Raw genomic sequence first — 265,562 nt, 5'->3', positions numbered from 1 at the left:
GCTCTGACCTCCCCTTTATCATAGAAACAGCAGCAGTGGAGGAAAAGGGAGATCTAGATCCTGCTCCATCTGCTTAGTGGAGCACTCATGGAGATGAACTGTTAGGGATGAGGGGTATTTGTAGGAAAAGGTGGGAGGGAAGGGCAGGAGGGCTTAGATGGCTCCACTTCCTCTCCCCCAGCCAGTATGTCACTGCAAAGGAAGATGCCCAACTTTCCCTCTGCTGTCACCACTTCTGAGCTTCCATAACATAAAAGGGCCCTTTGATAATGATCTGAAAAAATGACATTTTTGAAAACCCAGCTCTTCATTAAAGCTCTAGTTATCAAACAGGGTTTCTGAAATTCCTTATATTATTGAGGGGCATTATCTGAAGGTGTGCTGCCCTCTCAGAACTCAGCATCTGTGCCAGCACACAGCACGGAGGGGCAAAAGTTGACAAAGGGGCAGCAGTACCCCCCTATATCCTTCCAAATCCCCTTTCCTGTTCCAGTGCCCCCCCATACTTCCTTCAGTGCTAATTCCTCTGCCATGCCCATTGCTTTTGACCACTCCACATCCACTGCTACTGAGAGCCCATTCACCCCAATACCAGTCACCTACCCGGTCCCCCCTCCTCCTTGCCTGGTAAAGTTGGAGGGATGAGGGGGAGGAGGGAATTTGGTGGTGCTGTGAGGAGTTCATGTATCAGCTAGACCAGGGGTGGGCAAACTTTTTGGCTCAAGGGCCACATCGGGGTTGTGAAACTGTATGGAGGGCCAGGTAGGTAAGGCTGTGCCTCCGCAAACAGGTTGGCCCCTGCCCCATCCACCCCCTGACTGCCCCCCTCAGGACTCCCAACCCATCCAACTCCCCCTTCTCCCCTGACCACCCCCTCCCGGGACCCCCTAACCAACTCCCTGGAACCTCACCCCCATCTAACCCCCCCGGCCCCTGACTGCCCCTACCTCTATCCACACCCTCACCCCCTGACAGGCCCCCCAGGACTCCCACACCTATTAAACTGCCCCCTGCTCCCCGTCCCCTGACCGCCCCCCGGGACCTCCTGCCCCTTATCTCATCACCTCTCCCTGCCCCCTTACCATGCCACTCAGAGCAGCAGGATTGGCTTATTGGAAAGCCTGTGAGGTGGGCGGGCGCAAGCCATGCTACCAGCGTGGGAGGGGGAACAGCAGGGGCGCTAGCCTTCCCGGCCAGGAGCTCAAGGCCGGGTAGGATGGTCCTGCGGGCCGGATGTGGCCCACGGGCTGTAGTTTGCCTACCTCTGAGCTAAACGCAGGACAGTTTGGCTAATATGTGGAGAAGAGGCTATGCACTTCACTTTCAGCACAGGAAGCTCAGAGTTATGAAGTAGACCATTAATTTCAGAGAGAGATTCTCAGCTGAATCAGAAAAATGCAACTAGAAGTACTAAAGCTTTTGTAATGCAACAACTCTTTAAATACTTCTAAACTGGTCCTTGTTACTGTTCAATATTTGATCTTGGGACAGTCCATGCTATAAATTTCACACTTAAAAATTATATTGAGCTAGCTGCATCTATACTAGGGGTTAGGTCAAACCAACTACAGAGCTCAAGGTGTGGACTTTTTCACGGCCCTTGGCAATGTAGCTAGGTCAATCTAATTTTTAAGTGTAGAACAGTTGATAGGGTTTTTCCCCCCTATCTCTGCACCAAAAAAGTTATTAGAATCTGAAAATGTTATGAGAGCATCTTATTTAAGGGGTGATTGAACAAATGACCCTAACTCTTCAGCACACACCTCTCCTTAGGAATACTGCTTTTCAGGAGCAGTTTGATTATTAAAATCAACTCCTTAGGGTGAGACTATATCTGAGGAACCCCGTAATCAACAGACCCCCCCCCCACCAACTTTTGTACCGCTACCACCACCCCCATGACAATTTTTTATGGTGTTTGCCATTTCCTTCAGACCCCTTTTCACAGAAACTACAGTGCTGTGAGGGAAGAAACTGATGTTTGACCCGTTTTGTTTTGTGTATAGAATGAATTCTGGAAACTGAAATTTGTTTTATTTTCCATGATAAACTTAAGTTACTGCTTTGACTGAAGACAGTATGCTAGCTCAGTATTAGTCAATGTTGCTGGCTCCTATAGTCTTCCATCTTCCTCCTATTTGATGGTTTCAGAGTAGCAGCCATGTTAGTTTGTATTCGCAAAAAGAAAAGGAGTCCTTGTGGCACCTTAGAGACTAACAAATGTGTCTGAGCATAAGCTTTCATGAGCTACAGCATGCATCCAATGAAGTGAGCTGTAGCTCACAAAAGCTTATGCTCAGATAAATTTGTTAGTCTCTAAGGTGCCACAAGTACTCCTTTTCTTCTATTTAATGTTATTTTCTTTGACAGTACTTCTAAAGTAAAATTGTTGTATGCATGTCATGCCTGACCAACCTGATTGCCTTCTATGATGAGATAACTGGCTCTGTGGATATGGGGAAAGTGGTGGACGTGATATATCTTGACTTTAGCAAAGCTTTTGATACGGTCTCCACAGTATTCTTGCCAGCTAGTTAAAAAAGTATGGATTAGATGAATGGCCTCTAAGGTGAATAGAAAGCTGGCTAGATTGTCAGGCTCAACAGGTAGTGATCAACAGCTCGATGTCTAGTTGGCAGCTGGTATCAAGCGGAGTGCCCCAGGGATCGGTCCTGGGGCCGGTTTTGTTCAACATATTTATTAATGATCTGGATGATGGGATGGATTGCACCCTCAGCAAGTTCACAGATGACACTAAGCTGGGGGGAGAGGTAGATACACTAGTGGGTAGGGATAGGGTCTAGAGTGACCTAGACAAATTGGAGGATTGGACCAAAAGAAATCTGATGAGGTTCAACAAGAAAAAGTGCCAAGTTCTGCACTTAGGCCGGAAGAATCCCATGCACCGTTACAGGCTGGGGACTGACTGGCTAAGCAGCAGTTCTGCAGAAAAGGACCTGGGGATTACAGTGGATGAGAAGCTGGATATGAGTCAGCAGTGTGCCCTTGTTGCCAGGCAGGCTAACGGCATATTGGGCTGCATTACTAGGAGCATTGCCAGCAGATCGAGGGAAGTGATTATTCCCCTCTATTCAGCACTGGTGAGGCCACACCTGGAGTATTGTGTCCAGTTTTGGTCCCCCCACTACCAAAGAGTAGTCCAACAGAGGGCAACGAAAATGATCAGGGGGCTGGGGCACATGACTTATGAGGAGAAGCTGAGGGAACTGGGCTTGTTTAGTCTGCAGAAAAGAAGAGTGAGGAGGGATTTGATAGCAGCCTTCAACTACCTGAAGGGTGGTTCCAAAGAGGATGGAGCTTGGCTGTTCTCAGGGGTGGCAGATGACAGAACAAGGAGTAATGATCTCAAGTTGCAGTGGGGGAGGTCTAGGTTGGATATTAGGAAACACTATTTCACTAGGAGGGTGGTGAAGCACTGGAATGGGTTACCTCAGGAGGTGGTGGAATCTCCATCCTTAAAAACCATTAAGGCCTGGCTTGACAAAGCCCTGGCTGGGATGATTTAGTTGGGGATTGGTCCTGCTTTGAGCAGGGGGTTGGACTAGATGACCTCCTGAGGACTTTTCCAACCCTAATATTCTATAATTCTATGTGGATTTTAGAGCACTTTGAAGTATCATCTCTTAAACCAGAAAAAGCTTTGCTCTCTCAGGGCAAAACTTGTAAAAGGTGCCCTGGGGGAATAGCACGCAGACAGCAAATAATGTTAATTCATAAAGCAATTAACTGTTACTTGTAAAAATTAACTTTGTGCTCAAAGAGCATGTTTGCTGTAGTTTGGGGGGAGGATGTGCTTTATTTTTCATATATAGCAAAGAATTTGTATCTTTGCTACCTTCAACATGCAGGGCTGTAACATACACATTTACATGTGTGGTGTAAGGAGGTGGGAAGCATGAGATTGTAATTAAAGTTATGTGTAAAGAAGATGGTGCTACAGTAGGGCCAGTCTTCAAGGCAGCTCTACCTTCACCTCACCCAAACTGCGAGCTAAGGCCTGGTCTAGGCTACACAGGGTGACCTCAGGTAGCTTACATGGACCTAATTGTACCAATATACACACTACAGCCTTGCTTCTGAAGATGTAAGTGTCCTACTACACCAACAATAACTCCACCTCCACCAGAGGCTTGCAGGAGTAATCAATTATTTTTTGTCAAGATATAGTCAAGGTCTAGACTCCAGAGTAGATGATAAAGAAACAACGATAAGTAAATAAAAAGATTTGGGGGTCCATTCAAAGACAGCTGGCGGTCTGGCTTTGGCCTGTGGTCTGTCTCTTGACCACCCCTGCGGCATAGGACTTATGTCGGTGTAGTTAGGATGACCCAGTGTCTCTGTAGATACTCCCTTCCTTACATCAGCTGTTGGCTGTCTTGTCAATTTCACAGCTCCAGCAGAGCCCTGAAAGTGATAGGAAAGCCAGGCTCAGGGCTCCCGCAGCCAGGCTGCTGCTGGGTCTCCACTCCAAGCCAGGCTGCCACCCCAGCTCACAGCTTGGGCTGCCGGCCCATCTGGGCTCACTGCTAGGAGCCCTACTGCCCGCAGGGGCCCTGGCTTCATGCTGGGAGCCTGGCTGCTGACTGGACTCTGGGTGGGAATCTTCCTGCGGGAGGCAAGAAGCCCCAGGCTGGGATGTGAAGGCGCGAATCCAGGGGGCAGCTGGGGTCCCCGGGGAGCTGAGAGTCCTGGCGGTTCCTTGCAGCAGGAGAAGGCCGGGAGGGAGCCCGCCAGCCAGCCACAGAGCATGGCGGCCCCTGCCAGGGCTCCACGGGCGCCCTTCCGCGCCCGACAGACCCTCTCGCCGAGGGCGTCGCCGTGTCCAGGGCCCGGACGAGCGCAGCCCGGGCTGGAGCCCTGTGCCTGCTACGCCGCGCCGCGGCCTGCGGAGAGAAACTGGGGAGCGGGAAGGGAGACGGCGCGGGGCCCGGCTCTCCTTGCCCGCGCGCCAAAGGGGAGCGCGGCTCGCGCGGCTGGGCGCTCACGGTCACTGCGCCCCCGCCCCGAACCTCCCCGGGCCGGGCCGCAGGGTGTGTGTGTGTGGCGGGTCACTCCAGAAGCCCCGCCCCCTCCCCCTGCTGCCATCCAATCAGAAGCAGAAGGGGGCGAGCCGAGCCGGCCTGGATAGAACCCGGCTCGCGCACGCTGCCCCCGCCCCGCTGGCCGCGGTGAGCCCCTCTCCGCGCCGTCTGGGCCGGGCGCAGGGTGGGAGCCGCCCCCGGCAGACGAGGGGGGGCGTGTTTGGCCGTAACCTTGGAAACCAGCCGCCGCCGCCGCCGCCGCTTCTTTGGCAAGGGGCACTTCGGCTGCGGGTGGGGGTGAGTGCGGGGCTGGGTCGGGGGCGGTTCGGCGGAGGGGAGCTGGGGGTGTGGCCGGGTTAGCTGGCGTGGGGCGTGCCGCTGGGTGGGAAGCAGGGCAGTGGGAGTGGGCTGACATCTTCTCCGCAAACTCAAAACAGAGGTATCATTTTCTAGTCAATGATGCCCCAGTTCAGTTGTTTCTGGTAGGGTACGTGGAACAGACGTTAGGCCAAGGGTTACCAGTAAAATCTCCTTTGGACCGATCAGTTTTCGACAGCGCACAGAGCTCCGTAGACTTGGTTTGCTAAAATATGTAGACTGTTGCTACAGCCACCTGTCTGTTTCAGGGTCTCCATCATTCTGTATAAATTCTCAGATTTAATAGGCATGTCGGACACAGCTAAGGATAAGGCAGCGCGCCTGTTAAAGAAACGAGGCAGCGTATCCTCTCTAAGCAGCCATGAAGTCAGAGCAAAAGAAATCCTTGGAAAAAACAAAGAGTAAGTAATTTTTCTAATTTGGATTATAAAATAATGTAAGGAAAATGTTGCCTTGAGAAATAAAAAGGGTAATGGATGAGGGGATGCTTTGAATCTAGTGCTTTGAATACTAGATTCTAGCCTCTAGTGCTTCTGAAGCACTATGAGAAAGCTTCTTTACATGGTAATTACAAAGGAAAAATGTTCTGTCATTCAAGCATCACTGTAAGAGTGCTTTTTCTCCTCATGATTACTTCACTAAATCTGAGGAACCCATAAATGTTCGGGACCCCTTTAGTCTAAACCAACAGTCATAAGCAACAAATTTAATGTTGGTTGATGTGATTGTTTTGGGGATTACTTGAAGAGGAACTAGTTCTTGGTCATGGTAAAGGTCCATCCTTAGTCCCATGTCTCATCTTGAGAGGCCCAACAAGCTGCTTAATGATCTGGCTCCAATCCAGCAAAACACTTTAAGGATACGAGTAGTCCCACTGAAGTCAGTAGGATTACTCACATTCTAAAGTTAAGCAAGTGCTTAAATGTTTGGATCAGGGCCTGCATGCTGAGATCAAGCCCATGGAGAGTACCCATTTTAAAATGTTCATTGTAACTGGGTGACTTCTTGTTTTTGCCTGGGTGAGGGAGGAACTTCTTAGAGGCTTAAATTCTTTATTTTAAAGATATTCATGTTTATAGCTCCCTCTTAAAAACCTTTCCCTCTACCACCTTTAAAGGGAAGGGAAAAGTTCATATTTGGGATATCACTCTTCTAATTAATCCTTTGGATGTGCATTCTGAGCACAGCTTCTGTTTTCAAAACTAATGTGCATTTAGGAAAAAAACAATTTGAATTTGCTATCTGTGACAGGTTGAGTAAAGCAAAACAATCGCTTTTAAACATTAATTTGGTTTTACTATAGCAAACACACTAATGAAGCCCAGAATTTAGAATGGATTTAGAATTTAGAATGCAGTGTTTCTCCAGTCACTTTCATAAATGCATCTGATGGCTGCTAGATTACATCTGATGGCATCTGTCGGAGATTGAACCAGGAACCTCCAGAGCAAAAATCATGAACTCAAGGGTGGAGGCTATAACAACTCATATCCCCCATGGATTGGCACAGAGGGGAAGCAATAACACATTTGCTAGTGGGTTCCATTTGGAACCAGAAGGTAGATTTCATCGGACTCCTTGTGAAATATTCTAGAGTATTCCTTTTTTAGGGGACATCTCAGTCCACAGACTTGTTTGGCAGTAGTTTGGATACAAAGAAGAATGACAAACTATTTACCAAAATTATATTTTGTAAAGCTGTAGTTTAAGGTGAATTTTGCCTGTTTCTTATACTGCACCCAATTCTGTGGTATCAGAGTTCTTATCAGATTGATTTTTACTTATCTCCATCCCACTCCCCCACCATCCTACTTAAAATTGAGTAGTTGGCCACCGAGCTGCTTCTAAATTCTGGGCTTCATTACTGTATTTCTGTTATAGTAAAACCAAATTAAAGTTTAAAAGTTATCATTTTGCTTTACTCTGCTCAACCCCATGCAGCTAGAAAATTCATTTTTTTTCTTAAATGCACATTACTTTCCAAAACAGAAGCTCTGTTTTGAATGCAGTTTGGCAAATTAATGCATTATGTTCTTTGAAAACAGTTAACTTTACAAGAAAGAGCAGATATTTTGCTTCCACTACTCTTTAGTGTTTAACTGGGTGTGATGATGTGTCCCACTGAATGGCAGCATATTTCTTGAGTGCCTAATGTCCTGAGAAAAGGCATTCTTAACTGGTCCCATTTTGACATAAATAAGTCCAAAAATTATTTTAACATTTTCTGAGAGAAAAAGCTGTGTGTCTGTACCATCTAAAATTTTGCAATTTATTTTTATCAACATAGTTTTCAATATACACTCATTTATACAGTCACTTTTTGAATTATTTTTAGCTCCATGAGTACAGTGTCTTATATGGATGAACCTGGCCATGATATTCCTCGTCTTGCCATTCAATTGGAGAACACTTATCAGCTGGGTATGGAAACTTCCTCCTCCATCTCACACTAAAAAAAATAAGCTCAATACAGGTGATTGGGTGAAATTTAATAGTCTGTGATATATTTGTTAAATTAATTGCTCTGATGATCCCTTCTGGTCTTAAACGCTATGAATCCAAAATGTAAACTGTATAACTCAGATATTGCCTAAATGGGGAAACAGTCAAAATGTAGTCAGTTTTGAAAAGAATTCAAACTACTGTCATTTCTATTAATACATTTGCCCCTGAGTCCTCTTTACCAGTTTTTGTGGTTTTACAATCACCTCTCCCTGTTCTTAAAAAACAAAAACCACCACATCACACCTTCCCTTGCTGTGTAAAAAACCTACAGGGGAAAAACACTGAAATAGACTAGATGCCAAAATGCAGTTAAATGCATCAAGTTATCAAATTAACAATCTAAAATTCAGAGAAAAATGTTTTTCTCTAAACTTTCAGTTATTATAATATTAGGTGCAATCTGGAACAATTGTAAGTTGGAAATTTTCAGGGAGAAGTGGGATTTTGAAGTTGATAGTTTCTCTTTAAGATAACTTTCTTTCATCAAGAGTGCTTCTCTTAATTTGTACACTGGGAGGCATAGTAATTTATCTGTTTAATTTATTTATATTGAGGTAATACTAAGGTCTCCAGATCAGGGCCACTCTGTGGTAGGTACTGTACAAACTCATAACAAAAAGACTGTCCCTGCCCAAAATTGTTATGGTCATAATGGCTCCCAATAAAATAGCTTTATCATAATAGAGTCTCAGCACGAGAGAATATTGGGGATCAACATTTGTCTTAGTTTAGAATCGACAACCGCATGATGTATATTTTGACTGAAAACAAAATTTATTTGTCTAAAGTTTGGCGTGTGTAAGGTACTACTAATCCAGATAATAGCAAGAAAAGGAGTTTATCCTTTTTGGCCAAAGGTATAGGAGCAATCAGTTTACAGCATGGTAGATGGATAAAGCTTGTCCACTTCATGTCCTTAGAGCTGGGTGGAAAACAGTTTTCCCATCCCAGTAAGATATTTGAGATTTTAAAAAAAAATCCCATTTTGAATTGGGACAAAAAATTGCAACCTTGAAAGCTTTCATGAATTGATAAACCAAAAAAGATTTCAGTTTAGGTCAAAATTTTGTTTTGATAATTTCAAATTGTTTGTTAAATTTCAACACCTTTTCATTTTTAATCTTTTACTTCTTTTTTGATTCCCATCCATCAGCTCAACAGCAATGATGCACTAAATGAAGTCTTTTCTCCACTTTCTATCTTGAACAAAGCTATGAAGCTGGTACATCTTTAAACATTTTTGTTCTGTCATTCTTCATTGCATTTATCCAATGCATCCTCGGTCTTCCTCTTTCTAGTTCCATGCACGCTGGTATTTATTGCCATGTATGGTATCCTTTCTGAGTCCATTCTTGATGTGTGCAGACCATCACAGTTGTTTTTCTTGAGTCTTCTGTACTTGTTATATCATGCCCTAGCTGTTTTCTTCTCCATTTTTCATTTTCTGCCGTTTTGAAGCTCAATATTCCTCTCAGCCAGTTCATTTCTAAGTGTAAAATCTTTTGTCCTTCAGATTTCCTCATATACCAGCATTCCAATCTGTATAGCAAGTGTCAGCATGACCATTGTCTCATATACGTTGAGTTTTGTTTTTATCAAAAAATCTTTAGCCTTCCAGATCTTTCAGTTTTTCAAATGCAGTAGTGGCTAGTCCAATTCTTGTTTTTATGTCATCTTCACAATTCCCATTCTCTGATACTCTTTCCCATTCTACCTTGTCAGTTATTCTCTGTAAATCCTCCTTAGTCAATTCTGGGAGGTCCATGTCATCTGTGAATCTAAGACTCCTCCCTTTTCGTCTTTCAGTGCTACAGCCATTACTGCTTCCAGTACCAAGTAAAACAAATCTGGTGATAGCATGCACTCCTGTTCTCGTTCTGAACCATTCCATCAATTTCTTGTCTCTTCTCACTGCACTCATTGATTTTCTGTAGATGTTTTCTATCTGCTTGATCAATTTTGGGGGGCTGCTATACGTTGTCATAACTTGCCATAACCCTTTCTGCTAAATGAAAAGCCTCTTTGAAGTCTATACAGTTGTAGTAACAGGTTCGGTTGTGTTCTGTGTATTTCTTTAATATTTGTTTTATCACAAATAACTGATCTGTTGCACTTCGATCTGGTCTAAATCCAGCCTGTTCCTCCGCAAGTGCCATTTCCTCCTCTTTCTCTTCTCTAACCTCTTGGGTGAATGCTTTCCCTGGTGCTATTTTATTGTAACTAACTTAAATGTTTCAAAACGGGAAACTGCAAATTTTCGTTTCTAACATTTGAAACAGAACATTTGATTAATTTTGAAACTTCTTGTTCGAGTCAAGAAACTTACTGAAACTGACCTTTTCCTGCAAACGGTTTCAGTGAGGACTAATCAAAATATTTCAGTGGGAAGATGGTTTGCTGAAAAATTCCTGACTAGCTGTACATGGCCCACTTGTAGATCTTGCAAATTATCTTCCTGTAAGGCAATCTTTTCTACTGAGACTTATGCATAAGAATGTACTTAGAACACTTTATAGGACCAAACAAGTGTACGTTTCTGCCACACAACTGCGTGATCCACAACCACATTTTCCCAAGGAGATGATAGAGTACGATTGAACTTCGAGGCAAATGAGCTATTCTGCTGCCTATAGTACTTCCAATACTTTGAAGGGTATTACATCCCCATTCAACAGATTTCAGCATGCAAGAGGTATAACAACCTGTAGGTATTTTTTGTGTGCCTTAGTTGGTTAACATCAAAAAACACTCAGAGACTATGGAAAAGAGGTTAAAAAAACCTTAGATCAAAATAAACCCAAAAAGGAATTGTGGGGAAGGGGTCACAAGGTTATTGTAGGGACAGTTGGGGTACTGCTGCCCTTACTTCTGGGCTGCTGCTGGCGACGGCGCTGCCTTCAGAGCTGGACAGCTGGCCAGGAGCCCAGCTCTGAAGGCAGAACCACAGCCAGCAGCAGCGCAGAGGTAAGGAAGGCATGGTATGGTATTGCCACCTTTACTTCTGCACTGCTGCCTGTAGAGCTGGGCCCTTAATCAGCAGCTGCCACTCTCCAGCTGCCCAGCTTTGAAGGCAGAAGTGCAAAACTAAGGGTGGCATGGTACGGTATTGCCACCCCTTACTTCTGCACTGCTGCTGGCAGGACGCTGCCTTCAGAGATGGGCGTCTGGCTAACAGGTGCCGCTCTCCAGCTGCCCACCTCTGAAGGCAGCACAGAAGTAAGGATGGCAATACCATGACCCTCCTAAAATAACCTTCTGACCCCCATCCCCCACAACTCCCTTTTGAGTCAGGACCCCCAGTTTGAGAAACGCTGGTCTCCCCTGTGAAATCTGTATAGTACAGGGTAAAAGCACACACAAGACCAAATTTTATTGTGGGAGACCAAATAGCATGGTCCGTGATGCATTTTTCATGGCTGTGAATTTGGTAGGGCCCTAGTCTTAGCATTTGTTTCAAGTGATTGTTAGCAGATCACAACTAGCCATATATTTGCTCTCCAATTAGAGAGATCCATTGATATCTTACATTGTCATTCTTGTTTTACATGTCAGTTTAATATTTTGGTAAAAATTCTGGAGGGGAATGAGAACAAACAAGGAATCTCATTAAAAATTCCCAAAGTGCTACAAACCTTAACTTGTTTATACTTAATTTCCTGGTAAATCTATTACAAACTTGTAGTTAAAGAGAAAAAATATGATTTTGAAGGTGCTTTATTTTAATTTGTCGGTGAATTGATATTCTTGAAATGCAATATTGTAATAGCACTGGCTAGAACCAGAGATGTTGTGCAAAGTTAAACAAAGCACCTCAGTCTTGATCTTTAGCATCCCTCCTGTTTCAATTCTGGGTCTCTTTTAAATAGATTTAACCCCATACTGAATTGTGTGGTAGCTTTATAATATGAGATCATAAAAATATTTTTAGTTTCCACCTGATCCAGGGTTTGAATTCAGGTCTCCAGAGAGACATCTAACTAGTGTACTAGTTCACTGTTCTAGTTAACCCCCTTTCTTTGGTCATTTTGATTAGTCGGGTTAAAAAAGCAGTTTACAATGTGTGTTCAGTTATTCTCAACATGGACTTATAAATTAAAGCACTATAAAATATCTACATATACCAGGTCCTGCAAAACGTTTTCCTGTGGTCACAGTAAATAATATTTTGAAGGATGTGCTGACTAATTATCTTCAAGAAGAAAAATATGAAGCAGAGCTATGCAGACAAATGACAAAGACCATCTCTGAGGTATAAAAAATAAATTATTAGTACAATTAGGCTTTTTAAGTAAACTATGGATCAGATTCACCCCCTTCTCAAATCCATGCATTGAGGGGTCTTTCATGCACAGTCTCCCCAGTTTCTCTGGTAGACCTTTTTCTGTATGTCTGGGGTATGCACTGGGGAGGGGAAGATGATTTGTCAGGCTTGTGACAAGTGGGTGGGCCAGAGACTGCATATCATCCTTCTTCTGGTCCTCAAAATTTACCCAGAAAATGGAACAGTCCCAGGCTGTTGTAACTTTTGTGCATAGCCCCCTGGATGGTCACAGGGACTCCTGTGGCCAATGGGGAGTGGTTCCATTTAACTTGTCCTCCCAAGGAACCATGTGAGTGGGCATTAGGTGTACCAGAGGCAATGTGGGAGAATTTTGCTAGCTCTCCTTCTGTGGATCCCCAGCCAGATTTTGGGATAGGCAAACCCTGTACCCCTGACAGAAAAATGCCTCCAATCTTTTTCCTTTTAAAATCTCCTTTCCTTGGCTTTTCATGTCAGAAGAGACAATATTAGTAAGTAGAAAATAGGGCTTAGGAAAATTTAAACGAGTGAACTAAAGGTTTGAAGTTAAAATCTATTAAATCCCTGTGTGGATGCTCTCATTTACAAGTTAAGTGGCCTCAGTTCACTGTAGCTTAATCCTCCAGAAACAACCAAAATAGCCCCTTAGTGATACTTCTGCATTTGTGCTGTTGCAAATTCTGCTTGGTAACACATGTGCAAGTCTTCAGTGAGTTTGTTTAGGTGTACTAGAGTGGAACTTGGGTATCATCAACAGATTTGTTTGAGAGAGAATAGCATGTGCAACTTATTCTTTTAGCAAAGATGGATCTGTAAAGCTAACAGAAGTAAAAGGCAGTAAAAACTTGTGTGTTTGGGTATTTTTGTTTGGTTGGTGTTATACATTTTAGTCAACATAACAGATCATCTCCATATGTATATTCAGTTAAGAGTGAAGGTGCCATCTTTTTCATAGACAGTTTTCATATTTGAACTGTGCTTTGCTCTCTCTAACTAATCAAGAAGATGCCACCACTTTTTAGAATGCAACTCCTGAAGTTAATCCTTTGGGGATATGGCATTTCCAAGAACTGATATCACTATCATCAGTGTTGAAAATACTGATTCATTGCTGCTGTAACCTCAGTCTGACATATTCCACCCTCTAATGGTACTGGAATACTTACAGGATGATGTTGCAGGTCTATAGTTAGGTGATTACCAACAAGATTCTTGAAAATGTTTAGTAATACTATACATAACATGTTTATACTTATTGTATCAATGCAGTGATTTTTACCTGTGAACCTACTGTAGAAAGAATAATTTATCTGAACATGTTTCTCTGTTATAGGTTATTAAGGCTCGGGTAAAAGACCTTATGATACCAAGGTACAAAATTATTGTGATTGTACATATTGGACAACTAAATGAACAGAGCATGCGAATTGGAAGCAGATGCGTTTGGGATCCTGCAAGTGATACATTTTCATCGTATGTTTTCAAAAATACCTCACTATTTGCTCTTGCAAATGTCTATGCTGTTTATTTTGAATAATGAAAAGCTCTAGTTTATTAGTGGAAGAAAAATATCTAACTTATCGTGTTTATATTGTAGAAAAACTGTTAGAAGACAGGTTTCAGTGGTAGCCGTGTTAGTCTGTATCAGCAAAAAAAATGAGGCATCCTTGTGACACCTTAGAGACTAACAAATTTATTTGGGCATAAGCTTTCTTGGGCTAGAACCCACTTCATCAGATGTATGAAGTAAAAGATACAGGAGCAGGTATAAATACATGAAAGGATGTGGGTTGCTTTACCAAGTGTTAGGTCAGTCTAATGAGATAAATCAATTAACAGCAGGATACCAAGGGAGGAGAAATAACTTTTGAAGTGGTAAGAGAGTGGCCCATTACAGACAGTTGACAAGAAGGTGTGACTAACAGTACGGGAAAAATTAGTGTTGGGGAAATTAAGTTTAGGTTTTGTAATGACCCAGCCACTCCCAGTCTTTATTCAGGCCTAATCTGATGGTATCTAGTTTGCAAATTAATTCCAGTTCTGCAGCTTCACATTGGAGTCTGTTTTAGAAGGTTTTTTTGTTGAAGAATTGCCACTTTGAGGTCTGTTATTGAGTGACCAGAGAGATTGAAGTGTTCTCCTACTGGTTTTTGAATGTTATGATTCCTGATGTCAGATTTGTGTCCATTTATTCTTTTGCGTAGAGACTGTCTGGTTTGGCCAATGTACATGGCAGAGGGGCATTGCTGGCACATGATGGCATATATCACATTGGTAGATGTGCAGGTGAACGAGCCCTGGATGGTGTGGCTGATGTCGTTAGGTCCTCTGATGGTGTCCCCTGAATAGATATGTGGACAGAGTTGGCACCAGGGTTTGTAGCATGGTTTGTTCCCTGGGTTGGTGTTTTTGTTGTATGGTATGTAGTTGCTGGTGAGTATTTGCTTCACGTTGGGGGCTGTCTGTAAGCGAGGACTGGCTTGTCTCCCAAGGTCTGTGAGAGTGAGGGGTTGTCCTTCAGGATAGGTTGTAGATCTTTGATGATGCACTGGAGAGGTTTTAGTTGGGGGCTGTAGGTGATAGCTAGTGGCGTTCTGTTACTTTCTTTGTTGGGCCTGTCTTGTAGTAGGTGACTTCTGGGTACTCTTCTGGCTCTGTCAGTCTGTTTCTTTGCTTCACCAATGAAGTCTGTAATGGGCCACTCTCTTACCACTTCAAAAGTTATTTCTCCTCCCTTGGTATCCTGCTGTTAATTGATTTATCTCATTAGACTGACCTAACACTTGGTTAAGCAACCCACATCCTTTCATGTACTTATACCTGCTCCTGTATCTTTTACTTCATACATCTGATGAAGTGGGTTCTAGCCCATAAAAGCTTATGCCCCAAAAAATTTGTTCCTCTCTAAGGTGCCACAAGGACTCCTCGTTTGTTTTTTTTCTTTTGTTAGAAGACAGTCAGCTTACATTTGTTTTAAAAAGGGTGAAATAAGCCTTTCAGTGGTAAATGTAATAATCATGCACACTTAAACCATTTTCTACTCTTGCTACTTTCCACAGGAAATGATTCATACTAAAATGACATTTTGCAGTTGATTCTAATTGTTCTTTAGAACCACATATCACTGTATTAGCTTGTATCATTATTTGTTTTTGTTTTTCAATGAGAGGATTTTGGCTCTTAACTAGTAAGCTCTGAGGAAAATCTAGATAAATATCATGACAGATAATAACAGTTCATTATGTTTAGAAATGTTTTATTGGACTGTAAGCAGCAATGTGTCTAATCTGTGGTATGTATATGAAATTCCATTTCTATTTTACTTATAATAAAATCAATTAGTTAAAACTGCACTGTGCAAGAGTTGGAATTAATGTTTTTAATTAAGGTGGTTTTATTTCTTTATAGTTTCTGGATTAATACAGAAATCCTGTTAAATCCTTGTCTACTCACCTTTATCTTTTAGGCTGTGTTTACACTACAGACCTTACAGTGGCACAGCTACAGCCATACCAGCCATGCCACTGTTAGGTCTCCTCTGTGTAGCCATTCTATGCCGGCAGGAGAGAGCTCTCCTAGTGGCGTAATTAAGCCACCCACAACAAGCAACGTTCACTATGTGGGCAGGAGAGCCTTTCCTGCCGACATAGCGCTGTCCACACCAGCACTCTTGCCGGTGAAACTTACGTCAGTCAGGGGTGTTTGTTTTTTTTCACACCCCTGACCAAGAAAAGGTTTACCAACAAAAGTGGTAGTGTCGACAAAGCCTTAGTTTCATAAAAGGCTTAAACTGTGCTATCTGTTTTGCTCCTTGTCATTTGTATACCTACAAATACACACCTTGAAAACAGTTGATAAATTACCCAGAAAAATTGAGATGACAACTTCAGAATAGAAGAGGAAACACTTTTGTTTAAATTGCATAAGAAATTTGACATATTGCCAGATACCATTTTCTGCTCAGATGTACCAAGTGATTTTTAATTGTTACATCAGGGTACCACTAAGGCAGAGCATGAGGTCATTTTAAATGCTGAAACCAGAATATATAGATATTAGGGATATGTGCTGCTTGGATTCACTTATGGAATCCCCATTGATACAAAAAGAGTTGTGGACAAAGATGGAATTTATACCTCATACAAAACCCTTCATATTACATTTCTTTGGGCTAGGTTCCAAACTTCTGGTATAGGGAGATACAGCCTCCTTGCACCATAAAACCCTTTTCTTTTGGCTCTTGGGGACTCTTCCTGAAGGGTAGCAGGAGATGCTTCCACCTCAGGGTAACTTTACCTCACAGAGAATATTGAATTGGCACACTCCCCAAAGTCATCACAATACCTTCTTCCCAGTGAGCACTGCCTATTCTCCTTCCTCTTCTCTGACAAGTCCTTATAAACTGGCATACGTTCTGGGTGAAGCTATCTTTGTCCTCAAATATTTGTGTCCTCCTTTCTCCCCCGCCCTCCAACCAAATAAATCGTATGAGAGTACTCTTGTATTACAGATGAGTCTGAACTCTCTTATATACTTCTCTGAATCTAACATAGCGTGGTACAATAAATCCCCTTTTTATTTATTATTGGATGCATGTGCTGTCAGGGAGGTGCTCTTAGAATGTTCTTTGTGTAGTATTTGGAAGCCAGAATGTTGCAGTTTAGAACCTCTAGCTATTCTTGCTAAGTCCTGTAATATTTGGTTTTGTATTACTTTAAACTCTTTCTTTTCTATTTGAAGAAATGTGGAGGAGGGGGGAGAAAAGTAGGAAATGAAGTTATAGGAATTAACACTGTCTGATCCCTGATAATGCTATCCAGATCTATGTCATAAGAGCTCTGATAAACTAGCTCTTAGGCACAGGGAGTTGTGGAGCACAGAATCCAGTGGAGGTCATTTGGATGCATGTTTTCACACCCCTAACCCCCAAGTAGCTGGGTAAGGCCCAATTACTTTGTTTGATTTTGCAGGGGTGGGGTTGTGACTGGTTCGGTCACAGAGATCCCCTTGGGACTATCACCTGATGTGCTGAGATTACCTCTGAGCCCGTTTTCCCTGCCAGCTTGGGACTCCAGAACCTGCCTTGTTGAGCCACATATGCTAGCCTGCTGCAACACAGACGCAGGTCTGGTCCACGCCCCCAAAGCTGCAGACTTTACAGAAAACTAGCTTAGCAGGTTACTTGCCGCCAGCACCCAGACACCCAGCTCCCAATGGGATCCAAACCCCAAATAAATCCGTTTTACTCTGTATAAAGCTTATACAGGGTAAATTCATAAATTGTCTGCCCTCTATAATACTGATAGAGAGAGATGCGCAGCTGTTTGCTCCCCCAGGTATTAATCACTTACTCTGGGTTCATAAATAAAATCACTTTTGTTTGTTAAGTATAAAAAGTAGGATTTAAGTGGTTTCAAGTAATAACAGACAGAACAAAGTAAGTCACCAAGCATGACAAATTGGTTGGTCATGCTCAAATAAATTGGTTAGTCTCTAAGGTGCCACAAGTACTCCTTTTCTTTAAGCAAAAACACAGAAGTCTAAGCCTAATACATTAAGAAACTGATTACAGGTAATATCTCACCCTCAGAGATATTCTAATAAGCTTCTTTCACAGACTAGACTCCTTCCTAGTCTGGGCCCAATCCTTTCCCCTTGTACAGTCCTTGTTAGTTCCAGCAGACATCTAAGGTGTTAAGCAGAGGCTTTCTCATGACTGGCTGCCCCCTCTGTTCTGCACCACCCCTTTTTATAGCTTTGGCACAAGGCAGGAATCTTTTGTCTCTCTGGGTCCCCACCCCTCCTCTTAAATGGAAAAGTACCGGATTTAAGATGGATTTCATTAGCAGGTGACATGGTCACATGTCACTGTAAGACCCCAGCCTCCATTCTTCCTGGGCAAGTAAACAGAGCCATTTACAGTTAATTAATTCTGAAGCACCCTTAATGGCTTCTACTTAATATGTTTACATCAGTAACACAAGTTTATATCTTATTATATCTTCAGACATAGAAATAATACCTGCAAACAAATAGGATGAACACACTCAGTAGATTATAAGCTTTGTAATGATAACTTACAAGAGACCTTTTGCATAAAGCATATTCCAGTTACATCATATTCACATTCATAAGCATATTTTCATAAAGCATATGGAGTGCAACCTCACAGGGTTGTGGGAGGAGGAGGGGAGAAATGGCCTTATATGGTATGCAGGTCAATTTCACTTGATTAAGTCCACCTTCCACACAGCTTGCATTTTAGATCTGTGCACTTCAGAGACCTGTGGATATATTGAATGGATTAGATCATATTCATGCACATATCACTCCCATAATAAGCTTACCCAAGAATTTTCATGGAAGATCACAATATATCATGATTCCAAGCAGGTCTGTTTGGGTTTTAATTTTATAGTAGAAAGAAAATATGTAGAACATAGGTTTTAAATTAAGTGACTTTCTAAAGCATCAAAAATAAATCTCTCTTGGCATTTGAGAAAAATTGAGCTGGTTTCTATTTGTTTTTATACATAGAGCCATGTGGGTTTATAGTTAATGTTCTATCAGAAGTAGCTATGGTTTAGCAAAAGTGAAAATAGCACAGCCGCATCTATAATATGAACCAACCGGTTTTAATGTTAAATAAATATAGCTTTACAACATAAAAAAAATCATATACTGCAGTTATATTTAACTGTGTGTGTGTGTGTGTGTATATATATATATATATCTCCCACTACCCAGATATGGCAGGGGATTCAGTTTTATCTTGTAGTAGAGTGTCCAGGCCCTAACTTTTACAGCACTGAAATGTCTTGTTGCTTAACTAGCTGATGTACCTTACTCCATGGATCATTTGCTTTTTTTGAGGCTTTCATCTCCTTTTTCTATAAGATGAAGCAGAGGTGTTTCCAAAAGATGGTAAATATCTGGTAAAAAAAAAAAGCCTCTAAGACTTCTGTAGAACTAGGGTTCTCAACCAGGGGTATACATACCCCTGGGGATACACAGAGGTCTTTCAGGGGTACTCAACTAATCTAGGTCAGTGTTTCTCAACCTGGGGTGTCCAGACCCCCTGGGGGGGGTCATTGGATGGGTTTAGGGGGATTGCAAGTGCAGGGCTTGCCTTAGGGGGTGGCAAGCAGGGTAATCACCTGGGGCCCAATGCCACAAAGGGCCCCGCAAAGCCAAGTTACATGCTTCAGCCCCGCTGCCTTGGAGCTCAGGCTTCAGACAAGGCTCACAAGTAGTAAAAGGAAAAGGACCTAGGGGTGACAGTGGACGAGAAGCTGGATATGAGTTAGCAGTGTGCCCTTGTTGCCAAGAAGGCCAATGGCATTTTGGGATGTATAAGTAGGGGCATAGCGAGCAGATCGAGGGACGTGATCGTTCCCCTCTATTCGACATTGGTGAGGCCTCATCTGGAGTACTGTGTCCAGTTTTGGGCCCCACACTTCAAGAAGGATGTGGATAAATTGGAGAGAGTCCAGCGAAGGGCAACAAAAATGATTAGGGGACTGGAACACATGAGTTATGAGGAGAGGCTGAGGGAGCTGGGATTGTTTAGCCTGCAGAAGAGAAGAATGAGGGGGGATTTGATAGCTGCTTTCAACTACCTGAAAGGGGGTTCCAAAGAGGATGGCTCTAGACTGTTCTCAATGGTAGCAGATGACAGAACGAGGAGTAATGGTCTCAAGTTGCAGTGGGGGAGGTTTAGATTGGATATTAGGAAAAACTTTTTCACTAAGAGGGTGGTGAAACACTGGAATGCGTTACCTAGGGAGGTGGTAGAATCTCCTTCCTTGGAGGTTTTTAAGGTCAGGCTTGACAAAGCCCTGGCTGGGATGATTTAACTGGGAATTGGTCCTGCTTTGAGCAGGGGGTTGGACTAGATGACCTTCTGGGGTCCCTTCCAACCCTGATATTCTATGATTCTATGATTCTAAGTGAAAAACAGGCTCAAATATCGCACTGAAATGTAAGTAAAATATTGATATTCCCATCGACTTAGTTTATAATTTATATGGTGAAAATGAGAAAGTAAGCAATTTTTAAGTAATAGTGTGCTGCAACTTTGGTATTTTGATGTCTGATTTTGTAAGTAGTCTTTAAGTGAGGTGAAACTTGGGGGTATGCAAGACCAATCAGACGTCTTAAAGGGGTACAGTAGTCTGGAAAGGTTGAGAACCATTGCTGTAGAAGATCTAAGGTAAGTACTAATTTTCTTACATATATGAATATTTAATCTTGGGCCGATCACTGCTAATACTGTAAAGGAAAAATATCTAATATTTGATTATTATAAATGTATACTTCTAGATCTCTTCTGCATTGCAGCATTAGGTTTACTACTTAATCTTTAATACAAGTTTTTTATGTTCTGAACTTCTCCTTGGCACTATCTATTTAAAATGTGTTGTTCAATGTGTTTTGTTTTTGAAAACACTAGATAGAAAAGCAGATGAGGTTTAATAAACCTCACCTCATTCTTATCCCTTTGCAGAACTTGTTCCAAGTGAAAGCCGTTTGGCCTCAGTGGAGCCCTGCAATTTGGCTCAATTCCTCTTTCTGTGCTCAGGAGAGTTTTGCTGCAAGAATAGCACAGATGTTACAGATCAAGGGCAGTGACTGAATCAACCATTGTGCCATATTGTCACAATTTAACGTCAGGATTGTCTGCTTGTCAACACTCCCCTGGTCCAACTACAACACAATTTAAAAATTGAAGGTGGCTGGAACCCCTCCTGGTTTCCTTATAACTGGGCAAAAGCTTTGAACAGTCTTAAGGCTTTGGCCTGGTTATGGGGGCATGAGGAGGTACCATCCATGCTACAAAATTTAATTGTGTTACAACCAGGTCTTCTGACTGGGTTATATTTCTAGCACCAATGGTGCCTATCTAGCTCCCCAGACAAGCACTGTTTTTTCTTCTATGTTGGAGCTATCCTGAGAGCCCAGCTGGTCCAGGGAGTTAGAGCTGTCTGTACCTTATCTCCAATAGCCCAGTCAGAGCACAGAAGTTAAGGCTGCCCCCACAGCTTATAAACTAGTTCTCCTACCATAATCTTAAATCAAAATGTCCTCAGAGTAAAATTTCAACAGCACAAGTATCTTAGGAGCCTGAGTCTAATTTTCAAAAGCGACTTAAGCACTTCAAAGCTTAAGTCTCTTTGAAAGTCAATGGGAATTGGGTTATGTCCACACTTCAAACAGTCCAAACAGCTGGGTCAACCTAACATTTTAGTGTAGACCTGGCCATAGGTTCTTAAATGCCTAAGTCACTTTTGAAAATTAGATTCAGGCTCCTAAGCCACTTGAGTACTTTTGAAAAACTTTACGCCAGATCTAATGATCTTCAGGGCAAACTGCCAGCCACCTTTTGTTTATTCAAGGAATTTGAAAGTGGGAGAGACTTGGGAAGCTGGTGAATTGCTGGAGAGGGAGGGTAATTCTTGCTTTTTGTTTGCTTGGCCTGCTGGTTTGGGTCATACTGGAGGATATAGCTGTGGTCTCATTGCAGTGGAGGGGTTTTGATACGTATTTTTAAGTAATATCCAAAATGCTTAGAGCTTTTGGATAAATGTCCTTTTTTAAGGTGCATAAAGGTAAAAAAAATATTTTGACTCTGGGATCTTGGTTGAAGTCTGCCTCTATTTACAAGAGGAAATGTACCTCCTTGAGCTCGGAACTGTATCTTCAAGCTCGCTGTATGAGGGCAAAGTTGACCTTGTATCCAGAATTGACCTTGTGTAGACTTTATTTGGAGAACTATTGACACACCAACAGCTCACAATAAGATACAAGTATAAGGGCTACAAACCCTTATGCACAGGGCAAAAGCCAGCTATGAATTGATGGGGTTTTGAGGAAGTAACTTTGCTGATGGGCAGGTTATTCCATAATCATCCGTTATGAGAATTCTAGCAACTTTCTCTGAAGTTTCTGGTACTGGCCATTTCTGGAGACTGAACAATGGACTAGATGGATCACTGGTCTGATCTGATATTTCAAGTCTGATGTTGCACGTGGGTGCTTGAATCCAAGTTTCGTTCTGATACCCATATTGTAAAGGCATTATGGATATGTCTACACTACGAAATTAGGTCGAATTTATAGAAGTCGGTTTTTTAGAAATTTTTTTTATATAGTCGATTGTGTGTGTCCCCACACAAAATGCTCTAAGTGCATTAACTCGGCGGAGTGCTTCCGAGGCTAGCATCAACTTCCGGAGTGTTGCACTGTGGGTAGCTATCCCACAGTTCCCGCAGTCTCCGCTGCCCATTGGGATTCTGGGTTGAGATCCCAATGCCCGATGGGGCAAAAAACATTGTCGCAAGTGGTTCTGGGTACATGTTAGCAGGCCCTTCCTCCCTCCCTCCCTCTGTGAAAACAATGGCAGACAATCGTTTTGCGCCTTTTTTCCTGAGTTACCTGTGCAGACGCCATACCACGACAAGCATGGAGCCCGCTCAGCTCACTGTCACCGTATGTCTCCTGGGTGCTGGCAGACGTGGTACTGCATTGCTACACAGCAGCAGCAACCCCTTGCCTTGTGGCAGCAGATGGTGCAATAGGCCTGAAAACCATCCTCATTGTGTCCAAGGTGTTCCTGGCCGCCTCGGTAAGGTCGGTCAGGAGCACCTGAGCAGACATGGGTGCAGGGACTAAATCAGGTCATTCTCTTTAGTCCTGCAGGCAGTCCTATTGTACCTCTTTTGGAGAGCAGGCAGGAGATGAGGATGGCTTGCAGTCCTACTGTACCATCTGCTGCCAGCCAAAGATGTAAAAGATAGATGGAGTGGATCAAAACAAGAAATAGACCAGATTTGTTTTGTATTCATTTGCTCCTCCCTCCTTCCTTCCCTCCCTCTGTGAAATCAATGGCTGACAATCGTTTTGGTGAGGTCTGTCAGGGGCACCTTGAAAACTTTAATGGAGATTCAGTCCTGTGTGAAATACCAGAGGGAGGGATAGCTTAGTGGGTTGAGCATTGGCCTGCTAAACCCAGGGTTTTGAGTTCAATCCTTGAGGGGGCCATTCTGTGTGACAGTTGTTTTTGTTTCTCCTTGATGTAAAGCCACCCCCTTTGTTGATTTTAATTCCCTGTAAGTCAACCCTGTAAGCCATGTCGTCAGTCGCCCCTCCCTCCGTCAGAGCAACGGCAGACTATCATTCCGTGCCTTTTTTCTGTGCAGATGCCATACCATGGCAAGCATGGAGCCTGCTCGGATCACTTTGGCAATTAGGAGCACATTAAATACCACGCGCATTATCCAGCAGTATATGCAGCACCAGAACCTGCAAAGCGAAACTAGGCGAGTAGGCGACATCAGCGCGGTGACAAGAGTGGTGAGGACATGGACAAAGACTTCTCTCAAAGCATGGGCCCTGGCAATGCGGGCATCATGGTGCTAATGGGGCAGGTTCATGCGGCGGGAAACAAGCACAGACTGGTAGGACCTCATAGTGTTGCAGGTCTGGGACAGTTCCCAGTGGCTGCGAAACTTTCGCATGCGTAAGGGCACTTTCATGGAACTTTGTGACTTGCTTTCCCCTGCCCTGGAGCGCATGAATACCAAGATGAGAGCAGCCCTCACAGTTGAGAAGTGAGTGGCGATAGCCCTGTGGAAGCTTGCAATGCCAGACAGCTACCGGTCAGTCGGGAATCAATTTGGAATGGGCAAATCTACTGTGGGGGCTGCTGTGATGCAAGTAGCCAATGCAATCAAAGATCTGCTGATATCAAGGGTAGTGACCCTGGGAAATTTGCAGGTCATAATGGATGGCTTTGCTGCAATGGGATTCCCTAACTGTGGTGGGGCCATAGACGGAACCCATATCCCTATCTTGGCACCGGAGCACCAACCCGGTGAATACATAAACCGCAAGGGGTACTTTTCAATAGTCCTGCAAGCACTGGTGGATCACAAGGGACATTTCACCAACATCAACGTGGGATGGCCGGGAAAGGTACATGACGCTCGCATCTTCAGGAACTCTGGTCTGTTTCAAAAGCTGCAGGAAGGGACTTTATTCCCAGACCAGAAAATAACTGTTGGGGATGTTGAAATGCCTATAGTTATCTTTGGGGACCCAGCCTACCCCTTAATGCCCTGGCTCATGAAGCCGTACCCAGGCAGCCTGGACAGTAGTCAGGAGCTGTTCAACTACAGGCTGAGCAAGTGCAGAATGGTGGTAGAATGTCATGACAGGGTCAGGCCAGATGGCTATAGGAGAGTAATAGAAGGCAGATATATTAGCCCCAGGCTCAATAGGTCCCTTTTCCCTGGGTAAGGTAACAGGGAAGATTCCAGGACAATCAGGAACCTTCTGGAGACAATTAAGACAGGCTGATGAGAACACCTGCAGCCAATCAAGAAGCTGCTAGAATCAATTAAGGAAGGCTAATCGGGGCACCTGGGTTTTAAACAGGAGCTCACTTCAGTTTATGGTGTGTGTGTGAGGAGCTGAGAGTGAGAACGCGGACTGTTGGAGGACTGAGGTGTACAAGCATTATCAGACAGGATGAGGTGAGGATAAAGAAGGTGTTGGGAGGAGGCCATGGGGAAGTAGCCCAGGGAGTTGTAGCTGTCGCACAGCTGTTCCAGGAGGCACTCTAGACAGCTGCATTCCACAGGCTGGGCTGGAACCCGGAGTAGAGGGCGGGCCCGGGTTTCCCCCAAATCCTCCCAACTCCTGGTCAGACACAGGAGGAGTCAACCTGGACTGTGGGTTTAGAAAAATGGCCAGGCTGAGGGCTTCCGTGAAGCTCCAAGGCGAGCAAATCCGCCAATAAGCGCAAGACCTACCAAGGTAGAGCAGGAACTTTGTCACAATGTGCATTTGGATGTTTAAAAGTGCGCTGGCGCAGTTTACTGACTCAGTTAGACCTTAGCGAAACCAATATTCCCACTGTTATTACTGCTTGCTGTGCGCTCCACAATATCTGTGAGAGTAAGGGGGAGACGTTTATGGCGGGGTGGGAGGTTGAGGCAAATCATCTGGCTGCTGGTTACGCGCAGCCAGACACCAGGGCGGTTAGAAGAGCACAGGAGGGTGCGGTGCACATCAGAGAAGCTTTGAAAACCAGTTTCATGACTGGCCAGGCTACAGTGTGAAAGTTCTGTTTGTTTCTCCTTGATGATACCCCCCACCCCTTGGTTCACTCTACTTCCCTGTAAGTAACCATCCTCCCCTCCTCCCTTCGATCACCACTTGCAGAGGTAATAAAGTCATTGTTGCTTCACATTCTTGCATTCTTTATTAATTCATCACACAAATAGGGGGATAACTGCCAAGGTAGCCTGGGAGGGCTGGTGGAGGAGAGAAGCACAGGGAGGGCTGGTGGAGGAGGGAAGGACAAGGCCACAAGGACTTTAAAAGTTTAAAACTTTAATACTTATTGAATGCCAGCCTTCTGTTGCTTGGGCAATCCTCTGGGGTGGAGTGGCTATGTGGCCGGAGGCCCCCCCACTGCGTTCTTGGGCATCTGGGTGAGCAGGCTATGGAACTTGGGGAGGAGAGCGGTTGGTTACACAGGGGCTGTAGCAGCGGTCTGTGCTCCAGGCTGCTTTTCCTGCAGCTCAACCATATGCCGGAGCATATTAGTTTGATCCTCCAGCAGCCTCAGCATTGAATCCTGCCTCCTCTCGTCATGCTGCCGCCACCTTTCAGCTTCAGCCCTCTCTTCAGCCCACCACTTACTCTCTTCAGCCCACTATCTCTCCTCCTGGTCATTTTGTGCTTTCCTGCACTCTGACATTGTCTGCTTGCATGCATTCGTCTGTGTCTTGTCAGTGTGGGAGAACAACGTGAGCTCAGAGAACATTTCATCGTAAGTGCATTTTTTTTGCCTTCTAATCTTCACTAGCCTCTGGGAAGGAGAAGATCCTGTGATCCTTGAAACACGTGGAGAAAAAAAAGGGACAGTGGTATTTTAAAAAGATACATTTTATAGAACAATGGGTACACTCTTTCACAGTAAACCTTGCTGTTAACATTACATACATAGCACATGTGCTTTCGTTTCAAGGTCGCATTTTGCCTCCCCCCACCATGTGGCTAGCCCCTCACCCCTCCCCGTGGCTAACAGCGGGGAACATTTCTGTTCAGCCACAGGCAAGCAGCCCAGCAGGAACGGCACCTCTGAATGTCCCCTTAAGAAAAGCACCCTATTTCAACGAGGTGACCATGAATGATATCAATCTCCTGAGGATAACACAGAGAGATAAAGAACGGTTCCAGGTCCAGGGTGAGAAACAGTTCCTGTCTGTTGGGAAAACCGGTTTCTCCGCTTGCTTGCTATGAGCTATCTACAACTTCATCATCATCATCTTCCTTATCCCCAAAACCTGCTTCCGTGTTGCCTGCATCTCCATTGAAGGAGTCAAACAACACGGTAGTGGTGGCTGAAGCCCCTAAAATGGCATGCAGCTCATCATAGAAGCGGCATGTTTGGGGCTCTGACCCAGAGCAGCTGTTTGCCTCTCTGGTTTTCTGGTAGGCTTGCCTCAGCTCCCTAAGTTTCACGCGGCACTGCTTTGGGTCCCTGTTATGGTCTCTGTCCTTCATGCCCTGAGAGATTTTGACAAAGGTTTTGGCATTTCGAAAACTGGAACGGAGTTCTGATAGCACGGTTTCCTCTCCCCATACAGCGATCAGATCCCGTACCTCCCGTTCAGTCCATGCCGGAGCTCTTTTGCGATTCTGGGACTCCATCATGGTCACCTCTGCTGATGAGCTCTGCACTCATCTGCAGCTTGCCACGCTGGCCAAACAGGAAATTGAAATTCAAAAGTTTGCGGGCTTTTTCCTGTCTACCTGGCCAGTGCATCTGAGTTGAGAGTGTTGTCCAGAGCGGTCACAATGAAGCACTCTGGGATAGCTCCCGGAGGCCAATACCATCTAATTGCATCCACAGTACCCCAAATTCGACCCGGCAAGGCCGATTTCAGCGCTAATCCCCTTGTCGGGGGTGGAGTAAGGAAATCGATTTTAAGAGTCCTTTAAGTTGAAAAAATGGGCTTCGTCGTGTGGACGGGCGCAGGGTTAAATTGATTAATGCTGCTAAATTCGACATCAACTCCTAGTGTAGACCAGGGCTAAGATTTTGATCTCCGAGTGATGCTATTAGCTATGTATACCCCCACCTTTGTAATCCTGCTGGGGGTGTTCATAAGTGAGAAAGCACAATGAGAAACATACATGGTACATTGCACACTTTATTAAAATTTAGCCACAAAAACTGAAACTAGTACAATAATTGGACAGGGGAAAATATTAGCCCATGTGGTTTGAAATTTAACTATTTAAAATATGTTAAATGCCTTGTACAAAGAGCTGAGCAATTATCACAAAAAGGCATTTCAAAGCTGCTTTGCATTATACTCTTTAAAATTTAACCTTTAATTCTCGGTGTGATACAGAAAATAAAGCTAATATTCAAGAAACACAATTGTAATAGTCTAGTTTCAGACAGCTACATGTTGTGATTATTTTAATGTATTAAAGCTATTGGATATAATCCGTCCAGCATCTGATACATTTTAGCACAGTGAACTTATATCTCTTTCGCTGCAGCCGATGCTGCAGCAGGATGTAGAAAGTAGCGAAACCACTTCCCGCCTTTTTTGTATAGACTTTTGCCTGGTTCCTCTTAAGTCTCTCTCAGGCTGGGGTTTGATGTTAAGGGTTTCTTCCCTCATGGGTTCTGGATTCTGAATGCCATATTCCAAGGGTTCTGTTGAATCACTGTTTCCATGTGGCAAATGCAGGTGCCTCTCTCTGTCTTCTGATAAAAATTAGAAACAAACTAAAATTAGAGGGCATAGAATCCTTAGTGTAGACTTTCAGCTCTAATAGAAAAGATAAATTAGCCTTCACCAAAGAAACCAAAAGGTCAAAGGTATTCTCACCTCATTCTGGTTCATTGGGCATGTCTATTGTGGTCTGAATGATTAGGATTTACCTGATCATTAACATTTATTTCACCAGAATTGTACTGAAACAGATGTCTGAGAATTAAAGAACCTATTAATATTCCATTAAAGAATCTGTAATTCTTTTACAGCTTGTCTGTGCAACTGTTTAAGTGAGGACAACAAATCTGTTATCTGTTGGTGCAGTTGTTTTGGTGGCTGAAACTAACTGTACATTTGTTTTGAAGTACTAACAGTGCCGCTTCATTCTGACAATTACTTTTAAAATCAACATCCTGTACTATGACAGGGCAGTGGTTCTCAGACTAGGGCCGCCGCTTATTCAGGGAAAGCCCCTGGCGGGCCGGGCCGGTTTGTTTACCTGCTGCTTTCCGCAGGTTTGGCTGATTGCAGCTCCCACTGGCCGCGGTTCTCTGCTCCAGGCCAATGGGGACAGCGGGGAGCAGCACAGGCCAAGGGACATGCTGGCCGCCCTTCCTGAAGCCCCCATTTGCCTGGAGCGGCGAACCGTGGCCAGTATCTGCGATTGGCCGAACGTGTGGACGCAGCAGGTAAACAAACCGGCCTGGCCCGCCAGGGACTTTCCCTGAACAAGTGGCAGCCCTAGTCTGAGAATCACTGTGGTAAGGTACATTCCTTCCTGCAGTTCAAGTGCCATTGCTTTGTGTATCAGATATGAATAGTTCCAAGATTTTCAAAAAATTATACCCTAGTATTGCAAATTGTTTCTCAGCTGTTTGTAATTCAGGTGCATTTTAAGGAATATTTTGAAGCTCTCAATACAATGTGGTGCGCTCTTGAAAAAAGAGAATAAGGATCATAAAGTACAGCAACATCCACTCCTTGCCTAATACAGAGTTAAGTGATTTCCCCATTTGGCCAGTTCTCTAAAATATTTTGCAGAAGTATTTCTAGCCAAACTTTTTTCTCTGCATGCAGCCATGAGCTTCAAGCTTTCACTAGTGTAAGAGTTTCAATGAAAATAGATGCTTGACTGGAAAACATTAAATACATAGAATGGTTTCCTAAAACTAAACTCACTTATTTAATCCTTTATAATTAAGGTCCCAAATTTTGAGTCCAAATCACTAGCAATGCATATTACATGGGTATGACTTTAATGTATATTGCTGAATTTTCTGAAACTTCCCAGTAATTTGCAAATTAGTTTGTACTGTAAAACATCTTGGGAGAAAGCCATGCCTCTTGAAGACAATGGCAAAACTTCTATTCACTTCAAAGGTGGCAGGATTTTCCCCCCTTGACATAAAAACTAGGGTTGAGAATTTCAAAACTAAGTGTTTAGCACATAGTTGGCTTGAAAATCTCAAGCTAGATCCTTTTTTATTTAAAAAAACAAACCTAAGCTAGGTAAGTTTCAGAGAAACATAGTGCAAAGTTGTACAATTTCACTTCCTTGTCTGAAAGAAAGCTCCCACAATACCGACTCAAGAAATACATTTCATGGAGATAAAAGAAACTAAGCATCCAATTGTGCCCTTATAGGCATCCAGGTGACACCACCCCCTGTGAATTCAGTTAGATTTGTGAATGCATATGAGGGAAGAAGTGAGCCAACTGCACATAACCCAGCACTTACCAAATAGATCTTTTGGATCATCAGTCAGATGCCTTCTCCATCGGGATCCCCCACACGTGAAGACAACAGCTCTTATGAAGTCTCTCCCACAAAGCTTCATATAATTCCCTTCACCTTTTACGTCAGAGACTGCTATCAGGAGAGAGATTAAAACCAAACCCAGGATTGCACCCTTCATTTTGCAGAACTAACACCTGTTGGATCAGAATTCAGTGGAGAAGAAAGAGGGCCAGCAAAGCCAAATCTGAGGATTCTGCTGAATCCAGCCTATTTATATACAATATCCATTGACTCTATAGGGCAAGGGCAATTTTCATGAGGCTTTAATGTTTGTCAAGCATGTGAGTTAATCAGCTGTTTCTGGTAACATTTTAAGTGCTTTAGGATTTCCACTTGGATTCTGAGCAAACAATTATTAAAGGGTATATTTAGGTAGCACTATTGCTTAACAATGGAAGCATATCCAGTAGTGCGGCATATTTATAGAGCACTAGCTTAGATCAACACTACTAATGAGTATTTTCTGCAAAAATGAATGGAAGTTTTATTGCATGTTTCACACATTTAACTGTGTATGTTGTTTTTGATTGTAGAAAAGCTCAGTCTACAGCAGCCAATTTCACAACTGTGCTAATTATGACCATTTAAATAGAGATCTGGTCATTTCTGTTACTGAAAATCTCAAGCTACAGAGCGATTTAACTTTTTTCAGTTATTTAGTTCTCATTTATTTAATCATATGCCTATTCATCATTTTTGCTCTTGCTAAGTGTTCCTTCATGTAATTTGGCAATTGTGTTTAAAAATATGGGCCAGATTTTCAAAGTTAGGCACACTGATCCATTTCACATACTGAATTTATTCATGTGGATACTTTTTGTGCACCAGTAAATCAGGTATTTGCACATGCACATGGCAAAATAGGCACCAAATTTGCTTCTGCACACAAGATGTCTTTATGCAATCAACTAGATGGTGCACATGTGTATATGTGCAGTTGTATGTGGCTAGTTTTGAAAATCTGACCCTGTAGATGTATGGTGTTAAAAGGCAATTTAAATTTAAAACAACAGGGAATATGGTAGAAAATGAATTATTTCCACATGCTCAAAACAAACTGCAAAATAGCTATAATTATTCTATCAATTTTTTTCGAACATAATGTAAGAATGGCCTTATTGGGTCAGACCAAAGGTCCATCTAGACCAGTATCCTGTCTTCCGACAGTGGCCAGTGCCAGGTTCCCCAGAGGGAATGAACAGAGCAGGTAATCAAGTGATCCATCCCCTGTCGCTCATTCCCAGCTTCTGGCAAACAGAGGCTAGGGTAGTGGTTCTCAGACTAGGGCTGCCGCTTGTTCAGGGAAAGCCCCGGCGGGCCGGACTGATTTGTTTACCTGCCGTGTCCGCAGGTTCGGCCAATCGCGGCTCCCACAGGCCGCGGTTCGCTGCTTCAGGCCAATGGGGGCTGCAGGAAGGGCAGCCAGCACATCCCTTGGCCCACACTGTTTCCTGCAGCCCCATTGGCCTGGAGCAGCGAATCATGGCCAGTGGGAACCGCGATTGGTCGAACTTGCAGACACAGCAGGTAAACAAACCGTTCCGGCCCACCAGGGGCTTTCTCTGAACAAGCGGCAGCCCTAGTTTGAGAACCACTGGGCTAGGGACACCATTCCTGCCCATCCTGGCTAATAGCTATTGATGGACCTATCCCTCCATGAATTTATCTAGTTCTTTTTTGAACCCTGTTATGGTCTTGGCCTTCACAACATCCTCTGGCAAGGAGTTCCACAGGTTGACTATGCGCTGTGTGAAGAAATACTTCCTTTTATTTGTTTTAAACTGGCTGCCTATTAATTTCATTTGGTGACCCCAAGTTCTTGTGTTATAAGAAGTAGTAAATAACACTTTCTTATCTACTTTCTTTACACCAGTCATGATTTTATAGACCTCAATCATATCTCTTCTTAGCCATCTCTTTTTCAAGCTGAAAAGTCCCAGTCTTATTAATCTCTCCTCATATAGAAGCCATCCCATACCCCTAATAATTTTTCTTGCCCTTTTCTGAACCTTTTCCAATTCCAAATATATCTTTTTTTAAGATGGGGTGACCACATCTGCACACAGTATTAAGATGTGAGGGTATCATGGATTTATATAGAGACAACATGATATTTTCTGTCCTATTATCTATCCCTTTCTTAATTATTCCCAGCATTCTGTTTGCTTTTTTGACTGCTGCTGCACATTGAGTGGATGTTTTCAGAGAACTATCCACAATGACTCCAAGATCTTTCTTGAGTGGTAACAGCTAATTTAGACCCCATCAGTTTATATGTATAGTTGGGATTATGCTTTGCAATGTCGCATTACTTTGCATTTATCAACATTAAATTTCTTCTGCCATTTCATTGCCCAGTCAACCAGTTTGCCTGGGTCTTAACTATCTTTAGTAATTTTGTATCATCTGCAAATTTTGCTACCTCACTATTTACCCCTTTTTCCAGATCATTTATGAATATGTTGAATAAGACTGGTCCCAGAACAGATCCCTGGGGGACACCACTATTTACCTTGCTCCATTCTGAAAACTGACCATTCATACCTACTCTTTGTTTCCTATCTTTTAACCAGTTACCAGTCCATGAGAGCACCATCCCTCTTATCCCGTGGCAGCTTACTTTGTGTAAGAGCCTTTGGTGAGGGACCTTGTCAAAGGCTTTCTGAAAAATCTAAGTACACTATATCCACTGGATCCCCTTGGTCCACTTGCTTGTTGACCCCTTCAAAGAATTTTAGTAGATTGGTGAGGCATGATTTCTCTTTACAAAAACCATGTTGACTCTTCCTCAAGAAATTATAAAAAAAGAAAAGAAGTACTTGTGGCACCATAGAGACTAACAAATTTATTTGAGCATAAGCTTTTGTGAGCTACAGCTCACTTCATCGGGTGCATTCCGATGAATTATGATCATCTATATGTCTAACAATATTGTTCTCTATTACAGTTTCAACCAATTTGCCTGGTACTGAAGTCAGGCTTACAGACCTGTAATTGCCAGGATCACCTCTGGAGCCCTTTTTAAAAATTGCCGTCATATTAGCTATCCTCCAGTCATCTGGTACAGAAGATGATTTAAATGATAGGTTACAGACTACAGTTAGTAGTTCTGCAATTTCACATTTGAGTTCCTTCAGAACTCTTGGGTGAATACATCTGCGAATACAGACTAACACGGCTGTTACTCTGAAACCCATCTGGTCCTGGTGACTTATTGCTGTTTAATTTATCAATTTTTTCCAAAACCTCCTCTAATGACACCTCAATCTGGGACAGTTCCTCAGATCTGTCACCTAAAAAGAATGGCTCAGGATTGGGAATCTCCCTCACATCCACAGCCATGAAGACCGATGCAAAGAATTCATTTAGTTTCTCCGCAATGGCCTTATCGTCCTTGAGTGCTCCTTTAGCACTTCGATCGTCCAGCGGCCCCACTGGTTGTTTAGCAGGCTTCCTGCTTCTGATGTACTTAAAAAAAAATTGCTATTACTTTTTGAGTCTTTGGCTAACTGTTCCTCAAATTCTTTTTTGGCCTTCCTCATTGTATTTTTACATTTCATTTGCCAGTGTTTATTCTCCTTTCTATTTTCCTCTCTAGGATTTAACTTCCACTTTTTAAAGGATGCCTTTTTGCCTCTCACTGCTTCTTTTACTTTGGCTCTTTTTTGGTTCTCTTACCATGTTTTTTAATTTGGGGTATACATTTAAGTTGAGCCTCTATTATGGTGTCTTTGAAAAGTTTCCACGCAGCTTGCAGAGATTTCACTTTTGGCACTGTACCCTTTAATTTCTGTTTAACGAAACTCATTTTTGTGTAGGTCCCTTTTCTGAAATTAAATGCTACAGCGTTGGGCCACTGTGGTGTTTTTCCTGTCACAGGGATATTAAATTTAATTATATTATGGTCACCATTTCCAAGCGGTCCTGTTGTAGTTACCTCTTGGACCAGATCCTGTGCTCCACTTGGGGCTAAATCAAGAATTGTCTCTCCTCTGGTGGGTTCCAGGACCAGCTGCTCCAAGCAGCAGTCATTTAAGGTGTCAAGAAACTTTATCTCTGCATCCCGTTCTGAGGTGACATGTACCCAGTCAATATGGGGATAACTGAAATCCCCCATTATTATTATTGAGCATTTCACAGTCTCCCTGAGCATTTCACAGTCACTATCACCATCCTGGTCAGGTGGTCAGTAATATATATATATATATAATAGTAACCCTATATTCTTATTATTAGAGCATGGAATTTCTATCCATAGACATTCTATGGTACAGTTTGATTCATTTATGATTTTTACTTCATTTGATTCTACGCTTTCTTTCACATATAATACCATTCCCCCACCAGCACGACCTGTTCTGTTGTTCCGGTATATTTTGTACCCCGGTATTACTGTATCCCATTGTTTATCCTCATTCCACCAAGTTTCTGTGATGCCTATTATATCAATATCCTCATTTAATATGAGGCACTCTAGTTCACCCATTGTCTTATTTAGACTTCTAGCATTGGTATATAAGCACGTTAAAAACTTGTCTCCTTTTAGCTGTCTGCCATTACACAGTATAATTGAATGGGACTCTTTTTTTATTTGACTGTTTTTGATCAGACACTGCCTGTATTTTATTTTGGTAACATCTGAAAGAGCATGGTTGAGAAGCTTTATGACTATGCTGCATAGGCCCTGTAAAGAGAGATTTTGAAATCTGTGACACTGCTCTGTGATCTATCTGTATTATTTTGTTGGTATGGTATTGCTATGCCTGTCATGTCTGTAGGTCCCTAAAGCATTATTTTGCAATAACACATGCTTAAGAAAATTGCTATGGTTTGGACAATTGAGGTCAGAAATTCACTATTTAGAAACAAACTACATGAGCAACCTCGATGATCTTTATCACTTCCTAGCATCAAAAGTGTTTCCCAGCACCATGGTATTAAACTTTAATTGTTTTGCGTAGGGCGAATTACTGCGTGTTATGGGTGTGATGGAAAGGGCATTTCACAAAGGTAGTGAAAATGCCCTTTCCATCACACCCATAACACGCAGTAATTCACGGTAAGTAAACAACTATCTTCACTGATGAAAAGAAATGGTGTATTTTTTTGTCAGATTTTTAATAATGATTAACACATGATTCACCTCAATGGTTCTTGTCTCAGAAACATATGTGAATTTGTTCTCTGTCAAGGGTCAAGCTTGCAGTTTTGTCATAAAGTGTGTAATGTCAAAGGAAATGAATGGTAATGGGTCTCTAAACGATGTACAATTTTGAGGTTGTCTTTAAACATTGAGCATTCACTGTAAAACAAATGAGACAGACTAAATGTTCTGTACATTTCAAAAATAAGGCCCTTTGCATAACAACACTCAAGGACAGAACAGATATTGCATTCATCAATTGACGGGCAAGCATTTCACTTCAAAGCATTGATTTTATTTTTCCTGTGTTTAGAGATGAATCTCTCCCTAACTGCAGATAACGGGCTAGAACTTGGAATAATATTGTTAATTGGTCACATGGGAAGATGACCCATTTTTATGGACAACCAATACCCCAAATCCTCTAGGATAATATAGTTGTCCTCATGTAAGGATGCCCAGGTCCAGTATCATTATTCAATAGAACTAGCAGTGTGGTCCACAGAGAGTGTAAAGTGCCTCTGTGCAAGGAATCCATGTTCAAATCTGGCCAGTCATTCATCACTGTGGAATGATTTGTGGGGGTACTGTGTTATCTGCCTTAGTAGCTTTTACTGGCTACTTGCTGAAGTTTAGTTGTACCTGCTTGAGGAGCTCTGCCTTTATCGTTAGCTGTGGTTTGAATGCAGATCGCATGGGATCTGAAAAATATCTTGCTCACTCACTATATGATAAAAAGAAAAGGAGGACTTGTGGCACCTTAGAGACTAACGATTCCTCCTTTTCTTTTTGCGGATACAGACTAACACGGTTGCTACTCTGAAACCTGTCACTATATGATGTATTCCCAGGCAAGAGAATGCCAGGTTGAGAGCAAGAGACGGTAAATTGACTGCTTCTAATGCAGATTTGAGGCAATGTCTTGATTCCCACTGTGGTGGCCTAAATAGGAGTTCTCTTCCAGATTTTTTCTTCTTCTTCCTCTAATAAGTTAGGGCCTGACCAAGAGGCCAGTGACTCTAGTGGGTATCTTTCTCTTGCCTTCACTAGGTTTTGGCTCAGGCCCTTGATGTGCCATGTGATGTTGTCAGGAAGGCAAGGCTGAGGGAGTATGTGTGATGTTTGGACCTGAACCCTGTGAGGTTCATTGTGGTTCCTTCAGGGGGACAGTTTCACAGTCTCAGGTCAGTCCCAAAGAAAGCCCTGTCTCTTGGATAAATAAACTTTGTCTTTCAGGTCTGTTGTCTCTGAGCAGAGCTGTTGAGGTACTGAAGGATGAAGCACTACACTAGGTGTCCTGGACATAGGCTGTTTAGTGCTTTGAAAATAAAGACTGGGATGAAATCCTAGACTGAGGGTGAAATCTTGGCACTGGTGAAGTCTATGGGCTTTTTGCCAATGACTTCAGTGGGGCCAAGATTTCACCCCACAACCACAAGTATAATGCAATGGCTAATGTACAGGAATGATCTCTTGGACTGCAATAGCACCTCTACATATGCTTGGAGAAATTCTTAGTGTTTCAAATTGTCTGTTATGAACTTAGTTTTCTGCCATTGTGACTCAAGTTTCCAGCCCTCTCTTTACTTGGAACTTTACTGATCCATATGCGTAATAAGGAAGGACAGGATGTTCTGTTTGATTGATGCAATTGACTTGGGCATTGATACAGGATAATATACTGGAAGCTTAATTTATACTTAATTTGTGTGCAATGATGGGCATTTCCAGCGGAAAATTCAGGGCATTCGGTTTGATTCCACAAATACATTTGATGATGGAAAAATTGTTACCCTTTATTTAATACAATATTGCATTTTATGGTGATGGATTTTTTTTCTGCATAATTAAATGACAGGCTTCAGGATATACAGACACATAGGACATAATTATTTGTTGTCTTTTCCTTTGTTTACTGACTGAGAAGTATTATCAGTAAACTAGTGTTAACTGGCTAGAGCAGAGCCAATTATGTCATGTAAAGCATCCACCTGGAAAAGAAGAAAAAAGATACTGTATTGCATTGTAATTGTGCTTAAGAAAAGAAGTGATCTAAAAAGCCCCACTTAGTCCTAGATTAATGATATCCACATAACGGGTATCAAGAAGAAGGGAGAAGTAAATGGCAAAGTTAATTGCATGATGCTAGTTGCTTCCTTTTACAGGCTTACTGTTTCCTAAATAGCACCTTTAGAAATAACTGGTGTGGTAGTTTAAAGAGATTTCATGGCAGGTGGGACTGTGAAGCATGGATTTTCAGCATCATACTTGACGGCATAAACTTATTCAACCATAGAACCTTCTTTCTAAAAAAATGCTGGCCTGCAAGGCGGTACCTGTTCAGTAGGGCAACGTACACCATGCTGTAGTCCATTCACTTTATTAGTGGGAGTATTAGAGTGATCTGAGTCCACTGTGCTAGGCACTGTATATAACCCTAGAAAGACACTCTTGTCCAAAGAGCTAACACAAGAAATAGGCAAAACAGACAAAGGCCATGTCTACACTACAAAAGTACTCCGATTTTACAGAAGTCTATTTTTGGGAACAGCTTGTATAAAATCGAGTGCATGTGTCCACACTAAGCACATTAATTCGGCAGTGTGTGACTACAGTTCTGTGGCAAGCCTCGACATTCCGAGCGGTGCACTGTGGGTAGCTATCCCACAGTTCCCGCAGTCCCCGCTGCCCATTGGAATTCTGGGTTGAGCTCCCAATGCCTGATGGGGCCAAAAATTTGTCACGGGTGGTTATGGGTAAATGCCGTCAGTCAACCCTCCCTCCATCCCTCCGTGAAAGCAACAGCAGACAATCATTTCACGCTCTTTTCCCTGGATTGCCCAAGCAGACGCCACAGCACAGGAAGCATGGAGCCCGTTCAGCTCACCGCAGCAGTTATGACCATTGTAAACACCTCGCGCATTATCATGCAGTTTATGCAGAACCAGCACCTGAAAACCAGGCAAGGAGGCGACGGCAGCGCAGTGATGAGGACATGAACACAGATTTCTCTAAAACCGTGGTCCCAGCAATTTGGAGATCATGGTGTTACTGGGGCAGGCTCATGCCATGGTACGCCGATTCTGGGCACGGGAAACAAGCACAGAGTGGTGGGACCGCATAGTGTTGCAGGTTTGGGATGATTCTCAATGTCTCCAAAACTTTCGCATGTGTAAGGGCACTTTCATGGAACTTTGTGACTTGCTTTCCCCTGCCCTGAAGCGCATGAATACCAAGAGGAGAGCAGCCCTCACAGTTCACAAGCGAATGGCAATAGCCCTGTGGAAGCTTGCAATGCCAGACAGCTACCGGTCAGTCGGTAATCAATTTGGAGTAGGCAAATCTACTGTGGGGGTTGCTGTGATGCAAGTAGCCAACGCAATCATTGAGCTGCTGCTATCAAAGGTAGTGACTCTGGGAAATGTGCAGGTCACAGTGGATGGCTTTGCTGCAATGGGATTCCCTAACTGTGGTGGGGCTATAGACGGAACCCATATCCCTATCTTGGGACCGAACTACCAGGGCAGCCAGTACATAAACCACAAGGGGTACTTTTCAACGGTGCTGCAAGCACTGGTGGATCACAAGGGACGTTTCACCAACATCAACGTGGGATGGCCGGGAAAGGTTCGTGATGCTCGCATCTTCAGGAACTCTGGTCTGTTTAAATGGCTGCAGGAAGGGATTTACTTCCCAGACCAGAAAATAACTTTTGGGGATGTTGAAATGTCTATAGTTATCCTTGGGGACCCAGCCTACCCCTTAATGCCCTGGCTCATGAAGCTGTACACAGATATCCTGGACAGTAGTAAGGAGCTGTTCAACTATAGGCTGAGCAAGTGCAGAATGGTGGTAGAGTGTGCATTTGGATGTTTAAAGGGTTGCTGGCGCAGTTTACTGGCTCGCTCAGACCTCAGCGAAACCAATATTCCCATTGTTATTGCTGCTTGCTGTTTGCTCCACAATCTCTGTGAGAGTAAAAGGGAAATGTTTATGGTGGGGTGGGAGGTTGAGGCAAATCGCCTGGCCACTGAATATGCGCAGCCAGACACCAGGGCGGTTAGAAGAGCACAGGAGGGCGCGGTGCGCATCAGGAAAGCTTTGAAAACCAGTTTCATGACTGGCCAGGGTACTGTGCGATGCTTCTGTTTCTCCTTGATGGAAACCCGCCCCCTTGGTTGCCTCTAAAATCCCTGTAAGCCACCCGCCCTCCCCCCCTTCGATCACAGCTTGCTTGCAAAGGAAATAAAGTCGCTATCATTTAAAAAAACATGTATTCTTTATTAATTGATTATAAAAATAGGGAGATAACTCAAAAGGTAGCCCGGGTGGGGTGTGGGAGGAGGGAAGGAAAAGGCCACTTTAAAACTTCTTGAATGACAGCCTTCTGTTGCTTGGGCTGTCCACTGGGGTGGAGTGGTTGGGTGCCCAGAGCCTCCCCCACGCGTTCTTGGGCATCTGGGTGAGGAGGCTATGGAACTTGGCGAGGAGGGAAGGCAGTTAAACAGGGGCTGCAGCGGCAGTCTGTGATCCTGCTGCCATTCTGAACCTCCACCAGATGGCGGAGCATGTCCGTTTGATCCCGCAGTAGCCCCCAGCGTTGCCTCATGCCTCCTCTGATCTTCCTGCTGCCACCTCTCCTCACGTTCATCGGCCACTTTCCTGTACTCTGCTATTTTGTCCCTCCACACATTCTGCTGGGCTCTGCAGTGCCGGACGACTGCATGAGCTCAGAGAACATTTCATCGTGCGTGCATTTTTTTTCACCACCTTATCTGAGATAGCCTTTGGGACGGAGGAGGGAGGCTTGAAACATTTGCAGCTGCTGGAGGAAAAAAAGGAAGTGAAGTATTTAAAAAGATACACTTTACAGAACAATGGCTATACTCTTTCACGGTGAACAACACTATTCACATTACATAGCACATGTGATTTTGGTACAAGGTTGCATTTTACATCTTATATTGAGTGCCTGCGGCTTTGGTGTTAGAGATCACACATGCAGTGCCGGGCAGCAGAATTCAGCTTGCAGGCAGCCATGGTAAGCCATAGTCTTTTGGCTTCTGCAAACTTCAGCGCCCTCCTCTCCCATACCAAGCAAAGCAAGTTGAGTTGGCCATTTAGTGCTGCGGTTTTCCTGTTAACATGCAGTAGCAGAAACCAAACTAACTCCCTCGCCCATCCAATTCTCTGGGATGATTGCTTTACCCCTCACCCCACCATGTGGCTGGTATCAGGGAAGATCCCTGCTAGCCAAACGCGAACAGCTCAGTGCCAATGGCCCCCACTCCCACCGCGTGGCTAACTGCAGGGAGGATTTCTTTTCAGCCACAGGAAAACAGCCCAGTAGGAACGGCCACCTCTGTATGTCCCCTTAATTAAATTCCCCTATTTCAACCAGGTTACCATGAATGATATCACTCTCCTGAGGATAACACAGAGAGATAAAGAACGGATGTTGCTTGAATGCCAGCAAACACAGGGACCATACACTGCCAGGCTTTGTCATGCAATGATACCAGATTACTTGCTACTAGCATGGCGTGGTAAATGGATGACAGAATAAGGCTGCTCTCTCCAGAAACCTTCTGGAAAGGCTTTTAGAGTACCTCCAGGAGAGCTTCATGGAGATGTCCCTGGAGGATTTCTGCTCCATCCCCAGACACATTAACAGACTTTACCAGCAGCTGTACTGGCCACGAATACATCCCAAGTCCTCAGGGCTACTTAATCATTAAAAAACACTTGCTTTTATAACATGTATTATATTTAAAAAGATACACTCACCAGAGGTCCCTTCTCCGGCTGCGTTGGATTGGGAATTTCAGTCAGGGTGATAAAAAGATCCTGGCTGTCAGGGAGAATGGTGTGCTGTGTGCTCTCCTCAAGCTCGTCCTCCTTCTCCTCATCTTCCCCGTCCGCAAAATCCTCAGGCATGGGGGAGAGTACCCCATCATTGGAGTCCACGGACAGAGGTGGGGTAGTGGTGGTGGCTCCCCCTAGAATTGCATGCAGCTCAGCATAGAAGTGGCATGTCTGGGGCTCTGTCCCGGAGCGTCCGTTTGATTCTTTGGTTTTCTGGTACACTTGTCTGAGCTCCTTAAGTTTCACGCGGCACTGTGTTGCGTCCCTGCTGTAGCCTCTGTCCCTCATGGCCTCGGAGATTTTTTTGAAATGTTTTGGCATTTTGTCTTTTGGAACATAGTTCCGATAGCACGGATTCCTCTCCCCATACAGCGATCAGATCCAGTACCTCCCGTTCGGTCCATGCTGGAGCTCTTTTTCGATTCTGGGACTGCATGGTCACCTGTGCTGATGAGCTCGTCTGGCCAAACAGGAAATGAGATTCAAAAGTTCCCGGGGCTTTTCTTGTACACCTGGCCAGTGCATCCGCGTTCAGAGTGCTGTCCAGAGCAGTCATAATGGTGCACTGTGGGATAGCTCCCGAAGGCCAATACCTTTGAATTGCGTCCACACTAACCCTAATTCGAAATGTCGATGTCGATTTCAGTGCTAATCCCCTCACTGGGGAGGAGTACAGAAATCAGTTTTAAGAGCCCTTTATGTCGAAAAAAATGGCTTTGTTATTGGACGGGTGCAGGGTTAATTCGATTTAACGCTGCTAAATCCAACATAAATTCGTAGTGTAGACCAGGCCAAAGAGAAATAGTATCCACATTTTACAAAAAGGGATCTGAAGCACACAGCCTAAATAAGTGACGCATCCAAGGTCACACAGGACATCTGTGTCAGAGATGGTAACTTAACACAGATCGCGTGTCCCAGTCCAATGCCTTAACCACAAGACTATCTTTTCACCTGAATTTACTGCAGAATTTTCTGTGCTTAAAAAATTTAGAGAAGTTTTGTAACTTACAGTGGTAATTGTGCAATAATTTTTTTTGTAAGTGTCACAGTTATTACTTAAATTCTAAGCTCTTTGGGGCAGGAACATCTTTTTGTTTTGTTTGCACAGTGCCTAGTACAAGAAGGTCCGGGTCCATGACTAGGGCTCCTAGGCACTATGGTAACACAGATAATAATAGCTATTGTTTAATTCACCAAGTGCGGCTCTCATTAAGGTTAGCATTTTCTCTTCCCAAATAGATGGAGGGGATGGACAGCTCAGTGGTTTGAGCATTGGTCTGCTAAACCCAGGGTTGTGAGTTCAAAACTTGAGGAGGCCATTTAGGGATCTGGGGCAAAAATTGGGAGTTGGTCCAGCTTTGAGCAGGGGGTTAGACTAGATGACCTCCAGAGGTCCCTGATATTCTATGAATATTACTTTTACATACTGTTTTACACTGAAATCAGTGTGCTTTACAAAGGTGGGTAATAACCCCATTTTACTAATTGGGAAACTGAAGCACAGAGCAATTAAGTTACTTGCCCAGTGGTGCACAGACAGTGGTAGAGCCATGAATGGATTTAAGCAGTATAGTTCAGGGATCCAGATAATGAGTCTGCCAGACCCCACTGTAACATGGACGCACCAGTTATTAGAATGCCCAAGACCTTTGCAGACTGCTCTAGGAAGGACGACGGAGCCAGGGTTGTTTGATTTAATCAGCACATTCTCTGCCCACAGGAGAGCTTCAGGATAAATTGGCACAGATATGGCTGTTAAAAGAAAGGGGCGAGGTGAGCAGCAGGGATTCACCGCTTTAACATTGCTGCCTGTGTTAGCATGAAGTCCACAACAGCTGTACTCTAGGGAGATTCACTCAGTACTAGTCCAAGGAAACTGGAGAGACCTGGATTTTGGGACAGGAAAGTCCTTGCAGGAGCAAGGCAATTATTTTTCTGCCAGAGTAAAGATAAGGTGGAGAAAAGAGGCTAGTGAGTTTGCCAAGGAGAGGACAGCATTAATGTGACCCTCTATTCTGGATGGCTGGGAATGTGCATGCAGAATCAGCTGGACATGGAGATTACTCAGGCTAGGGATAAAATTTGTGTGTGTGTGTGTGTGTGTGTGTGTGTGTGTGTGTAGATGATCAAGAGGGTATGTTATAAGAGGGTATGTGATAAAACGTGCAGACCACACCGCTGACTCCTTCCTCTACCCTGAAAAAAAACAACAGACTCCTTTGACTGGCCTTAGAGAATTAGTGGAATATGTGTGAACTCTGCAGCTTTTGGGAGAAAATCCAAAAACTGTACCCAGTGGTTCCCCTCCTGGCTGCAGCTTTTCAATCAAGTGGAGTCTAAGTCCTGAATTGGACCTCATGTATCCCTCTAGTTCAGAAATCCTATTTTTATGCACGTATAAGAGCAGGAGCCAGCTGTGCTTTGAATCCATTCTTGCATTCCAAGTGTTGTTACACATTTATTATTAGCTAAACCTTTATTAGCTAAACCTTTTTCAACCTAGTTCTTTAAAATAAATGCTTAATGAAGGAAGAGGAACCCAGATAAGTATATGGGCATCTTAGGATCAACCCTCTTATCCAGTTAGTCGTACCTTATTACTATCTGAAGCAGTCATGTTCCTCAGCTCATACACACCTACAATTCCATTACTGTCCCCTATAAGAATGCAGTCTGTGTTTCTAGCAAAAAGCACAGTTGTGAATTTCACTCCCGGGTTGGCAAAAGTCACAATCAGGGGGTCCAAACTGAAACCAAAAAAGAGATGATGTTAGTATCTACTAGAAATGAGACCAATGGGGCATTTGTCTAGATGACTGTTACAGGAATCGGCTAATCCTAGTATTGCTGAATCTTTACTTTTCACTTTTATTATCTGGGCAAACTAAAATCTAAAGCCTTAAGTAATGGTGAAAGTGCATTTTGCGAGTTCTCTGATAAATACAACTCAAATCCCAACCCTCGCTAACCAGGGTATCCTGGCTATCTGAAAATCATCTGGTCTACTGCCTAATAGCTGGAGATTTTTCATTTTTTAGAATACAAACCATTTGCTTTTTAGTGACTGATACACTGGACCTAGTTCTCTGCTGCATTGCACTTGGTACAGTCATTTATGCTGGGCAAAGTGGGTGTGCAGTGCTATCATCAGTGTAAGCGAGTAGATAATTCTGATCTGACACCCTTTTATACTCACTTTTCATCAAAAACTGAAGAGGAGGAGAAGGGGCAGGTGTCTCAACCCCCACTGGTATCTGTTGCTCATGTGCAAAAGTCCCAAAAAGTTAAAGCTCAAGGATGTTTTTTAAAAACACATGGAAGTGGTAGAATCAGGACTCCTGTGGCAAAAGAGCAGCCCCCAGTTCCCTGAGCCATCCAGCGCCCAGCCCTGGATTTTCTTTAGTACATGCTACCTGTTGCCTGTACGGTGAATGCAATACATTGTTATTACATCTAAATGCTTTGTAATTATAATGGTCAGGCACCATTACCAACTGGGGCCTTTGGACACTACCATAATTAAATGTTTTATAAGAGTTAGTGTGTCTTTGTATTATTTCAGAATCCTATGCAAGAAAAGGTATCACTTACGTGCTGACACTCAGGTCCCAAATTTCCACTCTGCCTTCATTCACTGCTGCAAATACAAAGGCTGATTTTGGAGACCACATAATGTCATGAACAACATCAGTGGTGGAACTGAAAGTTAAAATGGGCCTTAGTGAATCTTGGCGCCATAAAATAATACTCCAGTCCGCAGAGCAGCTTAAAAACATGTCAGTACTGAATGGATTCCATGCTATCTTGTACACAGGACCCTTAACATGGGGGGGAAAAGGAATTGCATGTTACTCCAAAGCTAGCAGGCTGGGATTTTCAAAAGATCTTACGCGAACTAGGCGCCCAACTCCCAATTATTTTAAATGGGAGCTGGGTGCCCTTTGTGTCTTTGACAATCTGTCATTATATATTGCATTATATATATATATATATATATATATATATATATATAGACAATACTGACAATACTATTATTTCACTGTCATAGGCAGCGTATTCGGACAGCAAAGATCACAGGATGTGCTGTTTGTTCTAAGACCAAAAATATTTTGTTGGTGCTGTTGATGATTCAGTAGGGGTTTTGTTTTTCCCTCTGAGTCACTGCTGATTCAATGCCCTGTCAGGACGTTAGGAAAAACTACTCTTGGGAATGCAATCTGCTGGACGAGACAAAACTGAGGTGCAGAGCAATTGGGGTTGTTAAAACTCGTGTGGACATTTTACCATATTAACCCATGAGTTCCAGGTCAATGAGATCACTGATCTGATTATTAATTTTAAATAAAGCCAGGACTAAATTTAAATTAGTAGCAGTCAAAGCTTTAAGAAAGGATTAGTAATTCTTAAAGAATCTATATACTGAAGAGCATAATTTCAAAAGAGTTTTGAATCCTTTATATCTTGTAGCCTTCTTACTAAGCTACTTTGGCTTTGGTTTTAAAATCTGTGTTGCAAGTGTGTCGTCTTCTGAATATAACAAATTAAATAAACTTATTCCATATAATCAAACATTTTTTCTGAGATCTAACTGATCCAATCACTTTTTCTGTTATTTAATTTTACCTACCTTATGACCTCGGTAGGTCTCTAGGAACTGCTCATTATATGAACAAGAACATTTGTGAATATGTCCTTCTTCTGTTCCAGCCAGATATATATTAGTATTCTGAAACAAAAATCCAGATCTAGAATCATAGACTTTACGGTCAGAAGGGACCATTATGATTGTCTAGTCTGACTCCCTGCACAACGCAGATATTCCAAACTGGGATTCACCCTGTAGGATATTTATCCTGACATATTTAAAGAGCTGTGTGGAGTTTAGGCTGTGAAATTGCTGGGAGATGCGGAGCACTCAGATTCCCACGGACTTCAATAAGAGTTGTGTTTGTTCACCTGCCCTTGGGATCAGGCCCAAAGTCAATCAAAGCAACATAATTAAAACAGTAAAACTCACAAAATATAGGGGTTAGCTTGTTTGGTTTTCTCTCTGATCAGTTTTAGGTAATATTGTTCGCGCTTATGTAAATCAGAACCATTCTATAGCTACTGCTGGAGAAACATGGGCAACTGCAGTGCAAGCTTCCTCTATACCTGAATCCTGATCTCCATTTTTGAACTGTTTGGGGGCTTTCATTAGAGAGTAGCTACAATGCAGACATGCATGCAGTGATCTCGTGAGACAGGAAAAAATCACTTGGGAAAAGAAAGATTTCCAAATGTGTTTCATTGGTGACTTAAACCAACCTTGAATAAAATCAGCTAAAAGTAAAAGGCAAGTGTATTAATCTTCTGGCACCATACAGCTTTTCTTTTGAAATTTTCATTCATTCTTATCTGAATATTCACAGTTAGAGCAGCAGTTAGTGCTTGTCTAGCTTATGTCTCCAGAATCCAGGAGACTACTACAACTTAGTGTTTGTTTAAACACATAAGGTGAAATCTTCAGCTGTGATGGTCTAGCTCCATCAGTGTACACCAGCTGAGGATCTGACCTATAATGTTTTGTTCTGATAGATAAAACTTCAGCCAACTGAATTTGAAACATTAATAATCACAATGGATTTCCTGAGCCTACCCTTGGATGAAAGTCAAAGCACATTCCAGGTGCCTGTCGAGATATCAGAGCTTCACTTTTCTTTTCTTTTTCACCGGTTAGTTTTTTCCTTTCACTTGCGGTTCGCTTCAGTTTCATCAGATCTATGCAAATAGACAGTACATGAAATATGAATTTTATATGAAAGAGATAGTGACGTATTAGAACATTCTGAATAACTCATAAGTACTTCAGATATTTAACAATTCTGAAATGTTTTATCTACGGGCTGTTTACACAGGGAAATTGCCTGGAATAAGGTATTGTGCAATAGCCCAGTGTAGAAAGTCCTGAGAGAATATGCTCACCAGTGCAGCCTAGTCCTTTGCGTATAAGCCACTTAGTTATTCTGCCATCTGCTGAGATAGAGATTAATATCTCTCCTTTGTCATCTCCCGTTGTGCCCCTGTCCTGTTCGATCCACTTCAGCTGCCACACAGGACCTATATGCTTATCAAAAGATTCACTGAAATAAAGGAATGCACAAACAGAGCTATAAGTTAACAGAAATAAGGGAGAATGCATTTTGAAAACGTTATTACATAAGCAAAAAAAATGGTGTGTACATAACTTAGGAACAAACACTCTGGAGTGTGGGCATGTGTTAATTCGTTATTTTAATTTTCATGGGAGGTGGGGGAGGACTAGGTTGGATACGAGGAAAAACTTTTTCACTAGAAGGGTGGTGAGGCACTGGAATGGGTTACCTGTGGAGGTGGTGGAATCTCCATCCTTAAAAACCTCTAAGGCCTGGCTTGACAAAGCCCTGGCTGGGATGATTTAGTTGGGGTTGGTCCTGCTTTGAGCAGGGGATTGGACTAGATGACTTCCTGAGGTCCCTTCCAACCCTAATCTTCTATGATTCTATGAAAAGTCAGTGTTAAGACCTGTATCTATTGTTTTAAAAGTACATTTTAGAAAATATTTTTACATATTTAATTATAGAATAATGTTTAAAGGACTCAAGCACTTTTCTTTAGGTATCCGAATCGTTGTACTGGCGCTACTTCATGGTTGGCCTAATCTAGACTTTCATGGACATTTATACATATCAAAGTCTTCATGCCTGACAGTTTCTTTTCAAGTAAGTCCCAGGATTGTAGGGTACAGTGTAAATGTTTCAAATCAGAATTGAGAGACGTTAGCAAAGCTGGGAAGGGGGGAATTATCCAGCACTTCCCTGCATTCACTGAATCCATTTTTTCAAGAGCACTACTGTTCACTCATTTATTTAAATTTTAGCAATGGAATGGAATGTCCACAACTAACAAGACATGAAAGAAGTACAACAAGGTGGGGAATTTGTAATCTTACCTGCTGTCCAAAAGTGCTGTGGTATTATGGGTCTGTACATTATAGATGGCTACTGTGCCACTGTACATTCCAACTGCTAAAAGGTTTGGGTTTGCCAGAGAGAAATCCAATGCAGTAACACCATGATCACATTGATAAATACGCTCTGGCCACTGAACAGAAGAAAATAGCACATTTATTTCATTCTTCTGAGCGTTAGTTAATTGCTAGATTACCCACTATTTTTCTAAACCTACAAATGCTTTACCAGGTTCAACTTTAAGACTAGATTCTAAATAACTGAGACTACTATCTCCTGCTACAGTTGTCAAATTTGAAAGGAGCGCTGTGCAGAAATGTGACTTTTGTATTGTAAATTGAATTAGAGGTGGGTTTAAACTGAACCATGTAAATGACAACAATTTCCCTGAACTTTGGAGGGTTGGATAAAGTGGGATGGGATCCAGATCCCCACTACAACCTAAACCTGACATTTGAAAAAAAGCAAACCACCACTTCTAATTTTTGTACATCTCACAATTTAAAATCTAATCTTCTCTGCTTTTTATTCATGTGTTTTTCTAATCAGCAGAAGTTTAGTTGGAGGTAAACTGTAATGTAAGGTAATTTAGGTAGTCTAAGCTGGAGTGCTATGTTCATGCAATGTACCGTTTATAGACTGCAAATAAAGAATTGCATTGCCTACATGGACCAAATTTAGCCCTTGTAAGAAGATGCAACTCTACGGAAGCCATTGAATTTAACCATTGTCATCAGGGTACTCGTCTGAAAATAAGTATGTTTCAATACATGTCAGCTCTTAATTCTGATGCTTATGCACTCAGCTAATGCAGAGATGGAAATAACTTGATTATTGTTGATCTGTATTGTGTTAATTTCATGGTACCATAAATACTGATGTGATAGAACATCTAAACTGTTAGAGGGAAGGAGGGCACCAGTTAGAGGCTTATTCTGTACTCCTTAACTCAGGAATAACACCTTGGCTTTACCCTGAGTAATGTTTATAGAAGCACCACCATTGTTTAAATTTGATTGTGAGTATTCATTTTTACTGTGTGTTTAAAAAATTAGATTTTCAAGAATCAAAAATGTAAAACAAATATTGAGCCAAATCATTTTAGACCTTTACAGAACCATTTAGTGTGATGCAATTATCTCAACAGTTTGGGTGACTTCAAATTTGTCTGTATAATCAGAGTCAGTTGTAAAGGAGCTAACAGTCACAGACACATAGGGGCAGGTCATTATATAGTGCAATTTGGATCTTGGGGTTTCAGATAATTGGGATCCTACTGCATTTGAAGTGAAAATTAAATGTTATAGGAATAGTAAATGAATGTAACAATTCATTTCAATACAAATTTTATTGCATTCTCTCAGATAGATCTGATTTTTACAGGCATTTCACCTTTTTTAGTTCCACTGCCCAGCTTACTACACTTAGGGTCATATCTTACTCATCTCACTCAAAGGTAGTCTCACTTAAGTCAATAATATTTGTGTGCAAGCAAGATTTGGCCCTAAAGATGTAAGTATAAAAGCTTACTAGATCTTAGACGCTCTCTTCGAGGAACTGTCTAGCAATTACATACTGAAATGAGAATAAGACCCTGAGGTCCCGATCCTGCAAACTTTTAGTCATATAAAAGCTTGCAGAAATGGATGAGTGTATAAGAAATAGCATAGCTTTTAAACAAAATAATACAATAATAATAAAAATACAGTGCTCTTATACAACACTTTCCAACCCTAGATCTCAAATGACATTAAAAAGGGAAGTTTGGCTATATCTATACTGACTTGCAGTCTGGACTATGGGGTGTGAGTGTACACCAAAATGCTGCACTATAGTTCCCCAGCGTGGACACTCCAGGTGCAAACTAAAAAGTTCCTAATTTGCATTAGTGTAGACCTGTTAACATAGTCCTCTTCAAGCACAAACTAGGAACGTTTTGGTTCACACCCACAGTGTCCACACAAGGGCATTACAGTGCAGCACTTTGGTGCGCTCTGCTCTTCACACCCCCATAATCCGAAGTGTGGGGCAATGTAGACAAGCCCTACATCCTGATTTAACACATGGGGAAATTCAGATACAGAGAGATGAAGTTACTTGTCCAAGGTCATACAGCAGATGCGCACAAGTGGCAGTGCTGAGAAGAACCCAGACACATCTAAGCACATCTCTTTTACTTATTGAAAAGGGAACGCATCAGATTGGAGCAAAATTGAAAGAAGAGAGAGTTACAGAAATGTCCAGTTGCCTACCCAGTTATTCTCTGTTTTTTACTCTCATCCCAGATGTATCTGAATAAGAGCATTTTCCCTGATAGGTTATCGTCTTTTTTACTTGATTTGGTAATGAACTCAAATTTGAGTTGGTGACATTACAAAGTGTTTCCATGGAAATCTGCATCATGGCTAGGGCTGTGTGAAATATTTACAGTGAAGCTGGAAAACTTCAGAATGAGGTTTCTGCATTTTGTTTTGATTTCAGAAAATTTGATTTTGTGAAAAATTGAGTTTTCACATTTTTGAGTGAAAATTATTCTATATTAAAAGAAAACCCTCATTTTCATTTTTTTTAATTCAAAAATTTATTTTGGCAAGGATCACTATTCTCATAGAAACATCAACTTTTTAAATGTTATCTTTGAAATCTGCTGTTTATTGAAAATATCAGGACAAGTTACATTCTGCAGATGTTGAAATTAAATTTAAAATATCTACTTTTTTTCATGCAGCGCAAAATTTATTGCAGACGAGAAGATGGACTGGGAAGGGGAAACCCTAAATTTAAAATACAAATATCCTCAATTTGCAACTGTAGGAAGATTATGGGAAAACAAATGCACGGTAAATAAATTTGTTTTTATATTTGAAATGCTTAAAAGAGCTTTCCCTACTGTATAAAAATCTTTATAGGAGGAACTGCACGCCTGGATCTAATCCAGGTAATAGCTGAACTGATTAATTCATAATCTTGGCTAGGGGATTGGAAACGGAATACAGAGCTTTTCATTCTTAGGTTGCCCAGTCTAAGGCTATGTCTACACTGCGCAGCTTACAGAAGCACAGAAGCACGTGCTGCTAAAGCCTTGTCACTGTAAGGCACAAAGAGTAGCCTCTCTTTGTCACCAGGAAAGAGCTCTTCTTATGACAAAATAAACCTATCCCAATGAGGGTGGTAGCTTCGTCGGTGGGAGAGTGTCTCCTATCAACAAAGCGCTGTTCACACTGGCGGTTTGTCGTTAAAACGTATGTCCTTTGTCAATTAATGACGAAAGTGCAGTGTAGACATAGCCTAAGTTGGTTTAAACTGACTGTTCTAACCAGCTGTTTTATAGTCTTTGTGACATGAGTTCAGTTCCCTGTGGACAGATGTCCATATTACAAAACCACAGTACAGAGGGTGAATGGGCACAGAGACTACTTTCTATAGATACTTCCTCCAGGTCAAATCTGAGGCACATTGGCAGGCTATTGTGGAGCAAGTGTGCAGTACCCTTGTTCCCTTTGCTGTAACTGTCCTGCGAATAAGAGGAGATCTTTAGTCTCCAGTGTTTTCTAGCATTTTTCACGAGCAGTAAGGTAGTTTAGACATTTTAAAAATAAGAATTGTTAATTATTATCCATTTTCCAGAAGGGGTTCAGTCTGGGCTAACAAAATAACATTACTGCTATATGTCTTGCTTTCTCAAGCAAAGGGAAACTCAATGATCTGCTATTAAACCATAAAAAATTATTACAGCAAAAAAAGTCTTAAAGTAACAAGAACTAAAATAAATTGTGCTTTAGCTCTACTTGTGTTACCATAGGGTTCTTGAGTGACCAGCAGCAAGCCAAGCCTTTCTTCTGTTCTTGAAAACCAAATTGCCCATAACCAACAGCCAAAAGATCCTAAAACCCAAAAGTACAGATTGGTGGATATACTTCAATTAAATCAGAAATTTAAAGCTAGAATTTTAAGTGGCAGCTTTCTGCCAGCAGTTAAGTGTGCAAATCCTTCTACTTAGATAACTTAGTACCCAGTACAAAGTACACAGCCTCAGTAATGTAGTCATATAAGCAAAGTAAGGTAATTACAGTAAATAAGATTTAGAGTCAGATTCTAATGCAGTAAGTGTAAGGCACTACTCACTATGCATGAGTGAAAATTAATTGCAAGTGCAATTTTAGTGAGCACAAATTGTGCCCAAAAAAAGGGAGGCCCCTATAAAAATCTGTCCATTTTATATAGGTGTATACAAAGTGTTTTATAAACATATTTTAATGTGCAGTATTTGATACAATATGGTAAATGTTTCCAGGGTTTAATATTTTGAGGAGGGAAGACAAATAATATTTTTATGATTGCCACCGCTCTTTACACCTTGTGGTTTATAAGTAACAAGCAAGGCCCTTACTCTTCAACTCCTTTAAATTGTATTTTTCTACATAAAACAACCATTTGTTTGTGAAATAAGCATTTTGAAAATAAGCATCTTAATGGTCTTATAATTCTTAGTTTGTGGCTAGTCAGTATGAACATATGGATCAGTATCCAACAGGCCAACGGATTTATACCAATTTACATCTGAAGATCTGGCCCAAAGACCTTATATGTGGCCATATTTCCTCCCTTTTTCCCCTTAGGTAGTCTGATTGTCTTTATATTCCTCCTCCCCCATTTTTACCTTCTTCCCCTACATGGTTATTTTTGTTGTCACCTTGGGAAAGCTAAATCAAGAAATGAGATGTATACTGCTCTGACACTAAAGAGCTCTGAGGTCATTCTGAGCTCCACAGGAAGTGAGTTCTACAATCTTGTATGAACTGCTGTGAAAGCTGTGCCTGCCATTCTCATGAGTCTTACTCTCAAGGTTGTTGGTGTCCTCATTCCTGAGAAATGCAGCGGTCTAGGGAGATCATTGTCACAGAGTAAGAGGTGGTCTCTACACTATCTTGGATCAATGCCATGAATAGTCTTAAAGATTAGTGCTGAGATTTTGAATTTGACCCAGAATTCTATAAGCGTGTAGTTATCTGAACTGTAGTTCAGAACTGTAGTTATCTGAACCTGGTCAAGTGCTCTTTGAGACCAGTGCTGCTGAGAAGGTAAACTGCTGCATACTGAACCATCTGAAGATCTCTCAAGGTAGATTTGCTCATTCTTAGAAATGGTGAGGTGCAATTATCTATCCTGAAGGTCATGAAAGAGTGGATCAATGCGGCTAAGTCAGCAAAGGCAAAGGAAGATACAGACTGCAGGAAGCAACTACCACCTGTCTGACCTCAGGGATGAATCCCTCCTCGTCACACATCTACCCAGCATCTGAAACCCTGCTCCAGCAGGGTGTATCAAACCCGAGCTAGTATTTTACCTTGACAATTACCCACCCAATTCTAGAAAAAAGTTTAGAAGAATAAATTTGGTAACTCACTGGGTTTAGCTTGTTCCAAGCCATGCTGCTCACACTGTGGCCATTAGTCGATTCACATGTATAGGACCACAGTCGTTCCAGACTGGGCGGTAAGATTTCTTCTGGTGCTTCGCTCAGATCTAACAAAATTGATGAACTAACTACTGTTTCCTTTTGCTCTTCCTCCTCTTCCTCCCCCGCTCCTTCCTCCTCCTCCTGCTCCTCCTCTTCTGCTTCCTCTGTTTCTGCTTCCTCTTTGCCAGCATCAGATGTAAGAACTGGTTCTAAAGTGCAACAAATACAGTAGAATCATAGTAGTACTCCACTAATCTGCAATCCTGCTAATTCTGACCAGAAACACAATGATCTCATCCCACTTCTCAGCAAAGTTTTCATAGCAGAGCACTGCAATGAAGATTCAGAGAACTAAGATTTCATGACTTTTTCAAAATTTGGCCAACATTTTTGTAGGAACTAGCAATGGGAACTAGCATTCTGGATCCAGACAGTCCAATGTCCCATCACTAACAGTGTCCAGTACTGGATGTTTCATAGGAGGGTTCAAGAACCCGGCAGGAGGTAGTTATAGCATAACCTATCCCCCAAGGAAAATTTCCTCCTATTTAGTGATTAATCTAAGTAGTAAATTTTTCAACTTTGATGCCAAATTTTATGGATCCAGGTTTGAAAATTGTCGCCATAGCACATTTAATGGTTACTCTGAAATGTTATAATTACAGTGAAATTGCATTGGTCAATATAAATGTGCAAAGTATATTTATATTTAATTTGTTAGGGTTTTTTTCCTTAGTTGCCAGTTAACAAAATTTGCGAATCTGGAAGGGATGTCAAGTCATTCTTGTGAAGTAATATGGCTCCACTGTAGACTTTCAAATAGGAACTGGGCACCTAACTCCCATCTGAGCTTTTGAAAATCTTTCCCTTATCTACTTCCCTGATTTTTAAAGCATCAAACAAGAGCAAATACCACTCCGGGATTTACGCCATTAGAGGATGCAAGATTTGAAATTTCTGACGTGGGGATAAGTGGGGCAAAAGCTAAGTCCGCAAGCTCTTCTGGGCCCTTTAAAATGCAGGGTGTGTGTAGCGGTGGGTTTTCCCCCTCTCCTCCTTAAAAATTTGAATGAATTGCTTGTGGTCAGTGTTGGATTGACAGCCTGGGAAGCTTGAAGCACTCTGTCTGGTGAACAGGTATAATATAGGCCATGGCCATGTGAACTTCCTCACTTCATATGTTTTTAATCCCGTTTTTAACTGGATTTCCCCTAAGGGGTAAAATGGTAGTTCAGTCTCTCCCACCAGTCAGTTGTTGGCTTCTTTATTGAGATTGCCAACAATAGTCCAATAAGTGCCACTTATGATCTGCAGTGAATCCATCTTCTCATTTTTCAAAGGAACTGAATAGCCATCAGTTGATTAAACTTTTACTACCAGTCTGGCCTGAATTTTACTCAGAGCTGAGCTGAAAGACTGTGTATTCTAGTGAACAGCTGTACTACCAAGAAAACATACTAAACAATCATATCTAGCACTTTTCAGCAGTAGATCTCAAAGTGCTTTACAGAGGAGGTCAGTATCATTGTTCCCATCTATCAAATGGGGATAAGCCAAGGCACAGGCTGGGGAAGTGATTTGCCTGTGGTCACCCAGCAGGTTAGTGGGAGAGCCAGGAACAAATCCCAAGTCTTTTGAGTCCCAGTCCAGTGCTCTGTCCATGAAACCATATTGTTTCTGGAAGCTCAAGATACAATGTAAAAACTAGTTTGACAAACACTGTGGAAACCAGTCTCAGTTTACTGCTGTTAATAGTGGAGATGAGCCAGCTCAAGAACCATTTATCCAAACCTTCCACAAAACTCCATGTATATTTTTCGGGGGTGTTGGTAAAATGGAGCATAGTACTGAACAACCCCAGTGTGGGTTTTGCAAATCCTTCCCCGACCTTTGTCTTTATTTAACAGAACTGATTCCTCTGTCAAGACTTCAGAGTAGGGGCATTTTTACTTGGTATATTTCTTAGAATGCAAAACAGGCTCCTTCATATTGAGAATGACTTAACTGATGAGAAGTATACCTATAAGAACAGGAAGTTGCCGATAAGCTGCAAGTTTGGGCTGAAAAACATTCTCCATTAGAACCCTTTCCATAAAAAATAAATCCTGCTGAAATTTTTCTGATTTTAATATAGCTTCAGAATGGTCTTCCTCTTCTTTGTGGATTCTGGCAAGAATAACACTTTCCAAATCGATTATAGAACTTGAGGTTATGCTCTCTGGAAAACCAACATAATGTTAAAAAAGGCAGGTTTAGTAGGATAATCCAATACATTTGGCAAAAGCCAGAAAAAAACCCAACAGAAAATCTTGTAATGATCAATAAATACCTCCACTATTAGCTTTTTTTAAGTTCTTTAGTTTTGTTTTCTTTGTATTGCCAAAACTGTCAAGTAATAGTGTATTATAAAGTGTCTATACTACAATCTCTTAGGGCTAAATTCTGCCCTAGTATCTGTGTGCATCCCAGGTAATGGGATGTATCCAAAGGGCAGAACTTAGTTCTTATTTAGGATATATAAGTTAAACAAATGATGGGATAGACTAGCAGCCTCTGTCAGGCTAGGTTCCCATTCCTAGTTTGGGTGGATAGGGTGGGCTTCTGGAATGGAGCCAAAAGATGCTCCACATGGCTCCTGCACCGGGCTAACTCCTGGGAGCTGGGGAATGCTGGCCAATCAGCCCCCTTCCCCCCACCCCCCCGGCCAATGGGTGCTAGAGAGTCCCAAAGGGAAGGAACTACCTATTATCCCTTGGCGAATCTCTCCCTCTCTTGCTACTGGGGCCATCCCCCTTGCCTCGCTGGCCCCGTCAGTTTCCCCCACCCGTTGATGTGGGTGGGTGTCATTTTTGTTAAAAGAGAAAAACAAACTAACTTTAAGATTTTTTCCCACATTTTAAAAAGAAACTGGTTTTTTTTGTTTAGATTTAACTATTCCCCCTCAGTGTTTGCAACTCAAATATTGCAACATGGAGGACGTAAAACCAATTATGATATGACCATAAATACAAGTGAAGGTGACTCTCCATTTCCATTGTCCATGCTGAGTGATGAGCAAAAAGTAAACTGCATACATGGTGGAAAGTACATTAGATTTTTTTTTTTTAGTTTGTTTTCCAGTTTTAATATTCTAAGGTAATACTAATACCCTAATAAAGGAAATTTGATTTGACAGCTATTGTTTTTATTCTGAGACGTGTCCCTTTAAATAATGTGACAGTCTTATGATTCAGCCTGCAAAGCCACAGCCGGCCATGAAGGGGAAATGGGCTCAGAGTGCTTTGGAGGCAGCATACTGAGCAAACCCCACAGAGGAGAGTGTTTCACATCATTCAGTAGCAACATCTCTGGTTGATTAAAGGAACAGCGGTGACAGGCTTCTAAGAGAGTCCTATCTGGGTCTCAGCTGGAGGGAAAAATGGTTAGAAGGCTTTGATGAATGTCCAAGACTCAAGGGAAGGACAAATGCTGTCCAGTCTGGTTGGGTTTGTTTTGTTAACTGAGGACCTGGCTGAGCTGCAAGACTGCAGCCTATTTCTTGTAATATACATTATAGCCTTTGTCTGGTAAAAACGAGCATAGAGGTTGATGGTCAATAATTACCGAGGGTTATAAAAATTGTACAGTATTATCTGAGAAATAGTATGTGACCCTGTTTGCCCATGCCCACGTGTACCATCTTGAAGTATATGATTCTACAACGCGTAACTAAGGTTGCAGAGAAAAGTGTAATATAATATTGTATTTTTTAGGTGTGGTGGTGACCATGTAATAAAACACTATCATAGTACTTACACACAAGGGGACAGAGTGAAGGTTCTGCATGCCACCTTAACCCTGTTATTTTTTACTTTAATTTTGAATGCTAAATTGTGCAGTTTGAACATGTTCTCAGTATAATTTTTATGAAAATACAGATAATCACAACTTTATCAGGAGAAAAACACTGTAGAAATTTAAACCTAGAACGAAAAGTTACCTCTATCTGTAGAAGTTGTAGACATGGTTCGTTCACGGTCTTTGGTCACGTTAGATTTACTGCTAGTCAAACTTGTTGGTCTGCTACTTCTTTCAGTTACTGAAGGTGTAAGCGTTGTTTCCAAGGCATTAAAGGAATCATACAAGTCCCAAGAAGTGGCCATTATCCCTAAAAATGAATTACACAATATCATAGCACAGCAGAATCTCAGTTACAAACTGACCAGTCAAACACACACCTCATTTGGAACCAGAAATACGCAGTCAGGCAGCAGCAGAGACAAAAAAAAAAAAAAAAGCAAATATAGTACAGTACTGTGTTAAACATAAACTACTAAAAAATAAAGGGAAAGCAGCATTTTTCTTCTGCATAGTAAACTTTCAAAGCTGTATTAAGTCAGTGTTCAGCTGTAAACTTTTGAAAGAACAACCATAACGTTTTGTTCAGAGTTACGAACATTTCAGAGTTATGAACAACCTCCATTCCTGAGGTGCTCATAACTCTGAGTTTCTACTGTATTGTGCTTCTAAACATTTACTGTAAAGGACTAAAACTGAGGGAAATGTTAGACTTTTTATAGGAAATGCCAAATCTCTTCAGTAAACTGGTACAGAAACAGTGTCAGACATAAAAAAGGAGTACTTGTATGCTCAAATAAATTTGTTAGTCTCTAAGGTGCTTTTCTTTTTGCAGATACAGACTAACATGGCTGCTACTCTGAAAAGTGTCAGACAAGTTTGCAACAATATCAACTGTGGGGCTGTCATGGGTGTATTAACGTTGTCTGTGTGTAGGTCTCCCATCAGTGTTTGTGTCCATCTCTTATTAAAAAACACTAATAATACTTAGTATGTATATACCCATAAGTCTTTATGTATTCAATTTTGCAAAACATCAACTAATTGGAATGTAGAATAATCAGAATTACAGACGCATATAATGTGGAAAATATACTCCCAGTTCATTTCTGTATCTAATCTATACACATATATGTGAACATTTATATGTCCTCTCTACTTTTTCTACAATACTATCCTTTTATATTTAGTTTATATACATTAAATAAATCAAAGAAATCAGATTTAGAGCACCATTCTCCACAGCCTTTCTTTTGCCTTCTTCATAAAGAAAATGTCAAAAGTAGGTGCTGAAATTTGGATAAACATCTAAGAGCCTGCATACTTGTCCAAATTTGTCTAGAAAACTGAGGCAGAAGTCTTGTAAGACAGTCTTCTCCTGTGTTTGCCAGGACTTCCTGGTTTGACGGAGATTTGAAATCCCAGGAAAGAGCTTCTTCCATGCTACTATGCTGTGCTATCTTCACCTAGAGCTGAAACCAGAGCCACTGGAAAAGTTAAGGACAAAAAAGGAACAGCATTTTCAAATCTCAGAAAGATGTTTAGTTTGAGTTTTGGATAAAGTTTTGCCTTTCCAGAGGTACTCTGCCTCTGTGGTGCTGAGACGGACAGATTACAAAGGGGGATAGCTCTTTGAAGGATCAACTACTATATCCTTTCAATGGATGCAGAATGTGCTGCTCCCTGGACCAGTTTCTACATGGTAGGAGTAGGAGGTGCAGAAGTGAGGCAGGGGCTCTGCTGATGCCGCCATCCCATCTCCTGCTGCCACATCTCTGTTGGGATGCAGACTACTTCAGGCCACTCTACCATACCTGCATCTTATGCTCAAGAAATGCAAACACTGACATTCTGGCTGCCTGCTGCGTGGGTGTACAAGCAAGAAAAGGAATCCCTCATAGAATTGCTCAGGAATTTTTTGACAAAACATTTTTATGGAAAAAATGCTTATTTGTCTGAAGTGAAACTTTCTGCAGGGGAGAGAAATTGAGAAATTTCTCATTTGCAAAGAATATTTGTGAGGTTTAGGAAGTATCAAAACATTCCATTTTGACATTTTCTAAACAAAAAATTCCAGCTTTCCAGTTTGAAACATTTTGATGGTCCCAAACCAAATTTTCTTTTCAGATTTTCAAAATGCAAAAATTTGAGACTTTAACTTTTCATCCCAATTTGGGGCAGGAAAAATTATTGAAATCACAAAAATTTTGGCAGGACAGGAAAACCCAGGTCTACTTCCTGAACTCTTTGTTAGCCTGCTTATACACCTACACAAAAGTAGCCTCAACAAAGTCGCATGGTCTTTCTTTAATTTTAGTGTTGTCCTGAATAAGTTTAAAAAATAATGAATAACCTAAGTTTAATCACTAATAAGCCACTATAACAATTAGCAAGGTACAAAATGTTTAATGGGAAAGGGCTCTTAAGCATCAACATTTGCTATATTTATCACTTTTTTGAATGATAATTTACCTTTATCCTCCATGAGGATTTTGTCACATTGTACTTCTTTATTCTTTGGTGCTCCATTAAGAGTTTGCATCATCCTTTCCACAAAGCGATCATTACCAACTCTATTTTTACAAAGCTCAATATAATCCTTGTTCTGTTCCCTTTGAAAAATTATATACATGTTAAAAAAACCAAATCTATCGATATTAAAAATAACACATTGAACAGGACATAGTGTTTTCAACTAAGGTCTACTGCTTTTGTCTCTTTCAATGAAAAAGGTTTTGTTTGGCTCCAAATACTCCCTTGCAGTGGTTGCTACCCCAACTTTGCCACATTGTTTAGGTCAGAAAAGTATTATAGAGATGGGCCTGAGCCAAAACATTAGATCCAAACATCCTTGAACTTTGGGGAAATTCAGATACAGTTCTGAAATTTGTAATTCTGACCCATCTCTACTACAGAGTGAAACTAACTAGATGCTCCTAAATACAAAAGTGAAAGTGATTAATCTATATTGTCTAGTCTCTAATAACTGCAGAAATAGTGAAGAGGAAATGTCTTTTTTTAGTTCTTTCAGTTTTAATACTGAAAAGGCAGAAGTGGATTATACTAAGCCTGAATCTACCAACAGTTTGGTCACCCTCTACCCCCAATCAACCTACAATGTATGCTGTGCATACATACTAAATCAGAGTCATATTATTCGCTGCTGCTTCCCGTCCTTCTTTCCTTGGATCACACTGTGGTGTGATCTTATGTTGTGGGATGGAGACCCACTAGGGACCCAGGATGTATTACCTCCTCCCTGTATCCTGTACCAGAAGCAGATGGCCACCAGCAATAAGCTGTTCAATATGCCAACTGCTGCTCACAGGCTAAGTCGTGTGGGAGCCTGGATCCCAGCCCTTATGGCTTAATTCTGCAAACACATTGTGACAAGCTTTCAGAGCTCAAAGAGGGAGCCCTGGCACACTCCATCCCAGTGGAGTTCCAATGAAGAGCCCAGGAATCTCTGGTTTTGGGGGTTAACTCCTAGCCAAGGTTCAGAGAGACATGCCAGGGAGGAAGGGCTAGACTCACAAGGGACTTTTAGGCACCTTGTGAATCACAGTGTTGTTCCTGTGATTTTCTGAGCCTGAGTTAGGCACTTAGGTTCCTTATTAAATGATTGGGGAGAGATAGGTGTCTTAGATTGTGATTCACAAAAAACAACATACTACAAGGGGAACCGCCAAGAGGTGTGCCTGCTGAACCTCTACCTCTCAGAGAGGTAGGTGCCTGGTGTTAGACGCCTAGCTCTGCTAGTGATTCACAACTAGGAACCCCTCTCCTGGAGTCAGGAGGCTTAGGCACCTAAGGTATTTCTTGTGAGAATGACTCAGGCAGGCACCCAACTCCACACACAATGGTGGCAGCAGGAGGAGGAGAAGGTGATAGAGCTGCCACCACCCATGTTGTAACTTTTAGCCCAGTGGTTAGAGCACTCATCTGGGCTGTGGGAGAGCTGGGTTCAACTCTTGTGATTATTTATCCACAGTGGATTGGCTTCAACTGGAGAGATTGAGGGAGCCCCCACATTAGAATATCCCATAGTTCAGAGGGTAAAGCACTCTCCTGAGGGTGGGAGATCCCTCTTCAAATTCTTTCTCCCCCATCAGGCAGAGAGGGAGTTGAACCCAGGTCTCCCACATCAGAGGTGCATGCTCTAATCATTGGGTTGCTAAAACATATAAGATGGGTAGCACTATCACCACCTGCTTCTCCTCTGACCAGACTTTGAATGGGACCCAATCTAGCAGGCAGTGTCTGAGCATGCCTACCAGGTAGGGTCCTGCAGGCAATAGAGGTAAGCCTATCTTCCCTGGTTTGTGAATCACTCTGGGGCTGAGGTGGGAGATAAGCACCTGGACACCTACACTGAGACAACAGTGCACATACTCAGAGGCAGACATTTAGGCAGAGGAAATGTTTACTCTGAAAATGTAGGTGCCAAGTTTGTTTAGGCACCTACAGGGAACGGCTGGTGTTTGTAAATCACAGGGGAGACTAAAACTGGGACTTAGGTGCCTATATTTGGATTTAGGCACTTAAGTCTGGTACCTTTGTGAATTTAGCCTAAAATGCCAAAGTAGGAGCTAAATAGGTGCAGCTGAGCCTATTTAGGCTCTACACTTTAAAAAGGGTTTGGGTTACTTTAGTGGGAGACAGAGACAGCAGCTCCAGGAAAACGTAAGGACTATCTAGTTTGTTGGTTTATACATTTGTTTAGGAATTACTGACTGAAAAGCTACATGGAAAGCATACATCCGGAGTCTTTTGCCAAACTTGGGGGAGAGGGAGGTGTTTTTTTTTAGTAAACCTGAACTGCCGTAAATAAACCAGAAATCCCAGAACAGTTTTTCTGTATCAAAACCTAACTCCTGTAGGCTCTCTAGCTATCTAGAACCTGATCCTCCACAAACGTACTACCAAGCACAGCATTTACTACAGTGAATAATTGCCTTAAATGCAAGTATTTGCAGGATGGGGCTCTAAATCCTCCTCTTTCTACAGGTGTGGGTTTTTTTTCCTTTGAAAACAAACATCGTTTCCTGTGTTACTAATACCATATAATGTTTATCTGAGTGTGTCCCTTTAATGGTTGAATTAAAAGTCTGCTTTTCCTATATTTACATAGCACTGCTACATAATAAATGCATTTTAAGCAATAAAAACTGCCCATATTCTTCCATTCCTCGCATGATAATGGGGCTCTAACTGATGGTAAATAATTAAAGATTGACATTTGTTTTTGAAAGCCTTTTTACTTGGGTAAAGGGAAATGATTTTTTTAAAATAAAACATTCATTTTAGTAATGGGTTTTGTTGTCACTAGGATACTACTCACCCCTACTTTTCACTAACTGCTTTACCTGCGTGAGTAGGTGAAAGGTCTAAATTCAGTCAGCAAGACAGCCTAAAGGAGACTAGCTTGTCATGTTTAGAGATGGAAGTGAGTACGGTATGGCATTTAGACAAAAGTCATGTTGTGAAATATAGGTAGTAAAGACCTTGATCCTGTAAGTCAATGAGCCCTTTCAACTCTCTGAAGTCAATGGAAATTGAGTGCATTATGGCTCGGGATACCGAAGTGTGTGTGAAATTGTAAATATACATACTGCACTTTTTCAGCATCTTCAGATTCAGTGGACACCATGACAGTTGGCATGTCCAATAGCCAGATAGTTTCTGTCTCCATGAGGTAAATATCCACTCTCTTATCAATGTCTTCTTTTGTCAGTTGTTCTTTTATCTCATCTCGCCTCACCTGTACATCTGTCAAATTATATAATGTGAAAATGGATATTTTTTTTGTTCTAAGATCAAAAGAGAAAAACTTAATTGTAAAAAATAATATTGTTGACTTGGAGTCACATACTGTGGTGCACTGAGCTCCTCAAGGGGTGCTCAGCACCCCTCAACTTCTACCTTCTAATTTCAGTGTCTCCCAGAATCATGCTTCAAAGCCAACAGTATGAATCTCTGTAATTACAGAAACACATTTTCTTTACCAGATAAGCTAGTAGCTGTGTCTCGTCTGGAACCAGGCTCTACTATTTCATCTGCCATAGACTCAGTTGTAGATGTGGTTGATTTAGAAATACTGCTGCTTCCATATGTCCTTTAATAACAAAGAAATATACAGAAACAAAATGTGAGAGTCCAGATATGGCAATATTCAAAATAATACAAAAATAACAAAGTACTGGTAGTAGGATAGCCAAGTCACACTACATGGTGGTTGTGCATACAGCAAATGCTTGTGTTGCAAAAGAAATCCTAGAAAGACACTGGAAAGACAATAATGAATTTGTTTAAAAGAGTTAATAAATTAAGACTTCATCTGAGAGAGTATCCTATGGTACTGAAAAGATGATGGGGAAGAATTTAATAACATCTGGGATCCATTCACCACAGCACACATCAGGCAGTGATCTCAAAGCCTGGTGTGTTGTTGCCATTTCACAGCTGGGGATGCTGAAACTCAGAGAAGCCAAGGAACTCACCTACGGTGACACAGAAGGGCAGTGGGACTAGATTCCTGACCTCTTGAACCCCAGCCTCATCCTCTCTCCAGGCCACACAGCTGATCGTGCTGTTAGAGCAGCCAGGCTGGCTGGGAAGTGTGGAGCAGGGGTGCCGGAACAGGAGGGGGCCAGGGAGCCATGCCCCTCCCCCTTTTTAAGAAAAGGCATAAAGGCGAGCAATGGTGCTGGATACCTGCTGTGTGTTGCTATGATCCCACCACTGTCAGGTGAGTCTTCAGCACCTTTCACTATCAATCCTTTGACATTTCTTTTGAAATATATAAGAAAACATCTTGAAAATCATATACACTGGTCGCATTGTGTTAAGTCAAAATGAAAAAACAATGAATCTATGTGTAAGGAGTGGTTGTGATGAAGGTTTTTTTTAAAACATACTTGTGTATAACAGTTTTCTTAGTATACTTCCTTTTCCTCAAAAGGTGTGTGTCTCAAAATATACAAGAGCATAATGCAGCGTAGGAAAATAGGCTAAGGAAGGTGTGACTTAGAAATTATAGACGGATTCCATTATATTGGTTATTAGTCCCAAAATTTAAAATGACAAAAATGACAGTGCAAACACTTAAGTTCATGCAATACTGCAATTGCAACTGAGGGCTAGATACACAAAGCGGACTGAGCCTCAGCATTGCAACACCTAACTTTAGGTCGCCTCCTGCTTAGTGGAACCCACAGCCCTGAATTAAGCACGTAGGCTCCCTATACAATATATAGGGAGAGTTAGGTGCCTAAGACTGGGATCCACAAAAGCCAGCATGCTGAGCAGGGAGCCACCTAAGTTACCTGACAGAAAATGCCAAGCAGATGGAAAAGAAAAGGAGTACTTGTGGCACCTTAGAGACTAACAAATTTATTTGAGCATAAACTTTCGTGAGCTACAGCTCACTTCATCGGATGCATTCAGTGGAAAATACAGTGGGGAGATTTATATACATAGAAAACATGAAACATAGAGTGTGTATGGTAACACCCATTGTTTCATGTTCTCAATGTATATAAATCTCCCCACTGTATTTTCCACTGAATGCATCCGATGAAGTGACCTGTAGCTCACAAAAGCTTATGCTCAAATAAATTTGTTAGTCTCTAAGGTGCCACAAGTACTCCTTTCTTTTGTGAATACAGACTAACACGGCTGCTACTCTGAAAGGAGATGGAAGGGGCCTTAAAATAATTTGAGCAGGGACTGGAACCCAGGGCTCCAATTATTCCTGGTATTAGCACTTCTGAAGCTTACATAATCGCCATTCTGGAATCCTGTATAGAATGGGCCAGGATTTGACCCAAGGAATGCAACAACATACCTTGAGAATGGACCTACTAAACTAGCATTAACTCCAGATGTCTGATGCATGGATAAGGAAGACAGAAAATCAGATCCAGTAGCCCCAGAGAAATCCTGGGTTGATAAGATTTTGCTTTGTCTGTGTAGCGAAGCACTTGGTTCTGGACGATAGAGTGGACGGGGTGTTACATCCTTCCCTTGCTCATCAAAAACCTGAATATTTAAATAACAATAATAAAAATTATCTTGTGTTCTCTCAAAAAATGAAAATGATATGTAGCTATGCAAGGTGTGTGACGTAATATCTCTTATTGGAACAACTTCTGTTGGTGAAAAAGACAAACGTTTGAGCTACAAATGCAGCTATGCAACATTTAACTTTATTAGTGTTAGAAGGTACAGGCACATTCACCGTAGTAGTTAACATAGGGAGGGGCAACAGAACCTCTCTATGCCAGCATACATTGCAAACAACATCTACCCTCTCACTGCCACTCTCCCTCAAGGGGTTCAACCACGAGAGGACATCTTTAGTTTCTCCCAAGAGCTTCTTAGGAACTCTGCCAGTGGAGGCTGTTTCAGGAATATGCTGAGAAACTACATCTACCAGCTACTTGGGGCACACCTCCTCCCTGATCACCACTGCTGACTTTTCATGCTGTGCTGCTTTATAATAACCCTCATGATGAAGAAATCTAGGGAACCTAAATTCTGGCAAAATCTGGTATAAATCAGAGGCTAGCTGGTTCACAGCGCTAATATTATGAAATTATTATGCAGCTTTACTAAATTGTATTAGTCCCTCCCCCCAAAAAAATCTTTTTTCTGCAAGAAAATATACTGTAAGTCGATTGTAAAGTTTCTAAACAGAATTTTCTTGAAACTTTATATTGTAATTTCTTCTCTATGTCAGGTAAACCAATACAAATGTTCCTGTCAACATGTCTCATGGATTTAAACACAGGTTATTTTCAACTTAAGAAGAAGACTGTTGATCTAAATGGCCGATTTTTCAAATCAACACAAGCAAGTAACGGAAAAAGTACATTTCACTGCTCGATAAATATATGTATTCCTTAGCTATTTAAGGAGTTATTGTGTACCCCTGTAAGTCACTTAAATCTCCCTACCCTAGTATCCCATTTATAAAATGGAGATAATACCTCCCCACGTTGAGAGCTGTGAGGCAATTACAATTTGTAAAGTGCCTTGACAATACTGAATAAAAGCTCTATAGTAATTCAAAGCATTATTATTACAAAATCGAAAAAAAAAAAGTTCTCTCAAAAGAAAGTTTTCTCCACTTTTTGTTTGTTTAAGTAGGAGAACAATTCTTAAATGTTTGTGAAAGATGGCATATTAACACAACTGGAACCTGACATTCTCTAAGGGTAAAAGTCATTCCAGTGCACAGTGTCCTATGCACAGCCTTAATCACACATTCAGGGGTAATGAAATGGATCGGGCCTATGGAAGACCCCTGCACTAACAGAGAAATGCATGTATGTAATATGCTTTAGCCTAGATTCACAATTTTTCCCGGTTTGCATGCAAAACCTTAGTTGGATATAAATACAACATACTGAATTTATAAAAGTTATCATTCATCTATTTTATCTGGAATCAAGCTTTCCTTGAGCATGTAGCTGTTTGTATACAGCCTACAACCAAATCAAGGCAAGCAAGTATAGATATGCTAGATGTAGCCAATATTTGCTATATAAGAGGTGGCAGAAGAAATATTTCCCTTTTTCTTTATGATGGATGAATGCCTAAGATTAAGGGGGGGAAATCCTGCTTGTATTTTAGCAAAAATGGCGGTGTCATCTACCCTGTTTTTCCCCAAGATTCCATGGGCAAGGAGAACTAGGTATCTTATGACATAAAAAGTACCCAGGGCCAAGAGAGTGAAACCTGTGAACCTGCGAAAGAAATTCATTTTAAATTAATTTTTTTTAAATAGTGATTAACACATATGACTGATTGTCCTTTGGGGATAAAAGATCTTTTGTAAAAGATTAAACAACCCTGATCCTTAAGAGCAAGGGAATCTCCTACACTAGTTCTCCGGACTTCCAAGAAACCCTCCAAAGAGTCACCTAGAAAAAAACAGGGAAGACAAGGCAGAAACTCTATTTGTAAGTTAGAAAAGAAAGGAGGGGGGAAATTTCAGCCTTCCTCAGTATATCATAAAGAAGCAAAAAGGGCACAGATACTTTGTTCCTTTGAGGGTCACTTTTTAAACATTGATCATCATCCTTTCCAGATGGTTTTCTCACTTTCTGGAATATCTGCACTGGCTTCCCCTTTTCCTAGAAAGCTTAGCCTTGTCACATTCAGAGTCAGAGTTACCCTGTCACACTGCCTTCTTTTCCCCTTGCACTCCACCCAAACCTTTTTCCAGACAACTTTTAAGATTAACAATCAAACATAATTAGAAATATTTGATATTTCAAAATTAATTACCTGAATGGTATGCTTACTCCCTATGAGAGACCCCTTATCCATAGTTTTGCCATCAGAAGCTATCAGTATGCTTCTTCGACTCAATGATCCAACTCTGCTTGGGCTGAAACCACTAACATAGCTCATTTGTTTTTGGCTGCTAGTTCCTGAAATAGATGCCCTCTTCATATTTAACTCCAGCTTTGATGTCCTATTTCAACCCAAACAAAATATGATTAAGAAATTTATATAGACTATTTAGCAGATAATGAACAGTATAAAGCTCACTACAAAATATCAACTTCACAAACAGAAGCAAATGTTAACTGTAAAATAACAGAAGAAATGCTAGTCTATTTATGGGACTAAGTGTGGTGAAAGGCAACTGGTATGGAAATGAAGGACCAAGAAGCACTGTCTTTGGATTAAAATGTAGGACTGGGATTCAGACCACATAGGTACAGTTCTCAACTCCATCAAAGATTTTCTGCTGGAGTTTGGTGAATCATATCTCTGTGCTTTTGTTTCTCTATCTGTAAAATTAGGATACTACCATTTCCCTCCTTCACAAGGCAACAGTGAGGCTTAGTCCATTCATTGCTCTAAAATGCCCTGGGCTCCTTGTGTGGAAGATGCTAAGTGCAAAGAAAGCTTACTGGTAGCTAGGGACTCCTGGGATGGGTGCACTTGAAACGTGCCACATCGATCAGATAGGAGAGAGATCTTGTAAACTAAGGCGATGGTAACCAAGAGTAACCAACAAAACCCCACATGCTCAGTGCAGATGGAAAGCACTGGGATGGAGCCTAGCCTGGCAGGATTAGCAGAGACAACCGCTAGCCCGAGCGCTGCCTGAGCAGCCAGGGCTTGCGGAGAGGGCAGGCCCCCAGCCCGCCCCGTGTCCTCTTGAGCCCACTGCGGCGGGGCACTCACAAGCTGACGACGACGCTATGCTTCTTGCCCTTGCCGGCCCGGGTGGAGGAGGACATGGTGTTGGCGGGAGGGGGCGGCTCTCAGTACAGCTCCGGTCCCAAGCGGCCCAGCGCACTCCTCCGCATAGCCCAGAGGGAGCGTGTTTACACGGTAACCATGGCAACCGCCTGCCAACCTGCACCCAGGCGATTGGCCGGCGGAGAGGGGCGGAAACCGGGGGTAGGCGCTGAGGTGAGGTCGGCTGTGCATGGCGGGAGGCCTCTGCTGCCGGTGGCCCGCAGCCCGCGGCTCCCCCACACCAGTCAGAGAGAGGCGCCCCGCACACTCACACAGCGGGGGCCAGGCGCTCCCCCCCCCAACACCGGTCAGGGTCCGGACACCCGCACAGCAAGAGCCAGGAGCTCCCCCCCAAACAATACAGTCAAGGTCCGGACCCCCACATACCAGGGACCAGGAGGAGCTTCACCCCCCAAGACCAGTGAGGATCAGGACCCCCACACACCAGGGACTAGGAGGAGCTTCACCCCCCAAAAACCAGTGAGGATCAGGACCCCCACACACCAGGGACTAGGAGGAGCTTCACCCCCCAAAAACCAGTGAGGATCAGGACCCCCACACACCAGGGACTAGGAGGAGCTTCACCCCCCAAAAACCAGTGAGGATCAGGACCCCCACACACCAGGGGACATCGTTACACCTGAGCTTCCAACAAGCCTTCGGGGTTGGGAGCTCCTACCTGTTCTTTCTCAGGGTCTTGCGGTCTGCCTTCAGCCGACCTAAACGCATGCTAGGAGCCCTCCCCTGACCGTTCAGGGACCTGTCACCCCCTTTTCTCATTACAACACCAAAATTCTTGAGAGAGAGATGTTAAACACTGCCTTCAAATTAACGGGGACGTGGGGCAAGTCTGTGTTCTTCTCTCCCTTTGTCAGGAAAGCAACATTGCATCCATGTGGTTAAACAGTCCAGGAGAGTAACAGAACTTCTTAAAGTATTTAAAATGTGAGTATTGAAAAACTGGTGGCATTGGTGTTTGAGTGTAATAATCATAGGCTATAAATATTGTATAACACATTTTTTCTCTTAAAAAGTAAACAAAACCTAAACCACAGACTAAAAAAGTCTCAGCTAGGGACAGGGTGGATGCAGGTTTCCCCCAAAAATTTTGGTGCAATCTCAATGTGCCTTTGACACACACACACACACACACAATGTGTGTGTATGTGAGCCATGGCGAGATTGGAAATTTACAAAATTTAAAAGCTTACACTGTTTAGCTATTTTTGATATTAATTTGGATTGTTACAGGTAGTGGAGAGACTTTTAGATAACGGGATACAATGTATAGTCAAGTTTCAGAGTAACAGCCCTGTTAGTCTGTATTCGCAAAAAGAAAAGGAGGACTTCTGGCACCTTAGAGACTAACCAATTTATCTGAGCATAAGCTTTGGTGAGCTACAGCTCACTTCATCGGATGCATACTGTGGAAAATACAGAAGATGTTTTTATACATACAAACCATGAAAAAATGGGTGTTTACCACTACAAAAGGTTTTCTCTCCCCGCACCCCACTCTCCTGCTGGTAATAGCTTATCTAAAGTGATCACTCTCCTTACAATGTGTATGATAATCAAGGTGAGCCATTTCCAGCACAAATCCAGGGTTTAACAAGAACGTCTGAGGAAGGGGGGGGAGGGGGGTTGGAAAAAACAAGGGGAAATAGGTTATCTTGCATAATGGCTTAGCCACTACCAGTCTCTATTCAAGCCTAAGTTAATTGTATCCAATTTGCAAATGAATTCCAATTCAACAGTCTCTCCCTGGAGCCTGGTTTTGAAGTTTTTCTGTTGTAATATCACAACTTTCATGTCTGTAATCGTGTGACCAGAGAGATTGAAGTGTTCTCCAACTGGTTTATGAATGTTATAATTCTTGACATCTGATTTGTGTCCATTTATTCTTTTACGTAGAGACTGTCCAGTTTGACCAATGTACATGGCAGAGGGGCATTGCTGGCACATGATGGCATATATCACATTGGTAGATGTGTAGGTGAACGAGCCTCTGATAGTGTGGCTGATGTTATTAGGCCCTGTGATGGTGTTCCCTGAATAGATATGTGGGTACAGTTGGCAACGGGCTTTGTTGCAAGGATAGGTTCCTGGGTTAGTAGTTCTGTTCTGTGGTATGTGGTTGCTGGTGAGTATTCGCTTCAGGTTGGGGGGCTGTCTGTAGGCAAGGACTGGCCTGTCTCCCAAGATTTGTGAGAGTGTTGGGTCATCCTTCAGGATAGGTTGTAGATCCTTAATAATGCGTTGAAGGGGTTTTAGTTGGGGGCTGAAGGTGACGGCTAGTGGCGTTCTGTTATTTTCTTTGTTAGGCCTGTCCTGTATTAGGTGACTTCTGGGAACTCTTCTGGCTCTATCAATCTGTTCCTTCACTTCACAGGTGGGTATTGTAGTTGTAAGAATGCTTGAAAGAGATCTTGTAGGTTTTTGTCTCTGTCTGAGGGGTTGGAGCAAATGCAGTTGTATCGCAGAGCTTGGCTGTAGACAATGGATCGTGTGGTGTGGTCAGGGTGAAAGCTGGAGGCATGTAGGTAGGAATAGCGGTCAGTAGGTTTCTGGTATAGGGTGGTGTTTATGTGACCATTGTTTATTTGCACTGTAGTGTCCAGGAAGAGGATCTCTTGTGTGGACTGGACCATTCTTGTATAGTCAAGAATGCTCTTGTGGTTAAAGCACTAGACCTGTGTTTAATTCCTGGCTGTCGCAAATTTCCCATGTCACTTAAGCTCTATGCACCATCCGTAAATAGGGCTAATAACATTTCCTTTCTCCAACACTTTGCCAGTCTTTAGGCTGGTAAGCTCCTTGGGAGGAGGGACTGTCACTTGCTATCTCTTACAGTGCCTACCACAATGGGGCCCTGGTCTTGGTCAGAGCCTCTAGGTACTGTTGATAATCAAAATGCCTTGGTTTGGCTTTGTGGTTAATACAAATTTATTTGCTTTTGTAGAAAACATGGTGTCCTTTGACCATAGATAAATTCAGGGGGAAACAGGCTGTATGATCTACCTATTACCTGTTTATAAGGGCTGTAGACAGCAACAGCAAATTAGAATGACAGACTTTTCCAAAGTACTGTACATAATACAGTGTCCCCCTTTCTAAGATTATTCCTAATGCCAGCCTTTTGGACCCGTGGCACATATGCTCTAACTTAGAAAGTTTGTGTGACAGCCCACCATTACTTCTGGTGGTGACATTATACCCACTATTGAACAGTGCTGAAGCCTGCCTAGGTGGACCTGAATGGAAGATATGACTATTACTTAGACCTCAGCTACACTTAACAATTAGATCAACCTAGCTATGTCACTCAGGGCTGTGACAAATTCCGCACTCTGAGCATTGTAATTAGGTTGACCTAGCCCTTGGTGTAGACTCTGCTAGGTCAATGGAAGAATTTTTCTGTCAACCAAGCTACTGCTTCTCAGGTCTTGTCTATACATAAATCCCTACAGTGCACTGCTGCAGCTGCGCTGTGTTAGAGCTTCAGGGAAGATACTACCTACACTAACCGGAGAGGTTCTTCCATTGGGGTGGGTACTTCACTCCCCGAAAGGTGGTAGCTAGATTGACAGGAGAATTCTCCCGTCAACCTAGCACTGTCTACACCAGGGATTAGGTTGGTTTAACTGTGTCACTCAGGAGTATAGATTTTTCACACCCCAAGTGACATACCAACCTAATTTCCTCATATAACCAGGCCTAAGAGAGACGGATTAATTAAATCCACAGAAAACCCCTTCTGTTGATGTAGGAAGTGTCTACAGTATGGTGCTACAGTGGCACAGCTGCATCACCATAGCTGTGCCACTGTAGCAGCTGCAATGTAGCCATATTCTCAGAAACTTCAGGGCAAACAGGCCGTATTGGGATTGGACAAATGTGGGATCTAGAGGTTTCCTCTGCTAGTTATATCCCATCCAACACTGTTACATAGAGCAGGAGATGGTGAACACAGGTTGTTAGAGGACCTCTTTGCTTCATCTTCGATGAGACTACTCACCTAGGTAAAGTTAACCTGTGAGTAGGGGCATGTCTACATTACAAACTTTTGTAAACAAGTTACGTCAGTCTAAAGCTGTCGCAGTTAGTATATTGCTTATGCTCATGCGTACTTGCTTCTTTGTGTCAGTGGTGCACATACTCACCAGGAGTGCGATGTAAAGTGTAGTGGTATCTCAGTGTGCAACTTGCCACCGCCAGAACACTGCTTTGGCAACACATGGCAGGGTAGAAATGAATAGTGCAGTGGTGACTGGGAATGCAGGGTCCAGTTCCCATCATGCAATTTTCTCCAGCCCATACATAATACCATCTCCATCCCATAATTTTTGCACCTGTTTTGAAAATCCCACAAACCAGCACAGGAAGTTTCACTGTCCACCATCTCTAACCAAAGCATGGAGCCCGCACAGCTCTGCTGCACTGGTGTCATGAGCACTGCAAGCACAGGATGCACGATCCTTGCAGAACCACAACAAGAACTGATTCAAGATTGTTGGTGGTGCTCACAGAGCAGCTGCAAAAGGTGGAGCACCACTTCTGGGCCCAAGAAACAAATGCAGGCTCGGGATGATGAGCAGTAGCTGCAGAACTTTCGGATGTTCAAAGCCACATTCCCGGGTCTATGTTCCAAGCTCACCCCAGCCTTGCAGCGCAGGGACACCAAAAATAAGAGCTGCCCTGATAGTGGAGAAGCAAGTGGCAATCGTACTGTGGAAACTTCCCATGTTGGATTGCTACTAGTCAGTGGGAAATCAGTTTGGAATTGGAAAATCTACTGTGGGGGCTGTTGTCATGCAAGTCTGCAGGGCCATTAATTGTCTCCTGCTACACAGCACTGAGACTCTCGGCAATGTGCAGGACATAATGGAGGGTTCCCAAAATGAGATGGAGCGAAAGACGGTGCACATATCTCTGTTTTTGCATCAGATCACCCACAGAGTATATCAACAGAGAGAGCTATTTTTCTATGGTTATGCGTGGGGGTCGCTTCACCAACAATGCTGGCTGGTCAGGGAACATGTATGACACAAGAATGCAGGACTGTTCAGAAAGCTACAAGCAGATTTCCCAACTGGCAGATTATCACTGCGAGGTTGAAATGCCAATAGTCATACTGGGGGACTTGGCCTACTCCTTACTTCCCTGGTTCATGAAGACATACACCGGCCACCTCGACAGCATCAAAGAAAGTTCACCTACTGACTCAGCAGGTGCAGAATGACAGTTGCTTTTGGTAGACTGAAGGGGCGCTGGTGTTAGTTTTTTTCACTGCGATCCATTCTTGTGAATAAACATCTCAATGGTTATAGCTGCTTGCTGTGTCCTGCATATTATCTGTGAAGCACAGGGGGAAAAGTTGCTGCTGAGTTGGAGAGAGAATGGCTGTCTGCTCAGTCTGAACAGCCAGACACAGGAGCTCTCTGACGAGCTCAACATGCAGCTATACAGCTCAGGGAGGCTTTGAGAGAGCACTTTAGCAGTGAGGCACAGTAATACGTTGTGGTTTACTGTGCTCTACCTGACCCTGCAGTTTGGGGGCCTGTCTGGAACTGTATGTTCTCGCTGTACATCTATGAATGTAACACTGACAATGCACCTATTAATGTTGTGGTGCTTGCTGTAAATTTAAGATTATTATACTGTGTTTGTCACTGGTCCTATGGGTTGTGTCACAGTGTACGATACCACTGCTTTCACTGCCACCAGGCATTATACAGACCTGTTGGAAAGTAATAAAGATTAATTATTTTCCAAACAAAAGAGTTAGAAGTAAGTACATTGAAACCTTAATAAATTTAGGAGAGAGCATAAAAAAGAGGAAGGAACATTCGTGTCCATTTTAGCTACACATACACCAACTGTGGCTCCCACAGGTCAGTTTGTGTGAAGCTGTGATTGTCCTTACTGTCTCACAGGATGGAATGGCAGGGTTAGGGATGCGGTCCCTGATGCCACATGGAATGCGGAGGGGGGGGGGCATATAAGGAGCTTCTTTGCTACAATTCTTCATGGACTGCAAAGGGAGGCGAGCCTGGCATTGTTGAACCTATAGGTCTACAAAGGTTGCAGCATCTGTGTTTGCTGACAGAGAAGCCCGATTATGTCCTAGTGCATCTCCCTCTGCTTTTCCTGATAGGCCTCCTGGACCTTTCTGCTGTCAGCTCTTTCCCGCTCTCTACAATCTGCAATATTCATCTTCCAAGCCCTCTGTTCATGGTCTGATGCAGCAGTGGCTTGCAGGATTTCGCAGAACATGTCATAGAATCCTCTTTTTTTCTCCTCCTTATCTAGCTCAAGCATTACATGGGTTCAGAGGGGGAACTGCTCAAGGCTAAAATGGCCATACCTACAAATAAAACATAGCATTACCATTGTCAGTATTGTCATAACAGAAATCAAAAATTAAAATTCATAACTGTCTTCCCTTGTTCCTCATAAGTTTTAAACAAGACTTGCTCATGACACTTCTGCTTCGCAGTGACTGTGCATAGTGCCACTCACAGCACCACCTATAGTGAGTAAAGCCTGTCAGGGGTGAGGGAAATGAGGAGGGAATTGTTCGGTTGCATGAAACTATATGGGAGTGTCAGGCAATGGCACTGAATACTGGCACCATTTTCCACAGTTGGTGGTGATTTTAGCTGATATCTCCTGACTCGGGGAATAAAGGCACAGAGAGAACGGTTGCTGTTGGTGACCAGAAGCTACCTGGGGCCCGTATGTTGCTAGCCTGTTTACTGCAATGGTACCTGATGACGTTATCTCTGACTGGCATGGGTAAGTATCCTACCACGGAGAAAGAAATAAGGCTACTATCCCTAGAAACCTTTGGGAGAGGATTGCAGAGTACCTCCATGGAAGTTTCATCAAAATCTCTCAGACGGATTGAAGGGACATTCTTGTGCACATAAACAAACTACTCCGCAAGGGCCCCTGACTAACTCCTGAGAGGAATGAAAAGCAGTTAACAACTTTAACTCTCTTTATTGTACCTTTTCTAGTACGAGTAAATTAATGAAAAGTTGATAGCTGTATCCTGCTAAGTTGGGGGTACCAGCACTGTAATGGGAATGAATTTACACACATATCCAAGGTTCCTTCCCCTGCATCAGGCTCACCGATGCTCAAATGATCGGACTGTGATGGAGTCTCAAACATGTCCTGGCTTGCGGCACAGCTGGACACAGCCCTTCGCCCCACCCCGGTCACATGTCTCCCATCCTCCTTCTCTTCCTCCACCTCCACCTTGTTGTTCACTTGGAAGTATTCATAGTGGTGTGCTGGGGTGTGGGATCTCCCTCAAGTATGGCGTGCAGCTCTTTGCGAAAACCGCAGATGTGCAGCTTGGCACCAGACCGATTATGATTTTCCCTAGCTTTATGATATGCTTAATGTAGTTTCTTTGCTTTCACACAGCACTGGGCTGATCCCTGTCATACCCATTCTCCTGCATTCTCCATACAATCTCTCATAGATGTCCATGTTTCTATGGCTGGTCCATAGCTGTGCTTACACAGTCTCTTCTTTCCGCAGGCAGAGGAGATCTAATATCTCTTGCCTGTTTCAGCCCAGAGTGTGTCTGATGCATGTAGCCGGCATGGTCAGCTGGGCAGTTGCGCATAATAGTGGAGAGCTGCTAGAGGTGTGCTCACCAAGATGCACAATCAGGAAAAGGCATTTCAAAAATTCACAGGGTTTTAAGGCAGGGCGGGGCTTGCAGTTTCCATGATCCCTGGGCAGGGGAGTTAAAAATTGTGACCAGGGAAGTCAGTGTCAGGCATTGTGAGACAGTTGCTGGAGGACTGTTAGAGTCGACATAGGTAACACAGTGTCTACACTTGTGCTGCATTGATCTGACTATATCGACCAGTGCTGCTCTGGGAGGTGGTGTAACTGTGTCGGCATAATGAAACACTCATGTTTGTACATAGAATATCAGGGTTGGAAGGGACCTCAGGAGGTCATCTAGTCCAACCCCCTGCTCAAAGCAGGATCAATCCCCAATTTTTGCCCCAGATCCCTAAATGGCCCCCTCAAAGATTGAGCTTACAACCCTGGGTTTAGCAGACTAATGCTCAAACCACTGAGCTATCCCTCCCACCAAGTAGGTCAATGCAAGGCAGTTTATGTTGATCTAAATTTGTAGTGCAGCTTAGGTCTAAATGTTTGTGGGATTAAGGCCTAAATTTGCACCACTGCTTAATCTATTTGAAAAAAAAAAATGCCAATGACCAGATACAAGTGATATAGGGAATCTAGAATAAACAGAACTAATATTCATAGAAAATGTGAGTGTACTTTTTAGTGTGGTTATATTTAATTTATATTTGTTTCTGTTTTAAGCCAATTAGTTATGTTGTACCTCACATAAGGTCTTATCTTTCATTTGTACTGGTTAATATAATCTTTTGCCAGTCTACAGAAAACATCACTGACTTCTGCTGAGGTATTATCAGGGCAATCAGGCTTGGCAGCCCTAATTGGCATTTATAGTACATGCATGAACCAGCTCACAAAGCAAACGTTCCTTACAGTGCTAATAAGCTCCCCAACAGACTGTCACAGATCCTATACTCAGAATATTGGTAAAATTTGAATTGTGATTTTGAGTCTGACATCTATGTAGACATTTAAAAAAAATTGATTGTCCTAAATTAAAGCAAGTTATTATGCTTCTATTGTCCTTTGTCTTAATTAATTACAAAAGTAAACAAAGCTTAGTTGTTGCAATTTAAGACAGATGCACATCCTTTTAACTTGTGCCCGGTGAGACCCTATTTACTGGAGCCTTACACCAGGGAGGGGAGACCACTCTCACCCTTTATCTGTTTTAGCTGTTTAGATGGTAAATTCTTTGGATAATGGACTGTCTCTTACTACATGTTTGTACAGTGCCTAGCACAGTGATGCCTCAGTCAAGATTGGTGTCCATAGGCACTACACAGTGCTGCCAGTTGTTATGATTGTATCACAGGTATTATGATACTTTACTTATAGCCCCAGCTCCTGGAGTCATGTTATTACATGAGACTCTCAGCTTTGGTTTTTCCTTTTTGTAAAGCAAGTTTCTGGTTCTCATGGTTGTAGAAAAGACTTAAAAACATGAAATGAGCGCATCTTAAAGACAGAGAAATGGAAGGCAAAAAAAAAGTCCCTAAATCCTAAATATATATATTTTTAATCTAATTTTTAAGCTGATTGCATGATTGTTTGGGACCTGTCTCATGATTTTTGAATACTTGATGTTGGCAGTACTGATACTGTAAATAATAATTTGCTGGTGATTTAGACGAGCGCGAACCCTGTTTGTTGGTTGGTGATTTGCATTGGGGGTGTACCTGTGCTGGTGATTTGCGTGTGAGGTGAATGTGTGCTATTGATTTCACTGGGAAGGGAGAGGGGGAAGAGGACGTATGTGTGCAGGTGATTTACATTGCTTTGGGGAACGTGAGTACTGTATGTCCTGGTGTCTTGATTTGCACGGGGTGGGGTGGGATGGGATGTATACGGGCTGGTGATCTCCAGGGAAGGGAGAGTACGTATGCTGGTTATTCAAGTGATCCCTGTTTGTAGGTGACTGATACCACCATTTGCGAGCGCAGCAGAGGGATCTGCTCTTTTGCTAGACTCGTGAGTGACACTGGAGGGGGACGGGGAGGGGTGGTGCTATCTAGTGACATGGGGGTGGGGGTCCGGCACCATATGCCAGCCGGGGCTGCCCTCGCACGCTGGAGCCTAGACCTAAGACGAGCGGCAAGCCCTGAAGGCCGAGGGGCTCTGACGGCCAGGGGCCTGCACCGCTGGGGGCGGGAAGAAGGATTTCCCTGTTTGCTGGTGAGTAGAACCTGATAAGGCGGGGCTTTCTGTTCTCTACGTTCCATCCGTCAGCTGTGTACTGTACGTCTTGGGAGCGCGCGTTCCGGTGTCGGGGGCGCGCACGGGCCCGGCCTGAAGCGTGCACTGGGTGTTGTCGGGGGCGCGCCCGCCGCCTGTACGCAGTGACGTTAGTGTCTTTGCCCCCCGGCGGCTCCCCGCCCAGCCGCCGCACAGACCGTGACCCGCCGCCGCCGGTGCCGCTTCCTCCGCCGCGGCGGCGATGTGACCCTCCCCACTCCCTGTCCCGCCCGCTCAGTGAACATGGCGGAGGTAAGAGCCCGGCTCTGGGGCGGGGGCTGGCCGGGAACTTGTTGCGCGGCGCTGCGGCCGGGAGGAGCTTCCCACAAGTTAGTTACCTGGGAGGGGAGGCCGCCCTGTAGCTCTTTCACGGGCCCCTGCCCCGGGACAGGGGCCCCGCCCCTGGTGGCGGGGGGTCCTACGCCGGGACAGGGGGGTTGTGCTGCGTGAGTTTAGGGACGCGCCCCTTGCTGCCCCGGGGCCCGGAGCCATACCCTGAGGCGGGGACGGGGGCGCCTCCCCTATGGGGGGGCCGCCACGGGGGGGCCGCGGCCGCCATGGGAGGTCTTGGGAGAAGGGGTGCGTGGCCCGCCTCGCGGGGGGGCGCGCTACCATTAGGGGAGGTGAGGAGGCAGCCAGCAAGTCCTGGGGTGGGCAGGCTGGGTGGGGGGTGCTACTCCTATGGCAGGAGTGGAGGCAGCCCGCCTGGGTTTAGGTGGCCTAGTCCTATGGCGTGGGTGCTCCTGCAGTGTGTGCCTGCTTTTCCTGGTGGGGAAGGAAGGAAGAGCTCCCCCTTACTCTGGGGTCTCCGAGTGGGGAGAATGGGGAAGAGCTATCTATAGTAACTCCTCACTTAACGTTGTAGTTCTGTTCCTGAAAAATGCTACTTTAAGCAAAACGATGTTAAACTAATCCAATTTCCTCATAAGAATTAATGCAAATGGGGGGGACGGGACGAGGGTTAGGTTCAAGGGAATTTTTTTTCATCAGGCAAAAGACATTATATACATATACAATATAAGTTTTAAATAATTTTAAACAAACAGTTTAATACTGTACTCCCCAATTATGATTGTGGAGCTTGGTTGAGACAGGGGCATAGCGGGGTCGGGGCACAGGGGCTTTTCCTGCTCCAGCTGAGGAGTGGGGTTGGGATTTGGGGTCTTGCCCCATTCTGCCCGCCTGGCCCTCCAGCAGGGTCCAGGGCTTACCCACTCCCCAGCTGGAATGCCGGGTGGGCGGAGTGGGGTGAGTCAAACCTCCTTATAATGGAACATTGCACGACTTTAAACAAGCATGTTCTCGAGTAGGTCAGCAACCTAATAATGAAACTGTGTTAACCGGGACAACTTTAAGTGAGGAGTTACTGTATAGTTCTTCTGTTTTGTGGGTCATGTGTGATGTGGTGTAAAAAAGGCTTACTTGAGGTTTGTGTGGCAGGGATTTGCTTCTTCTGATGAGATACAGAAGGACAATGTTTTACCCTTCTTGGGGAATTGCTGATTTCATGTTATGGATAGAGGGAGTAGAAATGTTGCTGAGGTTTTCTTTGACTTGGAATTGGAAGTTTCAACTAGTATGGTGGTAGAACCATTTCAGTGAATGATATTGGAAATGTTCATTGGCAATTCATACAGTAAAACCCTTCTGTAGAGGGAGAGTGTCTTTAGAAACAATTGTCTTTTCAAAACTCAGGGAGCCCATTCTGTCTTTAGAGTAAAGACTATTTATCAGTTCTGTTGTTGTTTTTTTAAACTATGGGTTATGAAACCTCCTTTTTCATCCCTCCTCTTGTTTTGACGTGGGGAGAGTTTTCTTTTTTCAATGTGTATTCCTTCCCCCCACCCCTCCTCTGTGAAGATTCTGATTTGGCATTCAGGCCCCTTCCTGCAGCAGAAGTCTGTGCTGTAAGGTGCTCAATATGTTTATGATATCCTCAGTGTCACCACAGTTGGGAAATAAACACCTTCATTTTTTCTCTCAATACCTTGAGGGTCGATGAGAGTCACAGATCTTCTCCCTCAGTATTTTCATAACCTGCAAGAAATTCAAGTATGTAACTCCCCTCTCCTCTCTCATCTTCAAGGCCACAGAGATGTAGGGACACTTGATGTTTTGGACATGTTTGGGATCTATGTGTGTTAAAGTCTCACTAATTGCTTGCATATTTTGTCAATTAAATACTGGTGTTAGTTCTGAAATCTTTTGCATACTACACTGGTGTGAACTGAAGTATTTACCATGTTGTTGCAGGAGCCAGTAACTGGTACTTTCTGCATTACTTTCCAAAGTTATTTTCTATACCAGAGGTAGGCAACTATGGCACGCAAGCTGATTTTCAGTGGCGCGCTCACTGCCCGGGTCCTGGCCACCGGTCCAGGGGGCTCTGCATTTTAGTTTAATTTTAAATGAAGTTTCTTAAACATTTTAAAAACCTTATTTGCTTTACAACAATAGTTTAGTTATATATTACAGACTTTATAGTAAGAGACCTTCTAAAAATATTAAAATGTGTTACTGGCACGCGAAACCTTAAATTAGAGTGAACAAATGAAGACACGGAACACCACTTCTGAAAGGTTGCCGACCCCTGTTCTGTACTGTATTTTCCACATGTATTCGCATTGTAACAGATGATACGATTCTCAGTGCTATGGGACTTCTGCTGCAGAGTGCATATAGATAGAGCTGTAGAAAGCCATCTTGGTGTAGCTGGTGAAACATGAATTTTTTTTTAAAATTTCATATTAATGTGCCTTGTTCTGGAGGTATACTTATATTCTGTTGAACTTGATATTTTGCTAATGGATACAAGAAAAGTTGTTCAGAGGCCACCGGAGAACTTCCCAGAGCTTTATTTTAAAACTTTGATGTTACTAGGAATGTGGACTTAGATGGAGATCCTCATCCCCACTCTAACCATTTGATGCCATGTTAAATTTCTAGAGCAGCATAAAGGGGCTCCAGAAGCCCTGGATCAGGCTGTAGAAGGATTTCTGTGGTACAGGAACTGAGGAAGATGCTGCTATAATGCTGTCTTTGTAGGTGATGGTAACAGGTGTACTGGGTGCAAGACTGGAGGGTTATAGGGTTGGGAAGCACTCGAGCTGAAAGGGCAATTTTTACACTTCTGGGAGAATGTCATTTCAGATTCTGAACTGTGTAGGAACGGTATTGAAAGATTTTCTTTGCCTTCAGATTGGAAGTTTAGACTAAATTTGACTAAATGGGGTCATCTCAAGCAGCACTGTGGAGAAAGGTTGCCAATAACTTAGGCCCTGAGGGCTGTCTAAATTACACCAGGGGCCAGGAAAAAGCTGAGGATCAGAAGGGCTCAAAGATGTCTTAAAACTACATTATCCCTCTCTTCCCCAGGCTGTGAATTCAGCGCTGACCCTCCTAGGGGCAGTCCAGTCTCACCCTAAAGATATGTCTGCACTGCAGTGGGGAATGCGCTTTCCAGAGGGGATAGACAGATGTACTAGCTCTGCTTGAGCTAGTATGCCACAAATAGCTGTGTAGCCAGTACAGCACAGGTAGTAACTCATATGTGTACCTGGGGTGTCCGGGTGGGTTTGTATCGGGGGCTAGCCCACACTGCTGCCTGGGCTACCCGAGGCTATGCTGCTGTGTTTTGCACCCTAGCTCATGCTGAGCTAGTGCATTTCTGTCTATGCGCTCTGAGAAGCAAGCTTCCAGCTGCAGTGTAGATATACTTTAAGTGAGGAAGTATCATAAACTGTTGTGCTTGAGACAAACAGCTAGCTTTTTAAGACCAAAATTATAGACTTAAAATGTTGAACAAATATAATATAATATGAAAAGACTTTGTGGATTATTTTTAATTTAATGGAATGTTGGGCTTGAAACAGTTTCTGTTGACGGGAACGCAAACGCCATTATGCTAGTAAATGGGACTAGAAAATGAAACTGATTTTTATCTGCAAAAGTGAAACTATTTTTTTCGAAGTTAATACTGGTTTGAATGTTCCTTTTTTAAGTATCCATTTTTTTTCTTTTATCCATTTACACTTAGGCTTTAGTTACTAATGACTACATTTATTTATTTATTTATTTTATTTAATTTATGGGCATTTCTGTGGTATCGGAGCACCTGACAAATTTCAGTGAATTTAGCCTTCCAGCTTTCTTTGAGATAGAGAAGTAGTATTAACTCTAAGAGCAGTAGGTTTAAAGAAACATTTGGCTTATACAGTAGAACCTCAGAGTTACAAATATCTCGGGCATGGAGGTTGTTTATAACTCTCTGAAATGTTCGTAACTCTGAACAAAACATTGTTCTTTCAAGAGTTTATAGCTGAACATTCATTTAACTCAGCTTTAAAACTTATTTCTTTAGTAGTATAACAGTACTGTGCTGTTTTTTTGGGGGGGGGGTCCTCTGCTGCCTGATTGTGTACTTCCAGTTCCAATTGAGGTGAGTGTGTTTGATTGGTCAGTTCATAACTCAGGTGTTCGTTACTCTGAAGTTGTACTGTACATTCATTCAGTAATGGTATACATGCAATTTAATTCACTCTTTCCCTGATTATAAGCTTTTGAAGAGAAATTAATACCCCTTTGTGGTTCTGCATTTTTAATATGGGGAAAGGGGTTGATACTCGCTGGAAGGGGACAGTCTCACTGTTAACATTATATATAGAGTTTTACAAAAGCTTTTATTTTGATTGGGTATCCACATTTTAAGTATTTAAGGTTCAAAAATAGGTATGCAGTTGTTAATCAGAATTCTAGTTTAGTACAAAGGCTGTGGAGAAAGTGATGCAATTGTGTCTAAGTGTAATTATGTATGTGCAGTTTCTTTAGTTAAAAAAGAACATAAGTCAGCCCATATCAAATACCACAGCTTTTAAGACAGTAAGCTTTCTTATTGACACCCCCACTCCCCCGCCAATCTTTGTCATTAATGGTGCTATGAGAACCTTCACCTTTGCAGCACTTGGCATCTGGAACTGCCTTCCTATATGTGTTTCCCATCTAATTTAAGTCTCAGTTGAATACATGCATTTCTCCCTGATTATGCCACCTAATTCTGTATAATGTAATTCTGTGAAGCATTTTGTCTTCCATGGGGGGGAGAGGGTTCTAATTAACAGTAACGCAATATGCTATATGAAAGATAGTAGTATTGTCACTTGTTTTTTTTACAATCATATCACCTCTGGTTATGAGCTCTTCGGATTTCACAAGTTGAGGAGGGATGGGCCTGAACAGTATGAAGGTGGGAGACTTCCAAGGAATCACAGGATGCTACAGGAAACTTCAGTCAAGTCAGTCTTCAAGTAAAAACAAAATTAATTACTCAGCATGGTTTTCTGGGATATTGTGCTGTTGAAGGCTTGTGCTTCAGATGAAACATAAAGCAGAGATTCTGACCAACTGTGATCATCAAATTCTTCATCACGCTTTTACAAAAGTGAGGTGTCTTGACCAAGTGTTGGTAATTAGTTTCTGCCTATCTAAATTCCTAAGTAGTTGCAACCCCAGATTGGTTTGTTCAGTATGAATTTGTGCCCATTAACTTATCTTGGAAAACTTACAATAAATATAACACAGCATTTTAAAATTTGATAACTGATAAACTGAACAAAATCTTACCTAACCCTTTCCTCAGAAAAAGTCTAAGTAAATGGATAGTCTTTGAAAGTTGTCAAAGTTGGGCTGTAACTGGTGAAAAGAAATTGTGTAATCAAGGGTCCTCTACTGAGAATGCACTGCATCCAGCCCCTGACATACAAGCTCAAGTACCCCAACTGACCTCAGCTTTCTGGGAGAATCACAGAGGGAGAAGTGGTCTCTTAAATATCTGGTAACCAAATAACAAGCCTTCATAAACTGAGACAGACACCTTAAATTTCATCTGGAGGTGACAAAGAAGCCAAATCAGTCTCAAGCGTCAGAGTAGTGTGTGTAAAATTCTTCAGTGAGCATCCATTTTTTGTCTTAGTTGAAATTTCCGAGTGGAGTTCAGATGTCGACCCAAGTAGTAATCTTACACTAGCCTGGAAGTACAAATCCAGCAAATGTTCGACCTTCTTGCTAAACACAAGTGGGGATAAATGTTCTTGAACACTGCCATTACCTGAATATACAGAAATGCACAAGGGTTCTAACAAGACTCCAGTTTGTATATCCAAGTAACAAAAGGAAGTCACACCATGTTGAGCAAAGGGTATTGCCTACCATTTCAGCTGGTGGTTTCCTCCAAGTCACCAATTAAGTGTAAAAAGAAAAGGAGTACTTGTGGCACATTAGAGACTAACCAATTTATTTGAGCATAAGCTTTCGTGAGCTACAGCTCACTTCATCGGATGCATACCGTGGAAACTGCAGCAGACTTTATATACACACAGAGAATATGAAACAATACCTCCTCCCACCCCACTGTCCTGCTGGTAATAGCTTATCTAAAGTGATCATCAAGTTGGGCCATTTCCAGCACAAATCCAGGTTTTCTCACCCTCCACCCCCCCCCCCCCCCCCCCCCCACAAATTCACTCTCCTGCTGGTGATAGCCCATCCAAAGTGACAACTCTGTACACAATGTGCATGATAATCAAGTTGGGCCATTTCCTGCACAAATCCAGGTTAATCAAGGTGGGCCATTTCCAGCACAAATCCAGGTTTTCTCTCCCTCCCACCCCACTCTCCTGGTGGTAATAGCTTATCTATCCTCACTGCATTTTCCACTTTTATGCATCCAATGAAGTGAGCTGTAGCTCACGAAAGCTTATGCTCAAATTGGTTAGTCTCTATGGTGCCACAAGTCCTCCTTTTCTTTTTGCGAATACAGACTAACACGGCTGCTACTCTGAAACCTGTCAATTAAGTTGTGTTTAACTTCCTGCACTAAGTAGTTATGTAGTACTGCTGTAGTCTGTTAAATGGCTCCTGCATTCCATCTCTGAGGTGTCTGCAATTTAGTCATGGGTGAAGTAACTAAATAAATGGATGAAAAGCTGCATGAGCGTAAATGCTGTTTGTTTTACAAATGGAATTTGTCCAAGGTGGTGAGCCATGTGCTTTGTATGAGTTAAATTGTAATAGAAACAATTATAGTATATGATCTAGCTATACATTTAAAACTTTGATGTGCAACCTCTTTGATGTTCATATGTTTGGGTATTTACACACCTGGAATAAATCCATAAAACAGTGATTTTTATTCCATGACGAAGAATGAAATGATAAAGGAAAGTGTACTGTTTTGTTTTGTTTTTTCTTGCAAAATGACAGTAACTTCATTATCGTATGCAGTGTTGTTGTAGCTGTGTTGATCCAAGGATATGAGAGACAAGGTGGGTGAGGCAATACCTTTTATTGGAGCAACATCTGTTGGTGAGAGAGACAAGTTTTTGAGCTAACCATAGAGCTCTTCTTCAGATCTGGAAAACTTAGGGCTTGTCTACACTTACATTTTATAGCGCTCTAACTTGCTGTCTCGGGGGTGTTAAAAATCACCTCCCTGAGCGCAGCAAGGTTGAGCACTGTAAAGTGCTAATGTGGACAGGATCCAAGCGCTGGGAGCCACGCTCCGAGCTATTTCTCTTGTGGAGATGGATTACCAGGAGTGCTGGGAGAACTGTCTCCCAGCACTCACGCGTGAGCACACTCACGCTTCAAAGCGCTGCCACGGGAGCGCTCCCGCGGCAGCACTTTGAAGTTTCTAATGTAGACATAACCTTAGGGCTAGTCTACACTGGCAACACTAAAGCACTGCTACGGCAGCGCTTTAACATACCTCTTGTGTGGTTGTGGCACAGCACAAGAAAAAAAACCCACCTCAACGAGGGGTGCAGCTCCGAGCGCTGGGGGGGCACGGTTTACGCTGACACACTACAGCTCTGCAGCTTGCTGTGCTCAGGGGTATTTTTTCACACCCCTGAGCGAGAAGGTTGCAACACTGTTAATTGCCAGTGTAGACAAGCCCTTAGTGATCCAGCTAAATACTATATAGAACAGATTGTTTAGTGTAGGTAGTTAACAGGCCACTTTACCTTGAATGGTCCCTTGAAATGTGTTAACACCCCTCCAGTCATTAGGAGGAAAGGTGTGACTTGTTCTGTGGGGAGCTTGCTTCTGATGAGGTTGGGGGATTGTTTGAAGGCCAGAATAGGGGGTTCAGTAAAGATTTTTCAGTATGAGGTCCCATATCAGCATGGGGATGGGGTGCAGGGACACATGGGGAGGAGGGGTGGCTGATTGGTGGTGCAAGGACACAAGAGGACGGGCAATGTGCCTGACTGAATGAGAGAAACTAGGGGTCAGCCAGAATCTGTATGGTGAAGACTCCCTAACAATCTCTCCCTGCCCAAAAAACACCTGTTCCATACTTCTCCCACCCAACAGCCCTTTTGATTTGACACTCAGGCTCCTTCCCAGCAATCACTTCCCCCTCCCTCAGCTCTTCTGATGCCCCTAGTTTGGCTTCTCCTGCTCTCTTCAGTGAAGCTGAAACAAATAACTTGTTAGGGAAGTATTTTGTAATTTCAGCAACATTTTTCCTGCATTCCTGGAGTTGTATTTTAGTCTTTGGCTAAAAGATGCCTCAAATGAGCGCTGCACCTGTTTGTCAAATTTCAGGTTCCCATCATTAAAGCCTACATTTCTGCTCATCTTTACTATATTTGCAGCATTGACTGTGACAGAGCTGCGCACTTGACACTTGAATTTTTGTTCACAGTTTGTTATAGCTTTTACTGCTGTTACTTTAAGTATTCTGCTGTATGGTCATTTGCTGATGCATTGTTTGTTTCTGTGAGACAGACAACCCCTTCATCTGTTGTCACACAAGCACATGTTACTGCATTATTGTGTATATTGCTCCATGCATCAAGACTAGCATAGTAAGACATGGACAGCAGTCCATAAAAATGGGGCAAATAGAAATTTACTAATCAGTTGGTCCAGATAGTTCAGACATTTGCACATCATCTTCAGTCATTGCCTTCTGATGAGTATTTTTCATAATGTTGTTTCATTCTGACAACGAGGCCTTCCATCTGTTTGTTGCACTGTTTATGCTTGGTGCATGTTCCTTACTTTACACAGAGGTACAGGAATTTCTTGAAAATATTCCTAGGTAGGGTTGTTTTTACACTCAGGTGTTGAAATCAACACTGTAGAAGCTTCACTCTCAAGAATGTTGTCCCTTCTTCCCACAGGGTCCTATTTTGACAATATGTTGCTCCTTACTAGTTCCACACTTTGCTGCTTCTCCCTTGTTATGTAACTCCCCCGCCCTCATTCCCAGCCCCAGAAAAACAAAATAACAATCCAAGACTTCTACTCATGTAACCTGCATGTCTTTTGCACTGCAGTATCTTTTGTTTAGGAACAGAGAGGGAGGCAGTTGAGAAATTAATTTCTGTTTGTATCTCTGTCCATGTGCACATGCAGGGAGACAGATCAAGGCCATTTGCGTGAAGTACCTGCAATCATCCAGAAGCAAGGGCTGGTAGTTACTGGGCAGATAACTGCTCTTTTTCCCATGAGCTGGAGAGTAAGTTTCAATGATTAGTGGAATCACAAATATTCATAATTGGAGAACTGAGCCAATCAGAGCTCAGGTAAAGTGAAGCTATAAAATAGGAGTATGAGACCACCCATGTGTGCTCAGTGGATGAATCTGATGAGATGATATATGGTGTTTTCTGGAGTCAGAAACCAGGTTCCAACGCCTGCGATGACTTTGCCAGTCTCTTGTTCCCAGTAGCATGGTCCTAGGTCTCCCACAAGATCAAGCGCTTAATACAACGCACTACCTATTGTGCCATATTTATAAAGCTTGATATCAAAAGTTAGATGTTTTTCCCCTGATTCGTTCTTTATATAGAAAAGCAGCCTTTAACTCAGTTCTTTATAGATTTCAGAGGAACAGCCGTGTTAGTCTGTATTCGCAAAAAGAAAAGGAGTACTTGTGGCACCTTAGAGACTAACCAATTTATTTGAGCATGAGCTTTCGTGAGCTACAGCTCACTTCATCAGATGTTTACCGTGGAAACTGCAGCAGACTTTATATACACACAGAAATCATGAAACAATACCTCCTCCCACCCCACTGTCCTGCTGGTAATAGCTTATCTAAAGTGATCAACAGGTGGGCCATTTCCAGCACAAATCCAGGTTTTCTCACCCTCCACCCCCCCACACAAATTCACTCTCCTGCTGGTGCTAGCCCATCCAAAGTGACAACTCTTTACATAATCAAGTCGGGCTATTTCCTGCATAGATCAAGGTTTTCTCACATCCCCCCCACCCCCATACACACACAAACTCACTCTCCTGCTGGTAATAGCTCATCTAAACTGACCATTCTCCAGGTTTAAATCCAAGTTAAACCAGAACATCTGGAGGGGGGGGGTAGGAAAAAGCAAGAGGAAACAGGCTACCTTGCATAATGACTTAGCCACTCCCAGTCTCTATTTAAGCCTAAATTAATAGTATCCAATTTGCAAATGAATTCCAATTCAGCAGTTTCTCGCTGGAGTCTGGATTTGAAGTTTTTTTGTTTTAAGATAGCGACCTTCATGTCTGTGATTGCGTGACCAGAGAGATTGAAGTGTTCTCCGACTGGTTTATGAATGTTATAATTCTTGACATCTGATTTGTGTCCATTTATTCTTTTACGTAGAGACTGTCCAGTTTGACCAATGTACATGGCAGAGGGGCATTGCTGGCACATGATGGCATAGATCACATTGGTGGATGTGCAGGTGAACGAGCCTCTGATAGTGTGGCTGATGTTATTAGGCCCTGTGATGGTGTCCCCTGAATAGATATGTGGGCACAATTGGCAACGGGCTTTGTTGCAAGGATAAGTTCCTGGGTTAGTGGTTCTGTTGTGTGGTATGTGGTTGTTGGTGAGTATTTGCTTCAGGTTGCGGGGCTGTCTGTAGGCAAGGACTGGCCTGTCTCCCAAGACTTGTGAGAGTGTTGGGTCATCCTTTAGGATAGGTTGTAGATCCTTAATAATGCGTTGGAGGGGTTTTAGTTGGGGGCTGAAGGTGACGGCTAGTGGCGTTCTGTTATTTTCTTTGTTAGGCCTGTCCTGTAGTAGGTAACTTCTGGGAACTCTTCTGGCTCTATCAATCTGTTTCTTTACTTCTGCAGGTGGGTATTGTAGTTGTAAGAAAGCTTGACAGAGATCTTGTAGGTGTTTGTCTCTGTCTGAGGGGTTGGAGCAAATGCGGTTGTATCGCAGAGCTTGGCTGTGCCCCCAACTAAAACCCCTCCAACGCATTATTAAGGATCTACAACCTATCCTAAAGGATGACCCAACACTCTCACAAGTCTTGGGAGACAGGCCAGTCCTTGCCTACAGACAGCCCCGCAACCTGAAGCAAATACTCACCAACAACCACATACCACACAACAGAACCACTAACCCAGGAACTTATCCTTGCAACAAAGCCCGTTGCCAATTGTGCCCACATATCTATTCAGGGGACACCATCACAGGGCCTAATAACATCAGCCACACTATCAGAGGCTCGTTCACCTGCACATCCACCAATGTGATCTATGCCATCATGTGCCAGCAATGCCCCTCTGCCATGTACATTGGTCAAACTGGACAGTCTCTACGTAAAAGAATAAATGGACACAAATCAGATGTCAAGAATTATAACATTCATAAACCAGTCGGAGAACACTTCAATCTCTCTGGTCACGCAATCACAGACATGAAGGTCGCTATCTTAAAACAAAAAAACTTCAAATCCAGACTCCAGCGAGAAACTGCTGAATTGGAATTCATTTGCAAATTGGATACTATTAATTTAGGCTTAAATAGAGACTGGGAGTGGCTAAGTCATTATGCAAGGTAGCCTGTTTCCTCTTGCTTTTTCCTACCCCCCCCCTCCAGATGTTCTGGTTTAACTTGGATTTAAACCTGGAGAATGGTCAGTTTAGATGAGCTATTACCAGCAGGAGAGTGAGTTTGTGTGTGTATGGGGGTGGGGGGGATGTGAGAAAACCTTGATCTATGCAGGAAATAGCCCGACTTGATTATGTAAAGAGTTGTCACTTTGGATGGGCTAGCACCAGCAGGAGAGTGAATTTGTGTGGGGGGGTGGAGGGTGAGAAAACCTGGATTTGTGCTGGAAATGGCCCACCTGTTGATCACTTTAGATAAGCTATTACCAGCAGGACAGTGGGGTGGGAGGAGGTATTGTTTCATGATTTCTGTGTGTATATAAAGTCTGCTGCAGTTTCCACGGTAAACATCTGATGAAGTGAGCTGTAGCTCACGAAAGCTCATGCTCAAATAAATTGGTTAGTCTCTAAGGTGCCACAAGTACTCCTGTTCTTTATAGAGACTCTCATGGATTCAGCATACTTTTTTTATTGTTAAAGAGATTATACATTTAGGCCTTAATATATTTTGTATTAAATTCAGATTTCATTTTAAACAGGTTCATTTTTTAAAAGAGAAACTTGTAATTTAAATAAAAAATCCTATTTAAAATCCATTTTTGGAGTGTGGGTTTTTTAACATTGATTTTTATCCACCCTGTGAGTGAGCATTCCACAAACAGGGCACTTTTAAGGGCTTAGTCTACCCATTTGGCACAATGCAAAGTCATGAATCTAGTCAAGGCAAGGGCAAAATAACGTTTTTGGGTTTCTTACAGCAAGATCTTAATTTGGGCCTAAAAGTTCAGACTCTAAAAATCCAAGCAACAGCTGTTTTCTGCTTGCTATCTCTACCATGCTGCTGTAGAGTTTCATCTCACTCAGGCATAATATTTCTCAAAGCTGCCTTGCTTCTCAACCCTTTGCCAATAAAGAAAAATCCTTTTTGGGACCTAAACCTTGTATTAAATGCGCAGACTAAGCATCCCTTGTCAGAAATGCCCTTATTTTTTGTCTTCAGCACACACAGAGATTTTGCTGAAATGGAAAGGAGCTAAAGATGGGTAGGTATTGTGTAACTTTATAGTTTGGAGTGTTTGATCTGTAGTCAGTGCATGTTCTCTCATGGCTTATTGCTTTGGTTCCATGGCTTGTGAGGCATGGCATGCTGTAGTGTAGATCTGCAGAGATGATTTTTGGAGAACATAAGTTGATTATTGGTAGCTGGACTTTTCTTTATTTATCCCCTCTTTTACCTTCAAGCAGTGAAACATTCTTCTGTTGCAGTTCACAATGCTTTTAAGCAACACCACAGAATTTAAGAAACTGGCTAGTTTCTTTGCTTCTGAGAATACCCGAGGTAGCCTCAATTAAGCTGAGCTGTTTATTATAAATTATACTTTGCTGCTACCTGCATTAGCCAGAGTTCCCACTACATATGCCCATTTCAGATTTATACCACAGGCTCTCTTCAGTAGTTCTTCTGTGAAATTTATCCTTGAAAATGAGGCTTTTATTTGGAATTTTCTTAATAGTTTTTCCCCTCCTCTCATGTTCCTCTCATTTGCATGGACTAAAATGTAATTCTGTTTACTCATTTCTTCAAGCATCGTTGACCAAGCTAAAATAAGCAGTTTGAATTTCTTACTATGTCGGAATACTGCAGCAGGTACACAGGGGACTCATTAATTAACAATAATTGATGGACCAGTTGTGTATTGCTCAGTTTTGCAAATTTAAAGTAGGTAAACATTAAAAGCAATATTGTGCATTGAATTTTGTAAAAGTAATGTTTGTCAACAGGAAACCTCTTTCAGTACTGTGTTAAGTCCTTGCTGAAAAGTGATGGGAGAACACTGTTCCAGCCAGTTAAATTATCTAACTGAAAATTAGTGAGATTCTGCTCTGTTTTATGTGACGCAGGCATCTTTTTAAAACCTCCTTCCCAAACAGTGCACTATGGATGATCAGTGGCAATCTATTGCTTAATTTGGATATTAGTAGATTACTAATTTAATTGTCATCTATATGTGAAACATTTCAAGTATAAAGATATAATTAGGCAGGCCAAAAAAAGTGAAGAGTAACTAGCAAAATACACACAAACTAACAGCAAAAAATTAAGTACAGCAGAAGCAGGAAGCCTGCCAAACAGTCAGTGGGATTACTGGACAATTGAGGTGCTAAAAAGCACTCAAAGAGACACGACTGTTGCAGAGAAGCTAAATGAATTCTGTGCAGTGGTCTTCACTGCATTGGCTCAGATGTGGGAATCACCCTCAGATCCTTTCTCTTTTAGGTGATGGATCTGAGGAACTGTCTCAGATTGAGGTGTTAGTAAAGGAGGTTTTTGCAAAGATTGATAAATTAAACAGTAATAAGTCATCTGGACCAGATGGTGTTCTGAAGGAACTCAGATATGAAATTGCAGAACTACTAACTGTGATAGGTAACCTATCACTTAAATTAGACTCTGCACCAGGTGACTGTAGGGTACCTAATGTAATACCGACTTTTAAAAAAGGCCCCAGAGGCAATCCTGGCTATTACAAGCGAGTAAGCCTAACTTAAGCACCATAGATGAACACAACATGTTGGGGAAGAGTCAAAAGGGCTTTTTAAAAGGGAAATCATGCCTCACCAATCTAGTAGAATTCTTTGAGGGGAGTGGATAATAAGCATGTGGATAAGGGTGATCCAGTTGGTATAGTGTACTTGAACTTTCAGAAAGTCTTTCACAAGGTCCCTCACCAAATGCTCTTAAGCAAAGTAAGCATACATGAAATAAGAGGATAGGGTCCTCTCATAGATCAATAACTAGTTAAAAGATAGGAATAAATGGGGGGAGGGATAGCTCAATGGTTTGAGCTTTGGCCTGCTAAACCCAGGGTTGTGAGTTCAATCCTTGAGGGGGCCATTTAGGGACATGGGGCAAAAATTGGGGGTTGGACTAGATGACCTCCTGAGGTCCCTTCCAACCCTGATATTCTATGATTCTAGGTTCAATTTTCAGAATAGAAAATGACAAATAGTGGGGGTCTCCCAAGTATCCGTAGTGGGACCAGTACTATTCAACATATTTATAAATGATCTAGAAAAGGGGGTAAACATTGCAAGCCAATACAGTACAGTAAATCCTCACTTATTGTTGTCCCAGTTAAAGTTGTTTTGTTATGTCGCTGATCTATTAGAAGACATGCTCATTTAAAGTTGTGCAATGCTCTCTTATAACGTTGTTTGGCAGCCACCTGTTTTGTCCACTGCTTGCTGGAAGAGCAGCCCGTTGGAGCTAGTTGGTGGGGGCTTGGAACTGGGGGGGCTGGCAGCCCCCTATCAGCTACCCTAAATTCCCTGTGTGGGAGCCACCCAGCAGGTTATCAAGTGTTGGGCAGTTCAGGTGTCTTCCCCCCCACCCCCCCCGATGCTGCTCCTGCCCTCTGCCTTGAAGCGGCTCCTGGGAGCCTCGTGCTTACTGTGCAGCGGGTGGGGGGGGAAAGAGGGGTGCTGTTGTCAGGGTGTTCCCCCTCCCCCCACTCCTGTACCCCATCTCCACAGAGTGTGTGTGGGGGATGGACACAACACAACAGGGCTCAGGATGGAGGGAGCTTGCTGGCAGCAGCTGCTGTTTCAACTTGCTGATATACTTTAAAAGGCAGCGTACTTAGAGTGGGGTCAGCATACTTGAAGGGGCAGTGCGCCTGTCTGTGTCTCTCTCTCACACTCAAGCACCACCCGGCACTTTGGAAAGTGGAGGGAGTGGTGTGCTCCAGTGGGGTAGCGTGGGTTCATCATCATGTTCAGTTTCCGCAGGGAATGTTTGCAGCCACTGCCATGCGTCTATTATGTCTTCTCCCTGCATTCGTGTTGCCTTGTAGGGTGTGAGGCTACATTAACAACAATATGTTAACCCTTGAGGGCTCAGTTGAGTGTTAGTTCACCATTTAGCAGCAAGGCATTCCCTGGGAAATATCCCACCCTCTGACTCCACCACCTCAACCAAGCTTCACAATCATCATTTCTGTGTACAATATTAAATTGTTTAAAACTTCTACGCTGTGTGTGTGTGTTTGTCTGTGTGTGTCTATACATGTCTTTTTTCTGGGGGGAAAAATTTCCCTGGAACCTAGCCCCCCCCCCCCCCCCGTTTACATTAATTCTTATAGGGAAATGGGATTTGCTTAACTTCATTTTGCTTAAAGTAGCATTTTTCAGGAACATAACTACAATGTTAAGTGAGGAGTTACTGTATTACTCAAGCTAAATCCAAAGCAGACTGCAAAAAGTTACAAAGGGGATCTCACAAACTGGTGACTGGGCAACAAAATAGCAGATGAAATTGAGTGTTGATGAGTGCAAAGTAATGCACATTGGAAAACATAATCCCAATTACACATACAAAATGACGGGGTCTAAATTAGCTGTTACCATTCAAGAAAGACATCTTTGAGTCATCGTGGCTAGTTCTCTGACTGCGAGAAGCTGGAACTGGACAATGGGGTTGGATCACTCTATAATTGCCATGTTTTATTCATTCTCTCTCTAACATCTGGCACAGGCCTCTGTCAGAAGACCGGATATTGGGCTAGATGGACCATTAGTTTGACCCAGGATGACTGTTCTTAGGTGACTAAAATAGACTGTAATAGCTCCACTGAAATAAATATTTCTACGTTCACTATCTTTTTTGGTATATATGTTAATATAGTGAATCCTGTTGGCCACAATAGCCCCCATACACACACCTACAAATCTTTTTGATCTTTATAATAGGTTGTAGCTTAAGAGAAGGCAAAAATATTCAGTAAAAGCAGTAAATAGTCCTGTGGCACCTTATAGACTAACAGACGTATTGGAGCATAAGCTTTCGTGGGTTAGACGTGCATCTGACGAAGTGGGTATTCACCTATGAAAGCTTATGCTCCAGTACATCTGTTAGTCTGTAAGGTGCCACAGGACTTTTTGCCGCTTTTACAGATCCAGGCTAACATGGCTACTGCTCTGATACTTGAAAAATATTCAGTTCACTTGTGTACATCTGTAGCTCTAACACAAAACATTGTCAAGTAAACTAATGTTTTTAGCTAGTTCTTTTTAAATATTAGTATTTCACATTTGGAAAAATTGCTAATCTGAAAGCCGCTTTCTTTCCGAGTTGCATTAGAAGGTTTATTTCAATGCAATTTACGTTGGGAGAGGGGGGTTGCTGGAAATGCCTTATGCAGGTCATGGGCTGCTAAAGTGAGTCAGTATGGAGGAGGTTTAACCCTATATAGAGCATTAGAACCAACGGGGGACCTCTATAATAAAAGGTCTTTGCTGAAGTACAGACTTTTTTATATTCCAGAATTCTAAAGTATTGTTTGCAGTATAATGTCAATACAGTTCCCTGTTTTTCTGACAAACTAGCATTACACTAGTGCTTGGGCAGGACAGATGGCTTTCAAGAAAACTTTCAAAGTTCTCCCAGTTTTGGGTCACAGATTGATATATAATAGTTTGTCTCCTTCCTAAGCTTTACGGGGACTTCCTATTGCAGTTTCTGATTTTTTTTTCAAAAAAGAAAAAAAGTTTTTAGTATTTTATCTAAATATAAATTGGGCTTTTTTGTGATGTATTACTTATGATTGGGCAGAGGGGGGCTATTTACCTTGGTTTCAGAATGGCTGTATTTTATACTCTAAGGAACTCAATGATTGCTTCACAAAATGGGGAATTCTTCCCATTATCATTTGGTTAAAAATAACAAGGCTGAAAGTATAAAGAAGGAAATGAATCTTGTTTGTCATTTTAAACCTACTTAGAATGGCCACAATATTTCTGATATATTGGTGAGAAAGTGACTGTCAATGCACTGCTTATTTATAATCTTTTGTATCAGGTCAGCTATTGAATTCACCTTCTATGTTTGTTTGTACAGACTTAATATGGAAAAACTATTTTTTTTTCTTTTTAGCCTTCTCTTCAGTCTTCAAGCCCAGGTAAAAAATTTAATATAATATTATGTTTGAGAGGGAGGGGAACACTTCAGTAAAATGCCAGTCATTACCTTCTATTTTTTTAATATTATTGTTGTTGGAATTAACAGTTCAAAGTTGAAATTAGAGGCATTGCATATTCCCTGTTACTACAGGTTTATCACTGTTGTATGGTTCTAATTAGGTTTGTTAATTGAATAGTTAAATCATTTTTAAATCTTAAAAATAACATACACCTTTGAAAGTGTCTTTCCTATGCATCTTATGTTGTTTTACCTAAACCATTAGACTGTGAAGATGACAGCTTCCAATTTGATTTTTAATCATTGTTACATTTTGGCATACTTTAATTATTTGTAGTGATTGTAATTAGTTCTAGTTACTTGAATATCTTTTATATTTTTCCTTTGAGAGAGACACAGGAATATGTATACTAACTGTATTTTTCATTTGCATACAGCACAAAACCACTACACAATTTGACATAATTGGCAGCCTTTGTTTAGTAGATGACCAGTACTGAAATTGCAGAAATTTATGTGGGTCAAGATTAAGGTCAATTTACAGAGCATTGTAGTTTGCATAGCAGCTACTTGTACTATGTCTAGTACTTGACTAGTGACAGTTATATTTGTCCCATGTTTTCCCATGCATGAAATTCACTCGCATTAGCAGGAAAAACAAAGTTGTATCAGGAAAAACAATAGCTTTTTTCACTGATCCTGCACTCTGTGGACTGTAATCAATAGGAACATATTTGCTTATATGGGTTACTGAAAAACAGGAATTTCCATTACATCTCTTTTTAAAAACTGGTTGGTGTCTGATGTTCTGATATGATTAACTCATTTATGCTGAGCTTTTTAGTGTGCAGTATAGTAATAAATACTGAGTTTTTGATTTTTCACACCTTGCTACTACAGTAACCAGTGTTAATTATATAACGCTTTGTCCAAGATGATTGACCTTGTCAAGATTAACATCCTAGTAATTGAAATGCAAGCCTTCCAACACGAGCAGCTTCACTTTTTGTTGGACTACCTTGTCTTGAACAGTTATACCACTTAACTATGCTTTAGCAATAAAAGCAGTACAAACCCTTAATGTAGATACAGTTATATCAGTATAAGGCCTTTTATACTTCTATAACTATATCCACGCTAGGGGCTGTACTGGTATAGCTGTTTCAGCAAAAAATCACACCTACATATACTGGAGTTCTGTGAGAAACTGCAGTTTCTTTTAGAATTAGTGTCAGTGGATATTTTTGCTACTTCAGGTAATTAATATGTTGCTTTTGGTTATGAAATCATCTGTTCAGCAAATAGATGTTTTCTTCACATTATGGTGAGATCATTTCAGATGAAAGCGAGACTCGACTCTGGTGCAAGTCCTACAAAAGATCAGGTTTTGGCATTGGAAGCTACTGCATCAACAAAAGCAATCAAATCCTTAATTTTTAAGATTTTACAGAGCATCATTTTCAGTAGTGTTCTTTCGTGTAGTGAAAATACCAAACAAAATAATTCAGTAGATTATGTAATTTTACAGCAGCTTGCATGACTACCTGGAAGAATCAGGTATTATTTTAATAAACATTTCCAACTTTTTACATGTTAAAGGAATGAAAATATCACTTATAAATTTATGTTTTGAACAGTTTTTTTTTCTTGGAGAGCTCATCTTTCTGTGATGGAAATTGTCACCTGCAGTAATTTCATAACCTGAAGACATTTACTAAGCTTCCCGTTGCAAACTAGATGCTAAATTTCACTGTCAATATCCGTGGACTACAACATATTTGAAAATTTAAATCTTGTTAAAACTCATTTAATGATACTTGATGCACTTTATATTTTAAAATGGATTTATAAACATTAATCCTCATAACACCATTGTGAGCTACGTATTATCACTTTTTACAGATTTGGAAACTGAAACACAGATGAAGTTACTTGCCCAAGGCAAGTAGTTAAAAGTGCTGGGATTATAAATCAATAGTTCGTTGGTTTCAGCATTGTGCTCAGTCTGTTAGCAGTCAGCCTTTCATTTATTTTTTCACTTGTTACTGCTAGTTGTTACTATATCTAGACTTTTTTTTTTTTTTTTTTTTACAAAGAATCATGCAAAAGGGGGAAAAAACAAAAAATAGGTAGAAAATTGCCTGAATGTTAAGGTCTTGACCTAATGTGCAAAGTCTTAAAACTTCCTTCTAATCTGTAATTATGAATAACAGTACTCCATTCATGTCCTTTCAGTTTTAAGAATGGTACCTTCCAAGAAGCCACAAAAATTCCCTTCATATACATCCTGGTCAATATTTCTAGTAATTTACCCAATGTAGAACTCTGGTGCAGGCTGTTGAATAAGGCTGTTGAGCGGGAGAGGGATAGCTCAATGGTTTGAGCTTTGGCCTGCTAAACCCAGGGTTGTGAGTTCAATCCTTGAGGGGGCCATTTAGGGATCTGGGGTAAAAATTGGGGATTAGTCCTGCTTTGAGCAGGGGGGTTGGACTAGATGACCTCCTGAGGTCCCTTCCAACCCAAATATTCTATGATTCAGCCTTTGAATACTCCAACCCTAAATTATCGGTTGCATAGAGATTAAGCTGAGAGCTACATGGAGCAACAGCTGATGTCATGCAACTGTGCAGTACTTTGAAAACTGAATAGTCAAACCCTCACCTCTGATTCTTTCTATAGCTTTTGACCATCTAAACAGAATATGAACCTCTCCTTTGAATAAATAGGGTAGTTGAATTCTTCAGAACTTTAGACTTTGCAAACATCTTCGTGTCTAGATTTTATTTTAGTTTTTGGTTTGGGTATTGGTGACATTTTTATTAATACCAAGTAGGGCTGTTGATTAATCGCAGCTAACTCACTTGATTAACTCAAAAAATTAATTGCGATTAATTGCAGTTTTGATTGCACTGTTAAATAATGGAATACCAATTGAAATTTAATAAATATTTTTTGATTTTTTTCTACATTTCCAAATATATTGATTTCAGTTACACCACAGAGTTCAAAGTGTACAGAGCTCACTTTATATTATTTTTATTACAAATATTTGCACTGTAAAAATGATAAAATAAATAGTATTTTTCAGTTCACCTCATACAAGTACTGTAATGTAATCTCTTTATTGTGAAAGTGCAATTTACAAATGTAGATTTTTTGTTTGTTTGTTACATAACTGAACTCAAAACCAAAACATGGTAAAACTTTAGAGCCTACAAGTCCACTTGGTCCTACTTCTTGTTCAGCCAATTGCTAAGACAAATAAGTTTGTTTACATTTACGGGAGATACTGCTGCCTATTCTCAATTACAGCGTCACCATAAAGTGAGAACAGATGTTCACATGGGATTTTTGTAGCTAGCATTGCAAGGTATTTATGTGCAAGATATGCTAAACATTCATATGTCCCTTCATACTTCAACCACCATTCCAGAGGACATGCTTGTATGCTGATGATGCTTGTTTAAAAAATAAAGCGTTAATTAAATTTGTGCTGAACTCCTTGGAGGGGAGAATTGTATGGCTCAGGCTCTGATTTAACCCACATTCTGCCGTATATTTCATGCTATAGTAGTCTCGGATGATGACTCGGCACATGTTCTTCCTTTTAAGAACACTTTCGCAACAGATTTGATAAAAAGCAAAGAAGGTACCAATGTGAGATTTCTAAGCATAGCTACAGCACTCAACCCATGGTTTAAGAATCTGAAGTACCTTCCAAAATCTGAGAGGGACGAGGTGTGTAGCATGCTTTCAGAAGTCTTAAAAGAGCAACCCTCCAATGCGGAAACTACAGAACCCGAACCACCAAAAAGAAAATCAACCTTCTGCTGGTGGCATTTGATTCAGATGATGAAAATGAACATGTATCGGTCCGCACTGCTTTGGACTGTAATTGAGTAGAATCCGTCATCAGTATGGACGCATGTCCTCTGGAATGGTGGTTGAAGCATGAAGGGACATATAAATCTTTAGCGCATCTGACATGTAAATATATTGCAAAGCCGGCTACAACCGTGCCAGGCAAATGCCTGTTCTCACTTTCAGGTGACATTCTGAACGAGAAGCAGGCAGCATTATCTCCTGCAAATGTAAACAAACTTGTTTGAGCGATTGGCTGAACAAGAAATAGGATTGAGTAGACTTGTAGGCTCTAAAATTTTACATGGTTTTATTTTTTTGTACATAATTCTATATTTGTAAGTTCAACTTTCATGATAGAGATTGTACTATAGTACTTGTATTAGCTGAATTGAAAAATACTATTTTATTTTTTGCAGTGCAAATATTTGTAATCAAAAATAAATATAAAGTGAGCACTGTACACTTTGTATTCTGTGTTGTAATTGAAATCCATACATTTGAAAATGTAGAAAAATCCAAAAATATTTAAATAAATGGTATTCTATTACTGTTTAACAGTGCGATTAATCGCGATTAATTTTTTTTAATCGCTTGACAGCCCTAATACCAAGCTAACTCCTTAAACCCATGATGTGATTGATCAACTTCTTTTCAAATTTTTTATACTAGGAGGTTCAGCAACATCTGATGACCATGAATTTGACCCGTCTGCTGATATGCTGGTTCATGATTTTGATGATGAACGGACATTAGAAGAGGAGGAAATGATGGAAGGAGAAACAAACTTCAATTCTGAAATAGAGGATCTTACAAGGGTAAATGGCACTTATGGGTTATAAAACAAAAATACCATTTATGCAAGATGGTTACATTTTGTTGGGTTTTGATCCCAAAATACATTGGTGAACAAATAAATCCTAGGAATGGTGACCCGTTGAGGTACTTTTTCAGTTCTCAAAATCTGTAGCAAAGAAGCTATGTACATAATAGACTGTAATGCTTGTTGAGGTATAGTTTTTTTGTTTATACCTATTGGTGTAGATGTCAAATTTTAGACTTATCGTAAACAAAGTGTGCTCTAGCTAAATGTTTGTTTTACATAAATTGATTATTCCCTGTTTGTTTGATTAGTACGTTAGTTTCAAATTTCTATAAATAAACTCCTTCATCCCATAACTTTTTTTAATTTGACATTTTAAATTCTTTGTACAAACATTCATCCTCATACCACTCCTGTGATGAAGTAAGTAGTATTTGCCCCATTCTGTAGGTGGGGAAACTGAGACAGGGATTAAGTAATTTGCCCAAGGCCACGTAATGAGTTCTCAGCAGAGCTGAGATTAGAACGCCAATTAATGATGATTATGCATACATCTTAAAATGTGTACTGAAAATAATTGCATTCTAAGAATTATTTTTTTTATCTTGGGCTCTTGCTGGCATTTAAATACTGCTTTAAGTGATCTCTTAGGGGATATGAGCTTGGCAGAATTTTGACTTGAATTGCAACTGGTTAGTCAGGAACAATACTTCGTGGTTTAAGCATGTTCATAATGAATTCTAAACTAGTTCAAATGCAGTCTGTGATTTCATGGGTTGAAAGGCTTTCAGCACATGTAATTATCTTCAAATTTATATATAAGTACAATTTTCTTCAACTACAGTAAATCACTACCAGTTTAACTTTTAAAAAGCTTATTTAGCCTGTTTAATCTTCAGTAACAATAATGAATTGTCACTTACATTTGTAATTGCAGGTTTGATATTAAAGATGAAAATGAAGTTAAGTAAATCAGTTTATTACAAATTTAGAGACGCTTTGGGTGAAAGGGTGAATTCTGGGAAATAGGATTCCTCAAGTGTGTAGAGAGAGCTTTCAATACAATTGCTTTCCTTCCTTATATTTTATATAACATTTTAAAAGGGTCAGCTTGGTGGTATAGTTGTGTACTGCCTGGTGATGCCATGGCAGCGATCAAAGGTCAGGACCAGAGTTTGTTCCTTGGCAGGAGTTGGAAACTCTGGTGGGTCTCCATGTTTTGACTTTCTGCTGAGCAAGACAATGAGCAGTGGTGCTGTTTAGATCTAGAGGGAGCCATGTGCTACTCCTCTGTAGAGGAAGGATGTTATAAATTGGCCCTGTACTCCACTGTACAGTTATCAGCCTGTTGTGAATGGATCCTTCTTGGATCCAAGCCAACTAGGTCAGGGCAGAATTTAGTCACTGGTTCTAGCTCTGGAACACTCTTTCTAGGCTCAGATCTCGTCTGATACTCTTCCTTGAGATGTGGAATGCCACCATCCAGCTTCTGTATATCCTGAAACCAGTGTCAGACCTCCCAAGTCACATGCTCCATGAGTTCCACCTAGGTAGGGGGCACTCCAAGCTTACTAGTTTAATCCCTTCAGAGACAGTGTAGTAGGAAAGAAAGGAACGCAAGTTTAGCAAAGGAATTGCTTAACCAAAGTGACTTTACTTTTAAAGCATTCAAGAGTTATAGATCTTTGAAAATAACAAAGTCCAGAGACATGCCATCCCCTAGTCTGAGCTCACCCCTATTTATGAGTCCATGGTTTGTCAGCATCTGAGGCTGGGCAGTCCCTCTTGAAGTTCACATGTGGTGGTGATTGGCCCACTATGGAGAGGATACCATCCGTGGTCTTAAATAGGGCCTCAGACTCTGGGCCATGTGCTCAAAATAAGAAGCTCCAGATCTAACAGTCATGTTTCTGTTCTCCCTCCCACCCTACCTTTGTAGGTCCCATGTAGAAAAAAACATTGTTTCATGGGGGTGGGCCAGTAGCTGAGAAATGAAGTGATGGCCCTAGATTGCAGTCTTGATGTATCTCAGTTATAGTCTCTTCGAGGTGTCCTACACCTTTCCTGGGCAGGGTAGCGCTCTGGGATACAATAACTGCCCTGGGGAAAGTTCAGACTTGTGCAGTTACAGTGCTTATATTTCTACAAATAGGACAACATAGAGATCATAATCTGATACCAGCTGACCCCCACCTTGTCACAAATGGTTGCTAGAACCCAAAGCTTTTTGGAGTGTAATGGGGTAAGGCAGGCTCAGAGAATCCACCAAAGTAAAGAGAGACAAGGTGGGTGAGGTAATATCTTTCACTGGACTACTGTTGGTGGGAGAGGCAAGCTTTCGAGCTGTACAGAGTTCTTCAAAAGAAGAAGAATGAATATGTACAAATTTTGCCATGTTACTCAACTGATCTGCTGCTTGTGTCCTGTCTACTGGCTTCATGATAAAATATGTTTTTACTTTTTTTTGCTTTTTGGAGTACTGCAGTGCGAAGGGATTGTCAGCTGGGTTCTTTGCTTCTTTGTTTATCAACAGAACGGTTACTAACTTCCAATAACAGGGCCAACCAGATGCATCACCATTGTGCATCACCATTTGAGGCAGTGAGATTACATAGGTGTTAGAGGGTATAATTTGGCCAGCAGAATGAAAGATCCAGTGCTGAATTTGCTGGGCTGACAGTTAATGTTTTGTATTAAACTGAACATAACTGATGATTTAAAAAAAAAATTGGGAGCCATATGTAGTCCTCTTTCAGAGTAGAACCTCTTTTTTAAATATAAAGACCTAAAAATGGACAAATATTTTGAGGGTTACTTTTAACTGCACATTTGTAGACTATTTTTAGTAGTTTGATTTTTAAAAAGTAGTGCAACAGTGTGCTCAATAGTATTTACCTCTTGCATGTGATGAAGAGCTGAGGGGTATCTGTGTGAACAGTGACCTGCTAGTCAGTATTGTGCATAATTTGGGAATATGTATGCAAAATCAGGTTTAAATTCCTACATTGCTAGAAGTTGCAAGTCCTGCCATATGTTGTTCAAGAAGTAATTTTCCACAGATTTGTAAGGTTTCCAATCTTTTCCCAATGATCAAATGCTTATGTTAGCTGAGATGGTCTTAACACATGCATTCCTCACATATTTACCCATGCTAGGTTATGTGTAAAATACATATCTTAAAAATGTGGAGAAGGTCTGTGTAATGTGAAATGTCTTTGTGGAAGTCAAAACTTTGCTTGGTGGATGTTATTCAGGAAGGTGAAATGCCAATTAATGAACTACTTAGCCTTTATGGCTATGATGGTACAGTCCCACTTCCAGAAGAGGAAGATGATGAAGATGATGAGGAAGAGGAGGAAGAGGAAGGAGAGGAAGGAGAAGATGTTGATAATGACGACAACAGTGGGTGTAGTGGAGAAAACAAAGTAAGTGACTGTATTAATTGGAAATATTTTCCCATTCAGTTGTCTAGTACCCTGTCCTGAAATTCAGAACTAGTTTGCATGCTCCTTCTAGTTTAGTCACTAATAGTACATAAAAGCCCTTCATGGATATGCAAGATGCCAAACCAAAGCAGAACATAAAAACCTGCCATACTGGGTCAGACCAATGGTCCATCTACCCCAGTATCCTGTCTTCTGACAGTGGGCAATGTCAGGTGTTTCAGAAGGAATGAACAGAATGGGCAATCATTGAGTGATCCATCTCCTGTCATTCGCTCCCAGCTTCTGACAGTCAGAGGCTAGGGACACCCAGAGCATGGAGTTGCATCCCTGACCCTCTTGGCTAATAGCCATTGTTGGATCTATCCTCCATGAACTTATCTAGTTCTTTTCTGAACTCCATTATAGTTTTGGCCTTCACAACATCCCTTGGCAATGAGTTTCACAGGTTGACTGTGCATCGTGTGAAGAAGTACTTCCTTTTGTTTGTTTCAAGACTACTGCCTATTAATTTCATTGGATGATCCCCAGTTCTTGTGTTATGTGAATGAGTAAATAACACTTTCTCTACACTAGTCACAATTTTATAGACCTTTATTATATCCCCTCTAGTCATCTCTTTTCCAAGTTGAAAAGTCCCAGTCTTTCTTTTCTCCTACTGAAGCTGTTCCATGCCCTTAATCATTTTTGTTGCCCTTCTCTGTACCTGTTTCAATTCTAATGTCACCTTTTTGAGGTGGGATGACCAGAATTGCATATAGTATTCAGAGTATGGGCATAGCATGGATTTATATAGTGGCATTTTGATATTTTCTGTCTTATCTGTTCCTTTCCTAATGGTTTCCAATGTTAGCTTTTTTGACAGCCGCTGCACATTGAGCGGATGTTTTCAGAGAGCTATCCACAATGAGTCCAAGATCATTTAGTGGTGACAGCTAATTTTTAGACCCCATGATTTTGTATGTATAGTTCAGATTGTTTTCCAGTTTGCATTATTTTGCATTTAGCAACATTTTGAATTTATCTGATATTTTGTTGCCCAGTCACCTAGTTTTGTGAGATCCCTTTGTAACTCTTCACAGTCTGTTTTCAACTTAACCATCTAGAGTAATTTTGTATTGTCTGCAAATTTTGCCACCTCACTGTTTACCCCTTTTTCTGGTTCATTTATGAATATCTTGAAAATCATTGGTCCCAGGACAGATCCCTGGGGGATCCCACTTTTTACCTCTCTCCATTCCAAAAATTGATCATTTATTCCTACTCTTTGTTTTCTGTCTTCTAACCAGTTACTGATCCATGAGAGGACCTTCCCGCTTATTCCAAGCACTTACTTTGCTTCAGAGCGTTCAGTGAGGGACCGTGTCAAAGGCTTTCTGAAAGTCCAAGTACATTATATCACCCGTATCCTCATCTCTGTTTGTTTGCCCCCTCAAAGAATTCTAGTAGATTGGTGAGGCATGATTTCCCTTGATGAAAGCCATGTTGACTCTCCCCCAGCAAATCATGTTCATCTAGGTATCTGATCATTCTGTTCTTTACTATAGTTTCAACCAATTTGCCTGGTATTGAAGTTAGGCTTACCAGCCTGAAATTGCCAGGATTGCCTCAGGAGCCTTTTTTTAAAAAAACAGGTGTTGCATTAGCTATCCTCCAGTCATCTAGTACAGAAGCTGAAACAGAAATAGTTTGCACTATGTTGGGAGGCAAATCTATTATGAATACTTGCAAGAATACTGTACTCTTAAATACTGCAGAATTGATTTCAAAAGGTCTCCAAATAGAAATGTGGAAGAAGTAACAAATGGTACAGCCTCTTTGCGTAAGAGGTCCACGTGGCACAAACCTGAGTTGGTTTTATCAGAGGGCTGAATTAGGTGTTACTCCCCTCATCCCTCTTGCTTTATATCCAGTTGTAGTTTAAGGATCAACTACTAATGAGCTTTGGCCCTTTTACACATGTTGAACCATAACTGTTGTCTGCCAAGTTTCTTGCAGCTTCCTCTAATACCTAGTCACTGTCAGATCCAGAATAAACTCGTCTAGATGGATCAGCAGTCTGACCCAGTCCAGCAATTTCTATTCTCCTGTAAAAAGCACTTTTACTTGAACTTTGCTCACTTGTTCAGGAGTGAGCTCTAAACATCTACTCCATCCCATAAACCCTTGCTGTAATTCATCTTTATAGCATCCAGAATTGATGCTGAGATCAATTATAAATTGCACAGTGCAGCATTATATACAACAGGATTATAGTCTGCTTTAAAACATAGTGTCTGACTCATCTGAAAACAATCTATTTTATATATTTGAGCATATCACTATGGATATGATGATTTTATTGATCAGGTGTGGTACTGAAACAAAAAGTCATCCCATGATGGTTGCAGATGGCCTGAATTTCTGAAATTAACCATTTTAAATCACTCTTGACTGACGTATTAAAGACTGACAGTGATTGTTTCTCTATAATTAATAGTTGAAAATAAATATGATCAAATATTTTGTGAGAATATATCATTATAATCATGGCCTCTTTAAAATGCAGTCCTATGAACTCTTAAGATAAACGAACATCTTTTATTTTAGAAGGCATTTTTCTGCTTGCAGTTCTCCAGACCCTGCCTTTAACTATAGTTGTAATTATTCTGTTTCTGATTTCTTCTATACTGTCATGACATAATCATAACTTGGTCATTGTTGGTGGCCTTTTAAAGCATATAATCTTACAGTATTACAGTTGTAATGTAAAATCCTTTGTATGGTTAATACCAACAGGATTGAGGGAGGTTAGGAAGCTTAGTATGGATTGAAAAAGGAAATATTGTCCATAATATAAATAATGTACTGTTTATTATAGCACTCACAACTGAGGATCTATCTTACCCATTTTATAGATATGGAAACTAAAGCATAGACAGGTTAAGTGACTTGCACAAAGTTGCATGATAGGTGTAAGGGTAATGAGATATAAATATATGGCCAGGATCACCTGTGCCTTTGAGGTTATTTAGCCTTGTTGCTGTTTTGAGAAAGAAACCAGTTTGGTATGATTTATGGATTCTATTAAGATAATGTGAAAGCAAATATAATTTAAATCAACATATTACTGGCTAAATTAATATAATTTTCATAAACAGGATGGAACAATATGATGATTAAATCTAAGACTACACAGTCTTACAGAGGTTGAATTGATTGATCAAGATATTAATAACATGAAATGGGATCAACAGTTGACCAAATGATCAAATCAACACAGTTAGTCATATCAGGAGATCAGTGAAATACATGATGAATCTTTGGTCTACTTTTGATTGCTTTGGTCTAATTTCAGCTCTTGGGTTTAGTATGTGGATGAGGTGTTGGTATCCTGTGATACACAACAGGTCAAACTAGTCAATCTGGTGGTCCCTTCTAGCCATAAACTCTGACTCTAACCTTACACATACTAACCCATACAGTCAAGGAGGTGCAGTTTTTCTCAGCTTTTGAACTCTTATTATACTCCTTCAAAGCACCGTTAATTGAGTGATGTACTCTATTTACTCCCCTTCTGGCTAACTTATGTACTTTAATACAATGGTGATCAGCAACTCACGATTCCCCTAGTGGGTAGAGTAATTTAATGCTGATACCTTTAAGAATGAAGGGTTACACTCTGATCTGTCACCTGCTTAGAATTTGAGTTGGTATCTAATTGTGTTCTTTTTAATATAAATTTACATAGTGCTACTACTTAAACATCTACATGCTCTCATACATTCACACGTTAGAAAGGTTAGCCCTCTTACCACAGCAAGAAGTTAGTTATGACACAAACTGTCAGTTCTCTAATTAAATGGTTGCCTTTACTTTTGTCCAGACCTAAGGACACAAGCTAAGGACACAGCTGTTTTTGAGGTCCTGTAATGTAAATCCGATTTAAAATAAAGCAAATTAAAGTTTATACATGCTAGGCCAGACTACAGTAGGTCCTCTTGCCTTACTTGGGTGTTTGGCTGAGCAAAGAATAGAGCTCTTTGACATGAACTCTTACATGTTCGGTCTCTGTTCAAAGTATGAGTGAAATCCTAGCAGCAATTTTAATTAAAAGATTAAAATATGTTGTAAAATTCTAACTATACTTCTAAAAATAGGGCTATAGCTAAAATGTCCAAAACCTGGCATTTGCTTACTTCTTAAGGAGCATTAGTGCCTTAAGTCAACCTCAATTTTTTGTTAAAACCTATCAAAGTTCTGACCGTTTGAAAAGTGCATACTGAATAGAGCCCCAACTCCGCAAGCTCTTGTGTGTGGCTAGACCTTCTGTACCCTTGTCAATATTCCATTGACACTTGCATGCCTTGTATCAATGAAGCTCTTGCCCACATGTATTCGTTTACAGGTTTGGAGCCTTTGGATGGAATGCACTGAGTACATGAGCAGCTCTTTAAAGCATGAAAGTTTGTTCTTGTGATTTAAAAGCTCCCCTGTAAAAATTGCCAAATCCGTGCAAGTTGAATAACTCTGAGACAAGAAATTTTTAAGGTTCGGATATTGTACTTAAGGAAACAAACAAAGCCATAGAAAACCGATTGAGGGTGGGGTGGGCTCTATTTAATGCAACATGGAGGGTGGAAATTTAAAAGGAATGACAGTACATTAAAAGTTCCCATTGAACCATTGAGTTGGCTGTGTTGCATTTGGACTATTTTTGATTTCCCGTTTACTTATTAAACTTGCAGCTTATTTTCTGCTTTGTCATTAAAAGCATACAGGATGTGCATAATGTGTCTGAGATGTTTCAACAAATAAGTTTGAGCAAGTTGCATTAGTTATCTTCACCAAATGCATAAATCAATCCACTAACTCATTTTTTTCAACCCTTCTCATGTAACTTTCTTTAATTCTAATATCTCCCACTATGGTGGTTTCATTTCTGTCAAGCATCTGTTCTTTTAATATTTGATCTTTTTACCATTTTTACTTAACTCAGTGATGTTAGAATTGGAGTATGCTGATACGTTCTTCTTGTGGGGTGAAATCTAATTATTGAAGGTTTTTATGATAACCTCACACCTTGAAGAGTAACTTTTTTTGGCTACGTCTACACTACAAGCTAGGGGTGTGATTCCCAGCTCACATATACATACTTAGTGCAGGTATAAATAGTAGCATTTCTGCAGTAGCGTGGGCAATAGCACATCTTAGCTGTGCCAAGTACATGCCCGCATGGGGTTCAAGCAGGTTTATACTTGGCACGGCTGAGCCATGCTGCTGCTGTCTGTGCTGCTGTGGCTACGCTAACTATTTTTTACTCATGCCCGCTCTCTGTATGTGTATGCGAGCTGGGAATCTCACCCCTAGCTTGTAATGTAGATGTAGCCTTCCACGTGACTAGAAATGGTTATCCAGTGTTTCCTAATCCTGATATTAAAAAAAAATCCAAAATTCTGGGGGAATGGTTTTAAAGATAGGGGTATACTTTAAGAGCAAGAGAGCTGTAAAGAACTCTATGCCTTTATAATTTCCAATTTTTTTAGCTTATTGTGCATAACTTACTCCATCAAACAAAAAAAACCTCACTACTTAAAAGTGAAGGGAATTTTTACCATTCAGTGTTTGTCTGTAGATTCACTGACACATTTTGAGTGCCCAGTATGAGAATTTTGTGAAAAGCTAGTGGTTCACATGAATTAGCTTGTGAAATTGACCTATCCCTTGGTTCTAAGATCCACAAGCTGCATATCCTTACAAACAGCTTAACAAAAAATTAGGGGTGTACACCCGGAATTGCTCCTAGCGAAACATAGAATTACTCAGTAATAGAAATCCAACATATCCCCATCCTATACCAAAGCGTGATTAAGTATAGGATAGTTCACATAAGTGTGACAATACTTATTGTTGCTCATGGTATTAAACTTTAACCCTAAATTTCCATGTTGGAAAAACTAGATACAGTGCTTAATTCTGGTTAGCTCATCTAAGACTTAATGTTAAACCTGACCTGCTTAAAATATGTTCTCAAAATCTGTATCAATACTGTGTAATGCATCTAATCAATCTCTGTGGCTGTCCACAGCCAGTACCTATCATTCGTAACACTACAACCTGTAGTTTATTATGTGTACAACATCCTCTTCTGTTTGAAATTTCTGGAAATATAAATAAAATGTTATAAAAAAAGAGAGATGATTATCTCTAATGCAGAAGGTTTAAACGGTCTCCTGTTTGCTTTATTGTATTTAAGGAGGAGACCATAAAGGATTCATCAGGTCAGGAGGATGAGACACAGTCCTCCAATGATGATCCAGCACCATCTCTTGCTTCTCAAGATCCACAGGAGATAATTCACCCACGTCGATGTAAATATTTTGATACAAGTATGTGCTGTTCAGTACTATGCACCATCATCTAAATTGTCATAATTTTATTAAGATCTAGAATTAATGAAATATTGAGTTACTAAAAAATATCTAAGTCTTACTACTTATGAGTGTTTGTCAGATCTCTTTTCTTCTCCCACTGCTGTTCTTTATTATCAAGTCACTTCAACATAGCTGCTACTCTGAAACCTGAAATTAAACATAGTTCTTTGTTGTCCACGGTCCTTAACATATGATAAAGCCTCTCTTTTTTTTATTTTTTTTTACAAATCATGGACTTTGTATTAGTTTTATTAAAGGAAAAGTGTAGGATTAAATCTGGTGCACACTTAAAAGGAAAAGCAAAACCTAAGGCCAGTGAAATGCTTTCAATAACTTCTTAACATTTCAGTGGAAACGTAGTCCCCAGTCCTGCAAATAGGTCCACATGGGCATGCCTCTACATCTCTGCAAAGCTCCCTTGCCATCCACTTGGAGCCCCAGTGACTACAGTGATCTTCCCATGTGGACCAACGTGAAGGATCAGTGCAAATATTCCCTGCAGTGTTTGTAACCTTGCATTGCGGTATTGCTCAGCTGTAGCATTTCCCCAGCTGTGGTCTGTGGAGCACTGCTGATGGTCCAAGAATAGTTGGCTGGCTGCAGGGTGCTGGCTCACCTCCATATTTTCAGTTGCTAATTCACCCTAAAAAGACAATAAAAATGTTGTTTTCTTTATATAAATATTCCAAGTAAGCAGTTGCTGTAGTTGCTACATGGAAACTAAATTATAAATGGGAGAGGTGCAGGTCCACAAGATAATATCCCTTAAGTTGTGGTCTGCTCCATGAAAAACTTTTTGAGAACCTTTGTGCTAGTGAGTGAGAACTAGAAAATGAAATTGACAAGAAACAAAAGTAAAACTTTTTTTATTGTCTAATCTCAGTAATAGAAAAATGAATAAAAATAAACTAAAATAGATTTAAAATATTTCAGGTTTTAATAAACTGAGGTGGGAATAGCAACACAGAAGGAAATTTTCTTTTAAAATATTTATCTTGACAACGTCATTTTCAGTGTTACCATTTCCCTGCTCCATACTTCCCCTCTTTGATCATGTCTCTGTTTCTTAGATGTGCTTAAAATTCACTCTTGCAGCCACTTGGAACTGCTGATCTAGTGTTATGTAACCCTCACTGCTGTTGCAATAACACTTAGCTGGGTCTCAAACCTGCATTCTCCTAATGAGTAGCATCTGATATTACCAGCCAAGTCATTTGGACAACCAAATATTTCACTGTGTGGTGTAGCCATTTATACCAGAGGAAAGTAAAATGTATCATTCCTGGTATTTGGAGTCTTAGACCTATATGTTTACAACAAACATTATCACCTTATAGTTAAAGGTTGCTTATAGCTCCGTATACCCAGTGGTTTAAAAAAAGGAAATTAACATTTAAAATTCTTCACATCTACATCACTAGTTAAGTCATTGGAAATGTCATTTTTCAAGTTTATTGTTTGGATTTGTGGTAGCACCTAGGAGTCTGTCATGAATCAGGACTTGTGCTAGGCACACAATAAACACGGCAGAAAAAGACAACCCTTGCTCCAAAGAGCTTACAGTCAAAGTAACTTTCTCCTTTTCATGTTTATCTAACACAGATGTCCTAGGTTAGCTTTTGGTTCCTCTGCCAATGTTTAACAGAATGCTGATTTGCATTTAATAAAAGGGTCTGTCTTTCTACTACCTGATCCTCACCTGCTGACATTAATGTGGCTACTTTCAATACCATGCAAATGATAGTCCCTATTACAGACGGTTATCCGACATTCCTTAGAGACGCACATCCTGACTTAAGGACTCCTAAATGTTAAATTCACTATAGCAAATGCAAGTACCGAATGTCACAGGTATTAAGCAATCTGCTTTCTCAGTGCACTACTTGTGGATAGCTGAGCTGAGTGCGCTGTGAAGTTCAGTATTTTTAAATGTCATTGTGCCTGAGCATGTAACAGCTGGATTTGGAGTGACCCACATATTGTGTTCTAGTGTACAAACAGTTCAACAGAGGCTGATAGTGGTGCCAGTGTTGCTCTAAGGATGAGGAAAGACGGTGATGGATGCAGGATCTGAAATGAAATGAGGGTGACTAGCCCAACAGCCTGCCAGTTCTGTTGAAAGTAAGGAGAACCTGTTTCAGTGTAATCATTGAAGACACTGGCATGCTTGCAGAAAACAACTGTACCTGACCAATTGGAATGTTGTCAGCCTATACAAGTAGAGTTGGATGAAGGGGAATAAAGTCTTATGGTGGGGCCCAAAAATGGATAGACTGTTTACTTATTTGCATCTTAAAAACTTACAACCTTCTTCCTGTTTGCTGTCTTTCCAATTAACAGGATATTTAACCACTCTGGGTAAGCACATTAGCTGATTCTTTTTTTCTTCTAAGGCACAATGGGATGCCTTTCAACTGGAAGACAGACCAAGTTGTGGTGGTCTCCCGTTTTGCTCCTCAGTGAGATCCCAGCCATATGTTCATTCACAGAAAGGTGGTTGTGACGTCACAACTAAAGATCCAAATAGCCAGCGAGCAATGGCTTTGAGCAATCTGTCTCCAAGACATACTTTACTGGAATATAATGTTGGCCTGAACAAGGTTTATGGTAGTACTTCCCATGTAAATAATGTCTGAAAAATTTCTTGTAGATAGTGAAATAGAAGAAGAATCTGAGGAAGATGAAGATTATATTCCTTCAGAAGACTGGAAAAAGGTAAACATTTAAGGACTTGCTATTAAGGATATATCTTTATTAAGTGTGCTATTAAATGCAGTGTACAGTTGGTTATTCCAGGCATAAGTGGGTATTGTAGTCTATCAGCAGAAGGAGACAAGAAATAAGAGTTCAGTGGAATTAGTTCCTATAAACAGGCTCCTTTTTGCTAATTTTCAGTTTATCCAGAAAGTGGAAAAGATTGTCTGACTTAACTAAAACCACCAGGTTGTCATCTTTAGCTTGTTTTCAATAAATCATTTCATAATTTGCGGGTAAAATACAAATGCTGCCAAGTTAAGAGTTTTTTAACTTTTGCTTTCTCTTCACTGTCTGTTTTCTGAAGTTCATGGTGATTTCCACTCCCTTCAGGTACAAGAACCGCTTTGCATAGGAGTAGCCTCCATTTTTGAGATTTCCCCCATTCTGACTTCCTTGCCTCTGCTTAGGGGTTTCCCCTCAAAAACCTCTGTCAGTTACAGGACAAGCTGCATCTCTGTCCCCTCTCAGGTCTCTGAATGCACCCCTTCAGGTGTCAGGCCTTTTGCCTTTACTTTTCCAGGGGTGAAATCACACGATTAGCCAACTCCTAGGCCAGGCCCTGGGCTATAGTACCTTGTGTATCAACTGTGCTTAGCCCAGTAGGTCTGATTGGGTTTGACACCTGCAGTTCTTTTGCGGAGTTTGGTCCCTTTTTACCAGTGATCAGTCTTCTCAAACCCAAGTGTTGTTTAATCTTAGAAGTAGGAATAAAGCATAATATGAGAGGAAGGATTTTAAAACCGTCTACATGCTGGTTTCTTATTTAAAGATCTACCATCTGGTGATGGTGACCTAGGGAGGCCTACCTCTTCAGATGTCCCATGGGGGGTGGAGAGGGGTGTCAGTAACAAACAGCTTCTTGGCAACAACTTCCCTGATCTCTGGACACAGTAGTCTTTTTGATCTACTGGCCCCCAACTTTGTCCCTGTAACTTTGGCTGTAATCTGGAGGTAGGATCTTCATGGTTATAGCTCAGGCCTTGTGTTTTAACCATGCTCTGAAGTGTTTACTGAGAAATAGTATATCTTGAGCTATTGTTTCACTTCCTGCTCGTATTTTTTAGCAGCCTGCTATTAAACTAAACCGACATATTCTTACTGTGAAATCATGATAACCATGTCACATACAGTATTCATACATTATCACGGAGCAGCTCCATATCCATCAGTCTCCATCTGACCGATCAGGAGAATGTAATTTCATTTAGTGAAATAAATTCTGTGATTTAAGTGAGAAATCACACTGAAGTAATTGCCATCTTTGTTCTAATTCTTATTACACCTGGGGTGCTTTAATATAACTCAAGCATTATATGAAGTACATGTAACTGTTTTTAATATCAATAAGTAGATGTAAAAGAGTGTGTATTTACTTTTCTTTTTCCTCTGCCAATTATGCCACGTAAAGTAAAAACCATAATACATTTCTGCACGATGTGAAGGGTTTTTAATTCTCAAAATAGAGGAAAAGGGTTGAAGTTTAAGTTTTAACTCATGACTTTGAGCTTTATAGATTATCTATCTGCTTCCTCTCCTGCTCTTTCCAACAATTAAAAATGAACAGTTTTAATATTAATGTATGTTTCTTTTAATACCCTCTCAAAGCCTCATAGACAAAAAGTACATTTCCATATTGTTTTTTTTTTTAAATTCCGATTAGTTTTTGTCCCATATTTTGTAGGTTATTGGTGGCAGGATTTTTAGTGCTTAAAAGGATATTGTCACTCTGTCATTCTATAGAAAACAAATAAGATTGTCAAGTGCATTATCTACATTTTTTTTTTTTAACAGGAAATTATGGTGGGTTCTATGTTTCAAGCTGAAATTCCAGCTGGCATATGCAAATACAAGGAAAATGAGAAAGGTGAGCTTTGACGCTATCAACATTTCTGAAATGATTTGTTAGAGTTTCTGTACTAAAGCTTGAGGGCGGATTTCAGGCAAGATATCTTAGGAAAAATTAAAAACTATTAATTGATGTGATTTGCACAATAAGACAATTTATTCGGTCATGCAGATATGCCTGTATTTGAAACTGTTTACACTGTGTTAGGGTTGGCATTTGACTGGTCCAAAATAATTGGGCATTTGACCAGTCAAAAATTGTCAGATGTGGTTAAATAATTCAAAGTGCTAATTTATTAGAACAGACCACGAACAATTGTTACTTCAATAGGCTGAGCCTTAGATACCTGTGCCTAATTACAAACCAGTTACTTAACTGAGTTATTTTAACTCAGAAAAATGCTAAACCCAATTAAATGAAGCTCTAAAAAGTGAAAGAATGGTACCATGATGCAATCAACAAGATGGTAGGTCACTGCCTACATCAGGGCTTTCTTGGTGGAATATTTGGCAGTATTAGACTATATAGCCTCATAACAGGCCATCAATTGACTGGCTTGCCAAGCCTTCACGTTTCACTGGGGGAGTTCTGAGGAGTTGGATAGAAAGGAAGGAAAGAATTTACTTCTGCGGTTCAAAGTTTGCTTGTTGAGCCCTCTTTTATTCAGCTAACAAATACAGTGTGCTGACTATTACTAGTCCTTTTTAAGTATTGTTTGGCATACTTTGTTGGAAACAATTGTATATAATATTTGAGAAATTTTATACATTGGTGTAATTTAGTTATAGTATATGTGTTAGAGGCGACAGCGTTAAGATGGCACATGTAACTTTGACTTTGGCATTCCCTGATTTGAATGCTTAATTATTCAACCTTAAAATTCTCTTAATCTACTTTTATGGCTTTTTTTAAAAAAAGCTTGAGAAATATCCTAATCTAGGACGCTTTGTCTATACCACCAAATCCTCTGTCCTAGGCAGACCTTGTAAGATGAATGTTCTGTGAAACTTAGGAGCTTTGTATCTCTCCTTGTTGTAAAGCAACTGCTTTTGTAACCCCCGTGCTCACCAGAACAGAGCTCTTACTCCAACCTCTGCAGAGCAGGTATCTGCCCCCACTATAGACCTACTGAGAAGCACAAGAAGCAAGCTTCCATCCTGTGTTCCTTAATAGGTCCATAGCTAAGGTGATTCCTGCCCAACTTGTGCACCCTGGTGATGTGATAGTCAGAAGAGCTTGAGGAGAGGGAACTTGAGTCTCCCAGGATATGGAACAGTCATAGAAATTGAAACCAGAGCAAACTTAGATGTGCATACAAATGCAGCTCGTTTTTCTTTAACTTCATGACCTTAGCAAGAAAAGTCCATGGAAAAAGATTTGTGTACCCTTATGTGATTTATATTCAGAGACTTTTTGAGATGGCGGATCTTTCTTTGCTTGAATTTAAAAAAATAAAAAATCGGGCAGAGATTAAGTCCAAAACATTCCAGCTCGATAAGTTGAAAGTTCCAAATGAATGAATCTGGGTTTAAAATGGAAGCCACAATGCATCCCTAGCTATAATGGTGTGGTGGTTGCTTTTGCTATTAAAAAAATGTCACTTGGAGGAATAAGTCTATTTTAAATATGAATGCACTAAATGATAAAGTATGTGCCACTAGCTGTGGAGAAACTACTTTTGGTGCTCCTTTCTTTATCTGGTAGGTATCTTAACATAGAGCTTGAACTCTGTATTTCTCTGAAATTCAACAAGGTATGCTTGTAATTTGCTGCTGATTCATCCATTCTTATTAGTTTACTGTACTGTAAATGACTTGTGGCCTCCTACAATAAAAATATACAGCTGGTTTTTGTACAGCAGAAGCCTACAAAAACCAGCTTTTCATGGCCTTGCATCCAGTCACTGGTTTGAGAACAGAAAGTATGCATCATGGACACAGACTTGGGGAGGGGGGTGAAGTTTCACTAAATTGTTATTACACTAGTGCTGGTATAATTTTTGTTCTGTACTTTTTCCTTCCCCACCCACTGTATTTTTGGATGAAACCTTTATTCACAGGCCTCAAATTGGACTAGTGTTGATGTTTACAATGGAAAGATAAATTAGGCTGACAATATGCAACAAGACCCTTTGGCTCTCAGTTGATGAGATCTTGTTCTTCAAGTATAACTTATAATGTACTGCCTATATAAACATTTGTATTTTTGGGTAGAATTACATTATTGTGAACATCTAGGAAATTTAGCACTTGGCTGAACATAGTAGCTTAATGACTTACTCTGTTTCCATGAAGATTTTCATAACAAATGCAGTTTTGGTATAATGTCTTAGAAAAATACTAGGTATTAAATGGAACAAATCTGTAACAAATGCCCACATTTGTTTGAGTTCTACAACCCCTTATTGCTCAAGTTACCCAGAAGAGAAGATGGAAATATTTGAGATTTGTTAAGAATTAAGCAAGAGCATCTTCCATGGCAGGCATGCCATTTGGCAGTTAGAGGAACATGCAAGAAGGGCTGACTAAAACAATCCCTTGAGATGCTACTCATAGGGAAAACTTACAGGATTTAACATAGAGGGGGTTCAGATTTTGGTATTACCCACTGATGTGATAGTCATTCTTTGTGTGTCTAGTAACTTCTAATACACTCATAATGGTGTCTGTTACAAAATTAAGAAATGTACTAAATCCATAACAAATTTTGTTCACCACGATTCCTTGATTTAACCGCTGTTACTTTTTTCTTAATCATACCTATCCATGATGCGTAAAGGCAGTTGTTTTTCAGCTTCTATTATTGAGCAGAGATTTGAGACTTCATTGAGGCAAGTGTCTCAGCTATCTTCTCAAAATATTTCTTTTTCTCAGTATCTTCGTCTTGCTTGAGTTAAGCTTGAGCTAGTTCGTTTTCACTCACATGTGTCTCTGTTCCTGTCATCTGGGCAATAGTATGTTGGCTGTCTGCTGAGCTGGCACGGTTTCTGACATCAGATGCTGCTTTCAAGAGGCATTTTGACTTAGTGATAGGCGTTGTCTAGTAAATTGCCCTCTCTGAAGGAGGCAAAGCAAAGGTGTTCTCTGTCAGGAGTGTGCCTGGATGCTCTTTGCTGGCTTTATTGAACCATGGTGGCTAAGACTTCACATGTAGTAGTCCACACATCCCTCAGTGCTTTCAAGACCTCAGTTGGTGTGATTGGACCAAATGTTCCAAGGAAACTGGAGTGATCAGTTTTCTAATCTCATCTCTAGTAGATAGATCTTTTCAGCAAAGTAAGATGAGAATTACTCACAAGGTCTTGTTTTTGAGGTTAGGTGAACGCAGTCTGGAGGGATAGCTGACACACTGTTTGAAACAGTTCTGCCATCTTCTAATTTTTTTAGTTTCAAGGGCAGAAGATGAGGAGGGATTGTTTTTTCCACAGATGTTGTGTATGCGTGGGAATCTGATTAGATGCACAATGCATTTTGCAGCACTGCACTGTAATCCGTGTGTGTGTACATGATCTAACATAGTTAACAGTGAGCCATAGAAACCATTTGGAAGAGCATTGATAGTACCATACATTTCAAATTAATATAATGCTCAGTCCTCTGGCCAATCAGATTGTCCCATTAATCATGTTCGTAATTTTGAATGTCCTTGTGTTCTAAACTTGCAATTGTTTGAGGTTGAGTAGAAGTTGGAGTCTTACAGAATATGCTTCACTTATGTTTCTGTTCTTCTTAATTTAGTGTATGAAAATGATGACCAGCTGCTGTGGAATCCTGATTATTTAACAGAAGATAAAGTGATTGAATTCCTCAATGAAGCCTCCAGGCGAACAGGAGATGAGAAAGGACTAGAGGCAATTCCTGAAGGATCACATATTAAAGACAATGAACAGGTGCATATTGGAATTTGTAGTCCATAGTGTGTGTTATTTTATTGTAACTATCACGTTTGCTGTTCCCATACCTCAAAATCTGATTTGAGATTGCTTCTTTTTTCTCTTATCCCCATCAGAGGAACTGAATTGCTTCCACCCGCTGTTCCCAACAAAAGCAAATGTTTAAGATCCCAAATCAATAACACAGTGCATATTCAGTTTTAAAATTAAGTGCATTAAGAAACATTTTTTATCTGCAAAGACCTACGTTCTGGTCTCTGTCTTCCTGTTGTAGATTTTATAGCACTTTACTAACTAAAACCAAATTCTGCTCCTGCCCTGAACAAAAGAACATGGACTTGACAAATGTGTGCATTGATGAGCCCTTTGATGTGCGCACGTGTCCAATTCTCATGTGAGAACAATGTAAATCTTGTTAATATGAATCTTTGGTGGGGAGAAGGGGCTGGACCTGTGAAGACGTGCATAAATTCCTTAAAGCACTAGATCACCAGTCCTGCAGATTTCCTAAGCTTTAGGATGTATGGTAAAACAAAATTGGCAACCCAAGTTGGTTACTCTTTGTGTAACTAACCATATGTGCACATTTATTGGGATATCAGAATTTCATTTCTGAGTCTCTCCACAGAATAGGCATAGGCTATACCTGTTGTCACACTTCTGTATCTTAGGGATCAGTTGTAAAAATTTGTCCTATAAATTAAGGTAGAGCAAGGAAGCTATTTACAGTACATAACGCTGCAATATAATATTTTAGAACAAGAAATGAAGGGAAAAGTGTGTATTATACATACTCTATCTAGGAGGTGTATAACCTAAAAGTTATCTCCGTTAGTCTTCTGTATACTTATATTGCTGTTTTAAAAATAGTTCTACTGGATTTTTAGAGAAATTAGATTTTTCAGATTAAGTAAGTAATTGATCATTGAACCATTGTAGCAATACACAAATTCAGTAGTATATGGAGTCATGCATATTAAATCTGTAGTTTTTCACCTTTCCAGGCATTGTATGAATTGGTTAAGTGCAATTTTGATACAGAAGAATCATTGAGAAGATTAAGATTTAATGTAAAAGCAGCCAGAGGTAAGAATACATAAAATTTTAAATGTACTTGTGTTTTTTTACCCCATGCCTCCTTTAATTTGGCCAAATCATTAAAATTTGGGCATTGATTGCTGCTGTCAGATAACTCCAATTACCGCAGAAATCTCACATCAGCATTGTGTAGCACTATTATCGCTCTTCCTCAAATCCAGGAATTAATGAACTCTGACCCCATGTTCAGAGTTCACTTCTAATGCAGCTATGTAGGGATGAGCTTGACACTGTGGTTCTAAAAGTTGAGGGCCAAGATGAGATTTTGGAGGACGAAGTGATGGGCATAGTATGAATATATAAGTACCTAGGCAATAACACACAAGAAGAGGGTTTATGAATAAAAACTTGACATTTTTAATCGTTACTTTGTAACGTTTTAAAATTTAGAACTTTAATGCACCCAACTAAAGTAGGAATTGTAGAGGGCTTATTCTCTATATTCATGCCTCCGAACTTTCATATAATTCACTAAAGTTAGTGTGTGAAATACACAAGAATTCAAAATTCTAAGTAAAAAGAGATTAGGGCTCTAAATCTTGTTGACAGAAAAAGATTCTAAACTTTAATAAACTAACTTAAATCTTTAGAAGGTGCTTTGGGTGCATTGTGCACTTTTTGTCCTTGTACAGATCTCTCCTTTGTATCCTTCTGTCGTTTCCTCTTCATTGGTTTAACTTTTTACCCTCTCTCTTCCTGTTCTTTTCTTTATGCACTCATCTGTTAGCACTCCCTGCCTGCTCAGCTTTTGAGTATTCTTTTTTTGAAGGTGATGACAGAGAAAATTAGAGTCCTAGATCTGTCTACACAAGAAAATCACTGTAAAACATAGATTCTCTTCTTTCTTCACCACCCCTCTTGTTGATCTGTGACTCTCTGTGTAGATGAGACCAACTGTTCAAAACCTGGGGTGAAATCCTGGCTGAAAGTCATGGAAACTTTGCCACCAGGATTTCTCACCCTGTGATGTGGAAAGCATGATGGCTATTTACTGAGATAGGCCTAGCCTTAAGTCTAATATTTCTTGGCAGTTGCTCATTTCAGTTAAAGGTATTGTCAAGTTGATCTGTTTTGGTCTTCTCTGCCACCCAAATTAGGGTCCTTTTATATTAGTAAAATGACCATTTGCTCTTCGTGGTTGTGACAGTGTGTCTCCCTGTACCTGTCCTTGAATGGTGTTGACAACAGTTCAGCTGGTAGTCCAGAAGGTATACTGCTGTCTTCCTTACCATTATGGAAGGCATGATAAAGGTGTGATATGTCTCTTCACAGAGCTGTCCCTAGGGGGTGGCGAATCGGGGTGACTGCTCCAGGCCCTGTGCTTTGGGGGGCCCCACTGGCCAGTGCGATTGTGTGTCGGGGGGGGGAGTGAACCATTGGCTGAGGGAGGCTACCCCCAGCCCTGCCCCTTCCACCCAAGGGAGAACGTGCGCCCTGGAGCACTTGGAGGGAGAGTGCACAGCACTGCCTTCCCAGCCCCGGGAAGGCGGGCGGTGTGGTCCCACCAGCGGCGCTGCTGAAGTGGGGCCCTGGCGGTGGGAGGGCGTGGAGTGTGAGCGGGTCCACATCTGGGTGTTTGCCTTCCCTACCTGCCCCCAGTGCAGTTGGTCCTGGAAGTGACATCACTTCCGCCCCGGGCCCCTCACTCCCCTAGGGATGGCCCTGTCTCTTCATATGAGGCCCTGTCTGTGCTAGAAATATTTTTCAAAATGTTCTCAATGATTTCTAATACCAGTTCATCGTATTCGTAGCTGTAATGTAGGCAGCCCGTTGGCTGCACAGCCATTTTAACCTGCATCATGTTGATTAGGCCTGATCTGAGTAAATGTAGATGACAGTGCTTAAAATGGGAGCAGCAGCCAGCTGGCTGTCAACACTAGGGCTTTCAATGTTGCTCACAGCACTGGAGCTGAACCAGTATTTGTGTTGAAATTTTTCATTTTTAAGTTTTGAAAAATTTCCTTAGTATCAGTGGTCCTGACTGTGTTTAAATGGTTTTTGTCCCATCTGTTCCAGTAGTTAAATGATATTCAGTATCAGCTGAGGATCCATTGCTGACAACTGTTAGCAAATGGTCACTTTTCCACTTTCAGACTGGAACAGATTCTTTCTGATTTTCACACTAATAATTAGAATTTCTGAAGGCTGTTCTCCTTTAATCATCTTATGATCAAGAAACTTAAATACAGAGTGTTTTTTGTATCAGAATCCTGAGTTTCCATTTGTTATCATTATACTGTCACTTTAAAGTATGTTTTTTGTATTGTGTTTCTAATTTCAGAAGAGTTAGCTGTTTGGACAGAGGAAGAATGTAGGAATTTTGAACAAGGACTGAAGGCCTATGGAAAGGATTTTCATTTGATTCAAGCAAACAAGGTAAGGATGATTGATTTTAAAAATGGTAGTTATTTTCCTACTTTTCTTTGTAGCTGAAAAGATATTGTAATATCTTTTGGCTTCCTTCCAAATCAGTTTTTTTTTTTTTTTTTTTCCCTCCCCACTAGTCACTGAACTTACATATCCTTCTTTCACTTGATCTATCACAGGAGGGTGTTCTGATTAGCTTCAAGAGTTAGCTGGCATTGTATGGGATGTGGGAAAACCATTCTGAAATGCTGAGTTTTCATTGTGCAAGGCCTTAAATAGGTCTGTTTACAAAAAGTTTATCGTCAATATCACTTAATGCTTAACTGGTCAGAATGTATTATAATCTTGTTAAATAGACTTAAAGATTCTGTAGAGGGTGGTAGGCATCTTCGGAAATGCTACAACCAAGGTTGTTACAGGAATGTTAATAGGAATTTTCATATTGTAATAATTGAGTTTCTCCACTGATTGAATACCTGGACATTTTGCAGTTGAGTTCAAGATTTGACTGTATGCTTTGTTCAGAGCCCTAAGCAAGTATAAGTTAGAGGGTAATGAAAGCTTTTTCCCAGAATCCACTGGGAAATAAAATATAGGTGGAGTCTCCCCCTAGTATGCAACAAAAATTCATATTGGCTATCTGCAGGAATACTGGCCCAATGGTGTTTTTGCTTTTTGTCCAGAGGTGTCTCAGTCAGAGCACATGTAAAACCCATAAAAGGGGAACTTCAGAATCTGCTTTCTATAGTTTTCCATTATATTTTTTGCCCACCCCACCTGCAATCTCTAGGGCAGATCCTCAGCTGGTATAAAATGTGAAGTCAAATGAGCATTTGAAGTATTACATCATCTGCTCCAGGTTCCGAAAAGTTGTTCCCACTGCCATACCTCAGGGCATCAAACCTGCTTCACAAATCATTCCCTTTAATAGAGTCAAGACTTGAGGCATCCTCTGTGTTAGCATGCTCCTGATGCTTCCCCTGGTCACTTGTGAGTGCTCTTCCTGCAGCACCCACCTCCTGTCACCACTGGACTTATTCCAGCTCAGTGCTGCAATAAAGTACTCTGCTATTTGAAATAGATGCCAAGGCCAGAAGGGACCATTTTGATCATCTGATCTGACTTCTGGTATATCACAGACCATAGAACTTCCCCAAAATAATTCCTAGAGGTATATCTTTTAGAAAAACATTCAATCTTGATATAAAAATTGTTAATGATGAAGAATCCACCACAATCCTTGTTAAACTGTTCCAATGGTTAATTACCCTCACTGTCAAAAATTTACACCTTATTTCTGGCTGAATTTGTTTAGCTTCAGCATCCAGCCATTGGATCATGTTATACCTTTCTCTGGTAGATTAAAGAGCCCGTTATTAAATATTCATTCCCCACGTAGATACTTAGCCTCTATTTGCATGATAGTTGCATGACTGGTAGTATGCCATGATTTTGCTCATGGTGTGTCCATTTCCACCTGAACCCTTGCCACTTGTGTTTTCTTGAGCTAAACTAGTCATTGAAATGTGTGGATATGGACATGCACAGAAATTTTCTCCCATTATGAATTAATGTTTGAATACAAAGGCATATGTTTGGGAAGCCCGCCTTCCCTGTTTAACTTGCTCCTTTTTAATTGATCAAAATCAGGATTTGGCATTTAGCTTTAGTAAAGTAACTTCCAGAATATTTCTGAATTATGGAAAAGTAACTTCCAGAATATTTCTGAATTATGCTAAAAAAGGTATATCACATGTATATAAGAATTGCCATACGGGGCTAGATGGACCTCTGGTTTGATTCAGTATCCTGTCTGACAGTGGCCAGCACTAGATGCTGCCAAGGAAAGTGTAAAATCCCTCCTATAGGCAGATGTGGGATAATCTGCTTTCCACACCCCTATCCTGGTAGCTCTCATCCTAATGTCTAATAGGTAGAGATGGGCTTAAGCCCTGAAACATGAGGTTTAAATATCCCTTCTAAAACTTTTGTCATGAACTATAACAATGCTGGGTATTTCTGATATCATATAAATGTCTAATTCCATTGTGAATCATGTTAATTTCTTGGCCTCAACAAGTTCTTGTGTCAGTAAATTACACGGTTTTTAATTATACACTGTGTGAAAAGGTTTTCATTTGGTTTTGAATTTCTCACCTTTTAATTTCATTGAACCTCTCCTTGTTCTTGTTTTCAGAGACCAGGAGAACAAACGTTCTCCATCTACCTTCTCTGTACCGTTTATTACTTTATATACCTTTATCATGTCACCCTGTTACTCATCATATTAAGATGAAAAATCTTAAGGGAATCATTCGTAGTACGCTTTGAGTTTCTGCTCTGGGCAAGCAGAATCTCTCAAAGTATAGTATATGTGTCTCATGGTCTCTAGCAGAAAATACATTTGTATTCATCAATATTTTGTGTGGCACCTTTTTCACAGGTACGAACCAGATCAGTTGGCGAGTGTGTAGCATTTTATTACATGTGGAAAAAATCAGAGCGGTATGACTTCTTTGCACAGCAGACCCGATTTGGGAAAAAGAAGTACAATCTTCATCCTGGTGTAACGTAAGCTGTGCTATTTTTTCTTACATACATGTCAGATTTCTAGTCTTTTCTTAATATTGCTCTCTTTTAAAATAGAGTAAGAAGTTGATTACTCCATAATTTCAGTTTCCAGTAGGAGAGTGGCCAAGGGAGAAGAGATGCAATGAGTTCCATGCAGTGTAATTGCTAAAATAGAACACCTGTTAGTATTAAGGCTAAGTATTTACATTGAACAATTAATTTAATTTAGCCTGTTTTCTGATTGTGCATTGTCTGAACAGATCACAATTTCTATAGCTACATTCATTGGTGGATGTTTTATGCAAATGCATCACAATCACAAATTTTAATTTGGCTTTCTGCAAGTATTCTGCAGTAGTTTTTTCCAATTTGTTGTTTTGGCAAACATTCATGCCAATAAACTTGTTCACCTGAATATTCAGAGAAAAAATAGCCTGTTTGTTCACATTTTAAATGTTTGCAGGTAACTATTTTCAGCATTTGACTTGATGGTCGCACTTTTTGTTGCTTCTGTATGTTGAGCGCATTTTGCACACTGCCAGGAGCTCCTTGCATTCCTCAGTATTCCCTCCCCTGTATGCCAGCCTCCCATCAGGGACTCCCTGTACACAAGGTTATGCATGGCCCCTTATTTGCCATGGACAAATAACAGGAGGATAAAAATTAGTATAAAGTGATTATAATGTTAACTGACTGTATAAAGTACCATCTAAATACTTGAAGTAGATATAAAAAAGGTGTGTGTGTACACACTATTTTACACACACAACCAACTTCTAAAAAGCCAAGCCAATGCTGAATGTGGTGTGTGTTTGTAGGGATTACATGGACCGTCTTTTAGATGAAAGCGAAAGTGCTGCTTCCAGTCGAGCTCCGTCCCCACCCCCTACAACCTCCAACAGCAGCACCAGCCAGTCTGAGAGGGAGGACAGCACAACTAGCAACAGTAATCAAAATGGTACGTGTAAACTGGTGGTTTTTCACCCCCATCTTCCTCACTTCTAAAAGAAGTTGCCACATCATAGCAATCTTGGAAATGGGCTGAAAAGTTGTAAACAGAATTTTTTTAATGAGCATAGCAAGAACCCTTGAAATATCTTCTTTCCAAGGGGTTCTGGCAAGGTATCTGCGGTAAATTACAAAATTAAAAGACCATTATTTGCACATAAATTTCAATACAAAATGTTTGGCAAGTTTAACCTTCTTCCTCTTCAGTGTTTTAGCCTTTTCAGATTCAGTCCTACCTGCATCTGTGCAGGTGCTTAACTAAGTAGTTCCATTGACTTTAAAGTCAATGGATGTTACAAGTTAATGCTTCTCCAGTGCTTGCTTCAGGTGACGCATCAGAAGCAGAGTTAACTCATCTGCTGTACTTACCAGGATTTGGGTGTTGGAGAGCTGGCAGCAGCAAGAGGAAGAGGGTTATAGACAGATGTCCAAAGGGAAGACAACTGAGGGTGGAGGAGGATGTGGAACAGTCCTCTCCAAATGTTTGGAAGTGACGGCACCAGCAGGAGGAAGGAAGATGTGTGTGCAGGAGGCCAAATCATATTGACCATTGAATCTGGAGGGAAGCCTTAAGTTGACCAACATGCTGCACAGGAAGTTGGATGGGGAGGTAGAGACATGCGTAGTTGCTGTTTATATTGGTAGCATTCCAGAGGTTAGCTGTACTTGTGAGCTAGCACTGAAAGGATTTAAATTCTCCTGATGCATATGCTATTATTTGATTCCTAAACATGACGACATCTCCTGTTACAAAGTTGAATCAGTCAAATTCTTGTCATCAAACTGTAAAGCCTGAAGTCCTGTAAGATTAAAATTTGCAGAACCCCTATTCACAGTGGGTTTTATGCATAATGAATATAATGGCTGAGCTCAGTGGATGACCTTTTAACAAGTGACAGCTAAACAGAGAAGATGTGTTTTAGACATTTATATACAGAATACTGTAGAACTATTCAATTTCACGTTTGCCAGGTTTCACACAATTATTGAGGTAAATGTTTTTCTGTATGACTACAGAGTTTATGAACTCTGCTGGCGCCCTAGATCCTGTCATATATCGAGATACGAGTATTTTACTTTTGATAATTTTGTTGGAAAAAGCTTCTCGCTTTTCCCAGACAAATTTCATTTGCATAAGGAAATAACCTTTTTTTAAGGCAGAATAAAAGTAGAAACTAAGCAGCTCTGGTTCTTGTAGGTTTGATTTTTAACTCACCTGCGAATTGAAGTAAGCAGCATTTCTTCAGAGGAAGAAGAGTTTAATGTGCCGCTTTAAATCTTTTAAATATGTGAGAATGGCACCTTGTTATTCATAGAATCATAGAATATCAGGGTTGGAAGGGGCCCCAGAAGGTCATCTAGTCCAACCCCCTGCCCGAAGCAGGACCAACTCCCAGCTAAATCATCCCAGCCAGGGCTTTGTCAAGCCTGACCTTAAAAACCTCCAAGGAAGGAGATTCCACCACCTCCCTAGGCAACGCATTCCAGTGTTTCACCACCCTCTTAGTGAAAAAGTTTTTCCTAATATCCAATCTAAACCTCCCCCACTGCAACTTGAGACCATTACTCCTCGTTCTGTCATCTGCTACCATTGAGAACAGTCTAGAGCCATCCTCTTTGGAACTCCCTTTCAGGTAGTTGAAAGCAGCTATCAAATCCCCCCTCATTCTTCTCTTCTGCAGGCTAAACAATCCCAGCTCCCTCAGCCTCTCCTCATAAGTCATGTGTTCCAGTCCCCTAATCATTTTTGTTGCCCTTCGCTGGACTCTCTCCAATTTATCCACATCCTTCTTGAAGTGTGGGACCCAAAACTGGACACAGTACTCCAGATGAGGCCTCACCAATGTCGAATAGAGGGGAACGATCACGTCCCTCGATCTGCTCGCTATGCCCCTACTTATACATCCCAAAATGCCATTGGCCTTCTTGGCAACAAGGGCACACTGCTGACTCATATCCAGCTTCTCGTCCACTGTCACCCCTAGGTCCTTTTCCGCAGAACTGCTGCCTAGCCATTCGGTCCCTAGTCTGTAGCTGTGCATTGGGTTCTTCCGTCCTAAGTGCAGGACCCTGCACTTATCCTTATTGAACCTCATCAGATTTCTTTTGGCCCAATCCTCCAATTTGTCTATGTCCGTCTGTATCCTATCCCTCCCCTCCAGCGTATCTACCACTCCTCCCAGTTTAGTATCATCCACAAATTTGCTGAGAGTGCAATCCACACCATCCTCCAGATCATTTATGAAGATATTAAACAAAACTGGCCCCAGGACTGACCCTTGGGGTACTCCACTTGATACCGGCTGCCAACTAGACATGGAGCCATTGATCACTACCCGTTGAGCCCGACAATCTAGCCAGCTTTCTACCCACCTTATAGTGCATTCATCCAGCCCATACTTCCTTAACTTGCTGACAAGAATACTGTGGGAGACCGTGTCAAAAGCTTTGCTAAAGTCAAGAAACAATACATCCACTGCTTTCCCTTCATCCACAGAACCAGTAATCTCATCATAAAAGGCGATTAGATTAGTCAGGCATGACCTTCCCTTGGTGAATCCATGCTGGCTGTTCCTGATCACTTTCCTCTCATGCAAGTGCTTCAGGATTGATTCTTTGAGGACCTGCTCCATGATTTTTCCAGGGACTGAGGTGAGGCTGACTGGCCTGTAGTTCCCAGGATCCTCCTTCTTCCCTTTTTTAAAGATTGGCACTACATTAGCCTTTTTCCAGTCATCCGGGACTTCCCCGGTTCGCCACGAGTTTTCAAAGATAATAGCCAATGGCTCTGCAATCACAGCCGCCAATTCCTTCAGCACTCTCGGATGCAACTCGTCCGGCCCCATGGACTTGTGCACGTCCAGCTTTTCTAAATAGTCCCTAACCACCTCTATCTCCACAGAGGGCTGGCCATCTCTTCCCCATTTTGTGATGCCCAGCGCAGCAGTCTGGGAGCTGACCTTCTTAGTGAAAACAGAGGCAAAAAAAGCATTGAGTACATTAGCTTTTTCCACATCCTCTGTCACTAGGTTGCCTCCCTCATTCATTAAGGGGCCCACACTTTCCTTGGCTTTCTTCTTGTTGCCAACATACCTGAAGAAACCCTTCTTGTTACTCTTGACATCTCTCGCTAGCTGCAGCTCCAGGTGCGATTTGGCCCTCCTGATATCATTCCTACATGCCCGAGCAATATTTTTATACTCTTCCCTGGTCATATGTCCAACCTTACACAGATCCTCTCCCCCCATGTGGCAGTCATAGCTGCTGAGGTTACAAACAGAAATCAGCTTGTGCTCTTGTTAACTCTGCTGAGTCAGTACAACTGTCTGATGGAGCTGGCTTCTGTTCATCATGGTGCACCAGCAGAAATAGTTACTAACTTCCAAATCCGGGGCCAGTCAAACTCAGTGAAGATGGAGGTTTTAATTGATGTTACTGAAGACATAATTTGGAGAAAATATGTTGCACCCAGCATCTGAGGGCATAGTTTGGCCTGCATAACCTCTGTTACCAGGGTGCTGTGCAAGAAGAGAAGAATCCGGTTCGATTCCTAGAGTTCAAGCTGAAGTTTCAAGTTTGGCAATTAGGGGGGAAAAATTGTTTGTAAACTGCGCCTGTTTGATTTGGAACTCCATGGGACACAATAAACATGAACCCCATGCTCTCATTGTTAGGCACTCTTCAGTGTAGAAGAGCATTTTAATTAGATCATTTTTAATTAAGGAGTATCAATGACAAATGTTTAAAATTTTCTAATACCTTAAAAAAAATGCATTAAGCAACTTTGAAAGTTAAAGAACACAAGCTATCAATCATCTCTTGCTAAGTAATGTTGAGGTGTAGAGAGAAAAATTACAGTAGGATTGTGGAAAAGAAACAGCTCCTTTATTGCACGTGAGATGGACCTGAAAGTCTGTGAAACCTCCAGGCTGGGTTAGGAGTATATTTTTCTCAACTGCCAGTCACTGTAGCTTAGACACAGAAACTTGACACTATCTTCATGGTAGATCAGTTTCCATTTATTGCTTTCATCTTATACTATTTAGAAAAAGTAACAATTTGGGTTTTTGAGGAGGAAACTCTCCTTATGCTTTAGAATGGGTGCTGTATCCTGGAGGAAAACTATTCAGTTAACTCTTCTCAGGTTGATATAGGCATGAACCTTATAATAGGACTGAGAAATCTGTGGTACCTTAGGCATATGTATCTGAACTAGATTGACTGTAAAAGCTGTAGTTTGATTATCCAGCAAGACTGTGGTACTGCTGTATTCTATAGGATGTTGTTGTGTCTGGATCTGAGCTACAGCTTTCCATAGTTTCAGGGATAGATCTCCTGGAATGGCAGTAAATTTGAGATGTCACATGATGAAGATACTTATACCGAAGATTGGCTTTTTGGTTTTATGGACCTAAGGGTCTACTGTATTGATAGAAATTGCTTAAATGTCTAGTTCATATTTCTTCTGTAATGCAGGTGTATCCACTAATGGTCCAGGTGAGATATCGAGTAAAGATGAAGTAAAAATTGAAGGATTGCATGTGAATGGACCTACAGGTGGTAAGAAAACACCTCACACAGATCTGGACACAAATGGATATGAAACTGAAAACCTTTCCATTGACCCTAAACTTGCTCATTCAGCTGCAAGAAATGAAAATGATTTTGAAGAAAAAAATGAAAGACCTGCAAAGAGGAGAAGAATCAACAGCAATGGAAAAGAAAGTCCAGGTTCCTCAGAGTATTTTCAAGAAGCAATATCACATGTGAAGTTTGAAGAACTAGAGACTTTGGATGATTGAATATGAGAACTGACTTTATTCCTTGGAGTAAATTCTGGGGTGCCTAAAATTTTCAGGGTTGATGGGTTACCTTACAAAATCAAACTCCTTGAAGCAATCTGAGATTTTTCTTTCACCTTTGAGTTGGCTCTGAAGTTCTGCTGTTTTTTTCAGACCTGAAATGCAGAACTGGAATATTTTGTTTCACAGAACTATTACTGTTCTGGCAGTATTTAGGTATTTTAAGGTGTTCGAGAAATGAATCCATAAACTTGTTTTATATGGTAAACACATTTCCTGCTTAATTTATAAAGGAAATTTCTCTTATACACATTCTTCAAATTGTTTGTAGATATAGTTCTACTGTACAAATTACATTTTTTTAAAGAGGAGAGCTGATTCAAATCTCAATGTCACTAGTAGTTAGTATGAAATTATAATTCCAAGACACAGTGGAGGAGCAGGTGTAGAGATTTTCAGTCTAGATGAAGAGAAGTGGTATACAATTAAGGAACTCCTATGAATCCTGAAAGTTATGAGCACGATTATTTTTATATATAGAAGTTTTTAAAAAATAAACCAAGTCAGGTTTGTATATGTAAAATTGTTGACATCAATGATGTCTTCCATATTCTTATCTGGGCTAAAGAAATACGTTCTGTATTTTTCCAGATTTCTTTGTAGCCTTTGAAAGATTTTACAGTACTTATGTCTTGATTGAGCTGTCCTTTCTTAAAACAAAAGCTTGTATAATTTTCTTAACTTGTACAATTGGTAAACTTTTATGAGAAAATAGATATTCTGAGTCTAATGTCAGCTTCATTTTTATTTTGCTAAAGTCTTTTTCTTAAAAAACAAAACATACTAAAAACAAATTTTTAAGTGTTTATGTAGTTATTACTAAGTCATATTTTCTTCTCAGAAAACTGTAAACATTAAAATTGTTAAAGGTTAAAATAGGGTGGTTAAAGCAGTCACATAATTATGAGAATCTGACTTCTCAAATTTCTGTCCAAGGACAAATAGTGATTTTGAGAATTTTGGAGTTAAGCATGATGCTTTTATTGCACAAACTTTTTCTTTTATTATACATTTTCAAATTTTATTTTTGAGGTCAGACAAAAGCTTAATTTCAGCCAAATCCTTAAATATGTTAAAAATTCATTAGCCAAGTTCAGGCATTAGATTATTCATGATTTTTAATAATCTTGTGCATTTCAGTGACCACAGAAGGGGTAGGAAATGGGTCAAGTGACTCTGGTTGCATAAGTTAGGAATTTAATGCACAGCTGGTAACTGTGGGCCTGATCTTGCATCTCTGTGAAATGTTGGGATTCAGATTATTGACTACTTCAGCAGGTGCAGAAACAGCATCTATGTACATAGTTGGCACAGCATGTATGGAAACATATATACATGTATATATGTAAGAGGCGATAGTAACGTTGGTATCTGTTTTTAAGAGATTGTGCTAGAAAGGAAAACCTTTATCAAGGGAGGGAAATGCTAAATCTGTTGGTTGTAGCTTTCCCAATAAATGTTTGAAATTTTGTTGAGGTGGGGGGTTAGGTCTGTGAAGTAGAAAGTTTACAAAGTTTACAGTACCAGTGCTTTTTAGCCACAGCTACACAAAATAGTGTAAAGAAACCCACAGGAAACATTGCCCTGATTGTCTAATTTATAAACTCTTGTCTTCTACTTCTGTGCTTTCACAAATATACTGTTACCTTTTTTTTTAACTTGGTTATTTCTGCAGGTCTTCAAAAATTTATACGCGTCTTCAGAGCTTTACTTTGAAACCACATGACCATAATTTTCAAACTAATTTGATTATCACATTGACTTACAAAAACACAATTTTTTTTTCCCCCTTCCCCTTTCAGTTTTTGCTTTTCACAAATGATCATGAGGCAGAGATAGAAACGCTGAGCCAAATTCAGACCTGTGTAACTCCATTGACTTAATTATGCGGGGTGTGAAATTAGCCCATTTTTCTCAGACGCGTTAAGTGATCTGTTTTAACTAGTTCAGCTGACATTAGGGCATTGACATTCTTGTAACTGAAACTAGATAACAGTTTATACAGAGAGACATAATCAAGAGAGTGTTTAATTTATGGCCTGCATTAATCTTGTGGAGTGATTGTTTTAAGAGGAGGTCATTGTCAATTTTAAAATTTGGTTTAACAGAAATCCAAAGTATCAAGTCTTATGTCAGAGATGGTATTTAGAAAGTTTCAGAACGAAGGTAGTGCAGTGCTTCTAAAAATCTTTACCTCTTTAATCAGAATCCTATTTTCAATGTATTATTTGTATGCATTTTTGTTTGCAAGTGGAAATACTTGCAAAAACATTTTATAGGAGAGTTTATAAGTAAATTGTCTCAGGCTTGTGTATAAAATATGGCACTGTGTACATTTTCAGAAATGTTGATTTGTTTTTAATCTTTTTATGGTATGCCTAAAGAGATCTGACATTCCATAATCATATAATATGTAATGCTCAGCTGTTCTTAAAGAAGTATTTAATTATAATTTGCGTTTTGTTTTATGCAGGTGTTTTATACAATATTTGGTTCATGTTCTTCAAAATGCAGCCACTATAATTTGATAAGTCATTGCACTGCTAGCACTATGTAAAATTCTAGTAATATAGTAACTTTGATTCATTTCAGAAACATTCAGCACAGTTTGGAACCAAGGAATATTTGAACCAGCTTCCAAACTGCATTGAAAGACAGCAGCTTATGTGTAACACTTAGTATATTTTTCAAGCACTGTCATGATGTATCCAGCTGGATCAGGTGTCCTGGTTCATGAAGTGCTTTAAGAGTGCAGCCTGAATCAAAAATTCAGTTCAACAGAACTAACCTTTGGGCTTTATAAAAGATTTAAAGTGATATTTTGAAAAAAAAATTAAAAATTTACAAATTAGTTTTTATACATTTTTTTTCACGCATAGTAATTTTGCACTGTTAGTAATTCCCTTGTCCTTTCCCCATTCCCTGTCTGCAATTCTGGAAAAGCTTATTAAAATATTTTTTTAATGGATTGTCTTTGTATACAATTATTGAGGTTTCTAAATTCAGAGCAGAACTTTTAATTGAGTGAATAATTCTGAAGGATGCGCAAATATATATTCATGTCTTACAGGGAGTTGGTAGCAACTCCAGAGTGAAGATTGTGATTTTCACTTATACCAGAAGTGAAATTCCCTTTGTTTTCCAGTTTAATTATTGAGTTTAGTGTCCAAATCTTAGACTAACTTCAGGGAACAACTGAATTTTCTCCAAACTTCTCTCATACTCAGTTATTTCCCTGATTTGTGATTATCTAGTTGGGCTACACTGTGAACTAACAGACCTGTCCAGTTACTTCAGCTACTTCTCTTTCCCAATGCCTCCTGCCTTCCTGACACACTAGTTCCTTCAGCGACCATGGAGAGCCAAACAGGGCTGTGAGGGGTGGGCTCTGAGAGAAATGTGGGAGGGCAGACAAGTTGGTGGGGCTTTGAGGGGTGAGAGATTTAGTGAGGGATGTGCAGAGGGATGGAGGAGGAACAGGTTTATGTGCAGGAGAACCTGGGCTTGGGGGTGAGGGGCCTTGGCACTACAGAGAGCTGCTTCAGCTCTGGTTACCATACAGCACCACAGGGTAAGCAGGGTCTGTGCACCAAAGCATTGGCATACTAAGGGCTCCCCACCAAGATTCCCCTTCCTCCATGATGGAGATATCAAGTACAGATGCCTTAGCCCAGAGGAACTGCTTTTCCCACCTTCATCTTAGCCTATCAGCTCAACTGAGGCGCAGGGAGCTCAGTGTCTAATGTCTCCTGCCTTGAAATACCAGGCAGAAGTGTGTCTGCACTTAGTTATTGTTACGAATTACACCCTGGTAGGACACGCACACAACTGCTGCGAATTACACCCTGGTAGGTCATGCACAGTTCGAATCTAGGCTGAGGCACATAAACAAAGTCCACAACTGCAGAGTTCCCAAAAGACACTAAGTTTATTACGCTCGAGCGTGGTGCCCCCCTGCTAGCCAGGAGGGGACCCTGAATACAGATTATACGAAGGTTATATACTTTTTAGCAAAGCATGTTGCCTTTGTGCATCGGAAACCTTAGCCAATAAACAAACCCTTGTCTTATCTACCACCTATCCCTGCTTGGTGCATTCCTCCTGCTATACCAGTATGTTAATTACACAGTATGGTCCTAAAGCCATGCATCAGTAAATCAGGATGGGAGGCCTCACATCAAGGCCAAGAGACAGGGAGTTAGAGACTGACAAAAACCAGATACTGGGAGTCAAGGCAGGCTGGAGACAAGGAGGAGGATTTTCACAGGGATTCAGTATCTAAGGATCACTCCTCCTGGTGTATGATGTGCTGGCATTTAAACAATGGTGGGCCCCAAACCAAAATGGAGTCACATGTGCTAACTTTTCCTTAACAGTCCTCCCTTTCTTTTTGTACGTCGGTAAGCTATATTGGGGCTGAGTAACCGTGCTGCAGGGTTAGCAACTGCCAACAGCACTTACTGCAGCATTGTAGGCATACAAAAAATAACGCAAAAATAATAACAGTCAAAAAAAGTAAATACAAAATACGCCGTCCCCACATCCGGTAGCCATGAGGTGAGCCGGTCCCAGACCTCCTGGAATCCAGTGCTGGTAGTGTCGAGGCTGATGTGGTGGAATAGGGCTGCCTGTTGCTTGAGGACGTGGATGTCAGTTTTCACCCTATGGTGCTGATTTACAAATACACAACAGCTTGAGTTGACGAGAGCACAAACCCTGCCCTGATTTGCAAGGAGATAATCCAGGGCTAGGCGGTTTTGCAATGTCGTTTGGGACAGCTGGGTGACTTCAATTTGAAGGGCAGATAGAGCATCTGCAGTAGCATTTGCCATTAGTTCCAAAGCAGCTGAAATGTTAACTATAGCTTTTTCCAGCTCGCTTACTCCCAACCATGGCAGAAACCAACGCACAAAGGAGTGAAAGCCTTTGGGCCGTTGAGAAAGGGGGTTTAAAGGAATACTTCGTCGGTCCCCCCATACTAGATTGCGGATCTCTCCCCGGCTCAGGTTCTGGTGTACTGTCACGGCGGGTACTATAGCCCCTACATATATACATGTACCACACCATCCTGCTGGGAGAACCTTATAGGCTGTGTGATTACATAACCAATACCAGCCAGACCCCTCGGGGACTGGCCACGGGGTCCTGGAGTAGGTAGAAGGGCCTCCCGCACCAGAGCTGATTTGGGTGGTGTCCTTGCACCCCACAAAATTCCCTACAAAAACTGTATTTTCTATGCCCTTGCGTCATGACACACACAAAGCATAATTACCCTGGGCCACCATATCAATAAACCATATTTGGATTGTAACATTTCAGTTAAATGTAGTGTTTGCCCATAGCTTAGTTTGGAGTGTTCAATTAAGGGGGATAGGTACCCCTACCAATGGGACCCCCTGACCTAAATATGTGGGGGTACGAATACAAATCCAACACTGCGTTCGATGTACACCCAGTTTGATAGCACGGGTTAAATTCCAGAAGCTATTGCCCTTCCATCCTTGTACTGGACTTGGGAATAGGGAGAGGACCCCCCAGGCAAACCATACCAATGTCGACATCCTCCCCTGTACCATACAAAAAACACTACCCCCAATGTAAGTCCAATAAACAGGAACACAAAAAATCTTGGTGGGCTGTGAAGGTCCCAGTAGCTGGAAAGCTTAGTCCATGGGTTGGTTGTGGTGTTCATTTGTGAAGTGGCTTGTCCAATGGCTTGTCAGGGTCAGGTGGGGGTCCCAGCGCCAACTTAACGTAGCTATGATGGATCCAGGAACCTTTACCTGCAAAGGAGTGGTGGCAAATGGTGGGAGTAATGTTCGTGGCTGTAAGGCGTTTTTGGTATTTATACTTGCCTACAAGCACAGGTTCCAGCCTCTGGAATAAACCCACACCACTACTTTACTTCATGTTCCCAAGAATACATCCCGCAACTTCCTTCCTGCCAATGTACAATGTTCCGTCTTTGCCATCAAGGCCAATTCTCAGTGTCTTTTGCAGTCAGGAATCCTTGGATTTTAGTGGTTTTAGCAGAGCAGGCGTTTCTTCTTTTTTCTTGGAACAGTCATGGTTTTGCATTATACAGGGGAGAGGTTACGAGCACGTCACCCTGTAGTGCTTTGGTTTCTTTAGCAAATACTGAATGCAGGTTAGCTTTGTCAGTGGACAAGGGAGAGGTTACTAGCACTTCACCTTGGTTTTTTTCCTGCTGTCCAAAAGGAGGAAAGAAAAAAAACCCAGAAGGAGGGACAGGCTGATCAGTAGTCGAAGTGAAGTCATAGAATCATAGAATATCAGGGTTGGAAGGGATCCCTGAAGGTCATCTAGTCCAACCCCCTGCTCGAAGCAGGACCAAGTCCCAGTTAAATCATCCCAGCCAGGGCTTTGTCAAGCCTGACCTTAAAAACCTCTAAGGAAGGAGATTCTACCACCTCCCTAGGTAACGCATTCCAGTGTTTCACCACCCTCTTAGTGAAAAAGTTTTTCCTAATATCCAATCTAAACCTCCCCCACTGCAACTTGAGACCATTACTCCTCGTTCTGTCATCTGCTACCATTGAGAACAGTCTAGAGCCATCCTCTTTGGAACCCCCTTTCAGGTAGTTGAAAGCAGCTATCAAATCCCCCCTCATTCTTCTCTTCTGCAGGCTAAACAATCCCAGCTCCCTCAGCCTCTCCTCATAAGTCATGTGTTCTAGACCCCTAATCATTTTTGTTGCCCTTCGCTGGACTCTCTCCAATTTATCCACATCCTTCTTGTAGTGTGGGGCCCAAAACTGGACACAGTACTCCAGATGAGGCCTCACCAATGTCGAATAGAGGGGAACGATCACGTCCCTCGATCTGCTCACTATGCCCCTACTTATACATCCCAAAATGCCATTGGCCTTCTTGGCAACAAGGGCACACTGCTGACTCATATCCAGCTTCTCGTCCACTGTCATCTCGAGGTGGAGGGGTATTTTTGCAGTAAGAAGCATGGGTCCAGGCAGTCAGTCCTTGGCACTTCACAGCGGTGTTGGTAGTTAGCAGGACTTAATAAGGGCCTTCCAGCATGGGGCCAGAGTAGTCTTTTGTTGATGGACCTTTATGTAGACCCAGTTACCTAGTTTTAACAAATGGCAGGTTTGCTCAGGATCCTTGGAGTAGGACTTCTTTCACCTGTAAATACAGAGACCTAACACATTTCATTAATGTCTGGCAGTGTGTTGCAGATCTCACAGCTGCTTGGGCACATTCAAGCCCCCCTCTTTCTTGGCTGTTAGCCAAATCCTAGCTGTGAGTAGTGTCCTTGGGCAGGCCAGTGTCTATCTTTGGACCGAGCCTGCCAGCTACAGCGTTGAATTAGCTTGTCCTCCGTTTTATTTTTTTTCCCTTCTTGGCTTTTATTAACCTGCAAAGGAAACTTTCACTTTTTACTTATACACCTTTGTTTAAAAAGGAACACATGTACACTGCCTGTTATACAGCACTTTAGTCTTATTGTTTAATGTATGCCACATACACCCTTCTAGGAAAATGACTTTGTTACAGAGCTTTGGAGCAACAAGCCAGGACAAGCACACCCACTTTTGAGGAGTCCACTTGGTACAACCTCTGGTGTCCAATAGCTTTCCTCCCTCCCCAGCCCTCTGGCTAGAAATGTGAGGTAGCCAGAAGGATCTCATGTATAATATGGGGAGTGGGTTAACCTTTCATGTCCTTGCTTCCAAAGACTGTTGGTGTGCAAATTTTAACAACAATTTTTTCAATTAAAAGATCTGGCCAATGAATTTTTTTTTTTTTTTACTTAAGCAAATGTATTAAACTTTAGTATATCACATTTTTTTTATATTATTCAAACACTTTGTATTCCAAGTTGAATAAAACAAGTATCTGCATTTTGATTTAACCCTTCTATTTAGTTTTAAACTAAACTGTTCTATGAAAAATTAAACACAGCAATTCTGGCCACAAGACAAACACCACAAGTCAGGACATAGAACACAGAACAGAATTCCTATTATGCCAGTAAATTCATGAGATGTTGAATTGCTTTTCAGCTGGCATCAATTTTTTCTGATTTTCTGAAAGACAAAAAAAAAACACAGATCTACTCCTTTTGGGCAGTCAGTCATTGCTTAAAATATTTCCTTTTTATACAAATACTTTTGTTAATTGCAGGCAAAACAGAGGAATTACCCATATTTTCTTGTATTTGTTTTATAGGCAGCCCAGGTTTCAGTGGCCTTTACCTTATCAGTTAGGTAATTTACATTAAAACAAATGCTTTCCGGCTTGCTTTTGGATCCACAGGTTAAAGATTCTTACTTTAAAAAGGGCACAATAAACCTTACCAGACTTTTGATTGCCTTTTACTTTTAACTCCTGCTGTCAAACACACAGCGACCTGAAAAGGAAGACACCACCTATTGTAGCCCGTTGGAGCCTAATAAGATATTAATTAAGTAGCACTGTATAATTGCATTTCTTTGGAAAAGGGCCCATTTTTTTCCAAAATGGCTGCAAAGAAACCAAGAATTCGTTTTCTTTCCAGTATTTCACAAAGTTCAACTGCTTAATTTTTTTTAGCAACTAAAGAGTTAACTTTTACTTTTCTTTCTTAAATCACTTGCTTATTTCCCAAAACGACACCCAATTAACTTAGATTTTACCATACCAAGTATTATTCTGGGATTTACGTTTTCCATTCCTGTAATTATTTACTTTTCTTTTTTCACTATGACCTACAAGTTTCCAACCTGTTTTCCAATCTCTCTATCTGTTGCCTGCCTGCTTGGACCCGATCCTGTTTTTTTTCTCTGAACTGTCCCTTCCATGAGCACCAGCTTTGTTTCACTACCAAATTAACAAGGAGGGTGGGCTTTTTAACTAGCCCCCAGCCCTCCTGGTCTCTTTTCTTAAATATTTTCACTTACAAGGGCTACCCGGGTCCTCCCCCCATAAGGCTTGTTACCTGGACAGAAAGCACGGCTAATTGGCAAGCCAGGAGGTGACGGGCATAAGTCAGAAAGCCGAGGGTAAGCCGGAGGAGGGGCAGAAGCAGGCATAGCACAGAGCGGGGCTGGAGACCCCTAAGATGAATAAGAAAAGGAGAAGGAAAGAGGACGTCCTTTCGCATGCGCATAAGCCCAGTTGTCCCATACATACCAATAATCCATCTGGGCTGGAGCTTTGTTTTCCAGCCTTTTCCTAAGCGCTGTTAATTTTTCCCCAGCAAAGGAACCATCCGGTGGCCAGTCAAAAGGTGTTTGAGTTGTTAGTGCTGGCCACTCAACCTTGCACAAGATTACAGCTTTTTTTTTACCTAACCCATGGGTGCCAGAAATATTCCCCCAATTCTGGAGTATTTCAGCCAAAGGGGTCCCCTTACTTACACTCTGCCCAGAACCCATAGTGGGCTACCAAAAGGACACCAAATGTGCCACCTTATCGCCTAAGCAACGGCTTACACCCCCCCTCCTCGGAGTTCTCAAAGGTGAACTCACCCTGTGCCGGCTGGAGCTGTCCGAGAGGAGGAGTGTAGTCTCGCTTGTTGGGGCGAGCCTAGAGTCCCTTCGTGGTCGCCAAAACTGTTACGAATTATACCTGGTAGGACACACACACAACTGCTGCGAATTACACCTGGTAGGACACGCACACCAATGCTGCGAATTACACCCTGGTAGGACACGCACAGTTCGAATCTAGGCTGAGGCACATAAACAAAGTCCACAACTGCAGAGTTCCCAAAAAACACTAAATTTATTATGCTCGAGCGTGGTGCCTCCCTGCTAGCCAGGAGGGGACCCTGAATACAGATTATACGAAGGTTATATACTTTTTAGCAAAGCATGTTGCCTTCGTGCATCGGAAACCTTAGTCAATCAACAAACCCTTGTCTTATCTACCACCTATCCCTGCTTGGTGCATTCCTCGTGCTGTACCAGTATGTTAATTACACAGCATAGTCCTAAAGCCATGCATCAGTAAATCAGGATGGGAGGCCTCACATCAAGGCCAAGAGACAGGGAGTTAGAGACTGACAAAAACCAGATACTGGGAGTCAAGGCAGGCTGGAGACAAGGAAGAGGATTTTCACAGGGATTCAGTATCTAAGAATCACTTCTCCTGGTGTATGATGTGCTGGCATTTAAACACTGGTGGGCCCCAAACCAAAATGGAGTCACATGTGCTAACTTTTCCTTAACATTATCTGAACATTAAGGGTTCTCATAGCAGTGCTGATCATGGCTTTGGAGGACCAATATGGCCATGCTAGGGAAGCCCTGCCAACCACTGTTGTCTCTGTGCCTGATTATGGCCCCATTTTCCCTGGGGAAAATCAGCAGGGAAGAGGGTGAGTGACTGTATGGGAAGGTGGAAGAAGTGGGGATTGAGCTGGAGAGGCCTGGAGTGTGAGCGAAGTGCTCCACTCTGACATGGGCTCTTGGATATAAAATGGAATCGTTTGATCACTCCGCATACTCTGCCTGTTTCACTGCAAGCTTGTTGCCTGGTCTCAGCCCATTACTCCAGATTTCCATCCCATTTCACTAAGGAATTTGGAAATTGATGAATATTCTTTCAACTTTGACCTGTACCGAGGGGTTAGAAAATAAATTAATACGAGTGTAATTTGAATGGCATAAACCTGATGGCTTGGATTAATGATAGGGCCATTGGTGCCTATTGCCCCACATAAAATTGCCGTAATGCTAACAAGCTGTGCTCCTGACCCATCAGCTATGCCAGCAAAATTATTTCAATCTCTACTGATGTTTTTCCTTTAAGAGCTGAGCTGTTAAAAGAGCATTTTAAAACACAGCATCAGTTTTGTTCTTTAGAGAATCACAGTTTTAAGCCTCAGGTCAATCACCAATTTTAAATGCAGTTTGTGTATTGACTAGCAGAGTTCCTTAATTACTGTATTTACAGGTGGCCCTCTATAGAAGTATACCAACCATTCAGAAAATCTTAGGCCATGTCTACACTACAGCGTTAAGTCAACTTAAGTTACATTGGTGATTATAAACCACTGTAATTACATTGCTTGTGCATATTCACACAACACACCTTGTGTCTGCGGAGCATGCCCACGGTTGGTGCTCTAGCACTGACAGAGCAGTGCACCGTGGGTAGCTATCCCACTGTGCAAATCGCCACCTTCTGCTGCTAAGAGTTCTGGGAATGGATTGCAGTACATTGGGGGGTGGGCTCACAACCCCGTGATGCAGTTTTCGCCGTCTCATCATTCCATGAGCTTCTGATTACATTTTGTGGCATTTTTTGAACTGCCCCTGTAAACTTTGTACCTGCCATCTGTGCCTGAAAGCATGGATCCTGCACCGCTCTCCAGCCTTGTGATGAGTGTTACGAACACAATCTGCTGTTCTAACTGCAGTACAATCAGGGACCTGAGTCCTCCATAAGCTTTATCATTTGCTCCTGCCCCTCTATTATCCGCTTCTACCTGTCTCCTTTCCTGGCTATCCATTCTGCGTTTCTAATTTCTCTTTCCATGCGCTGTGTTCTCTATCTGTATGATCAGACAATTGCAGCATTTCTCGAAACACGTCCTCCTTACTCCTCATTCACTTCCTCATCTGACAGAGACGCTCCGCCAGTGCACAGGAGTTGGCCCTCATCTGCAGAAGCAAAAGAAACAATACACAGTGTCAGTTTTGTGCGTGCACTCAGTCTTGAATCATACAAATTACATACACCTCACTTTTCCTGGCCAAGCACACAGCATGGCCAGAGCACTAACCAAGGTGAGTGTGGCCCAGGGAGAAGGTGCAAGATGGGACAGAGGGTCTGGGTGGTTTCAGACCGGGCTCACTAGAAGTGCCTGTGTTCCTGACTATAGGGCAACGGAGTTGAAACTGCTGGCCAGAGTAGTCATGGTCAGCATTGCGGGACACCTGAAGGCCACTTAGGGTAACATAAGCAAGCGCAGTGTCCACACTGACACTGTCTCATTCTAACTTCGTTGCAAAAGCTCTGTGTGGCTCGTCAAGGTGGTTTTATTATGTTGGCAGAGCAAGAGAGTTAAATGGGTGGGAGGAATGTTGCAGGGTGCACTGTTTTGTTCGCTGACTTTCGTTGACCAACTGTTTAGTATAGACAAGGCCTTCGATTCAACTCTTAAAAACCTGTTGCTTTTTCCCAATATTTGCCCTAAATGTTGCACTGCAGCATACTTGTTTAAGCTTTCTTTAGCTTCTAACAGGTGTTTCCTCACTGCTATATCTGCCACATTTTCTGTTGTCTCCTGTGCATCTGCACTTCTGCAATGGTGTGCTAACGCTCCCTAATGTCTTTCTTATTCAGTGTGCTGTACTCTCCAGGCTCTTAGTGTGTGTCTCAAAATTTTTTCAAGTGTTTGCATTATTTTAACCCACTTTCTTCCTCTTTACTGTTAACAGTATGTTCAGCTGGAGGTAACTATTGCACCAGCCAGGCCTGCAGGTTAGGGTGACCAGATGTCCTGATTTTATAGGGATGGTCCTGATTTTTGGGTCTTTTTCTTATATAGGCTTTTATTACCTCCCTCCCCTACTCCCTGTCCTATTTTTTCACAGGTGCTGTCTGGTCACCCTACTGCAGGTACTTATTCTTCCATGGGCCAGACTGATTGTGGAGCTGGGTACAGCCCTGCAGCAGCAGCTCACATTTAAACATCCTATTCAGTAAATGACCCGGGCCATGAAAGGGCCATACTGCACGAATAGGGTCTTCACCCTTAGCCTTGTATGCTGGTTTGCTAGGAGTTTCACTTTGCAGAGGGTGTCATACGAGCCACATTTAATGTGCTTGGTTAGAGTGTGAGTGAAGGGGAAGTGGCTACACTGTCCAGTGGAACAAGAACCTATGCTCCTACCCTCACTCCATGCTGCTTCAAAGCCCTGGCCTTCTCAGCCCAAATTCCTTCCCTCTCTTTTCCCTCATACCTGAACAGTCCCATACCCATCCTTTCTTTCTCCCTCCTGCACTTCCCTCACCCACCTAGTTCCACCCTCTCCACCAAGTGCACACTTGGTTACAAAATATGGCCAAAGAGATGTCTGTAAGTGAACAGCAGCTGCCTGGGGAGGAGGGGGATGGTAGTGGGGAGAGAAGCTCAGGGCTAGGTTTATAGCTATGCAGTACATGTTATTTTCTTCTAAGTTGGGAGGGAAGGAAGGCAGCAAACAATCACTCCAAATATACATAAAACTGTCAAGTGCCCCCTAAAACCTGACTTACGTGAAAAACCATCCTGTGAAAAGGCTTGTGCTCTCTTTTGCCTCCCTAGCACCATTTGAAACTGACAAAAGTTTAACAAGATAGGTAACTACTGCTGCTGAGAGACAGACAGATGAAGAAAAGCTCTGTGTAAGCTCATCTCTCACTAGCAGCGGTTGGTCGAATAAAAGATATTAACTCACCCTTCACCTCCCTTATCCTGGCACTGACAAGGCTACAGCAACCTAGCCTCTGTTTGCCAGAAGCTGGGAAGTGGTGACACGGGATGGATCACTTGATGATTACCTGTTCTGTTCATTCCCTCTGAAGCACCTGGCATTGGCCGCTGTCGGAAGACAGGATACTGGGCTGGCTTAATCTTTGGTCTCACCCAGCATAGCCATTCTTATGCTGCATCCAAAAGTTTAACAAATTTAACCAAGCATTGTGCCAGTTTTATCCTACTTCTATTGGCTCCATGCATTCGCATTGCTTCACATCCAATCCTACCCCAACCTCACATATGGTCACCCACCTATCCCTGTTAATTCTACATTTACTTAGCCACTGAGTCTGTGTGTAGCTCCTCATTCTGCAGAGGCATCCCTGTGCTCTAGGTCTGTCGATGCCTCAGGTGCCTGGCTGCTGCCTGACTTGCCAACTTCAGGGGTTTTCAGAACCTTTCACTGCATCTGCATCTGCAGAGAAATTCCCACGGCAGTAGCAGCTTTTCCCCATTCTTCTGGTTCCTGGAGAAAGTCAACCAACCAATGCTGCTACCTCAGCTTGCATGCCCCGCTCCACCATATGATTTCTCACCCCAGCCAGCTCCAGCTGTCCTGCTCACCCCAACCCCAGAACATACCTCCTCCTCTTGGCTTCACTGGTGTCTGTCTATGCCCCTCAAGAACACCTTCCAGACTTCAAAGGAGCCACTGGGTGCATGTGTACCCTGACTGCCAAACATGGCACCATAGTATCTTCAAGAGGAGGGAGACACCTGCTCCAGCCCTGCTGGCTCAAGTAGCTCCATGGCTGGGGGTGCAGGTGGGCTGTGATAGGGGATTTCCCCCTCCCAGGGGTAGGCACAGGGCAGTGGAGTTCTGTTAGGCGGGCCATGTGTCCCAGGTTGGCCCACAGAAGCTGTGGTGGGGGCTTGGTACATATGGCCAGCATTATGGGCTCAGGAATATCATGGGGTTTTGTACCTCAGGTGGCAACCCTAAGTGCTTCCCAACCTATGGGGCAACCTCACCAAAGGAGCCAGGAGGCCCATGCCCGGGGGGGGGGGATTCCCAGAGCCCAAGGTTCCTGAGCCTGCCCAGCAGATGAACCAGCCCAAGGCTGCTTGGAGCAGTACAGTTAGGGCTAAGGCTGCCCTACTGCCCATGGGCCACTGCTGCACTGCCCCGTCCCCAGTGCTATTAGCACCTGGGCTATGGGGCTGCAGGAATAGCTGCCAACCACCAAGTGGCACCTGCCCTGCCACAAGGCCTCAATACCATGCCAACTGCTCTGCTGCTGGGCCAGGGCAGATGGCTGCTGCAGGGAACCATTGACAAGGGAGGGGCCCAGGTGTGGCCAGAACCCAACCCCCGGCTCTCACCACATGCACAGCTTAGCCCCGGCCACCACGGATGCCCACAGCTACACATCCGTCAGCAATTCTGCCCACCGAGTGGCCCTGCGCTCAGGCTGGGTGCGGGGAGCTGTCCAGCCCTTTGACAAGCTCCGTGTGGGCTCTGGGGTCCCCCGAAGACTAGCCAGTCAGGTGCAGCCAGGCACCTCTAAAGTCAGCAAAGGCGTGTAATGGGGCCCAGCATTTTGATGCGTGACTCAACTGGGGCAGGGGCATAGGCAGGCTGGGGATACTGGGCCTCTCATCCGCACAGAGCTGGAGCTGCCTGGTCAGGAGGGAGTGCAGCTAGTGTAAGCCCTGTGCTAAAGTTACAGCTGTGCACCCCCTCTCCCCGCCAGCTTGGCCCTCCGCTGACCTCCCTGCTCTGGGCCAGACCCGCAGGTCTGCTTGGCAGCACGTCGAATGATACAGCTCAGTGGTTTTGAGCTTTGGCCTGCTAAACCCAAGGTTGTGAGTTCAATCCTTGAGGGGGGCCATTTAGGAATCTGGGGCAAAAATTGGGGATTGGTCCTGCTTTGAGCAGGGGGTTGAACTAGGTGACCGCCTGAGGTCCCTTCCAACCCTGATAGTCTATGATTCTAGAAAGTGTGTGACACAAGCGCTCGTGCACACCCTTGTTGGGAACACTGGGGCATGGCCACTAGGTAACTCGAGGGGATGGAAGACCACGAGTGTTGATGAAGCCCCCTCGCACTAGGCCCAAGTATCCTTCCTCCCCCTGCCCCGGCCTGGAGGCGCTCACAGCAGTTATGCTGAGGATCTGCAACAATATGCTGCGGAGTCAGACTGCCTGAAACTAAACAAGGCCACACAGGGCAGATATGGAAGAACAATGCTGAATAAAGCAGCTTTATGTATAGTTTAACAAATGATACAGAGCACTCGCTGGGAAGTGGATTGGCTGGCTATATGGATACTTAGGGCAGCTTGCTATTGGATAAGTATGCTGAAGACAGGATGTATAAAAGCCTGTGTAACTTCCTGTGCTGTGTACGGGCTTTGGGATGCTAATCTCCCTGTACCTTTTTGAAGCTTCAAATAAACTTTTCTGCTTCTCCACCCCCTTGTGATTATTGGGTGAAGCACCCCAGGTAACGAACCCCTGCTGTTGTTTTGCCTCTCGGCACTGGGTGCCGGCAGCACCCTTGTCAGCTGCGGGAAGCTAGGCTGTGCTTGGGGTGGGCGGCATTACGGGCAGTGGGCGGTGTGTGCCGGGGGAGCTGGGCCGCGTTTCAGGGGTTCGGCGGGGCTGCGAGGGGGGATTTGGACGCGCCGCTGGGTCGTTGCCTTGTTCAGGCGCCAGCCCTGGCCTAGCAGCCGGCGCCGCGCTGGGGCCTTCCACCGAGGCTGCAGCGCAGGCGCCCCCTGGTGGCCGGCAGCGCTTCCTGCAGCCCCGCGCACTCCTGGGGCGGCCGGGCAGCGGGGGGCGCCGCCGGGCAGCCCCGAGGGGCCTTGGGCTGGTTCAGCGGCCGGGCAGGCTCAGGAGCCTTGGCGTGCACCTGGCTCTGAGACACCCCCTTCCCCCCCCCCCAGCAACAGGCGCTTTTGGGGGTCCGAGCTGCCCGCTGGCGTGGGCAGCACCGGGGTGGCAGGTTTGTAGAAATTTTGGTGGCACCCAGAACCCGCCTCTGCCCCCCTCCCACCTGCCCAAGGCTCTGGGCGGGAGTTTGGGTGGGGGAGAAGGTCTGGGATGCAGCCCCTTTGGCTGGGGCAGGGGATTGGGGTGCAGGCTCTGGGAGGGAGTTTGGGGATGGGAGGGGGGGTGCAGGGGTGAGGGCTGTGGGGGATGGGAGGGGCTCAGGGCAAGAGTAGGGATCTAAGGGGTGAGGGCTCTGTCTGGGGCTGGGAGGATTGAGGGGTTAGAGAGGCTCTGGGCTGGGGCAGAGGGTTGGAGTGCAGGGGGATGAGGGCTCTGTGGTGTTGGAAGGGGCTCAGGGTTGGGGGATGAGGGCTCTGGCTGGGGCTGGAGATGAGGGGTTGGTTAGGGGGCTCAGGGCTGGGGCAGAGGGTTGGGGTGCAGGAGGATGAGGGCTCTGGCTGGGACTGGGGTGTTTGGGGTGTTGGAGGGGGCTCAGGGCTAGGGCAGAGGGTGCAGTGGGGGGGTGAAAGCTCTGGCTGGGGTGTGGGCTCTGGGGTGGGGCTGGGCTAGGGATGAGTTTGGGGTGCAGGCAGGCTGCTCCAAGACAGGGCCAGAGAGGAGGACTCCCCCCAGCCCTTTCTCTGCTGGCAGTAGTGAGCTCTGGGGGAGGAGCCCCCCTTTCCCGCCCCCCCAGCAGCACACTCACCCCCACCACTGCATGTGCTCCTAGGGCCCCTCTCAGGTCCAGGAATCTCCCTTGCCTCCCCCGTGGTGGGTGCCGTGGGGTGCTGCAAGCGCCTCCCCCCCTGCTGTTGCCCCTGACTGTAGCCTCACTGGGGGTGAGGGATGGGGCTGCCTACTTGCCCAGCAAAGGGCAGGAGTGGTGACTGCGGGGGCGGGGGGGAAGAGGGGGAATATGTGCTGGTGGAGGGTCCCACCAGAAGAGGGAAGGGTCTGAGGTGGAAGGGCAGGCTCAGTCAGTGTGCCCTGGCAGTCGAGATGGAGTGGGGGGAGGGAGAGAGAGAATAGGACCCTGCGGCAGCAGTTGCTGGATGGGTGGCAGCATGGAGCTGCAGGGAAGAGGCAGAGGCAGGGATGCTCTGCTCCAGGGCCCAGGGAGGTGCGTGGGGGGCTGGGGGCAGGAAGAGGTGGCCAGGGGACAGGCAGGGGGCAGCAGCTGGAGTCAGGGTTGACACCCGGCCCCAAATATTGGTGGAGCTGGGTTCCCTGGGCTCTGAATATTGCTGGTGCTAAGGCACCACATGGAGATTTGCCACCCCTGCTCACTGGGTCCTGCTAGCCCAGGCTGAGGGGTAAGGGCCCCTCCCACCTGACACGTTTGTGAAAAATGCAATATCTGGTTAACATATTTTGGAGACCAATACCCCCAAGCAGTAAAAACAAACAAACAAAAGGAGTTAAACTGCCTGGAGCACTGAGGCTTCCATATACAATTTGATAGTAACTGGGGAGTTGGCGGATGCCCTAGCATAGTCAGCACTGTTCTTAACATTTGCTGATGGCTGGTGTCATCACACAACTGAACACCCTTGTCCTGCCCATCTTGCCCCTTCTCTGAGGCCCTGCCCACCCCGACTCCATCCCCCCCTCACGCTGTTGCTCGCTCTCCCCACCCTCACTCATTTTCACCAGGGCTGGGGCAGGGTGTTAGGGTGCAGGGTCTGTGTGAGGGCTCCAGCTGGGGGTGCAGATTCTGGTGTGGGGTTGGCGATGAGGGATTTGGGGTGCAGGAGGGTGCTCCAGGCTGGGACTGAGGGTTTCAGAGGGTGGGAGGAGGATCAGGACTGATGCAGGGGATTGGGGTGTAGGACAGAGTCAGGGTGCAAGCTCCAGGGGCCCTTACCTCAAGCAGTTCCCAGAAGCAGTGACATGTCCCCCCTCCCCCCAGCTCCTATGCAGAAGTGCCCTGCCCCATCTGCGGGAGCTGCAGAGCCAGCGCTTGTGGTGGGTGCAGGACGCAGAGCCCCCTGGCTGCTCCTCCGCATAGGACATGCCACTGCTTCTGGGGAGCCGCACAGAAGGCAGGGGAGCTTATGCTGCTGCACCACTGACCTGACTTTTAATACGCCAGTCAGCGGTGCTGACCAGCACCATGAGGGTCCCTTTTCGGCCAGGCGTTCCAGTCAAAAACCAAACACCTGGCACCCCTACTAAAGTAGGGTGACCAGATGAAATGGACAAAATATCAGGACACATGGGGGAAGCCCCCCCCCCCCAAAAAAGCAGCCAGAGGGGAATTGTGGAAAGGAAGGGGCGGGGGAAAGCACCAGAGCAGCCAAAGCTGCAATATCAGGACAAATGTTGTCCCAACCATGCAGCAGTCAGGACATGGGACAAAGAACTAAAAATCGTGACAGTCCGATTTTATTGGGACATCTGGTTACCCTAAAGTAATAAGTTAAGGCAAAAATAGAGGTACAAATAGGCTCTAGCAGCCATTTGAGTGTTTAGCTGCCTATAGAAAATGGCACAGTGGTCAGACTACACTTAGGGTTTAATTGAAGTGGGGAGATCACATGTCCTATCACAAATGCCCCTTCAGTTAACAGAGCCTATGTACTGAAAGGGTAGGAAAACTCATCTACACTTTTAAACAGACCAGGCCTTAGGCACATTTGCTAGGCATTTTGGGAAGTTTACAGTTATTGCTGTCCATAAGAAAGTAAACAGAGCCTTTTACAAGCACTACATTCACTATTTATAGAACACATTTCATCTGGAAATTGATGAAGTGAAATATGTGAAAAGCAAATGTGTACTAGACACAGATCACCTAACTGCAGTTATTCATTTACCAGTAGCCACTGGTCCTGAGTCTGTACCCAAAAACTCCCAACATCTGGTTTCCACATTAGCAGCATGTCCCAGATACTGGTGCTCAATCCCCATTCTGTATCTGGCTTCTTAGTGACTCAAGGTTGTTTAAAAAAAAAAAAAAAGATTTAAAAATCAACATGCATATTTATTATTCTTACCAGCATAGCACTAGTGATCCCCACCAAGAACAGGGCTCCACAGTGCTAAGCCCTGTTACAAAACACATTTTAAGAGACCCTACTGCAAATATTTCAGACTCTAAATTGGTAAGTTGGACAAAGAGCAAGAGGGGAAACAGGGGCACAACAGTGTGAAGGGACTTGTCCTGGCTCCTGGAGCAGGTCATTGATAGAGGTAGGATAGAACCAAAGTCTGAGTCCCAGTAGTGCACTGATCACGCCAGATCTCACAAGCAAAGCAAGATCAGGCATATAGCGAGGGGCTCCAAGAAAACTAGAGATTGCTTCAGGAATGCTGGTAATTCCTTTAGTGAAGCTTTTCTTTGAAGCAATGAACCAGTGGGCCAATGAGGCAGCACCGTGCTGTGGTCTTTCAACTGTGATGAAAAGAGAGTGATTGTAACCACTTTATCATTAGCTTTCCCACAACACTATTTTGCAAGAGTAGAGGTGTTCAGTGTCCCCTTCCATAATAAAATTCTCCTCATATAATTCCCACCTGCAGTTTCAGCTTTGCTTCTTGTCATTGTAGGTCTGTTGTGGCACATTGCACTACAGAGGTGTTTGAAGTAATCCATGTTTTTAAGTTGTCTTTGTGACTGAAAGTGTTCTATAAAAGCTATTGTATGAACTTTAGAAGACAAGCAGAGAACTTAACTAATCATTCAGTATAGTCGAGGCAAGTGACTGCTTCTGATAAGCTGCTGTCTGGATTCAGGGATTCGTCTTCTCCTCAAAGATTATTGGGTTGTGGTAGTAAATGAACCACTGACAGAGCCTTTTTAAATCCATCAGTAACTTTTGTTATCCTCTTCTGGTAGTGAGACAGCATGAACTGGAATGTGAGCAGCAGTGGGAAGAATATAGCATTATACTCTGAACTACATGACACTATATAATCCTACAGAAACCTCATAAATGCTGCTGATTGGATTATTAGTGGAGATTTAAACCCATGGCCTCCCTATCAAAAAGTATTAGCATCTACTGCTTGAGCTAGAGTAGGGGTGGCCAACCTGAGCCTGAGAAGGAGCCAGAATTTACCAGTGTACATTGCCAAAAAGCCACAGTAATACATCAGCAGGCCCCATATCAGCTCCCCCCATCCCCGCGCGCCTCCCACCCACTGGCAGCCCCGCTGATCAGCACCTCCTTCTCCCTCCCCATCAGCTGTTTCATGGCATGCAGGAGGCTGGGGGGGGGGGGGGAGGGAGGGAGAGGAGCGAGGGCATGGCAGGCTCAGGGGAGGGGGCAGGAAGGGGTGGAGTGGAGGCAGGGACTGTGGCAGAGCCAGGGGTTGAGCAGTGATCAACCCCCAGCACATTGGAAAGTTGGCACCTGTAGCTCCAGCCCTGGAGTCGGTGCCTATACAAGGAGCCACATATTAACTTCTTAAGAGCCGCAGGTGGCTCCGGAGCCACAGGTGGGCCACCCCGAACCTAGAGCATCAAGTCCATTAGTGTGTAAGGCTTAGCTAACTCAATCTCTTCTGTGGTTCAGCCACTAGAGGGCACAGAGACCCACACTGTATTAACATGCACGACACCCTCTCTAGCTGGCAGCCTTACAAACACTAGGTGAATTTGAGAAAAGCAAATTGTCACAATCTTTCAGGAAAAAAGAATTTATTTAAAGCCAGTACAAAAAATACAAAGGCACATAAAACTCCTTTTGCTGTCACCTGACTTACAGATATAAAGCCTGCAGTACATTCAAATGAAAAAGGTTACCCTTTTAACACTAAAATGGTCACTTTGTAAATAGAATCTATATAGAAATAGAAAAAATATTTATAGTAAGAACAGCAGCATAGAAAATATACTATTGTATTACTTTTGTTCACCTTCCCAGCGTATACAATACTGTCTGGACATTGGCACTAAAAAGTGCACGTTTACAAACAAAATAAACTTTAAGAATATTGTACAGGACAACAAATCTAACCAGTAGATTTAAAAATAAAAGAATGGTAAAAATTCTCAGTAACAAACATCCTGACCCAAATGCCTCTGTACAGCAAGATGACAAAACAAGTGACTTGAAAATATTCCGATTTTTAAGCTATTGATGAGAAGTAGTTGTCTTCGCTAAAAAAAAAAAACTCCTCTAAGAGCAGCAGCACAGAATTCTCTGTCCCGGGGGGAAGGGGCACTATGGTGGATTTAAACCACCCTTCCTCCCTCCCTTTACTAGAGAAGCCCCTGGTGTAGTTTAGACACCCCTGGAAGCTTGTCTAAATTACAGTAATCTCTCAGGGCAGCCCTGCAATCTCCACGATGCTGGCGTTTCTGCCTGACACATCCCTCCATACCCCATGCCTACCACTGGCATATTGCCTATACCAGCACTTGCGAGAGGGTCCCCAAAAAGGAGCCTTATGGCCATCTTCCTCAGTGCCTACCCTGGAGGAATCCTTTAACAACTGGAATGGGGATTTTAAGGCCCCTTTACACTGCTCTGGCCCTATAACTCAGCATAAAAGGGCCAGAGAGGCGTTTGGATCTCTCCCATGGTCTTGTTAGATATAAAGGATTTTAGAACAAGTAATTTCCGAGCTGGTCTATCAGCTGAAGAAAGAAAGTATGAAACTGAAATATTGGAATATTTTTTCAAGTTTTTTTTTTAAAAAATCACTCCCATGTTATATATTTCCCCCCTCACAAGCAGACCATCCTGCATGCTAATTTAGGAATGGAGAAGATCTGTCAAGCAGGTACAATTTCCTTCTACCAAATTTAAAATCTACATGTTTAAAAGGAAAACAATTTATAGTTAGAAGTACATGATCCAGTAACAACCATAAACAAGACTACCGAGGAAGTGGAAGAAAGGGAAGGGTCTTACAGCCTTTGCATACTGTGTATAGCTGACAATATTACTCTGCAGAAGCAGCTTCTCCAGATTTTATCATAATTAAGGCTCTTATATTGCAGATTCCCAGACTTACAAAGATCCAGGATGAATCTTTTCAATTTTACAGTATAATCCACTAGTTCAACTAGCCTGTGCCAGCTAACAACTCATTGTGAAGAATGATGAGCAACATTTATGATGTGGGAAGAGTACAGAACATCAGTGAATTAGCAGACCCCACATTTATGCTCATTCTGCATATACAATGTACTAACTAAATCCATTCATAACCCCAGATCCCACCAATTAAAATGGGGACGCTTCACCTAAATATGCAAAGGTGCAAACAGAAAACCATTTATCCATTCAGCTCCAAACCCCAAAAAATTATTCAAGTATCTTGTGTGGAATGACAGAAATAATGTCGTTTCTATATTGACAGTTTTCACAACAGAAGGGAAAACTACATACCTTGTAATTGTTTACTACAGTCTCTTCTCCTATCCTATGACACAGGAATTATGCACAAATAGCATTATAGTGTCACCTTCTGGAAGCAAACAAACAAAAAACGCAAGGCACCCCCATCAACGCTGGGCATATAAGCCTCAGCCACACCCAATCCCTTCAGTTAGAGAAAGTTCCAGAGCAAAGGGGAGGGGGGGGGGTTATCAGAGAATAAAAGATTGTGTAAGAGTTGAAAGAAGAGGACAATATACAGACAGCAGCAGCACATCCCCCAAGAGGGGAGAAGAGCCGGACGTAGGATAGAAGACGACCATGACCAACAATTGGTAGTTTTTTCTCATAGTACGTCTTACTCTGTTCTCATCTCACAATACATAAATCAGGGACAGATAGTGGATGGCTGAGGTATGCACATGTAAAAACACGGACTCCAAGACCTTTCTTGAGAAAATCCAAAACATGTTTTGAAGCAACTGAAACAGTACAGTGATGTTCCTGAACTGGCACCAGGCTGAAAAGATTCATCAGAACCAAGAACCGTGGGTGCCTCAGAGCTACCAAAAAATCACAGCCGCCTTGTCCTACCTGATTTTTTTTCCAGCAGCTTTTCAAGCAGCAGCAGTAACCCAGCTCTTGACACTCCAGCGCCATGCAAATGCATCATATAGGAGAGCCCAGGGGCTGGAAACAGAAACAGGTAAACTTGGCCATGGTGCCAACTTTCGACAAATGGCCTTCAAAACTTGGGGGAGGCTCCATTCTCCTGGAGCCAAATGGCTGTGGCTGAGCAAGGGTACTGTTGCCCTCCAGATAAAGGGCCCGAAAGAAGAGCAGACTTGTCTTTATCCAGGTTCCCAGATGGGATGCCTCCACCAGGAGTGAGGTCCTGCAGGTCCCCCCCAGCAACTGACATACTCCACTGTCATGCAGTTGTTCCAGTGAACAAAGATATGGGAATTGAGAATTAAGGATTCCAAAGCTATGAGATCCAGACGCACAGCCTGCAGTTCAAGGAGATTTATACCAAATGTGTGTTCCTCCACCTAACAGAGGCTCTAAGTTAACAAAATGCCCAGGTGTGAGCCCCCTCTAAACCCAAGAGATTTGCATCAGTGGTAATACAAATGGGGCCAGGGTGAATAGAAAGGAGAGCCACGCAAACAGCTGCAGGTTTTGCACATGATTCCAAGGAGGAAGAAAGAGTGTTATTCTCCAAGGAAGGAACAGGAATGCCATCTGGATGGGAAGAAGGACTGCAGGGGGTAAAAGTGGAGCCCCACCCAGGAGATCCACACAGGCTGCAACATGGCTCAATAATCAAAGGAGGCTCCAAGACCGAACCAGGGAGGAGCACTCTGACTGATGACAGAGTTCTCAAAAGAACGGAATCTGGCCAGGAGAATGAAAGACTTTCCTAGTGAAGAATTCAGGACTGTATCCAGATGGGGAAGTTCCCAGGTGGGAAAAATATTTGTCCCTGGTGATCTGGGCCACATGAGGCAAGAGGTCCTGAGACTGTAGAAGACATGAGGCTGAAGGAGCTTGAGTAAGGTTATCAGGCATCTGAGGTGGAGGCGGCTCACATTTTCACAAATATCAGCAAACGACTTCCAACAATGGCAGGGCTGATGTGCTATGGGGGTGACTCTGGCTTGAGCGCAGCTGGGCTGCTTTGGGAAAGCAGGGGAAAGAAGTGTTTAAACAGCAGCCTCCTGGGCCCAAGAAAGACCTGAATCCCACAGAACGAAGGGCTGACCTGTCAAAGGATACTGAAGAAGACTCCTGCCCACACCTGAGCACAGGCTTTCAACAAAGGGTAAAAGGGAGCACACTCACCGAGGATGCAGGGTGGTTCTTGGAAGAATCCACATGCTTCTTGGTAGCAGCATCTAGACAAAGATATCAAGCCCTTTAAAAGGGGAGACTGGCCAGCTTTGACTTTGCTCCCTCATCTGCATTCCACTCCCAAAGCCAAATGTGTCTCTGACCCACAGTGGAAACTCCCCATGCAGGCAGCTTCACACAAAAAGGAAGTGGCTTCTATAGAACAGGGGACGGTGGAGAAAGCCTCGTAGTTCTGGTGTCACAGGAAAAATCAGAGGAGAAATCCTTCTGGAGGTCCACCTACAGACCTTAGGCCCCACAGGAAAATGGGATGCAATATGCAAAGTCACTGCTATGAGCTTTTAAGCTGTATTAAGGGCCAAGTCCACCCCAAGTCTTGTCCATAGGGTGGACATATACTCCACAAGAGAACAATTTAGAAGTGAGACATAAGGCCAATGCACCCACCCTAGCAATAGCAAATACTTTGTCTGGTTCCTCAGGAGAAACAGGATAACATCTAGCCTTAGGACGAGTCTCTTGGGTGCACTGGTCCACGCAGTTCCAATCCTCAGACACAAGGTCCGGGATGGCTGAGTGTCCTATTTTTTCTTTAAATTTCCCACAAAAGAGAAAGTGAAAAGAGATGGCAGGAGAGCTGAGGCAAGGGGTCCATGCTTCCAAAGGAGGAAAGGCAAACTGAGGGACGGTGCTGAGGTTTATATGTCCAGGGGCAGGATCTAGCAGTTCTTTGCATCCTTGCTTCCAGATGGTAGCATTATGATGCTATGTGTTCCAGATTCCTACAACAGAGGGTGCGAGGACAAGGAGACATAAGAAATAAGAATTTGGCAAAATATTTTGAAGTTCACAGCAGAATGAGCTGCAAACCATCTTTTGACAGAGTTACTGACCTTGACGTTTAAAAACAGGCACATTTATCACATGTAAAGTTGAGACTACAGTATTTAAATAAAGATCCAAATCTTATAAAAAGAATGGGGATCACAACAGGCTAAAATTAAAGAGACAATTTGGTTCCCTAGCTTACTACTTTTACTTTTTTTGGGGGGCGGGGGGGGGTGTATGTTAAGATTTCCTGCAAGGCCTTTGTTTTGTATATGAGCTAAAATATTCCATAAGACCCAGTAAGAGACATTCAGCACAAAAAATAATGTAAAAAACTAATTTCTGCTGTGCTGCCATTGCTAAACTGGAGCTGGCCTACAAGAGTAAGGGATTGTTTTCAAACTACTGGCGTAAGGGGTAGTGTTTTTGCAAAGTCTATTGCCCTTTAGGGTAAGGTAAGTGACTTTACAAAACTGCACCACACCACACATAAACGGCACTTATTGGGATAGCCCCCTTGGGTGACACTAGTAGGTGTGCCATCACATTATGGAACACAGTGAGGAATCACAGTAGAGCAGGAGCTGGCTGAGTGATTTTAGGAAGCTAGCAAAAGCAGGAACACATCAGGTAAGTTCATTTGTGTTGAACGCTCCCCCATCCTTTTCCTTCAGTATATGGGTATCATACACAATTTTTCCATTTAGCTCAATTAAAACAAGAACTAGATGAGCAGGCTACCTTTAAGCATTCTAAAATGGAGGACTAGCTAACAATGCAAACTGCCAAAGAAACACAGTCGATACATACTGTAATACACAGTATGCTGATTAAATGTTTCTATAACACCATGTCACTCAGTTTTCCACCAAATAGCCTTCCAAATGTAATTAGATTAATTACCTGTGAAAGTCTCTTCTTGTAAGTGAAGGGTAGGAGTAGGAATAAATTGTGGAGAAATAAGTACAATTTTAACCAAAGAAAGATTCAAAGGGAGGAAGATAGACAGTAATATTGCATCAATTTTAAATTTTTTTTAAAAAAATCAATACTGCTTGACATTTTAAAAATATTTCTCCATTAAAAACAGCTCACAATGTAAAAGAAATTTTACTACATCCAAAAATAAACTGAACAGAGCATAAAATTTGGACAAAGTTAAAACATCAGAACTGTATCAATCACATAATAGTACAAATTAAATGTACCAATTAATGAATTAACTTGACATCATCTAGAAGAGTAAGGGTATTTCTCTACTATGAGATAACATATTAATTCTTGGTGACCTGTCAACCTGTAGCTGCACAAAATGTTATATATAGATTAACTGTTAATTTACTAAACTAAAAAGATAACGTATTTCAAATTTACTCTTGTACTATTGTTTCAGAATAATGGGGCACACTTGGTACTGGGACTGGAAGGGAATCAAAAACATTAATTCATTTTAAAAAGTCTTTTAGACACAGATTTTCACTTGATTTTGAATGAGTGCTAGGCCTTACCCTGCAAAAACTCATGCATGTGAGTAGCTTTACTTATTAAGTTGTCCAGTGGGACTACTTATGTAAGTAAAGTCACTCATGTGTGACTGCAGGATAGCTCTTATTTTAATTCAATACTTCTTTCCCGCTGAGTTCTCCAATATATTATGTAAAATTGGAAGGTGGTGTACCATCATCCCTCCACCTATTCTCGAGTTTCACCACCCTACATCAGCTTTACAAAAAGAGGTATTAAGCTGTTGTGAGGCACGCAGAATCTGAGCAGAATGAGAACAGGCTTAAAAGTTCATGAAAAAAATTAAACATCTACTAAAATCATTGACTATTCAAGCATGTTTTGGCCAAAAACTTAAAACCGGATGACTGACTGACTGAAATAAGAGTGTACTGCAGAATTGATACTTCTGCTGAAGGATCTGTATTTGCATATGCAAGGTTGCAGAGCCATTTCTTTCCTTAGTAAAATAAAAAAGGAATTACATTTCAGCCTCCCTCCATTTGTATATATTCCCGCTCTAGAGAAAATGGTTTCTTTTCTTTCCCTTTTTCTTGTTCCTCTGAAAGCTTAATATTGACATGAAATCAAAATTGCCAAATATATGTATCTTCTTTTCATGATCTATGCTGGGCTTATAGTTCGTGAAAGTCTATAAATGTTACCCTGCTTCAGTAGCTTCCTTCTCAAAAATAACGTAAACTAATCTGTTAGCTTGCATTTTCTGAGATAAGGGGTGAGATTCCATGAGGCACAGCACAGAACTTGCAGCCCAGCACAGAGCTATGCTGGCTTTAAATCATCTTTGTGTGCAACTGAAGAGTCTTCCCCTGTTCCACCCCCCGGGGGCTTATCTAAGCTGCAGTCGTTTTGCACAGGGGTCTTCTGGGCTGCAGCACTGCCCAGAATCTCCACATGGCTCTACGCTACAGCAACACTTCCCCTACCCCCAATCACTGTTCCCTCTAAGCTGTGTACGTGCACACAGATCCTAAACCCCACGCACACGGCGAAACGCCGCACGCACAAAAATTTGCACAGAAGCACAATTTGCACAGAAGAAATTTTTTGTGCACACGGCCTATCAAAAATTAGAGGGAACATTGCCCCCAATACAACCTGTCCGTCGCCACACCAGGACTTGTGAGAGGTTCCTCCGAAGGCAGCCTGATGTGCCTGAACTGAGGAACTCTCCCCTGAAAGGGACATAGGGCTTTTTGAGACCCTTGATATCACCCTGGCCCTTTTAGACAGTATGAAGGGGGTGGAGCTGAGTCAATCATTCACCCTAAAAGCTAATTAAAAATATTTATTACTGCCCGTTGATATGCTTAGCTGCAAGACAACCCAGATGCAAGCTAAACTGTACCTGATAGGTTAGGACAAGTTTTCTTACAAGAAAACAAAACTATATCTAAGAACATTAACAGTATGTTTGATGGACTCCTATAAAATTGAAGTGTTTACATCATCTGTGCACGGTTCTACCACCAGAGTTGGTCATAATAAATTACAAAAGATGTATTCCTCATAGCCTAGATTAAATTAACCAGATGTATATTTAATGTGCAGTCAATTATAAATCTCTTTTTAATAAAAATTTTAAAAAGGCAGCATATTTAGATTGTGCAAATGCGAAGTACCAGCATTATTCCATAACAGACACCCACGTTGTTATATTTTTACTGTATACTGCCAGTGATCGTTGAACAAAAACAAGGAGTTACTTCTTATAAGTAATCCCCTGGTCATACTGAGCTTTTTCCTTTAATATCCATTTTGATAGTAGCTTCAGATTGCTTGTTCAATTGCTCTTCTGTAAAAGTGATGTAAGAATACACCAGGCTTCCAGCAATACTACAAAACACATTTTTTGGTAAAAGAAAGAAATGATGCATATTAATGTTAGAACTCCATGTAAATTATCACATAAGTACCATTCTACATACTCTAAACATATTTTAAACTTGCATTCCTTCTCCAATTTACTAATATACTTTCACCTAGAATCCAGTACAGAGATTGTTCTGAATTTTGATTCATTCCTACCATTATACCAAAATATCCATGGATCTCATTATGCAGATGTACCAAATGCTAGGCCTGGTGGTACAGGAGTTGGGGTGGGCCTATAAATAGTTGACCAGCCACAGAAATACAAATGTTTGATGATACTCTGCCCCCATTTTAGATAGACTGCAGAAGGAACAAAGGAAGTTAAATTGGTAAAATAGGAGTCTGAGCAAGGTGATGAAGTGTCAGCCATAAATTTGATTTATGGCTGACACTTGACTGATTCTCCCCCTGCCCCCCTTGAAATCAGTCCTCTCCTCTCCATATGGTTCACATTGTGTTCAATCTGATTTATAACCCATTTTCTTCAACCACTAAATATCTAGAGACCTTAATTTTATTTTCACATGCTTCAGTGTTGTGAAGTTACCATTCAGAAGAATATAAGCGAAAAAGGAGTATGTGTGTTCTTTGCAGAACTAAAAACAGAGTTTCTTTTGAGGTCATTTTATTCATTTAGGGTACCCCTCGACCTGTGTCAGACCATAAAATACTGTATACCCAAGTGCATTAAAAAGCTTAAGTAACTTCATTGTCTCTTACTACCTTTAGTTAAAAATTTAAAATTTAAGAGGTAGAAAGAGAGAATGGTCCAAATTTACAGGCATATTTTAGCAGCACAACCTCTCCACCTTAAAACAGTAATGAAACCAGTGGTACTATCTGGAGACTTTATATAATTTGAGCTGTAAATATTCAGCCAGAGCATTAAAAAAAACCCACTTAAAAACCCCAAAAAACCCCACATGGATGCCTTTTAGGTCAGTCAAATGTAGGTCAGGATTGTATCAACTTTCAGTTTATGTGCACTGAATACCAAACAACCCCTGATGCTGCCTAGAATGAGCAGTGCATTCTTACTGGGTGCAGATGCATTTCTGAATGTTTTAAAAAGAGAACCAGAGGGGTATATGTTGCTTTTTTCAATGGCTTTTGAAGATAAGCATTGAAGTTAGAAGAATTGGGGATCGGGGGGAAGGGGTTGTTTGTTTTAGGTATTTATCAGTTGAAAAGGTAAGTCTCTGGGTTTTGTTTTTTTAAATTAAGTTTGTTAAGTTATTTTCCCTTATGTTGTCTCAACACATGAACTCTACACAGTGACATAGGGTTTGCTGTAGCAGATGATGATCAATGAACCAAGTAGTCCAATTACTTATGCTTATTTTATAAAAGATACACCCATAGTAGTCATACTGAATACACACACCCGCTTCTATGAAAGGTTTTATCCACTTAGAATCCCACATTTTCCTCTTCCTTTACCTCCAAACAAATCTGTTACCAAAAACGACGGAACATTATGCTGGCGATACAAAAAAAAAAATCTTAACTAAAAGCTATGACAAGAGCACGATCCTGCAAGCAGTATGCATCCGATGAAGTGAGCTGTAGCTCACGAAAGCTTATGCTCAAATAAATTGGTTAGTCTCTAAGGTGCCACAAGTACTCCTTTTCTTTTTGCGAATACAGACTAACACAGCTGTTACTCTGAAACTTAATTTTATGCACATAAATCCCTTGATATTAATGGGACCACTCACATTCATAACTGTTTTCAGGATCAACACTTAACACTTCCTACCTAATAGCTCTGTAGTGGGTTCCTCCCACCAGACTTCAACAAAGTGCAGTTGTACTTTGGAAAGTGATCCTATTTGGATGGTCCAATACTTCTTTTAGTAATTCAATAGCAAGTTGCTCAATTTACAAAGTTATTTTGAAGAGTGTTACACAGTTTTCAGTTTTCTTACCTGATATTTAACCCAATGAAGTTTGTCCACGTGAAAATATAGTCTCCTCCAAAAAACATTCCAATATAGGTTATTAATATATTCTGGAAAGAAAAAAGAAGATTTACACATTTTGCTTAGAATTTTTAAAAGAGCTGTTTATGTATATTCCACTTGCATAAACAGGATGCTGAAACAAACAGAAGAGTGTCAGAAGAGATAACTGTGTGAAAGATACTGACATTTGTATTTATAATACTGACTTGAAAGTTACCATATCAGGGCTACCGAAAATATTAAAATATTCAGGCCTTAATTTTTTTTTCTTGTCTTGCTGTTTTTCCTTCATATTGCCCTAGTAGCCCCAGAAATGTTTTCCCCCACCCTGCAAAACAAAGGCTGCAATATAGGGGAAAGAACACTTCTGCTAGACAACCTTACAACAAAGTACCCAGAGCACTAATTCTTCAGAAAGCCAGTTGTTCTCTTGCTCTACCTCTCTTCCTTATCTGAAAGTAGGCAGATGCTGACATGTACAAAAATCCTTACCCTTAAAAAGTTATGCATTTCCAAAACTACACATACTGCTAGCAGTCCTAATTCTAGGCCTAACAGCTTCAACAGCAGTTTTTTAGTTCAGATATGTTTTTATTGGTTTCCCATTTCCCCTCAGGCATCACTGGTTTTGTTAAAGACTTCATTTAGATCTCCAGTCATGCCAAAGTTCAATATCCTCAGCTTTCAACCACACAACCTTCCACAGGGTTTCTACAGTAGGGCTCTACAAGCGCTTAGTACCAATGCATGAGGAAAAAGATATTCAAGCATTTACCCAGAGCAGAGATCCATATACAATGCTGGCAGCTACAGATCACTATTGAGAACTCGTATCAATGAATGGAAAGGAGCCTATACAGACATGGGAGAGCTCTTGGAGTTCGTCAGCCCTAAAGGGAAGTTCTGCTCTGGAAGGGGATATCACATAAAAGCCTCTGTATCTTTTCTCTCTATGTATTCCTTGTCTATCCTCTAACCCCTTAACCATGCCGAGCCAAGACACTAGAAGGGTGAGCTGGATTCTATTGTGGCTCACAAAGCAATAGAAGAGTTAACTAATTTCAGGACCGCCCCGAGACCCTCTGCCCCTTATCCAACCCCTCGGCACTGGCCGGGCCCCCTTAATGCTCTGCTCAGAGCAGCGTGTCAGAGCTTTACCGCGTTCTATGCAAACCCACGTTATATCAGGTTGCATTATATCGGGATAGAGGTGTATGTAAAAGGTTGTTATAAAGAGGAGGGTGATAAATTGTTTTTCTTAACCACTGAGGACAGGAAAAGAAGTAATGGGCTTAAATTGCAGTAAGGTAGACTCAAGTTAGATATTAGGAAAAACTTACTAACTGTCAGGGTAGAATATAAATTCTACTGGAATAAATTGCCTGGAAAGGTTGTGGAATCTCCATCATTGGAGGTTTTTAAGAACATGTTAGACAAACACCTGTCAGCAATGGTGCAGATAACACCTTAGTCCTGCCTCAGTGCAGGGGACTGGGCTAGATGACCCATTAAGGTCCCTTCCAGTCCTAAATTTCTATAATTCCTATGCTTAATTTTCATTAAATTGCCAGCCTCAAAACCTCTCCTTAAAGTGATTTGGAGCATTAAGAAACATTACTATTTTAAATTAGTAATTTTAATAATTTAGTAATTAGTAATTAGTAATTTTTGAATGGCTTCTTTTAAGTAAACAAGTTAAATATTTTCTCCAGATTCATAGGACTTAGCTGAGACTGCTTTCCTCTGCCCATCTGTAAATTGTTTAGGTTAGGAATGATAACTAAACAGGATTCACCAACCCTTAAATGATATTCCTTTACCCAGGTACAAACTATGATAGTAATCTGTGCTCCACTAAGATAGAACTCACTACTGAATTTCAGAATAATACACTTTGATCTTAATTTATCTAGGGAACAACATCCCCAGGAGCCCAGACTCATTCTCGATGGTGTAATCTCTCCATAATAGAGACATACAGAAGAGATTGCAACTGAAATAGCCACTGGTTATAGCTCACCAGTTTCTTTCTTTCCTTTCTTTTATTAATATGTTATTCATAATTCATAAGTGTGAATATTTTGCTAGGGTTTAGTTATGGTACCCCACAACACATAGTAAGAACCACAGGTGAGTAAATGGGAGGTCACACCCTTGAATTGGCATTAAGAGAGACAATCATGAAGATTTGGTTCACTGTTCTTGGTTTGACTAATTTTATTCTCCAAATTACTAAAAATCCCTACTTAGCTCTCAGTACCCCTTCCACTCATACAAAAACCTTGGAATATAAACATTTATGCTGCTTTTGTAAGCATCATACAGGTACTGTTGTATCACAGAAAATGGAAACTTAATAAACCTGACAAATATTTAAGAGATTTATGCAATTTACCTTAATACAGCCAACTATTGTAGTTGTAAGAGCAGAATTATACTGAGTGCAAAGAACTGTGGAGTACATCAAAATAAACCTGCAGCAGGAAAAAAACAAAAACACACACACAACATTCAGCTTTTCATCATTTGAGGGTGCATTTATTATACTAACATGCCATCTCACTCCCTGCTCTTAATTATATGCCATACTACAGAGTTTCCAGAACTCCTTGTTTGGAGAGACTTGTATAACTCACTATGGAGTAATGTTATCTGTCAAAATACACAGCAATAGCGTCCCCACACCATCATGTACACTATACTGTATTGTACAGGAGGACCTTACTAACTCGCATTAACAGGGCAACCCTTTTATGATCACTAAATTTAGGAAATTAGTGAGTGAGCAAATAGACCAGAAAACCTAAGTAAACTACAGCACAAATTCTACAAGTAGTTTAGTTTGACACACGTAATTTAGTTTTATTTATAAGAAGTTATGTTTGTAAGTGTCACAAACTAAAATTTTTAAATAGTAATGAAATCTTAGTAATGACTTCGTTACCACACTCTATTGTTTAATTCTTACTAAGAAGCGGGCAAAGACCACTGGCGTTCGTGGAATCAAGTTTGTAGATTAGCAAAGTGAGAGTTGGTACGACTCTACTAGTTTAAGTAAAAGGAAATAGTAAAATATGCCATTGCTAATAAAAACAGCTAGATTTCAGAAAATAAAAAACATTAGTATGCAGTCTCTCCAAAAAAATCAGAATACACAGTAGCATCTGAATTTCTAACTCATGAGACAGCCTTTTAAGCAATAATCTCTCTCCAAACTGTTTTGTGCTACCACTGAAATTGGACTTTCTACTAATTAGAACTTTATCAACAGTAGTACTTCTCTGCAAAGGTTATTCTCCCCACAATTAACATTAATGGGAGTTTTATGTGCATACTGACTACATAGCAGGCCCACAGAGTAAGGCACTTCCTTAGTATCTATTGGTGGGGATATAGTAGAGAGACTACTACTCGGAGGAAACACCACTAAAGTTGAAGTAAATCCTTACCCCATTACACATGAAAGTGTAAACTGTATAACGAAGAGTGTATCTCCCCAGCCTTTATATTCCATTGCCTGAAACAAACAAATCCAATCTTAAAAATGAAAAATAATGTTCTAAAGTAGACTTTAATCCTTTAACGTTTTGCCGCAGTTAATGTGAAAGCCAGAAATGAGCACTAAAGGATCATGGCCATAAGGAGGTCATTCACCAATGCTATTACAGCCTTCTGAGTACAGCGGCTTAGTCTGAATCCAGATTCTAGAATCACAGGAGGAACGTAAGGCTAAAAAGGGACCTTGAGAGGTCACCGAGTCCATCCCTCTGCACTGTGGCAGGACCAAGTAAATTTAGACCATTCCTGTATGCAGTGTAGTTGTAGCTGTGTTGGTCACAGGATATTAGGCACACAAGATGGGTGAGGTAATATCTTTTTTACTGGACCAAGTTCTAATGTTGAAAGAAAAGCTGTCGAGCTTACACAGAGTTCTTCTTCAGGTCAGTCAGCCCAGACCTGAAGAGGAGCTCTGTGTAAATTCACCAGCTTGTCTCTCTCACCAACAGAAGTTGGTCCAGTAAAAGAGATTACCTCACCCACCTTGTCTCTTTTAGACCATCCCTGAAAGGTGTTTTTAAAAACCTCCAATGATGCTGATTGAACAAACTTCCTTGAAAGCCTATTCAAGAGTTAACCTACCTATATAGTTAGAAAGTATTTCTTATCTAACCGAAATCTCCCTTGCTGCAGATTAAGCCAAATCTCATGTCCACTGAAAATAGGACAAAAGGTGACAATTGATTGGTCTTCTTTATAGCAGAGCGTAACATATTTGAAGACTTATCAGATCCCCGATCCCTGGGATGCCTTTTATCAAGACTAAATATGTCTATTTTTTTTCATTTTTCCTCACAGGTCAGGTTTTCTAAATCTTTTATTTTCTTATTGCTCTCCTCTGGACTCTCCAATTTGTGCACATCTTTCCTAAAGTGTGGTGCCCAGAACTGGACATTGTAGTCCAGCTGAGGCCTCACCACTGCCAACGAGAACGGGACAGTTACGTCCCAGGTCTTACATATGACATACCTGTTAATATGCTCCAGAATAGCAGCCTTTTTTTGCAGCTGCTTCACAACATTGACTCTCAATTTGTGATCCACTATAACCCCCAAATCCTTTTCAGCAGCACTATCACCTAGTCAGTTATTCCCCGTTTTGCAGATGTTTGTTTCATTTTTCCTTCCTTAGTGAAGTGCTTTGCACTTATCTTCACTTAATTTCATCTTGTTGAATTCAGACCAATTCTCCAATTTGTCAAGATTATGAATTCTAATCCTGTCCTCCAAAGTGCCGACAAGCCCTCCCAGTTTGGTGCCATCTGCAAATTTCATTAAGCACACTCTCTACTCCATTATCCAAGTCATTAATGAAAACGGACAGCACCAGACCTTGGACTGTCCCCTATGAGACTCCACTAGATAAACTCCAGGGTGTCACATTGAACCATTTATAACTACTCTATAAGCATGGGTTTTCAACCTATTGTGCATGCACCCTACAGTAAATTAATCTAGGCCTTATTTCCCTACTTTGTTTTGAGAATGTCATGTGGGACTGTGTTAAAAGCCTTACTAAAATCAAGATATCACAGCTATAGCTTCCTCCCTATCCACTAGGCCAGTAATCCTGCCAAAGGAGGAAATTAGGTTGGTTTGGCATAATTTGTACTTGATATCTCTATGCCAGATTTGTGAAGCATTCAAGATACTAGCAGAGGATAGATGCTGGTGGACTCACACTCTTCTCTTTTCCCTCCCCAATGAGTCTACACAGGAAAAGGAGGCAGGCAGTAGTATTCAGCCTTAGCTTCTCGAGAAGCAATTGCTGACATGTAGTTTGCTTCTGTCATCCATTTACAGCAATATTCAGCATAAACAGTGAAAGTGGGGGATGTTTGTGAAATAGCGAAAGTGGGGTTAGTGTGCAGTTTAGAAACGACTGCTACCAGAGATGCAGCTCCACCAACGTGAGCAATAGAGATTAAAAAAAAAAAAACAAGTCTAGCATTGACGGCGTTAAGCGCCTGTTGGCTTGTTTATATTACAAGTGGTACCAGTTTAATTCAAGGTGTTTAACAAAACCTGTTTAAATAAAAATAATTTTAAAAAAAGGCAAAATCTGTGGTAAAACAAGATCGCAGTTTAGAGAATCGCGAGTGAATTTTTTTTATGATACAAAGCTTCATACACAATTAATTGTTCCACAGTATTGTGTTTTAGGATAGCCTTTTAGTTCTCCAGCTGTGTCAAAGTTCTTTGCAAAGTAGATCAGGGATTCTGAAGCCAGAAGAGCAGCTCAACTACAGATCCCATCACCTTGGATATTAAAATCTAACACATATGAAGGTAATTTTAAAGTGTGTGATTTTATAAACTAACAGAGACAGCATTTTGAATGCTGTTTTAGAACAGGGGTTCTCAAACATCATTGCACCACGACCCCCTTCTGACAACAAAAATTACTACACGACCGTAAGAGGGGGGACCGAAGCCTGAGCCCCATCCCCCACCCTTGGGGTGGGGGGAGACAAAGCCCGAGCTCCACCACCCCCACATAGGGTGGACCAAAGCCAAAGCCCAAGGGCTTCAATCCCACGCAGGGGGCCTGTAACCTGAACCCCGATGCCCAGGGCTGAAGACCTTGGGCGGTGGGGTTCGGGCTTCGGCTTTGGTCCCAGCAAGTCTAAGCCAGCCCTGGTGACCGCATTAAAATGGGGTCATGACCAACTTCGGGGTCCCGACCCACAGTTTGAGAAAGTTCTTGTAAAAATTAACAAAGTTACACTTCTTTACTGGTGTCAAAGGTACCGCTACCCTGTAATAAAAGATCCATAGCAGGGCTGTGGTTGGCCCAGGTCAACTGACTTAGGCTCATGGGCTAAAAATAGCTGTGTAGACATTTATGCTCCCCCTCATGGGGACTCCAGCCCGAGCATCTACACAGCAATTTTACAGCTACAAAGCCACACAGTGAGCCAAAGTCAGCTGATACAGGTCAGTCACGAGTGTTTAACTGCAGCGTAGACATACCCCAAGAGAGTAACAACTTATTATTCAAATGCAGTTGCTAATACTGCTATTGGGAGTTGAGGTCCATCAATTTCTAAATGATTTACATTTAGAACAGGCAAACAGTTACTAATGCCAACCCACAGCAGATGTTGCCAAGTGGCTGTTCAAACCCCAGTTGTTGTATTATGAATGGCTTTGAGAATGAGTTATTTGTCTCTCAGTTGGTATAAATGTCTATTCCATTTTATACCTGAAGATTAGAGTAACACGTATACTACATCTATGAAAAAAGAAAAGGAGTACTTGTGGCACCTTAGAGACTAACCAATTTATTTGAGCATGAGCTCATGAAAGCTCATGCTCAAATAAATTGGTTAGTCTCTAAGGTGCCACAAGTACTCCTTTTCTTTTTGCGAATACAGACTAACACGGCTGTTACTCTGAAACCTACATCTATGAACACACACAAACACTCCAAGTGTATGTGTGACAGATTATAAATACATACATGCTTTTAAAAATACCTATGCTACACAATTAGGCTTGGCAGAATTAGATTTTTTTAAACTAATTTCTATGGATAATAATGTTTCTTTTAAGCTTTTTTATCATTTAAATTTTCAGAGTTGCTGAAAATTATGTGTTAAGCATTTTTTTCCTATTTTCATCTATTTAAATTTTCACAACTGTGGGAAATTATGGGTGCGACAATTATTTGATGACAGTAGACGCAGACTCAAAAAGTTAAAGCTTTATAAACATTAAAACATAAAGTGTCGTCATTTCAAAATATAAAGTAAAATATCCTTAATTCAAACTCTAAAAATTCTCAAGCAATATTTTTCTTACTTTGCCTATCTAAATTTCAGTGCTCATCAATGGAAGTATTTTTCATCAGTTTGTATGTGTACACTGAAATTGACATTTACCAATAAATGTCCTTTCAAACCAAACAATACACTAATGCCACATAAATCTATTTGTTTCATATGGCCACCATGGCAAGGTAGAAAATACTAAAGACAAAAAATATAGTTTCATTGTGTTCTACAATAAAAGTGGAGAGGTTAATAAACTATAAACATAGTAAACTATGATGTTGTCATATTAGAAGTAGTGGTGCGCTATTTGGTGCCTTTGTTCCATACTTTGTAATGAAAGATGCTGTGAATAATAGTTTACAGAAAAATCCAAGAAGCACAGAGTTTAACTTAATATGAGACCCTTTGTTTGTTGTTTTTAATTGCATTAATACTTGTGCCACCTTCAAACATTTGGCCAATGCTGATCCATGAAAAAAAAGCAGAAGATACCTTAGTGAAACGGACAGAGACTACTAAACAACCAACAGTGGGATCAACAGGAAGTTGGAGGAGCGAGAAAGACAGGAGTGCCTGGGGGGCGACAGGGGAGGAACATGGGAGGGAAGTGAAAAGGAAATAATTCCTCGTACTTCACTTCCTGAGCCAGTAGGCGAATATTGCACTGTAGAGCAGCGATACTCAGAACGAGGCTCACAAGCCACAAAGAGTCTCCTAAGGCTCTTTGCAGCACGTGGTATTAAAACACTGGTTTAATTATTAATCAAAGTTATTAACCAATCAGGATGCTTTTACTATGTTATTAACTAATGAAGTTTTCAACTTCCACTAAGTTATGAACTTATTTTGCTGTGAGAAAATTATATAACTAAATATAATATAGTAGTATTGTGAATGAAGCAATGAATTCACACTACTATGGCTCTTTTGGCAATGCTGATTGCTAATTTGGCTCCTGAACCACTGAGGTTGAGTATCCCTGCTGCAGAGAGTGCATCAAGAGTAGGCTGTCGAGAGTATGCCTCATGTCATTCCAACAGCAATCAGTCCAGCTGATTAAGGAACCCTATTCATTCAAAGGGAAGATTACTATAATACAGGAAGGAGATTTAAATGTTGCTAACAGTCACACAGCTGTAACAGTTCAGAGATGTTTTCCTTGGAGTGAACAGGAACTGCATCTTATTGCTTATCCTCTATGTATGACTGAAGGTCCCACGATATTAGGAGATAATATGTTGCTAGAGTTAATGTGACAATGAACTAAACTTCACAGAACATTTAGCAGTGCATTATTAATGGGTTTGGCTTTATGTCCTTTGAGTTTATCTACAAGGCTGCTTAATGTTGCTTAGTTGTAACTAGGGGCTTGTCTTCACTACAGGGGTAAATCAACCTAAGTTATGCTACTCCAGCTATGTGAATAACGTAACTGGAGTCAACGTACCGTAGGTCAACTTATCCTGGTGTCTTCACTACACTGCATCTACAGGAGACGCTCTCCAGTCAACTTACCTTACTCTTCTTGGGGAGCTGGAGTACTGGAGTTGACCGGAGAGCGCTCTGTGATAGTTTTTTAGCCGGTCTAGACCGGCTAAATCGACACCCGCTGTATCAATTGCAGCGACGTTCATCTCCCCAGTAGTAAGGACAAGCCCTAGGATGGGGAAGAGTCTCTTGCTTTCTTTGCCTATCTTAACTATACTGTTCTGAGTTTTTGTTCAAGCAGAACTCTTACATTAGTACATGTCCTGATTTCTATTACGTAGCCATCTGATGACAGACTTCTCCATTAATACTTTGTCATGGAAGCATAGCTTTGACAATCACCAAAGCTCAATTTAGTTCTAGTCTGTTTTCTGCCTAGTTGAGGGAAATAGTACTGAGTGTACAACCTCTGATGTAAGTTATTCTGAGAAGAGCAGAATCTCTCTCGGGGTTTGTCTTACATGTCCCTGCTGACACAACCTCTCTAGAATCTCATTTTCTTTGTAAACAGATCTAAGGCCAACTACAGATATTCCATTTCAAAGTTATCCTATCCATACACACACCCTTTGTATTTTGTAACTTAACAGTAGGTTTGAGGTGGAAAGCATCTATAATTAAAAAAAATGTCTACAGACATATAGCTGTACACATACAACAACAAATATTAACATCCAGTAGAGGTTAGCATTAAACACTACACTAATGCTTAAAAGCCATCCCACAATCGAAGATCCTAGATATTGATCAGTATTTCTCTGGATGACAGACAACAGCACAACTGGCCAGATGACTTCAGGCATCTAGCAATAGTCATGTTAGATGCCTGAAAACTAACATTCCCAATTTAAAGTAACCGGCCTCCATGCCAAGCACACCAGCAGCATTATTTATTTATTTTTTAAATATAAATATGCACCCACACCCCAGTGAGTACTGGAGAAAATACAGGTTCTCTCTCTCTCCTCCACCCCCCACCTGTATGGTATTAGAAGGGTCTTTGGCTGGGTATATTTCCCAATTACCAAATAATGTCCCCTTTGAAGTATTTTAGAGAGGAAGGATGGGCCAGTGGTTAGTATCCTAGTCAAGAACTTGGGATACCTGGGTTCAATCCCTGATCCACCACATACTTCCTGTGTGACCTCGCACAAGTCACTTGGAAACTGAACCTCAATTCCCATCTGTAAAATGGGGATAATAGTATTATATACTATAGCAGTATTTCACAGAGGTGTGAGAACACACACATGAAAGATTGTGAGGTGCTCGAGACTAATGATGATGGGGGCCATGTATGTACTTGAAATAGACAGAAAAAAAAGCCAGGTGACTGACCAGTTAAAGAAACTTACACCTACCGGCTTCATTGAGGTTTATTCACTTCATTGCCATGAATTATTTAGATGTAAATTTTGCTTGCTCTCAGCACATAGCCATTTCTGCCTGCTGTGTAACTGGGAACTCAACAAGATGTCAATACCTTTGACATGAATTAATGAAAACACTACGTATAACCATGACAAATCATTGACATGCTTTAATAATGGGAAAATGTTATCAGCTTTTATTACAAACATTTTCCTATGGATCTGAAATCTTTTTGTCTGACAGTTAACGCTCCACAAAAATCCAGGTTTTGAGCCTCTTTACATAACAGCCAGCCACTCTTCCCCCTGTGGCTATACTTTTTATTATTGCTTTATTAATGCATTTTTTGGATTAGCAGAGAATGCAAAAATAAATTTAGTACAAAGATATGCTTTAGAAAAAAACAATGAAATAAAATACACACATTTATTAAATAAAGTTTCATAATCCTCTGGACGCTGAATTTTCTGGGACTAAGTTAAGCGGAATGAGTCTTTGATCACCTTCATTGCCAAGACCTTTTCCAGAGAGCAAAAGAATGTTTACTCAAAAAATTGGGGAAGAGGAGGTTTCTACACATACTGTGAATACACAGACTCTACAGAGTAGCACAAAGCCGACATTCAACTCCTCATTGGTTTGCTCTGATTTATAAAGGAGTATATTTCCCTCAAATATATTCCAGCTGAGCTGCCTTTGGCGTATCGCAAAGAGGAGTGGGGTGAGGAGGAAGGACAAACTGACACTCTGAAATACTTTCTGTTCACATCCAGTTCTCACAGCTAATCATATACTCATGATCAAAGCCATTGCCAGCTTTAATAAATTAAACAGGAAAAAAGATATTCCGAGGAGTAGATATCGCTTTAGATCACAAGACTTCCCTACTGAAATGTCTATGCAGCATCACAAACATCACAAAATAGTTTATGGTAAGTGTACATGGATTGTGATTTTATTAAAGGAACAGTGCTAGTAACTCCTTTATATGATTATCTGTTTTCTCTACTGATATGTAAGAGATTTACTCATCTAACTGCCATTAATATTAATTGGCATTATCATTCACACAGAAGGAATTTATATGGGTAAAGGATATCCCCCACCCCTGATATTTACCTGCTTCACCATTTCACTTTTTAGTATAAGCTACGGTTGAAAGCCTCAAGTAGTATCTCTTGGAGGGGGGAAGATATACCAATTTATTTTACTAAGTGGTGTTCAAGATCAGTGCTTTTGTCAGTGCTAGAAGAACAAATTAAGCACACTTACTTACATTCAAGTTCTAAATTTGCATACAGATGTTAAACACATTGATCTGTGGGAAGTCAGGTAATATACTGGTGAGTTAATATTGGTAAATATTAATATTTACTGTGTTCAAAATCCACCATAAATAAGCCAACTACCTCTACAAATCAAAAGAAAAAAATCCAAGAAGTCTGCAGTGTTTCATCTTTCTAGTACAAGCCAGTCAGGAATAAACTACTCTGAAGTCTTCATATCTTCCTAGTACTTGGTTTTAATTATTTCATTCCTCTTTAGGAAAAAGGAATTGCTTAGTTCTTATGAAGATCAGTATAAAGCCATTCCATGGATTTCATCGGAAATAAGGTGTCTCATATCAACAGTCACTAATTCTCTTAACTATTTATACTTAATTTTATAGGGAACTTCTGTGGTTTCTTCAGTCCTCCCTCCAAAAATGATCCCTTACATATAGTATAGTTTCACATTTACATATAAATGACAAATACTGTATAAAAAAACAAGTTGATAAGTTACAGAAAAACAAAGTCATTCTGCATTCACATTTGAGTTATGATGAATAGGAAAAAAACCATTTTCTCTAGCAATACAGAAGCATATATGACAGAAAATGTTTACTGTACAACTAAAGGCTTGCAATTTGGAACAAGAGTCCTACCTTTTGCGCATCTCCTGTGAAATAGGCAATGGCCAAGGTGGGAAGAATCATAAACAGTGCATTGTAATAAAGCAGACCATACTTTCCCAGCTCCTAGGAACAGGAAATAGTTGGGTATTTAGGTTGGCTCCACCAAACAGAGACATAAAACCTTATACATAAAGCTACACAAAACCAGGTCTCATCAGTGAAATGAATGTGGTATTCCTGCATAGTTAGAAGGGAAACATGGACATTTTAAATATTATGAAATAAATCTGTCTTGTGTATGACACTTTTAGAACAACTGGGCAAATTCTGTGCTTGGATGTTCTTTCAGAGACCCATAAAGGCATTGCTGAAATATTAACAACCATCAATATTTGGGTCTGAAAAACTCAGGGACACAGCCATGTTTCATTTCAGGTAGAGAAAGCAAATTGGTTTGGAATTCACAGAGAAGACAAAAAGACAAGACAGAGAGGCCAGGTGTTCATCAGAACAGGCACAGTGCCTGGACACTCTCTAAGTAAATGACCTCCATGGGCCCACCAACCAATCACTGATGTAGACAGAGCCAAACTGTGTTGGACCCAAAGAAGAGCTCTGTGTAGCTCAAAACGCTGTCTCTCTCCCCAACAGAAGTTGGTCCAATAAAAGATATTAACTTGCCCATTTGTCTCTTTTGGACACCTGAAGCAGGAATCATGACTGAGCCTTCATTCTGTTTGAGTTTTCTGCATCATTATGGTTTGGCCCTGTTTACACCAGCAGCCAAAGCATTCAGTAATAATTTTCTGAGAGGAGGCAAGGTGCATTGTCGGGGGAGTTGTGTTTTGACATGCGGTATCTCATATACAGACCAACTCCCAATACAGACAGAAAGAGGAGTGTACCTCCAGCAGGCTTGATGGAAAACTATTTATCAGACTTGTAAAATTCTCCCTTACAGTTTATTAGGCAATACTTTTACTTAGTTTGACTTCCATACAGCAGGCTTGGAAACCTGGTTAATAGTTATCATTAATCAAATGGAAGTGTCTTCACTGTCGAACAGATTGCAGCTATGCCCTGGAGCACTTCAAGATTGCAGGATACGTTTATAATGCTAAAATGGTCTATGACAGCCCACAGAAGAACAGATACACCTATAGCATACCTAGCTCAAAATTTTGCCATTTTCCATAGCAGCAGACTGGTGACATAAGCCACCTTATACATACACAAGCTGCCTTATCCTATGGTCAAAATATGATTCTATGCTACACAAAAACATGTAACTTCACCACAGGAAACTAAAGGAGAAGAAGATTAAGAAAAGCATTTTAAGCACCAGACTCAACATTCACAATAAATATAATCAAGAAAATGCTTCATAACACAGGCAACAGATGCTCCAAAAATTATTTACAGTGGCTTGTACTTGTATCTTCCTGGCTAGATTAATAGAAATGGAGTTCACTAGCAATGTAAAGGTTTATCCTCCACCTTGTAATTAAAAGTTACACTTAGCCCTCACACGGTATGTTGTGAACATCTGATAAGCTCATTCTTGTACTTTCAGGGTAGCCTAAACAATCAGTTTCTCTTTCTCAGATGTTGAACTACTAGGAACTTAGCAATACTGCTGAGACCCTAACTGAATACAGCACATTTACGTTCAAAGGAGATGAACAGGGACTCCCAATTGCCCCAAAAGTACACTACAGAGCATCCCTCAGACCCAGTGTTAAAAAACTACATAGTTGCAACAATAAGGACAGAAGTTCATGTCCAGGTCCGGCTGCAGAAAAAAGGGTAGAATAGGGTGACATATCAGCTCTCCCTGTCTTTGAAAGCAGTGGGAGGGAAGATGTGGTCAGTTCACTGTCTAATGAAGAACCAGGTTTTTAATTCTTTTAAACAACCCTGACTTTGCAGTTAAATAGCCAAATTATTATTTCACGCAGATACAAATAAATATAGCTCCAACAACAGTGAACTGGTTATGCTTACAGTTTGATAAAACTGGATTTACAGCTTATTTCAAAATACATGCAACTGTTTTATTTTCAAATACAGAAGCGTCAAGTTAAGATCCAGAAGAATATTGTTCAGGACAAACAAGAATAAGGAGCAACAAAAGTTCTACTTTAAATAATAGTGACAAGATGTGCTGAGTTCAGTGACAGAGCTCAATACTCGGGGAAATGAACAGCTCATCAAAGCATCATATTACCAGCTGCAGAATACGCTCACATTTTCAGTCTCCAACAATTAGCTTTCTATTCATTTACCCATAATGTTCAAATTTTTAAAGGTCGCAGTGTTGTAGGTTAGCTGTTACTTTGCAACACAATAATGTCATTCTTAAAGTGAAAATTGAAGTCATCCTACCTTCGAATCCAGTTTTTGTTTTACATATGCACCATTTGCAGCTGTCAAGACATCGTTAATCAGGATAAAAATATATCCTTCTAGATCAAATGCCAAGTCAGAACTGGAGGGGGAAATTAAGATTTTAAATCTCTCAGAGTGTAACATTTATAAAACTCCTCCATGTTATATTTTGTCTGATAAGTTCCATGTAGAAAAGGCGTTTCCCCGTGAGCTTACCTGGCAGGCTAGCCTCTGTATTTGAGGCACTGAGCGAGGACTCAATATAATAAATGCTGCATTCAGTACTACTAATTGTACAAACTAAGGTCCTGATCCCATAAACGCCACAAATGCTTAACTTTACTAGCATTAGCAGTACCCCTGAAATCAGTGGAACTATTCCTGATAGTAAAGTCCAGCACATGCATAAGTGTTTGAGGATGGGAGCTTTAGTCTGGGACTGCAAGCCATTTTCTCTAGTTCTGGACTTTTTTTTTTTATATATAAATGAAAACATACAAATATTAGGCCATTAACTAGTCGTCTACTCTTCTCACAGGTGAACGAGTGAGTTTTTCCACTCACCTTCCCCTGACAATGAAATTCAATGTTTTGCATAACTTCAGCAACTTCCATTTAAAAGGATTATAAAATATTTTAAAATCAAGCTTTGACATGATGATTTAAGCCTTGTTTACACCAGAAAATTGTATCGCTTTCACTTTTTCAGTTATACTGATATAAAGGTGCTTGTACCAGTATACTTTATTTACCTAGTAGAAGGGGAATAAGTTATATTGGTAAAAGGCACCTTAATACCAATGACAGGTTTCAGAGTAGCAGCCGTGTCAGTCTGTATTCACAAAAAGAAAAGGAGTACTTGTGGCACCTTAGAGACTAACCAATTTATTTGAGCATAAGCTTTCGGATGCATTTATTTGATGCATCCGATGAAGTGAGCTGTAGCTCACGAAAGCTTATGCTCAAATTGGTTAGTCTCTAAGGTGCCATAAGTACTCCTTTACTTTTTGCTTAATACCAATATAACTGCATCCACACCAGGGCTTTTACTGGTATAATTATAAGTAAAAATAATAAAAAACTTATTTTATAACTCATACCCCTAACCAAAACAGCAGAACTTCGAGTGCAGACCAGGCCTCACCCCCATTCTACCATTATCTACATGAAGGCCAGACAGTGGAAAAAAATGAAGGCTGAACAAGGACAAGTTATGCTTTTAAGTTTAGAATTTTCTAACTGGTCTATCTATCGCAGAGCATGCAGGCAGGATTTTGTCATTTAAGTGCTACCTTTAAATTATTATAGTTTATGAATTCTAATTAACTTTGTAAACTAACCAACATACTCTGTACAAGCCATTTAAAAAGACAAATAATATAAACTGTAAAAAGCTGTGTAATATAAAGTGGAAGGGATAAAAGCTTGAAGTCTTACCTAGCAGCTACAAATGCACCAATTATCATTGCAAACACTGTCATTTGAATGCCCCAAGAAAATTTCTTCCTGAAAAAAAGATACAAGAACCTTACTAACACGCATAAGCAGAGTTCAATTTTGACATTGCAGTGCTGTTTCTAGTATTAAGGGGAAAACGTTTGCTCTGGTCACACTTCAGACTTCCTGGTGTGGAATCAACATATAAAGAGCAAAGATGAGAAATTCTGGAAGAGCAGAATACTTATGATTTTTTAATTAGGACTGATGGAGTGTAACACTTCAGTAAGTGCTATCTGAGCCAACTATAGTTAAAGACATCCATTTGTGAGCTATTATCACAGAAAAATGCCATAATGCTGTGGTGACTGGCCACTAACACTGACTAGCCTGTGAATAGGTGACATTCAAGGGAGGATGAGGGGGAAAACATCAATAATACACAGAGTGACTGACCCACGTAAGATGTGGTGTAAGTCACTTTGGGATAGCCTCCTACCCAAAGAATTACAAGGTAGGAAGACTGACAAACCTACCTATACTCTCGGAGTTAATGATCTTGCCTACACTGCAGATGAACAGTGCTAGAATCCAACTACATCAAGACAATTAAGCTAGAGACTTGACCTCATCCAAGACTACCAAAACACAGTACATCCCCACTGTAGGGAATGAACTGTGTGTTAACCATTTGGCATATGGACATAATCTGCATGTAGAGTCAGCCTAGTGACAAATATGATAGAGATACAGTGTAGAAAGTACATTATTAATGTAAGAATCTTAACATTTTCCTCCCTTACCTTTGTAATTAAATATATAAACTTAATGCATTAGATTTTTTTTCTTTGATAAAAACATGAGAGTGAAGGACCCATCTAAGATAAGATGATTCTCCAATAAAATAATGTATTATCTGTGCTCTCTCTCTTTCTTGCCCCCATGTTTCTAAAGCTCAATTTATGTCTAAATCTGACTGCACAAATCCTCTACATGCAAAGGCTTACTAAAATGTTGCAAGCACTTTAACAATCTTAAAAATGATATGAATATAAGATTGATAGCTTTGGAAATAACTCACTTGAGTAAAATTCCTTCAGCAAACATTGTAAACAGAATAGAAAACCTTCTCAGAACTGTGAACATGGGCAAGCTGCAAAAGAAAAAAATAAAATTAAACACGAAAAAAATTATAAAACTCCACAGACGTGTTGCATGTTACACTCCAAGCTCAACCCCACAACGATACTTTGAATCAACGCCAAGTTACTTTATAGGAACTAAGAAAGATTAAAATCAGAGCTATACAAAACCACCACATCAGAAAGGATTCCATGGCATCCCTCTTGGAAATCACTAATTTGATAGCCAAAAGATACTACTTAGACCTGTCAAGGAATATTCACAGGAGAAAGTCTCCATCTCCTACCAGCTGGATATAGTGCATGTTACTTCCAGAGGTTAAAAATAATTTGATTTTGAGGGCTATTTTCAATCTCAAATCTATGAAATCCAGAGTAACAAATGAAGGTTGATTATATTTATTACTAAATGTATCTATTTATCTTAAGGCTTCACACAGTTCGATGTAAAAAAATCAAGCTGTATTATAGTGAAAAAAATGTTCCATGAACAGATGTGTAGCTGATTATGGGGTTCTTTCCCACTTTCCCCCAAAATAACGTCTCTTCAAAACAGCTAAGTCATACTATTTTCTCCATCCCCCCACCCCTCCTTGCCCCTCGCTTCAGCAGATCCAAAGCCAGGCATCTTTTAGTACAGTTTCTCCCCACTCCTTTCCTTCCGCCTCCCCAGATGCTGTTTAAGCGTAAAAACAGAGACTCCTCTAAGATCATAGGAATAAGCTTCATTGGAGACGCTGATAGATCACTAAATACCAGTCAGGAGAATGTCATCTAGTGATTTATGGACCTTTAAAAAAAACTTGCACATTCCAAGGCCAGGAAAGAGACCTTGATTACTAGTTGCCAAATAATAGTTATAACCCTCATTCCCCTACATTGCCACAAATCAAGCCCATGGGCATATTAAAGATCAGTTTCACCTTTATGTATAATCATAACACATTATAACCTTACTAAATAATAAAAGTTATCCATACTTCAGTTTCTTTGTGCTGAACAGTCCTGTGATTTGGTTCCCAAAATAGAGAAGAGGTAGTGGAAACGTCTAGAAAATTATAAGAGGGACAACACTCAATAAAAAATTAGACATCTAGAGAACTACCCATTCAAATAGTAACATGGTTACATGATCAGAGTTCTTCCATCCTGAAACGGTTAGTTCTCACACGCACATTCAGACCTCAGATAATATAATAAATAGGGCTATCAAGCGATTAAAAAAATTAATCATGATTAATCGCACTGTTAAAGAATAGAATACCATTTATTTAAATATTTTTGGATGTTTTCTACATTTTCAAATTTATTTATTTCAGTTACAACACAGAATACAAAGTGTACAGTGCTCATTATTTTTTATTACAAATATTTGCACTGTAAAAAACAAAAGAAATAGTATTTCAATTCACCTAATACACGTATTGTAGTGCAATCGCTATCATGAAAGTTGATCTTACAAATGTAAAATTACGTACAAAAAAAACTGCATTCAAAAACAAAACAATGTAAAACTTTAGAACCTACAGGTCCACTCAGTCCTACTTCAGCCAATCGCTCAAGTTTGGTTACAATTTGCAGGAGATAATGCTGGCAACGTCTTGTTTACAATGTCACCTGAAAGTGAGAACAGGCGTTCGCGTGGCACTGTTACAGCTGGCATTGTAAGATATTTATGTGCCAGATGTGCTAAAGATTCATATGTCCCTTCACGCTTCAACCACCATTCCAGAAGACATGCGTTCATGCTGATAACGGGTTCTGCTTGATAACGATCCAAAGCAGAGCGGACTGACGCATGTTCATTTTCATCATCTGAATGAGATGCCACCAGCAGAAGGTTGATTTTCTTTTTTGGTGGTTCGGGTTCTGTAGTTTCCGCATAGGAGCGTTGCTTTTTAAGACATCTGAAAGCATTTTCCACACCTCGTCTCGCTCAGATTTTGGAAGGCACTTCAGATTCTTAAACCTTGGGTCGAGTGCTGTATTTATCCTTAGAAATCTCACATTGGTACCTTCTTCGCATTTTGTCAAATCTGCTGTGAAAGCATTCTTAAAACGAACATGTGCTGGATCAACATCCGAGACTACTATAACGTGAAATATATGGCAGAATGCGGTAAAAAAAAACAGAAGACATACAATTCTCCCCCAAGGAGTTCAGCCACAAATTTTATTAACGCATTATTTTTTTAACAAGTATCAGCAGCATGGAAGCATGTCCTCTGGAATGGTGGCTGAAGCATGAAAGGGCATATGAATGTTTAGCATATCTGGCACATAAAAACCTTGCAATGCCTGTTCTCACCTTCAGGTGACACTGTAAATAAGAAGCAGTCAGCAGTAGCTCCTGTAAATGTAAACAAACTTGTTTGTCTAAGCAATTGGGTGACCAAGAAGTAGGACTGAGTGACTTGTAGGCTCTAAAGTTTTATACTGTTTTGTTTTTGAGTGGTTATGTAACAAAACAAAAATCTACATTTGTAAGTTACACTTTCACAATAAAGAGATTGCACTAGTACTTGTATGAGGTGAACTGAAAAATACTATTTATTTTGTTTATCATTTTTACAGTGCAAATATTTGTAATCAGAAATAATAATATAAAGTGAGCACTGTATACTTTGTATTCCATGTTTTAATAGAAATCAATGTATTTGAAAACGTAGAAAAACATCCCAAAATATTTAATAAATTTCAATTGGTATTCTATTGTTTAACAGTGCGATTAATTGTGATTAAGTTTTTTAATCGCAGTTAATTTTTTTGAGTTAATTGCATGAGTTAACTGCCATTAATCGACAGCCCTAACAATAAAGCACTGATTCTATAACAACAGCTTTCACTTACAGAGTGGTAGCCTGGTTAGTCTATATCAGCAAATAAACCTGAGTACTTGTGGCACCTTAGAGACTAACAAATTTATTTGGGCATAAGCTTTCGTGGGCTAGAACCCACTTCATCGAAAGCTTATGCCCAAATAAATTTGTTAGTCTCTAAGGTGCCACAAGTACTCCTCGGTTTTATAGCTTTCAGTTAGGGAACCATCTCAGTATGGTGACAAGCAAAAACATTTGTTCAGCCTACTTTAAAATATGAGTTACAACACACACTTCTGAAAAATGCATTCATCTTAAGCAATAGTTTGCGAAACATTAACAGAACATCTTTGGTTGCATATAGATACTGTCTTTAAAATTAAAGGCAAGAAAAACTTGGAAAAAATACATACATGAGAATACAAAAATAAATACAACAACTGCCTTACATAGCAGAATTCTGTGCTGGATTGCATAATGTAATAAGGCAGAAACCATGTTATATTTGATGAATAACGTATTTTAAAACGGTATATTTTTAAATAAAAGGCATTATTTCTTTCAAGTCTAGCTGACAGCACTAGCTGTTACTGAACTTCTTAAAGAATATGCACATTTTAAAGTGTTTATACCTTAAAAGGAAAGAAAGAACTGTATTTTACATTAGACACTATGCAGGGAAATCGTTTTACCTTTCGAGGTATACTTCTATCAAAGTCTGGAAACTTCACCACCCTGAGTGCCTTTCCCACCCAAAGCACAGTCACCGTGGCCAGCATCTATAAGAGGAGCACAAAACACTCACTGTTCCATCCCGACAACCCCTCCCATGCACTACTAGAAACATGCAATATTCAGGAAACCAACTAACCTGGCCTAGTCCAACACATAGTGAGGAGGGAAATCTATAATTAAAAAAAAAAAATTAAATAAAAATACAAGTCAGCAAAGTCAACCTTGTACTTTCAGTCAATCACATTCTAGAGAGAGAAACACCACATGGAAATACAATCTGCCCCCCCTTCAAAATTTGCTCTTTAACTCAGTCTTAATGTTAGGCCTTTAATATTTGCCTTAAAGCATTCCCTGGCCAAAGCTTAAAAAAGCTGGCTGTACCGCTTGAGCTAACGGCACACAGCACCCATGACCCCACAGCTTTGGGATGCTAACAGCTTGTTCTCCCGGGGCTCACAGTCTTAGGGACTCTGAACAATTCCTTTCAGGCAGTGAACCTGCGCCCCAGCCTGCTCCACGCCAGGGGAACCCCCCAGCGATTAGCTAGCCAGCTCATCCAAACCACACAACCCCCTGAGGCAACAAGTGCCAAGCGAGAGTCACCGCGCATACCTCAGCTGGGGGCCAGGGTCAAAACAGTGGCCCCAAACGCCCCCACCCCAGCGCCGGCAGCCCGGGAAGGCGGCGGGGGGGGGGCGCCCCACGGGGCTATCCCTGGGGTTCCAGCTAAGGCCCCCTGCCCCGCTCGGTGCTGGGACCCAGCAGCTCCCCGCCCCGGGCCCGGCGGCCAGGGGGCCAAGCGCTGCTCCGGGCAACGAGTTAACGTGCAGCCAGCCCCCGCCCGCTCCGAGCCCGCGGCGCCGAACTCTGCCCGGAGCGCGGCTCGGGGCGGCCCGGCTCACCCGTAGCTGGTGAGGACGCTCTTGTTCACCACCACGATGAGGAAGGAGCTGAACCCGTAGAGAGCCGCCGCCAGCAGCTTGAGGCAGACGCTGAGGCTCGGGGCCGCCATGCCCGGCTCCTCATCTCCGCCAGCGGGGGCTTCTCGCGGCGCCCCGGCTGCCTGGCGTCTGCGCGCGGCGGCCGACATGGCTGCAGGGGCGCGGCAGACGGGCGGGGGGCGGCGCCGGGCCCAAGGGGGCGGGGAGCCCCGCTAGGGCTGCGGGCGTGGGGGAGTTAGCGCAGGGGCGGGGGCTGCGCGAGGCTCGGCCGGAGAGGGGAGGGGAGGGGGGGGCGGCAGAGCGGGCGCGCGCGCGGTGCCGCCCCAGCCAAGGGGCGGCGGGTCACGGGCTGCCGGTGGGGTGGGGGCCGATCATAGCGGATCCGTGACCGGCTCCGGCGCTGCCGGCGGAGGCGGGAGTTGGCATCCTCGGGCCGCTGTATTTTGGGACTCGCCCAGTCCAGCCCTTGCGCTGAGGCAGGACCAAGTCAGCCTAGAATCATCTCCCCCGTGTCCAACCTGTTGGTACCAACCTTCAATGATCTTGCGTCCACAAATTCCCTTGCAAGCCTCTTCCAGAGGCTGGTTCCCCTCCCCCGGTTTGATCTACTTCTCCCTGGCTGCAGATTAAGCTCAGTAATCTTTGGGCTTCAGTGGTTTGGGAGGACCATTGATCAAATGGCTCCGGTAAAGAGGACTGTGAAGACTGGTAGTGGGTTCTGACTCACTCTTCTTTTCCCAAGATGAAACAGTTTTTGTTAACTTTTCCTCATAGGTCAGGTTTTCTAAACCTTGTATCATTTTTGTTGCTCTCCTCTGGACTCTTTCCCATTTGTCCACATCTTTCCTAAAGTGGGGTGCGAAGAACTGGACCCAGTATTCCAGCTGAGGCCTCATCTGAGCCGTGTAGAGCAAGATGGTTACCTTCTCTGCCTTACACAGGACATACCTCTGTTAACACATCCCACAATGATATTAGCCGGATGATACTAAACTGGGAGGAGTGGTAGATACGCTGGAGGGCAGGGATAGGATACAGAGGGACCTAGACAAATTGGAGGATTGGGCCAAAAGAAATCTGATGAGGTTCAATAAGGACAAGTGCAGGGTCCTGCACGTAGGACAGAAGAACCCAATGCACAGCTACAGACTAGGGACCGAATGGCTAGGCAGCAGTTCTGCGGAAAAGGACCTAGGATGACAGTGGACGAGAAGCTGGATATGAGTTAGCAGTGTGCCCTTGTTGCCAAGAAGGCCAATGGCATTTTGGGATGTATAAGTAGGGGCATAGTGAGCAGATCGAGGGACGTGATCGTCCCCCTCTATTCAACATTGGTGAGGCCTCATCTGGAGTACTGTGTCCAGTTTTGGGCCCCACACTACAAGGAGGATGTGGATAAATTGGAAAGAGTCCAGCGAAGGGCAACAAAAATGATTAGGGGTCTGGAACACATGACTTATGAGGAGAGGCTGAGGGAACTGGGATTGTTTAGTCTGCAGAAGAGAAGAATGAGGGGGGATTTGATAGCTGATTTCAACTACCTGAAAGGTGGTTCCAGAGAGGATGGTTCTAGACTATTCTCAGTGGTGGAAGAGGACAGGACAAGGAGTAATGGTCTCAAGTTGCAGTGGGGGAGGTTTAGGTTGGATATTAGGAAAAACTTTTTCACTAGGAGGGTGGTGAAACACTGGAATGTGTTGCCTAGGGAGGTGGTGGAATCTCCTTCCTCAGAAGTTTTTAAGGTCAGGCTTGACAAAGCCCTGGCTGGGATGATTTAATTGGGGATTGGTCCTGCTTTTGAGCAGGGGGTTGGACTAGATGACCTCCTGAGGTCCCTTCCAACCCTGATATTCTATGATTCTATGATAGCCTTTTTTGCAGCTGCCTTACATTGTTGACTCATTCAATTTGTCCTCCTCTATAACCACCAGATTATTTTCAGCAGTACTAACGCCTAATGTGATTCCCCATTTTGTAGTTGTGCATTTCATTTTTCCTTCTTAAGTGAAGTACTTATGGTGATGGTTTGCCTCCCCCTTAGTATGCCACCTGATGTGCTGAGATGCCACTGAGCCTGTCTGTTATGCCAGCCTGGTACCCTTTTTACCTGTCTTGCTGAGCCAAGCAATTCTATTAAGCCTCCTCAAGCACACACACGGAGGCAGGGCCATGCCAAAGTGCAGAACGAAACAGACACAGATGAGTCCTGTGAAGGCTCAGCTTAAGGGACTTGCCCCCAGCACTCAGGTGTCTGCCTCCTTTGGGATGCAGACCCAAAGATATATTATGAAATCTGCCTCCTCCCTCAATGTGGAGGAAGGTATGCAAAACCTCTTATTTCCCTCCATCCACCAGTTATGAATTGCACAAACTGGGTTATATTATAAACAAGAAATTAGTTTATTAATTACAAAAGGTGAATTTTAAGTGAATATAAGAGGTAACAGACAGAACAAAGCAGAATACTGAGCAAATAAAATGAAATACACAAGATAAGCTCAATATACTTAAGACACAGGTTACAAAACATAATTTCTCACCCTAGGTATTGTCACAGGTAGATTACAGAAAGTCTTGAAAGGAAGCTGCACTGGCCTGCACCTGGAGATTTCAGGTATTTCCACTCACAGACTGGACACGCTCCCAGCCTGGGTTCAACCTTTCTCCCCTCAGTTCAGTTCTTGCTTCCACATGTTTTTCACTGTCTCTTTGGGTGAGGAGGCAGAGGAGAACCTCGATGATGTCACTCCCCTGCCTTATATAGCTCTTGTGTATGGCGGGAACCCTTTGTCTCCCAGTGGAAGAACACTGGCATTCCAAGGGGTGGGTGCAGTATCAGGTGACTCAGACCCATGTCTCTGCAGGGCTGTGGCAGCCATTACTTGTAGGCTGTCTGGAGCATCCACAGGAAGACTCAGCTCTTTCACAGTCCACTGTCTCTCCTAATAGCCCATTAGCCCTTTGTGCCTTTTCCATTGTTATACCTGAAGGGCTGGTTGGGGGTGACACCCAAAGTAACACATTTGAAATACAGATACATAATTAATATTCCTATCTTAAGATACAGAAATGATACAGGCATACAAATTGGATAATCACATTCAGTAAATCATAGCCTTTCCAATGATATCTTACATGAGCCATTTTGCATAAAGCATATCTCAGTTATGTCATATTCATATCATAAGCATATTTTCATAAAGAATATGGAGTGAAACGTCACACTTATGTTCACTGAATTTCATCTTGTTGAATGCAGACCAATTCTCCAATTTGTCAATATCATTTTAAATTCTAATCACGTCTAACACAGTGCTGGCAACCCCTCCCAGCTTGGTGTCGTCTGCAAATTTTATAAGCATTTTCTCTCCTCCACTACTATCCAAGTCATTAATGAAAATATTTTGAATAGTACCAGACCCAGGACTGATGTCTGTGGGACCCCACTAGATAAGCCCTCCCGTTTTGACAGCAAACCATTGATAAGTACTCTTTGAGTAGTGTGTTTCAGCAGTTGTGCACTAACCTTATAGTAAATTCATCTAGACCATATTTCCCTAGTTATAAGAATGTCATGGTGGACTGTCAAAAACCTTATTAAAACTGAGATATATCACATCTACTGCTTTTCCCTATCCACTAGGCCACTAACCCTGACAAGGAAATTAGATTGGTTTGTCATGATTTGTTCTTGACAAATCTTTACTGGCTATTTTCTATAATGCTATGTCCTGTGGGTATTTACAAATTGATTGTTTAATAATTTGTTCCAGTATCTTTCTATGTATCAAAGTTAGTCTGACTAGTCTATAATTCCAATGGTCCTCTTTAGTCCTCTTTTTAAGTACTATAAGTACTATATTTGCCTTCTGCAGTCCTCTGGGACCTCACCCGTCCTCTGTGAGTTCTCAAATATAATCACTAATGGTTCTGAGATTACTTCAACTAGTTCTTAAGCATCGTAGTTTAAAGTTAATCAGGCTCTGCTGCCTTGAATACAGCTGAGTTATCTAAATATTCTTTAACCTCTTCTTTCTCTATTTTGCCTTGCATTCCTTCCCCCTAATTGTTAATATCAATTATGTTAAGCATCTGGTCATCATTAACCTTTTTAATGAAGACTGAAGCAAAATAGAAGACAATCTCGGGGGGTGGAGGAGGAAGGACAGCTGGCAGTTTCTCAAGGAGACAATATTAAGGGCACAACTGAAAACTATTCCGAAGCGAAGGAAAAATAGGGAGGAAAGTAAGAGGCCAATATGGCTCCATCAGGAGCTCTTTAGTGACCTGGAAATCAAAAAGGAATCCTATAAAAAGTAGAAACATGGACAAATTACTAATGAGGAGTACAGAACAACACAAGAACGTAGGGACAAAACCAATGCACTAAATAAGTTACACCTAGCAAGGGACATAAAAAGGAATAGGAAGAGGTTCTTTAAATACATTAGGAGCACCAGAAAGACAATGGAAAGTGTAGTTCCACTACTTAGCAGGGAAAGAGAACGAATAACTAATGACATCAAGAAGGCTGATCGGCTCATACTTCCTGTTCTTCCTGTTTATTCCCCATATTCCTTGCATTTGTGTATAAACATCTAAGATGTTGAACAGATTCCCCCACTGATTTCCCTCTTGTTGCTCCTGTGACCCCATTGTAATTTTCCACATCCCCCTCAATATCTAGTTCTCTGTTAAGGTCACTTCTTTTTATACTAACCTGCCCCCTTTGAACTTAGTTTAAAGCCCTGCTCACTAGGTTGGCAAGTCATTGTGCAAAGATGCTCTTTTCCTCCATGGTCAGGTGGACCCCATCTCTCCCAGCAGACCTTCTTCCTGGAACAGCAGCCTGTGGTCAAGCCCACCCATTGACATCATCTGTGCAGCCATGCATTCATCTTGAGGGTAAAGGCCCAGGCAGGGCCATGCACATCCTAAACTGGGAAGATGGCTAAAATCAGAACCTATGCTCCTGACCCTGGAGTCACTGCTGATCTGCTCAGGGTCATACCTGGATGAGCAGCATGGGGGAGTGTCAGAGGGATGGATGAATCTTGGTAAACTTTGTGTAACATTTCAGACACAGGCTCCAGACAGGCAGCACACCTCCCAGGACATTATGTCAGGTCAGCCGATGGATGCCTCCATCCCCTTCAAAAGGGAGTCCCTGACCATCAGCATCCAATGCCTCCTCCTATGGGGTGCAGTAGCCATGAGCCTCCCAGCCTTCGGGGCAGATGACGACTCCTCTTCAGCCACTGGGGTCTGTTCCTCATCTCCTGTTGCCAATACAGCATAATAGTTCTTCATCTCAATACATGGGGGGATCTGGGTGGAGAGTGGAGCACTGTCTACTGTCCAAGGTGGCCAGTAGCTAGTCTCCTCCCCAGCAAGCAGCCGTTCTCCTTCCTACTCTGGTACCACTGTAGTCATCTGTATTCGGCTAGCATCCTCCATCCCAGATGTTTCCATGTGCAACCTGTCAATGAAGTCCTTGTGCTCCTGGATTAAATGCCCGTGAGCCATCTCCTCCTGCAGCTCTTACCTGCTCCCTGAGGTGGATTAAATGCCTGTGAGCCATCTCCTCCTGCAGCTCTTACCTGCTCCCTGAGGTATTCCACCAACAGACACCTCTCACATCGAGTGGTTCCCCCTGCCTGGCTTTCATTGTCAGGGACATGCAGACCAAATTCCTAGCAAGTGAAGACCAGGGCCTGGGTGGAAGCCTCCAGGGTCAGGATGCCTCTCTGGCAGAGGGCCCCACAGGTACAGGCAGAGGAAGAGCTGGGAATGATGTTGGCAAATCACCATTTTCCTCCCATTGTAGAGTACCTGCAAGTTAAGGAAAACAACACACAATTTACCTCCCTGCCTTCCTCAGCTGGCTAATTCCCTTAGTATCCCAGCTGCCTTTGCCTTAGCAGCCACTTGCCAGCCTTGGCCCTACAAACACTAGGAATCCACCTCTAATCACTGGCCTATCCAATCAAAACTGCTCTTCTCTCACTTCAAAGAGCCCTACTAGAAGCAGGTGATAACTCCTCTAACTGCAGGGTAACCAAGCCTAAATTTCAAAACACAACAACAAGCCCAGTTCTATCAAATTCAATGGCAAGTTACCAGCACAGGAAATGCTCTTCTTTCACTCCCCAAAGTTAATCAATAGCAATAAGGCTGAAGTTCCCCAGAGATACCCACCAGATGGTTGACTCCCTTAGTCTTTCAGCTGCCTTCCTCTCACCAGCCACCAGAAGCCTGCAGAGGTGCTGGGGTTGTAGTGGGAGCTGGGGGTAAAATATAACGTGCTGATGGATGGAAGGATTGTATAGGGCAAGAAGAAAGATTTGCATAGTGTTGGCTTTAGAATATATTGAACAATCTTAAATCTAAATGAGCCTTCAACTACCAGCGTGAGTGGAGGGGTGTCTCCATTTGGGCAATCACTGGTGATCCAGCCACATTTACAAAAATAAATCCATATTTTTCAAAAATACATACAAAGGCAACAGGGAAGTTGGGCAGACAAAGATACGTTTTGGAGCCTAAATAGTTGGCTGTCTCTTTGATGCAGCAAGGTCAAAGGGAATATGAACTTTACTACTTTGCCAATTTACAAGAAAGGTTGCACAGCTCGGCAACATGCATGTAGAGAGAGCTGTGTGAACTTAATTAAGGAAATTTAAAAAAAAAAGACAAAATGACCCCAACATCAAATCTGTTCCTCAGTAATTTCATTTATAGGCAAAGCATTACAAATACAGTGTTTACATGTACAAACACATCAGCTCAGTTCAGAAACCAAATTAGGTGCTCAGCTATGTTGCATGTACTCTAGCAATGTAAGGAGATAAAGCCAAGGGCCCATGGACTTGCATCACCATTTAGGCACCTAATGATTGGAAGTGTGGGGTTCTTACATGTTGCTTACTGAAAGAGTTATAGGAGTGAAATTGCATGTCTGTTCAGAAGTTCAAACTATCAGGTCTGAGTACAGTGTGTAAATTTAGCTTCGTCTGGTAAGATATCTTCTAAGTAGCATGATGAAAATCTCCTGCATTCATTTCAGTTCCAAACACTTCCCATATGGAGACAATCTATTGCGCGGAAAGCCTTTTCTTCTTCTTCTTTTTTTTAAGTGCCTGTGATTTAATATTAGCTGAGAATAAGTGAATCAAAGTAGTCATTAGTCTACGCATATTGTCTACAATGTATTTTATGGAGGACTCCAGCCTAATCCAATATTGCTAAATATTAAAAGCCTAATTCCACTAAATACAATTTTATTAACATTTCAAGGGAGGACTTTGGCTAGAATCTTGAAATATACAACATAGATGATAAGCAATGTGAAATTCATAGTACTGGATGCTGTAAGATTTTTTTAAATCTATGCAGTAAATTAAGGAAGAAAGGTGGATAATACTCTAAATACCTTTTTTCTCTGTATTTAAAAGTAAAAAGAGAAATATCTTATTGTATTAAAATGTTCACACACAAAGTCATTCAGGATTTAAAAGAAATAACTTCTGTGCTTGAAATAGGAGTTTAATGCTTTTATGTGTGCCTAGTAAAACCATTGAATAAAGGCCTATCAATTAATTTTTAAGAGACACACATCCCCTTATAATTGCTATATCATAATTCATTGTAATGGCAAACATCTCATGGTTTACAAAAGTTCATGTACAGAATAATAGCTGTTCTGATAAAAAATTACCATAACATCTAGATTGGCAGATGCATTCATTTCAGAAATGGATCCATCCTATATATCTTTGGAAGCCCATTGTTAGACATACCATCAGTTAATTGTAGCGACTGGTGTCCTTTGGAGTACCAGTGTTGTCTGTAAATTCAGCCTCAACATTTTTTATCTTGAATTCTGAGGCATCACATTGTGCAGTTGGTATACTAATAATTGGATGATTGAAGTTAACAGGTAATGATGCTGGGCGTTCAGGTAGCATTGCTTTTTTCTGGGACTCAAGGCTGTTGTCTGGCACTGCATGTGAATTTTTCAGTGATGCTGAAGATCTTCTAGTGCTCCAGAATTCCACGGTATTATCCCATTCTTGGCCTTTCCTACTATCTATGGAATGTTCCTTATTATTTAGCTTTATCTCAGCTGATGTTTCTTCCTTGCAAGAAGCTGGTTGAGAACACCTGGCAGGTTTGGCTACTTCATTGTTCTTACTAGGTGGAGGTTTTTCTTTACCCCAAAAACCAGATAGAATAATCCTTTTGTTTTCCAAATGATCACATTTCCCTGAGATTTTGAGAAATGACTGTGAATTGACATTTGGACAGTCAGGTATTTTAATAGATTTTGTTATGGATATATAATCCAGCTGTGACGAATGAGCCGACCTGCCTTTTTTATGAAGCTGGGAGACTGTGATTAGTGGCTTGCTGTAAGAGCCGTGAGATTTAGCGATGGTTGCTGCATTTGCTTTAGCAGATTGGTGTGCTGTAGCTTTTGGGTTCACTCCAAATATAACAAGGCCATCAGGGTTACATTCAGCCCTAGTTGCTGAAACATTCCTGTCTTTTGATGGGAGCTTACTGATTGGTACTTCAGCATCATGAAAGCTACCAACTATTTTCTGCACAAAAGTTTTTTCCTTCTGTGAATCTTTTAAGCTCTTACTTTTTCCATCTGAAGATAAAATATGAATATTGATTTTCCGTTTCCCAGATAATGTTCTTTTTAGCTTTTTATTCCCCTTCGCAGTTATATTAAAAGTACCCTTTTCTTCCTTTCCAACTAAGGCAAGGGTATAATCACAGTTGCTTTGTAAAACTGAATTTGGATTTGTTTGTACCTCACCGTTTTCATTTTCTGAGTTGTAAGACATTTTATCTCCATGTAAATGCAGCCACCTCTTCAAAATAGAGTTTTGCACATATCCTTCTTCAGCATAAATGATGGGGTATGTTTCACTCACTTTCTGTAGAAAAAAGAAATGGGACTTTAGTTTTCTCCTTTCTTACTGATATAGTTTCTGAGATCTTTGCATAACGAAGTCCAAGAATGTATTGAAGATGCAGAAATATATAGGATCAGATCAGATAATATAGCTAGATATCCCACTAACAGTCACATGGTACTGATAGCCACATGATGCATTGCAGTGCCATATTAATAAACTGTATTTATCATACATTTTTGACACTTGTTTCTAGTCAAGGTAGAGTGTGAGTATTCACGTACAATACAGAAAACTGTAGAAAAAAACAAAAAAGAGATACATAGAGGTCCCAGTGGAAGGAAAAACCTGCTGAGTTTTTTGAAATCTTTACATAGGTCTGAAAATAACAGCCAATAACTCCAGAAACAGAAAATACCACAGCAAGTGAATTCAGGTTCTAGGGCTAGAGTTCATTCAGGACATGCTTGATACAAGTTAGCTCAAATGTCAACCCTAAAGAAGTATGGTCAGACCACAGGGTTTAATTGCCAGTATAAAGCATAAATTGCATTTTACTAGGTCTTAAAATTAATCATGAAATCTTAAGCCTTAGAGCATTATGAATGTGTGTATTTGTCCTTACTCCTCTTTACTGAGGAACTAGTACTACATCCGTATCCATCACCAATTCCTCATCTCCTTTCCCATCTGCATCCTAAGCAGGTGCCCTCTATCAAAAAAACCTATCACCCATTGTTGAGTGCCAGAACGTGCTGCCCACACCCCCCAACCTTCTGCAGCCTGCACCACTTTCTCGCTCTGTTGCTAGCTCTAAACCAGTTCCTCCCAGATCCCAATAGATGTCTCTTCCCTCACCCTGCTGGTTTGCAAACTGAGCAGGAACTGGCAGCAGATCATGTCAAGTGTGCTGGAAATGGGAGCAGAGGAAATGGGAACAGGTTGGCTCCTTCCAAGAGACCCAATTTACCCTATTCTTCAGGGGCTAACAATTGCACTCAGTCCCTTCTCTCCCGACAGCCTTCAACTGAGAGCGTAGGACATTGGCCAGAAGCTGAGGTGTTAAGACATATGATGCAGAGCAGTGGCTCTCAACCTTTCCAGACTATTGTACCCCTTTCAGGAGTCTGATTTGTCTTCTCTATCCCAAGTTTCACCTCACTTAAAAACTACTTGCTTACAGAATCAGACATAGAAATACATTTGTCTCAACATGCTATTACTGAAAAATGGCTTACTTTTCCATTTTTACCATATAATTATAAAATAAATAAACCGGAATGTAAATATTGTACTTACATTTCAGTGTATAGTCTATAGAACAATATAAACAAGTTGTTGTATGACATTTTAGTTTGTTCTGACTTCGTTAGTGCTTTTTACATACCCGCTGTAAAACTAGGCAAATATCTAGATGAGCTGATGTACCCTCTGGAAGACCTCTGCATACCCCAGGGGCACATCTATCCCTGGTTGAGAACCACTGACCTAAGGAGGAATCCTGGCAAAAACCCCATTGACTTCACTGGGGCCAGGATTCCACCCCTGCTAAACGTTACACTGTATGCATACTGTTCCAAATACGGATAATGAAATAGCAAGCTATTATTGCAGGAATCTCAAGTGTTCAGAAGTCTGGTCTTATTTCAAAATAGAATATTCTTTTAATAGCAGCATGCAGTAGCGTACAAGACCTCTTGTAAACTTTACCAAACACAACAGGGACAGTAAACAGGACATTACCACCACCGGCCTGGGAGATTTTGCTTTTGGAGAGCCCACATTGATTATTTTAGCATTTGGTTTTTCCATTTCATCCTCAATAGTCAAGGAGATGAAGTCTTTCTTTTCTTCTGAAGCAGATTTAGTCAGGTGAAAATTATTCTTACTTTCTGTTTCTTCAAGATTAAAAACACCTTCTTTCAGAGGAGCTTCATTTCTTAAAATAAAGAAGGCCATAGTTAAACAAGTGATGATGCAGATAGCTGCTTGTTCCCTGAAACATGTTCAGACAACAATCTTTTAAAAGCAGGTATGGGTATTCAGCTTAGGGTATGACAACACTTCGTGCTGGAAGTAATTCCCACCTCAGGTGGATGTGCGCATACCAGTTTTGATTGAACTAGCATGCTAAAAATAGCAGTGTAGATGGATGGGCTAGCCACCCTGAGTATAATCCCATCCCAGACCCTGGGTACTTAGCCTGTCCCCCCATCTGCACCTCTATGGCTATGCTGCTGTTTCTAGTGCACTGCGTTGATCAAGGCTGGTGCACCTACATCCACCTGAGCTGGAAATTGGACCTCCAGCTCCAGTACAGACAGCTTTTCCTGAAGGTTTTGCTCATGATGAGAATTGCCAAATATCAGGCTGCAAAAAGGAGAAAGAAATAGGCTTTGTGGAAGCGCACTGGCAGAGTTTCAAAAGAGCTCAGTGCCCCACAGCTCCCATTGTGATACTGAATATAGGTGCTTAGCTCTTCTGAAAATCTAGCCCTTTGTGAGTACAGGTTTGTCAACACAGAACTCTCTGATAAACATATGTCCTTTCCTGAGTCGACGTGCTCGTATTGGCGACCCACGTTACACAATTGTCCTATCATGGGAAGCCACTGTTTTCTCCTGGGGGCACAGCTTAATGGGACCCATCAACCCCTTCCATGGCTTAGGGACATTGTATGTCATGCAACAGGGTCAGATATTACCTATAAGGTCCAGCAGGGTCTGGCATGACCATTTGTTCCTATGCTGATTCAAGCCGTGAGATGCAGAGCCCTCATGCTAACAGCCCCATCTCGGATACATTGAGAATGGTATGGCAGACAACTCACTTTAAACATGGGCAGCTGAGGTGACTCACCTGATCTAATTCCTTCTCTGCCTTCCCCTTTAATCAGCAAAGGCTCTCTGGTACACAGAGCAAAGGCAGCTCATCACTTACATGCAGTCTGGTATGAACAGGGTATAACAGTGGCTCGACTGTATGCAACTGTTTAGGAGAGGTGAAGAATACCATAACCAGATGAAGCTGCAGGGGCAACGTAAGTAGGCAGATTGCAATTACTTGAGTTAGAATTTGACTAGGACTCCCAGGTTAATGGTTTTGTCCTTGCAAAAGTGCCATGGGATCTTTAATGACCAGCATGACTTGTCTTTTAAGCTTTACAATAAAAATGGCACTTTAAGCAGCACAGGGCTCCTTGGCATCATCCAAGGGGGCATTGGTTCAGTACTGATAGAGAGGGAAGAGAGCTACCCACTGAATTGCTAGTACCACTTCCTGCTTCATCATCCTAGGCACTCCTTGAAGTTCGCCACTCCAACTACTGCCCAGGCCTACTTTTACTTGTCTTGTGAGAGCTAACCGTGTAGTAAGGCCAGTCATTGACTAATGACTATTGACTAGTCATTGGGATGCCACAGATTCAGAAAGTAATTCAACTTAGATTTGCAGTAATATTTACAGTCTGACAGTAATTACCTTTCTTTCAGACCATCTAATGGCAAATGGCCATTTACACAGACTCTGATTTTATTGTTTCTCTCTAGCTGTTGAGCAACGAATTTGCCAGCTTCCCCATAAATACTGTATTGCGCTATCTTGTCCCCTGAAAAGACAGTGAGTTTTCGTATGTGATACGTATATGTGCAAATAAGGGAGATAAAAGTTACTTCTCACAGGCTGCTGTTGGAAAATAGTATAGGCATTGGGTATTATAAAACCATATAAAAAAAATAAAGCATATGGGAGATCTTCAACGAATCACATCAGTGGGCTAAACTGATTGACCCCGGCCTACAGCTTTGCAGAGAGTGCGTCTTATGTTTTCTTCATCTTTGACAGTATGGTGCTGCATTCAGCCACAAGGATTCCTTCTTCAGAACAAGGAATTCAAGATGGTAGCAGAAGTGTGGCAGGTCACGTAGAATTTTCCATCATAGGGTACATTGCACATTCCTACAGTTACTCATGTTTTTGTTTTTTTTTTCCTTAAACTGATGGGACCCTGTGTGGTGACTAAAAGCAACTCTGTTTGTATCGTTGTGCACTTCACTCTCCCTGCTGAGCAGAATTTCTCAGCAGCATCCTTAGGGCCAGACTGTGGCTGGTCCTGCACTGGTCCTCAAGAAAGTGGAGGACACAAGGAGCCATACTCCCATCTTCAGCCCTCTGAACAGTGACTAACCACAGTTATCCCTGAGCTCCTCCAAGCACAAGGGCTGCTCAGGGCTAGCACTAGCCTCTCCCAGAGGGACAGAAAGGAATCAGGGCCATGGACCTACCTACTCTTTTGCAGAAGAGTATGCATGATGCACCATCCCTAAAGGGGTTCAGAGACTTGGGCTCCAGAAGGCATGGTGCCTCCCATAGGCTCCCCACCAGGGACAGTACAGCTACAGGCTCTCTCCTTCTGAGAAAATGTTCCTTAATGGCACAATCTGACCATTAAAGAGCAATTTCCCCCTGAAGAGCGATTCTGTAAAAACAGCCTCTTCTGACTGAGCACATCTGCTCTCGGTGTGTGTTCAGGGTCATAGCTGCTGAGGTTGATGGAAAAAAAAGCAAGTTTTTACTACTGTTAGCCCTGCAGAACTGAGAGAGCTAACCGGATTATTTTCTGGCTCACTAGCATCAGTTGAATTGTTTGCTAAGTTCCAATTGCAAAGTCACCTCTGAAACTCTCAATTGCTCTGGTGCAGACCTTCTTACGCAACAGGTTTGCACTGGTATAAGTGATGGAATGATCTAAGGAGCATGAAGTTGCACTGAAGGCAACTTGTAACTGAAGGCAATATTTGCCCCACAGAACATTTATTACTGGTGTTGTTGCACAAGCCAGAAATTACTACATTTGATTTTTAGATCTCAGCCTGTCAACCAGTTAGACAAATAATCTTTTACTTGTAAATGGAGCAAGTTTGATAGGGAATCATTGGAGACACTATAAGAGCGAACCTCACGATAGCATTTTTATAAGGTCACTTTTCAGAGTAGAACCACATTTTTAATCTCATCTCATACCATGACTAATGCAAGATTTAAGTCATAAAAATAAATTTAAGAATGAAAGAAAAATGTAAGTTGAACAGATGATATAATAGGGAAACGTTTAAACAAGTTAGAATTATGCACATTTAATAGTCCATTTAGGCAGGATGTGTCCTTTTATCCAGTTGTCACAGCTAGTTTCTTCAAGTAAAATTTTCCTTCTAATACGAATCTAAGGCAATGCAATGCTACTGGTAAATCTCCATGTATTTTCCTCAGCTGTAAATACGGAAGGATTTCACTGATTCTTACCCATTAAAGCTGTTAGAAATGACTCTTCATTCTGACTACTGGCACTTGTAGGAGGGCACCAATGAGAAGTGTCTGTATGGTCAAGAGTAGACGGTAAATGGGCTTGGCTATCTTGCTGACAGAGGACATCCAGCTTCGGAACATTTTCAACCTGGATATGAGGAAGTATTTGTACATGTTAACATCATATCATATTTGTAATGAGTCACCATTAAAAATATAACCCTAACATGGAAACTTTTAAATCATCTTCATGGTAAACAGTATGTCAGAAACTTTAAATGATCATGCATTTAAAGCAAAAAATCAGACTGAATAATAAAAAAAAAAGATTAGAAAGTATAGTATTTGTGGTAAAATGAAAGAGCCCAGTCACTTGAATTATAAATAAGAACACAGGACCTGCTATACCAGATCATTGCGTAACCATTTATACTAAGCTCATGACAGAATCTCATTGCCCAATATAAAGTAAGTATGCACAAAATGTGGATCGCTTATACAAATTTTGTAGATTTCACATTTAGAGACAGGTGCTAGACTCAGATATGTGAGCAAACACTGCCAGCCTCTCTCTCTATATATATATCTCCGTAACACTGCTTGTGTGCATAGTGTAAGAACGTCTGTTAAAAAGTCAGTCTTTGCCAGTAGATACCCATAGGATTACAACTGATATCTCCTCTTTTAAGTATAGGGATAAGGTGTGGCAGCTTAGATATCACTGTGTTGTAGTTATTGGCAAAATGTTACCATATTCTTGAACTACATGCTGATGCACATCTGAAATTGGAATTTGGCTTTACCCTGAAGGAAAACCCTCAGGTGCATCAGAGTTGTGAAAGCAGGCACTAGTTGTTATGGCTCAGCGGGGAAGGAAAAAAATCGGTCTATGCCAATCAGAATATATTTAGCCCCACAGGGTTATAATTACGTTGAACAACAAAAACAAAACTCCACACCTGCTCCTTTTACCTTCTTCTCCCCTGCCCTGTCCCTCACCCCCTCCCCTTGCCTTTTCTTTCCATTTAGCTCATCCCTTCCTAACTAAACCCAGCCACCCAAAAAACTGTGAAATTAATATGACAATGATTGCCATCGTATTGTTCACATCCTGCTTTTGTGTTTTGCCCCTTTCCCCCACTCTCTCTGTCTTGCCTATTTAGATTATAAGCATCTCAGGGGAAGGACCTTCTACTAAGCACCAAGCACAAGACAGCCCCATTCTTGGTTGGCCCTTCGGCACTGCCGTAATAAAATTATTAATAATAAAAGCTAATTGTTTATTACAAGAAATATTTTGATTTAGTGCTCAGTAGGAAGAAGACTGATTTTTTCACTTCTAGTTTGTTCCATTGGCATTTTTTTTGGCTGTCTGGTCCACCTTAAGATACTTACCTTTACTGTATGCAGCTTGTGTTATATTAATGTGGCGTGAATGCAAGAGAAGCAAATATTCCAGAAATGCCTATGCCAAGTAGCCCCATAGTCACATGTTCACTCATTTTGTCAGGTTCCTCTCCAGCAAAGCCTTTTTAAACACTGATCACTTCCCTAAGTTTACAGTTGATGTTTATACTGTATGTACATCAAGTTCAGAACTTTCTGCAAGATTGCCTCATCTTGTAGCAATCTTGTTTTTCCATTTATTCTAAATGCCATCAAGTTTGTTATGTTAAATTATACAAAATAAAATGTTTTAAGTTTTGCAAAAGGGGACACACCCATGGACCAACAGATATTCAGGTAGTTTGAAAAAAATTATGTTTCACTAGAAAAAAATTGTGATCTGTATTTTCTGTAGGAAAAAAAAGAACTAACTAGCATCTCTAATTTGCCCCTCATTATGATGAGTGATTTTCATGGCTATCTAGATTACAGCCAGAAAAGGAATTTCCCCTCAAACAGACACCTCCTTCTTCCATACCCCAAAAGATGATGTAAATCATCCCAAGAAGAAATTAGTATCGGTTTTAAAGCATGTGTAAATCTGGCTAGAGTTAAGACAGCAATTAGTTCGTAGTTTGGGGTTAAGATGAGAGTGAAATTTACCTCTGTGTTCCACTTTGGTCTTCTGTGAACTTTTGGTCTAAGACTAGCAGATTTTACTTTTTGGTTTAGTTTTAATGAAATAAAATCTTCTTTTAACTTGTACAGATTCTCTATAAAAAAAGATACATATGAAATTAGGAATAATTTGAAGAGATTATTATAGTGTAGTATTTTAAATTAATAGGTTACATTAGAGGTGAATTAATCATTAAAATAAGCAGCCACATCAAGCAAGGAAACTGCTGAAGGGACAGTGATTACATGTAATGTTGTGCTCCCTTGCTTGTCCTTGCAATGATGTAGCAGGTTTACCTCAAAACACTATTTTTTAAACAAAACCGTTCTGACTCATCCACATACAGCGTTCCTTTCATCTGAGGTTATACCAGCACATTCTGCGATTCTGGAGCACATACCTTATAATGCTCAGCACTGTCTCCAGGAGCAAGGGCTTTTTGGTTTTTTCTTAACACAGGGAGCTGTATTCTTGGATGGGAGAACTAGTTGAACCAGGACAGCTGCAACATTTGTGGTTTCCTTTTCACAATGTACTGATTCAACCACATCTGAGCTAAAGACCTTCTCCCACATGTACAGTCATTACTTATATCTTAGATGGCTGTTACATGTAGATGCAAGGGCCTGTAAGCTCAACACATCCAAACAAATTGATTCTTGCAACTATTTTTCTTTTGCTATGTCTTCACTGTAAGAAAAAATGCATTTTCCCCATCAAGTTAACTAACTCTCTCGATGTAAAAACACACCTTTTTGGCAGTGAAGACATAGTTTAGTGTAGACTGGGTGCAATAGTGCTAAAGTCATGCTTTTTGAAATGTGAAATCGAATGTCAATACTTTGCATACAATGTTTTACAGAATTGCTAAACAAGTTAAAGAATGTGTATGTCAGAATCAGCAGTAACCTGCGATACATAAAGAAGTACCTTTCTGATGACATGCTTTAGCTTGCAAGGTATCTGGAGCACTAAATGGCCTTGCAGTTGGTTTGCCAGAGTGACTCTTTCTAGCCGTCAGTCTTGAGGTCACAGATTTAAGTCTGGAAGGACTAAAATCAAAGCTGTACATTTGATAGACATGCACAATAATATCTGACTAAAAAAAGTTAAACAGGTTGGAAAAGGTAACAGAATAATACAGTAATACTTTAGCTAATATTGCAAAAGAAAGGTTGTCCCCCCAAGTGATAAGAAATAATGGTAATAACAAAATTTAGCACATATGGGTGATAGCTCTAGGTCCAAAATGTTAGGTTGGGCCCTATCATTTAATATTTTGTGTATTTACTAAGAGGGTTAATCCTGAAAGATGCTGAGCACTTGAACTATGACTGAAATTAATGGGAACAAAAGGTGCCCAGTATAGACACTAGTACTTTTGAAATTGCTCTCGCGGAGTGGCTGGCATTCTAACACAGTCTTGCTGCTTTTGAGCTCCCTATTGTAATATGCACTATACAAACTGCAGCAGCTGCCCCTTGAGTCTTGAATCTGGAAGAGAATTTCCATTAAATGAACCATTGTGAACGATGCTTAGAACTGGAATTAAAGTCAAATTATTTAATTTAATGTTATATTTCTATGGCAGGAGTAGTGTTCAGAGGTACAATGTCTCCAAACTTGAGAGTGTTCAAAGTACAGATTGGATTTTGCGCTACCCCTCTCTGCCAAGTAGCAGGGAACAGGTATATAAGAATGTATGAATGGCCTTACTGGGTCAGATCAATCGTCCATCTAGCCTGGTATCCTATCTCTGACAGTGGCCAGTGCCAGATGCTTCAGAGGGAATGAACAGAACAGAGCAATTTCAAATGGTCCTTCACCTGTTGTCTAGTTCCAGCTTCTGCCAGTCAGAGACTTAGGGACACCCAAAGCATGGGGGTCCCAGACCATCTTGGCTAATAGCCACTGATGGCGCTATCTTCCATTAATTTCTCTAATTCTTTTTTTAACCCAGTTATACTTTTGGCCTTCACAAAATCCCCTGGCAATGAGTTCCACAGGTTGTGTGAAGTACTTCCTTTTGTTTGTTTTAAACCTGCTGCCTAGTAATTTCATCCCCTAGTTCTTTGTTATGGGAAGAGGTAAAAAATACTTCTCTATTCACTTTCTCCGCAGCATTGATGATTTTATAGACCTCTATTATAACTTCTCTTAATCATCTCTCTGCTAACCTGTACAGTCCCAGTCTTTTTAATCACTCTGTGTGTGGAATCCATTCCATACCCCTAATAGTTTTTGTTGCCCTTCTCTGCACATTTTTTAAGACAAGGCAGCAAGAACTGCATGCAGTGAATTCAAAGTGTGGGTGTGCCACGCATTTTATATAGTAGCATTATATTTTCTGTTTTTTTTCTATCCCTTTACTAATTGTTACTAATTTTGTTAGCTATTTTTTTTTTTTGGACTGCCATTGCACATTGAGCAGATGTTTTAAGAGCACTATCCATGACAACTCCAACATCTTTCTTGAGTTTTAACAGCTAATTTAGATCCCATCACTTTGTACGTATAGTTGAGATTATGTTTTCCAATGTGCATTACAGTACTTTGCATTTATCAATATTGAATTTCATCTGCCATTTTGTTGCCCGGTCACCCAGTTTAGTGAGAGTTTGTAACTCTTTGCAGTCAGCTTTGGACTTGACCATGAGTAATTTTGTATGGTCTGCAAATTTTGCCACCTCACCGTTCACCCCTTTTTCAAGATCATTTATGAATATTTATCATATTGAAAGGTATAGGTCCCAGTATTTACCACAGTATTTACCTCTCCATTGTGAAAACTGACTGTTTCTACCCTTTGTTTCATATCCTTTAATCCATTATTGATCCATGAGAGGGCCTTCCCTCTTACCTCTTGACTACTGAGTTTGCTTAAGAGCCTTTGGTGAGGGACCTTGTCAAAGGCTTTCTGAAAGTCCAAGTACACTATACCAACTGGATCATCCTTATCCACATGCTTGTTGACCCCCACAGAGAATTCTAATAAATTGGTGAGGCATGATTTCCCTTTACAAAAAGCTGTGTTGATTCTTCCCCAACATATCATTTTTATTTGTGTGTCTGATAATTCTGCTCTTTACTATAGTTTCAACCACTTTGCTTGGTGCTGAAGTTAGACTTACCAAAGCCTGTAATTGCCATAATCAGCTCTGGAGCCTTTTTAAAAAATAAGTGTTACATTAGCTACTGTCCAGTTATCTGGTTCAGCAGTTGATTTAAGTGATGGGTTACATACCACTTTTTGTTAGTGTTCTGCAATTTCATATTTGAGTTCTTCAGACCAATATCATCTGGTCCTGATGACTTATTACTGGTAAATGTATCATTTTGTTCCAAAACCTCCTCTACTGACACCTCAATCTGGGACAGTTCCTCAGATTTGTCATCTAAAAAGAACGGCTCAAGTGGGGGATCTCTTCCATATCCTTTGTAGTGAAGACCAATACAAAGAATTCATTTAGCTTCTCTGCAATGGCTTTGTATTCCTTGAGTGTTCCTTGATCATCCAGTAGCCCCACTGAGCATTTGGCAATCTTCCTGCTTCTGATGCCCTTAAAAAAATGTTTGCTGTTGGTCTGTGTCCTTAGCTAGTTGATCTTCAAATTCCTTCTTCGCCTGCCATATACTTTTACACTTGATTTGCCAGAGTTTATGCTCCTTTCTATTTTCCTCTCTAGGATTTGACTTCCAGCTGCTCATGGACACAAACTTTATATAGCAACTCAAACCCTGGTATGTAATCACTTTGGAGATCACAGGAAGATTGCATCCTCAGGTGGCAAACTAACTGCCTGAACGTTTCCAGCTTTTTCTTTTGGGATAGGATAATTTCTAGCATTCAGTCACGTGAGTTACTGTTTACACAGCTTCCTGTTTTATGGTGAGGAATCATTTCACTACAGGAAACAGCACAGAATCCCCTTATTGCAAGGCTTTTCCTAACAATAATACCTTTGACACTAATAATTGCTAATTCAAATGGCTGTAGATTTGGGTAAATCATGCAAACAAGATAGTTTTAACAACTCCAATTTAATTGTGCTAAGAGTGAACTGATGTAAAAGTCAAACAGTAATGGTATTTTTATGATATTTATAGCATCTCTAAGTCAAACTAAAATTAACACAAAACATTCTAGTTTGGGGTCACCTTATTTGCTGATGTCTGAAGAGCTGTTCATCTTCTGCAAACTGCAGTGCAGGTTTAGACCTGCAAATATTTATTGTTCTAGCACTGGGTATATCATAATCCTCTTTAAATTCAAATGTCAATGGGGTTGTCACAAATGGCTTTAACAGCAATCTCCCAAGCCCTGGGCTCTGCAACAAAACACCCCAAGCATACATGGCCTTAATTGGTTAGGACTGCAATATCCTTGTTTCTATTACGTGAAATATTACTAATTTTGTGAACCACCAGCTATTGTTATCTCTTTCTGCAATCAAGCATCTGAATTTAAAGCCAACATGAGTCAAAGCAGTAAAATCTTGTTTATTTCATTAACTTATCATTGCCTTGGAAGACACACATAGGGAGCAGAGCTGTTAATAAGAAACTGCCATTTTACATAATCACTCATTAGAGTTTAAATGCACTTTAAAATGTCTTTTTACTTTAACTGCAGTGCAATGCAGTAGCTGAGACAGCTTAGTTAAATATTACTGTGATACTGGTTACCCTGACTTCTGCTACAGAAGATTTTCCCAGGAAATCAGTTTGCTAGAATTCTGACAACCTACGATTTTTTAAAGAACACATTATAAAACCTGACAATTTTACATGTCAGGTAAAACATGAGGTAAGGGTGGGGGAGTTGGTCTACATATACCGATATTGTGGCAGGTGCATTTACAGGTGCTCTGTGGTGAGATGCTCCATTGGCTTTTTGTCATGGGCCCATCTGAGCCAACGGGGCCTCTCTCAAGGCAAACCTGCCTTAATTGTACAGCAGTAAATGTATATTTAACTCAAGATGACCACCTCGGTTTCAAATTCTGTAATATAAAACAGTCTTTCACTATTTCAACCAAGAACTTCACCGTTCCCCCAGAGCTGGGCCCTAGAACTTGGCAGGTCAGGTCAGAAAAACAAGCAAAAGTTAACTCTAAAAAAAAGTCCAACCCACTGCTGCTTTACAATAGAGATCTCATTACTCCATTACTTTTAAAAAAACAAACAAACTATTACTATGGTTATATTATTCATGCATCAAAACTTAGCACCTGCCAAGTGTTCTCATCCTTAAAGTGTTCATGGCGGCCTCACGCCCCAGATTGTGGAGCTGACCCCAAGCATTGGGTGCTGTGAGGATTTTCACACTGTTTGGCTGTTTTTAGGCAGCCACCTACACCCCATGTATCCCTCAGCCTGTTCCCAATCACAGCCGCACCATGCAGCTGCCTGTGGCACAACCATCTTGGTTGTAGCCCAAGCCCTGTACAGCCCCTTTCACACAGGGAGACCCGCACAGCTGCCGTGGGCAAGAATGGGCAGCTGGAGCCCATGATAAGTGAGGGAGGATGTGTTGGGGGGGGGCCTTGCCTGTGAGGGGTCTGGGCTACTTCTCTTTGGCAACAATCATTCTGAAAATCCAAATCCAAATTATTTTTTAAATAAAGTGTATATGGGCTCAGAGGCACTTGATTGGCCTCCCCTGGCCACATGGTCAGAAAAACAGCCATTGGCATAGGGTGTTTCTGAGGTTATGCCAGCACGGGAAGACGTTCTTTTCAAAATGCTCACTTCTCACTGAGATGCACAAAAAAACAGCAGCCTGCAGCTTCAAAAGATCATGCCTGCTGGGCCCTGACTGGCTTCCACCTGCTCCCAAATCTTCTAGCTGCTGGAGGACCAACTTTCATTGGTTCTGCCAGCAGCTGATCCTGGGGGGCTTCTCTAGGCCACTCTTGGAGGTCTAAACTTGCTATTTCCCCCCAAGGGATGCCTTCTTTGGGCAGTATACGCCAAAGGCAGGGCCTCCAGCAGGGGATGCCAAATGCTTGGTACTCCCTGTCACACTTCTAATGTTGTTCTTTTCTCAGCTGCCAGGTGACCTGCTCACTTTATCAGTATTCCTTTGTTGCCTGGAGTAATCATCAGTCAGACATAAATCAGTCTCTCCCTCTCCCATCCGTCTCATCCATCTACCTTATAGATATTTATTATATGGTGCAAGTCATGATAGTGTGTAGGTACTGGCATAACTCGAGAAACAGTTCTTTGACAACGGGTGCGTCTATCCTTGATTTGATTTCGATATACTCCATACTTACTTCAACCTTTGCATATTTGGCCAGTCTTTTGCGTGAATATTGTTCCAGAGAATCAAGTTTTCCTAAGAGTCTCTGCGACATTTTTCTTTAATTAAATTCCTAAAATAAAAAATAATAAAATAAATAATTATAATAATGAAATCATGATTTTAGAAAAATTGGTGCTTTCATGCTACAAACTTTGAAAAACTCTTTGTGGAGCACCAGTAACTTTGTGGCAATGTCATGGAGAACAATCCGTGGATCACAACACCGTCCCATCACTTTGTTAAAGGTCATGTTATACCCTAGCAGGAAAAACCTGGAGAGAGGTTAGGAGTTTCCTTCTCATTCAATAAAAGTGGATGAGGAACAGAGGCAGGGCTTGGCCCTTCCTGTATTTTATGAGATCAAACACAGATTTTGGGGCACAGAGATATATGGCCTCTGCACAGCTGCCCTTGTAGCCCCTCCCTTAATGCTGCTATTGGATGCCTCCCCATAGGCAGTCACAGAAGGTACTCAGGAATTAACTGCAGAGCTGTATTAGCTCCTGATCGGATTTCCCATGTGAAATCTGCTGGTGAGAATGCGGTAAATAGCCAAAGACATTAACGGTGACCTGAAAAGGGAGCGCGGGGAGACTTTTCCATTTTAAAAATGTCATAATGTATGCAGAGGGACAGAAAGGGGTATTCTTCCCCCCAAAATTATTTCAGACTTTCTATTCTCAACACTGGGAATATAGTTTTATCTCTGCTGTTCTTTCTGGAAGTCTCCTTGGAGGCCCAGAGTGCTGTAGGATTTGGAACATCTAGCCTTTCAGCGAAAGGGAAGGCATGTTGGTTTTTTAACAAAGAGGTCTTTTCTCCCAACTGTTTCTCAGGGGTTTGTTATATCGGTGTTAACAAAAAACAGAATCAGACTTCTAAACAGTTTGACAGTCTCAGGTGCTAAGGTTTCACTCTACAGGTTTTGGTGATGTCATAATCCTACTAGTTTCTCTAGTTGTCCATAGGGTCTTCCAGGAAAGACAATGTCTGAATGTGGAATGAAAAAATACAAGCCGAAAAACAAACTCTTTTAAAACCAGGTCTTCTTCATACATCAAAAAGCAACAAGAAAAAGGGCACAAACAATATTTTCTTCTTTGCAGATCATTTCCTAGGAACACAGTATTTACCATATTGGATTTGATTCAGGTCTATTTAGCCCAGTCTCCTGCTTCTGAGAGTATTCAATACTAGATGCTTCCAAGATAGGCAAAAAGCCTACTACTACCCCTGTCTAATTGTGCAGTGCAATGTTTGCTGTCTGAGGAGGAGATGGGGTGGGTTGGAGGTTCCTTCCTGACTTCCATGTGGGATCCATTTATGCTTTGAATCCTCCTCAAAGATCATCCTGCTGTGATCCCTGCTTTCCCAGCACAAACTGGCTTCTGCATTAGGTGACATAAAATTACAGCCTTGCTGAGCTGATGGAAGGGAAAAGTGTAGAGACTCACAATAGCCCAGATGGTGAAGTATGATGGGTCCAGCTGCAGATCTCTCAGCTGCAGGATTTCCACAAGCCTCCTGTGCAATGAAATTAGCAAGTGTCCTCCGAAGGCTTCATCCAGGCTTTCGCTCTCTCGTTGTGTAACCACCTTGCACTTCACTACAACATGCTGCAGCAATGAAGCCCAAGTTCAGTGAGATGCAAACTGAATGAGGATTCCATGGTGACAAGCTTCATGTGAGCAGGGATGGGGGAAATGAGGAATTATTTATGGGGAATGTGGGGGGAAGAAGGGGGAAGGGAGGGGAAGATGCTCCTTGACTTATAGTAGAATTTACAGGAGGCCTGCATGGTAATAATAATAAAATATTATTTAGCTGTTACATAACAATTTACATGCTTAAAGCACTTTACAAAGATTAATCCTCAAAGTCAGAGAAGTTTATATTGTCCTCATATTACCAATGGTGGAACCAAGATAGAAAGGTTAGATGAGTTGCCCCAGGCTACACAAAGAAGCACTAGTAGAGCAGGGACTAGACTACAGGCCTCCAGGCTTCTCAATGCACAAACTGCTAGGCCAAATTGACTGATAGCACAATAAAAGCTTGTGGCCTCATTTTCAAGTGGGCTGAGCACCCTCAATGCCCATTGTCTTCATTTGGAGTTGGATATGCTCAGCATCTCTGGAAATCGGGCCTTGTGTCACTATGAGTTTTTGAACACTTAGCAGTCCAGCTTTCAACAGCAAAAAGAGCCACAGAGTATAGGGGATTCTAGATGGCAAGATTTGGTCCCTCCTTTTTAGTATGAAGAGAAATGTGATAAATCAGTTTGTTAACAAAAAAGATTCCCACGCACAAGTTTTAAAACAATGAGACTCAGGAGCCATTGTTCCAGTATGATGAAGCAATTCCTCTTCTAAGGGAAGCAATAGCTTGTAAGCTATCATGACCTGAGCTTTGCCAAGCTTGTAGTTAAGTCCCCTTGAACTTCATTGCCAGGTAGGGCATGTTCTTAAGTACTTTCCTGAATGGGGTCTGAGACTGAAGCAGCACAGATATATGCCATGATGCAGCTTCAGCCCTGAAATGTGACTGGCAACTGCTGAAAAGTTACATCTTTTGTGTTATACAAAAAACTTCTACCATTCAGAGAGAGAGAGAGAGAAAGAGAGAGTGAGCGAGCATGCACATTGTACCAAACACATCCAAAGCCCCATGGAAACCTTTATGCGTGTCAACACGTGTATTTGCAAAAGCTTAGAAAAGTTAACTGCATGTTCATCAACATCTCCAGTTAAGACAATGAGATAATATACTTTAAGCTATAGTACAATTAGATATAACATGATACATATATATTTAAAGGTGCAGCACAATTTAAAAACATGAGTTTTGAGGTTTTACTCAATCCAGTTAAAAGTTCAACCATAGATTACTAGATCTAAAAGAGGTTAGAGAAAATAAAGTGATTGTTCTGATTTTTCGGTTGATTTTGTGCACTTCTGTAACCCACTTCATTGACTCCCCTGTACAGTCAGTCCATGAGTTGGTTTCTCCTGTCTGCGTGAGTCTTTTATACCAGAAAAGGGTAGAGTAAAACTTATTTTTAAACTGGAAAGTGTGATTGTAAAACCAGAACTGTCTTGAGGAATTAGAGGCAATCATAGTGGCTAAAATTACCGATTCACTGTTTTAAAAAACTGACTGTACTTGCAGTTAACCACACACCTTCCAAACAACAGCCTGGCCAGTAGCACAGTGAGATCACATGTACACCTAGACAGGATTGCACCTCTGTAACCTGTTACTCTAGAGCCTGGGGCTCTAATCAAAATGGTGTTGGGGCTGACAGTGGATGTTGACAATGTATGCAGTGTAACTGGTGTAAACTGCATGTGCAGACAGCTGGTCTATTCTGAACAGCTGGCGAACACTGTTTGTCCTTGTCTGCATTTGCAATTAAAGTCTGGTTGTCAAACTACACTCATTGTCAGCCTTGGGACATTACCATAGTGTAGACCTGGTTAATCCTTTTCAGTGGGCATAGGGCAATTACACCTGGCATCTTCTATCCAAGAAACTCCATTCGCTTTACAAATCTTGAGGAAGCTTCACAACATACCTAGGAGGGCAGGTATTTATCCCCTTTTACAGACAGGGAAAACTGAGTAACTGCTCCTCCTCACCTCTCCTGTCCTTCCTTTCCCAGTTTCTCCCTCTCCTGTTCAGAGGTGCTCAAACAGTTTTTATAGTGGGGGATGCAGATGATAGTAACAACAAACACCAGCTACATGGTTTCTACTTCAAGCTAGGGGGTTGGCAGCACCCCCAGAACCTGTATTTCCAGCACCACTGTTCCTGTTATAATCCACTGCTGCTTCTCCCTTCTTGTCTCCTCATCATTTCCCCCAATCCTGCTGCCACCCACTGGTTCCCCACAAATCTGGCTTCCCCTTCCTCAACACCTGAGTCTTGCTGCTTCTCCTCTTGTCTAACCCCACTGCTGTTGCTTCTTCACCAGTTCCTGCTTCTTCTCAGGGCATCTAGGATCCTGACTGTGTTGCCCCACGTGCCCTCCAGTTCTTCCACTTCCCCTGCAGTTCTCCTAGCTTGCTGTGGCACTTACCAGAAGAGATCTCCAGGGCCCCTAACCCAGATCTCTGCAAGGCTGTGCTGAGCGCCTGTGGTCTGCTCCAGACAGATATTGTGTGCATGGTGGGGAGACGCAGTTCAGTCAAATGGCCTCTTCACCTCTTTCCCCAGGGATAGGACCCTGCAGTAATTCTGCCATGACCTTTTGTTACAGTGTTGCTCAGCAATAGCTTCCCTGGCTCACTGGGCTTGGCTTCCTTATCGTGTGTTGGTTACCGTCAGGCACCACCATGCCTATATATTCTGTTCCCAGGTTCAATCATTTGAACTGGGGCTTTTCCCCCAGGGCGTGCAGTCGTGCACAACCCCACCCAGCCTGGAAAATGGACTAGTCTGCCTCCTGGAGCAGGGCTTGCAGGACCGGCTTCTGCTCTGGTTTATGCTGGTGTAAATCTAGAGGAACTGCCTAGAGAGCCAAGGTTTGCACTTGTCTAACAGAGAGAAAAAAATGTGTACTTTCCTATGTGACTTGCTGCCAAGCTGTAAGGTGAGCAGGACAGGAGAGGAAAACTTATGGCCTGATCCAGATAGGGGCTCAAACTTTGTTAAAGGATTACATTTAAAACTTAGTAAAGACTTGAGTTAAGTTTATTTGAAACATGGGTCCAGCCTGTTTTATAAGGGCCTATTTACCCCACAAATACAGCCATGTTGGGGGACCATTACAGATCTCCCAACATGGTTGCATTCATGGGATAGAGAGAAAAAACCCAAACACAGTTTGGCCAGCCAGTGTGTTCAAAGCGAAACCATGTTAGAACTATGCTTAAAAAGCCATGTGGTTAGGGTTGCCAACTTTTTGATTGCAAAAAACTGAACATCCTTGTCCTGCCTCTGCCACCCCACCCCATCCCTGAGGCCCGACCCCTGCTTACTCCTTCCCCCCTCCCTCTGTTGTCTGCTCTCCCCCCCTCACTCATTTGCTCATTTTCACCGGGCTGGAATGGGGGCTGGGGTGCAGGAAGGAGTGAGGGCTCTGGCTGGGATGTGGGCTCTGGGATGGGGCCAGAAATGAGGGTTCAGGGTGCAGGAGGGGGCTCCGGGCTGGGATAGGTGGTTGGGCTGCGGTAGGGGGTGCTGGCTCTGGGCAGCACTTACCTTGTGAGGCTCCCAGGAAGCAGCGACACGTCCCTCAGCTCCTAGCCAGAGGGGCAGCCAGGTGGCTCTCCACGCTGCCTCCACCCACAGATACTGCCCCCACAGCTCCCATTAGCCATGGTTCCCGGCCAGTGGGAGCTGCTGAGCCGGCACTCAGTGCGGGGGCAGCGCGTGGAGCCCCTGTTGCCACCTCTCCACCTAGAAGCCAAGGAACATATGGCCGCTTCTGGGAGCCACTTGGAGCCAGGTAGGTAGCCTGCCAGCCCCACACCCCACAGACTTTTAACAGCCCGGTCAGCAGTACTGAGCGGAGCCACCATGGTCCTTTTTCGAGTGGGTGTTCTGGTTGAAAACCAGACACCTGGCAACCCTACATGTGGTTCTAACAATATTTGCTCCTGTCCATGCTGAAGAGGCACTGCACTGAAGGCAACTTCTTCACAAACACATACCCAGCTCCTGACTTACGTATTCTCAGCACTACAATGGTGAGACAGAAGCAGAGACTTCTCTTGACTGTTGTTCAGAGAGCAGTCTCTCCTGTAATCTCCATATCCCAGAATCCTTTGCATCATTTTACCACCACAGTCTATTAACTAAACAACTAAATATAATGTTTTTAAAAGCATTTTGAAATTGTAAAGTGCTATACTGCTGACTACTTAACCCTCACACTTGCCTTCCTCACAGGGATGGTAAGTATTCTAACAACTCCATGGCCACCTAGAACTATACAGATGTCACAATGCTCAGAACATTAGACACACCAAGGCTAGAACGCAGATCCTTTTGCTATAAGAGCCCTGACTGCTTGAGCTAATGGAGAATTGCCATTATTTTTGTGCACTAGAAAAGGCCAGGCTGTGATATTTGACCAGTTCTGATTCCATCCAGCAGAGGGCAGTGATAACCATACACAGCTCACTTGGTTACAATGTTTTTCTCTATTACAGTAGATACAAAAACCAAAGCCGCCACCACCACTATGCTAGCAGAAAGCCAAAGGCAAGCACTCAAACGTTAGGAAATGCCTGTGCAGCCTTAATTCATAGACTTTAAGGCCAGAAGGGGCCATCATGATCAGCTAGTACGACCTCCTGCACATCACAGCCCACAGAATCTCACCCACCCACTTCTATAATAGGTCCATAACCTCTGGCTGAGTTACTGAAGTCCTCAACTCTTGATTTAAAGACTTCAATTCACAGAGATTCCACCATTTACACTACTATAGTTAAAAACAGCAAGCAACCTATGCTCCACTTTGTAAGGAAGGTGAAAAACTCCCTGGGTCTCTGCCAAGCTGGCCTGAGGGAAAATTCCTTCCCATCCCCAGAGATGGTGATCAGTTTAGGGTGACCAAATGGCCAGTGTGAAAAATCAGGACACCTTTTTCCAGGGAAGGGGGGTTAATAGTTGCGTTTATAAGATAAAAAAATAAATAAAAATAGAACATGCATATAGGCCTACCTTGTACTGTAGATTGTACAGCTCTCAATTTTCAGCACCAGCAGTCTCATACTTCTTGGATGACTTGACCATGCACATAACATCCTTTCTGACGATTAAATAAGTTTTGAACTCCTTGCAGCTCATGAGGAAATTCATTTTTACTTGCATTTCGGACCTCACCAGCTCAATCCTGCTTTGATTCCTCACGTCAGTCCATGCATCCTTCATCATTGAAAATACGGCAGGCTAGTATACTGAGCATGAAGGAAACCAGCTTCTTTATGTAAGGAAGATTAGCACCATCTCCCTTACAGCTGAGCACCTGAGCCCAGAGTTCCTCAACAGTTTTTTCCCCCGCTCCAAGTTCTTGATGATTTCTCAGACAGTACAAAGCTCAATGTAGAGCTCATCCAGGTCCACGGTACTCTGCAGATTTTTGTTGTTACAGCTGCAGACAGACCCATGAACTCCAACTCCTTCTCTTGGATGATATTAAAACATTGAATTTTGTACAAATAGCCGCTAGTGGAAAAGTCAAACTATTTCTCCAGATGTTTGACAGAAACATCATAAAGTTTGGTAAAGTCCTTGCGAAGGACTGAATACAAAGATGTCATTCCAATGAACGCATTCTCAACTTTAGCAGCGAAGAATGGGTCATTTTTTCATTGCTGTAGCTTTATTCGCAGACCGTTTATTATGGCATACACTGCACATAGAGTCACACTAGCCTTCTCCAGGCAGAGAGAGCATTGCTGAACACTTTAAGTACATTTTGTAGAAAATAAAGGTGAACCTCAACACTGTTGGTTTCCTGACCTTCTTCACCAGGCTCACTCTCAACAAACAGAGGCCGCAAACTCCATGGACAGTTGTCACTGCCCAGAGACACAAAGTAGCTCTTGACTGCTTGCCAAGTGCTAACCAGTCTGTTCACAGATGGGAAAGACTCAACCAATGTGTTGGCATGTGACGTAGCAAAGCAACTTACTCAACGTCCATAAACTCAAACATGTCCTTCAGCACAGCCACTCTCTTAGTAGAACTGCTGAAGTGGTTAAATGTCTGAATCACCAATGATTCATTGTCCACTTGTAGAGCCACTGCATTATGCATGATGTGGCCTGGGCAGTTGGCAGGTAAAATATTTTCATTCTCCTTTTTAAGGTTCTGGTATACAGATTTCTGCCTACCATCCCAGGGACACTGGGACCAGAGGAGGTTGGGGAGTGCCAGGGTGCCCTGGCCCCATCATTTTTTTCCAGCTGTAAGGTCAAGCAAAGGGGGGGAGATGGGGCGGAGAGGAGCGAGTGGGGAGGGGGGAGGTCTTGGGTGGAAGGGGCGGCGCAGGGGCAGGGCCATGGTTCAGGTGCTGGTCCCCCCACAAACACACACTTTTAGGGAGCTTTCATCGCTCCTGCCTGCCATAATTAACATTTGCATTGTCAGCACAAAAGGAAGAGACTTACCTAAGTCAAGTTTGTGAATTACAAATTTTTGAAGGAAAGTGTAAGTTATTGACTTGAAGTCTCCTCATTTTCTTCATAAAAGTCTAACAGTTTATCTTGTATTCCTAGTTCAGGGGTTCAATATCTTAGGGACAAGGGAAAGGTTTTATGTTACCTTTGTCTGATGCATCCGTGGCAATTGAGAAGTAGGGTCTGTCTTGACTGTGAAGAATATTCGCAAGTTCAGTTAACGGCAGTGATGGTACATTTTTAATCAGGGCTTTCGGCTTTTGTATGGCCACAACTAATTTGTTTTGCAATCATTGAATCTGGGTACGAGGTGCAAGCTTCAATTCACAGTCACAGGACCAATACGACTGTTGGTGCACTATCATTATGTGATACACTTGGGTAAGCTCTGTAGCAACAACATGGGTCTCCAATGTTTCATTGGGCTTGCTGAAGAAGTTTGAGACCAGGGTATTCTGTTTTGCAATTTGGCAGTTTTGCACATGTTGTTTCCTGCTGGCATGATGCTTCACATCCGACTCACTGCTGTGTCTGATGCTGAATTCTTTTTTTACTCAATTTACAAAATGCCTTTGTAACCCAGTCATATGATTGACAAATCCAGTTGTAACTTCCCCCCACACTCTGGTCAGTACTTGCATTGTCTTTTTAGCTCTTTAGTGATGGGTTCATCAGCAACACTAACCATCATGACACTTTGCAACAAAGTCTTTGCCAGTGAACTAGCGTGGAAGCACACACACAGGCATGCACCAAAAACATGACGTGATTAGACAGCCACATAGATGCGTTGCCACGGTAACTCAAACAAACACACAGGGCCGGCATTAGGGGGTAGCAAGCAGAGCAATTGTTCATAACAGTCACATATGCCATCATAGGCAATCTCATCATTACATCCCCTTCATAAATTTATCAAGCTCAGACTTGAATCAAGGTAGATTTCCCCTCCTCCTCCCCATTCCTTCCCTTGGGAAGCTGTTCCAGAACTTCTCCCCTGTGATGGTTAGAAACCTTTGTCTTAGTTTCCAAGCCTAAACTTGTTGATGTTCAGTCTGTATCCATTTGTTCTTGTGACAACATTGGCCCTTAACTTAAATAACTCCTCTCCCTCCCTGCTGTTTCAGTTCCCTTTGCGCATATGCTTTGTGATACAGTCTTTAATTACCTGATGACATGATATTTTTTACACAGGACTCCAGCCTTATTTAGCTTACAGTTAAACTTTCCCTTATAATTTTCTCTGTCATAAGGAAAAGTGAAACCACATTTTTCTTCATCACAAAACAATACATATTACCAGAGCTGGGCGAAATATTCATCACCAAAGTGTCCACGTTCATGAAACTTCTGTGAAATTGTAAAAAAACCTTTTTCTTTTTTTAATTAATGTTTGTGTAAAACATTTTAAGCTTCATGGAAATTTGGGGAAAAAAACAATAAAACCATCTTAGCATGAGAATTTTTTGTACTTGAGAATTTTGAACAAGTTGCTGATGAGTTCCAGTGATCCAGAGACTGGGGGTTAGGAGTTCTTTTCCCACCTTTACGTTTATTTAGATAGGCCTCACAACATCCTTACAGATCAGGTAAACACTGTTTCCCCATTTTACAGATTAGGAAACTGAGGCTGAGAGAGGTCAATTGCCTTGCTGAAGGCCATACTTTGGAGACACATTTTGTTCCTGTGAGACTTTGTAGGTCATGCCATCCCTCACATCCATGGAAGAGCAGTCTTGAAGGTCTATTTTGGAGGCAGTGGGTTAGTTTAATTAGAATGTTGAGCTTTAATACAGTGGTTCTCAGACTAGGGCCGCTGCGTGTTCAGGGAAAGCCCCTGGTGGGCCGGACCGGTTTGTTTACCTGCCACATCTGCAAGTTCGGCCGATTGCAGCTCCCACTGCCCGTGGTTCACTGCTCCAGGCCAATGGGGGCTGCAGGTAGGTGGCCAGCACATCCCTAGGCCCGCGCCACTTCCTGCAGCCCCCATTGGCCTGGAGCGGCGAACAGCGGCCAGTGGGACCCGCGATTGGCCAAACCTGCGGATGCGGCAGGTAAACAAACCAGCCCAGCCCGCCAGAGGCTTTCCCTGAACAAGCGGTGGCCCAAGTTTGAGAACCCCTGCTTTAATATCCTTGTCAGCTTCAGCAATTTACTCTGCAGAGGTTTGTGCAAACTTTTTAATCGATTTGCAGTCCAGTTTGGGTCACTCTTGTCCTGTCCCTGCCCCAGATTTCAAGTTTAAATGAAAGCACAATCTCCAGGCACAAACCTTTACATTTCACAAAGGTTTCAAGTAACAAACAAACATGAACTTTGCACCATTTCAACATAAAACATCAACCCAGTTGTGAGGATGTGTGTCATCTCTTTAAATATGCAGTGGGAAATCAGGCTGAAGTGGCTGGAGGAGGTTCTGGGTCAAAACGGTTGAAGTAGAGAAACAGAGCAGCTTTAGGTTTAGAACCTTATTCTAGAAAAGTTCCTTGTTGGCCAGAAGAAAGTGACTTTTTGTGTCCTTTCCCATTGTCACATGATACCAAGTTCGCTCAAATGATCCACAAACTTTAGCACATTTATTTTTAATCAGAGGGATGGCTGGCTTTTCTTGTTTCTTTAAGTATTTGCTCACCCTTATCTGTTTTGTAACAGGTTAATCTTCCCTCATCTCAATTATTTTCTTATACACTTTTAGATCCTATTGATTTATATCTAACTTCTAAAACAGAAAGTTCCTTAACCAAACTTTCTTCTTCGAGTGCTCTCATCGTATTGAGGTATGATTCTTTATTTATAAGGTTCCTCCTCATTACTGCCTTTCTGGCATCCTAGAGAACGCCTGAGCCCTTCCTTGCCATTTTCTTCTATTTCTGAAAATTTTCTTCCAACTCTTTAATTCTAAAGGGATTATACAACAAAGCTCTATTCAACCATCAGACACTTTGTTTTTCTACTGGGTCCCAATCTTTTAATTAGGGCTGTCAATTAATCGCAGTTAACTCACGCGATTAACTAAAAAAAAAAATTAACTGTGATCAAAAAAATTAATCGCAATTAATCCCACTGTTAAACAATAGAATACCAATTGAAATTTATTAAATATTTGTGGATGTTTTCTACATTTTCAAATATATTGATTTCAGTTACAACATAGAATACAAAGTGTACAGTGCTCACTTTATATTTATTTTTATTACAAATATTTCCACTGTAAAAAACAAAAGAAATAGTATTTTTCAATTCACCTCATACAACTATTGTAGTGCAATCTCTTTATCATGAAAGTTGAACTTACTAATGTAGAATTATGTACAAAAAAACCTGCATTCAAAAATAAAACAATGTAAAATTTTAGAGCCTACAAGTCCCCTCAGTCCTACTTCTTGGTCAGCCAATCACTCAGACAAACAAGGTTGGTTACAATTTGCAGGAGATTCTGCTGCCTGCTTCTTGTTTACAATGTTACCTGAAAGTGAGACCAGGCATTCGCATGGCACTGTTGTAGCCAGAGTTGCATGGTATTTACGTGCCAGATATGCTAAACATTCATATGCCCCTTCATTCTTCAGCCACCATTCCAGGGGACATGCTTCCATGCTGATGATCATCATTAAAAAAATAATGCGTTAATTACATTTGTGACTGAACTCCTTGGGGGAGAATTGTATGTCTCCTGTTCTGTTTTACCCACATTCTGCCATATATTTCATGTCATAGTAGTCTCGGATGATGACCCAGCACATGTTCGTTTTAAGGACAGTTTCACAGCAGATTTGACAAAACACAAAGAAGGTACCAATGTGAGATTTCTAAGGATAGATACAGCACTTGATCCAAGGTTTAAGAATCTGAAGTGCCATCCAAAATCTGAGAGGGACGAGGTGCGGAGAATGCTTTAAGAAGACTTAAAAGAGCAACATCAGATGCGGGAACTACAGAACCCGAACAACCAAAAAAGAAAATGAGCCTTCTGCTGCTGGCACCTGACTCAGATGATGAAAATGAACATGCGTCGGTGCATTATATCCACTGTTTCGGATCGTTATCGAGCAGAACCCGTCATCAGTATGGACTCGTTCTCTGGAGTGGTGGTTGAAGGATGAAGGGACATATGAATCTTTAGTGCATCTGGCATGTAAATATCTTGCAGCGCTGGCTACCACAGTGCCATGCGAATGCCTGTTCTCACTTTCAGGTGACATTGTAAACAAGAAGTGGGCAGCATTATCTCCTGCAAATTGTAACCAACCTGGTTTGTCTGAGTGATTGGCTGAAGTAGGACTGAGTGGACATGCAGGCACTAAAGTTTTATATTGTTTTATTTTTGAATGCAGTTTTTTTTCTACATAATTCTACATATGTAGGTTCAATTTTCATGATAAAGAGATTGCACCACAGTACCTGCATTAGGTGAATTGAAAAATACTATTTCTTTTGGTTTTTTTACAGTGCAAATACTTGTAATAAAAAATAAATATAAAGTGAGCACTGTACACTGTGTATTCTGTGTCGTAATTGAAATCAGTATCTTTGAAAATGTAGAAAACATCCAAAAATATTGAAATAAATAGTATTCTATTATTAACAGTGCAATTAATCACGGTTAATTTTTTTAATATCACAAATAATTTTTTTAATTGCTTGACAGCCCTACTTTAAATCCAATATATGCAGGGGCACGATCAGACTAATTTACAACTCCCAGATTAGCTTTCTTTAACTACATTAGCCAGGGGCCAAGAAACAAAAATCATATCAATACTGGAATAAGATCCATGAGTAGCAGAATAAAATGTATAATGCCTGACATCCTGATTCATCTCCTGCCAGACATTCACAGGTCTTCATTTTCTAAGTGATGGAACAAATTTTCACTTGATCCTCAATGGCTTGTCTGGTATCTATAGGCACTCTTTTGATGGGGGAGGAGATAACGCCTTTTGTGGTGAATAGTATTTGGTAACTTGGTAATGCTTCTCCCCTGACTGTGGGGGTTTACGGTCTTAGCAAACGTTTTTATAATTACAGAGAAAACGTTATAACTTTACCTAATAACAACCTGGGATACAGATATTATAAGTAGGCTTAAGACATGCAGCTTCCTACAAGTATTCCAGTCAGTCTAAACACACTCTTATAACCCTAATATCTATTCAACAACACTAACACACGGGCGAGCCAGGCAGGTTTCCAGCTATGCATTTGTCAGAGTTTTGCGAGGCTCAGTGGCCTTGGCATGAGCTGGCAACTGGTCTGCCAGCATCAAACCCTCTCACATATACCTCCTCTGCTAGTCTTTTTAAAACAGCAAGCCCTCATCAACTTATCCCATCCATCTGTACAAGCAAGCTGCCTCCTCAAAACTTCAACAAAGATTGGTGAAAGGAAGTTTCTCCTGTCAATCACCAAGTGGTTGGACCATGTACCTTCTGGAGAGGAGACAGGGGCTAAACATTGATAAACAGAGAAAAAATGGGATCTAAGATTCTGAATATTCATAATTGGCCCGTTTTAGACAGCTCCTTAAATGATTTCTTCTAAGTAACTGATTTAAACTTTTTCTTTAGTTTCATAGCACATAGTTAAGATTGCTTACTTTGCCAGCTATAAACTGGCTGCTTAGTTATTAATAACCAGCAGGTCCACCTGCCCTGAAACAAAATTCTTTTTGCCATCTATAAACATTCTTAGTTACCCAAGGATATAATAAGGAATGGATTCATAATAATTTTAGGAAGAAATATACTTTGATCTTAACTTTCCCACAGAAAAGAACCCCCCTTCTCACCCCTCCCCCCCAGAGGTGGTTCCCTCTTAAGGGTATAGTGTCTTTTTAAGCTCTCCACTGAGAGACATACAGAAGAGATTTCAGAGTGGTAGCCATATTCGTCTATATCAGCAAAAAGAACGAGGAGTACTTGTGGCACCTGAGAGACTAACAAATTTATTTGGGCATAAGCTTTCGTGGGCTAAAGCCCACTTTATCAGATGCATGCAGTGGAAAATACAGTAGGAAGATTGTCACAGCATCTGCTCAAGTTTCCACTCTCTTGTGCCTGCGCCCTGTGTTGGCTGGTTAAAAAAAGGGTCCCCACGCCTTCTTCAGTGCTTCACCCTTGTGTCTTTATTTACGGTGAAACAATGTTATCCCCATTCTTCCCCCAACGGCTATCCCCAGTCAGACCCTTCCCAGGGTCTGCTGGCTCGTGAGGCTCCCTTCTTTGGGTGAGGAGACAGAGATGTAACCCTCCTATCCCCTCCCAAGCTCACCTCCCAACTGAGCTTTCCCCAGGGCTTTTATAGCCCTCTCCTCTTCAGCCCAGCTGTCACTACTTAACTCAACTCATAGCAGTGAACCAGCCCTCCTTAGGGCTTGCAGCTGGGCTCTCTGCTGACCGCCTAGGCCCCCGCACCTGGCCTCCCTACCAGAGATTAGGGCTTAGCCAGCATTTTAGCAGGGCATTCAAGGGGTTTACCCCTGCCCTGCCACAAAGATATATATGAAAAAGAGAACATGAAAAAATGGGTGTTGCCATACCAACTCTAATGAGACCAATCAATTAAGGTGGGCTATTATCAGTAGGAGGAAAAAAAAATTTTGTTGTGATAATCAGGATGGCCCATTTCAAACAGTTGACAAGAAGGTGTGAGTAACAGTAGGGGAAAATTAGCCTGGGGAAATAGTTTTACTTTGTGTAATGACCCATCCACTCCCAGTCTTTATTCAAGCCTAATTTAATGGTGTCCAGTTTGCAAATTAATTCCAGTTCACCCGAACCCTAATCCTAACCCTAAGAAGAGATTGTAACGGAAGTCACCAGTTTATCAGTTGTGTGGTTTGTTTAAGGCTTTCTATCTTTAATAATAAAATAGGTATGGACAATGATTGCGATTATTTTGCTTAGTCTTGATCATGGTGTCCCCTAAATTTGTAAAAGAACCCCTGTGACTAAATAGTGGGAACCACACCCTGGAGTTGGCAGTAAGAAAAACAATTAGGCCTACCGTTCCTTGTTTTTCTAAACTAAATATTTTTAGTAATTTTAAAAATACAATTATTTGGCTTATCTAGGGACCTGATCCAGCTCCCAGTGTAGCCAATAGCCCTTCAATGGAGCAGGATCAAAGCCTGGATTCTTTGTGAGATGCAGTAAAATACTATGTATGGGTCCAGCAAGTCAGACATGCAGAACAGTTGCTGCCAGTGAGCCAGGAAATGTAATAAGGAAGAAAGGAAAGAAATGTGAAACGTGTTTCCTAAGACCAAGGTGCCAGTTGCTTGTTTGAAGTAAGAGCTATCAACATGAAAAATATACTGACTACTGAAGAAGGACCAGAACTAAAATACTGGATCCAAGCATCCAGATTTAGGGGGTTTATACAGCTGTGAATTTTGCAGCTTGGGCTGTTCCTGTATTACATTAAAAGAAAAGAGGAAAAAGTTGGTAGACAGGTGACACTCTCCAAGTCCCCAAGGAGTAACCTATACAAAATTGACCTTTTTTCAAATGCATAATTAAGCACTGTCAAAAACAATGTGTTCTCTGTTTAAGCAGAGATGCAAACCACATGCTTGCTATTACATTTAGGTCAGAAGCCTGCACTTCTGTATAAAGTTTAAATAGACTCATAACTCTGGGCCAAGTTCTATCCTTGGCTATCAGCATGCAACTACTGCATCTCAAATGGGAGTGGTATGCAAGTTTCTAAGGGCAGGATTCTTCTTGGTGTGATTAAATCACTTTTTTACAACTGATTCATGAAGAATACTGTTTTAATTATTAGTGTTTATTGTAGGACCTATTTTGCCTTCCTTACTCATGCTGGTAGTACTTTACTCTGCCAGTAGTCTAAATGATTTCAGTGGGACTACTTGTGTAGTAAGGCACTAGGCTGTTAGACACCAGGCCATGGGCTGGCTGGTCTAGTGGTTAAAGTGAGAGTTCAGACTACCAATTACAGCTGGGTCCATGGTGGGCAGAGTTCAGGAACAAGCCCAGGGCCAGTGCTGGAGGGACAGAAGGCAAATGCCAGAGCCAGAGGCTAACCGGAGTCATAGGTCAGATGCAGAGTTGAGGATCAGCACTGGAGAGACAGGCGCCAATAGGAAACTGGAACAAGCAGGAGCAGGGACAGGCATGATACACATTGTGCAGCCAGCCAGCTACTGCTGGGCTCAAAGCCAGCCAGCTGCCCTTCCTGACCAGTCAGATGGTGCAGTCAATCAGGTAGTCTGCTGCAGGCCAGCTGTGCTTGTAGGGTTGCCAGGAGACTGACTCCGCTGCAAGCCCTGACCCCTGACATAGGTAACAGGGCTAAGAATGAATGGATTATGCCGCATGTGTTAAAATGTAATTCTGCTGCTTTAATTATCTTTAAAGGGAGAGCCATTGATGAGAAAATGGCTCTACCCCGTCATGATGACATAGGAGACCATGTGGGCAGGTAGTGAGTTTGGCCAGCAACAAAGGAAGATAAGCAGCTGGTCAGTCTGGGGTCCCCTAAACATAATTCATGAACATTAAACTAAAATATTTCTTTTTGAAAGACTAGTGGCCAGATCCCCAGCTGGTGTAAAGTGGCCTGGTTCCACTGAAGTCAATGGAAAGTTACATTAGATGAGGCTTGGGCCCTAAGACTGGCCACTTTCGCTTCCTGACCCTCACTTTCATGAAAAGCATTGGTCGGTTTAAAGGCAGTAAGAGGTGCTGGTGTGCGTGGTGCTCCATAAGCCAGAGACTCTTTTTAGGTGAGCTTTATTTCTGTTTAAACTGTTGCAAATATAAAATGATACCACCCTAGCAGAATGTGGTAAATGTTTTGTGTGGTTACAGTGTCTAATGAGGTTAACACAGCTACTGAGGTTAACTCTTAAACTTGTCGTGAGAAAAGAAGCCACCTCTTTAAAAGTGTTTTATAGTGGAGAAAAATCTGTCACTGATTGAGAAAATATTATGCTCATGTAATCCTCAAACATCTCACCCCAATCCTCAGGTTCCTGTCAAATCTAGGTCCTCTCTCCCCGCAATCCTAGGGGGTTCAGATCAGGTATCACTTGTTCTCAGATGTTGTTCTCAGATGTCTGGAGACCCAGTTGATGTGGAACCCAAATCTCCAGTAAAAACCCTGCCTCACAGACCTAAATTCCTCCCTTTAGCTTTTGTTGCCAACGCACCCTGCCTCAACTCTACCCTGCTGGGACCAGATGGCCTTATCACTTGTGATTTAGTGGGGTCCTAGCCAGCAGCCCTCACTTGTGATTTAGTGGGGTCCTAGCCAGCAGCCTTTCCCCTAAAAGGAGCACCCCTCACAACAGAATTTTTAGGGAACTGCCTTGTATAGGTCTATGCCTCCTAGAATCCATAAAGGTTCTTCAGGAGCAGGACTGTATTTATCCAGACTAGCTAAAGTTTTGAAGAAAATCTGCTGAGAAGTAATCTACGTTAATGGGACCCTCTAAACACTCACATCACCCTTTACGTGCTCTTTTTGCCTTAATGCCACATACAACAAGCAATGTCTCAGATTACAATGTCTACCATTGCTTTAGAGACTTCATTTTTAATCCTGATTTCTCCTTCCCCTACTTTAAGAGATAGGGCATCTACTGGAAAGCACATACTAGGGCTACAGGGAGCAAGAGATCTCCCTAAGGGACTTCTTCATTTCTTCTAGAGAACAACACCTGTAAAACAGCCCTCGGCAGAAACACTTTTTCCTCCATTTAGGTAACTTTCTGGAGAAAGTCTCACCTTTCAGGGACATCTCTTACAGCCCTCTTCCTTCAAAAGAGGATATTCTTGCCATACAATTCTTCTTTGCCTGGAGCATTCCTTGCAGAACTCTGCGCCTTCTAATGAATCCATTGGTGGCTGCCTCTGTGGTGTGAATGGACTGTAGTCCATAGACTGGAGTAGGAGTTGGGGGTGGGCTTTGCTGCACCCTTCCACCTGGCACCACTTCTCTCACCTACTGCACTTCACCAGACTAGAGCCCAATTAAAATTGGGCTTTCTGGGGTGAAGTGTACTTTTCCCTCTAGTAGAGGAATGAAGGTGCTTGTCACAATACTGAGCTCACTGTTCTATACTGACCTAAGTGACAGGGCCAGAGGTTACAGGCAATACTATGAACTCACTTGTCAAATAGGATGGTCAGAATCTCATGTTTTAATGGTAAAAATGGCATTTGTGTATCCAACTGTCCACATGAACACCTGAAAGCAGGTTTGGTGCCCACATTAGGGGCCCATATTTTAAAGTTGTGGTCAGAATCTATTCCTAATCACAGCATTGGGATATAATATTAGACATCCTGGGAATCTACTTCTTAAAACATTCAACAAGAGGGGGAAATTCTGTAATAAATTCAATTTAGGAAATAAGTGAGAAGGGCAGCAGTTTGGGATGGAGGGATGTGACTGGTGGAATGCTGTAAGGTAAATATTAGGAACATTTCTGTACATTTCACACATAAGCTGCCTGGAAATAGGGGCAGAAATAGAATGTGATTAAATTTGATGCAGCTGAAAGCTGAAAGTTTGTATTATCAGAAAGACATTTTTCTTAACAGCTGAATTAAGCCTAACTCATTGCTATCAAACAGTAAATATGAAATATATCAGATTATCTTTTCTATATAACTGGCAAACATTAGGAAATTGAGAATGTTTGTTTGTTTGTTTGTTTTTGTTTTTAAAAAAAACCCTGACTAATAATAATTTAAAAATAAACTTTTCCAAAAAGCCACGAGAGAAAAAATGAGACTGTTTCTTTAAGGGGTGCTGGGTTTTCCCACAGAATGACTCAGAGTCAAAGATACTTGTCAAACTGGAAACAATAAGCTATTTTTGAGTGATCAGTAATGTAGGTCAGGGTTTTGCTGGTAGTTTCTGTTAGAGCAGTGAACTCTGAATTTGTCCCAGCCTCTTTAAAATGCTGTGAGGTAGCAGGGAGTAGAGAAATCAAGGAGCTGACTACAGAAATGGAACAATGTCCTGACAGATGGCAAGGTAAAAAAATAACCAAACTCCTCAAAACTTTGATAAGATTTTGTTGTTTATATCTGAAGCTGCTAGCAGCAGGCTTGAGTATTTTACTGCTTTCTTGTTCATGCTTTCTGTAAACATGCTTCACACGGTACAACTGCTTTGTCCAGATTATTTGCTGTAAGTCAGTGGTTCTCAACCAGAGGTCCGGGGTCCCCTGGAGGGCCGCAAGCAGGTTTCAGGGGGTCCACCAAGCAGGACTAGTGTTAGACTCACTCAGGCCCAGGGCAGAAAGCTTAAGCCCTGCCATGCAGGGCTGAAACCCAGGGCCCTGAGTCCCACCACCTGGGGCTGAAGCAGAAGCCTAAGCTACTTAGCTTCTCGGGGGCTCCTGTGGTGTGGGCCCCAGGCAATTGCCCTGCTTCCTACCCCCTAATGCCAGCCGCTGGGGAGACTAGCCCCCGGCCCCTCCCCCGCTGTTCCCCCTCACCCGCAGCCATGCCTCCATGCGGACAGCCCTCTGGGCTGGGCGACGCGGCTGCCAGACATGCTGCTCTGAGCAGATAGTAAGGGGGCCGGGGTGAGGGGTCCTGGGGGGCAGTCAGGGGACAGGGGGCGGTTGGATAGGTGTGGGAGTCCTGGGAGGGCCTGTCAGGGGGCAGTTGGATGGGGCGGAGGTTCTGGGGGTGGTGGTCAAGGGACAGGGAACATGGGGGGTTGGATAGGTGTGGGAGTCCCTGGGGCCCTGTCAGGGGGCGGGGGTGTGGATAGGGGTCGGGGCAGTCAGGAGACAGGGAGCAGGGGGGGTTGGATAGGGGGTGGGGTCCCAGGAGGGGGAGGTCAGAGGACAAGGTGCAGGAGGGGGTTGGATGGGTGGGGGGTTCTCAGGGGGGCAGTCAGGGGGCAGGAAGTGGGAGGGGTCTGATGGGGGCGGGGGCCAGGCTGTTTGGGGAGGCACAGCCTTCCCTACCTGGCCCTCCATACAGTTTTGCAATGTGGCCCTCGGGCCAAAAAGTGTGCCCACTCCTGGCCTAAGAGGTTTTTAGTAGTCAGAGTTCTTAGTAGAGATGGGATCGAATCTCCAGCGCCAGATACTTCTAAATTATTGGGATGTTCAAATTCCAAGCCTGCATCTGATTCTAAAGTTTGCAAGTGGCCCCTATAAATTTGAATAAAACCGTAAATTTGAATAACTCCCAAATCAGGTGTTGTTTGAAATCCTGATCTAAATGTTACAGCTGGAGGTTAGAAAGTTCTTCTGAAAGAAGAACTTTTTCAAAGCAAGTGTGTTTTTTATTTGTTTCTTTTAACTTGCAGGAACGTAGCAGGATGTTGGTAGGGTGTTAAAATAAAATGTACCAGATCAGATAAGGAGAGAGAGTATGAAAGTTGATGAAAGGGACTATGAAGTATTTTTGCCATCTCCAACACAGAGGAAAATCTTAGGACACTGTGGCAAAGGCAATACAAGGAGAAATACCAGGATTCTTGTTATGCATTAGACATTCTAGATATGTATTCTAGATCACTATGTACAGCAGTTGAAGAATTACTATTTCCATTGGAAATATATATATTTTTTCAAATCATTGGGATTATTTAAAAATATTATTTGGCAATATCTACTTTTGATCATTTTTCTATAGCCTTAAGTACCAGTTTAAACAGCGGGGTAGAGCGATCATTGACCTTCAGCTAGTGCCAATCCTGTATCTCCTAGAGCTCAGTTTTGAACTGAGATCCACAAATGCATAGCCTCACAAAATAGAAACACTGCTGACTCCCCTCAGAGAGCCAGCTGCAGCAGCATACTTTCATGTGCCTCAAAGTTGTGCTTGAGTAGCTAATGTGTATGTGCAGATAGCCTCCAAAATAGATGTGGTATCCCAGGAAGAGGTTTCAGCCCTGCCCATCAGTCATGCTTGTATACCCATCAAAAATAAGCATGGCTGTGCCAAGTTTCACCAGCTCCAGATATTTCATAGTCTAGCCCCTTCAGAGGCATCATCAATCGAGAATTCTCTGATTTTACCCATGTTACATCTAACTTGGGTCTCAATGTAAAAGTCCAGCACTGCGAAATATCATGTGGATTTCTGGCATTCTCTGGAGGGCTGTGGGTTCATAAGAGAGAAAATGGTCAGGGACAGGGTGGTATGGAGGGATTAAAACTAGGTGTAAAGGGATCGAGTTCAGCAAGGAAAAATTGAGATGGGGTATTAGAGAAGACTTCCTGAGAGTGATAAGCTAGTTTCTCAAGGAGAAAAGTAGAAAACCCATTGCTTGGGACTTTTAAAACTAGGCTGGATGACGCCCTAGAGAAAAATACCAGAGTGATTAATCCTGCACAAGTTAGGGGAAGGTAAAACCAATCTAATAGCATTATAAATGGAAGAGACCTAGGAAAACAATTACAGCTCCCATCATATGGGTAGTCAATAGGTGGACCGTAGGCCAAATCTGGACCACCAGATGCTATTGAACGGACCGCAAAATCTTTTTATTTACTTATCATCATTATTGTTTCAGGGGTGGCGGGGGGGAGAGATTTTTGTAATAGGCTGATGTTTGTATTATCAGAAAGACATTTTTCTTAACAGCTGAATTAAGCCTAACTCATGGCTATCAAACAGTAAATATGAAATATATCAGATTTCTTTTCTATATAACTGGCAAACATTAGGAAATTGAGAAAGATTGTTGTGGTGTGAAAAACGTTTCTTTGGAGTCTGGACCTTGACTATATCTTGAGCAAGAAATTTGGACCTTGACAAAAAATAATTGACTACCCCTTGCATAATCTTATGCATGTAAATAGTCCCATTGAAGTCTCTAGCACTGCTTCTAATAAGGAAGATTATTCATCTGTAACTGGAGCTTTCCAAGTATATTTCCTCTGCAGATCTGCTCTTGTGGGAAGATGCACCTTGATTCTATGAGCTTGCTACTAGCTGGAATGTTGTGATATTTGGAGCCATTTTTATTCTAATGTATGCTTCCAGATGTTTGATGCAAGGCTAAATCTCCTTAGGTCCTTTTCCTACTGCCATTAAGTATTGCGGTCTCAGAAATCATGTTCCATCCATTGGTCTTTTTGACCCTTTAATCCTCTCCCTTTACCCATTAGTTTGTTTTTGAATTATTGTAATTTAGCTAACGTTTAATGTTTTATTTAAATAGTGAATTTTTAAATGGTAGTCCATTGTGGTACATAATTATAGACAGGTTCCTCTCAGTGCAGTTGAATGGTTCCACACCAGAACTAGAGAAGAGATACTAGTGCGTCTAGACAAGAAATGACTTGCAAGCCTGTGCTGATTTAGACAGACACAACAATCAAATAAATGCATGAACGTTAACCCAGATTCATCTGCAGGTTTAAGATTGAATGTGCTTCATGAAATGTAACTTCAACAGACCCTGGTCGTCAGCAGGATCGAACCGGGGACTTCCAGAGCATAGTGCATGAGCCTCTACTGCATGAGCTAAAAGTCAACTAGCTATTAGCCAAGGCTGTAGAGCAAACTCATTTTCTCTCTCTCTCTCTCTGAGTGGTCTCTGCCACTGGATGGGACAGAACACTACACGCAGGAAGTGTGTGGGTTACATAAGCACACATGTGAAAACTAGGGCTGTGTAAAAATGATTACAACAACCCCCAAAATTCAACCCAGGCTTGCAAAAAGGTTTGAGCCTGGGCTAAGCTTTGGGGTATGTCCACCCTCACCCTCCAATCCATTCCTGGCACACACGTACCTCTGCCTAACAGGCTGCTGGATTCCCCATATGTCTGAAATCATCCAGGGAAGAGCTCCATTCCCCCTTCCTTCTTGTCTTGACTTTGGGGAATGTCTTCCCTCCCTGCTGGGAGCCTTCAAAGTAACAGCAGTTAGCCCCGTCTTCTGTGCTTGGAGTGAAGGGGTGGGAGGGAGGAGAGTGTTCTGGTAGCTCTCTCTGTTTCTTGCCATCCTACCAAAAAAGTCTTCCAGGGAGCTGGAAGCCACCCATTTCCATCACCCAAATGGGGTAGGAAGCAAACTACTCCTGCTGATGATGACTCCCAGAGTCACTCTACAGCCAGGAGCCACGAATGCAGAAGTTTCCTGCCACACTGCTGCCTGATAAAGGGAAGAGAGGCTTCCAAACACCCCCTGTCCTTAAAAGACCTTCCCAGGATTGGGGGACAGCTGTCTCATCAGACAACCCCCTGACAAGGGCAGGCTAAGGAGGCTTCTACTCAGCATGCCTTTTAGACGCACAGTAAAGGGGCGATAACCTTGCCCTTGAAGACCCGGAATGAATGTGAGGGGAGGGCTTGCAGGCCACTGATCAGCCTTCCTATTAGGCTCCAAAGAGAGGAGATAGGGACTAGCACTGGGCGAGGAGTAGCTGTGGATAGAGAGAGAGAAGGGCTTAATGAGGATGGAGCCTGGGCTCCTGCCATTCTTAAGTTTCACGTCACCCAGATGGTGCTGAGTTTACCGAATATCCCTGGAATAACACACCCAGCTCAGAGCCAGATTCGGTCCCATTTCTGCCATGCCAGGTAGCAATACATGGTGTAAGCTCTGATGCCCTGAGGGCAGAGAGGGGTACAGCACATTTTTGCACCTATTCCTTTTGTTTCTAACCAAGCTCAGATTCGAGCTCTTCAAGTGGTGAGTACCAGCAGCCTACAAGGAAGTGATGTCTCTGGATGGCTTTACCAAGAAAATAAGTTTATCCAAAATCCATGCATGTCATGAATTCATGAGAAGAATGCATGTACATAGTGGATTGCCTCTCTCTTCAGAACATTGATATATTTCCAGGCCCAGTCTATTTCTTCCTCCATGGGACTGGACATCAAACCTCTAGATCTTTACAAGGCTCAAAAATTCCAAGTCCTTGCAAATGCTGGCAGAGATGCATCTAGAGCAGTGGTCCCCAAACTTTTTATGCCACGTTCCCCTTATCCGTAATGTAATCTATCCGCACCCTCTGGGAGCCAGGTCCAGGATTGGGAGCCAAGGCTAGGGCTGGCCCTGCAGCTGGGGCCGTGGCCAGGAATGGAGCTGCAGCCAGGAGTGGGGCCAGGGCCAGAAGTGGGAGTTGCAGCCGGGGTCCAAGGCTGGGGTCTGAGGCCGGGGCCAGGCCATGGATGGGGCCGGGACCTGACACCAGGACCTTGACTGGGGGTGGGGCTGGAGCTGGAGTGCTGGAGAGGGGACTGGGCGCAAGTCGGGACTGGGGAGGTGCTCCCTTCCCACCCCCCATAGGGGCTGGCCCAGTTCTCACCGCAACCCCTCCAAACATTCTTCCGCGCCCCCCTAGGGAGGCACGCCTACAGAGTGGGGAAAACTGATCTAGAGCAATCAGGTTGCAGTGAGGCTTAAGGCCAAGATTTTCAAAAGTGACTAGTGAATTTGGGTGCTCAACTTTGAGACTACTTTGAAGGGGCCTGATTTGGAGAAAGTGCTGAGTACCCACCCTTTGCCCACTTTAAAAGTGTTTCAAGTTGGGCTCCAAGAGACACCCAAAATTACTAGGCACTTCAGAGGCTTAATCTAAATCTTCTAGAGCCTGATGGCACCTGCACAATAGGTCAGGAGTAGGAGGGGTAAAAATCACTTTGTCTCCCTACCAAAGGGGACGTGGGTGTCTGAAGATTACTGGGGGTAAAAATCCCCTTCACCATCAGAACGTGCCAGAAAGTGTCACAGGAAAGTACTAATTAGAAAGTACTCAAGTGAATTTGCGGTAGATGTGACATCTTTCTTAAGAAGTCAAAATCTATCTTCAAAACAAAGCAGAAGAAAGAAGAGAAATAGAAAAATGAGAAACAAAGTCATAACCAGCAGGCAAATTAACCAAGTGCTCCACCTTACAGCAAGTCATTTTCCTTTTCTCTAACTGACAGAAAGGAGCCAGTTAAAAACAGGAGCTGTGGGTGGTCTGCACTTCTGAAAATCAGGCCATATCTACTTTAGGTACTCACCATGAAAGACATAAGATTCCACATTATAGCTTCTGTATACTTTCCTCTCTAGCAAACCCTAGCCCTGGAACTCAGATCTCTGAATATTGCCTCCTCAACCAGCTCTAAGCAATGCCTTGCCAAATTCACACCCCTATTAACTTCAATGGAATTGCCCCAGTCATGAATTTGGTCCACTGTATTTAGCAGCATCTAAGGATTCATCCTACTGTGACCAACATTTTCAATTTTTGCTGCTGTAGATCTGGAAAATTGCCTTAGGCCCTTCTGTAGGTCTGGAAGTTAGGTAGGACCAGAGCTATAGCAGTGTGTACAGATCCAGAAACTAGCAGGACCAATGACATTTGTGTATTATAGGTTCTGATACTGGCCTTTCCTGTTATTAGTTTTGTTTCGTCTTAGAACCTGGTCTCAGAATTGTATTGTTTAGTGTGAGAAAGGTCTAATATTAATTTCATTTTTTCAGAGGCCATGCTTTTCCACTGACGTCAGCCACGGATCAATCAGGCCATGGGGAGATTTAAGGTGGCAGTGGTGCTCCACATACTCTTCAGCTGGATTTACAGAGGTATAGTCTGTCTTCCATCCCCCACTTCTCAGTGCTGAATTCAGGAACAATAGTTAGTGTAGTTTTGTGTCTTAGAGAAATAAATACATTTCAGCTAACATAATGGAACACAGAGCTGATAAACCGCCAAGTATAAAATGAATGTAGTTGAAATAAAATGAACATATTAACTATTTTGGGGCCTTCTATTAGCTGTTTGCCACCTACAGACATATAGATATGCCTCGTTTTATTGCACATTTTAGAAGTCAGAGGTTTCAAGGCAGCCACGCCTTTCCAGGAAGAACAGATCACATCTGATATCACTCAGAAGCTAAATTTGTCATCTCTGGTGCAGAGCTGTAATCTGATCATAAGGGGCCGTTGTGCTTCTATCGTGGAGCTGCCTTAATCCACTTATATTTGCTCTAGCTCAGATCTGTTTCTAAAAGGTTATCTCCCTATAGTCATTATTAAAGCACAATCTGAAATTTGTGAAGTCAGGTGATTCCTATCTGAGTTCTTACTGCATACTGCTGACATTTCAGAGGGCCAGGTTCTATGTGCCTTCACAGGAGAATGTGGGGGCATTGGGGATGAGGCACCCCCTTAATCTCTGCACCGTGACCTGTACCAGTGAGAGCTGTGCAGAAGGGAGAACAGCATGTATCGAGTCACTGTGTTTCCCCCCTCCCACACAGGTGGAACCTTGGCTTCATGCCCACAATGAACCAGTCAGTGTACTACAGGATGTATGATAGATCACATATATATTACCTTTCCTCTCCCCCTTTGTCACAGCTGGGTGAGCTGGGAATACGACTGACTCTAGAGTCAAAATCTGCTTCCCAGTCTGTTCCTGGGTCAGCTACATGCTGCCTCATATGGAGGCCTGGTGGCAGCGAAGCCACCCCATGCTAATTGGTGCTGCCAGTTAAGTTTATGATCATTGATAAATACTGGCCATGGAGCCATATTCTGACATCCTTACTAATCTTCACTAGCACTTTGCTTCACTAGCCATTTGCATTTCGGTGGCGCGGTGTCCTGCAGGCGCAGACAACTGCCCCGGTGCCATTGCGCCCGCGGGCACCGCGTTGGGGACCCCTGTTTTAGAGGGTCTGGAAGGCAGGGCTTCTGTACTCCAGGATTTCACAGCCACTGATTTGCTGTAGAAATGTTCCCCTTAGCATGACATTGTGATCTAAACTCTAAGCTCTCATTAGCTATCAATAGCTTTGCACAGGGGTGGGCAAACATTTTGGCCCGAGGGCCATATCGGGGTTGCGAAACTGTGTGGAGGGCCGGACAAGGCTGTCCCCTGACCGCGCACTCCCGGGACCCCCTGCCCCTAACCACCCCGACCTTTATCCACACCCCCGCCCTCTGACAGGCCCCCCGGGACTCCCACACCTATCCAACGTCCCCTGTTCCCCGTCCCCTGACTGCCCCCACCACCAGAACCTCCGCCCCATCCAACCACGCCCTGCTCCCTGTCCCCTGACTGCCCCCCGGAACCTCCTACCCCTTATCCAACCCCCTGCTCCCCACCCCCTTACCATACCGCTCAGAGTAGCGGGACAGGCAGTCTTGCCACCCGGCCGGAGCCAGCCACACCACCACCCTGCCTGGCAGGAGCTCGCAGCCCCGAGCACTTATGTTTTCAAACATGTATTTCTCACACAGTCTCAGTGCAAAAATCTGTGGCAAACTGAAACTGCAGGTGCAGGGTAAAACAGGTTACACTTAGTATCCAAATAAATAATACAAGGGATATTATACTGATTGCCTTATTCATTTTAACAAAAGCAACACTTAAATCCTATATAATGCTTTTCCTCAGTAGATCTCAAAGTGCTTTACAAGGGAGGTTCATAACTAAAATCAACAGACATCCTCCATTGTCTAACCTATACCTGAAGTGGGTGTAGAAGTTCCGCTCAGGACGCTACTCTGGAGCACTGCAGAAACCAGGGACAGTTGTTGGACTTAGGTCTGACCTCGTTCATTAAGGCCTGGTTTTAAGCAGCGTCCACTGGAATCATTTGACTCGTCAAAAAGAAGTGCAGCCAAATGTGCTGCATAACCGAAACGTTTGCTTCTTCTATTTCAATAGGCAACCAGAGCCTTATTTTAATCCAATTCTGCTTTCACAGGTGTCATAAACGTTCGCTGCTCTGGATACGTGTGGATAGAGCCAGCTCCAGTCATTCAGATGGGTTTGAACATTTCTATAAATTGCCACTCTACGGTAAACTGCCAAATGGCAAAGTTATACATGATACTAAATAAAACTCATATAGAAGACAAATTATTAACAACAATAAACAAAACTACAGTGCAACTTCAGCTTCATGATTTCAGGAAACCATATTCCACTGTCCTGTGTTATGCCAAGTGTCCCAGCAAAGCGGCAAATATGGTAGTATGTGGCACACAGTTTTCTGCAGGACGTAAGTAATTTGCTGTGTGTATGATGGTTTCCCCACTAATTCTACTTCATCCCATTTAAGATGGTGTAAACTGTTATTCCTTCCTAGACAGTGTTAGTATTTTGGGGGTTGCAGGCTATTTTCAGATTTACAGTATTAGACCTTTTAATAGTTTTAGATGCCTCCCCTCCCCTCAATCACACAAAAGCAGTGCGGGTATTTTTTCCAGTTGAAAAGTGAAACTTACATTTTTTATTTTATTTATTTAACAATAAAAGGTTTGGGGTCTTATTAGTAATTACACTTATATTGTAGTTAACCAGCAAGTTATGTTGTAACTGAAGTCAGCTGATATACGTCATTAGTAGCAACTTCAGTGCATATTCAGTGTACAGGTATCTGGACGTGACACTGAAACTATCCTCGTCCTGTCATGTGCTTGCCCAAATGGCAAGGAGCTATTGAACTCCCTGAGTCAAGTAACAGAAGCGACTTTGTGCATCATTCCAGGCTATACCACCACCTAACTCTTATACAGCACTTTTCAGTGGTAGATTTCAACGCGCTTTACTAGGAGGTCACTACCATTATCCCCATTTTACGTACAGGAAAACTGAGGCACAGAGAGGCAAACTGATGTGCCATAGTTTATTTCCTTCTACACAATCACTAGTATGGGTACCCTGACATGTGGAGTTGAGAGGAGGAAGATGGGGCAGCCAGAGTGTGGAAGGAGTTGGGAATGAGATGGTTTCCTTTCCAAATCCATGCATTTTATGCAGACGTGGCTGCAAAATTTTTAATACTGTTTTGAGTAACATTAAATCCCTCCCCACACTCCAGAGCCCCTCATTGCAGCAGCCACATGAACGCTTCTGCTGGCGGGAGAGCTGCCGTAAGATAGCAGTACAGCTGGATTTACCACCAGTGTCTGCTTGAGTGTGCTGGAAGTCACACATCTGGCCTGGGATTAATAGAGTTTGAGCAGTCTTTGCTTTCAGATCCTTGGCCACCGCCTCTGAGCTTTTGACAGGCTGTCCCCCGCCCCTTCATGCCTACCTTTCTCACTGTACCTATCTGTAAAATAATACTGATCTACCCCACGGAGGTGATAAATCTTTCTAACAAATAAATGCCAAGATGCCCATCCACGTGGTATCTGGCCACACACTGACATGGCTTAAATTGGCTCATTAACATTCTAAATTAGAGGAGAAAAACACATTACGTTTCCCTGGTGGCTGTAGCTTTAAGACTGAGTGAAGACTATCTGGACTGTCAGCTAAGGCCCAGATTCACATTTTAAGTGTGTTTCTGGCAGAGTGAATCCCATAGGTGCCAGGAATGCCCTGCCTGCAGCCTGCAAGCTCCATCCTTAGGACAATGAGTTCCAGCATCCCAGCCCAGTGGAAGATTAATTTCATTAATACTAGTGGAGTTTACTTTAAAATTTCAGCTAAAACCCACTATGGAAAGGCACAGAATAACACAATCATCTGATTCTGGTATCAAACAATTATGGGTAAAATGCAGCACGTCTTCATAACTTCTGTTCAAAGATATAGAGCCCTATGTTTAGGTTCTATAGGACATTACAGTTTCAAATGTCTAAATGTCCAGTCATTGGATGAGCTGCCCATTAACTACCTAACTGACGTACATTTGCATATAATCTATCTTTGTAGATCCACCAGACAGTCCGACCAATTTAACTTGTGTCATTTATGAACATTCAGACCACCTCACTTGTGCTTGGGATGCAGGGAAGTACACCTACCTAAGTACTAATTACATTCTCTTCCTGAAGAGGTAAGTCCTGCCTGGACAGCTTCTTGCCATGTTTAGTTGAAAACCAAGAACAATTGAAGTAGAGGGCTCTCTGCAGGGCTTAGAATGTAGCTCTGAGTGTTTCAAAGGAATAAAAGCAAGAGGCTCTCACTGATTCTCTCACTTGCTAGTGTGCTTTGTGGTAAAAGTGCTAATGGTATGGAAAGAAAACAGCAGAACAAACTAGGTTAATTGGGGGCAATGGTTAAGACTGGAGAGCTCTTGTAACCTGAAGTACCAGTATGACTATGCGGTCTAATCGTATGCGGTCAGCGTAACGGCAGCCACAAACCAAGCACGATTATATAAATGTTCTAGTTTTGATGACTGGAAAGACAGAGTGTCCTAGTTACACTTTCTAGAACACCACCTTACAGATCTCTTCAGGTGAACTGCCTTGTGTATATGGCTAGCTCTCACTTAACGCAAATGAGGTGGTGTTTAGGATTTAAATCTTTTAAGACCTAGGTTTCTGCTCAGTGTTGTAATTACTTGTCTAATCAGTGCTATTTGGCTCATAGTTGAGCATGTGTTTCTAGTCAAACCTAAACCGAGAATGTAAAACAAAAGCCAGCTTTCTACTCAATGGGCCTGAGCCATCACTGTGTTATGTTACTTGTATGCCGACGTATCTCATGCTCATAGAACTCCATGGACTTACCCCTCTGTAAAACTGGAGTAGTGACAGTGGGAGAAAAGGGCCCCGTGCTCTGTTGGGAGGTGCTAGACAGCATTAATTATCTGTAACACTTAGCCTTCCCAACAAGATCAGGGCCCCATTGTGCTAGGGATTGTACAAACACAGTATAGCTACACTGAAATCGGAGGGGCAATTGCAGCTCTGGTGCAGACATCTGCACTGTATCTTTACTCTAGCTAGCAAAGGTAATAAGAGCCGTGAAGACACGGTGACACAGTCAGCGTTGCAGGCTAGCATTACTGGTACGTACCCAGAGTTCCAGGCAGGCTTGTACAGCCGGCTCTGGGGTCCATGCCACTGTGTCTTCACTGCTATTTTTAGCTGTGCTAGCTAGATTACAGCTTGGGTAGGCATACTCATTCTAGCTTTAATCACACCTCCAATTATAGTGTAGACATGCACATAGCAAGAGATAGTTTCCTGCCCCAAAGATCTTACAATCTAAACAGACAAGACAGATAAAGGATGAAAAGGAAAATAATATCCCCATTTTACAGATGAGACACAGAGAGGTTAAGTAACTTGCCTTAGGTCACACAGGAAGTTTGTGGCAGAGCCAGGAATTGAACCCAGCCCTCTAGAGTTCCATCCTCTTTCGATAGCGTACACATACTCATGAAACTTAACAGCAGAGAGAAAACTGACCTCCCGCAGATTAATCAAAAGACTGTGGATTGGAAAGTGAGAAATAGGCAAGTCAGAAACAGAAGGGTGGGGTGGAAAAGGAAGGAAATATAGAGTAAAGCTCCCACCCTCAAATGTATGGCATGTATATGTTTCTATTTGTCAGTAAGGACCCACTGTCCAGAGATCGTATCAAGTTGTTTAACCAGCCCTGTAAGAGGTCTTGAGATGCTATAATCTACCACAATGTCTTGAGACAGTAAAGCAACAATTTAAATAAATGCTAAAATACTGTAGTGTTTACTGCAGAATTCTTCCTCATTGCTTAGCTCTCACCTGTCAATTTGGACCTTTCTAAGTAGATCCATGAAAACTAAATACACCAGGTTCTATTTTATTCAGAAAAAACAACACTGTCAGTACAAAGATTCACAAAAAAGTATCCAGTGAATGAGAAATCACCGTCTTTCCTTTTGTTTAGAATTCTGGACATGGATGGCAAAATGAGAAATAATGGGGTTATGATGCAATGAAGTAGTAGGAAAAGAGGCTACTACAACAGTATCAATTTGGCAATGGTATATATTGCTAAGGAAAAAAGTGGCATCACTAGCCCGACAGTCGTCCTATTTGGTCTGGGTGACCAGCTGGGGATTGTTCGGGAATGTAGGAGACTGCCACAGTGCAGGAGGATCAATTTATTATCATACCACTGATCTTAAATGAGCTGCTGGGCTGCATTTGCAGCAGGAGATAAGACTGACAAAACCGTTGTAACAATGTGGTGGCCCTACCATCCCCATTCTCGCGGATTTTTGTTTTTAAATTATATTGGTTTAAACTGGCTTTTGTGCTGTCTCTTTCCTTGCTTCATTGAAGTCAATGACAAAATTCCCATTGACTTGAATGGGGCCCGGAATTTACCCCGGTGCTTTTTGCTTTTTTAGTTTACAGACAGAGGAGGAGAAAGCATTTCCTTCAAATGCATCGCTCAACGTTTCATTGAGCAAATTACAAGGAGGCAAACTGTATTCTATTTGGGTCCAAGCCAAAAACGACCTAGGCACAGCACATTCGGATCATCTGCAAGTTAACCTTGAGGATTTAGGTAACATGTGGTATCTCAGTAATGGCTTTGAAAGCAGGTTGTAATATGTATGAACTAAAATAAACCCTAAACAAAGTGATAAAATCTACATCTAGATGGATGTGCAGTACTGAAGATTTCTGAGCGCATCGGTGATAAATTGATAGAGTGCTGTTTAACATTAGGGAACCAGCTGCTGATGTACATTTTGATACACTGTCTTATGGCCCTCTCTTATTTGTTCTTCTCAGGTTGGTCTGTAGTATTTTCCATCAATATTCTTTCACTGGTCAGTATGCTCTCTCCTTAGTTTTTTGCGATGTGCTGGATTTGAGTAAAGTACTTTGACATTGAGGCTCACAAAGCCTGTGATTTGGTAGTACGTTCCAATTACAGCAAGTCTCATACTGCCTGTCTGTTAGTTCCAACTTTAAATTCCCAGTGTACATTAATGAAAGTATAAAACTGATTAATGGAGAGTTATCTTTAACTGACAGTGAAATTGTCCAGCGATTTTTCTCTGACGGGGCTTTTTAGCAGGTTAAACTGAAAAATCAAGATATATTTCTCCCAGGAGAAAACAGATCTCCTCTGTAGTAAAGTGTATTAAAAAATCATTATAGCAGAGCCTAACAGTGATAGACTGGCACCGTTTTCTTCATGGGCTCAGAATAGATTCACCATTCTTTTGTCTCTCTTCTAGTGATACCAGCTACACCTGTTGTCACAAATGTTGAAACTACAGACAGCTCAGCACCGAAAACCCTGCTCCGCTGGAAAAAGCAAACATCCATGAAGAACGTATACTGTGAAGAGAGATACAAAGCACTGGCAGACCAAACTTGGCATGTGAGGCACCCTTTTTCCGACTACATAACATGGGCCTGCTGCTGTTCCCATTGACATCAATGGCAAAACTCCCACTACGTTCAGTGGGAGCAGAATTGGGCCCTGCGTGAAAGATTGCTGGGCTGGATTATTGATACCAATTCTCTGGCGTTTTTCCATGCAGTCATTTGCTGTATTCAAATATGGAGAGGAGGACGTCTATGAAACAAGGATTTGCAAGCGATTGCATATCCTCCTTACGGACATAATAGCACCATAACAACAAGGGTATTTGGAGGGGTTGTTTTTAAAACATTTTAAAATTAACTAAGTACTTGTAAAAGGTGCAAAGCTACTAATCCTGGAGACTGAAGTCTTCTGTTTATTCAGACAGGTACAGCAGTGGCAGGATGGTGAAAGCTTCTTTGCACTATCCTGTTTGTGTGCATCAAACCTAACCTAGAGACACCTCTTCTGAGGGGTACTCTAAGATTTTCCACTGAAACTCCTACCAGGAGTCAATTAGTGATGTTGGTTTTGTGTGTGGACTTGTCCACTCACACCTGGACTGAGACCACCTCGTCGCTTCACATACACTCTCAAACAGCCATGAGATTACTAACTACATTAGGGCATTTGTAATTTAGGCTGGATTCGAACAGGTAATTTGGAAGGGAGAGGCTCCAACTGAACTATTCAGTAACACCCACTCACTGCCACGTGCAGATTTGCATTGCTTTGTAACTCAAATTAATTTACCTCTGTACTTGCAGAATTCTTTAGATAAACCCTATACTAAGCAAAGGAAAATTAACGCAATATTCAAGATATTTCCCAGTGTTACAGTTTAATTTAAATCACTTCCAAAATGACCAACTGAGCTAGAAAAGCCACTCATACCAGAATAAGAGTGTCCGCCAGGGGAATTATACCAGAATAACGATTGCAGATTAAATTCACACCATCATACTGGTATAATGTCCCATGTAGAAGATCCCTAAGAGATGAGACTGCTTTTGTAGGTCAGTTTAACATCAGCTTGTTAGGTCTCTATTGTGCCCCACCTCTGATTGACCGTGCAAAAGGGCCAGGGTGTATGTGGAGAATTTTATCCACCCCTCACACCCTGCCAGAGGGACGGGGCACAATCCCAATCCCTCCATTTGGGGGAGCACTGCTTCCTCCTGACACCCCCAGAGGTGCAAACCCAGCCAGAACAGATAAGGAGGACAGAGGGCCATGGCCACGCCCCCCTCCACATTGGTATGAGGAGCTGGCCATGAACACAGCTCTAGGCTAAGGCACGGAGCAGTGCCCACATTGATCCTGCACTCCTAGGCACTCTAGGGAGGCTGGGGCCTACTCCCTCAGGGCTAGGCCACTTGGGCAGGGATTGTTATAACATTATTAATAGGTGCCAGGACATGTTTCTGAAAGAATGTCTAATTTCATGAGGCTAGTTAGTACAGCTTGGAAAGTTATATTGTTTGTCAATTTTAGATGAAAGAATGGGACATAAATGTGACAAGAGGGCCACACACAGACTACATCCTGGAGTCGAACACAGAGTATGAGTTTCAAGTGAGATGCCGATTAATTCTTGCCAAAAGCTATTGGAGTGGATGGAGTGAGCCCTTTATTTACACAACCCCAGAAGCAGGTGAGTTCACACCCAGGCTTACAAGAGGATTTCTCCATCTCTTGCTGTCATGCATCACTTTTTCTCATTTTTTAAAAACTTTGAATGAGATCACCCCCTTGTTTGGGGCAATTGTCAAAGGGAGTGGAATGGTGCAGGCTTCCAGTTACCCTGCTATTGGAACATGGAGGAATCAGTGGACTGTCAGGTGTACCTTACTGGAGCAGCAGGGTTCAAAAAAGAACTAGATAAATGCATGGAGGACAGGTCCATCAATGGCTATTAGCCAGGATGGGCAGGGATGGTGTTCCCAGCCTCTATTTGCCAGAAGCTAGGAATGGGTGATATGGGGGTGGATCACTTGATGATTACCTGTTCTGTTCATTCCCTCTGAGGCACCTGGCATTGGCCACTGTTGGAAGACAGGATACTGGGTTAGATGGACCTTTGGTCTGACCCAGTATGACCATTCTTATGTTCAGATTCACTGGTCAGCGCATGCCAGCTGGAAGTCTAGCCATTCCAGACCTCTGCTGGCTCATCAGAGTCCCTTTGGGCCAGGGTGTAAGGAATGGGAATGTTAGCTGGGCCCACCTCTTAGTGCTCTTAATCACTGATGAGAAATCCTGTCTCTGTGCTAAGGTGGTGATAAAGAATGCTCCTTACATCTTCTTCCACCTTAATCCAACAAAGAAACCAGGGTTTGTCCCTTACCATGTAAAACAGGAATGTAGCATTTGATTTTCTAATCAGACTAAATGTAAAAAAATAGTCACTTAAGCCATGCCCTGTGTCACGGTTCCTCCCCCACTCTGAACTCTAGGGTACAGATGTGGGGACCTGCATGAAAAACCTCCTAAGCTTATCTTTACCAGCTTAGGTCAAAACTTCCCCAAGGTACAAAATATTACACCTTGGACTGGCCGCTACCACCACCAAACTAATACTGGTTACTGGGGAAGAGCTGTTTGGACGCGTCCTTCCCCCCAAAATACTTCCCAAAACCTTGCACCCCACTTCCTGGACAAGGTTTGGTAAAAAGCCTCACCAATTTGCCTAGGTGACTACAGACCCAGACCCTTGGATCTTAAGAACACTGAACAATCCTCCCAACACTTGCACTCCCCCTTTCCTGGGAAATGTTGGATAAAAAGCCTCACCAATTTGCATAGGTGACCACAGACCCAAACCCTTGGATCTGAGAACAATGAAAAAGCATTCAGTGTTTTACAAGAAGACTTTTAATAAAAAATAGAAGTAAATAGAAATAAAGAAATCCCCCCTGTAAAATTAGGATGGTAGATATCTTACAGGGTAATTAGATTCAAAACATAGAGAACCCCTCTAGGCAAAACCTTAAGTTACAAAAAAGATACACAGACAGAAATAGTTATTCTATTCAGCACAATTCTTTTCTCAGCCATTTAAAGAAATCATAATCTAACACATACCTAGCTAGATTACTTACTAAAAGTTCTAAGACTCCATTCCTGTTCTGTCCCCGGCCAAGACGACTACAGACAGACACAGACCCCTTGTTTCTCTCCCTCCTCCCAGCTTTTGAAAGTATCTTGTCTCCTCATTGGTCATTTTGGTCAGGTGCCAGCGAGGTTACCTTTAGCTTCTTAACCCTTTACAGGTGAGAGGAGCTTTCCCCTGGCCAGGAGGGATTTCAAAGGGGTTTACCCTTCCCTTTATATTTATGACACCCTGTGTGACAATCTCTCTTGCTACAAACACTTCCCATTCCTCCTGGTTGGCAAGCTACAGGGGAATAAAGGCCCACTGTAAAGATATTTATGATGGCATGTGACACATCATTTCCCACTTGAAAGCATAAAAGGTACATTTTTTAAGAAGGGCTGAGGTGCAACCTCCCTTTTGACAGCTGTAGTTAAGTAGCTAGAGATGCAAGTACCCAGGTTTGCACCTGGGATTCAAACACATGCGCAAAAATACAAATACAAGTGTATCTGCAAAGAAGAGATTGACTTTTTGTAATCTTTGGGCTTTAACCTTTTCTGACATTTAACCAATCAGGATAGATGTCATTAGAATAGTTAGTGCCATTTTTTAAATGACTCAGTCAATGGAGACACAAGGTGGGCGAGGTAATATCTTGTATTGGGCCAACTTCTGTTGGTGAAAGAGACAAGCTTTTGAGCTACACAGCGCTCTTCTTCAGGTCATTTGTAACTCAAAAACTTGCCTCTTTCTCCAACACAAGATTTTACCTCATCCACTTTGTCTCTAATATCCTGGGGCCAACATGGCTTCGACAACACTACAAACAACATCAGTCAAAGGAGACAGCATCTCTAATAGTTAAAGTAGGAGATTTGGAGTCAGGATATCACAATTGTGTTCCTGGCTTTGACAATGACTTAGGCAATCATTTAAACCTCTCTGCGCCTCAGTGTACATACCTGCTAGATGGGTACAATACTCATCTACCTCATAGGGTCATTATGAGCCTTAACGTATATAAAGATCTTCACATGAAAGGCATTGATATGTGCACAGAGTATCAGTGCTAGTTACTGTCCTGTGTTTTAAACTGAGCTAGTAAAATAATTGCTGTACCCATTCTGCCTTTGCTCTAATGCAGCTGGCATCAGCCCTAGCCAATGCACTGTGACACCTTTCCTCAGATCACTGCCTCCTACCCATGGCACATGCAGGAATGATACAGCAGCACCATCCAAAGCTTGAGCCAAAGCCACTGCCGTCAAAGGGAAACTTTCCATTTACTTAATTAGGCTTTGGATCAGGCCCCTGATTAGCATCTCATTACTGGATATAATTTTTCAAAGATACCATGAGTACTTCCATCCAGGGAGGATAGATGAACCATGGTAGAACTCACACACTGGTCATAAAGGCACTATGCTACTTACCTGTTTGCAGCGTGCCTCATCTTTGAAAGTACAACAGAGGCTATTTCCTGGTATATCAACCGCATAATTAATTTGATCCTATTCTTATGCCGAGTTGGATTATTCAGTCATTCTATGTGCTCTGCTGTCGTGCAGAGTGCCACTTGATTCTGAACAGAATGATAAATTAACCCCCCTATCCTGCAAACACACCCCAGTAACTTCCCACATGTTAGCATAAGCAAACGCCCCACAAATTGATGGGCAAATGGAGTTAACAGCACATCTAGGAAAGAAGTGGTCTCGCAGCAGTGTTTTGCTGGTGCCCTCTGCTGGCTAATTCTGGGTCTGGCATTGTCAGTAGCCAGAAAGCTTGCTGGTTGATTTCTGCTTCCATCTAGAGGTGATGTATCACCAACTGTTATAGGAGCAGACGTCTCGACTCTTCCTGGAACCGTCCTGATTCCAGCCCCACACAGTGGTGTGATGCCTGCTCTGCCTCTACCCCTGTTGATCGGGGCATTTGAGATTCTGTTTTAATAACGCAGTCACAGGGTTGGTTGGTTACATTTGCATTTACATACATTCCTCTGCAGGGGGTGGGCTTTGTATTAATTTCCTTCAACTCCCCTTCACATAGGGACCCTACTCAATGGGAAATGGCTTTCTCACAACCACCAGATGCCTCACAAAATATCCCATCTCCCCTTTGAGAGAGAAGGTTCTAATGTTCCGGCAGCCTCTGCTTTCTCCTGAGCTCCACCCACCTCCACTTTGGCCACATCAGGTATTCTGTGACATTCTTGGAGAAAATGCAGTTGTATCTTAGGACTTGGCTATAGACAATGGATCGTGTGATGTGTCCTGGATGGAAGCTGGAGGCATGTAGATAAGAATAGTGGTCAGTAGGTTTCAGGAATGGGGTGGTGTTTATGTGACCATCACTTATTTGCACTGTAGTGTCCAGGAAGTAGATCTCTTGTGTTGGCTGGTCCAAGCTGAGGTTGATGGTGGGGTGGCCAGCTGGAATTCTTCAAGGGCCTCCTTTCTGTGGGTCCATATGATGAAAATGTCATCAATGTAGTGCAAGTAGAGGAGGGGCACTAGGGGACGAGAGCTGAGGAAGCATTGTTCTAAGTCAGCCATAAAAATGTTGGCATGCTATGGGGCCATGCGGGTACCCATAGCAGTGCCACTGACTTGAAGGTATAAGTTGTCCCCAAATCTGAAATGGTTGTGGGTGAGGAGAAAGTTACAAAGCTCAGCCACCAGGTGTGCTGTGGCCTCATCAGGGATACTATTCCTGATGGCTTGTAGTCCATCCTTGTGTGGAATATTGGTGTAAAGAGCTTCTACATCCATGGTGGCCAGGATGGTGTTTTCAGGAAGATCACCAAGGCATTGTAGTTTCCTTAGGAAGTCAACGAAGATAGCTAGGAGTGCTGGTAGCGTAGGGTCTGAGGAGAGAGTCCAAATAGCCAGATAGCCAGATTTGCTCCAATCCCTCAGTCAGAGACAAACACCTACAAGATCTTTATCAAGCATTCTTAAAACTACAATACCCACCTGGGGAAGTGAGGAAACCGATTGACAGAGCGAGACGGGTACCCAGAAATCACCTACTACAGGACAGGCCCAAAAGGAAAATAACAGAAGACCACTGGTCATCATGTGCAGCCCCCAGCTAAAACCTCTCCAGCACATCATCAACAATCTACAACCTATCCTGGAAAATGATCCCTCACTCTCACAGACCTGGGGAGGCAGGCCAGTCCTTGTTTACAGACAGCCCCCCAACCTGAAGCAAATACTCACCAGCAACTACACACCACACCACAGAAACACTAACCCAGGAACCAATCCCTGCAACAAACTCCATTGCCTACTCTGTCCCCATATCTACTTGAGTGACACCATCATAGGACCCAACCACACCATCAAGGGCTCATTCACCTGCACATCTACTAATGTGATATATGCCATCATGTGCCAGCAATGCCCCTCTGCCATGTACATTGGCCAAACCAGACAGTCTCTACGTAAAAGAATAAATGTATACAAATCAGACATCAGGAATGGTAACATACAAAAGCCAGTGGGAGAACACTTCAATCTCCCTGGACATTCAATAACAGATTTAAAAGTAGCCATCCTTCAACAACAAAAACTTCAAAAACAGACTTCAAAGAGGAACTGCAGAGCTACAATTCATTTGCAAACTTTACACCATTAATTTGGGCTTGAATAGGGACTGGGAGTGGCTGGATCACTACAAAAGCAATTTTCCCTCTCTTGGTATTGACACCTCCACATCAGTTATTGGGAGCGAACCACATCCAGCCTGGCTGAATTGGCCTTCTTATCACTGGTTCTCCACTTGTAAGGTAACTCCCGCTTCTTCATGTGCCAGTATATCTATGCCTGTATCTGTAATTTTCACTCCATGCATCTGAAGAAGTGTTTTTTTACCCACGAAAGCTTATGCCCAAATAAATCTGTTAGTCTTTAAGGTGCCACCCAACTCCTTGTTGTTTTTGTGGGTACAGACTAACACGGCTACCCCTCTGATATTAGCCTCCTCTTTGTGACTCGGCCCTCTGGCTGGGTCACCATACACGTTCCCACCTTCCAGAGTATCAAAGTCCCTCTTGGCAAATTGGCTCAGGCTCTCTTCCTCCTCACTGCCCCACTGGTGCCACTTTGTCAGTGGCTGGTAGGGGGACCCAGGTCCGCCCTCTACTCCACGTCCTGGCTCAGGGGCCTTCTCATCAGCAGCCAAGGTTTGACCTACCCCATACCTCACTGCTCTTTCCCCTGAGCCTTGCCTCCCTCTCTGGCTCTCCCCCTGCTCTGGGCTTGCCACGCCACAGCCCTCTTCCCAGGGAGTAACTAAGCTACTTGTCTCTAGCCCCAGATACACCTTCCTTCTCCCAGGGAGTGACTGGAGACTCCTTCCCTCCGGTTCCCCCTTCTGTTGTATGCACCTTGGCTTTATGGAAGTCCCACCTATTCCTGCCCTGCGTCTGTTCCCAGTCAATCCCCTGCTCTCTGGCTCCTCCTACAGGTGTAGTCTGTGGAGTTAATTGGCCTTCCTGGCCATCTGAACACCTTCCAGTCCTGTGTGGGGTAAACACCCCATCACAGGCCCATTCAAAGAAAATGCATTTTAAGGTAGTCAAATGCAAAGTTACAATACACATCTAGGAACGAGGAATGTAGGCCGCACTTACCGAATGGGGGGGCTGTATCCTAGAAAGCAGTGACTCTGAGAAGGATTTAGGGGACAAAACAACTGAACATGAGCTCCCAGTGTGATAACATGGCGAAAAGGGCTAATGTGATCCTTGGATCTTTAAGTATGAGTAAGCGTAAGGAGGCAATTTTACCTCTGTATATGGCATTGGTGAGTCTGGTACTGGAATATTGTGTACAGTTCTGGTGTCCACATTTTAACCAGGATGTTGAAAAATTGGAGAGGATGTAGAAGAGAGCCACAGAAATGATGCAAGGTCTGGAAATCTCAAACTGTTTAGCTTACCAAAAAGAGTGAGAAGTGACTTGATTACAGTGTACAAGTACTTAGTGATGACAACATACTTTAACAAGGAGAAAATACTTTAATTTAGGGGAGAAAGGCAAAACAAGAACCAATGGTGGGAAATTGAAGTCAGACAACTTCAAATTAGAAATTAGGCACAGATTTTTAACAATGACGGTGATTAATCACTAGAAAAAACTACCAAGGGGATTCCTCATCTATTGGTGTCTTCAGATCAAGACTGGATGCCTTTCTGAAAGATAGGAGTTAGCCAAACACAAGTTATTGGGCAAGTTATCTTAATGCAATGGTAAATGGGTGAAATATGGCTTGTGATGCAGATCTAATGGTCCCTTCTGGCCTTAAACTCCATGAATCATCCATTGGTAGGGGGCCCATCACAAAGCATCTATAAGTACCAAACAATGAAACCAAACCACAAAACTTCAATTGAAAAGTCAGCCAAATCAGATTCACTGATGTTTGGGTAAGGCACTAAATATAGTTCAGAGGAAAACCCTGGGATTCTCATGGGAACTATCTACCAATAGAAGAGGACAATTTCCAACTCATACAGACAGGGTGGGGGAGTCAGGTAGACGGTACAAAAAGCCACACAAACAAGGGAGTGGACCCCAGCGGGTCACAGTTACAAATAGGGCTCACACGGTGCCCGAAAGGCAGTGAGAGACATGCTGTGTACCAGCAGGTCCCTGAGACCAGGCATCATCAACTCCTTCCCTGCTGTCTTAAGGAGCTAAACTAAAGGCAGCTCAGTTCTTAATTATTATTAGAAAGATTATAGAAACATATCTGCCAGAGCCTGTGTCTCAGAATGCCCCCAAGGGGGTGCTTTGAAAATACTTGCTGATGCCATTTCATTTGATTTTAAAACTGAACTAAGTCACATACCAAATCATGGCCATTACCTTGTTCATTTAAATGTTAATACCAGAAATCACTGATTCAATTACTGTACTTCCTTTGAATGCAGCACCTTCTAAAATCCTGGATGTGTGGAGGGTTATGGGTCCAGTATACATGAACGGTAGCCGAGAAGTCACAGTCTTGATAAAGGTAATGCCATTTTCTTTTTCAAGCCACATGGGATTCTAAGCACCAGAAGGGTAGCCATGTTAGTCTGGATCTGTAAAAGCGGCAGAGAGTCCTGTGGCACCTTATAGACTAACAGACGTATTGGAGCATAAGCTTCCGTGGGTGAATACCCACTTCTGGGTATTCACCCATGAAAGCTCATGCTCCAATACGTCTATGGGATTCTAAAACACCATTTATTATTACTGTATTACTGTAGCATCTAGGAGCCCCAGTCGTGGGCCAGGACCCTGTTTCCCTAGGTGCTGTACGGACGCAGAACAAAAAAAACCAGCCCCTGTCCTGAAGACCTTACAATCTAAGTAGACAAAAGAGACACAGGGTGGGATAGGGGCAGAATACGTCAGCAGCAGGAACAGTGTGATGGCAGCAAACAGCATGTTAGTGCCACTACTTTTCTGGGGAAGGAGGGTTAGGATATCAGCTAAGTAGAAGGGAGAGGGGACACTGTTGGACAGGGAGAGGGAGAAGAAGGTAAGAGGAGTGAAGCTGGGATGAAGAGAGACCATTGGTACGTCTACACTGCCAGCTAGCTCGGGCTGCGGGGCTGTTTCATTGCAGTGTAGACCCACAGGGTCCTAGAGCCCAGGCCGCACCCTGAGCCCAGAAGCCGACACTGCAATGAAACATCCCTGCAGCCCAAGCCCAAGCCAGCCGGCATGGGCCAGCTGAGCTGTGGATGTCTAATTGCAGTGTAGACATACCCTATGAAGGAGGGAGAGAGGGATGGCTGGAGTAAGCAGCCAGTCACGAAAGAGCAGAGAAGTCCTGTCAAAACTGTAGAAAGTTTTCCAAAAAGGACAAAGGTCCCTGCTTTGGCTGTTTCTGCCCCTCTGGCTGGCTGGTCTTTGCATCTTTCTCCCAAGCCCACCTGGTGGAGGGAGGAGATATACCCCTGGATCCTGATACCACATAAGGGGGATGGGGGGGGTGAGGGTGTCTCCCCTGCAGAGTTGTGGGCTCAGGGAGAAGGGGAAGGAAGAGATTTTAGTTTTGTGGCTCTACTGCCGAGCAAAATTAGGGCTCATCGGTGAGTGTTCCACATCCTGGTTATATGGGAGTTCAAAGATACAAGGAAAAGTGATGGTTTCCTTGTATAAGCAGTAACCAGCCAGTTTGTTCAAGGGAAGAAAGAGAACAAAGACAATGACATGCCTGTAGAAACTTAAGGCAAAATTTGTTTGTGTCTATTCCTTTAGAGGAAATTGTTCCGGAGTATTCTGCATGCTGTGTTGATGAATCTCACTCCAGACCTTTGAGATCCTTTGTCAATTAACAATACTTTTGGCACATAGTTACAATTTCATGCGAAGCACTATGCGTGGGGATGGTGAACTGAGGAATGTAATCCCCAGTGGCAGCAAATAACACACTGTTCTATAAGGGCATTTATTTTCCATTGTTTTCAGCCTCTTGCTCCAAAAGATGCCAGAGGAAGAATTCTGGGTTACACTGTGTTCCATGAAAGCCAGGGAGAATTGATTAACTTATGTAACACATCAGACACCAAATGCAAAGTTCTGGTTTCCCCAGCAATGCGTACCATCCATGTGACTGCATATAATTCAAAGGGAAGTTCCATGCCAGCCAGTATAACAGTGACCCAAGAGCACAGTAATTTTAACGGTAAGATCATGCACACTTCATCATTGGCTTTAACTGAAATCTGATTTTGTCAGAACGGGGGGGGGGAGCGGGGGGGAGAAGGAATCTTCTGTTTATTGCTTTAAATTGGAGAAAACCCTCTGGAAATTCTGCTACCACCCACTCCTTTTTGTAAATGAACTTAGTGCTCTCCAGAAGACGCCAGACTGTGTGACCTGGAGACAATAAGCAGCCATATATTTCAAATGTTCCCCTCTGACAATGTTCAACAAGAGGTTTAAAAATAAGTTTTGGGCTGTCTGTATTGGCTGGCTCCAGCTGACACAACTGTGCTGCTTAATTAGGTCTTGAAAGCAGTCTTAGAACATGGGCATTTTCCTTAAATACACAGGACCTTAGTGAAAATAACCCCTTTCATTTCCCATAAAGGCAAGTTTCACCTTTACATCTCATCATTTAAAACAAACAAAACAACAGGGAATTAGAAGTAGTTTCAGGGTCTACATCTGCCTCAGATTCCCCAGGCCAATGACTGTGGTTTTCCACAACCACATTTTCCTGTTTTCTAAAATGTTTCTTGCACTCAGCAACGAGGGAAAGTCCCACAGACACTGCAAGTGAAAGGGGTTATGTAGTGAAAATAACTAAATAAAAAGTGCATTAGGTAAATAAAGTGGAAAATTCAGATTGTTCTTGAGTCTCTCTGTTAGAAGAATCAGAGGTATTTCTTGTAAAAAGCAATAGATACAGATTTTCAGAGAGAGAAGGTGCGATAAACTCGACAATGGGCCTTTAATATATAAAATGCTCCATGTATGTGTAAAATCTCTCTCTCATTTCAAGATCAGTTCTTAAACTATTTCAGAGCATAGGCAGTTTCCCTGTGCAGAATGAGCCATTTAATGGGCCTTCCTATGACTGGAAGGATCCGGCCCACCTTAGTCATATCACTCCTCCTACCTCGTTTGCAGATTTCCTATCCCCCATCAACATGCAGATTAGCCATGATGACAAAAGAGGAATCTCTGTCAAATGGGAACTGCCTAAATACATTGGAAGATCAGTTCTGTGGTTCATAGTTGAATGGATTTCTGCAGCTCAGCATAATCAGCAACAGGATTTTTTATGGAAGAAAGTCCCCAGCCAGGATACATTTACATATATAGCGGGTAAGATGTGGTAACAATCTTTTTGCTATCTACTTTCTCTGTAGTGCTATAGATGTACACAAGGCCGTGTAGCTCAAAATACAACAAAAGAAAACAAAGGAAGTGTAAATTTAAATTGAGCCCCAGCTCTCTGGTACTTTTAACAGTACAAATATGATAAAGGAGAGCAGGTATATGTTTGTAGCAGATAGGCAGGAGGAAGAGTTACGTGGTCTGAAAGAGGTTGGGGAAATTAATTGGGAGGCTGTTCTAAATATAGGATGCTCTGTGAAAGGATGGACCAAGTCACAAAGAGGGAGAAGACAAAGAAGCAGTAAGACATGAAACTTGGCTAGATTGTGGGAAGGAATGAAGTCATATGTGGGCAACGAAGAGTGGTATATATGGCAATGTGTCTATAAAAAGTGAAAGGACAGGAGAGGAGGCGGTAATATGTGAGGCAACAACTGTCTTCTGCGGTTATTGTTACTGAACAATTGTAGGGGACAAAACCTGCAGGCATTTCTCAGGCAAAATTCCCACTGAGGTCGAGCATCCGGCAAAATAAGGATTGTGTCCCATTTTGGTATGTGTCCCATTTTGCTGAATGCAGTGTTGTTGTAGCCATCTTGATCCCAGGATATGAGAGAGAGAGAGAGACAAGGTAGGTGAAGTAATGTCTTTTATTGGACCAACTTCTATTGGTGAAAGAGACGAGCTTCAGAAGAAGAGCCCTATGTAGCTCAAAAGCGTGTCTCTTTTACCATCATCAACTTCTGTTGGTCCAATAAAAAAGATATTACCTCACCCACCTTGTCTCTCCATTGTGTTGAATGCAGATCCTGCCAGCAAAGTGTTCCTGGTCCCCACATTTCCATGTGATCATTGACATATGTACTCCCCTAAAATCAGTCAGCATAGTCTTGGTGAATTGCATATAATGGGATCTGTATCCTGAGCAGTATAGCAATATAGCCTAGTATGAGACTCCAGTTAACTGTATTAGTTGGAAAAAAGATTCTGTACTGATATATTATGAGGAAAATGTGAGAAACGAAATTCAAGTGAAAACTGGTAGCTGCTTTCATCATAATAAATACAGCTGTATAAATTAAAAAAATGAACGCATCCTTTGTAGTCATCTTCTCATTGGATGCCATATTACATTACATGTAAATGAATATGAAACTAAAATCCCTTCCATAAACTGTTAACGAATAGGGTCTTTACAGTGGGGAAAACAGAGCCTCTGTAATTGACACACAATTAATTAATTCTTCCATCTGTTAAACCGATGTCACCACAGAGATTATAAAATTTGCTATGACACATATGCACAAATTAATTAATGCACACATTAATTTTGCTAAATCTGCAGCAATGCAGATTCAGGAAGGTTGGATGTATAGTTTTTATTACTGGTGAAAAATTTGATACCCAAATTCTCTCACAACACAATCGTCTCCAATTTTATGTATCAGAACAGATCTGTCATACATAAGCTAGCTATCTATATTCAGTCTGTATTAAACTGTAATTTCCTTCCGAAGTTAATAATAATATGCTTCTCTTTCTAGGCATTTTTTAAAACCACCAGTCACTGTGGTGTCAAATATCCATAAGACTTTTCATCTTCAAAGCACTTTACAGATATTAACTAATTAATCTTCACTGCAATGTTAATGAGTGCTCTTCCCTTAGAGATGGGGAAGCAGAGAGAGGTTTCCAAGAAAATTTGAATTTTTTGTCAAAAATTAATATATAAATACATTAATTTTAAAAGCCCCGAAAATGGAAATATTTCAGCCAAACTCACAAAATATTTAGGTTTGGCCATGCTGCTACAGGCAATGCCTCCTGGGAAGTGTTGTTCACTTGCCTCACATCTCCATTGTCCTCTATGGGCTAGGCTTCCCAGCCAGACAACATCTTCCCATGATGCAAGGTGCCAAAGACACCCATGATGCACTGCTTCACCTCTCCAAAAGGAGAGCCCAGAGTGTATCATTCAGTAGTTGATTTTTCACTGCAAAAAAATGAAGTTTTCCACCCCCCAAAAAAAAATCTGACCAGTTCTAGTTAAGTGACTTGACCCAAACTGGATAGTCAGTCTGAGTAATGGGAATAGAATTCAAGCATTCCTAGCTCCTTCCTGCTCCCATATATTCAGACCAGGCCTCTTTTCACCTTTTCTTTAAATATCCCATTAGAATTTTCTGCAGTTTTAACTTTAACTTGCACAGAAATTTTAAATAAAACATTCATTTCAGGCGACATCACAGCAGGAATTCACATGAACATTTCAGTATATGCAGTATATCATGATGGAATAAGCAAGCCATGTCCTGGCCAACTCTATCTGGTAGATTTAGGTAAGTGTGCTCTTGTGGTAAAGTCACTGCATGCTGGGATGGAAGTAACATTTCAGTGTTTGGTTTTTATGGAAAACAGTCTTCCCCCAGATCTTTCCATGATTTGGCAATTTTGTAGAGTTACTTGATTTTATAAACTATGGCTAAACCTATCAATTTTCTCCCACCTTCCTTGAACTATAGAGAAAAGCAGAACTTTAGAAGGAGTTTGAAAGACGGCGATTTTCTTTGGATACCAGAACACCACTAGCAGGGACCTTGCCAATACAGTTGTACTTTGCCTTTGTGTGGGTACAATGTAGTTTGCAGCTCATGGGACACAATATAATTAAAGCTGATGCTCAAGGGAATCAATTTTCACTTTTCAAGATGGTGCAAATACTGATGTGTTTGTGAATTTTCATTAGAATCTGCAGATTTGTTCATGGGGAGAATTTTCATTTTTTGTAATGGAAGAGGACAAAATTTGCTTCTTTTGGGGGCACATTTGACAATTAAAGCCCATGCATTGTGGGGAAACAGCATCATTATTATGGGGAGAAAATGACAAAGCTGTGACGCTTCCTAACCTCCCTTTAAGAAGCAGCTGTGTAGGTCCCAGGCCAGGCCCTACGTGGTCTAAATATAGAAAAATAAGAGAAAGCTTTGCATGACTTCCAGTATTCTGAATGCCCCTGCCTCCCTTGTAGGATAATTGAGTGGCCTCTAGCATTATTTTGACCTCTGTTCTGCTTGGGAACCAGATGCACAACATTAATTAAGATGTTCTGTGCAACTGATCCTTGGCCAGAGCACCAGCTGAAGTGACACACTGGGACAAGCCAACAGCCAGTCAGGGATCTTCAGAACAATATGGGAGAACACAAGTATTTCCCTCTCCTACAGCTACTCCACATACTTTCACACCCAAATCAAACGGAAAGGGTCCTGTTTTCTCCTGGCCTGGACTCATGAAATCTGTAATGTACACAAAGCCCAAACCTGATCTTTTGTTCTGGATCAATAGAGACACACTTTTGGAGGCCATCAGAATTCTACTGGCTGTTTTCTTCGGGAAAGAAAAGCTACTGTACCCATAAGCGGAGACAAGGATAACATGTGTGTTTTTTTCCACAAAGCCACAAAATAATTTTTCATGCTGCTCTGAATATATTTCCAGAGGAGCTACCTGAAGCTCTACATACATTGCCCCTAAGACAAACTGGCTATGTTTCTGGCCAGGATTTTTCTCGGGGGCAGTCCTGCCAATGTTTTCCATCAAGGAGGCATGACCTCAAGTAAATACTCAAAGTTATTTGATCACGGTCTTCAGTGTTGTCCTTCCTCAAAGACAAATTGATTGTCTCCAATGTGGTGATCTAGTTACTAGATCAGCAGACCGTGTTCCCATAGGAACTAACCAGGCTGCAGATATTCCATCTACTCGTGGGGGGGTGGGAGAATCAGTATAAGTAAGACACTAAATCTTGAACTCTCAACAAGACATAGCTTAGGGTGATGTTTGCTGCACTGCTGAAGACACTACAGGATCTAAGTATAGAATGTTATCGATACTATTGAACATATCGGTAATATATTCATAGGATTTAAGGCCAAAAAGGACCATTAAAGTATCTAGTATGACCTCCTGCATTACACAGGCCATAGAATATCACCTGATAATTCCTGCATCAAGCCTATATCTTCTGGTTGAGCTAGAACATATCAATATTTATATTGTGATTTTAAGCTACAAATGTGAAATCAAATATGTGCTATAAATGACTGGGGTCAATGATATACGTTATATAGATATATAATTTATCCCAGTCATCCACAACCCAGTTTTCCAAGAGATTTTTTGTAATTACTCTAAAGCACTTAGTTAAATGGGTTTGTCTCTGTTAACAGTTGATTTAGGAAGCTCGTAAATCCTTAAAATGTAAAAGCTATTTCAAGTCCATTGGGAAAATAGGTAATATAGATGTGAATCACACTGGGGCAAAAACAAGTGAATAGTGTTTCTTCTTCTTTTGTGAATTAGTCACCTTCCCACCTTTGATTATAAACCATGTCAGCCTGAATGACAGGCTCAGAGCAAAGACTGCACTGAAACTAGTACCAAGACGAGTGTAGGAAATAGCTTGACAGTTGACACAGCAGTGATATTGTGACACATACAGTTCATCTCATATAACAGTTGTGGAGAAGGTCCAGAGAAGAAGAAGAAATCAGTCTCTGAGTTTGGCAGTCTTCCTTTCGTGTCGAAGTCTTGGTTAACCAAGACATTTTAAAAAGGAAATGTTAACTACTGGCATGAGAGCCAGCTGAATAGCGGAAAAGGTGATGTGTGAGTTTTTTTATGAAGAGAGGAGGAGTGCTGTGCAGGTGGGTGCACACCAGAGGTGCCCCTTTGTGATCAGGCTCAGGCATAGCAGGATCACTTCTTTTGCACTTGGGGATGGTAAGGAAACCCAAGCCTGCCCTCTCCTCTGGGTTCAGATCCAGGACCCAAAGTTAGGCAGCTAAGCTCTGTGCCTGAAAGTGCCATATTGCTGACTCCTGGATTGCTTCCTTACCAGTTCCCTGTTTCCCAACAGGTAAAGGAATAGACATCAAATAACTGAAATCAAAGATAAAGTCTCAGACCTCCTGACTGTGGCAAGGCTCTCCACTGTGGGTTTAGCCAAGTCTCTACAACCAGAGCCTCAGGATCTCTTGCAGTGCTCCTTCATTCCAGACCTCATTATTTGCTATTTTTATAATTCATTCATTATTCCCGAGTTTAAGAGTATTTAATCATCCAATCAGGGAACAAAAACAATGCCATATGCCTTTGGTGACCAACCACACACACTATGAATCACAAGAAGTTAAAGACATAGTTGAAAGAAATACTTTGTGGAAATCAGTTTGCATAAACTCTTTTATGAATGCTTGCAAAAACCAAATATATTCTTAGAAATCAGGACTGGGTCATGAACAGAAGAAAGGGCCAAAGTGACCAGATAAACTATTTGCAATAACAGATTCAACTAGTTCTAAGTAACATCCATGGTGCAGGTAAATTGTTATAATTTGCATTTTCCACCTGAGCCACATGATGGCAGCATTCCATGTAGAATATAGTAATTCTGTCTCAACCCACTAATATTGGCTAAATATATTTGAATGTATAAATCAATACATTTCTCGTTCCACACCCACAGCTTCCCCCCTCCCCATAGTTCTTCAGTGTTAACAAATGATATATTGTGAAAATCGTCATACAATAGCAAGTCCTGACAAAATTGAACTTCATATAATGGGTTTTCACATAGGCCAACAAATTACATCAGGTGAAGGTCATGTCCTTAACCCAAATAGAGCACAGATCTAAAGATAACCACAATTCTTTTAAGTGGTGCTCAGTGACAGGGGAAAAATGATTTCGTGCTACATACGACCATTATTATTACTAACTGTGTTGTTCTAGGCACGACTACAATAGAGGAACCAAAGAACAGAGTAAATTATACGGTGCATGGACTGTAATTGTCCACAGTGATGACTCATTTGTATTCAATCAGTATTATAATGGTATTTCATATCCTGAGAATCAAACATATGTTCAGAATTCAATATATCTTGTAATTATGTTTATCATTAGCAGGATTAGCAGTTCTCGAAATCCAGTACATGTTCATGTATAAACCTACAATATATTTTTCCTTTATAAAAAAAATACTGCATTACTCTACAGCAATGGCTCAAATCTCGATGTCATTCAACTCTACTTCTTACAACGTTTTATTATAAGACTTAGTGTAATGATATTGTCCTGTTGTAAGATATTATAAGATGGAGAGTTTTGAACCTTTACGGTATTTTGTTAAAAAGGGATAAATTGTATATGTAAACTCTTCTTTGTTAGCTTTAAAAAGTCCTTCAAAATAACGTATCAGTGTTGGACTTGCTGGCCTGAACTGCCAGGTCTAGGGGCACAGAGTTTGACTGTAACTTTAAAAACAAAGTGAGAAGCATAGAATGGAACTTCAAAAATTAAAGGAAGAGGTTTTCTGTGGAATCAAAGACACCTTCTATTGGCTGAGGGAAATGGAGATGCCAAGGGAATTGCAACAATAAAACAAGAAACCATGCTCATGACTTTGTTCAGTAAAAATGTGCTTCCTTCCATGGAAGCGACGCACAATCACTGGCCTTCGCTCTGCATCCAGCCAGTCAAAATGAATGATATCAAAAAGAATTCAAAAGAAATTCAGGCAAGGCTGCAGTGTTGTTCTTCTCAGACATTTAGACTGCAGGGAAAAATGATTGAGTGGGTGTTCTCCATCTCCTGGGAGTCCAGATTATGAAGGCCTAAAATAGATAGATAGACATAGATATGGGACTCCATGGCTATAAATACGTTTGTTTGTTTTTTTAAAATAAAGGCAAGTTGTGTAGTACAATTTGTCATACTGGTCTGTGGTCTTGGCCATCAAAATCCACACTAAGCTAATGAAATCTCACTGATGGGATCCCTGTCACAGCACAGTGGCATAGGGATTTCTCTCTTTTACCATTTAAAAATTATACAAAGAGGCTCATTAGACAAGGATGTTTGGCAACTGATTTACTGGCAGTCAGCATTTGTAAGAGAAATCTCAGGCAGGCATCCAGTTCAGAGTGGGGGAGCTGAAAAGGGTAAGTATGGGCATTCTGCACTTGTGTCTAAATTCCAGGCAGGTCTACAAAAATCCATACTGAATTGCTTGGGCACCAAGGCAAATAGGTGCTAACAGCTGCCTTGGGGCTTGAGTGAAACAGCTCTATTCTTTTCCTTCAGTAAGGACATGGGTAAAATGTTCAAAAAGCACCTAAGCAGTCTTGGGTGCCTAAATGCCATTTTGAACAGATTTAGGCACTTTAGATCCAATTTTTAAAGGAAGCATATTCTGTAAGGTTGTCACCACAACACTGTTTTCTCTCCCTCATTGAATTATTTCAGTGAAAAGGCTTCCAAACACAAGCATTTATACTGAACCTGTAATCGTCACCACAGCTACAGGGGAGATTTCCTATGGTAAGAAGATAGTATTTCAGACTGGGTAAGCAAGAGTTTCTACTTGACCAGAAGTGGGTGGTTTTAGCTGTGTTATGTGCTACCGATAGTATCTCAGAGACTGTGAGAGGGGATGGCAGTTTCGTGACGTGATAGCAGAGAAGTGAAAAGTTAGTAACACTTGGTTTGTTACTGGAGACATGGCCCAGCCAAAAACACACCCTTTCACCAGTACAAGAATGCTACAGCCCTATAAAGCAAACAACACATGTTGGTTAGTCTAGGGCATAATACTACGAGGTTGTATATACTATGCTATTGCAACAATTATGCTTTAGGTCTTTTTGTTTTGTTAAGACACTTAAAATTAAATGTATGTGACAACAGCTAAGATCTGAGAAACTGAGACAAAGAATAAGATAGCATTTCCTGATCATACACATTGGCATGTTGGCTGAGCTATTTTGACTCCATAATTTGAGCCAAAGACTTGTTTATTTCTCATGTAACACTAACCTCAGTTACTTTTCTGGTTTGTTGTAACCAATAAAGGTACTTCTGTGTTGCTGGTTCAGAGTCAGGCAGCCAAAACCAAATAAAAGATCAATTTAAAAGGAGTGTACACATTTGTTCTTATATGTAAGTAATGGTTAAACACAATGGCCATATTTCTCAGAAGTGCTTGCCTGGAAACTCCCTTCCACAGCTAGATTCTCACAGCCAGATCACAGCAGCAAATGTACAGAAGTCTGCAGTGTAAAGTGTGCTGCTCCTCTAGCCTCTGGTCCTGCACTCACTGAAGACACTGGGGGCTTGGGGTGCACAGGGAATGTACAATTAGGACAACAGTGCACATTCATCTCCCTTGCTTTGTCATTTTTAAACAAATGGGCTGAATCAAGCACTCAATATTCTATTTTGTGTGTCTCACCCCAGATTTTCAACTGGTGTAAATCAACATCGCTCCATTGACTTTAGTGGAGCTATGCTGATGTATGTCAGCTGAGCAATGGGCCCAACAACATTTCTTAAGAAGGAAAGATTTCTTCAGCCTTTCTAAGCTTCATTTTTGGAAAAAGGTTTGTCCTCTCACCAGGGTTTACAAGCTAATGCCCCAATCCTGCAAACCCTAATGCACATTAATAACTTTATGTGTGTTAATAATCCCATTGAACTCAATGGGACAACTCACACATGTGTCGTACATGTTTTCAGGTTTGGGGCCTAGAAAAAAAAATCTTCCCTAAGATATAAGCTATTTGATTAATTCTCTTTTTTTCCCTCCTTTTTCAGATAATGATGGAGAAGTTTTTTGGGGAATAGGCACTGGTGCGATCATACTATCAATTGTTTTCTTAACTTTGATATTTAAAAAATCACTTAGAAAAAGGTACTGCTTTCTTTTCAGTTTTTTCCCCCCTTAGTCTCCAGAATATACCTCTCTCTCAGAAAACCTAGAATTATAGAAATTGATCCAGTTTTGTACAGCCCCCTGTTATCCAGGGCAACTTTCCCCATTCATAATTATACGTTGCCAAAAGATGTCCTAGATTTTTTTTTTCCCCACACACAATAAGGTAGATAATCACAACACAAAATAATCTGACCATTTCTCTGTAAAGCCCATATTTAGAGAACAAGGGGTATTTCATAAAATAGGCATACAAAAAAAAAGAATAAGAAAAAACCTTAATCCAAACCCTAATTAAGTTTGGTCTCATGTTGGCTTATATTTGATCTTTTAAAACTTTATTGCTGAGGCATAAATGGAAATTACTGCTTAAATAGAGCTTGCCTATCAAAATCCCACATTAGGATATTTAGAAACAGGAATAGATCATGGGAGAGGGGCAGCAGAAAGAAAAATCAGTCAGAACAGTTAAAATATTTTACAAAGACTTCCTGACATCCATTTCACCAGTGCTACAGTATCAAATGTATTGTATCCCCTGCTCCTTCCCTCCGAACCAGGGACTTCACAGAACAATGGGCATGTTATTTGTGAATGACATCAACATTTGAATCTTGTGCTTCACTAAGATATTGATATCTAGGAATCCATCCGCTGCTGCATCAAACACACCTGTACAGGAAACTTGAGTGAAATGCTGTGGTTCTTGGGCAAGCAGACTCCTGTGGCATAACACCAAAATGGCCGATTGAAGGTTTTCCTAATGTGGATTAACCTGCATATGGAGTTAAGCTGCATGATCCAAAGGATGGCACAACACAAAGTAGGCTTAGGAGAAATATGTGGACAGATGGTGTTTAGGGGTTCTCTGAACCAAACACAGAATCAGGTTTCATCTATTCTGCTGTTGATGCACCTGTTAAATAAAAGCATTTAATTGAAACCAGAGACTTCCTACTCCCTCAGGAACACTGTACCACACAGTGAGATCCATGGAAGTTTGGCTCAATTAAAGTTTCTTTTAAGTAATTTTCATTTGTGCAGGTTATAGAGCAGCTTTGATTGTAAGAGAGTCAAGGTTCAATACCACTGTTTTTCTGACCATGTGCCTGAGCCAATCTCAACAGATCAGGAAACATATGCATCCTCTTCCTCTTGTTTTTTCCAGTCTGACAGCTGGCAACACTGTAAATTTAAACCCATACATTTTGCACGAGGGCTTAAATGGCTTCCGTGATTTCTGATTCGTGGAAGCACCGCAGGCCTTGGAGGCTACACAGCTGCAAAGGCTGAATCTGAGAGGATACTGCCTCCTCAGTAGCAGCCACCTAGCATAAGACCAGAGTAAGCATTATGCAATTTCCAGAGCCTGTCCCCTTCCCAGGGGTGAAGCCAGACTCAACCTACCCCATCCCTCAGGCTCAGTCAGTCTGTTAGCATCAAACTGATTCACAAGGATAGGAAATGTGTGGGATTCAAGCTATATTCTCTTGGCCGAGTCCCACATGTAATCTGCAAATGGAGCTCTCCATGGTTTCCTTAGGAATTCTACATATGGAGGGCTTTCAGGATCAGGCCCTGACTCACTTGTCTGCATCTACCAAGCTACTTTCATGTTCCCAAAGAGCCCTGTTCAGGATTTACCTTTCTCTGACTTCTATGGAACACAGTCTGAGAAAGTGGTACTCAACTGGGCACTTAAATTGAAATTTGCCAGGAGGTTTCAACATTATTTTTATGGTGAAAATGGGATTCAGTTTTCAAAAAAATTCTGAGAATTCACAGCACACCATTATTTATATCACATTACTGTAAGTAAATGAGCCTTTAATACTCCTAGGGTAAATGTCACCGTTGGGCAGAGGGCAAATGCAAGGCCTATATGCCGCTGAAGTGAGACATAAGTTGTGCATAGGTCTCATATTGCCACTCTGTCCAGAGGCAATTTTACCCTGCTAAGTGACTAATACAATACATTAACTTTTTACTTATTTTATTTTATGTAAGAGTTAACACAGCACTTGCATCATTGACACCAAAATGGCTGACTGAAGATTTTCCTAACGTGGAAAACAGCAGTGTGGTAAAGTCACTCCAGGTAACTAGTCAAAACAAGATCCCAGTTGTTTTCATTTTTCTATACAGCTCAAATTTAACTCCATATGCAAAAAGTTATGACAAATAAATGCAGACCAAAGTGAGAGAAATCTTCTCTCTCTGATAGATATGCTCTGGTTCAAACAGGAATTAATTCAGGGAAGTCCTATGGCCTGCACTAATAGGAGGTCAGATTAGTTTATAACAATGATCCCTTCTGGCTTTGGAATCTATGAATCTATCTGGAACAGGTTATGTTGTGGTTATGAGTCATGGCTCACCGTGATTCCACAGCAAGCATAGTGACATTCTGGAGTGGCTCTGGAAATCAGATTGCAAGCTCTTTGGGGGAGGAACTGTCATCTCTGTGTGTGTGTGTACAGTGCCTAGCACCATGGGGTCCAACCTGGTTGAGATCTGGAGACTCTACTGCAACCTAAATATTAAATAATAGTGCTACAATCAGGACTGGCCCTGAAGCGTGTTGAAAAATATTCAGGCACACTCACCTGTTCCCTTTCCTCCTCCCCTCTAGTTCCCTTTGCAGAAGGTGGTTAAATGATGGTAACACATGCTAAGAAAGAGACCGAAAGGGAGAACAGTAAGGATAGGTGAAATGAGTAGGATTTTGAATCTGCGCTCCTGTCTCTCTCTCAGGAAACAGCAGTGACATTTCTACCATTTACAAAATATTATCTATTTGTTAATTTTTTTTTTCAGGAAAAAAGTGATTTAATGAGTAGCAATTCCACCCAGTTGTTCTTGGATAATAATGATCCAGTCATTACGGAAGTACTAGAGACATCACTGCAAGAGGAGTGCAAGACCACAGACACCAAAAAGGGAAACAGAAAAGTGGCCACTGAGCATATGGACATCTCTCAAAACTCACTGCTTGTCAGCACTCCAGATACTGAGCAAAACAATGGCTATAAGCCCCAGGTTTCCAACAGAAGCCCACTGGGAAACGTATTTAGTAATACTTATGAAACACAGTCCCAAGCACTGGATCCAAACACATATCTCTCAAGCCAAGATACACATGTTTTCTTAAAAGATTATACAAGTCCTGTTACTTCCTTGTGGCATGCTGAAGGAACTGGGAGCAATATGTTTTTACTTGAGAAGATTAACCTTATTTTAAACAGCAACAGAAGCGGACAGAGCAACACTTTCAATACAACAGATGAAGAACCTAATACGCTTTTGGAAAACCAGTGGAAGAGTCCACTATCCACTGAAAATGTTCAAGAGCAGACGTTAGTTCCAGATGAGTTGGTCTCTTGCTTAGGAGCGGTGACTGAAGAATCCATAGGTATAAAGTCCTATTTTCCACAAACTGTTGGTAAACTATTTCAATAGAAATAATTGCAATAAAGAAATAATACTATTTTATGGCCATAATACATCTATCTCTCTGAATTTTCAAGCATCAGAACTGAAAACCTAATTCAAAATCTGAAGTTCATTGTCTTAAATTGAATCAAAAGACTTTTGGATGAGATAAAACACTTTGGGTCCATAAATCACTAATCATTTGTAGTCATTAAATTTCCTTGGCTTTTCGGAAGAATAAGTGTATAAATCATGTGCCTGAGATGAATTCAAATGTAGGGGATTATAGACTGCCTGCTTCAGTATCCTTGCAGTTTTAACTGGATACGGAATTCTTCTCTCCTAAATCCTAAGGCATTCTCATGTTAAATAGTTGCTATAGATATGTTTCACTCCAGAGCCAGTTGCATTTTAGTGAAGGATAAAATTATCCCTATATGTATTAGCTGAAGTTTGCAAAATATCTTGGGATCATTAGGAATGTAAAGGCACTACATTTAAGATGATGTTTATATATTGTATAATACAGGCCTGGAGTCTGAAAACCCAAAATCTTTTCCATACAAATGAAAATCAGTATTTAATTGTCACTTCCATCCTGTAATAAGAATAGAAGAACTAGCCTTCAGCACACCTTGCCCTGCCCAGTTGACTTAAAACGTCTTTCTAGACTAGTCATAAAACAACTTCTTCATACTAAATTAATGGGAACTTAATGTTACTGATTTACCACCATCACCTCCCCTCCATGCCCCCCCCCAACTTCTTACTTCCTCATCAATTATTTTCTTATAGTCCAGCGTCAGTGTTCTGAGTGACCTGCAACGTGGCAATGAGAACGTGCATTAGGTATGTTGCAGGGAACACAGTTTTGTTGAAATCAAGATAATGAAAAGCCAGGCCTCTCTTTTCTGATATGTGCCTATGGGGATGACCTGGCCTGCTATCATGGAAAATTCAGCCTGTGCTTTTAAAGGTATCACATAGTGTTCCCTAGGCTTTCTGAAACTTACTTTAAATGAGAAAGGGTTGTATCATTGTGTTTAATATTTTTATTTCACATGGTGAGTCAAAACTTTTCAAAAAGCATGTGTTTTAAAGACTTAAATATGATAGTAAAGGGAGTTTAAATACATTGTTTAAAAGAGTAAATTCCACAGAACTTCAAATAATTTTGTAATTAATAGAAAGTGTCAAGTTTTTATATCAAACTTTCAGCAGCCCATTCAAAAACAGACTTGGAAACGTTTGCTTTCCTAACATTTGCTTTCCTTTGTTACTTTCACTGTCAGCTCTTTGGCACAGGGGCCTTCCTTTGGTTCTGCGTTTCTATAGCAACTAGCACAATGGGGTTCTGCACCATGACTAGGGCTCTTAGGTGCTACTGCAATGCAAATAATAAAATAAGAACAATATTTTAATACCTGTAATTAAAATAAAAGTCTTTGTTAAGCACCAGGTCTGGACCTACAAACATCAGCCAATATTTAAATACACTGCTGGCTTATCATTGTTATATTAAGGTTTTTAGCCATCCAGCTACTCATATCCTAAACCATCCTGCTACAAACAGCATGTTACTTGTGAGATGTCTAGCTCCACCTATGGGGTTGTTTTAAAACACTATCCTGAGACCTGGTCTACGCTACAGTTAGGTCGATGACAGGCATCTTGCATCAACCAATTCATGCATGTGTCTACACTCAAATTTGTCTCCTACTGACATAAGAGTCCCATTCTGGTGATGCAGTAACAAGACCTCCCTGGACAGCCTCGAGTCCTGGTTGATGCACTGCGGTTGATGCAGAGTGAGTGTAGACATTGCATGACCTACGTCAACCCTATTAATCCTCTAGCAGTGTTTCTCAACCTTTTCGCAGTGGTGCTAGAAAATAATTTAATAGTGGGGGTGCTGAAAGCCAACCCTCTTGCCTCTGTCCGCGTTCCTCCCCCCAGACCTGGGACCAGGCTATGTCTCTGGGAAGGGGGGACCCAGACAGGAGTAAGGGGGCCAAGGCTGTAGCCACAGATAGGGGCGGGCACGAGATAGGCCGCCAGGACTCCATGTAAAACCTGGGGGTGCTGGAGCACCCCCTGCACTCCTACTTCCAGTGCCTATGCCTTTTTGATACCAGGAACCAGCTTTCTGCCTTCCTGAACTGTGTCAGGGAGATCTCAGGGACCGCTGCC

General features: G+C 42.0%; 6 protein-coding genes and 1 long non-coding RNA gene across 22 annotated transcripts; 3 read left to right on the top strand and 4 right to left on the bottom strand.

Moving 5' to 3' along the window:
* The first annotated feature begins 5,162 nt into the window (after window positions 1-5,162).
* DYNLT5 (dynein light chain Tctex-type family member 5) lies at window positions 5,163-14,969 on the top strand. 3 transcript variants are annotated; one of them, XM_073358242.1, is made up of 5 exons: window positions 5,163-5,339; window positions 5,698-5,821; window positions 7,756-7,841; window positions 12,050-12,174; window positions 13,559-13,983. In XM_073358242.1, exons 2-5 carry the CDS (start codon window positions 5,709-5,711, stop codon window positions 13,760-13,762), a joined length of 528 nt encoding a protein of 175 aa, XP_073214343.1. In that variant the 5' UTR covers window positions 5,163-5,339; window positions 5,698-5,708; the 3' UTR covers window positions 13,763-13,983. The 3 variants fall into 3 exon arrangements, with proteins under 3 accessions (XP_073214343.1, XP_073214345.1, XP_073214344.1); XM_073358244.1 differs by lacking the exon at window positions 5,163-5,339 and having other exon boundaries at window positions 5,700-5,821; window positions 13,559-13,984; XM_073358243.1 differs by lacking the exons at window positions 5,163-5,339; window positions 5,698-5,821 and having other exon boundaries at window positions 7,762-7,893; window positions 13,559-14,969.
* A 21,794-nt stretch (window positions 14,970-36,763) lies between these two features.
* On the bottom strand, window positions 36,764-68,444 carry DNAI4 (dynein axonemal intermediate chain 4). Of its 3 annotated transcripts, none has more exons than XM_073357407.1 (17): window positions 68,330-68,444; window positions 67,418-67,607; window positions 64,971-65,164; window positions 63,130-63,239; window positions 62,737-62,893; window positions 59,597-59,736; window positions 57,267-57,434; window positions 55,308-55,505; window positions 53,234-53,496; window positions 51,624-51,710; window positions 47,808-47,959; window positions 46,802-46,959; window positions 46,476-46,597; window positions 45,465-45,563; window positions 44,429-44,655; window positions 43,431-43,584; window positions 36,764-36,960 (listed from the first exon to the last, which is right to left on the bottom strand). In XM_073357407.1, the coding sequence occupies exons 1-17, from the start codon at window positions 68,383-68,385 to the stop codon at window positions 36,916-36,918; spliced, it is 2,520 nt and encodes an 839-aa protein (XP_073213508.1). In that variant the 5' UTR covers window positions 68,386-68,444; the 3' UTR covers window positions 36,764-36,915. The 3 variants fall into 3 exon arrangements, 2 of the variants coding, with proteins under 2 accessions (XP_073213508.1, XP_073213509.1); XR_012160452.1 differs by lacking the exons at window positions 36,764-36,960; window positions 67,418-67,607 and adding exons at window positions 39,230-39,794; window positions 40,757-41,294 and having other exon boundaries at window positions 68,330-68,412; XM_073357408.1 differs by lacking the exons at window positions 36,764-36,960; window positions 43,431-43,584 and having other exon boundaries at window positions 44,462-44,536.
* Window positions 68,445-68,930: 486 nt separating this feature from the next.
* Window positions 68,931-134,085, top strand: MIER1 (MIER1 transcriptional regulator). 12 transcript variants are annotated; one of them, XM_073357410.1, is made up of 15 exons: window positions 83,450-83,604; window positions 87,722-87,824; window positions 96,132-96,156; window positions 98,079-98,117; window positions 100,710-100,855; window positions 104,115-104,285; window positions 110,539-110,653; window positions 113,367-113,431; window positions 115,265-115,337; window positions 119,057-119,208; window positions 120,216-120,297; window positions 122,591-122,685; window positions 125,120-125,247; window positions 126,066-126,205; window positions 130,732-134,085. In XM_073357410.1, the coding sequence occupies exons 1-15, from the start codon at window positions 83,570-83,572 to the stop codon at window positions 131,055-131,057; spliced, it is 1,695 nt and encodes a 564-aa protein (XP_073213511.1). In that variant the 5' UTR covers window positions 83,450-83,569; the 3' UTR covers window positions 131,058-134,085. The 12 variants fall into 12 exon arrangements, with proteins under 12 accessions (XP_073213518.1, XP_073213520.1, XP_073213522.1 ...); XM_073357409.1 differs by having other exon boundaries at window positions 83,451-83,604; window positions 110,539-110,671; XM_073357417.1 differs by lacking the exons at window positions 83,450-83,604; window positions 87,722-87,824 and adding an exon at window positions 68,931-69,331 and having other exon boundaries at window positions 110,539-110,671.
* A 4,282-nt stretch (window positions 134,086-138,367) lies between these two features.
* On the bottom strand, window positions 138,368-145,219 carry LOC140916190 (uncharacterized). Its single transcript, XR_012160453.1, has 2 exons — window positions 144,884-145,219; window positions 138,368-142,744 (listed from the first exon to the last, which is right to left on the bottom strand). It is a non-coding gene; the product is annotated as an uncharacterized lncRNA (long non-coding RNA).
* A 7,400-nt stretch (window positions 145,220-152,619) lies between these two features.
* On the bottom strand, window positions 152,620-183,615 carry SLC35D1 (solute carrier family 35 member D1). Its single transcript, XM_073357406.1, has 12 exons — window positions 183,428-183,615; window positions 182,662-182,695; window positions 182,483-182,569; window positions 179,952-180,019; window positions 178,911-178,982; window positions 177,830-177,898; window positions 176,390-176,492; window positions 174,035-174,127; window positions 165,365-165,432; window positions 164,311-164,389; window positions 161,880-161,962; window positions 152,620-159,912 (listed from the first exon to the last, which is right to left on the bottom strand). Exons 1-12 carry the CDS (start codon window positions 183,613-183,615, stop codon window positions 159,804-159,806), a joined length of 1,053 nt encoding a protein of 350 aa, XP_073213507.1. The 3' UTR covers window positions 152,620-159,803.
* A 7,656-nt stretch (window positions 183,616-191,271) lies between these two features.
* C8H1orf141 (chromosome 8 C1orf141 homolog) lies at window positions 191,272-210,232 on the bottom strand. The gene is made up of 9 exons (XM_073358308.1): window positions 210,151-210,232; window positions 206,044-206,142; window positions 203,921-204,090; window positions 200,693-200,826; window positions 199,747-199,856; window positions 197,695-197,845; window positions 195,874-196,000; window positions 194,137-194,332; window positions 191,272-192,414 (listed from the first exon to the last, which is right to left on the bottom strand). The coding sequence occupies exons 2-9, from the start codon at window positions 206,122-206,124 to the stop codon at window positions 191,272-191,274; spliced, it is 2,112 nt and encodes a 703-aa protein (XP_073214409.1). The 5' UTR covers window positions 206,125-206,142; window positions 210,151-210,232.
* Window positions 210,233-225,102: 14,870 nt separating this feature from the next.
* IL23R (interleukin 23 receptor) lies at window positions 225,103-263,670 on the top strand. The gene is made up of 15 exons (XM_073357405.1): window positions 225,103-225,214; window positions 231,634-231,735; window positions 233,871-234,167; window positions 235,832-235,955; window positions 238,245-238,405; window positions 239,088-239,233; window positions 240,713-240,872; window positions 248,260-248,342; window positions 249,791-250,007; window positions 250,958-251,155; window positions 253,405-253,506; window positions 258,476-258,550; window positions 259,823-259,919; window positions 261,948-262,038; window positions 262,758-263,670. Exons 2-15 carry the CDS (start codon window positions 231,678-231,680, stop codon window positions 263,397-263,399), a joined length of 2,451 nt encoding a protein of 816 aa, XP_073213506.1. The 5' UTR covers window positions 225,103-225,214; window positions 231,634-231,677; the 3' UTR covers window positions 263,400-263,670.
* The last annotated feature ends 1,892 nt before the right edge of the window (window positions 263,671-265,562 follow it).

Source organism: Lepidochelys kempii, chromosome 8, assembly GCF_965140265.1.
Source record: "Lepidochelys kempii isolate rLepKem1 chromosome 8, rLepKem1.hap2, whole genome shotgun sequence".
Taxonomy (NCBI): Eukaryota; Metazoa; Chordata; order Testudines; family Cheloniidae; genus Lepidochelys; species Lepidochelys kempii.
Note: the sequence above shows the minus strand (reverse complement) of the source record. Positions and strands in the feature narration are given on the sequence as shown.

Excerpts from the sequence above, each read along its gene's own strand:
- DNAI4 (XM_073357407.1), bottom strand. The coding sequence starts at position 68,385 with ATGTCCTCCTCCACCCGGGCCGGCAAGGGCAAGAAGCATAGCGTCGTC. Across the intron at positions 45,564-46,475 it reads GCTTTGACTTTCATCCAAGG|AATACTAATATATATCTGGC; the intron begins GTAGGCTCAGGA and ends TTTTTGTTTCAG. Across the intron at positions 36,961-43,430 it reads CTGCTTCAGATAGTAATAAG|GTGGATGCTTTACATGACAT; the intron begins GTACGACTAACT and ends CTTCTTTTCCAG.
- DYNLT5 (XM_073358244.1), top strand. The coding sequence starts at position 5,709 with ATGTCGGACACAGCTAAGGATAAGGCAGCGCGCCTGTTAAAGAAACGA. Across the intron at positions 5,822-7,755 it reads ATCCTTGGAAAAAACAAAGA|CTCCATGAGTACAGTGTCTT; the intron begins GTAAGTAATTTT and ends AATTATTTTTAG. Across the intron at positions 12,175-13,558 it reads TGACAAAGACCATCTCTGAG|GTTATTAAGGCTCGGGTAAA; the intron begins GTATAAAAAATA and ends TCTCTGTTATAG.
- MIER1 (XM_073357409.1), top strand. The coding sequence starts at position 83,570 with ATGCTACAGGAAACTTCAGTCAAGTCAGTCTTCAA. Across the intron at positions 100,856-104,114 it reads AAATAGAGGATCTTACAAGG|GAAGGTGAAATGCCAATTAA; the intron begins GTAAATGGCACT and ends GATGTTATTCAG. Across the intron at positions 113,432-115,264 it reads CTTCAGAAGACTGGAAAAAG|GAAATTATGGTGGGTTCTAT; the intron begins GTAAACATTTAA and ends TTTTTTTAACAG.
- SLC35D1 (XM_073357406.1), bottom strand. The coding sequence starts at position 183,615 with ATGTCGGCCGCCGCGCGCAGACGCCAGGCAGCCGGGGCGCCGCGAGAA. Across the intron at positions 178,983-179,951 it reads TTCAGCACAAAGAAACTGAA|CTTGCCCATGTTCACAGTTC; the intron begins GTATGGATAACT and ends TTTCTTTTGCAG. Across the intron at positions 165,433-174,034 it reads TCACAGGAGATGCGCAAAAG|GCAATGGAATATAAAGGCTG; the intron begins GTAGGACTCTTG and ends TGTTTGTTTCAG.
- C8H1orf141 (XM_073358308.1), bottom strand. The coding sequence starts at position 206,124 with ATGTCGCAGAGACTCTTAGGAAAACTTGATTCTCTGGAACAATATTCA. Across the intron at positions 204,091-206,043 it reads CCAAATATGCAAAGGTTGAA|AGCCCAGGGCTTGGGAGATT; the intron begins GTAAGTATGGAG and ends GTTTTGTTGCAG. Across the intron at positions 194,333-195,873 it reads TTAGATGGTCTGAAAGAAAG|AAATGAAGCTCCTCTGAAAG; the intron begins GTAATTACTGTC and ends CTTTATTTTAAG.
- IL23R (XM_073357405.1), top strand. The coding sequence starts at position 231,678 with ATGGGGAGATTTAAGGTGGCAGTGGTGCTCCACATACTCTTCAGCTGG. Across the intron at positions 248,343-249,790 it reads AAGTCACAGTCTTGATAAAG|CCTCTTGCTCCAAAAGATGC; the intron begins GTAATGCCATTT and ends CATTGTTTTCAG. Across the intron at positions 251,156-253,404 it reads TACATTTACATATATAGCGG|GCGACATCACAGCAGGAATT; the intron begins GTAAGATGTGGT and ends CATTCATTTCAG.